Here is a 235,795-nt window from a genome sequence, read left to right on the forward strand (position 1 = left end):
ACACACTCTCTCTGTCTCTGCCACACACACACTCTCACACACACACTTTCTCACACACACTCTTGATCTCACACATACAATCCCTCTCTCTCTCTCACACACACACACAAACAAACACAGTCATTTTCCCACACACACGCACCCTCTCTCCCCAACACACACACACTCTCACACACATACTCTTTCTCCCACACACACTGTCTCCCCCCCACTCCACCCACACGCACTGTCCCTCACACACACTCTCATACAGTGTCCCACACACACACTCTCCATCTCACACACACGCATACATACACACACATTCCGTCTCTCTCGCATATGCGCATGCGCACACACACACACACACACAAAATACACACAACTAATAGACCCTCTCTACCCCCCACACACACTCACAGACACATTCTCTCTCCTCCATACACATAGACATTCACTCCCCCCAACACTCTCTCACACACACGCACGCACACGCGTAAATCAATGGGGTGAATTTGTATTTGCTGATACATTGTATTTTGTTCAAAAAGCATATAATTTATAGACAGTCAGTCAATGTGGCATTTGATAAGTTCCTACTTTAGAAATAAAACTGACTCCAGTCTGACTCCAAACCAAAACACAAACAGATTCTAAACAAGGCCTCACACGCACATGCATTGCCTGACCTAAAATGTCACCTCTTCTTTACACTGATAAACTTTAGTTCTCTCAGGACAGTGACTTGAAAGGAATTTGGGGATTTACATATACATATTAATCAATTAAAGCCTGCTAACTGATTAAAGATTTAACAGCATCTTAGGTTTGTTTAATACATTCTCCTCAGTTGTGTAACCCTTTGATCTTTTACTTATAAATTCTGTGTTTGATACAACCTCTCTCACTAACACCTGAAGCAGGAGTGAAACTCTGAAAGCTTGTGTTTTCAAATAAACCTGGTGGACTATAACTTGATGTCGTGTGATTTCTGACTTTATCCACCCCATTCCAACACCGGCACCTACATATCATTCCTTAGGTGAGCTAGACTTTGTTGTGTTGTGAACTTTAAATAGATTCTTGTTCTATTCCGAGTTAGACATCATTATTATATTCTAAAAATTGACTATCAATTATTTATTCAATGCATAAAATATGCAGCTAACGAACAGTGCTTTTTTCTTGTCTGTTTTGAGTCTGATCTTATGAAGTAAACCAACTGTGCTACAAATGTTCTCTTTTGCTGAATGGATAATTGGATTTAATTACCAATTGCTGGGCCCATTAGTTTATTAATGAAATACTGTGGCATTTTGAAATGTCAAGATGTTATTATTCATCTGATTTAATCTACCATGCAGCCTAAATTCTCTGAGAAAATGTTTATTGTTTAAATAATTAAAACCTGGAATATTATTCATTTGAAGATTTCCTCAACACACATAAAGCATGTTTATCCCTAATTTGTCCTTCACATTCCCCGAGTTCAAAATGATTTCCAGACAGTTGCATTCCAAATGTTATCCAAACTAATAAGGAATTTATCAGGAATGTGATTTTAATGAAAATTAGTTGATATTCTGAAAAATTGAAATTTTTGATGTGAGAATTCATGTGTTTGCCTTACTGGGCAAAAACTGCATTGTTCATTGACCAGTTAATACATATATTTACTTAGCTTAAGTACACAATAAGTTAAAACCTAGAAACCTATGAGTTATAGTTGTCATTTTGTGAAAAGGAGCAACAGTTGGCAGACAGATAATAAATTAGACACTAGCCACAATTTGGCAAATTGCTTCTGGCCTACTAAAAGAAGCACACATAACATACTGAGTGACATAGCTCACCAAATCAGACAGGTAATTTCGGTGATTCTAGATAAGCAGCAATTCATATTTCTTCCAATTTATCATACTGTATTCACAGATCATGATACAGTCTCCTCTATATTATGGAGACCAAATGTAGGTGGGGCCATTGCTTTGCTTGAAGTCATTTGTCACTTTATCTTTCTGCTTCACTCCCACTTTGACATCTCTGTCCTTGGCCTCCTACTCCATTCTAATGAAGGCTCAATGGAAAGTTAAGGAACAGCACCTCACTTGTCGACCAGGCGCTTTACAGCTTCCCAGATTCAATACTGAGTCCAACAATTTCAGATGATAACCTTTGTCCCTACTTTTTGGGAATATAGTAGCTGTGAACAATAATACTTTTTCATATTTGCACCTCCTTTATAGACATATTAGTTTCTTTACCTGACCAATTGTCATCTGCTTCTGCCTTGCACTATCGCCCCTTTTGTGATTTTATCTCTCTTGCCTGCGATTCTATCAGAAAATTTCCCTTTTGTTCTTTCCCTCCCTACCACCCCCGTCCATGCAAGCAATTACAGCTATCAAGTATTCCCAACCTTAACTCTGTCTTTCTCTCCTAAATGCTGCCAGAAATGTTGAATTTTATTTCTGTTTTTATTTCAAACTTCCATCATCTGTCATACTTGTTTTTGTACAGGGTATTCCAGTGATGGGCAATCCCAAGAATCAAAATGAGGACTTAGTTGGCACTGAACATTAAACTGCTTGAGCTGTTGGCTACTGACAATTTTCTCACACTCAGCATTTCAGAGTTTGCTTTGTAATCTTGTCTAAGCTGTGGTAAAGTCCATTGTAGTCACAAGCTGTAAACTGGAAGCATTTTAAAATTAATTTGACATTTTTAAGAACTGTTTATTTAATTAATGTTCTTGTTCATTCTCAGCTATTACATTTGGAGACAAGGCATTGATACATGTTGCTATATCAGCACTTGCAATAAATACATCACAGTGCATCCTGTCCAATCAATAATCAGTTACATTAGCATTTAGTTGTTTTCAACAATGTTTCTTTCATTTTGTATCATCAAATTGAATGTGAATTCTCTTAAAACATTCTTGACTGTGACCCAGAGAAATAATTGTTACATTCTTGGATGCCAAAATATGTATGTGGACAAAAATGGTTTAAAAATACTACTAGTTGGAATAGGAATTTCTACCTAACACGGTGATATTGAAAAAAGGTCAGATTGCCCTGAATTGCCTCATTATGACAGAAGATGATATTGTGGTTGTAAGCTGTTTTCCTTAAAGATAGCTGTAGTATGTTTTCTACCATTAGCAACATATGGATATTAGCAAAAGTTATCTATAATGGTAAATGATTGTTCAGATTTGCTAAAGATAGAACAAAAATCAAAATTAGATCTTTCAAGTGAAGTCATTTTGGCAAATAAACTGCAATCAATTAACAAGTTGATAATCTAATGTGCATTGCTGCCTTTCTATTGGAAAAGTCTAGTAATGGAAGCAGAAACAATGTTTTGCATTGTGAGAGCAATCCATTTGTGTTCTTTTGTCAATTATATAACACTCACAGGCATCAAGGTAGTCTAGACAACAGCCATTACTCTGTCTTTAAGGCAGAAAAGACATTAATGCCCTGAAGAGCTTATAAATCCCGAGTGGTCTTTGATCAATTGGAATCACCAAAGGCAATGTAACATTTCTGATTAAACTAATCAAAATGGCAACTGGGAAGAAAGCAAAATAAGATTGATTACCCTGGTCAGTCACTGCAAATATTTACTAAAGGCTGCCAATGTACTTTTAACAAAAGAATGTAAATTTATTAAACACAAAAACAATATATAGAAGACGATGCGGAAAGATCTTATCACATACAGCAAAAAGAAAGGTTGCTTTTTCCCAGTAATATCCTTGATGGACACAGAATCCCATGATGTATAAGCCCTATCTTTATTCTTTATTAATTAACTGAGGAGGTTGCAAGTATTTCCTTTGAGTTACTTCATGCACGTTCACCAGATGGTGATCCTTCCCTTTACTGTCTTTGCTGAGATGCACAGAAGTCTGACTTTCCCTCACGTAACTGTAGGAAAAACTTAGGTTTTTTTTTCCATTCCTGTCTACTTGGACTGTAAAACAGCTTAATACTTCTTTCCAGCTCTGATGGTCTGGAAACTGCCAAATCTAAATTGCCCTTCTGCTGGTATGGATCTTTCATCTCTGAACCGGACCTGCTTGTGGTGTCTCACCATCTATCTCACTCTGGGATTTAAATATTCAATTTAGTAAATTCTTCAGCATTTACTTAACCAGTAACTTATCTAGTCATTCAGCCTAAGCCACATGATTTCTTGGAAATGCTGTTTGGACCGACTGTTTAAAAAAAGGAGTCTCTGACCCTTAAAAAACAACTGTAAACCAAAACTGGGCTAAATAGAGTAGAAGCTGTTCCCATTCTGCACAAAGAATAAGACAGCATAGATTTAAAGAGATGTACAAACAAACCAAGAGTGATGTGAGAAAAAACTTTTGCACACCATGTGGTTAGGGTAAGGAATGCATTATTTGGAAATGTGATGGCGGCAGGTTCAATGGAGGTATTCAAGAGGACATTGGATAATTATTTGGATAGAACTATTGTACAGGGATATAGGGGAAAAGGCAGGAGGTTGGCACTAGATAATTGAACCGGTGCAGGTATGATGGTTGAATTGCTTCCTTCTGCGCTGTAACAATTCTGTGATTCTGTGAACTCATCTACCTCTACTTTATAACTCCAGTTCCAGAACAATGGTAACATATTAGGAACCTTCATCACTGAGAGATTACTTTGCTGAGTTAACATCTGACAGTCCTAATTATGAGCCCAAGATAATCACAGAGACCATGACTCATTCTACTGAAGGAATCAGAAAGAGATTGTAGAAGCTTTGAAGACTTGAACAGCTCTTACTTTTGATAAAGGGTGCAGGCTTCTATTTTACTGTATGCATTCAAAGAAAGCAGTTTATAACATCAACAGGCTGCAACTTCCTCCACCAAAATGCATCCTTCAGAAATTTACTATTACTCACATTCTGAGGAACACCTTTATAATATGATTAATTAGGGATGGTGATGCTCGAGTGATATTATCACCAGACCATTAATCCAAAAGTTCAACTAATGTCCTGTGGACCTCATTTCGAATCCCACCATGGCAGATGGTGGAATTTGAATTCAATAAAGATATCCGGAAACAAGAATCTAATGATGACCATGAAACCACTACTGATTGTCAGAAAAAAAAGATATCTGGCTCATTAATGTCCTTCAAAGAAGGAAATCAATCATCCTCACCTGCTCTGGACTACATGCGACTCCAGGCCCTCAATAATGTAGTTGACTCTCAACTGCTCTCTGATATGGCCAAGCAAGCCACTCAGTTGTATCAATTGCTATCAAATCTCAACAAAGAAATGAAACCGGACGGGCCACCTGGCATTGACTTAGGCACTGGAAACAACAACAGCAAAAACAGCCACATCGACACTGCAACATCCTATTTATTGTCTCACAGACTAGTCAAGTAACACCCTGACATAGCCATACTCATTGAATCATACCTGACAATGTCCCAGACACCACCATCACCATTCTTGGATATGTTCGTCCCACCGGTAGGGCAGAGATGGTGGTACAGTGGTTTACAGTTGGGAGGAAGTTGCCCTGAAAGCCTTCAACATTGCCTCTGGACCTTATTAAATCTCATAGCATCAGGTTAAACATGGTCAAGGAAACCTTTTGCTGATTACCACGCTCTGTCTTCACTCAGCTAATGAAAGAGCGGTCCTCCGTATTGATCAACACATGGAGGAAACTCTGAGGGTGAAAAATGTACCATGGGTGAGGGTTTTCAATGTCCATCACCAGGAGTGGCTCAGCAGCAGCAGTTACCACCACATCAATCTACTCTGGATCATCAATAAAGTGTTGGCAGATGTTACCAACAGTACTATCAAGCAGTACCTGCTGAGCAATATCGTGCTCAGTGATGCCCAGTTTGGGTCCTGCAAGGACCACTCAACTCCTGACATCATTACAGCCAAATATAGACAAAAGAGCTGAAATCCAGAGGTGAGGTGAAAGTGACCGTGTTTTTATCAAGGCTGCATTTGACTGGAGATGGATCAAAGAGCCTGAGCAAAACTGGATTCAATGGGAACCAGGTGGCAAATTCTCCACTGGTTGGACTCATACCTGGCACATAGGAAGATGGTTGTGGTTGTTGACTGTCAGTCATCTCAGTTCCAGGACATTTTTAAAGGAGTTCCTCAGGGTAGTGTCCTAGGCCCAACCATATTCAGCCCCTTCAGTAATGACCTTCCCTACATGATAAGGTCAGAAATGGGGGTGTTTGCTGATGATTGCACAATGTTCAGCACCATTAGCAACTTCTCAGATACTGAAGCAGTCCATGTTCAAATACAACAAGATCGAGTCAATATCCAGGCTTGGGCTGAAAAGTGGCAAGTAACATATGCGCCACACAAACTCCAGGCAATGACAATCTCCGATAAGAGATAACCTGACCACTGCCCCTTGACTTTCAATGGTGTTGCCATCACTGAATCCCCCACTATCAACATCCTGAAGGTTATCATCAACCAGAAACGGAACCAGGCCCACCACAAACACCATGGCTACAACAGCAGGTCCGGGGCTAGGAATACTGCAGCAAGTAACTCACCTCCTGACTCCCCAAAACCTGTCCACCATCTAAGGCACAAGTCAGGAAGGTGATGGAATGCTCTCTTTATGCCTGGATGTGTGCAGCTCCGACAAGATTGAAGAACAATCCAGGACAAAGCAGCCCGCTTGATTGCCCCCACATCCACAAGTCACCATTCCCTCCACCATCGACGCTCAGTAGTAGCAGTGTGTACTATCTACAAGTCGCACTGCTGACATTCTCCTAAGATCCTTAGACGGCACCTTCCAACCCCACAACCACTTCCATCTTGGACAAGGGCAGCAGACACTTGGGAAACACCATCATCTGCAAGTTCCCCTCCAAGCCACTCACCATCCTGACTTGGAAATATAGCACTGTTCATCCAATATTGCTGTATCACAATCCTGGAATTCTCTCCCTCAGGGGATTGTGGGTCAACCTACAGCACATGGACTGCAGTGGTTTAAGAAGGCAGCTCACCACCACCTTCTCAAGGGCAACTAGGGGACAAGCAATAAATGCTGGCCAGCCAGCAATGCCGACATTCCTTGAGTAAATAAATGAATAAATAAATTGAAAGGGTTGGGAAATTAATCCAATTACAGGAAGCAGATTGTGATATCCTTATCCAGATACTGCAGTCCATTATCCGTACCCTGAGTATTTTGGCCATCTCACTTGAAAACATTCACAATACATGAAATATGAGGAGTAAATCTATAGTCTGGGTGCACAACAGTCCACTTTGTCAGTCTTAATGTCACTCCATTCTTCACCATGCATTGCTAGTAGTATTTCAGCCCATTATCAAGTCTGTGCTTGTTTTGAATTAAATGATCATCCTGTCTTTAAGTGATTTGTTCACAATGGCTTAATTTCACACAAACATTTAGGCCATTATTGCATTAAAGAGATCTCCACAACTCTGTCCCATTCCTCAGAAGCAGTGACACTGTAATTGTCATTAATAATTCCTAAAACTTACATGACACTGTTTGCTGCAGTGATACTCAAATCACAGGATAGAGATCTGCCTCTGAATCAGTCACTGAATTTGCAACATCAATAAACATAGCCATTCATTATGTCATATCCTGAGTTATGGACGTCAATACCATTAGAATTAAATCTCAGACTTTAGTTTTGTAGCCGATAAACAAAGCTTGGAGCTCTATGTGTAGAAAATAATTATCACCAATTTGTACAAATTTATAATGGGCTGTTCGAAAGAATCTTATCAGCTTTGAATACAGACCCATCCTCACCTCCTCAGACTGACATGGATATCGCTACGGAAAAGGTTGGAATAAATAGAATAAAAAGTCCAGCTATTCCACACGGTGCCCAATTCAATGACCTTCTTTGAATCGTTAAAACATATTTATTAAGTTACATTAGTTTGGTAGTTCTGATTATTTTCTCGCACACTCCACTCCCCCAAAATCCCAGTTCATCTTGGCCACAGAGCCACGCTCTGTGAATCTCAGCTGAAAATGGATATCTCAGCCATTTGATTGTTTCATGTCCTGCTATCGCATTAACTGATTAATAACTGATAAGTCACGGTTGTAATGGGATTTTGCCACGATATTTCTTGTCGGTAGAGTGCATTTTTTTTCGTATACCTCTGGGTTTCTATGTCAATAGCCTGCGTAAGCTTGCAAATGTCTGCCAAGCTCAGCAGGGTTACCGAGGTGACACGGAAACTATTTTTAGACCAAATACAAATCTTGAAAGTGTCGGTAACCACCCAGCAAGAAGTGAGCCCAGTCATTCTCTGGCCCTGAGATAGTAGGTTTGGTTGTTTTTTGCATGCGCCTGCCGGCCTTTTGACCGTGATAAGAGTGTCCTTGTCCAAGGTGCTGATCGTTGGCCTTTCACGTTGTGGCAATCCCCAATTCTCCCTCAGCAGGGCTTGCGTATAACATCGCACTCCGAGTATTCACCACGTGTATTAAGAGTTTACCAGCCCCTCTTTAGAATGAAGCGAACATACAAGCGCCCAATAGAGATGAACGATTTGCGGACCATGTCGATACTAGTTATCACTGACCGTCACTTCCCCACGGGGCTATTAAACTGAGGAGGCGGGGGGCGGGGAGAACTGGTGTTAGTAGGAATGGATATGTTTTTATTATGGCAGAGAAAGCCCTAAATTCAAATGAAGGACATGAGAAACGGAGGTATTAGGCAAATTAGTTTGAAAATTGTGGCGGGGTGGAGGGGGGGGGGGTGGTATTTTCAAACCGCTCAGGTGAAGCGGACAGGGAGTATTTTCTGATGTTTTTATTTTTAAACGAAGTCTCACTGGGAGACCATTCGGATCCCCCGTCCCAACGTTGCGGGAGGGAGGTCGGTTTCATTTGGAAAAGCTTCGGTGGTTTTGGAGGTTTAAGCAGTTGGGGAGAGATTGTGAGTGAGTTTCACACTCAGCGGTTTCCCACATGGTGGGGCGGGGGAGCCAAAGCGGTGCGCAACGGCACGTTGTTACTGGATGTGGATATTTTTAAAACTCTCTGGAGTCGGAACATCCAATAAATAATTCATCGGAGCCCGGGCTGGAGCTCCTCGCTGATGTCAGCGCTCTGTGCAAACGGCGGACGCTTGCAGAAAGTGCGAACTCCGGGCAGCACTGCGCAGGAAATGGGACTGTTGGACTGCGAGCATGTCAAAGACCAGAGATGGGTAGCCTGAACAAGAGCTTGGCGTTTCTTACTGCCGCAATTGGGATCGGCTTGTTATCCGGAGCTCAGGTTAGAAAGCCAGGGAGATGCCCAGCCCGCTGCAGCTGTACAAGGGACACTGTCATGTGCATTGGAACTTCATCTGTCCCGAGGATTGTCCCCAATGATATAATCTCCCTGTAAGTAACCAGCAGCCAGTACAGTGTTTGTCTAGTTTCTGTTCTGGACCTGACTGGGAATGAACTGACAATCCTTATGCTTCAGCTGACAGTAAGCACCGCTTTAAACTAAAATAAAATGCAAACAGGGGAATGAAGTTTAAATTGAACGACCAGTGAGAAAGATTGTTCATATCATTCTCATATAACTGAATTTCACTGCACTGTGCAAACATTCAAATAACACTCATTTATTCCAGAAACAGAATGCTAGCGCTGAAGGTAGCAAGGCTGGACGGCGGCTGGTAGCGGTGCAGGAGATTTAACAATCTGCCAATTTGTGATCCAACAGCAGTTTTGAAAGACGTTGACAGGATACCAAGTGAAGCTACTTTTGTTTTCAACTTTAATTTTTACTTCTTACACGAACCAACGGAACGTGGGGGTCTTTCAGCAAACGCTCCATCCCCCGTGGGAACGGCTGTCACCCACACTTCTTTTTCATTTCATTTCAGTGCCAGCTTTAAAACCAACAGATACCCTCCTGCTTCCACACAGCACGCACAAATTAAAGAAAAGGGTTGTCTTTGTGCGAAAGAATAAGTATTAGATTCGTTTTGAACTTTTACCATTCTAAGCAGCCATACTATAAGTCTGCGGAATCATCCATATTGCAAATGATTTCTGCTCAATGGGAAAGTGCAAAGAACTTTGAAAGAGAGAGACCGCTAGAAAACAAAACTGACTTAACTACACCATGGTAAATGGATGTGTCTTTCTCTTAGTTGGGAAGCCACAGAATCCTGTAAAGGAGTGTGTGTTTATTCAGCAGCAACATCTCACTGTCAGCTTTTCAAATCGCAGCAGTCATATCAAGGTCAATCTATGCTCATGACAAACAATTGCATCCTCTTAACGCTTTTGCTTGTATTTTGTTCCCAGGAGTTTGGTAAACGGAAGTTATCCTGAAATAACAGAAGGCATGTTCTCAAATTTGCCATTTTTGCAACTACTGTGAGTATTGCGCTCCTTTTCTGGGGATGGGTAAAGTATGGGCATCCTTTCACTGCCTTTCCAGATAGCCCAGTTAGATTCTGACGCAAATGTTATTAAGTTAAAAATAAAAGATTTGCCAAGTTATCAAACCTGCTGAGTTGGTAGAAGTGGTGAATCTGAAGTTATGAATTTTTCAGTGATAGATAACTAGAGGACACAAATGGCTCATCTTTGAAAATGGCGAGGAAGGCAAAAAATTAAGACATTTGACATTGGATGGATTCCTCATTCTCACAAGCTCAGCTAAGGAGTTCTAGGACAGAAGGCCCATTTGTGTTCTTTATTTGGGACCTTCTCAACTCATCAGCAGTCAAAGCTCTTAAGTGATCAATTACCTGTCATGTATGAGACTTAACTCAGTACCAGCCTGATCACTGCTTCGCACAAGATGGGAAAAGTGGCTGGTTTCCAAACTCAGAAACCAGGGCAATCTTCCTACTTGGGTGGCAGGGAGCCTCAATTTGCCTCAATCTGGGGCTAAACAAAGTCAGGGATAGAGAATGGGGATGGCCTCTGAAAACCAACACCCAGCCTTTCCTTCGACTCCCTTAACCTCACATTCCCCCAATGACCCCCATCCTGAAAAAAATACTTCCTTTCTTGCTGTTGCATCCCCTGTTCACTAGTCATGCAGAGACAATCTCTAGGACCCAACCTCTGTTTGACTGGCCTGCAATTCACTGAGAAGTGGGCAGTGAAGCTCTTAACAAACTGACTGGGGCAGACAGTCAGCCATCACTGAACATATTCACGCCTATACTTTGGCTGTAAGTTAGAAAATCTCCATCAGAGTTCAATGATACCATTGACTTTATCCGTGAAATTATTGTTTACACTGGACTGATGAGAGATGAAAACAATTTCCATTTGCTGTGGACATTTTCCTTTTTAACACAACATAGGAAGGGATGATAAGAACAAGAACAAAGAACAAAGAACAACAAAGAACAAAGAACAATCCAGCACAGGAACAGGCCCTTTGGCCCTCCAAGCCTGCATTGACACATTTTGCCCTTCCATACTAAAACTGACTTCATTTACAGGATCTGTATCCCTCTATTCCCTTCCTATTCATGTATTCATCCAGGTGCTTCTTGAATGCTGCTATTTTGTCTGCTTCCATCACCTCCTCTGACAGCACGTTCCACATACTCACCACCCTTTGTGTGAAAAAATTGCCTTGCACATCTCTTTTAAACTTCTCCCCTTGCACCTTGAACCTGTGTCCCCTAGTAATTGACCCTCTCTACCCTGGGAAAAAGCCTCATTCTTTCCACTCTATCCAGGCCATTCACAATCTTACAAACTTCTGTCAGGTTGCTGCTCAACCTCCTGCATTCCAGTGAAAACAAACCCAGCCTATCCAATCTTTCTTCATAGCTAAATCCCCCATACCAAGCAACGTCCTGGTAATCCTTTTCAGCACCCTCTCCAAAGCATCCACATCCTTCTGGTTGTATGGTCACCAGAACTGTATATAATATTCCAAGTGTGGCCTAACTAAAGTTCTATAAAGCTGCAGTATAACTTATCTATCCTTGTACTCAGTGCCCCTTCCAATGAAGGCAAGCATGCCATAAGCCTTTCTTACTACCTTATCCACCTGCACTGCCACCTTCAGTGATCTGTGGACCTGCACACCCAGATCCCTCTGCATATCAATACTACTAAGGGTTCTGCTGTTCACTGTATTTGACCTATATTTGACCTTCCAAAATACATCACCTCACATTTGTCCAGATTAAACTCCATATGCTATTTTTATGCCCACGCTTCCAACAGATCTATATCCCACTGTAACCTTTGACAACCCTCCTCATTATCTGCAACTCCACTAATATTTGTATTGTCACCTTATAATTCCAGAACACACCTAGTTGAGAAGTTGGCAGGTTGAAAACACCTAAAAGCCATAAATACTTTAGGAACATCGCCATGCTTTTTAAATTTTCAATAGAACTCAATGATTTTTTTTAAATTCATTTTTGCCAGATGAGCATTTTGGTACATGAGTATCTATAGCAAGGTCCGCATTTACAGCCCTTTCCTAACTGCCCTTGAGCTGGTAGTTAGACAGCCATCTACTTGCCAATATAAATAGGGAGATATAACTTGTCCACAAAATCTGAATAGCAGATTTCCTCTGCTTATGGACTTTAGTGAAACAGATAGGTATTTACAGCAATCAATGGCAATTTCAATTCCAGATTGATTAATTGAATTTAAATTCTAACAATTGCTTGTGTTTGGATTTAAATGGCTGTCCATAAAGCAGTTATTAGCCCAGTGACATTATTACAGTATCACCAAGTCCCAGTGCAAAAGAACAAAAGTAGGTCATTCAACCTCTTGAGCTTGTTCTGGCATTAAATTAGATCATGACTGATCTGTGCTTCAATCCCATTTAATTTCTTTTACTCCATATTTCTTTGATAGGATAAAGGGTGTGGGGCGATTGTGTTAGGTGGTGATAACATGTCCACTGAGAGGGAAAAGTCACCTGATCATGTCTAGTGACAGTCGAAAGGTGAACATAGGTATGTTTCTTGACCTATCACAGGTCTTGACATCAGCATCCTGGGTTGCCAGAAATTCCAACCTCAATCTATGTCAGCAGCTTCTGCACCCTAAAGGTCACAGGTCAAGGTCTACTCCATGGGAGATCTAGCAGCAATGAATTAAGTGATTTTTTTCTCTCCTTGCCTTTGGGCCGAGGTCACAGGGAGTGGGTTAGTTAGGGAGTTTGAGGTAGGCACAAAAATGGCTTTAATAGGCTCCCTGTTGCTTCCAATCCACTTGTGATTGCCTCCAGGTTGGCGCAAATGGAGGCTCATATGTGAAACTCCAACCCCTTTCACCCATTGGGAAGGTAGGTAATTAAGAAGGAGGCCATGTATGGCCGTAAAGTGGCCATTAGTGACCACTTAAGGCCTTCATTAGTGTCAGATTGAATGATTGCTTACAGACGTTTTTGCCCAGAACTAATTGATGAGGTATAAAGAAGTGCATGAGTATCCAAGGGTGAACTCATGGATAGAAAATAAGAGCAGCAGTAGGCCATTTGGCCCTTTGAGCCTGCTCCGCCATTCAGTACAATCATGGCTGATCATTCAACTCTATTGCTTGATCTTATTTATCCTCCATTGCATTGGAGGATAATCCTTGAAATCATACAAAGTTTTGGCATCAATTGCTTGCTACAGTAGAGAATTCCATAGGCTCACCACTCTCTAGATGGAGAAATTTCTCCTCATTTCGGTCCTAAATGGTTTATCCTTAGACTGTGACCACTGGTTCTGGAATCTTCTATCATTGGGAATGTTCTTCTTGCATCTACCTTGTCTAGTCAATTTAGAATTTTATAGGTTTTTGAGATGTCCCCTTATTCTTTTAAATGCTGACAAATACAATTCAAACCAGATCAATCTCTCCTCATGTCAATCCCATCATCCTAGGAATCAGTCTGGTAAATTTCACTGCGCTCACTCTATAGCAAAAGTATTCTTCCTTTGATAAGGAGATCAAAACTGCATACAACATTCCAGGTGTATATATAATCATGTTCCTCTCAACAGTACCCAAAGTGGTATATCTCTTTTGTAGAGGTTTGCCATAGAAAGCTCCTGAATTGCCTGGTCCTCTTGCTCTGCTTGGTGGTCATCTATTCCCTTTCTTCCTGTGGAGTCTGACCTAGTGGTTTGACCATCTCTCTATACATTCTATCCACAGTACACATGGCCTTATCAATGCTCTACAGTGTCCCAGCTTCAAAACATAGGTTTCTAGAACCTGCAGCTGGAGACACTTCCTGCACACATGCTGGCATCAGGCACTGGAAATGTTCCTGGCTTCCCACATAGAGCACACCACAGCTTTAATCTTTCCTGCCAACCCTTATTGCTTTCAAATTAAACCTTTTGAAAAAAGCTAAATATCAAATAATATCAATTATTCCAGGGCCCTTCTTCTCTGGTCCTCATTACTACAGAATATTATCCTTATAAGTTATAAACCACAAAAGAAAAAAACCAAAAAAGAAAGGAAAAAACACCTCATCCCCTGTGCAACAAATTCCCACTGTGGTCCAAATTCCAAGAAACATATACTCAGTCTGACCGACTTGCTCAGAATGTGCTTTCTATCAATTCATCAAGTGAAGCTTACTAATTGTTCGCTTCCAACAATTTAGATAGAAATAAGGTGATCTGAGATGACTCACATTTGTTGAACTTCAATAGTAATTAACATCTTTCGAAGCCCTGTACATGCTGCAGGTGACTGACTGATAACTGTCCCTAGTTAGCTGAGTCAGTTACCTGATTAACCTTTAACTAGACAACAAAATTTTTTTAAAAAAGGAAAAAGAATGACTTACCAGTTCAATTCCCACTGTTCCCCAAACTCCCAGAAACGTACTGTCACTCTGTCTGTGTTTCACTCAGGATGTGCTCTGTCTCAACTGCTCATGCAAAACCCTTCTTGCCACCTCATCAACTCTAGAGAGGGCAACATTTCACCCTTTAATACCTAACAAAAATCTTACATTTTAATTGATGTATTATCCACAGCTCTCTGGGGCAGAGAGTTGAAAATTTCTGCAAACCCACGTGAAAAGTTGCTTTCACTCCTGAACGGTCAGTCTATAATTGTAAGGTTATGCCCTCTTATTCCATTTACCCTCACTGAAGGAATTATTTGACTGACTTTCTCAAACCCTTTTATGATGTTAAAAATCTTGGTAAATCACTCCTCAAGAATGTAAAGCAGTAGAAATTACCTGTCTTCATAATTGAAGTCTTCAAGCCTTGGTAACACCCTGCTGAATCTAGAGCCCATCCCTCCTCCCACCATCAGTACATCTCAACCCCAACCTCAGGAACACATGTCGTTCTGAGATTCAATGCCTAAAATTGAATACCGTGGTCCAGATAGGATGGATTGAGTTCCTGCACAACTGACATATAATTCTTTACTCTTGTAGTACAATGCCTTGCGGTAAAGGTCAACTCTGCACTAGCTTTTTTCATTACTTTTTGAACCTTTGCGCTTGCTTTTAGTGAATTGTACATGGAAACATAAAATTCCATTTTTTTTGCAGCACCTAGTCTTTCACTATTAACAAATTCCTTGGATGTCAGACCTAAAGTTGCTGTCCTCAAACCTCCCAACATTGCACTCCACCTGTGACAGTTCTTAGTCTGTCAATGTGCCTTTGTAACCTTGCGCTCCTTCTTCACAGCCTATTGTATCTCATAACTTAGTGTCTTTTGCTGACCTAAATATGTACTTCCTTACTACCTCATACAAGCTGTTTATGTATATATGAAATGCTGTAATCCCTGTGCAGATCCTTGAACAATATCATTGTCCCGACTCATAGAAGGTTCCCTATGCCCACTCTTCGTATCATATTTCCTAACCACATGGTCACCTCCAGTTGTTTGTGATTTGAGTTTTGCTCATTTTATCTTGTCCTCCACCTTATCAGCTCTGTACTGTAAGTGCTGATAGACAATATTCACATGTCCTTATCGTGACCTATTCAAAAAATTTAGCAACATGACAATTCATGTTGACTCTCATGTTAAATGTAAATTGGTAACTTAAAGTTTTGGTTGGAGCACTGCATTTAAAAGCAAATTTGAGAAGCATGCCAAGTTGGGAACTGAAAATTAACCATTCAATATTATTGTGTTTCAATTAACAACAGAATAAACAAGAAAGAAATGACAAATTTACTTCATCTTCTCATGAATAAGTTGTCTGTTTGGTAATTACCAAACCTTACAATAATTATGTTCTGAAATATTTATTGATAATTATATATGAAATCATTATGAGAGATGAAGTAACTAAAATGATGCCTACTTCAAAAGCAATTTTGGTATTCAAAAAATAATATTCTTCTTGGCTGTGGATTCTTTTCATTAAGAAATGTGCTGTCTTATGTATTGAACGTTAGTGCTGGGCAATGAAACTGTTCCATCTCAGGAATCCATCACTCCCAGGTCAGATTGCCAGCTGCAAGGTAAAGCTGCCTGTATTCAGTGCCAGCAATTCCAGCCCTGAAGAGCACCATGTCCACAGCTCCTGCACCAGTATGATTTATTTTTACATTTTTCACACTGATTATCCTGGGATATCTTTGATACTAAAATTGATAACTTAAGGACAGTTTTCATAGAATCCCTGCAGTGTGGAAACAGGCCCTTTGGCCCAACAAGTCCACACCGACCCTCAGAGCATCCCACCCAGATACATCCCACTATAACCCACCTAATCTACACATCCCTGGACACTACAGGCAACTTAGCGTAGTCAATCCACCCGGCCTGCACATCTTTGGACTGTGGGAGGAAACCGGAGCACCCGAAGGAAACCCACACGGACACAGGGAGAATATGCAAACTCCACACAGACAGTCGCCCGAGGGTGGAATCCAACCCAGGTCACTGGCGCTGTGAGGCAGCAGTGCTAACCACTGAGCCACCGTGCCACCCTTTTGTTCTTTTGTTCGGAATGCCTCAGTTGATTCAGAATGTTTTGTGCCATAGGTCCCGCTAGGGACAAAAGTCCTATGGCTTCAACCTATCTCATAGAGCATCTTTGATTCCGAAGGCAATTTTCATTCTATCTATTTATGTTGGATATAAAACTAGGTCCCAGCAATGAAAATATTGTGCATCTGTTCCACCATGATTGTTGATAAATAAACTGCCTGATTGTTGGAGTTTTAATTTTTATCTTCGGCTTATAGAAATTTTATAGTTCAATATTTCAGAAGTGGGTGCCACAGGATAATCTATGCAGATGTTATTTAACAAGGAACCTTGCTTAAATCCTGATATTACTATTTTATTCATTATTTTCCAAAACTGCTTTATTGCTCTTCATTGTTAAATATTCCACGTCAAAACTAATACTTTAATTACAAAATTCATTATTTTGTAATAAGGTCTGATTATGTGGTTATTTTTATTTATGTGACTGATACACTATTTTGGGAAAAACAATCAATCAATGAGACTCATTATTTTGCAAGTTTTAGGTGGATAAATTACCATAGCCTTATGCCAAAATACTAAACACATTGAATTGTTACCTGAAGAACTGTTACATGGGGAAAGCTAATTTCATTTATTTATTGAAGGTGTTGGAGCAACAATTATTTGACTGAATACAAATGTGTTATATAGACATTCAAATCAGAAATTCAAGTTATAATTTCAAAGGAAACAGATTTTGCTTGTAGATGTAATAAACTAAGGCCGAGATTTAGTGATCCATACATGTGAGGGTAGACATCATCAGAAAAGATGAATATCCTGCCTCCACCAATGAGAATGTCTGCCAGATCCAATCAACTGCTCCAATCTGGCACTAAAGAGCTTCTTGCGAATCACAAGCCTTGATACTGAAATCCAACCTTGCCGGAAGCTGCCAGCCATTCAGAAACTGGCTGCTTGTGGGTCCTGGAGATCATCATTGAAGGCCTAGGCTTTAGAGGCTTATGGTGAGCCTTTGTTTTGGGTCTCACCAGGTGGATGTCACAGGGTGGGAATTCAGACACGAAAGGGCAGGGGTGTGGCCTTCATTGGCTACCTTCCTCTCCCCAAGCCCTGGCCCCAATTGTCCCCAAGCTGGGGCAAATAGAGGACCCTTTCAAATCCACAGCAGGCAGGTCACTCTGGTTTTCTGACTGGGAAACGAGCTACTTTTCTCATCTGCCAGGAAGGCAGGTAATCAGGCCAGTGGTGAATCAGTCCTTGAACGGCCATTAATGAAACATTTAAGAGTCTTCATTGGCAGTTGGTTGAGAAAACTGTCCATGGACCTTTGCGCCTTAAACTAACTTCTTATAGAAGTTACTTTGGAGCATTTTTGGAGCACTTTGGAACACTGATGAATTTTTATCTCTGCTATTCCTCAATTCAATCAATATCAGTTAAAGCTTAAAGCAGGTTGACAGTAAAACCTTTGATGTATGCGTGCCAATGACTCAATATTTTCTTGAGGATAATTGACTAAAAAGCTTTGCATTCTCTGACTAATTGCAATTTGCTGCTGGTATACATAGTTTGACACATGGTTGATCTGAACTGATCATCAGATGGGAGTAATAACAGGAGTTGCTGGAAAAAGTTGGCAGGTCTGGGAGCATCTGTGAAGAAAAAGTCAGAGTTAACGTTTTGGGTCCAATGACTCTTCCTCAGTTCTGAGGAATGTTAACTCTAAGTTTTTTCTTCACAGATGCTGCCAGACCTGCCAACCTTTTCCAGCAACTTCTACTTTTGTTCCTGATTTACCATATCCACAGTTCTTTCGGTTTTTATCAGACGGGAGTGTTTGCCACTGTGCATTTTTAATCCAAATTTTTATTTTCTTTTGAAATAGAAAATCAAAAAGAGGAAAAATAAACATGTCATTTATGAATAAAATACAAATTGTTCAAATGAAAGTGTAAACAAGACGAGCAACTTGCATAAAAAACTGAATTTATAAGTACAGATAACAAGGTGTAGAGCTGGATGAACACAGCAGGCCAAGCAGCATCAAAGGAGATGGAAAGCTGACATTTCGGGTCTGGACCCTTCTTCAGAAGGGTCCTAATATCCTACTATCCTACTATCTCTGAATTTATAAGTAGTTGTGAATTGGAAAATAATTGCCATAAAGACAATGCAACTGTCCAAAAATGTTTAAGTTATTCCAAAGTTGGTCACATTTCCTATTCATGACAATTATTTTTTAGGTTTATTTTGTAGCTGTATCTTCAAATTAATGTGACAAAATGGGAGTATGTAGAGAGCCATGGTGAGCATCTTTATTGATCTTCAGTCAATGAATAATGCCATATTTATACAATTAATGCACATATACACTCCTTCTTGTGGAAGATTTGCATTACATACTTACAAGAGCTTTAAAATGGAATTTTCCAATGTTAACGTGTGGATATTTGCCATATTAATAAAAATGTCCTGTTAATTTAGTGGCAGCTGTAATCTGTTTAACATTAACAAAATAGCAGGCATAAGAATTCCATATGCATAGCTTAAAAATTCATGTACTAATCATGTACACAATTATTTCATGGCCCTGAAGAATAATTATCTTGTTTGGTAACTGAGTTAACATGGTGCAATCTCACACAAAAGTTATGTTTTCCCTTAGCTCTTGGATTTTAATTGATGATAACTTTCAATGAAGTCCGGGCTGCATTTTGGTTCTGTCTATACATGCTCATAACCAAGGAAAGAAACAAAGACAGAAAAAGAAATATAAAAACTTCTTCTGCACAGCACTTTGAGAATCTCCACAGCAGATACAATTTCCAGCATAACTGCATTTATGGTTGACCTTACAATTATGTCTCCTATATGATTCTCTGATCCACTAGCAGGCCACTTAGGAAGCTGAGACTCACATTGCAGAGCACACCAGCAATTAGCATTGAAAGGCTGCTGCAAGGACACTTTAAGTGAAAGGACAGGCACCCAACTCATGGACTGGACCAGTCTGCATCTCAGGGATGCTCATTTGTTCTCTTAGCACTCCCTCACTTAACACCTAACTGGATACTCATAGCATCCTTGCCTTGCAATGCTATGCTAATTTGCTCAGTTTCACAACCAAACAGCTTGCCCTCCTGATCTGCAGTCCTCAGTCAAGGGGGTGGGCATCTTGCTGTATGGTAGCGTGCTCTGTCAATCTCACATCTTCACCAGCAGTTTACACAGCAAGAAGCCATGTCTCAAAGTCTACGGGGCATGGTCCTCATTGAAGTCCATGGAAGCACCCATCAGTCAGAGAGCCCCAGCACAGTGAGCCAAGGGCAGCCTGCAATACCAGACGGGGGGATTAGCTGCAGTCAGGCACCCGGTCAAGGGCTCACGGTCAGTTTGTGACTCTGTAGGAGTGAGCCCAGAAACTGAGGCTAACTCGGTTGTGGATACGTATAGCACAGGAGTCTGGGCACTTCTCCGCAGTGACTGTCTGGTTAGTTCGCTGAAGGCCTTAGTCAGTCCATTGGCTCCATCCAGAGAAACTAATTGGAAAGCTGAACGGGGGACAAGGGGGACAGATGGGAGTCAAAGAGGAGGAGGAGGAAGCAAGGAAGCTCGGAAACTTATTCTCTGGGGATGGGGAAGGGGCAATGACAATTGTGAAGGGGCAATTGTATTTTTTTGGGGGAGATATGGTACAACATTGATAGGAATGGGGTAATGCACGGGGGAGGAGGTAGTTAATTCATGTTCAATATCACCCGGGCTTCAAAGAAGGGGGGCATTGAATGACGTCACCTGGAATGGTCATCACATATACCAGGGCCTGAGGGCAGGGGAGAGTTTGGCAGCTGCAGGTTTATGTAGATGGGTTGGGGGAGGACCTGGGGAGGTGCAGAGCCTGTGGGGGTCATGGGAAGGGCAGTCAGGATAGGGATCTGGGGCCTCGTCAACATGTGGAGCTGGAGGCTGGAAGCCACTCACTGCTGCTTTCCATTGTGCTGGAAATCAACAGTGCACAATGGGAAAGAAAACGGCTGCAACCACAGCCTGAGTGACCACCTCATTCACATGAACACTTTAGACCCAGAGGCCAGGGAAAGAATAGTGATGTTTTAGGATGAGGGATGTGTTAGGAAGACAGGCAATGGTGTCAGCAGGACCCAAAGCCCTCTATACGCCTTTTTTATCTCAGTTCCACAGGCTGCAGCAACATCAATCTATGGTACATCCCGTATGGACAGGGAGTAGGTATCACGCTGGCAGTTACATTCAGGGCTCTACAGAGAGAGAGAGCCAAACAAACAGATGTAGCACACAAGCAATCAAATTTATACAAACGAAATACTTAATGTACAGTGCAATGTCACCCCTGCTGCAAAAATGCCCTCCATAGGTTTTTTCTTTCTCTCCCTTCCACTATGCCCTGGGTAGTCCCTGGTTTACCTCTGAGGTGGAGGGAGCCTGTTGGATCTGGATGTTTGATTGGGTGACCCCCATGGGAATTTGTGTCTGGACAGCCCATACATACTGTGGGTCTACTTGCCAGAGGCAACTGGGCCCATCTTGGAGTAAACTTGCAAAGGTCAGAGAGGGACAGACAGGGTGGAGGTAGAGGGAAAGGCCGAGTATCTTGAGTGCTGGCATTTTGTTCTTCCTCTGCTGGGTGACCCCTGGCACTGCCCTATTTACTGTGAGGAAGGAAGGGGTAGCTGGAGTGTGTGTCCTGTCCCCCTGTCACCTTGCCTGTGGCCCTGAAGACCGATGGCTGGGAAAATGGAGTACAGGTACGGGCACTTCTCCTACAGGATGCTTGAACCACCAGCCTGTCTGTGGGGTCAGCCAGATCGTCACATCCTTGGGGCAGCTGGGTCCCCATTACATAGCTGCATTCCTGCAGCTTCTGTGCAATGAGGACCATTGCCTGCCACGTATTGTCTGCCACTCCTGTTCCTTTCTGGGCATTTGGGTAATGTCCCTGATTGCTGACACCACCAGGGTTCTCCCCTGCCTGGGGCTGAGCCAATGCCTGGTCTCTGACAGCCCTCTAAGTGCCAGCAACCCTGGGACTATTCTTCCATTGCCCCATTGTGAGCTGTCTTTTCCTGGAATGAGAGAAAGGGAAGAATTGAAGCTGGCATAACTGTTAGTGCTGGTGCAAGTTGGGGAAAGTTGGTGCAGTGTCTCAAGTGAATAAGTAGGTGAAAAACCCTCCAATAAAATTAATACAACTCACACTTAGCCAAAAAAGATATAAGATTCAATCCTGTGTGTCTAGCACAAATGATAAACAGTTAACATGCTGATTTTTCCTTTAGACTTACTTTTTTGCTAAATACATAACTGGATTGAAGGGAAATGCCAACTTCTGGCCTTCCTCAATTCTCTCACTCATTTCTTACTCTAGCTGTCTCTGTCTTTCTGAAAATATCCATCTTCACTTCTCTTCCATCTTTATTGTATATTTGCTAACTCTTCAGGGATAGGGAGTGGATGAATCTGGGTGGGATGCTGTTCAGAGGGTCGATGTGGACTTGTTGGGCCGAATGGCCTGTTTCCACACTGTAGGGATTCGATGGAATTGCCATATGAAAGCAAATGAAGGCAGAGCTCTTTGGATCAGTTTTTTCCCTGTTTTCTTAAAGTTAATGGCATTGAAAAGAAACTCTCTCCATTGCTCCATTTGTTTCTTCCATGCTAACCAACATCCAGTTCCATTAAATGTTATGAATCGTCTGCTATGAACTTTAATTAGACTCGTCTCACCATATTGCCATGTCTTTGCATCAATTATTTTCCTCTCTGATGTCCATTCCATCTTACTTCTGTTTGCATTTATTCCTAAGAAAAGTGATCAATCTGAACATTTTAATTAAGGCCATTTTAACAACACTTTCTAAAGTTATGGAAGCTGACATTAGCTCTGAAATTATCCATTAGGTTGAGGATTTTCTGTATGGTTTAGGAATAGGTGATTGATGATTTTTCCTATTTAAAGGTACACTTTTGTTTACTAACAACCTCTCCCTTGCCTGCTCTCACCACACTACTGAAATATTAACTGAAGTGCCCTAACTAATTCTTTGAGTTCCGATCAAAATGAATATAAGAATCTAACATGCGTTTGGATATAATGTTAATTTATTAGATTAATTTACTAATATATATTGGAACTAATTATTAGCTTACACTTCTTTAGATGTATTTGAACAAAGTTATTAGCTTAAACTGTTTAGATATATTCAAACAAGTGAGTGTCATGTCCTTTCACTTGTTGGGGACCCCATACTGACTGTTGCCACTTGGAGCTCGATCACGATTTCCACAGCACTGGACTGATAATGAAGTCCAATGAACTATGAAAAGTCCCCAATATTAATAGGATACTGGTTTTCATGTTGTGTGCTGAATTGCCTCTTCTGAGTACTTTTCCCAAGCACTCCTCTGTGCTTGGTGATCAAATACAAGTAGAGGTAGAGCTGCAAACAGCTTGTTCCCACGCCAAGTCTATTTTCTTGCAAAACAGCCCATTCTCACACATTTTCCCACTCTCCATCAATTGTTTGTCATGTTCAATTAACTCTTAAAGATCTTGTTTGGAGAAATCATTTTTGACATCATACCACTAACGACAGGCACATGGAATTCATGGATATTTCCAACATCATGGTGGAGACTGTCCAGTTGCCTCCACTCTCAGTCTTCCAAACCAATCCCCTCACATTCCTCTCACACTCTAACTTTGAAGCTGCTTTGCTCCCAGGAGTGTACAACTTTAAAAGTAAACTCATCCATTTGTCAACATCAGTTGCTTATATTAAGTTTCAGTTAATTCTACTGCCAATAATTGTTGTTTGGATGTTACTTTTTATAATGAATTGGAAGTTCCAAGATTCTCAAAAGAGTTGGTGATTTTTTTTTCAGACTCCTGAATTCAAACTCAGTTACGTCAATAAAAGATGATGCTTTTGCTGGGCTTCCACGGCTAGAGTATTTGTGAGTTTTTTTTTCTTTCTCCTTTTTCAATTTCCTTCATCATCTCACTGATTAACGATTTGAACTAACTATTTGCCTTTTCTTCTACAGATTCATTGAAAACAATAAAATTGAGTCTATATCGAAACATGCTTTTCGAGGGCTCAGAGATGTGATCCATCTGTAAGTTTAAGGGTTATTATCACCTATTTTAATATAATCTAACGTTACAAAAAAAAATCTTATTTGTGTAAAAAGAAGCCTAGTACAAAATAAATAATTTCTCAGAAGATATTTATACTAATGAGGTTATTTTATTTTCAGTTCTTTGGCTAACAGTGGCATCAGATCCTTACCAAGAGATGTTCTCAGTGACTTGGATTCCTTGATTGAACTGTAAGATTCTTATCTATTTCAGCATCAAATTAGTTTAACCTTTAGCATTACTTGCAATCACTTTTTTCTTAGACATTCCATCAACATAAGAGAGACAGTGGCATAGTGGATATGTCACTGCAGTTGTACTTCAGTGTTTCAGGCTAATGCCCTGGTTTCACTTTAAATTCAATTAATAAAATCTGGACCTGAAAGCTATTGTCAGTAATAAAGCTTTCTCATCTGACTCACTGAGGTCCTCTAGGGAAGGAAATCTGCCATCCTTACCTGGCCTGGCCTAACTGTGACTTCAGGCTCACAACAATGTGGTTAACTTTTAACTACCATCTGAAATGGCTCAGCAAACCATTCGGAGCAAGAAGGGATGGGCAACAAATGCCAGTGATGCCTACATCCCATGTAAGAATTAATGTCTAAGAAATGGCTTTTGTTTTTCTTTTCTTGTTCCTGGTAGGTCTCCTTCAAGTAGAAGAATGTTGGTGGTTGACTTGTGAGAAGTGCTACTCCATTATCTGCCACCTGGAGGCAGTCCCCGTTTATTTTTATTTCCTGTGCCCCTCAAGGTGATATATGGAGTAATCTGGTGAAGGAAAACTCATTCAATGTTGGCAGAATTCCAAAATGTTATTTTGCACACTTCACTTCAACAGTTGATTAAATATGAATCATGTATATCATAATGTGAAGCAAATGTACCCAGAACCAGAAGATTCTGTTGCTCTATCTTAAAGATGTGTGTGCGCATTGGGATAAAGGGGCTTGAGATTAATAAGCTGCACAATTACTTCTTTTTTTTAACTTGATTTGATTTATTATTGTCATATGTACTTAGATACAGTGAAAAGTTTTGTTTTGCGTGCAGTACAGACAGATCGTTCCATACTAAGTGCATAATGGTAGTAAAAGAGAGCAAGGAATACTTCTCTCTGCTGTTTATATTATATAAAGACATTTACTACTAATCAAATGTACATGTTGACCTTGTAAGTAAGTTTAATTGAAAATCAGATATAATTGAATGAGGTCAGAAAAATCTTTGAAAAGTACAATGCTGTGGTATTTAGTAGGGACATGAATGGTTTCATGATGAAAAGTAAAAAACCCTAAACTTGACTGGAAGAAATACAGTAAAAAGAACAAATTCGGTAGGTACAAATAAAATTTCTTCAACATAAATACATTTTGAAAAAAAAAGTGAAGGAATTTATTTTCTGCTAACACCCAAAAAATGTCAAGTAAAAGACTACAATCATGGCCATATAGTGAAATATAGTATTGCATTAGATTAATCTGAGCTTCTGTATGTAGATTTCTCCTATAGACTAAGGTTAATAGGGGAAATTGAGGAGTGAATATCAGCAGATTATGATTTTAGGAATAGACCAAACTTATTAAAGTTCACTTGGTTCTGTTTGTGCCACCTGTCAATCAAACTGGTAGTCTCACCTTCATTTCTTAAGGTACCTCGCAAATTAATCAACCTCAGAGAACAAACTGTGGTCATTTAGCACATCTTCGCCAAAGTTGATTTTTCTCATTGCTGAAGCAGTTAAATCATGATTAACTGCCACTTTCTTGATGCCAGACAGTGGTTCCACAAAGTTTCAGCCTTTACAATGCGTGTTATATAGAGATTTGAGTCTGTTAGTATTGCACATGGTGTACCAGACCTTGTTGAATATCTCCTGCCAATAATGTCTAGATGTATCACAGTTGCTGAAAATAATGGTGTGGACATGATGGTCTTCAGTGACAACAGTAGTGACGGCAATGCAGTGGAGTCCCTAACAACATTTTAACAAAGGACATCGGCCTACATTAACAGGGACACAGCAAAAGAAGAAACAGTTGCAATGTTATAATTTTGTTCTGCTTCTTAATTTTTGGCTTGCCACTCTCGTGTGGTAAAAAATGGTATTCCACATCACAACTTCAAAGACAAGACTTTAAGAAAAGCTTATCTGTAGACTCTTGTTTTCTTCATAGTGCCAGAATTAGTTGTGTGCAGTGAAATTCGGAGTAGTGCAGTTCTCCCTGTATCACCACTTTTACTTCTCAATATATATAGAAACTTAGGAGTTATCGTTGTCGAGAAGCCAATAGACAAACTAGATGTTGCTGAATGTGATGGTGTTGTATCAATAGAAGAGACAGGGATGCTTATGGGCAGCAGTGTAGATTTGAAAAGCTGTCACTTTGACTGTCTTTACCAGTGTTCCTAGTATTGGAACATTTCTTGCAACCCAAAGAGTAAATGGGTAATTAGGAGAACTGCTAAGAATCTATTTTTTTTTATTAATAGGAGGAGTGAAAGACAGTTGTCTGGTTAGGGATCTGCTGTTGGCAAGCAACCATCAGCGTTCATGATGGTTCCATTAACTGTAAACCAAACCAAATGAAGTCTATCAAAAAGGGGCTATTTATAGCCACTGTGAAGGGATTAAAGTCCTTTCCACATCATTATTACTTTGTCTTTGACAAATGAGTGTGTCTGCAAAGGAGAATCACATTTAAGCAGCTTCAGTTAAAGCTGGCCAAACAGCAATTCACTGACCATGGCTGGATACTTGCCAAAAAAAACGCATAACTGTTTTCCGGGGGCATCTTAACAGCAGCAGCACCACAGTGACTGAAGTACAGAGCACCTGTCCCACCCCAACCTGTACTGTCAACTCTGCTGAAGGCATAGTTCCCCCTAAGTGGAGAGAACCTGCAACCTCAGAAACAACAGAGGTCTTTTTCTAGGGATCATGCAGATTATGGCAAGCGACAACAGTCCCACCAGGCTAAAAAAAGCACTGCTGCTGTTTGAACAAAATTGGAAAACAAACATTTGTACTCAGTCATGTGAAGACTGACGTGTGCAAAAAATAAAAGAATAAAAGCATATCCTTTCATTTAATGTTGCAATTTGTGGCTTTATTATAAAGAAACTCAATTAATTGTTGCATCCCACGGTAAATGCCAATTTAAATTGGTACATTAATTAGACCTGGTATACTTTGCTTCAATTTGCAAAATTAATTTGATGCCTGACTAGACAAGTTCTATGAATTGTTTGCAAATTATCCCTATGCAAAATATTCATTTAGCAACCATGCAACTTTAACAGCTAACACACCTACAACTTTTTTTTTACTTTTATTGACATATAATCACTTTATGAAAATCTGGAACATAAATACGGGCTTAGACCGATTGAGCGAAATGCTATGTTTCTTTGCTACATAGAAAGGAACAATCACGTGTTAATTATTAAAAAGTGCACATTTTCTAAACTTAAATTAGTTTTTAAGGGAACTTATCAAAACAATTTCCTCATTTGTATGCAGTTTTCACATAAATGTTCATACTAAGGTAAAATAAGCCCTTGCATCAATTCCATTAGAATTTCGCCATTTCAACAAAATAATCGATGGTGCTCTTGTGGAACCTTAATAGAATCCAGGTAAACTTCTTTTTCTGCTTTATTTAAACTATGTGATGAAACCAAATGTTAGACTGAGTAAATCTTTGTAAAGTTCTGTGTGGGATCAGATTAAATAACTCAAAGTCTGGAGAATTAAATATAGATGGAAATGTTGCCCTGGTTCACCAGTGATTAAAACAAATGGCCTGAAAACTTGAGTTTTCTGAATTGCATGCCCTGACTCTTCATTCTGCATTGCTATTGATTTGGTTTTAAAGCTGGGAGTCCATCTCAGAAAATGTACCTTAAGATAATAATTTTGGCTGCATTTAAAATCATGTAACAAGAAATGCTTCAAAAGTCTGTTCATCAGATCCTTAGTGGCATGCTGATAACTAAAGATTTTTGAAAGTGAATTTTGCTTCCAGTTTAAAACCTCAGCTTTCTTTCAGCTATTTTTCAGTTTTTTCTTTATTTTTGGAAGACAAATATTGGAAGAAAAAATAAAGGTAGATGAAAAAAGCCCATCAAACTGTCCCGAAAGTGAACTATTCCCAAATCTCAAACAAATAAGCAAGACTAACAAGAAACTGTTCATGAGAGGATTTCAATACTTTACACAGTTGACAGATACCACTGCTACCTCTGGCAGTTCCAAAGTGATAAAGTATGTAAGGATGAGAGGGAGTCATTGCAGTGAAATGGCAAATGATACTGGATAAGGTGCTGTGCAATGCTGGTCAGGGTGTACTAGCTGATTTGAACCTTCCAGTAATTGAATTCGCTGTGTGTCACCACTTTTAAATACTCACATTACAGATTCTATATAATTTGAAGATGCAACCAACTGCATTATGTAAAGTAACATTTGCCCATCCACTGAATATTCTATCCATCCTCAGATGACTCAACATTACATTCAGCTCATCAATGGCGCAGCACAACCTGTTTAATTCAGAAAATGTTACCTGTTCCAAAAATTGTAATCCTTAATGGTTAAACTTCTCCCATACCAACATTTGCAAACAGTATAGTTCTTGTCTGTCTTGACTGTTTATGGATAAAATAAGTACATTTGCATATATTACATCTAAAAATACAAATACTAATTAAAATGAATGACATGGAATTGAATGTGAATAGGAAGGAGATGTGGGTTTACCCTCTGTACTGGTTTTGACAGTTTACAATGTGAGCTAAATGAGATGTTGAGCATCCTTGCATCAGATATAGGCAGGAAAAGCATGTGAAACTTTGTCATTTTCATTCAGTGTAGATTTCACAAATGATATAGAATGGTAGGGTGCAGCTGATAAGTTTATTATTGAAGTCTGACTTTTTAAATTAGTTCATTGATGGGATGTGGTGTTGCTGGCAAGACTGCTATTTATTGCTGTGGAGCAGGTGGTTTTAGGCTGCATTTTCAAATTGCTGCTGTTCACGTGAAAATACACTCACAGCGCGCATAGATCAGGAGTTCCAGAAATTTGACCCTGTAATGATGGAAAACTAAATGGTAATAGTCATCCAAGGTAGGGACAGTCTATTCTGCAGATGCAACCCAAACGGTGTAGTCACTCTTCACAGATAATCAAATGCAAAGACTTCCCATTACAACAATTCACTCAGTATTTTCTTTGACTGTTTAGAGATTTACGTGGAAATGAGCTCCAATGTGACTGTAAAACAAAATGGATGACGAGTTGGCTGAAGACCATAAATGCCACTGTGACTGATGTTTTCTGTGCTGGCCCACCAGAACATGAGGGCAAGAAACTAATAGACCTGACAGCTTCTGACTTTGACTGCATGTCAACAGGTATGTTATCTTCCATATTATGTGTTCGCAAATTGGAAGTATAAATGTATTATTTTCAATTATTTTTATCATAATGATCAATATTTCTAAGATCTATGTAATAATTAGTCAAACATGGCCTATTTAATTCACAATTTTAAACATTGTTTTCCACCATTCCAATCACCAGAATCTCAAATGATATTTGGAAATAAAGCAAATAATGGAAAGAATTAGAATGAAAATTATTTTCTGAATGTGTTTTGTTCAATGTGCCTTTTTTTCTGAAACTGGACACTGTTGAGACATGACTTTGGGACGATCAATAAATTGTTTAGCAGGTAAGATGCACCTTCGCTCTTGAGTTCTGAGATACCTAATCTGAGTTGATCTGCAGTTTTTTTTCTTTATTCATTCATGGGATGAGGGCATTGCTGGCTAGGCATCTATTGCCCATCCCTAATTGCCCAGAGGGCAGTTGAGAGTCAATCACATTACTGTGGGTCTGGAGTCACATGTAGTTCAGACCAGGTAAGGATGGCAGTTTCCTTCCCTAAAGGACATTAGTGAACCAGATGGGTTTTTCTGACAATTGGCAATGGATTCATGGTCATCATTAGATCCTTAATTCCAGATATTTATTGAATTCAAATTCTACCATCTGCCATGACGGGATTCAAAATCAGGTCCCCAAAACATTGTCTGGGTCTCTGGATTAACAGTCCAGCGATATACCACTAGGCCATTGCCTCTCCCATCATGTAGAAATGCTACATTCATCTTTAAGGCTTGTTGACTTGTGAAGGTGGATGGTTGTGGGGTTAAAGATAACTAAAGTTCCCACTCCTGATCACCATCCAGTGATTCCTGCTGGGAAGTGCAAGTGATTAATTTTGCGAAAGAACTTGTTATCTTAGTGCCGTCCCTTGATATTAATTAGCCTTACATCACTATACATGAATAATTAAAACTGTCTCACTGCATGGTTCAGTAACTTCCATGACTGCAAGGGAAGAAACGGGAATAGTGGAAATGGAATTGACATCTAAAATAGATGGGCAAATTCTATAGATATATTAATAATAAAAGGGTTGTCAGAGGAACTATGCTGTCCATTAGGGACCCAAACAGACTTCCACTGGTTGACATAGAAGACTTGACTGAGATTCTAAATGTGTATTTTGCATTTGGAGTTCATCAAGGAAGAAGAATTTGTCAAAGCTATGACAAACAAGGAAGGTGTTGACACACTGCTTGAGATAAAAATAAAGAAGTTGTGCACACAGGCCAGATAAGACAAGGAAAAAAAGTAGAAATTGTGTAGGAATTGGCAATAATCTTCCGATCTTCCTTAGGTATAGAAATAGACTATATAGTAAGGACTAGAGAATTGAAAATGTCATATCCTTGTTTAAAAAGGGAAGAAACATAAATCTGGCAATTATAAGCTGGTCAGTTTAATGATAGTAGTGGGTTTGATACAGAAATAATAAACTAGAGAAAATTACCAGCCACTTAGACTTGCATACATGAATAAAGGAGAATAGCATTAGATGTGTTTGGGTCAAGTCATGATCAAATGATTTGATTGATTCTTTGAGAGGACAGAGAGGGTGGACTTGGACAGTATAGTTGATGCTGTGTATATGAAGTTTTAAAAGACATCTGATAAAATTTCACATTTGAGATTTGGTAGGAAAACTAGGGTAAATGGTGCAGTAGCAGTGTAGATACAAAATAGTTGGGGATTGAAAACACTGAGTTATGTTTTTTAATCTTTTTTCTGAAGAAGGATCCCGACCCGAAACATCAGCTTTCCTACTCCTCTGATGCTGCCTGCCCTGCTGTGTTCCTCCAGCTCCACACTGTGTTATCACTGAGTTATGTTGACTGTTTTTCAGACAATGAGATCCACAAAGTTTATTTTTGTTACTATGCCAATGACTCAGAAATGAATCATGGGTTGCAATTTCAAAATCTGTAGATGACTGGGATCTTTTTAATCTTGTGAATACTCAGGACAATAGTAGCGGACTTCAAGAGGACAATAGACATGCTGGTAGATTGGGGGACACGCGAAATGAGACAAAATATGAACAGCATGAACAAAAAGAAACTAAAATACTAAATGGATGCTTTGATAGTAGCTCATTGATCCAAAACACTGGACTGAATTTTACCCAAGGCTTTAAAACTCCAACGTCAGTACTGAATAAATTAAAGTGAGATGTCATGTACGAAAAATGTCACTACACTAGGAGACAACTTCAGATCCTATCATGGTAGCTGATGGAATTTACATTTATGCAATTCAATTGATCAATAAAAATAAAAACTGGGAATTGAAAGCTAGTCTCAGCATTGGTGCGATGGTACTATCATCGGTTGTCGTAAAAGCCTATCTGGTTCACAAATGTCCTTTAGAGAAGGAAATTTGCTATCTTTAACTGTCCTGTCCTATATGTAACTCTTAACTGCCTTCTTACTTGGATTAACAAGCCACTCAGTTTTAACAAACTAATACAGAAAAGTCAAAACAGTATGAAACCATACCAATCATTTAGAACATAGAATCCCTACAGTGTGAAAACAGGCCTTTCAGCCCAACAAGTCCACACCAAACCTTGGAGCATCCCACCCCAACCCATTCCCTTATAACCCACCTAAACTACACATCCCTGAACACTATGGGCAATTTAGCATGGCCAATCTACCGAGCCTGCACATCTTTGGACTGTGGGAGGAAACCGGATCACCCAGAGGAAACCCACGCAGACACGGGGAGAATGTGCAAACTCCACACAGACAGTCACCCGAGTTTGGAATTGAACCCGGGTCCCTGGCACTGTGAGGCAGCAGTGCTAACTACTGAGCCACCATGCCACCATGCCACCATGCTTTAAATTAGACTCTGGTGTGATTCAATTTAACATTGATCTAGATGCTTGAATTGATTATATCATACCCAGCCCTAAGAACCCTATGAATTAAGTCACTTTTACCAACAAGCTCAGGGCTTGAAGCAGAATTTTTCCACGTGTCAACAAACAGCCTGGACTAGTTTAATAGTCCTGCTTAAGAATGGCTTGCTTGCACTACTACTGACCAATGTGGCTAAGTCCTGAAGTATATATCTACCAGCAGAGAGAATAAGATAGAAAAACCTACCAGACCTTGTCCACACCGATTGACTTGTTACACATGAGCCTGTCCATGACAGCATTGACCAATGCACAGCCTTTGTCTTCACACTGAGCATGCTCTCCATTGTGTTTTGTGCCACTGCGACCGTGTTCAATGGTATAGATTCCAAACAGATTGAACACCTCAAAGCTAAGGCAACCATAAGGTGCTGCAAAGCATCACCAACAACAGGAGAAGTCTGAACCTCAATTTATAACCTCATGGCCCAGCATATACCCCACTGTACCATTAATATCAACTGGGACACTGATCCTGGTTCAAAGAAGAGTGCAGGAGGGTAGTCAGGAGCAGCACCTGACATACCTAAAAAATGAGGTGTCAACCTAATGAAGCTACTTCACGGGACTACTTGCATGACACAAAGTGTAAGTAGCATATAATAGTCGAACTAAATGATTCCACAATCAATAAATGAAGTCAAAACTCTGCAGTCCTGCCCCGACCGGTTGTGAATGGTAGTAAACAATAAAGCAATTAAGAAGGGGATGTGGCTCCACAAATCTCCCCATCCTCAGTGATGGTGGAGCCCAGCACATCATACAAAGATGTACATACAAAACAGGAGCAAAAGTAGACCATTAGGTCCCTTAGGCCTGCTCCACCATACTATAAGATCATAGCATATCTATTTGCATTTTGAATTCCACTTTTCCATTACTCCCAGTAATGTTTGAGCCTTTGTATTAAAATTATTCACCACATCCATTTCCTTCGGCAGAAATTAGTTCCAAAATTGTGCAACCCACTGACAGAAAAAATTGCTCCTCATCTCTATAGTCAAAAAACAATCTCTAATTTTAAAACATTATTCCTTAGTTCTGGACTCACCCACAAAAGAAAACATTCTTTCCATGTCCACTGTTTTAAGACCATTCAGGATCTTACACGTTGCAATCAAGTCACCCCTCTTTTTCAGCTCCAGCAGAAACAAGCCCAGTCTGTCTAATCTATCCTTATAAAACAATCTACTCATTCTGGGTATCAATCTAGTAAACCTCCTCTGAACTGCCTCTAAGACCATTACACTCTTCCTTAAATAAGGAAATGAAAACTACACACAAAATTCAAGCTATGGTCTCTCCAATGCCCTGTACAACTGGAGCATAACATCCTTGCTTTTATGTACAATTTCTCTCATAAAGGATAGCATTCCACCAGTCTTCTCAATTACTTGATATATCTGCATACTAATTTTCTGTCACACACATACCAAATCATCCAAAAAACCTCCTCACCTCAGAATTCTATAGTCATTCTTTGTTTAAGTATTACTCTGCTTTTTCATTTTTCCTGTCAAAGCACTTCTCTCAGGATTGTAATTATTCTAGTTTTCTCTGCTTTATAGATATCACTCAGAAACTTTTCATGTATTCTTTGGTGAAGATAGAGGCAAGATATTTGTTCATTTTATCTACTATTCATTCACTATTCTTACTCACCAGAGGACCAAAACTTACTCTACTTAACCCTTTCCTTGTTAAATACCTATAAAATTGCTTGCTACGTTTTTACATTGCAAACTAACTTCCCCTCATTATCTAATTTCTTCCTCCTGATTAATTTCTAATCATTCTCTGATGTTCTTTATATTCTGATCAATCACCTAACTCCTATTTATTTCTGCACAGTTAAATGCTCTTTCATTAAGTTTGATGCCTTCCTTGAATTCTTTAGTTAACCACGGATAGTGGGTCCACTCTTTAGCATTTTTCTTTGTAGCCGAAATACATGTATTTTGAGTCTTCTGAAATATCCCCTGAAATGAATGACACTTTTTCTCAATTGATCTAACCCCTAGCCTAGTACTCCAGTTCATTTCAGCTAGCTCAGCTTTCATATCCACATAGATACCCTTATTTATGTTTAAAATACTTGTCTTAGACTCAATCTTTTCCCTTTCAAACAGAACACGAAATTCCAACATATTGCTGCAACCTCGGGGTCCCTTAGTTCAGAGGTTATTCATTAATCCTGTCATATTACACAGTACCAAATCTAATATAACCTGCTCTCCGGTTGGTTCCAGTACATGCTGATATCAGAAATTATTTTAAAGGCAACCTATGAACTCCCCATCCAGGCTTCTACAACAAATCTAATTTTTCTAGTTTGTACGTAGATTAAAGTTACCCATTACTATTGCTGTTCCTTTATCACAAGCACACACTATTTCCTATTGTATACTTTGTCCTATATTGTATTCAATGTTCAGGGCTTGTAGACTACTTCCAGTAGCGACTCCTTTCCCCCACTATTCCACATCTCCATCCGAATAGATTCTATGTCCTGATTTCCTGAACCAAGTTCATCTCTCACTATTCCATAAATGCTATCCTTGACTGACAGTGCTACCTCTCCACCTTTACCTAACTTCCTACTTTTCTTGAATGTCATTTACATGTCAAATGTCAACATTCAGACCCAATCCATGTCCTACTGAAGCCATATCTCTGTAATCACTATCAGGCGATATTTACTTATTTCAAAGTGCCCTATCAATTTGTTTACTTTGTTGTGAACGTTATGTGCACAGAATTTAGTTTTACCTTTTTGTTATATTTGTAACATCTGGTCCTGATTGCTGGTGTATGCCTGGGTGTTTTCTCTCTGCCTTTTTCTGCGATTCTCATTTTCCAAAGTACTATTTTCTGGTTTTACCATGTCCCTACTGTTTGATAGACTGGACCTTTGCACATTTGACACCTTGCCCTTTAAAATTGTCCCCACTTCCATGGTTACATACTCCACAAAAGCACTGTCTCCAACGTGGTTCAGGTGTAGACCTTCTAATTGTTCAGGCCCACATTCCCCAGTGCCGGTGCCAGTGGCCCAAGAACTGGTTCCAAATTCTCCCAAACTAGTCTTTGATCCAGAGATAGCAAGAACTGCAGATGCTGGAGTCAGAGATAACACAGTGTGGAACTGGAGGAACACAGCAGGCCAGGCAGCATCAGAGGAGCAGGAAAGTTGACGTTTTGGATCGGGACCTTGATCTATGTATTATTTTCTCTGATTTGATGTACTCTATACCAATTTGCATACAGCTCAGGTAATTATCCAGAGATGATCATCTTTGAGCATCTGCTTTTAAATTTAGTGCCATCTCCTCATACTCTTTATGTAGAACATTTTTCCTAGTTTCACCGATGTCCTTGGTATCATTGGGAGTCAGTGGGCTCATGATATTATTGCTAGACTATTAATCCAGAAACTCAACTAATATATTGAATCCTGCCATGACAGATGATGACATTTGAATACAATAAAAAGAAATCTGGAATTAAGAATCTACTGATGGCCATGAAACTATTGCCGATTGTCAAAAAACCCATCCGGCTCACTAATATCCTTTAGGGAAGGAAATCTGCCATCCTCACCTGGTCTGGCCTGCATGTGACTCCAGATCCACAGCAAAATTGTGGACACCACTTGCCCTTTGAAATGACCTAGCAAGCCACTCAGTTGTATCAATTTCTAAGAAGTCTCAACAAAGGAATGAAACTAGCATCTGGCATTAACTTAGACAGCTGAAAAGACATTGGCAGAAACAGCAAAGTCCTCCTTACTAGGATCTGGGGGCTAGTGCCAAAACTGGGAGAGCAGTTTCCCAGATTAGTCATGCAACAGCTTGAAATAGTCATACAGAATCATGCCTGACAGATAGTGTTCCAGACACCACTATCATCATCCCTGTACCACTGGCATTTTTCCTAGTTTCACCTACGCCCTTGGTATCGTTGGGAGTCAATGGGCTTGTGATATTATTGCTAGACTATTAATTCAGAAACTCAACTAATATAATGAATCCTGTATCACCGGCAGTATGGACCCAGTGCAGGTGGTTATACAGTGGTATACATTTGGCAGGGAGTTGCCATGCGAGTCCTCCACATTGATTCCGGACCATATGAAGTCTCATGGTTTCAGGTTAAACACAGACAAGGACACCTTCTGCTGGTTACCATGTACCATCCTCCCTCAGCTGATGAATCAGTGCTCCTCCATGTTGAACAACACTTGGAGGAAACACTGAGGGTAGCCAGGCAGCAAAATGTTCTCTGGGTGGGGGATTTCAATGTCACAACCAAGGGTAGCTCAATAGCAGTACTACTGATTGAGCTGGATGGTTCTACAGGACATAGCTGCTAAACTGGGTCTGTGGCAGGTGGTAAGGAAGCCAACAAGAGGGAAAACATACTTGACCTCATCCTTACCAATCTGCCAGCTGCAGATGCATCTGTCCATGACTGTATCAGTAAGAATGGTCATTGCATAGTCCTTGTGGAGACAAAGTTCCATTTGCACATTGGGAATAACCTCCAATGTGTTGTGTGGCACTAACACCATGCTAAATAGAACAGACTTTGAACAGATTTAGCAATTGAAGACTGGGGATCCAAAAGACACTATAGGCCATTAACTGCAGCAGAATTGTACTCTAGCACAATGTACAACCTCGTGGCCCTGCATATTCCCCACTCAACCATTACCATCAAGCCAGGGGATCAATCCTGGGTCAATGGAGTGTGCAGGAGGGCAGACCAGGAGCAGTACCAGGGCATACCTAAAAATGAGGTGTCAACCTGGTGAAGCTACCAAACAGGATGAATTGCATGTCAAACAGCCTAAGCAGCAAGTGATGGACAGAGCTAAGTGATCCTATACCCAACAGATCAGATCTAAGCTCTGCAGTCCTGCCACATCCATTGTGAATGATGTTGGACAATTATATAATTCACTAGAAGATTTGGCTCCACAAATATCCCCATCCTCAATGATGGAAGAGCCCAAAACAACAGTGCAACAGATAAGGCTGAAGCATTTGCAGCAATCTTCAGCCAGAAATGCCAAGTGGTAGATCCATCTTGGCCTCCTCCAGTGGTCCCCAGCATTACAGATACCAATCTTCATCCAATTCGATTCACTCCACGTGATATCAAGAAATTGTTGGAGACACTGGATACTGCAAAGCTTATGGGTCCTATCAACACTGTAGCAATAGTACTGAAGATTTGTGCTCCAGAACTTGCTGGTCCCCTAGCCAAGCTGTTTCCAGTGCAGTTACAACACTGGTATTTCCTGATAATGTGGAAAATAGCCCAGGTATATACTATACACAAAAAACAGGACAAATCCAACTTAGCCAATTGCTGACCCATCAGTCTACTCTCAACCATTAGTAAAGTGAAGGAAGGTGTCATCAACAGTGCTGTCAAGCAGCACCTACTCAGCAATAACCTGGTCAGTGATACCAGGGCGACTCAGCTCCTGAATTCGTTGCAACCTTTGTTCAAACATGAACAAAAGAGCCGAATTCCAGAGGTGAGGTCAGAGTGACAGCCCTTGACATCAAGGCTGCATTTGACAGATTGTGGCATCAAGGACACTCTAGCAAAATCGGAATCAATAGTTATCAGGGGGCAAACACTCCAATGGTTGGAGTCATACTGGCATATATGAAGATGGTCGTGGTTGTTAGAGATCAGTCATCTCAGATCCAGGAGTTCATCAGGGTAGTGTCTTAGGGTCAACCATCTTCATCTGCTTCATCAATGACCTTCCCTCCATCATAAGGTCAGAAGTGGGAATGTTTGCCAATGATTGCACAAGATTCAGCACCATTTGTGACTCCTCAGATACTGAAGCAGTCCCTGTTCAAATTCAATCAGATCTGGACCTGGGCTGACAAGTGGCAAGTAACATTCACACCACACAACTGCAAGGCAATGCCCATCTTCAATAAGAAACAATTTAACAGCCATCCCTTAACATTCAATAGTGTTACTATCCACTGTCAACATCCTGGGGGTTATCATTGGCCAGAAACTCAATTGGACTTACCACATAAACACAGTGACTACAACAGCAGAGCAGAGGCTAGGAATATGTGGCAAGTAACTCACCTCCTCACTCCCCAAGGCTGTTCATCATCTATAAGTCAGGATGTTGATGGAATACTCCCCACTTCCCTGAATGGGTGCAGCTTCAAGAACACTCAAGAAACTTGATACCATCCAGGACAAAGCAGCCCAATTGATTGGCATCATATCCACAAGCACCTACTCCCTCTACCAGCTTGTAGCTGCACTGTGTACTGTCTACAAGATGCACTGCAGAAATTCACCAAAGATCCTTAGACAGCACCTGTCAAACCCAAGACCACTTTCATCTCGAAGGACAAGGGTATCAGATACATGATCTCATACCATCTGCAAGTTCCCCTCTGAAACACTCACCATCCTGACTTGAAAATATATCGCCATTCCTTCACTGTTACTGGGTCAGAATCCTGAAATTCCCTCTCTAAAGGCATTGCGGGTCAACCCACTGCACATGGACTGCAGTAGTTCAAGAAGGCAGCTCACCACCACCACATTAAGGGTAACTCGGGACGGGCAATAAATGTTGGCCAGCCAGCAACCACGAATAAAAAAATATCTACACGGGCCAAGATCACTGGATCCTCTCCTTCCCACTGCATATTCCTTTCCAACCCCAAGCATTTGCCCTGAACTCTGATAAATCATAGCTCTCTGGACCCTTGCTCTATGCAGTGAAGAATGGAGTCATATACCCCTCATGATACTATCTCCTCCTGCTACTAATGCACTCCTTGTTGCTTTCTCCCTTCAAAAGCTTCATTTACCGCAATGCCATAGTCAATCTGCTCATTCAACCCAAGAGGACCTCAAACCTATTGGACAATTGCAGAGGCTGATGCTCCTGAACTCTTGCCCTCTAGTTGCCCTAGTCTGTCTAACTCAAAGTCACACCAATGAACCCAGTGTCAATGACCACTGACCTCATTAGAAAACCCACTCCTAAGTGTTTTTCTGAAGAAGGATCCAGACCCGAAACGTCAGCTTTCCTGCTCCTCTGATGCTGCTTGGCCTGCTGTGTTCATCCAGTTCTACACCTTCTTACCTAAGTGTTGTGACTGGTTTCATATAATGAAACTTTCCCTATCCCTATGCAGTGCAGTGTCTGTAGTTCAGCCTCCAGCTCATAAACTCTGTGCCAAAGCTGCTTGAACTTCAATCAGTTACTGCAGACGTGTTTTCCCTTAATCACAGTGGTATCCAGGAACTCCCATACACTACTGCCTTGGCATACCACCTGAACTGCCAACTTTAATAAGTATTTAATTATATGGTTCTCTTATTTATGATGCATTTTATACATTTATTAACCTTACCACCAATTCTTATGCTATGATAAATTTAAGAATAGAAAAGACATTAATCACTTGCCAGAGACTACCAAACAGATAGCTAATTTCTCTGTAACTGAGCAAAAACTAATTCCGATCAACTGCAATAAATCTAGCTTTGTCTCTGACTGCCTGGTACAATGTTCTTTTCTCACTTGTTCCTCTTGATAATGCTGTCTGCCTGACCAGAAGTCCTTGTTCAGTCCTCGAGGTGACGTTGGTTACTGCATCAGAGTTGTCCTCTCAGTGATACTAACTCCCTGACTTGTGATCCTCATCTTGTCTGCTCCTCTACGTAATGCTGACTCCACGTCTTGGGGTCCTTCTTTTGCTCGCTCTTTTAGGTGATGTTGACTGCCTGTTTTGGGGGTCCACCTCTTGCCTCCTCCTCAGTGAAAGACAAGGTTGAAGCATTTGCAACCTGATTCAGCCAGAAATGACAAGTCGATGATTCACATTAGTCTTTTCTTGAGGTCCCAGTAGGAGATCCTCAGTCTTCAGCCAACTGGATTCACTCCACATGACATTGAGAAATAGTTGAAGGAACTGGATAGTTCAAAGTCTAAGTCTTGACAAGAACTCAGTAATAACACTGATGGCTTGTGCTTCAAAATGACCATGCCCTCAATCAAGCTAGAAAGCCAAAAAGCTAAAAACTAAAAAGCAGGACAAATCCAATTTGACCAATTATTGCAGCACGGTGGGTCAGTGGTTAGTACTGCTGCCTCGCAGTGTCAGGGACCTGGGTTCGATTCCACCCTCGGGTGACTATCGTTGTGGAGTTTGCACATTCTGCTTGTGTCAGCGTGGATTTCCTCCGAGTGCTCTGGTTTCCTCCCACAGTCCAAAGATGTGCAGTTTAGGTGGATTGATCATGCTAAGTTGCCCCACAGTGTTCAGGGATGAGCAAGCCAGGTGGAGTAGCCATGGGAAATTCAGGGTTACAGGGATAGGTCAGGGGGCTGGGTTTAGGTGGGATGCTCTTCGGAGGGTCTGTGTGGATGTGATGGGCCAAATGGCCTGTTTTTGCATAGTAGGGATTCTATGATTAGTCAGCTCTTGATCATGAGAAAAGTTGTTGACTGGGTTGCTCGACAGTGCTATCAATCAGCATTCACTCAGCAATATGTTGTTCACTCGTGCCCAGTTTGGGTTCTGCTAGGGCCATTCAGCTCTTGATCTTGTTACAGCCTTAAACCAAACATGGACAAAGAGCTGAATTCCAGAGGAGAGGTGAGAGTGACTGTCATTGCATGTCAAGGCAGTGTTTGACTGAATGTGATATTACTGAGGTCTGACAAAATTGAAGTCAATGGGAATCAGGAAGAAACTATTCCATTGTTTGGCGTGTGATATCTCACACAAAGGAATTGGTTGTAATTGTTAGAGGTCAATCATTTCAGCCCAAGGCATTGATGCATGAATGCTTCAGGACAGTGTCCTCAGTGTAACTCTTTTAGTTGCTTGATCATTGACTTTCTTGAAATATAACATTAGAAATTGTCTGACTTTTGTGTGACACTAAAATTCTAGTATCTTTTGAAAACTTTGCAAAACAAAATCTGTGCATTATAAAACTGTGTGTAATACCATGAAAATCAAAGTAAAATACTGCAGATACTACAAATCTGAAATATAAAGCAAAAGGCTGGAAAAACTCAGCAGGCCTGGCAGCATTTGGGTGAGAGACACAGGGTTAATGTTTTGCATCTGACATAACTCTTCTCTTCTGAGTGATAGAGTTATATTGGACTTGAAATGTTAACTCACTTGGGTTTCTCCAGCATTTTCTATTTTTATTACTTGCTGCCAGAAAATGAATGCTGCCAGAAAACTTTATTCTGACTTCTCAAATTTTTGAATAAATGAAGGTATGTACATGGAAACAAAGCACAAAAATACTTATGGTGTAGCCCAGATATTGTCAGTTCCCTTTAAAGATAAACATCACTCCACAAATATTTTCATTCTGCTTCCCTATTGTTAGCATTGATTTGTATACTGTAATTGTTTCCTTTTATGTAGTTGTAAACAATCAATGCCTTGACAGAATGTTACTAAAAACAAGTTCAAAAAACGTATCAGCTAGCAAATTTTGATCTTAATTCTAAAGTGCAACTTTGGTGTAATATTAGTTCTGCATGAAATAAAGATCACAAATTTATTATTGAGATAACAAGATGTAGAGCTGGATGAACACAGCAGGCCAAGCAGCATCAGATGAGCAGGAAAGCTGACATTTCAGGCCGAGACCCTTCTTCAGAAAATTTATTATTGCTTGTTTTGCTCTTTGTCTGACTGAGCAAAGCTCATCAGAAACTGCGCAGTATCTTTAAGATGAATATGATTTTATTTTACGAGTCTTCCTCCAAACCAAATTATCAAACCTTCTTGTTTTATTTATTTTTTGAATTATTATCCAAAGGTTATGAAGTTAAATTATTTTTTTCAAATTATGTTTGATTCTTATGTTTGTGTACATTAATTAACCTTAAAAGACTAAAAAGGAAAATACAACCATGAATCATGTCTGTTGTGTATCAAAGAGAATGAGAGTAATAACATTCCTGGGCTATTACTGAGGAGATAAGGAGCAAAATGGTAGCAAGCTCAAATCAGAAAACCAGCATGTGATAGCTGTGGCTTCTAAACCACACAGAGCTTCCAAAAAGTGAAATCTGACTCTGATGACCTTGACATAGGAATTCCAAGAAGGCTGAGTTAACATTAAAATGGTGAAAGCAATTATGTGCTTACCACTGGAGGCTATTAATGATTCAGTAGATAAAAGATAAATCAGTTATGGTGATATTTATACACTAATGACGAGTAAAAAACTGTTTTTATTTGCAGAGTTTGTGCTGCACCAGATCTTACCGTATGAGTCTATATCTGTGAACACATTCTCTTTTAAGGATGATGTGTATGTAGCAATTGCCGAACCTAATGAGGGAAACTGCAGAGTGCTTGAATGGAACTATATTGAGATGAATTTTAGAAGTTATGATAATATAACTGGTACGTATGAATCTAACTACTGGCAATTAAAAGTATTTGTGCATAATTTTTATCATTTTTAAATTTGAATCCCTGTTAATATTTTAATGTCCTACGTGACCATATGGTGTTATCTGGTCCTCAGCCATATAAATAGAGAAGGAAGGAAAGCACCTTGTCACATCTCTTAGAGATATACTGAAACATTTCACAAGTAATGAAATACTTTCTTGTCTTGATAGATAGGTTCAGAGTTGACCCCTGCTATGTACTGAGTTGATCCCTGCTGTGCTGTGAGTTGCTCCTGCCATGTATTTACTTGATCCCTGTCATGTATTGGGTTGATTCCTTCCATGTGCTTAGTTGGTCCTTGCTATTTGTTGAGTTGATCTCTGCCGAGAGCTGAGTTGATCCCAGCTGTGTACTGAATTGTTGATTTCAGCTCAGGTACCAGTGAAAGCCCCACAACTGGTGCTGGCTGTCCAGGTTAGGAAAAAAAAACGAGGAGGGTCTCAGATCCTGATATCCATCTATCGTTATTGGAAAGTCCACATACATGAAAATCAAGTGAGTTCAGGATTGGATTAAGTCTTCAGCCATTTGCTCTGTGGAGTCATCCATGAAGGAAGCCCATGTTGGTGATGTATAAAGGAGCTTTGGTGTCCATTGCACTGTACTTCCAAGTCGATTGCCAGCTTTAGAAGGGGATGTCAGGGTTATGCTAATGATATCATATTTCAGTTCAGAATTTACATGAGTCTTGAATACATTGTTCTAGTCCATTGTGCTAGGCTGGTCATTCATAATGCATTTGTGGAGATTTGTACAAGTTATAAGCCAGTGATGTGACCTTGTGTACCACTATATTAAATATTTTGCTAGCTAACTCTTGACTGTAAAAGTAAGGTTGTGTGTATTACATCAGTATATCCAATGCACTGGATTTGATTATGTCATCTTTGCATTATCTGTGATTCAGTCAGAAAAATAGTAGCCATGGGGCAGGAACTGCTAAAGGACTATTTCAATACGATTAAATTTTTAAGACTGAATAATTACACACAAATGAAGATAATGAACCAAAAATCTATGTCAGTAGCAAGCCAAACAAGAATTCTAACCTCTGAGTGGAGTAGAATCAGGTGGGAAATGAAAATGAAAGAATGTCAAATTATAAAGCCAAACTAATTAATTTTAGTCTTTCTGGTTCTACACTTCTTGGATTGTATATTTGTGGAAAATTATTATAAAGTGATGTAGACATTACTACAAACATTTTTACTGTTTTATTTATAATTCACACTCATTCTTAATTAATTTTGCCATCTCATTTAGAGATTCTCCCATTATATTGTATTCTGTGTCTCTGAGAGTGAAGATGTAACTGAGGCTGAAGCCTGTCAGTGGTATTTTACAACTGGTAGGTAGCCAGGAGGTGCAAATGTAGCGCATGCTAAATACTCATGAGGGTCATTAATGTGGGTTTCCCAAGTTGTTTGATGTGGAGGCCTGCCTTACACCTGATATTGTGAGCAAACCAAAATGTGAATATGAAATGCAGCCTATAACTTCCCACGATGTCAACGTGATTTAACAACAAACAGGGCAACCTAGAAAATGAGCAAAAGTTCAGTAATAGTTTCAACAATTTGACAAAACCCTCACTGTAACACATCAACAGACTGATGGTGAAAAAAAAATTGTTACGCAGACTTTGTCACATAAATAGTACAAAGGTCCAGGAGCTCAAAAACCATAATTCCCTCTGAATGTGAGTACCAGTCAATAAAGTCATGAAAGAAGTGCAACAAAATTTTAGGTTGCATAATTGGAATGTCCTGGCGTCTGCTCAGGTTAGCATTACTTTGTAGAAAAGCACCAGAAAAGTCAGAAGTGATGGTAATGGCCTTTGGTCCCCACAAGACTTCACTCCCTTCAAACTAATGCCTACTTGCCTTCTTTTGTAGGCCTAGGTCTCTGCTGATTTACTGGTCTTTTGGGCCCTTCTGCTCCTTTAACTGCCAACCACTTATTCTAGTGTTGCAGCAATGGTGTTTCAGTAACACTGTAATGTTGCAGCCAGATACTGGCTGGATCTGTCTCAATGGTATGAATCACCATGCCTCAGTAATGACAGCTGATCTAAGGAAATGGGTTAGGGATGAGACAGTTTTAATGGTGAAGGGAAAAGGCTCATCCTTTCAGAATTGTGTGTGTGTGTGTGTTTTTCCATCTGCATTTTACAATGTTTAATAGCTGTTACAATTCAGATTGTTAATACACTATGCGATAATCAGACAATTACAGGCTGTTTGCTTCAAAATTCAACTGATTTTTTAAAAAAAGATGAACTAAAATATGGGACGAAAGCACTGTCTGTCTAAGCATAACCATGTTCTCCTCCCTCCCTATCTCCATAACCACTCTTCCTCCAGCCCTACTACGTTTGAAGGATCTTCATGTTCCTCCAATTCGGACCACTTCTGCATTCCCAATTTTCATTGCTGTCTTGTTGATAGTTGTGTTTTCAGCTGGTCTCCCAAACCTTCATGCCCCTACCTCTACTTCTGTTTTTAAATTGGCCTTTAAAACTGACCTCTTTGTCTAAGTTTTTAGCTATTTGTCCTAACATAGTTTTGTATAACTTGGTGTCAGATTTGTTCCTGAAAAGCACATTGGGATGCTTTACTGCATTAAAGATATATATAACTGCAATTTGATGTTGCACTGAGCAGCCTCTTCCACGTCTTTCTTTCTCTCTCTCTGGCATACAGCCTCTTTAGGTAAAAATGCCCTTTTTGGAAGAAGTGTTCATTTTACATGACTTTCACATCGATTGAGCTGTGTGCATTTGTCATTACATGGCCTTACCAGATGAATATAGTGTTAGATAACAGTTCTGTGCTACTTTTACAGGTCAGTCCACAGTTGGATGCAAAGCAATATCAATTCAAGAACAAGTCTTTGTGATAGTTGCACAACTCTTTGGTAATTCTGTCATTTACAAACACGGTGAGAGCTGGACCAAATTTGTGAAATTTCAGGAGATCAAAGTTTCTCAAATTTCAAAGCCGAATGATATTGAGGCATTCCAGATTGAAAACGAATGGTTCTTTATTATAGTCGACAGTTCAAAAGCTGGGTTATCAACAATATACAAATGGAATGGCAAAGGATTTTATCCTTATCAGACTCTGCACAAATGGTTCAGAGACACAGACTCAGAATATGTCAACATTGATGGGAAATCATGTTTGATATTAACCAGTCAGTCACAAGACCCAGCCATCTTTGAATGGAACAAAAAAACAAAACAGTTTGTTCAACAAAGTACAATGCAACACATGGAGGATGTCATAGCTGTGGAAAGTTTCAGAATTAAAAATGATTTGTTCATCTGTCTGACAAAATTTATTGGAGATTCTAAAATTTTGAAATGGAATATAACACATTTTGTTGAAGTTCAAGATCTTCCTTCAAGAGGATCAATGATACTGCAGCCATTTTCATTCAATGATCGACACTATTTGGTTGTAGGAAGTGACTACACTTTCTCTCAGATTTATATTTGGGACAATCAAAAGAAAGCGTTCACAAAATTTGAAGAAATGTACGTACAGGCCCCTCGGTGTTTTACTGTTGTATCCACAGATCGAATGGATTTTTTAATTGCTGCAAGTTTTAAAGGTAGCACTCAAATTTTTGAGCATGCGATTGTTGATTTGAGTCTGTAACTTAATAAAAAGATATTGAATCCAAATAGGTGAGTTAGATTGCTATTGAATCTTTTGAAGTAAATGCAGAGGAAGCTGGAGCAAATGTAAAATATTAAACAAAAAGCAGATGTACCATTAGAAGAAAAACAGAGCCACAGAAACTGAACAATCAGGTAGTCTTCTCTTTCTGTGTCTGCTGACTTTCTTCCTTGGGAAAGCTGAAGCACGTTACTTTCCTTGATATTTGTCAAAGATGCAGATGCATTGACTGTCTTCCTCTAAATTGCTAAACTCAAAAACAAAACTATATTTATTGACTATAACAAAGTAATTTGAAACATGCTTTCCTTTTACTATCAGTACATTACCTGCAGCAGCAAAATATTTATGAAATGAGCTCTTGTTCATCGTTAATATATATTCTAAGTTTAGGATATGCATATTACAATTCTAACATGTCATGTTAGGCAATAAATACAAATGTCCAAGCTTTATGCAATCTTATAGAATAAAATATTCTTCCTGAATTAACATTATATTAGCTGGCTTACTTGTTGTTGGCACAATCATATACCATTTACACAACTCATTTCGATAGGTAGATTTTTGACTTGGCTCTTTTTTTTCATGAGTAATTTCCACTTCTGAACTACATTCACCATATGTGACACATTTTAACTTCTAAGTTAGCTTGATGGAAGAAGCTCGGCAAGGAAGAGGGCAAGTTACTGAACAGCAGAATGGTAGTGGTGAGGATTGAAAAAGAATGTCTACTCACTAGCTTTCTTTGTCAGAAGGCTGTTTATTTCTGCTGCAAAGATAAGGGAGAGCAATTCCTGCAAATGTACAGTGAACAAAGCCAGGCAAGTGGTAGGTCATAGAATCAATCATAGAATCCCTACAGGGTGGAAACAGGCCCTTGGGCTCGACAAGTCTACACCAAACCTCAGAGCATCCCACCCAAACCTATCCCGCTATAACCCTACACATCCCTGAACACTATGGGCAATTTAGCATGGCCAATCCACCTAGCCTGCACATCTTTGGACTGTGGAAGGAAACTGGAGCACCCGGAGGAAACCCACGCAGACACAGGGAGAATGTGCAAACTCCACACAGACAGTTGCCCGAGGGTGGAATCGAACCTGGGTCCCTGGCGCTGTGAGGCAGCAGTGATGAACACTGAGCCACCGTGCTGCCCAGATATGGCAGTGGGGGAGCATTTCGGAGATAGTGACCATAATTCAGTAGGACTTGAGGTAATTATGGATAAGGACAAAGATGAAATGGATATAATTGGGTGAAGTCTGATTTTAATAGGACAGGATTTGAACAAAGTGGACTGGGAGCAGCTAGTGACAGAAAAATCCACATCAGATTAGTGATATAATGACAGTGCAGGGCCAACATGTTCCCATAAAAGGTCAAGCGTGAGACCAATTAATTCCAGAGAATCCTGGATATCAAGGATGTACAGAATGGGGTAAAGAAATGAAAGGAAGCTTATGGTACATATTGAAGGCTCAAAATAACAGATGCCCTTGAGGAGTATAGATAATGCCGGGGTTGCTTGTAAAAGAAATTAGGACAGCAAAAAGAAGACAAAATTAAAACTGGAGGTAAGATTATGTCAAAAAAAAAGCAGTTCATAAGTATATTCGGGATAAGAAAAGAATTTGGGAAAGAGTAGGACCCAGTAGGGACGAAAGTGGTAATCTGTGTATGGGGCCAGAAGATGTAGCTGAGATTTTAAATGAGTAGTTAGTTTCTGGATGGTTGTATCTATCTTTCTGTGATGCATGAAAAAATAAAAAGGAAGTTTAAAAGATTCAACCAGCCAGTGTATTTAGCTCTACAGTAACATAAACTGAGATTTTAAAAAAATCCTTCGTATGCTGCTGAGATCGCTGACAAATATGTCTCTAATGGGTGGGGATTAGCAGGAATTCCTGTTCCTGTTGATGTATTTCAACTCTTTCCAGTTAGGCACGATAAATGTTTGAAACATCGTAGCAACTAGAAGAAATCTACGTACACACTAGTCTTGGGATCACAGAAAATTATAACTTAAAAACAAGATATTTGGTTCATCAGGTTAGCACAGGGATTTTTCTCCATAACTTACATTTAGCTTCATCCCAATCTGTCATGTACTCTGCACTGCTCTTTACAACTATTTCTGAGCAACTAATGCATTTTTAAAAGCATTAGTGAACTGCGCTTCAACCATTAGAAGCACATAAATTCCAAATATATACTAAGAATAAAAACTAATCACCTTTTAACTCTCTTCATGTCAACATAAATATGTACCCTTTCATTATAGCTGACTAATCAGTGGAAAATGTTTGTCACTATTTACTTAATTATAATCATCAACTCTTAACTAGGTCATCCATTAACCTTTCAGTTCTTTCCTTTTATGTCCTTACTCAGCCCATACACAATTTTACAGCTGCTTTTTAAAATCAGCATTTTGGGCTAACTTCTAGAATATACGTCTTGGATTTATAACCAATAATTTAATTGTTTTCTCATCACCTTATTTCCTTGAGCTGCCACTTTTAATGATGGTTGGAATTTTGTTGAGGTGTTGGGGGTCACACCTGCAAGTTTGAGAGCTGCAAGAGACCTGCATTGCCTCTCCCAGGGAAGACCCACCAAGCCACATGTTGATCAAGCATCAGCTAGGCCTGTGAATAGCCTTCCCCTAAAATCTAATCTCCTGGGGCAGAGGACCCCCTCAATGAGAGCCACTAACCAACAGCTCTTATGCTCAGCAATGTCACTGAGGATGCCATTGCTGCTGAAGAAAGAGTATCCTCAGAGTCTCGGGACAAGGGAAGACATAGGAAAAAAAGTAAATAATGTGAAGGGTTGTCCCTCATGCCAGGAGTCATGGCAGGAGGAGTACAGGAGTGTATCAGCGAATGAGAAGCAAAGATCAGAAGGGTGTTTCCCAATGGACACCTGCCTAATGTCCCGTGTCTTGATTGGGCTTTTGAGTCTTCCCAACCCCTCCAAGATGACAAGCTGACTGCATGGTAGCAGCTATCATAAACACCGCTCAGCAACAGACAAATTGCAGCTGGCTTAATTCCAGTAGCATCAGCCTGAGACTCTCAAATGTCCTTTTTTAAAATTTGCCACATAGGAATTATTGGCCTGGCAAGATGGGCAAATATGGGCCTTCCTGCCAGGAGCTTAATTCTGTCACAGTTGGCATAGGTATGTCAGCACCTCATCTAATTAAATGATACAATGTGCATCTGTACTTGGAGTCTCTGAGCTCCTCTATGTCATTTAAGATATTACCATATAAGAAATAATCTTATTATGGAAACATTTCTTCGTTTGTCTACATAGATATTTATGTCACTTTTGTGCTCAGCCTGCTAGTTTCCAGACTATCAGAATTTGCCAATTCAATCTCATTAAATTTCAGTAAATGTGCCTAGGTTCTTGAGTCGAGATCCCCTATGGATCGTGTCGTTAAGAGTGAGCCAATACACAACTGTGTAGAGTACCATTCATTTTTCATTCTACAGAAGTCCAGCACATTTGCCCAGGAAATGCCATCAGGAAGAATTTGGCAGCCTGCTTTCCGTTTGGCCCTGCTGATTGGGAATGGTGCAGACACAGGGCTTCCTTATCTGCCAGGACCACTGGAGGAAGATGTGCCAGCATGGACTTTCTCCACACCGCCAGTATATCTTCTCCCCAATACCTCAAACTCACTCTCTCTCTGCCACTATAGCTACCTCCTACCATGGCTCATGCTCTGGCGCTCTCACTACTGCCTACAATTTGTTCCCTCACTTGCACTCACTCAGTCCAACCCCTGACACCACTAACCCTGCATGTCCTCTGTGCTGCCTACTCACTTGCTTGGGACACCTGCAGCAACAATATCAGCAATGCCATCCACTGTTACCTCTTTTAATACCTGCCTCTCATTCCAGGAGGAAACAGCCTACAAGAGGGCAGAAACAGAAAAGAATATTGGTAGGCTGCCTGACTTTCAACTCCTCACCCGTTATGCGGATAGGATCCTAACTCTGACCATCTGAAGTGGCTGACTGTTTGTGTTAAAACCCCTGAACTGGTATCAAAGCCATCTGTTTGACTTACTGTGCCAGAACATGCTGAGAAAAGGCTAACTCTCTTGATGTGACTGAGATCTGCTAACAACCATGACAAACTTCCTGCCTATGTGCCTGCACTAACTACCAAGGCAAGACAGGAGTAATATGAGTGTGATAGCTCTGGCTGAGGGGGCAAAGCACGCAAAGGTAAGGCAGGGATGATGCAGGTACTCAGGTAGGCTCAGAGTAAGTGAGTGTTGTAAGCAAAAAGATGACAGATACAACATGGTCCAGAACATGAGCCAGGGTACATGTCCCTGAGCACAGTTGTCCTTGCTGCAGCAATGCAATGATAGTTCTTGGTGTAGCACATGGTGCAGCATTGAAGAGTCCTGTAAGTGGACCAGAGATGTGTCGTTTGAGTTCCTAGAGGCTGGCACCTATTGGATGCCAATGACTGTTTACATGCAGTGTGTGGTTGGAGTTCATGGAGCATGCCCCGAGATTTGGCGCCTGGGAGCATGCCCCGAGATTTGGCGCCTGGTGTCCAAAATGGAGGTCCTTTGGAGCAAGCGGTGAGTTGTATTCATCAGAAGCTCACTCTTTGCTTACTTTGTTGGGTTTTCTGGATGCCAAGCTGGTTTGATGCATTTCATAAGATAGGAAACTGAATATTAATGAGTTGTGTTAGGTGTCAAACAATCAATAAATCCTCATTCCCTAATGGGAAACTCGCTGTGCTGCTTGTCAAAAGCATAGAAAATAATGAAAGTTATTGAGTTAGGCCTCTGAACTTCTCGTCTGATTCTGCCACCAATCTTGCCAGAGTGCACACTCTCAGACTCTTCAAAGATTTCAAGATCCATAGTCGCTGACATGTTCTTGTAGCGACAGTTTTGATGTGCCTCATTCACTGCCCCATCACCTCCCCAGGATGTTAGACGTGGGGATTCAGCAGTAGCAGTATCACAAAAGGTTGAGGAGGTTTGCATCTTTGATGATCGATACTAGCACTTCTGTGACAACCAAAATATTATTCCAACCTAATCTTGATTGACTGATTGATTGGTTGATTGATTTATTGTCATGTGCACTGAAGTACAGTGAAAAGTTTTATTTACAAGCACTACAGGCAGATCACAGTAAGCAAGGATGTACAGATCAGAAGTTGTAAAAAGACTTAGACAGAGGCATACAGGTTATATTGCACAGGGCGTGCACTAGGCGAGCTCAGCCTTAGCAAGATCAGCATTACTTGAGGCCAGACAGTCCATTCATCCGTCTGATAATGGCTGGGAAGAAGCCGTTTCTGAACCTGCTGGTGCGTGTGTTCAGGCTTCTGTATCTTCTGCCTGATGGAAGAGGTTGTAGGAGATCATTACCGGGGTGCGATGGGTCTTTGATGATGTTGGCAGCCTTTCCATGGCAGCGAGCTGTGTAAATGGAGTCCATGGATGGAAGGTTGGCTTCCGTGATAGTCTGGGCTATGCTCACCACCTTATGTAGTTTCTTATGTTCCTGGGCAGAGCAGTTACCATACCAGGCCATTATGCACCTGGACAGTATGCTTTTGATGGTGCATCTGTAGAAGTTGGTGAGGGTCCTTATGGACATGCCAAATTTCCTGAACTGCCTGAGGAAGAAGAGGCGTTGTTGTGCCTTTTTGACTGTCACATCTACGTGGTGAGTGCAGGACAGGTTGTCGGTTATTGTCACTCTGAGGAACTTGACACTTTCCACCCTCTCAACCTCAGTTCCATTGATGTAGATGGGGGTGTGCTCTCTTCCTTTCTTTCTGAAGTCAATAGTCAGTTCTTTAGTTTTGCTGACATTGAGAGACAGATTGTTTTTATTGCACCATGTCACCGAGCCCGCTACCTCCCTTCTGTATTTTGAATCTTTATTGTTAGATATCCGCCCTGACACGGTGGTGTCATCAGCGAATTTGTACATGGTATTCATTTGGAATTTGGCAACACATTTGTAGGTGTAAAAGGAGTACAGTAGGGGGCTGAGGATGCATCCTTGGGGGGCTCCAGTGTTATTGTGGAGGAGGTATAGTTATCCTTACTGACTGTAGCTGTTGGTCAGAAAGTTGAAGATCCAAGAGCAGAGAGTGGAGGTGAGACCAAGATCACGCAGTTTTGAGATCAGTCCGGAGGGGATAATGGTGTTGAAGGCAGATTTGTAGTCAATGAGCAGGAGTCTGACGTTGGTGTCCTTGTTGTCCAGGATGAGTGCAAGGTTAGGGGCGTGGCATCTGCTGTGGACCTGTTACGTTGGTAGGCAAACTGTAGGGGATCGAGGCAGGCTGGGAGACTGGAGTTGATGTGGGCTGTGATCAGCCTCTCGAAGCACTTCATGACTATGGAGGTCAGAGCTATTGGGCAGTAGTCATTAAGGCACATTGTATGTGCTTTCTTAGGTATGGGGATGACGGTGGTCTTCTTGAAGTAGTTGGGGACTTCGGCTTGTAGGAGGGGGAGGTTGAAGATGTCAGTGAATACCTTCGCAAGTTGGTCTGCACAGGATCTAAGTGCTCGGCTGGGGACACCATCCGGGCCTGTGGCTTTCCTTGGGTTGATTCCCAGGAAGACTGATCCAACTTCTGAAGCGGTGACAAAGGGAACAGGTGTGTTTTGGGTTGTCGGGGCAGGCGTCACCATGCCAGTGGCATTCTGCTCACACCGAACATTGAAAGCATTGAGCATGTGAGGGAGGGATGTGTCATTGTCTGCCATCTTGCACTGCTTCATTTTGTATCCCGTAATGTCATTTAGGCCTTGCCATAGGCGGCAGGAGTCTGTTTGGTTGGTCTGGGCCTCTAACTTGGTCCAGTACGGGATTTCATCCAGTCCTCCTGTAGGTTGACGTGAGTGCTTCATTATCAGAGAAGAAAAATGGTAACAAATGCTCTAATTTTTCTTCAGCGGGGGTTCTGTTGATCAAGGTCTACAGTAAGAAGTTCCTTGTTACCAAATACCTCAGCAGCTACAAACATCGTTAAGACAGACAATCTCTGCCAAATAACTTTCTGTCTGTGCACTATTGAGAACACTTTTCTTGCCCATTAGTCCTGGGAACACCTAATCCTTAGGTATAAAATCAGAAAAAAGGTGACAGAGACCCATTTATTGCTCTCACAGTTTTGTGTTTTTACTAATGAATGTAGCAGGGCCACCATCTGCAGACAGTGTCAGCTCTGCAATTGTGATGAGAGGCGATGGGATGCGGCAAGCCCCAGTGGCGAACAAAAAACTGGGTGTCAGTCTCTGGTCTGGTCCCTAAACAAATCAGATTGGTTGGGGATGTCAAATAATTATCTAAAGATAGACTTAAATCTAAGGCTTGGTTTTACATAACATAGAAACATAGAATATATGAGCAGGAGGAGGCCATTTGGCTTTCGCGCCTGCTCCACCATTCATCACGATCATGGCTGATCATCTGACTTAATAGCCTAATCCTGTTTTCTCCCCATAACCTCTGATCGCATTTGCTATATCTAGCTGCCTCTTGAATACATTCAATGTTTTGGCATCAACTACTTCCTGTGGTAATGAATTCTACCGGCTCACCACTCTTTGGGTGAAGAAATGTCTTCTCATCTCCGTCCTAAATGGTCTACCCTGAATCCTCAGACTTTGACCCCTGGTTCCACCATTGGGAACATCCTCCCTGCATCTACCCTGTCTAGTCCTGTTAGAATTTTATAAGTCTGTATGAGATCCCCCCTCATTCATCCGAACTCCAGCAAAAACAATCCTAACCAATCCTAGCCAATCTCTCCTCATATATCAATCCCACCAGCCCAGAATCAGCCTGGTAAACCTTCGCTGCAGTCCCTTGAGAGCAAGAGTATCCTTCCTCAGAAAAGGAGACCAAAACTGTACACAATATTCTAGGTGTAGCCTCACCAAGGCCCTGTGTAACTGCAACAACACATCTCTGCTCCTGTACTCGAAACCTCTCGCTAACAAGGCCAACATACCATTTGCCTTCTTTACCGCCTGCTGCACCTGCATGCTTACCTTCAGCGACTGGTGCACAAGGACACCCAGGTCCCGCTGCACATTCCCCTCTCCCAATTTACAACCATACAGGTAATAATCAGCCTTCTTGCTTTTGCTTCCAAAGTGAATAACTTCACATTTATCCAAATTATGCTGCATCAGCCATTGATTTGCCCACTCACCCAACCTGTCCAGATCATGCTGAAGGATCTCTGCAACTTTGTAACAGTTCATCCTCCCACCCAACTTAATATTATCTGCAAACTTTGAGATGCTAACGTTTTCCTCCCTCATCCAAATCATAAATATATATTGTGAACAGCTGGGGTCCTAGCACCGATCTCTGTGGCACCTCACTGGTTACTGCCTGCCAGTTTGAAAAGGAACCATTAATTCCTACTCTTTGTTTCCTCTCTGCCAACCAATTTTCTATCCATCTCAATACACTTACCCCAATCCCATGTGCTTTAATCTTGCACAATAATCTCTTATGCGGGTCTCTGTCAAATGCTTTCTGAAGTCTGAATATATCACATCGACTGCCTCCCCTTGTCAAATCTACCAGTTACATCTTCATAGAAATCCACAGATTTGTCAGGCATGATTTCCCTTTATGAATCCATGCTGACTCTGTCTGATCCTGTCATTGCTTTGTAAATGCTCTGCTACAAAGTCCTTGATAATGGATTTGAGAATTTTCCCCACTACTGACGTTCGGCTTACTGGTCAATAATTCCCTGTTTTCTCTCTACTCTTTGAGTATTGGAATGACATTAGCCACCATCCAATCTGCAGGGACTGTTCCAGAGTCTACAGAATCCTGGAAGATGACCACCAACGCATCCACTATTTCTACAGCCACATCTTTAAGTACTCTGGGATGTAGGTTATCAGGCTCTGGGGATTTATCCGTCTTCAATCCCATCAATTTTCCCAGCACCATTTCTCTACTAATATTGATCTCCCTCAATTTTTCCTTCTTACTAAATCTTGCATTCTCCAACATTCCTGGTATTTGATTTGTGTCCTCTTTTGTGAAGACAGAACCAAAGTATGTATTCAGTTGCTCAGCCATTTCTTTGTCCCCTATTATACATTCACCTGTTTCTGTCTGTCTTCACCAATCTCTTTCTCTTCACGCACCAATAGCACTCTTAGTGTCAGTCTTTATGTTCCCTGCAAGCTTACTTTCGTACTGTATTTTCCCCTTCTTTAATCAATCCCTTGGTCTTTCTTTGCTGAATTCTAAACTGCTCCTAATCCTCAGATGTATTACTTTTCTTGGCCAATCTGTATGTTTCTTCCTTTTAGCACCTGTGAAATATTTAAGTGAACAGGTATCTGACTGTTATTGGAGGTCAATGGACAGTCTTGTTCATGTGTATTCTCTCTTTCAGCCATTTCTCCGGGATTGTATATATTTGTAGTCAGAATCACCTCCCTCTAAGAGATTTCTGTGCCTTTTTGTAGCATCCATTATTAGTTTTCCAGATAGATATAAAATGTGGTTGGTGACTGCTTCTTTGTATGAGTCACTCTCATCAGTAAATCATAGAAAATATAGCTTGCTGCCTACATTAGTATTCGCTAGTGTGATCAGTCCATGATTTCTACGCCTGTGATTTTAACTGAAGACAGCCTTATCGGGGAATAGTAAGATGGTATTATTTACTCATGGTCCACTTCCTTATACACATTCGAGATGGTTTCCCAGGGCATAAGACATTGCTTGGACACAGGACAGAAACATCTCCCATATAATTTCAGATTTCTCTTACTAAAGTAACAAATTCATTGCTGTTGTAATTTTTTGACATATTATTCTGCTGACTGAATGTGCCATCTGCCAGAAACGGCAAGAAAGTATTTGTTAGAAGCTACAATTATATAACATGCAATCATCAATAATTCTCTGCTTCATTTATCAAATTTATCATTGCAGTTGTCGAGTTTGAGTATTTTTTATAACTTCCATGGCTTAAGGTCCAAAGCCAAATTCAAATTCAATATTCTATCACAATGTATGCATTTGTAGGCTACATCTTCCAAAATTAGGTGACAATAAAATACCTTGTTTTCTTTTTCTGCATTGATTTTTGTTGATATGCAAATTACAAAACTTGCTCCACATCTTCCACACAGCTCCCAACAACAAATTGGCACACCTTACCTTAGCATTCATTAAGATGGTTGACATAAATATTGTTGGACACGAGACATGGTCCTTCTGGATTTATGTCTTGGACTTACTGAGAATTACTGGGGATATTTATAATCTCCCATCATCAACGATGAAAACTAAAACTAAAACCAGACACAATTAACCGACCGCCACACATTAATATGGAGGAGTGTTGGGAGGTAGTTTAGGATGGGGAGGGTTGGCAGAGGGGAGTGACCAACCCATTCTCTAGATGCCGGTCAATTCATTAGTTATTCTAAAGATTCTGTGCACTTCCATTTTAATATTCTTTTTCATTATTTCACTTACAGGCCAGTTTTGTTGGACCTCAGGAAAATTGGCAGTTTAAGGGAGAAATAAAGGGTTGGGTGGATGAACAGGTTATTCTACAGTACTGACTGTGGGTTAGTGGAACAGCAGTGTTTCTGTTAGACCAACAAATAAACCCATAAACTTTCCCATGATCTGACCAATTCATGCCACCTCCCCTGAAGTATATGTGATTATATTAATAGCTAATAGCATTAGTAGGTCAGATCACATGAGATTGGGTCTTGATGAGTCCAGCTCAACTACGCTTCTGCACAAAGTGTGAATAGTTAATGAACCATTCACCAATTTGCCCTAGTATGTGTCAAGTTTTGGATTTTTTATGGTTTCCAAAAATTGCTAGTAATATTGATACACCACCAATTGATCCTACTCCAACTATCTGAATACCCCTCCTGATCACTTACCCCTTGGTCAATGTTAGAACCCTGGCTGCAGACTGGAGTTGCAGGTCTACTTACACAACATTTAGTGAAGCAACTTTCAATCTGGTTGGCTATGGATGAGAAGCTTTAACAGAACCTCTGGGAAATCCATATCTCCAGGTTAAGGAGCATGGTTTTTGAAATTTTTGTCTGTATGCTTGATGATGAAGTATGGCCCTTCCCATACTTCTGAAATTTAGAACTTAGGGAAAAGATCATGAGAGTTTATTTTATGAAAAACATTCAAGGTGGGCACAGCCCAGATGTCCTCCTATTTCAATGACCGTAACTTCCCCCGTCCGGTGATCAAGAATGCCCTCAACCGCATCTCTTGTGTTTCCCGCGCCTCTGCCCTCACATCCCCTCCGCCCAACAAAAATAAAGACAGAATTCCCCTTGTCCTTACATATCACCCCACCAATCTCCGCATCCAGCGTATCATTCTCCGCCACTTCCGCCACCTACAATCCGACCCCACAACCACAGATATATTTCCCTCCCCACCCCTATCTGCCTTTCATAGGGACCGCTCTCTCCACGACTCCCTCGTCCGCTCCACACTCCCCACTAACTCCACCACCCCTGGCACCTTTCCCTGCAACCGCAGGAAGTGCTACACCTGCCCCTACACCTCCCCCCTCACCTCTATCAAAGGCACAAAACAAACCTTCCACATTTGACAGGGGTTAACCTGCACACCCGTCAATTTGGTCTACTGCATCTGCTGCTCCCAATGTGGCATCCTCTACATCAGTGAGATGAAGCTGAGACTCGGAGACCGTTTTGTAGAGCATCTGCGTTCTCTTCATGATAAACGACAACACCTCCCACCGCCAACCATTTTAACTCCCCCTCCCACTCCCTGGGTGACATGTTCTTCCTGGGTCTCCTCCAGTGTCACAATGACGCCACCTGCAAACTGGAGGAGTAGCACCTCATAGTCCACCTCAGGAGCCTACAGCCCAATGGCCTAAACATGGAGTTCACCAGCTTTAAAATCTCCCCCTGGCCTCATCCCACGTCCAACCCTCCCTCTCATCCCTACCTCCTGGACCTGACACAACTTGTCCGTCTTCTCTCCCACCTCACTGACCAATCCCTACCACTCCCTACCTGCACTCACCTATCACCATCCCACCTACCTTCCCCAGCCCCACCCCTCCTCTCTCTATTTATTTGTGAGCTCCCCTACCCCTCCCCATTTCTGAAGAAGGGTTTTGGCCTGAAACGTCAACTTTCCTGCTCCTCTGATGCTGCCTGGCCTGCAGTGTTCTTCCAGCTCCACACTGTATTATCTCTGACTCCAGCATCTGCAGTTCTTGCTATCCCCAAGGTGGACATGTTGTGAATTGAGCTCAATTCTTCTCTTCTTTGATTTTCCATTTAACAAAATTGTGAGAGCAGGCACCTATGTCTGAGATCCCTTTTTGCCCTTCTAATGTGTGAAGTCACACACTGTTCTGGGGCTGCAAATACATAAAATTATTCTTACTGTTCTTACATATATCTCTTGGAAAGTCCTCTCCAATTGCAAATAGTAATCACACTTAGTATTCTTGATACGGTTATAAGATTTCAACAATATCTCTAATACTTCTTTTACTATAACAACAGATGCAATTATTTTTAACATGTTCACTATTTCCTTTTTCCTATTATTGACCCATTTGCATTTGCTTTAATAGGCCCTTTTACCACTCTTCCTCCCACAACATTTAATAAAATATTTGTGTTGATACGCATCGCAAGATTCCTTCCCATTCCATTTCAATCATTTTGCGGCTTGTATAGCTCATACAGCTCACTGGATTCCAACTTATTAGGCTGAATTTTCCAGGTAAGGTTGTAATCCTGATGAAGGTCTGAATTCTGGGTAAGAATCTGGATGAGATCGTGTTGGAATGTCAGTTATGATTGTCCTTGAGGGGCCAATGAAGAAGCTACTTATTGGAGCTTTGTTCGGTTAATGATGTCGGGAAGATGAGGGAAACAAGGCCAGACGGCCTTCGGTGATGCCCAGTTGGAAGCTGTGTGTTGTTGAAGCAGGCAGGGGAGCTGCACGTACACCTCAAAATGCAGATGCTATCTGTTGCATCAGGAGACTTCCCCCTCTCCAAGATGGCTTGCAGACATAGCTGTGACCAACATGGTTGCTGACATCATATTCCGGCTGGTCTGTGATGGGGTGGTTAACTGGAAGTATCAATGCCCATGCCTCTGCTTCATCTTTCCCTCCCTGGTCTGCCTTGTCAATGCTGCCACTAGCTTTCTGATCCACAAGGGCTGATGCCATGCTGAGAAGATCCCAATACTTTCCTCACCCTGCTCGAATGGGCCCTTAAGTGGGCTAAGTAGCCAGTGCTGCAGTGACCCTGCCTCTGGGTAGAGTACTTGGGAGTCAGGAAAGCACAGGATCTCCAACCCAAATTTGCCTCCAGCACTGCCTCTGCAGGGCCAGAATAGTTCAGCCTTTGTTTCACTTGAAAAAGCCTGTGTATTAGTTTGATACAGTCTCTTAGAATCAGATAAATTAATAGTATTGAATGAAATCATTTGCTTGTGTTGTATTTTTGAAGATTATTTAGTTTCATGCTGTTTGTACATTCTTACTCACTTGCCCAACACCATGTTGAAACGATTCACAGAATCAGCTTCCCTCAGCTTTTCACATTAAGCAATCCAGATTCTGACAACTCACTAAGTAAAGGGGAAAATCAATTATCTCCCATTGGAGCTAGATATGGATTTAAATCCACAACCTCTGGCCCATTCACCAGAAGGAACAGCTTTTCTCTGTCAATTCAATCAAAACTTATTATTATTTTGAAAGTCCATGTTAGGCCACCTTCCAGGGCAAATAGTCCAAATGTTTCCAACTCTGTTCATAACCAAAGTGCATCTTCTGTGGTAACATCCTCTTAAATAGCCTCTGTTTATTTTCTAAGGCCTTTACATCTCTCCTGTCCAGGACTGTCCCAAATATTCCAACTATGGCCTAGCCAAGGATTTTCAAAGTGCTGGAAACATGCCCTTTCAATTACATTCCATATCTCCATTTATAAAAACATGTAACTCCCATTTAACATACATATAAACATATAAAATAGGAATAGATGTATACCATTCAGGCCTTTGAGCCTATTCCACCATTTAATGAGATCATGAATGATCTGTCTGTATTTTGAATTCCATATTCCTATCTACTCCCAATAATGTTTGATTCCGTTGCCCAACAGGAACCTAGCTACCTCTGTTTTAAATATATTCAATCGCCCCACTTCTTCCACCTTCTGTGGCAGACAGGTTCAAAGTCACACAACTCTCTGAAAGATAAAAAGTTCTCTTCCACTTGGTCCTAAAAGGGTGACGACAAATTTAAAACAACGCTCTATATGGACACCAAAGTCTTTTTGCTCATTTATACTTCTCAGTGTCATGTTTTTACAGTACATTGTCTTGTCAAATTAATCAACCAAAGTGCATGACATCACAATTTCCTTACTTCACCTGAACTCAAATTTTCCTCTATTCTACTTTGTTGAATACCATTCTCTGTCATCTTTCTAAAATCCTCTACTACAAATAAATGAGATGAATGGTGATAATTTATTTATTTATTAACATCAGTTTTGTAATTTCAATTTCAAAATAGTGACATATTGGCTTTGGCTACTTTAGTGAAGGGTTTTCTTTAAAATGGTCAAAGACCCCTTTGAGAATCAGTGACCTAATCCCGTATTTATCAGAAAGCAGAGGACTGCAAACCTCTGTGGTGTTAATGGAAAGTTGTTTATACTGTTTGGTTTACAAAGGTAGACTAAACACGTAAATCCATTAGCTTTGTTATCAGTTGAACATTTGTTTTAAAAAATACATTTTACAAGCACCAGCATTGCGATTAGATGTCAATAGTTTCTCTTCTAGAACATGGGACTTTTTTGACTGGAGCGTAGGAGGTTGAGAGGTGACCTGAAAGACCTTTATAAAATAATGAGGGGTAAAGGCAGTGTTAATGGTAGTTGTATTTTCCCTAGGAGGTAGGATTTCAAGACGACAGGACACGGTCTTAAGGTGAGAGGAGAGAGATTTAAAAAAGTTATGAGGGGCAAATTTTTTACATAGAGGGTGGTTCACATATGGAATGAACTTCCTGAGGAAATGGTGGGTGTTGGTACAATTACAACATTTAAAATACACTTTGATAAGTACATGAATAGGAAAGGTTTGGAGGGATATGGGCCAGGAGCAAGCAGGTGGGACTAGTTTAGTTTGGAATTACGTTCAGCATGGACTGGTTGGACTGAGAGGTCTGTTTTCATGCTGTATGACTCTATAAGTGAAGTCATTGGAAAACCTCAGGAGAAAGGCAGTTTGTGAAACTTCTAAACCAAGAGGATTGGGTGAGAAATCTGTAGGCTATTAGAACTGAGAAAGTTTAAACTCATAGATTTTTGAAAGTTTATTTTGACATATTTGTCGATGATTAATCAAACTCTTGATAATATGCAGAAACTAAATCTGCAGTCAGTGAACTAAATCCTAAGGTGTTGAGATAGGGGTGTACTTTCATTAGACTTGAGTCTCTATAATGATTAGTAGAGGGAAACAGGTTGAAATTGTTTTACTCTGTACTTTCAGATCATTCTAACTTTTGTTAATATGTAGAAAGCTTGTTTTGTTTTGTTTCTTCTTTCATTTAATAAAGTTTTGTTCTGTTTTTGAAGAAAGTCTGCAGTCTCACGTGAATATGTCTCAGTGATTACCACCATGTTTACTAATTAAATTAAAACAACTTTTATGCCAGATTTTTGTTCTGGAATTTAATTTGTCTAGTAGCTGGGATCGTAACAGTAAAAAACATAGTACGTGGAATGTGTACAATATTTAGTTTGTAAATAAAAAATATTTTTGAATGATGTTGTATTCAATATACAGATATAATTTTAAAAAAAAAGTAAATATATCTGTGAGTTGGGATAACAAGGTGTAGAGCTGGATGAACACAGCAGGCCAAGCAGCATCAGAGGAACAGGAAGGCTGACGTTTCGGGCCTAGACCCTTCTTCAGAAATGATATTTCCTCTGAACTGTGTTTATATTGATTGCTGCAACATAGACTCACCTCATTCACTTTAGAAGGTCAGGGGAGGACATGTGTTATGCATAAAGTTCACAGAGTGTGTACAAAGAGGTGACAATATCCTCAATGCATCTCAGAGGGAAACCCCCAGAACTCAGGGAGCCAAAAAGTCAGAAGAATGGATGCAAAATGTGGAAACGCGTGAGAACCGGTAGCTTGGGTAGGAGGTTTTTGGTCAGAGCAAATTCTGGAGGGGGCGGGAGGTTCTTAAATAAAGTTATGTCAACGAGGATTTGGGAAAACTATACTTGATACTGTTGTTACATGAACAATAAAGGCAGATTTGCATGAATCTAAAATAATTTTATAGAGTGGGGTGTCAGGAAGAAAATAAGGCAATTCAATACGTTTTGAGGGCAAATATTATTTCTTCCTCTCCACATAAATAATATTTACCCAGGATCAAACTGTAGCGACATTGTAGGCATTGCTCAACGAGTCTCCTGAGGGAGCTTCGCTCCTGTTACCCCGGGTTGACCTGACGTTGGGCTTGGTTTACACATGGAAGTGAGGTAGCACCGGGAGGAAGCGACTGCCCACGGTTCACTGATGCCAAACCTCGCGCATAATTTTGTTTTGGTAACTCCATTTACCGTCTGCGTTCACACATATATTTGTAATAAGATGACTTCAAAGAGGAGTGAAGGCGAATGGCAGGGGTTAGTGAATGAGGTGAGTTTATGTTGCAGCAATCAATATAAACACAGTTCAGAGGAAATATCATCCATCCAGCCATATGTGGGGAATTAAATGAGGCAAATACTTGCTCCGATAGGGACAGTCTCGCTGATACAAAATGTTTATAGATTTAATTTGGTGCGAAACGTGAGGGATTCGGGCATTAACCCCAGAAACTATAAACGGCCGCCGGGGGCTGCGGCTTCACTCCCACCAGCTGTCAGCCCGAACAGAGAGCCGCACATCACGGTTGAGCCCGAGCGCGGAGCTGCAGCGGGACGTGGAGCTGAGCCCGAGCGCGGAGCTCCGGCCTCTCCGGCCCCAGTTCCCGGATCCGGCTCAGATCCTCCACGTCAGGATTACTGCTGCAGCCAGTGCGCATGAGCCCAGGTGGAGTAGTGTCCCACTGCTGCATATCAAATACACAACTTGCTGAAAAAAAATCCGACGCGTACTACCGTTGCTGTCTGTATGTACCATCACTGTGTGGGGAAGAAAAGCAAACAAAAGGAGTTGTTTGAATAGGACAACCAATTGGCAGGACAGTTTGATTTCTTCCCCAACACCCCGTTCCCTCCTGTTCACATGGGGGAAATGTTTGCACTGGCTCTCAGTTGGTGCTGCATTTTCTGAGTGCAACGACCGGAACAACAATAAGGAGAAGTGGAGGATAGTGAAGCTTATCCTTCCCGACTTTCCCACATCCTTCATTTTACATAAAGAAAATAAACTTCCAAAGTCAAACTTTTTTTTTACAAGATGTCTAAATTTAAAGCTTCGAATTTTCAGCTGTTCACAAAGGTTGGATAGCTGGCATTTGAAATCAGAAATTTTGCAACATGTAACTATTCGGTAGCTGATACTAGTCTTAAAGCGTGATAAAATGGTTTTGCCATAACTAATAAAGGCACAGAAACAATTTATTATTTTGCTTGAGCTCATTTCAGAGAGTGTAACAATTTCTTCAGTCTCTACTTCATTCACCATGTCTAAGCTCTTTCCCAAACTAATACATCTCTATATCACTCACTCTGTCTTCAGGTTCTCAGCATGCACTTCAACCTGCTTAGTGTTGCTTTTACAACCTCTGATTTTTTTTAAACTATAGAGGCCTATGCCCTATATCAAAAGATGAGATTACTCCCTAACATGATTTAGTGACCCTATGTTGTTTAGTAAATATATAATTAATACTCCACAAGGGATGTTTTTTTTTCTTTTAACAACTCATCCATATCTCTGGACTGTTACAACATTATCATTGTTGAGAAAGGCAATTGATTGACTAGGTCCTCTTAGGCATGAACCCATGGAATCACTTGTTCACTGCATGACTGGTTTAGGTTACTCTCCACCACTAACAGCTGTTGCTCATCAATGTTTCAGTTAAAAAAAGTAAAGCTAATGATGCAAAATGACTAACAGTTTCTGATAACAACAGATCAATTTCTGGACTGCAAATGTTAAATTGTGAGGGCAGACTGCATAAGTTAGGGTTGTATTCCCTGGAATTTTAAAAGTTCGAGACAATTCTTCTGTTACTGATGCAATGAATGGCTCTGTCTGATTAACACTTTGAAAATGTTGCATGAGCAGCAGATATATTTACAAAGGCAAGTTTTGACATTTTTTTCCAAGAACATTTCAAGGATTGCCAGTGTTATTTTATTACTCATTAGTTTTGTGCATAGATCGTCCTGGGTGAGTGGAGGATGGCGGTGGTTTGACAGACATAGAGTTGACTTGGAGAGTGGAAATAAGGTCTCAACTAAGGCAAAGAACTGACATGGCCTTCCTATTGAGCCTGCATTATCACTCATCCATCTCCAAGCCCAAATCTGATCTGTTTACAAAGGCCAGGAGACCTAACTCAACCTATCTGCCAGCTGCTGCTTGTCCCAATTTTGATTGATCTATATTCATAAGAATTTGTTTTCTATACAGTCTCAGGTTATTCTGCCAGACGCTTTGATACCTTCTCACAGACCCCTGATGGGCTAGGGATCCTACACTGAGAACCCCTGTTTTATTTCAAGACCTCATGTACAAGTACAATGAATGCCAAACTAAAATTTTACGACTAATATACATGTTTATCTCATTTTCTATTCAATGAAACAACAGAAATCTAAAGCACATATATCACGGAAACTTTAATTTCATAAGATACCCGTATAGCTCAGTGGTAGCCACCTTTCGAAGGTACGTTGATTCATTTGTTGTTATATCTGCTGCTCATGCAACATTATAAAAGTGTTAATCAGACAGAGCCATTCATAGCATCTGTAACAGAAGAATTGTCTCTAACTTTTAAAATTCCAGGGAATACAACCCTAATTTATGCAGTCTGCCCTCACAATTTAACATTTGCAGTCCAGAAATTGATCTGTTGTTATCAGAAACTGTCATTTTGCATCATTAGCTTTACTTTTTTTAAGTGAAACGTTGATGAGAAACAGCTATTAGTGGTGGAGAGTAACCTAAACCAGTCATGCAGTGAACAAGTGATTCCATGGGTTCATGCCTAAGAGGACCTAGTCAATCAATTGCCTTTCTCAACAATGATAGTGGTGTAACAGTCCAGAGATATGTATGAGTTGTTAAAAGAAAAAATAAACATCCCTTGTGGAGTATTAATTATATATTTACTCAGGGTTGCTCAACATATTCTTCCCAGGCTGCTTCATTTAAAGGAACAGCATTGCTTTGGTCTCATTTTGTCTGAATAGAGTGCACAAGCATGTAAAACTAAAGCATGTTCTGACTTTTCTAGTAAGTATTTTAATGACTTATTTACATTGTCTGTGACAAATTTGGTGTTGATGACTATTAGGTGTTACAGTCATAGGCTTTTGGATGGTATAGAATGGCTTCACCACTACTTACTTCATGAGGGCAAGGGGTTTGTCAGTAATTTCCTCAAACTAGTTAGTTTGTTGTCAAAAATAGCTTTCTTTGGGTGTTGACATTATTAACATTGCAGCTGTATTGAGCTGTGTAATACCAGAAACAGTCAGCATTTCAAGGAAGAAATGAGTTGTCACTAGTTGCCTCCAGCAGAACTGTTTTTATGCTACCTTGTATAATACATATCATGATTTAGTGTCATAGAATCATAGAGATATACAGCATGGAAACAGACCCTTAGGTCCAACTCATCCATGACGACCAGATATCTTATATAAATCTAGTCCCACTTGCCAGCATTTGGCCCATATCCTCTGAACCCTTCCTATTCGTACACCCGTCCAGATACCTTTTAAATGTTGTAATTATACCAGCCTCCACCACTTCCTCTGGTAGTTCATTCCATATGTGCAGTACCCTCTGCATTGAAAAAAATTGCCCTTTAGGTGCCTTTTAAGTCTTTCCCCTCTCACCTTAAACCTATGCCTTCTAGTTTTGGACTCCCCCACCTCAGGGAAAAGACCTTGTCTATTCATCCTATCCATGCCCCTCATGATCTTATAAATCTCTATAAATGTCACCCCTCAGCCTCCAATGCTCCAGGTAAAATAACCCCAACCTATTCAGCCTCTCCCTATAACTCAAACCCTCCAATCCTGGCAACATCCTTCTAAATCTTTTCTGAATCCTTTTGAGTTTCACAACATCCCTCCTATGACAAGGAAACCAGAATTCCACGCAGAGTTCCAAAAGTGGCCTAAGCAATGTCTTGTACAGCTGCAACATGACCTCCCAACTCATTTACTCAGTGCACTGACTGATAAAGTCAAGCATACCAAATGCCTTCTTCACTAGCCTGTCTATCTGTGACTCCACTTTCAAAGAACGTGAACCTGCACTCCAAGATCTCTTTGTTCAGCAACACTTCCCAGGACCTTACTATTAAGTGTATAAGTCCTGTCCTGATTTGCCTTTCCAAAATACAGCACCTCACATTTATCTAAATTAAACTGCATCTGCCACACCATTGGCCCATCTAATCAAGATCCCATTATACTGTCAGGTACCCCTCTTCACCGTCCACTAAATCTCTAATTTTGGTGTCATCTGCATCTACTAACCATATCTCCTATGTTCACATCTAACTCATTTATATAAATGATGAAAAGCAGTGGACCTAGCACTGATCCTTCTGGCACATTGCTTGTCATAGGCCTCCAGTCTGAAAAGCAACTTTCCACCACCACCCTCTGTCTCCTATCTTTGAGCCAGTTCAGTATCCAAATAGCTAGTTCTCCTCTATTCCATGTGATCTAACCTTGCTAACCAGTCTACCATGAGAAACCTTGTCGAATGCCTCACTGAAGTCTATATTGATCACATCCACCGCTCAACTGTCATCAGTCCTCTTTGTTATTTCTTCAAAAACCTCAATCAAGTTCATGAGACATGATTTCCCCTGCACAAAGCCTTGTTGACTATCCCTAATCAGTCCTTGCCTTTCCAAATCCATGTAAATCCTGTCCCTCTGGATTCCCTCCAAAACTTGCCAACCACTGATGTCAGGCTCACTGGTCTATAGTTCTCTGGCTTTTCCTTACCAGCTTTCTTAAATAATGATACCATATTATCCACCCTCCAGTCTTCCAGCGCCTCATCTGTGGCTATCAATGATACAAGTATCTCAGCAAGGGGCCCAGCAATCTCCTCGCTAGCTTCCCATAGAGTTCTAGGGTATACCTAATCAGGTCCGGGGGATTTATCCACTTTTTTGCATTTTAAGCCATCCAGCACCACCACCTCCATTTTCAAGATGTCGCCATTTATTTCCCCGCGTTCTCTATCTTCCGTATCCTTCTCCACAGCAAACACTTATGCAAAATACTCGTTTAGTATTGAAAATAGAATGCTGAACTTTGACACATTTTTTGGTTCCCTGTTAATAAAGCCTATTCAAATTGAATGTAAAAGACACCTGAGAGCATAGTTTTGGGATGCATCTGTTAGAAAAGAACATTGTCGTTTTGCTAGGCAATCTCTTGACATGTCAACAGCAGAATTTACAGCTGTGTTAGTAGAAGCAACAGCCAAACCTGAATATTGTCTCAGCAATAAGAATGAAAGGTGGCAGTTAGCAGATGCTGAAAAATTGATTCTTGTGAGTTCATTTTCAAATTTCATCCCTTTTCTGAAAGGCTTAATTCCTCTTGGCACACTGTTCTTGGAGACCAGTACCTCACCCTAAAGCACAGATGCTTGGACTTTCTTTTTTCTGACAGGGTAGTGGTGAGTTGAAATTTCTGCTTAGCTAGTAAACCTCTCTCCAATGAGTCCTGATCTGTATCTATCAGAGATCATTTTATATCCAGGAAAGATCCCTGGCAGGATTCCTGCACGAGGATGCTGTTACTAGGCCTACTACGAGACACTTTGCCTAACGCCACTACTTCAGTAATACTGTCTCTTCGATGTTACAGTGAAAGCAGGTTAAAAGTGTCCCATATTGTGGAATGATTTGTGGAAGTTTTGTTGGGTCATATTTGAGAGACAGTGGTTGGCGCCTGTGGCAAATCTATGCCCAAATGTGCCATGTTACTAAGTCATGTATTAAGTATTGCCTGTGTAGGCAGGGAAGAGAAGGTGAAACAAGAGCAAGCTCAATGATAAAAATCTTGTTATTATTTGACGATCAAGGGAGCACACACAGCTAATAATTATTTCTGAGTTATACAGAGGTCTTTAATTTTTGATAAATTTCCTGTGTGTAATTTGATTTATTTAGGATAATCAAATAAAACAATACTAACAACTCACATTTTTAGTGCACCTACAACATAGGAAAATGTCTGAAAGCACTTCACAGATGGGTTATCAAAAGTATTAACACTAACTGAGCCATGGCAATAGACTATAGTTACCTAGGTTCAACCTGTTGGACCTAAAAGCAGGTGCTACTCTTACTTGTAACACCGGAAGCCTGATAAAATGCCCCAAGGTGTTTCACAGCACATTTAAACAGATTGTGAACCCATGCCATATGACAAAATATTAATACAGATTGGCAAAGGTGCAGCTATTAAAACGCTTCTTAAAGGAGGAGGTTGGTAGAAAGGCTGAGTGGTTTAGAGAGGGACATTGGCAAGTGGAATCATGTTTTCTAATGGTGGAGCAATTACAATTGTGATGTTCAAGACACCAGAATTGGAAGATTACAGAGATCTTGGGACTAGAGCGTTATAAAACTGGAGTTTACGGAAATACGGAGGAGTGAGGTCATGTAGGGGTTTGAAAACAAGGATGAGAATTTTAAAAGCTAGGCCCTGCCAAAGAGGGAGTCAATGTAATTTAGCAAGTACCGTGGCGATGGGTGAATGGACTTGTCTGAGTAAAGACACGGGAGCAGAGTTTTGTTTTACCTTAGTTTTATGCAGAATGTAATATAGGCACGGGGAAGGACTGTGTTTGAATACTCAAGTCAGACAGCATTAGCATGAATGAAGAATGGAATTTAAAAGAAGTCCAATCAACCAATTCTGCCTGTACTGGCTCTTTGAAGGATCTGTCTGATGAGTTGCATTCCCCTGTCCTCTCTCCTGAGATCTGTAATTATTTTTCCCTTTAAACATTTAACCAATTCCCTTTTGAAAGTTGCTGTTGGTAAGTCTGACAAATGCTTCAGGCGATGCACTGATTGTGTGATTTTTTTTTTCCTCTTTTGACTTTGGTTCTTTTGCCAATTACTTTAATTTGTGTCCATTGTTTACTCTGCTGGAAATATTTGCTTTTAATTACTCTATCAAAACTTTTCATTATTTGGAACACCACTATCAGACCTACCCCTAAATTGTCTATTCAAAGGAAAACCGTCGCAGCTTCATTCGTCTTTGGGCGTAAGTGAAGACCCTTATCCCTGGTACTATTTCAAGTCAACCTCCTCTAGATGTTGACAAAGCCCTAGTCATTCTGGTTGAAGTGACACAAGACTCCAGCTATGGCCAACCAATGTCATACTAGATTCATCATAACTGACTGACTGCTTTTTGCGCTCTCTCCTTTCCTCTCCCTCCAGGGATTCAGTACTTTTTAAATAACTTTCTTAATTTGTCTTGTAACTTGAGAAGATTTATATTCATGTGCCCCAAAGCTCTTGATTTATGTCATTCTCTCTTTAAATTATAGATATTTTCTCATCAGTCTGTTCAGGTTAGGACACCCATCTGGAACAGGTGGGACTTGAACCCAGCCTCCTGGCTTAGAGATAGGTACACTATCACTGCTCTAAAGTGTCCTTAAATTTCAGCACCTGCTGTAGTGCAGTTTGAATCCATGCACCCAGAGGTGGGGATGTGAGATTACCAGCCCAATGACATTATCACGACACTACCATTACCTCGTTGTTTAAATTATATCCTTTGGCTTTCATTGCCTCTCCTAATTCTTCCTCTGAGTTTGCAACACTTCATACTTGTGCAATGTATGCCGATTTCACCAATCTACCAATCCTGCTCAGATCTTCCTCACTGCGACATTTTTGTGTTTTGTGTCTTGTGTCATTCGCAGATGTTAAAATTGGTCCTTTATATTCAAATACAGGTTATCAACATATATCAAAAGCAGTGTCCAAATACTAACTCATGAGGACAGGACTCTGTAATTCTCTCCATTCTCAAAGCAACTGTTCAACACTGTTTTCCACGCCCGTTGTCTTAATCAATGATGTATCCAAAATGCTGACGCACCATTAATCCTACAAAAGGCTTGTCATGTGGCTGTACCATGTATAATGTTGTACTTTATCCAGTTACTTTGGAATACCCATATACATACCAGCCTTCATTGAACATTTTCAATAATCATCAAGGAACTCAGTCAAATTAACAAAATATCATTTGCCTTTTCCAAAAGTGTGTTGACTGATATTTATTAATTCATTCATTCATAAGTGAAAATTGATTTTGATTCAACTTATTATGTGTAAATGTTGCCCCCATCATCGGTATTAGGAAGACTGACAGGTTCTTCCATTTTTTTTAATGGTTCTTTTAAAGTTTACAATTCTCTGGTACTTTGACACTGCTCTTGGTTCCAAGGAGGATTGGAAGATTATGACCAGAGCCTTCAATGACTCCAACCTTATTTCAACAGCCTAAGATGTATACTATCCAGAATGGGTGACTTCTATTTCGACTATTCCTTATTTATTTTTTAATTTGTGTATATTTAGAAGGCTTTCTCTTTTTATTCTGTTAGTGGCAGCATCCTTTTTTTATTGAGTACAAACATAAATTACTCAATATGTATTTGGCCTTTACAAGAAGATCTCTGTTTTGGTAGCTGATTGGTGATGGGCACATTGCTTTGTTACAAATCTTAAGAAACACATATAAATGGTTTAAAAAAAAGGGCAAAGTTTAGAAGTATTTTTGAAACAGACGCAGAAAATGCTGGAGAAACTCAGCAGGTCTGGTAGCGTCTGTGGAGAGAGAAACAGAGTTAACATTTCAAGCCTGGTATGGCTCTTCTTCGGAACTGCTTGTTCCAGATTTCCAGCATCTGCAGTACTTTGCTTTTTTTAAAATTTGAAGTATTTTTGTTTTTTTTTCATGCACCATATACGAAGGAAAATAAGTCCAAAAAGATTTATCAACATTTTCTGTTGTTAGTGGCTGGTCATTGAAAATTACAAAGGAGTGAGGGCAGAGCTGGCTGGAGTGGACAGGAAAAGGAGTTTAGCAGCAAAGGCAATTGAAAAACAAGGTTTAAGAAAATAGTTCATGGCTCACAATGAAGATGTATCCCAGAGAGAAAGAAGGATTCTATGAAGGAGATAAGGCAACCATGGTTAACCAGGGAAGTTAAGGATAGTATGAAAAGGAAAGAAAAAATACAATGTAGCAAAGATTAGTGTTAAACCAGAGGTTTGGAAAAGTTTTGAAAATGAACAAAACAAAATCTGTTCTTGCTTTGGGTGTGAGAGGTCCCGGGTTCAAATCCCAGATGAGCCCCATATGGTGTGGTGCGGTGGCTCAGTGGTTAGCACTGCAGCCTCACAGCACCAGGGACCCGGGTTTGATTCCACTCTCGGGCGACTGTCTGTGTGGAGTTTGCACATTCTCTCCGTGTCTGCGTGGGTTTCCGCCGGGTGCTCCAGTTTCCTCCCACAATTCAAAGATGTGCTGATTAGGTGGATTGGCTATGCTAAATTGCCCATAGTGTCTCGGATGGGAAGTGTGGGGAGATGGGTCTGGGTGGGATGCTCCTCAAAGGGTCAGTGTTGACTTGAGGGGCTGAATGGCCTGTTTCTACACTGTAGGGATTCTATGATTCTAATTTAAAATAAAAGAGGAAGTAGATTAAAATTTGAGGGTAATCTTTCAAATACTAGCAACACAGACAGCTAGAGCTTGTTAAATAGGTGAAACACAGGAGAGTTGCCAAAATGAACATAGGTTCCTTAGAGGATGAGACTGGAGAATTAATAATCAGAACCAGAAAATGGTAGAGGAGATAAATGCTTTGCGTCATGCAACAGCATGTACTCCAACACTACTAAATAGCAATGGGAAAAATGAGAAGTTGAAACAAATAGAATAACTATCACTAGAGAAAATGTACAATGTGGCTAAAGACCAAAAAGTCCCGTGGACTTGATGGGATGCATCTCAGGATATTAAAGGAAGTAATACCAAGATAGTGGATGCACTGGGAGTAATCTTCCAAGACTCCTTAGATTCTGGAAGAGTCTCTGATGATTGAAAAACTGCCAATGTAACATTTTAACTAAAAAGGGAAGGAGACAAAAGCAGGAAACTGTAGGCCAGTTGGCTTAACATCTATTATTAACAAAATATTAGTATATTTCAAAGAATATAGCAGCAGAACATTTAACATTTAACGTGATATACCAAGCAGCCAAGCAGAATCAGCATGGCTTCATGAAGGGAAATCATGTCTGACAAATTTATTAGAATTCTTTGAGCACATGATAAGCAGGATAGATAAAGGGGAAGCTGTGGATGCAATGTACGTTAGATTATTAATGAGATGAGTCCATAGTGTTAAGATAGTATATTATGGATAGAGGATTGGCTAACTAATAGAAGTCAGGAAGTTGTAATAAAGGAGGCATTTTCAGGATGGCAACCTGTAACTAGTGGAGTTCTGCAGGGATCATTGCTGGACCTATAATTATTTGCAATATACTTTAATGACTTTGAGGAAAGTGAATGCACATTAGCCAAGTTTGCAGATTACACAAACATTGGTGGGAAGGCAAATCATAGAATCCCTACAGTGGGGAAGCAGACCATTCAGTCCATGGAGTCCACACCACCCCTCTGAAGACCATCCCACTCAGACCCACCTCTCTACCCTATCCCTGAAACCCTGTATTTTCCATGGCTATTCCACCTAACCTGCACATCTTTGGACTGTGGGTGGAAACTGAAGCGCCCGGAGGAAATCCACGCAGACACGGGGAGAATGTGCAAACTCCATACGGACAGTTTCCCGAGGCTGGAATCGAACCCGGGTCTCTGGCGCTGTGAGCCACCGTGCCACCTCAAATGGTGAGGATAACACAAAGAGTCTACAGAATGATATAGTTAGGTTAAGCATTTTGTCACAGTGCTTGGTAGGTGGATTATTATATGGGAAAACATGAGTTTGTGCACCTTGACAGGATGAATGGAGGAGCAGAAAATTATTTAAATAGAAAAAGATTGCAGAAAGCTACAGATGGATTCTGGAGTCCTTGTGCATAAGTCGCCAAAAACTAACATACATGTTCAGCAGAGATAGCAGGAACTGCAGATGCTGGAAAATCTGAGAGAACAAGGTGCAGAGCTGGATGAACACAGCAGGCCATGCAGCATCATAGGAGCAGTAAGGCTGACGTTTCGGGCCCAGACCCTTCATCAGAAATCTGCCTGATTCTAGATATGGAGGGGAGGATCAGTAGTTTGGGCCTGTATTCACTATAGTTTGGAAGAATGAGAAGCAATTTTATTGAAACATATAAGATTCTTAGTGAACTTAACAGGGTAGATGCAGAGAGATTGTTTCCTTTGTCAGAAGGTCTAGAGTACATAATCTCAGAGTAAGCAGTTGTCCATTTAAGACCAAAATGAGGAGGAATTTCTTCTCTAAGATGGTTGTGAATCTGTAGAATTCTTTATTACGGAACACTGCAGAGACTGGGTCATTCAAGGCTGAAATACTGAGATTGATAAATTTCTATTCATTACGGAAATCAAGGTTATGGGGGAAAGGCAGGAAAGTGGAGTTGAGGATTATCACATCAACCATGATCTGATGGAATGGCACCCTACATACGATGGGCTGAATGGCGTACTTCTGATCTAATGTCTTTTGGCCGTGTAAAAGTTAAGAAGCTGCACTTTCTAGTCAGTAGACATCAAAACTATCAGCACATTTTACCGCTTACTGGTATTTTAGACTACCCTACGTGTTACATTTTTAAGAGCGAATTATAATATGTTGTCGGTCAGCAAACTAAAAGCGATATAGTTATTACTAGAAACATTTTATTCAGCTGTATTTTGATAAATGGTATTAAAAAATTGTCCTGGGAATAATAATTTTGCTATGGCAACGAAACATTTTTTTTATAAGTCAGGAATGCTGTTTAAAACATTTTTAAATCTCATTGTTGCATGACTCCAAATATCATTCAGCAGCGTATATATTGACTATTCTACCTCTCAAATAGAGATTTCAAAAAAAATTCCTAAATTGTTAAACACTACTCTTATTGCTTCCTAGAAATGCTTGAACAAGGATGTAATAGCTGACTTCCTTATATAAATTATGATTGTTTGAAGAGGATAAATGAAAATTCATTGGCTGAAGCTCAGAGGGACGGTCATTAGGACAGGATTGTGGCTACTTTTTGGCCTTGAGCATTGCCCCCAGATTGATGCATAGCTTATACAGAATCTTAATTTAATGTAAATATGGTCAAAAATGCTCTTGCGATTGTTGACTTGTGTGTCTCGGGAAACCACCTGACTGAGAAAAGTAGAAAATTGCTCATCTGAATACTCTGACCCATTACTGCAATTGGATTAAAACTGATGCCTACTGGAAACATCCTTTGTGCCTTTTGGCCTCTTTTGTAAAGGATTGAAAAGTCCTGCCAATTAATCTTTTAACAATGTATATGCTTAACCTCCAAGTGGACTTTACTTGGCTCTTCACTTGGTGTGCCCACTTTCACTGGGTGAACTGACATGTTCTCTTTGGAGAAGTGGAAACTCCTCCTGTGAGTCTCTTCCTTTCTTAGTAGAGGAGGCCCATCCCAAGGAAGGCCTCATGGAAAATTACAGGAAAAGTTTGGACTTAGTGCATCAGATTTTTGGCCTAATTTTCGGTGTTTCTGCTGCATTCTTGCTGGACTTCTGGTCCAGTGGAAGAGTTATGAATTTTGGACCATTTGTTTGTCTGTAAGAGTGCTGACCAGAAGTTTCACATGGATAAACTTCAATGGCGTATTTGATTGTAGAAATTTTTATTCTGAGCCTCCTCTTTAAATTTCTTGTAACCACTGATGTGTGTTAACTAATATTGACATAATTGTAAGCATCAGATTTGAGGTAATCATTTTGCAACATTTTAAATGTGCCTTTTGAAGGAGTTTGATGATCCTCACTTGTGTTAGATTTCATGCATAATCCATATTTTGTTTAGTGTAATGCTGTAAGCTTGAAAGCAACACGTAAGAAGTAATTGTGTCGTAAGTTAATTAGCCTTGGCTATTGCTTGTGGGTTCCTTCAAGCATGAAGTGATCTAGTATGGATAAAGATATCAACCTTTCTGATCTAACTAGACGAGTTTTGTGTGAACAATGTTGCATTACTGCAACAATTTGCTAAATACATGAACATGGCCTGCATTATTACAGAGACTTACGACATACTAGCTGCAGGTCTGTCTCCTACAGACTCCTTCTTTGACTAATTCCCCATTACACAGGGGCTGGTCTCACTGCATTCAGTCAAATATTCAGACCTCTCCCCAACCCCACTATGTCTAATATCCCCTCCCAAGTCTTTTCTCCCTCATAATTATTATATTGTTATATATTCCATGCCTTTGACTTTACAAATTGAAATGAATTGAAGAGTTTCACAGTTTTCGCTGAATGTGTTCCCTCAGACTTTGGAGAATAAGTTTGTTGGGGAGAAGATGGTTGACTTGTACTGTCTTCCATTATGGACTGAGATCTGTAGTTCTATCTTGAACTGAAGGCTTTTTGATTATTTTTGGCTTTCTCCTTCTCTTAACAATCAAATAATTGGTTAATCCAGCTTGTTCACTTCCTCAATCGTGTTACCTAGATATTAATTTTTGCTTGATATAGTATTCTTTAATGTTATTAGGATTCTGCTTTCGAAGATGTGGAGTTCAGACATTTTGCCTTGACTTATTCCCTTCCTCATCACCTCAGCCCCCAATGGCAGTCTTGAATTCAGGAGTAAGCAAAAATTCAGGGACTATCCAGTGCCCATCTAAATTATCCAGCCACTCTGAGATTCCAAGCATACCCATTGCATGCTGACGCATTGACTCCAAGTTTTGGAAGTTGGTCTCGGAGGTCCACACACTGTAACGAAATTAACGAAAATATTGGATGTATTCAACATCCATGGTTAACTGAAAATGTTAAAGATAGTATCAAACTTAAAGAAAAAGCATATGCTTGTACAAAGACAGATGGCAGATGGTTTGGACAGAATATTAGAAACAGCAAAGAATGATCAAGAAACTAATAAAAAAAGGTAAAGAATAGAGAAAAAAGAAAGCAAGCTTGAAATATAAAAATAGATCATAAGAGTTTCTATAAATTTTAATGAAGAAAAGAGTTTATAAAGTGAGCATTGGTCCTGTAGAAAGTCAGATAGGATGATTAATAATGGAAAATATAGAAGTAGTAGATGAATTAAACAGGTATTTTGTGTCCATTTCCACTATAGAGATGCAATTAAAATTTTAGATGCAGCAATAAATTGCAATATGGGAGGGAAAATGACCAGAGAAGTGATACTGAATAAATTGTCAGAGCTGTGGGCTGACCTGTGCCCAGATTATGATGGACTTCGTCCTAAAGATCTTAAAAAAAGTGGCTAATGAGATAATTGATACATTGGTTATAGATTCCCGAAACCCACTTGAATTGGGGACAATCCCATTTGGTTAGAAGATAGTGAATGCAACTACTTTATTCAAAAAGGGAGGGATACAGAAAATGTGAAACTACAGACCAGTTAGCTTAGCTTTCAACATTTTCTCCATCAGATGTTATTAATAAAAAAGTAATAACAGGGCACTTGGATAATTGCGAGGTAATCAGGCAGAGTCAACATGGTCGTGTGAAAGGGAAATCACGTTTGACCAATCAATTGGGGTTTTTTGAAGTGGCAGCACATGCTTTGGATGAGGGGAACCAGTGGATATCGAGAAGGCATTTTAAAGGTGCCACATCAAAGTCTATTGCAGAAAATAAAGGGTCATTATGTAGAGGGTAGCATATCGGCATGGATGGACAATTGGTTTGCTAACAGGAAGCAGAGTCTAGGTACAAATGGGACATTTTCGGATTCACATGATGTAGTGAGTAGTGTGTCATGGGGATCAATGCTGATACCTCAACTGTTTACTATTCATTTAAATGACTCAGATGAAGAGATAGAAGGTATGCATGCCAGGCTTGCTGATGACACAAAGATAGGTAGGAAAATAAGTTGTGAAGAGAGCACAAGGAGGTACAAAAAAAATTGATAGGTTAAGTGGGTGGGCCAAGATATGACAAATAGAATATAATGTGGTAAAATATGAAATTGTCCATTTTGGCAGGAAGAATAAACATGAAACAAAAACAGAAATTGCTGGAAAAGCTCAGCAGATCTTGCAGCATCTGTGGAGAGAAATCAGAGTTAACATTTTGGGTCAAGTGGCCCTAGATAATATTCTTCATTTTTATTCTAAATGGTGAGAAATGTAGACCTCTGAGATGCAGAGGGATCTGGGTGTCCTCGTGCATGAATTACAAAAGGATAGCATGCTGATATAGCAAGTAATTTGGGAAGCTAGTGGAATATTATTAATTCTCGCAAGGAGAATTAAATACAACAGTATGGAGGTTTTGCTTCAGTTATATAACGCACTGGTAAGATTGCATCTGGAGTATCGTGAACAGTATTGGTCACCTTTATTTAAGAAAGCATATAAATGCATTGTTAGCAGTTAAGAAAAGGTTTACTACACCAGTACCTGGAATTGGTGGGTTGTCTTATGAGAAAGCCTGGACAACCTAGGCTTGCATTTGCCGGAGTTTAGAAGTACAATAGGTGACTTGATTGAAATAGGTACGGTCCTGGCGGTTGTTGTCAGAATAGATGTGGAGAGAGTGTTTTCTCTTATGGGAGAATCTAGGACTAAGGGTCATTGTTTACAAATCACGGGTTATCCATTTAAAGTAGAGATAAGGAGAATTTTTTTCTCTGGTTGTGAGTCTTTCTGAAAAGGTGGTGGGATGAGAGCCCTTGCATATTTTTTAGACAGAAATGGATGAGTTTTTGTTAAGCAAGGGGATGAAGGTTATCAGGGTTAGATGATAATGTAGATTTGAGTTTATAATCAGATCAGCCATGATCTTATTGAATAGCAGAATAGGCTCAAGGGGCTGAATGGCCGACCTATAGTTCTGATTTATATGTTTGTTTGTGCATTTGTAATTTGAAATTTAAGTTATCTTTGATTTGGTATGGCATTGGAAACAATGGGGTGGAATGTATTCGTTTCTTTGGAGAGAAGTGATCATGTTAGTGATGACTCATTGCCGAAAGAAGTAGCAATTGGATTTAAAGTGGTTCCATGAATTCAGCTGCAAATCTCAGCTGTGGGAAATTTCCAGATGATACATCCTTTCATCAGGAAGAGCAAAATTAGATAAAATAACCGATGGCACCGAATCTCTTGGTAACCCCAGAAAAATAACTTTCAATCAAATTAAAGTTATTTTGATACACAGTAATTTTAAATGCTCAGTGACTGGTTGATATTAAAAGGAATAAAATCTGACAGACTACTGGCATTAACCAAGGCACCGGAAAAGACTCTGGCAAACTCTGTCAACCTTGTACAGCCCTACTTACTGACATCTGGGGGCTTGCGCCGAAATTGGGGGAGACGTCCCACAGGATGAATCAAGAAAGAGCTTGTCAGTGATGCCATCAGCATCCCTGCGTCTGTTCCATCCCACCAACAGGACAGAACAATAGGTGGAGGTGCCACAGTTACATACCGTTGAGAGGGGTGTTGCTCTGCCAGCATTCAACATTGACTCTGGGCTCTGTAAAAACTCATGGCATCTGGTCAAACATGGGCAAGGAAACCTCTGGCTAATTACCAAGTACATCAAGAGTGCAGGAGGACAGTTTAGGAACAGCACCAGGCATACCTAAATATGTGGGGTCAACCTCGTGAACCATAACATGTGATTACTTACATGCCAAGCAGTGTAAGCAGCATGCGATAGGTGAACCTAACTGCACAACCAATCGATCATAGTTAATTCTGCCACATCCAATTGTGAATGATGATAGACAATTAAGGAGGAAGTTCCATAAATACTTCCATCCCCAATAATGGGGCAGTCCAGCATATCACTGCAAGAAACACAGGCAAAGCATCTTCAGCCAGAAGTGCCAAGTGATGGTTGATATTGGCTTTTTCTTGAGTGCACAGTTGTCGGACTTCAGCCAGTTCAGTTCATCGCACGTGACATTAAGAAAGATGAAAACATTAGAAACTGCATAGGCTATGGACCCTGACAAAATTCTGGCAATAGTGCTGAAGACATGTACACTAGAACCCGGCTGCACCCTGAGCCAATCTGTTCCAGTACAGCTACAACACTGATATCTACCTGACAAGATGGAAAATTGCTTCAGCATGTCCTGTCCAAAAAAAGACAGGAAAAATTCAACCCAGCCACTTACTGCCCCATCAATCTAATCTCGGTTATCAGCAAGGTGGATGGCAGGTGCTATCAAGTGGTAAATGTACAATAATAAACCTGTTGTTCAGCTTGGATTCTGCCAGGCTCACTGAGCTCCTCACCTCTGTACAACCTTGGTCCAAACAGGGAGAAAATAGCTGAATAGAAGAGTGGAAATGAGGGTGATTGTCCTTGACATGAATGAAGCACTTGACCAAATGTGGCATCAAGGAGTCTGAGCAAAATTAGAATCATTAGGAGTCGGGAAAAGCTCTCCACTAATTGGCATCATACCTAGTAGGATGGTTGTGGTTTTAAGAAGACAGTTGGCTCAGTCCCATATTATCACTGCGGGAGTTCCTCATGGTAATGTTCTGGGCTCCAATATTTTCAGCTACTTCACCAATGCCTTTCCCTCTACAATCAGAACTGAGGATAATCATTGATGATCACACCAATATTTGGCATCGTATGTGATTCCTCAGAGACCGAAGCAGTATTTATTTAAATGCATCAAGATCTGGGCACCATTCAGGCTTGGGATGATAAGTGGCAAGGAACATGTCTGCCATTCACATGCCAGCAATGTTTACTGCAATAGGAGACATTTTATCTATCTCTAGTTGACATTCAATAGCATTACCATTGCTGAATCTCCCACATCCTGCAGCTTATCGTTGACCAGAATTTGAACTGGACTATCCATATGAATGCAATGGCTACAAAAGTAGGTCAGAGACTAGAAATATTGCAGCGACTAACTCACTTCCTGATTCACCTGAGCTGCCCACCATCTACGAGGAACAAATCAGAGCCCTGATGGAATACTTTCCACTTGCCTGGACGAGTGCAGTTCCAACAACACTCAAGAAGTTCAACACCATCCATGAGAAAACAGCCCACTTCATTGGCACCCCATTTAAAATGTTCATTCCCTCAAATAGGAGGGTGTATCATCTGCACATCTACAAAAGGCAGTGTAACAATTCACCAAGGCTCCTTCGACAGCAACTTAGAGTCATAGTCATAGAGATATACAACACAGAAACAGACCCTTCAGTCCAACTCATCCATGCCGACCAGATATCCTAAAGAAATCTAGTCTCATTTGACAGCATTTGGCCCATATCCCTCTAAACCCATCCTATTCATATACTCATCCAGATGTCTTTTAAGTGTTGTAATTGTACCAGCCTCCACCACTTCCTCTGACAGCCCGTTCCATATACGCACTATCCTCTGCGTGAAAAAGTTGCCAGTTAGATGCCTTTTAAATCTTTCCCCTCTCACCTTAAACCTATGCCCTCTAGTTTTGGACACTCCCACCACCTTAAACCTATGCCCTCCAGTTTTGGACACTCCCACCACCTTAAACCTATGCCCTCTAGTTTTGGACACTCTCACCCTGGGGAAAAGACCTTGACTATTTACCCTATCCATGCTCCTCATGGTTTTACAAACCTCTATAAGGTCACCCCTCAGCTTCCAACGCTCCAGGGAAAATAGCCCCAGCCTATTCAGCCTCTCCCTACAGCTCAAACCCTCCAACTCTGGCAACATCCTTGGAAATCTATTCTGAACCCTTTCAAGTTTCACAAATCTTTCCTATAACTTCCAAACCCATGATCTCTGGCATATAGAAAAATAGAGGCAGCAGAAATATGGGAACATCACAACCTGCAAGTTCCATTGCAAGCTGCTCAGCAACCTAATTACGAACCTTATCGCCATTCCTTCATTGACGCTGGGTCAGAATCCTGGAACTCCCTGTTTAACAGCATTATGGGTGCAGATACGCCATATCTACTGCACCAGTTCAAGAGGCAGTACACTAGCGTCTTCTCAAGGGAATGTAGGTGAGGCCTATAAATGCTGGCCTAGCCATTGTTGTCCACATGTCATGGATGAATAAAACAAAAACTGCTTCGAATTGTAATGAGGTGAAATAAATGAAAGTCAATTACAGATCTCTGCAATAGAAGTGAATGCATGATGCAGTATTGATCAAATGAATGATAACTATATTACAAAAAATGCCAGAGCTGTATTGAAATTATTCAGTACCTTGTATGCATTACCATATAGTATATTATCTAGTCAGTCAAGCTTTGTAAGTATAGATTTTTTTTTCTCCTGTCATAGTCCTTTATTTAAATTAACTTTATAGCCATGTAGAAATGGTAATGAGAATCTGTTACAGTGACTGGTCAACTAAATTGATGTTCATTTAGCAGAATGTTTTACTGTGTTTGAATAAAGAATTATGGATATCTAGGAGTGATTACAAAGCAGAAATCCCAGCAAGCACTTCTGACATTTAGTATTATTCCATTGTTACTGTTCTGTTACCTACTAATGATAGAGAAAGGTTGCAAACATTCTCCATCCTTTTGGAATATGATAACTTAACAATTGTGATATAACTACTCTCAGTTTATTAATAATCAAGAATTAATAATACGATCAAGAATTAATTAGCAAAAATTTAAAGCAGTATGCATAAATTATGTAGATTGTAAAATTAAACAAAGGAATTTATCCATTTTTACATAACCAACTGTAAATGTAAAATCTCAAATGTTTGCCCTTTTCTGTACAAGGGCATTGGATAAAGTTCATTTAGTGAAGCCTTTTTCCCCTCTCCTGCACCCTCTCCTGGCTAAGGGGCTAACATTTGAAAAAAGCAAACATCGAAATAAATATTAAACAAGCAGTTGTTGTTAAACCAGTACATCTAAATGCAGGACCTTTTGATGCAAAATCCAAGAAATCTTGGCACAAGATTTCCACTGTAACTGAAGCAGTGGAGTTTTATGTTAACCATAGTGTTCTAATAGTCACTCGTCATGGATTGATTAACTCTATGGGATAGTTTATTTAAAACAGTGAAACATATTATAAGTTATAAGGCAGCCATTACAGCAACTGATTTTGATGTGTGCACCTTACAAAACCATAGCAGATCAACTGCCAGGCACAGTTAGAACATTTTATACACACAGTATGTGGAGTCCTGAAAGGACAACTCTCTTAAAGGTAAGATACATGTAAAACATGGAAGTCCCAGATAGATCAGCTCCTGATCTTGGTGTATTTTATTTAGGCAGCAGTCTTCAACCAAACTTTATGAAAGTGCTGGTGTAGGAGGGTGGTGCACTTACAAAGGGTTTTCCACTTAATCAGCATTCTTGGTCATGCAAACTTATGGATCATGAGCAGGAGTAGGCTATTTTGCCCCACAGTCTTGCCTCACCACTCAGATAAGATCATGGCTGATATGATTGTAACCTCAAATCCACATTTCCACCTACTGTGGATAACCTTTCAACCCCTTGCTTAACAAGAATCTAACTGAAAAAAACATTTATAGGTACTTAAAAGGGAAAGATTTGGCTAAGATGAAGATGGATCCAACAAAAGCAGGGTCAAGAGAATTATAAAAGGGAGTAGAAAAATGGTAGAGAAGCTAAGTTATTACATTGTGTCTGTTTTCACAGAGGTATATACAAGAAATCTCCCAGATTTAGAGATCCAGATGACTAGGGAGAATAAGGAGGTGAAGAAATTATTAACAGTAAGACATTTGTACTGGAGGAATTAGTGCAAGTCGATCAGTCTTTGGGACCTGATAGTTAACATCCCAGATCTCTACAATAGAAGTGAATGCATGATGTAGTATTGATCAAATGAATGATAACTATATTACAAAAAATGCCAGAGCAGTATTGAAATTATCCAGTGTGACTATAGAGAGAGTCAATGCATTAGTTATCATATTCCAAAATTCCCTGGATTTTGGAATGATACGTACAGAGTGGAAGCTTGCAAATATCATCCCACTCTTAAGAAAGGAGCAAGAAAAAATTCAGGGAAATACCAACTCATCAGACTTAGACCATCAGTCGAGAAATTACTTGAATCCATCATAAAGGAGGTGATAATTGGACACTTCGATAAAATTATTTGATTGGGTGTAGTCATCACAGATTTATGGATGGAAAATCGTGTTTTCCAAACCTTTTGAAGTATTATACAGATAGCACCAACCAAATTGATAAAGAGAGTCGATGGATGTTCTGTATTTGGGTTTTTGGAAGGCTTTTAATAAATTCCTCCACAAGAGGTTGTTTAGCAAGTTTAAAGCATGTGGTTTACAGAGTAATGTACTCACATGGATTAATGATTGGCTAGCAGGTGAAAAGAAAGTAAAAATAAATAGGTTATTCTTACCTTTGTGGGCTGTAACTAGTTGGACACAGCAAGGATCCATACTTGGGCTGCTAGCAACTCACAATAACATCGGCACCAGATGTAATATTTCCAAGTTTGCAGCTGATACGAAGCTAAGTGAGAATGTGTGTTGTGAGGAAGAATGTTTTCAGGAAGATCTGATGAGGCTCATTGATTGGGCAGATGGAACATAATATGGAAAAATGTGAGGTTTTCCACTTCAGTAGGAAGAACAGATGTGCAGGCTATTTCTCAAATGATGAGAGTTTAGAAATTGTAAATATACATAGGGTCTTGGGTGTCCTTGTTAACTAGTGTCAGAGAGCTAATGCACAGGTGCAGCAAGCTATGAGGAAAGCCGTTGGAATGCTGGACTTTATCACGAGAATTTGAGTACACAAGTAGTGAAGTATTGCGAAAGTTGTAGAGGAACTTGGTTAGACTGCATTTTGTGTACTGTGTGGAGATTTGGTCTTCTCATCTCAGGAAAGATTCACCAGACTTATTCCCAGAATAGTGGAACTATCCTATGAAGAGAGATTGAGCAAAGGAGGCTTGTATTCTCTAGAGTTTCTAAGAATGAAAGATGATCTCATTGAAACCTATAAAATACTTCAAGGGATGAACAGATCAGGTGGAGGTAGATTTCCCTCCTTGTTAAGAGTCTAGAACAAGGCGACGCAATTTTAGAAAATGGGATTTAGGGCTGAAATGAGAATTGAGGAGAATGAAGGTGGTGAATCTTTGGGATTCTCTACTTTGGGTGTGGAAGTTCAGGTCTTGTATATTTTTAAAGGAGAGGTTTGATACATTTTTGATTAATGGCATGAAAGGTTATGGGGATAGTGTGGATAAAAGACATGGAAATGTTTGATCAGCTTTGCTGTATTAACTGGAAGAGCAGGCTCAAGGGGCTGAATGGCCTACTCTTCTTCCTATTTACCTCTGCCTTATATTCAAGGAATTTGCTTCCACCACCTTTTCAGGGAGAGAGTTCCAAAGACTCTCGACTCTCTGAGATTAAAAGAACAGTCTAATCTCTGTTCTAATGAGCGATCTATGAGTATAAAATACTGGCCCCCTAGTTCTAGATTCTCCCATAAGAGGAAACCTTTTTTCCATATCCAAACTGTCAAGGCCCTTCAGGATTTTATCTATTAAAATCAAGTTGCCACTTACTCTTCAAAACTCTAGTTGATAAAGCCCAGGCTAACCTTTCCTAAGAAAGCCTGCCCATTCCAGGTATTCATTCGGTAAAACTTCTCTGAACTGACTCCAATGCATTTACCGCCTGTACCTCACTTTCTGTTAGTCAGCCAATCTTCTATCCACACCAGTATGGATCACCTATACCATGAATTTTTATTTTCTTCAGTAATCTTTGATGTAGCATCTTATCAAACATCTTCTGGAAATGTAAGTACAATACATCCATTGGTTCCTGTTTATCCGTAGCGCATGTTACCACCTCAAAGAACTCCAGTAGATTTGTCAATCATGATTTCCCTTTCACAAAACCATGTTGACTCTGCCTGATTAACTTGACCTCACCCAAGTGCCCTGTTTAACATGGTTTAATAAAAGCTTTTAACATTTTCCCTATGATAAGTATTAAGCTAACTGGCTTGCATTTTCCTGCTTCCTGTCTCTCTCCGTTTTTTGAAGGAAGGAGTTCCATTCACTATCTTCCAATCTAATCAAATCAAGTTGGCAAATCAAGAGACTTTTGGAAAATTAAAACAAGTGTATCAACTATCTCACTAGCAACTTCTTTTAAGACCTTAGGATGAAGTCCATCAGGACCTGAGCACTGGTCAGTCCCCAGCTCCTACACTCTATTCAGTGTCCTTTCTCAGGTGATTGTGATTTTCCTGAGGTCCACCCTGCATTCCATTTACTAACGTTTTGTGGCTTTGGGATGTTACTTGTATTCTCTATAGTGAAGACTAATACAAAATAACTGTTCAATTCATCTGCCTGGTCTTGAAGAGAGGTATCAGGGTGATGGTGAGTCTTGTCTGTTATTGAAATTAAGAGGAAGGATGGGCAGGCTAGCCTAGGTACCTTGGCAATCAAAAAACAAAGCAGTGAACATTGAAATATATATAACTGCACCTTCCAACTTGTCTTACAAAGAGTGACAGTTGGGTGCAATGTCTGACTTGTTCCAGAAAGCAATCCTCACATTTCACAGCATTCGCCTTTCCCATTGGCTGGTCATTGTGTTATTGCTCAATGCTTTCTAAGTGGGCAGGTACCGCAGTGATGAGCTTGAAATCAAAGTACCTTTCCCCAAACTTCCTGCTAAGTGCACAATAAGTAAGTTCAGTGATAGCATTAGGTAATCCCAGTATTTATGGATGCATTTGTGTAGTGATACTTTCTGTCCCAGGGTGTTTTGTCGGCAAACACTGCAAAAGTCCTCATTAAAATACTAGTCTGTAGGTTTTCTGTGACAATGTCATTGTTGCAAACAAATCATTGTCATTTGTTGTAGCACTCAAATGTATCTACATAAGGAAGCTTGAGTTGCTTGTTTAAATGTTAATATATATTTCTTAAAATTTTAATAGATTATGGAAACTTGCAGAAATTTGAAAAAGAAATCAATTGCTGTTTCTTTAAAAAGTACTAAGTCTAAAATTTGTGTGGTTTTACATTATGTTTTGGTCTAATTTCAACGTTTCCCTTGATTTAGTATTTGATATGCAAAAGAAAGCTGGAGAGCAAGAAAGAAGCTCTTTTGATTCTCTCCAAGGAGCTTGATACATGCCAACAAGAACGGGACCAGTACAAACTAATGGCTAATCAGCTTCGGGAGCGCCATCAATCATTAAAGAAAAAGTACAGAGAACTAATAGTAAGTTGCTATTTTAATACATCCTAATTATAATGTAAAAGTGGATTTTAAAAAATAAATTATTAGGAAAATGTTATTTGTAATTTAGTCTTATTTCAGGCTTCTTAAGCTTTTAGGGTGAATTTATGCACTAACCCAAGATTGAATTTTCTTACTAACCCAAGACTGAATTTCCATTTCATTAATATTAAAGCTGTTGTGTAATCAGTGATCCAATCCAGAAATGTAATGATGGATCATATTAGAGCAAGGGAAGTAAAACCCATTATAGCTGGAGGTTGCACATCCAGTTGCAAATCTTGGACTGTGCCATTAATGTGGCCTTCTACAGTTCAAATTGAAAATTACACAAAAAGGGATTACATTCTTGACCATTGCCATGTCACAGTAGCAAAAGGCTTCAGGTGATTTCAGAATCAGGAAACAGAACTAGATTGGGGAATTGTGCAAATCAGAGCCCAGAACCTGCTATGAATTTGATAGATTTTTTTACTGTGTAAAATATGAACCAATTGTACTATCTGGCTTTGAATTGGCAGTCTAAAATAAACAACCTATTAGCATGTACCTTCTTCATAATATGTTAGATTTTTTAAAAATCTGGATTGTTTGTCTTTGCAAACCTGTCTCTAATGCAAACTCTTCTAAATGTATGAATCTTTCTTCATAAATTCCATCTCTTTTAAACATATCGTGGCTGATAATTCATGATCTATCCAAATAATGTTTCTGGGTGGAGCTTGGTACCACAAAACTGGTGTGCTGCCCTGCAATATCTGGGACAGTTAATAACTCAAAATGTGCATCTAGTTTGGCCATCCACTTGTGATATTTAAATAATGCGAGGTTCCTCTATCCTTGGAAATCACAGGCAGGTATGTTCCTGTTCAGCTGCGATGTGGCCTACATTATCCAATATTTCATATTTGATCTGGCCAATGATCAGCATAAAGTTGGAACATCCTGATTCCACTTAGCCATTGATGCTTTTTTGTGAATAAACCTCATTATTTTTTCAGTGAGCCAAACATATAAAAGCAACATCAAATGCCTAGTGAAAATCCAAACAGAGTGGATGTAATGGAGTATTCTGTATAATCATTTTAGTTAAAGCTTCAAAGAATTCCAACAGATTGTAATTCGTTTTCGGAGTTTCCTGGCTGGCTGTAGTGTTCCTTAAATAAATCTTGATGATTTGCCATAAGCTACTCTGAACTAGTTTATTTTTTTTTTCTCATAACCAAACAGCCTAACATTGGTCAAATCTAGAGTTCATGACAGGCTCCTCACTGAAAAGTTAGCACAGGAGGAGGCCATATGGCCCATTCTGTCTGTGTTAGTTCACCAGATGAGCATCTGACTTTGAGCCATGTTGTGAATGTTGTTTTATTCAGTGTGCTCTTAGCATGGCAGATTATGTCACATTTTACTGTATGTCTCAAATGACCAGCTATCTCTGCGGATTGGCTGAAATATGGACAGACTGACAGAAGCTAGCAGTAATCAACCAATAAACCAGACAAAGCCAACCAAGTTTCTTATTTAGTTTTCTAAAACTACTGATCATGCAACTGCAAATTGTTTAAGATTTTTTCCTGCCTTTGTTTAAGTAGTCATGTTATCTTCCCAGCCAGCAAACTATCCAGATGTTAACAACCAAAAATCATATCAGAACAAGTTAAAATAATGAACAAAGTTAACAAACAACATAGCCTATCCATAAATCCAGAAGAAAACTTGTCCAATGGATAATTTGCAGTAGGAGATTTGGGATTTAAGTTTTGTTCCTTCCTGAAAGTTGTTTCCAATATCTTTATTTCTGGGATGGGTGATCTTGGATTCTACATGTGTGATGTTAATGCCTACCAGCAGATGGCTTGCTGCAGCATCCCTTCTGTTTACATTCTTGAGTATCGGGTGCTACTGCATCATCCAGTTGCTGTTATGTGCCAGCTTCCCCCATAATCCATCTCTTGCCATGTATTTGTTAGATTTGTATCTTCCTATATCAATAATGTAGCTTCTGCGCTTACGTATGTCTGTGGCTTATCAAAGCTTAAAGAGAAATTGCAAAGAGCGAAGTATAAATACTGTGGCTATAAGAGTAGGGCAGAGGCTATGAATTCTATAGCAAGTAAATTACCTTCCATCCATAAAGCCTGCTCACTATCTACAATGCGTGGGCCTGGTGTGTGATCAAATACTCTGCACTTAGCTGGATGTGTTGCTCCAACAACATTCAAGAGGGTCAACATATTCTCAGAGAAAGCAGTCTGCTCGATTGACACACCATCCCACCACCATAAATCGTCCCTCCAACCTCCACTACCCACAGTGGCAGCAGTGTGAACAATTTACAAAGTGTACTATAGCAATTCACAGAGGTTCCTTTGAAAGCACCTTCCAAACCAGCAATCTCCAACACCTAGAAGAATAATGACAGCAAATCCTTGGGAACACCACCATCTGTAAGTTCCTGTCCGACTCAAACATCTCCTGACTTGGAACTAGATCCCTGTACCTCCATTATTGCTAGGTCGAAAACCTGGAACTCCCTTTCCCATAGTGTAATTACTTGATCAAGGACAGTTAGGGATAGGAAATAATTGCTGGCCTTGCAATACTAGTGGTGATCAGGCTCTGTAAATTTATTGGTAATGCAGAATGTATTTCAGAGTGTCATTCTTAACACCCAAACTATTCCCATAACCATCAAAAATTAAAGGAAGGAAAGAACTTACAAGGAGACATAGAAAAAAGGGTACATTTTTAACACAAAATTATCTTTCCACGCAACTGGGCTTTTGTTCATCAGATCCATGACAATCAAACAGGACAAACCAGTTTAAGCAGAAATAGGATTCAGTTGCTAGATTGCCAAAACATTGTTTATTTGGTGGCAATTCAGTAGTCATGAGATATCCATGAATGCAATGTATGTCGAGGAGGCGAAGGATAAGGAGAATAATTTAGAATCTTAGAATTCCCAGAGAGTGGGAACAGGCTACTCAGCCCAACATGCCCACACTGACCCTCCAAACAGCATTCCATCCAAACCCATCCCCCTACCCTTTATTTCCCGTGACTAATGCACCTAACTTACACATCCCTGAACACTAGGGGCAATTTGGCATGGCCAAACCACCTAACTCGTACATCTTTGGACTGTGGAAGGAAACCGGAGCACCCAGAGGAAACCCACGCAGACACGGGGAAAATCTGCAAACTCTGCACAGTCACCTAAGGTGGAATTGAAACCAGGTCCCTGGTGCTGTGAGGCAACAGTGCTAACCACTGTGCTACTCTGTTGCCCATGGCTATCTGAAGTCTTACCTCTTCCATATTGATTGTAATTATTCTCAAAAGATATTTGTATGGTTAGGGACCTGAATTTTCTTTAGCTCTGCATATCTTTAAAACACTTTCCTTTACCTTTTTACATTTTTTGATCAAAGTGTGCAGTTGTGGTCTGAATGTGTTTCTCTCTGCAGGGAGACATGGCTGCTTTCTATGGTTAATTCCAAACAGATGCACAATCTAAAACTTTCATTCTGCTTTTGTTTTCTTTCTTAATCTTCCCGAATACTCTTTTCATAGTTGGAAAAGTTAGTGCTTTAGTCTTAGAAGCTTACATTATTACTTTTGGCCTTGATTTTAATTACAGTGTCAAAACTTATTGTATCAAAAAAATCCCTGGTACCAAGTATTCACCCAGTTCCAGTTCACTGCTGAGTTGTGGTAGACGGCTGAATACTAAATGCAATGCAGCAACTGCTCTTGTATTCTGTTCACTTGTGGTAGTTAAGAGAGATTGTCACTTTAGAATTGTTAATATTTTACCTTCTCTCTTGGTTGTTCCTGGTTCTGTTTCACTTCAGCTTTACTTGAGCTGGCAGTTGACAGGAATTCCCAATTAGAATATGTCACATTTAGCAATATTAATTTCTATCCATGTTCATGCATTTGCCCCTCCACAGTTGTATCTTTCCCCTTGATAGATGTTAAATTTCTCGATTTCTACTCCTTGTTCATCTCTTATGTGATATTTCTGTACTTCAGTGAAATGTAGCAGTTTTTCTTAATTGTTTCTTCACTGTTTATCACATCGATGTGATTGCATAAAACTGCATAAATGTATTGCCGTGCAGATCAAAAGCTGCAATGTATTTCAGTGGCTCATTCTTTACGTTCCCAACTATACTCCCTTTAAAAAAAAAGAGTTGGAAAAGAGAAAATCTTACATTTGGTTCTTTGTTTTAACATTATAACAGTGCTCAGTTCATTGTTTGAGGAAAAATTTATCTGTAAGCGTTGGATTTCAAATTGTGTGATTCATATGTAAATGGTTTCTTTACTGGAGCTCGAAGATAGTAATTCTGGTATGTTGATGCAGCAAATTTGTAATGCACTCAAATAAGTCATAAGAATTCTGATCATGCTGCATACTGTCATGCTTTTATTAACATCAGCTCTGCTCATATTATGGAAAGCTGGTTTGTCTCCTTTGGAGCTGAGTATATATCATGCATTTGTAAAATTGAGTGCAGTCAGACCTTACGTATGTTACACCAATTACACCCTGCCAGTTAATACAGTTGAGTTGTATTTGAGAGTAGAATAGAAAAAGAAATGCTCAAATTGACAAGTAAACTCGCTGTAATATATTTTACTGTTTCAAAACAACAGTCCTTCTAACTGTGAAGGGAAAGAAAATCTACTGAAATCCTCGATCCCATGACAGATTGGTTTCTATTGATGTTGCTCATGGAGTAAAACTGTCTCTTTCTATAAATGTCTTCCTCATTCATTCCTTTTTTCCAATTCTTTCTCTGTTCCTTTTTGACTTGTGTAATTTTGCTCTATCTGGCAGCAACGCAATCCAGGCCAAATACTGCACTGTCAGTTTAGACTGAATCGTCAAAGAAATGGAAGGTGCCATCGGTAATGCTATCAGTGGCACCTGTACGATAACAGCCTGCTCACTGAGGCACAGTTTAGGTTGTACCAGATCACTCAGTTCCAGATCTCAATGCAGTCTTGGTCTAAACATGGACAAAGGAGCTGAATTCAGAGGTGAAGTGAGAGTGAATGACCTTTACAGAACTTAATCTAGTGTGACATCACGGAGCCTTAGCAAGACTGAAGTCAGTGCAATCAGTTGAGTGTGGGGAGGAAAACAGAAGTCGCTGGAAAAGCTCAGCAGGTCTGGCAGTAGCTGTGAAGAAAAGTCAGAGTTAACGTTTCGGGTCCGGTGACCCTTCCTCGGGGTGTGGGGAGACTTCTCCACTAATTGGAGGCATGCCTAGGCCAAAAGAAGATGTTTGCAATTATTGGCAGTCAAACATCTCGGCCCAAGGACAATGCTGCAGGAGTTTTTCAGGTTAGTGTCCTAGGCCTAACCACCTTCAACTGCTTAATTGATGACTTTCATTCTATCATAAGGTCAGAAGTGCAGATATTTGCTGATGATTGCATATTGTTCAACAACATTTGTGACTCATCAGGTACTGAAGCAGTCCATGTCCAAATGCAGAAAGACCTGCACAATATCAAGGTTTGCTATGATAAGCAACAGTAACAGCAAGTACCAGGAAATGATTATCTTCAACAAAAGAGGTGGAAACCATCTCCCCTTGACATTGAATGCCTTTATAATTGATGAAATCCACATTAATGACATCATGGGGGTTACTATCATCCAGAAACTGAATGGATCAGTCAAATAAACACTGTTGTTAGAAGAGCAGGTCAGAAGCTGGAATTTCTGCTTTATATAGCTCACCTCTACTATCTATATGATACAGATCAGGATTGTGATGCGATAATTGTGCATTAATTTTGTTAGAAATGTTCTTTTTGGTTACGTGTATGATGGACAAGGTGGAGACCATTATCCTCTTAAAGGACTGTGAGGTGGATTCAGAAATTTGATTGGTTTTTCTTCTGTCGTTCCTTAATCAGGATTAGAAAATTGTTACAGAAGAGTACGTTAAATTTTTATAGATACTGAAAAATCGTTTTTACCAATACCCATTTAAACAGTTGTGATACTCTGAGTCTTACGAGCACACTGGGCACTTTGGCAGACCCACAATGCTGTTAGAGAGGGGTTTCCAGTATTTTGACCCAATGACCCTGTAGGAAGTTTGGTATATTTCCAGATCAGGATTAATGAGTGGTTTGGAGTGGAAGTTGCAGATGTGGTTGTGTTCCCGTGCTTTTTGACCTGCCAGATGATAGTGCTCATGGGTTTGGAAACTTCTGTCTAAGGGACCCTTGGTGACTTTTTGCTGTGCATCTTATCAATGGTACTTACTGCTAATGGGCATTAGTGGTGGAGGGTGTGGATCTTGTCAATGTGATGCTGATCAAGTGGGCTGCTTTGTCCTGGATGGTGTAAAGGTTCTTGAGTGTTGTTGGAGCTGCACTCATTCTGGCAAGTGGGGAATATTCCATCATACTCCTGACTTTGCCTTGTCGATGGTGGACAGATGTTGATAGTCAGGAGATGAGTTATGCACTGCAGGATGCTAAGCCTCTGACCTGTTGTTGTAGCCACAATGTTTATAATATCTTTTAAGGGATGTCCTTTGGGAAGAAAAACTGCCACCCTTATCTGGTCTGGCCTACATGTGATTCTAGACCCACAGCAATGTGGTTGACTCTTCACTTGCATCTGGGCAGTTAGGGATGGGCAATAAATACTAGCATCATCCCGTGAATGAATTAAAATAAAAAATGGCTAATCCAGTTCAGTTTCTGGTCAATTGTAACCTCAGGATTTTGTTAGTTGACTTACATTGAAAACAACACAACACAGTGATGAAGCATTGTTAGGAAATTTTTCTTCAGATAAAAATTGTGAAGTCAGCTTTCAGTTTTGGGAACTTTTGCTCGTTAGTGGAGGTGGGAAAGTAAGAACTGTGTTCAGAGGAACATTTTTTTTACCATGGTCACGATTTGCTAGTCATGGAGTGGTGTGAGTTGTACTTTATCCCCAATCATTGGGTTTCTGGTAACTTCCGTTTTACTGTTGTCTAGCAGCTGTAACAGCTGTTTGAGGTGATTGATCACTTCCAGCCAAATTACCTCCATGACAGCAGCAGATTAACTTCCCCTCTTAAGTTCCCTCCGTTCTGGCCTTGCTGCTCATCCGATTATAGATTCTATCCCTTGTAGAGCAGCAAGAGTGGAACCTCTGGAGGAACGTGTCTTTGAAGGGGCTGGAGCAGCCAGCATGTGAAAGAATCTGTAACTGGAGGAATGGTCCCCATAGATTCTGCCTCCCCCATACTCGCTATTCCTCCAAATAAAAAATACGGGATGACTTTTCTTCCAATGTTTTGAATTTTGTGTCATTTCTTCTGGGCTATTTGTGACATTTTGAGGGCGAATTTGCTCACCACTCCCAAGCATTTTGAACACTGTTTTTGAGATCAAACAGTTACACGTATGCATATGGCGCCCATTCTATCCTCCAGTGTGAGCTCATTTTCTGTTACCCACTGATGATCTCACTGTGTGTACGATAAGTGTTAGCAATACTCACTTGTAGCTGTGCCAATCTGTCTGCCCTTCTCTCAAGCCCTCATTGCTGCCCATTAGTTGCCTTCCAACTTGCTGCCCACTCACCGTGTCCTACCGACTGCCCACCCACTACCTTCTGGTCACTGCCTTCCACTGGCCCCCGTTCACCACCCACTTCCGTCTTGCTTACTGCTTGCCATCCCTCCTCCTGAGCTTTTCCTGATCACTTGCTGCCCATCTTGTGAGCTATGTCTGCCCCTCACTCTGACTCTCACTGCTTCTTGCTTGAGTCATTGCTTGCTATCCTTCTCTCATACTTATAGCACTGGTTAGACACTGTGAAAGCTGCCCTATTCATACACTCCACAGAGAAGAAAACAGCACATTGCCTATTTAAGTTGTCAAATAACTTTCTGGACTCGACTACAACCGAAATGGAGAGGCGATGGCACAGTGGTACAGGTAGTTCAGTTATAATGCGTGTTTTGTTAACGTGAGTTGGCTGTAACGCGATTGATGAATAATGGACACTGTTTGGATAATGTGAACTTTCTGCTGTACAGGTATGGTGATTTTCTGTAGCGATTTCCTATTGCAATTTTCTGTAGCTCAAGGTCCTGCAAAAACACAACTATCGCATTATAGGAGAACTACCTGGATTATCACTGGACTATTAATCTAGAAACCCAGTAAATTCTGAGCACCCAGGTTTGAATCACACCACAAAGGATGGTGGAATTTGAATTCAGTAATACTTTGGTATTAAGTCTGATGATGACCATGAAATCATTGCCAATTGTCAGAAAAACCCATCTGGTTCACTAATACCCTCTAGGAACGGAATCGCAGAATTCCTACAGTGCAGAAAGTTGAAGTACAGTGGTTTACAGCCGGGGGGAGGTGCTCTGAGAATCCTCAATATTGACTCCTGACTCTAGGAAGTCTCATAGCATCAGGTCAAAATTGAGCAAGGAAATCTCCTGCCGATTACCATGTACCATCCTCCCTCATCTAATGAATCACTGCTTCTCCATGTTGAATAACACTGGGATAAAGTATTAAAAATGGCAACAGTATAGAACATACACTAGATGGGGGACTTCACTGTCCACCATCAAGAGTAGCTCAGCAGCAGAACTATTCATCGAGCCAGTTGGGTCTGAAAAGTCATTGCTGGGTCTGTAGTAGATGATGAGGGAATCAGCAAGAAGGGAAAGCATACTTGTCCTCACGTTTGCCAATCTGCCTGCAGCAGATGCAATAATCCATGACACAATTGGTAAGAGTGAGCACTGCAGAAGTCTTTGTGGAGACAAAGTCCCACCTTCACACTGAGAATACTTGACATCATGTTGTGTGGTTTTATCACCATGCTAAATGGGACAGAATTCAAATAGATCTAATGTCTCAAGACTGGGATCCATGAGGTGCTGTGGATCATCAACAGTAACAGACTTGTACTCAAATACAATCTTCGACTTTATGGCCTGGCATATCGCCCGCTCAGCCATTAACATCAAGCTAGGGGATCAATCCTGGATCAATAGAGAGTGCAGGAGGGCATGCCAGGAGCTGCACAAGGCATACCTAAAAATGAGGTGTTAGCCTGGTGAAGCTACCAAACAGGACGACTTGCACGCAAAACAGCATAAGCAGCAAGTGATAAACAGAACTAAGTGATCCCACAACCAACAGATCAGATTTAAGCTGTGCAGCCCTGCCATGTTCAATCGTGAATGGTGGTGGACAATTAAACAATTCACTGGAGGAGGAGGCTTGACAAATATCCCCGTCCTCAACGATGGGAAGCCCAACACATCTATGCAAAAAATAAGGCTGAAGCATTCGCAATAATCTTCAACTGGAAATGCCAAATGGATGTTTCATCTCAATCTCCTTCAGGGGTCCCCAGTGTCACAGGATCCAGTTCAATTCATTCCACTCAATATCAAGAAACAATTGGAGTCATTGGGTAGTGCAAAGATTATGGGTGCTGACATCATTCTGGCAGTAGTCCTGAAGACTTGTACTCCAGGTGTTCCAATACGGTGACAACACAGGCATCTATGTAACAATATGAAAAATTTCACAGGTGTGTCCTGTACATAAAAAGCAAGACAAATCTAACCCGGTCAATTACTACTCCATCACTTTACTCTTGATCATCAGTAAAGTGCTGGAAGGTGTCATCAACAGTGCTATCAAGCAGCACCTGCTCAGTGGCGCCTAGTTTGGGTTCTGCCAGGGCCACCCATTTCCTGACCTCATTACAGCCTTGGTTCAAACATGGACAAAAGAGCTGAGGTGAGAGTGACAGCCCTTGACATCAAGGCTGCATTCGACAGTGTGGCCTTAAGGAACCCAGCAAAACCAGAGTTTTGGGAATCAGGGGGAAAGTTTTCCACTGGTTTGATTGATAACCGGCACAAAGGAAAATGGTTGTGGTTGTTGGAGGCCAGTCTTCTCATTCGCAGGACATCTCTGCAGGAATTCCTCTGGGTAGTGTTCTAATGCTTCTTTACTTGCTTCATCAATGACCTTCCCTCCATCATAAGGTCAGAAGTGGGCATGTTTACTGATAATTGCACAATGTTCAGCATCATTTGCGACTTGACAGATACTGAAGCAGTCCCTGTTCAAATGCAACAAGAACTGGACAATATCCAGGCTTGGGTTGAAAAGTGACAAGTAACATTTACGCCACACAAATGCCAGGCAATGACCATCTTCAATAAGAGACAATCTAGCTATCGTGACTTGATGTTCTATGATGTTTCCATTGCTGAAAGCCCCACTATCAACACCCTGTGGTCACCATTGACCAGAAATTGAACTGGACTAGCCACATAAATATAATGGCTACAAAAACATGTTAGAGACTTGGAATCCTTCAGGGAGTAACTCACCTCTTGACTCTCCAAAGCCTGTCCACCATCTAAACAGGAGGAGTATGATGGAATACTCCACACTTGCCTGAATGAGTGCAGTGCCAGCAACTCAAGAGGCTTGATATCATCCAGGACAAAGCAGCCCACTTGATTGCATCACTTCCACAAGTATCCATACCCTCCACCATGACGCTTAGTAGCAGCAATGTATGTGACCTTCAAGGTGAACTGCAGAAATTCACCAAAGATCCTTGGACAGCACCTTCCAACCCCACAACCACTTCCATCTAGAAGGACAAAGGCAGCATATACATGGGAAAACCACCATCTGAAGGTGCCCCTCCAAGGAACTCACCATCCTGATATGGAAACATATCACTATTCCTTTTGTGTTGGGTCAAAATCCTGGAATTCCCACCCTATCGACATTGTAGATCTACCTACAACACATGGACTACAGCAGTTCAAGAAGGCAGCTCACCACCACTTTCTCAAGGGCAACTAGGGTTGGGCAATAAATGCTGGCCAGCCAGTGACACCCCACATTCCATGACTGAATTAAATTAAAAAGAAGAAAAAAAAAGAAAAATTCTATTTTTTGGCACATTACAGTTACAGCAAATGTTATAATAATTATCTTAGGAATCTCATGCAGTAATTATCTAAAACACTTGTTTTATTGCTTTCAGAGTTGTATATGTTTATGAGCTAAAGGATGAAACCAATGACCAACTGAACATATAGACTAGCAGAAACAAGCGAGAGACTGGTTGCATCCATGGCTGTTGGAAATTACAAGTTGAGAGCTCTTAACTAAACTTTTTTTTCAAGTAAACTGAATCCATGCTAGTTACACTGTTACCAATAATACATGGAATATGACATATACCATCTATTTCAATGTTACTATATTCAATTTAAAAAGAAATGCGTTTTTGGATATAGCATTGCTTGCAGTTTCCAGTTCAATGTGTCATTCTTTCTTGTTGGATTTAGTCTGCGTCATTTTTGATGCAGGCAGCTGTGTGGACGTCACTGGCCCTGCCAGTTTACGTACTGGGGCAGGAGACAGCTCTGCACTTGTAGGTCACCAAAATAAGCCAAATGCTTTGAGACATCTGGTGATTGTGAAAAGTGCTGCAAATTACATAAGACAACTTTTGGTCAGAAAATGATAGGAAAGCACTTGGAGGCAGGGGAAATGTATGATACTTGCCTGATAAAATCAGTCTTGCTGCAAAATCAGTCTCTTTATATTGTTAAAAGTGTGAAACTGGACATATGGGTTACTGGCCCAATATAAGTAGCCAATGTCATTTACCTACAGATTTAATTTGTAAATCAAACATGACTGCCTGCAACAAAATGTTAGCATCATTGTCATGATCAAACTGAACGTATTGACTGTTGACATGAAGCTGTAACTGTGGGCTTTTTCAAGTATTCAATCAAAAAATTATTAGAAGTATTTACTGTGGAGAAGGAAGTGGAAGATAGGGAACTTGGGAAATAAACAGAAATGTCTTGAAAAATGTCCATAATACAGAAGAGGAAGTACTAGAGGTCTTAAAAGCAGAAAGGCCTGATCAGGTGTATCTCAGAACTTTGTGGGAAGCTAAGGAAAATATTGCTGGGCCTCTTGCTGAGATATTTATATCATTGACAGCCATGGGTGAGGTCCTGGCAGAGTGGAGGTTGGCTAATGTAGTGCCATTATTTAAGAAAGGTGGTAAGGAAAAGCCAGGGAACTATAGACCAGTGAGCATGACGTCAGTGGGTAAGTTGCTGGAGGGGTTTCTGACGGACAGGAATTATACACATTTGGAAAGGCAAGGACTGACTAGGAATAGTCAACATGGCTTTGTGCATGGGAAACTGTTTCTCACTAATTTAGTTGAGTTTTTTGGAGAGGTTACAAAGAAGATTAATGAAGGCAGAACAGTAGACATTGTCTGTATTGAATTCAGCAAGGCATTCGACAAGGATCCGCATGGTAGACTGGTTAGCGAGGTTAGACCACACGTTATACAGGGGGAGCTAGTCATTTGTACACAAAATTAGCTTGAAGGATGGTGGTAGAAGGTTGTTTTTCATACTGGAAGCCTGTGACCAGTGGTGTGTCACAAGGATTGGTGCTGGGTCCACTGCTTTTCATCATTTATATAAGTGATTTGGATGTGAAGAAAGAGGCATGGTTAGTAAGTTTGCAGATGACACCAAAATTGGTGGTAGTAGTGGACAGTGAAGAAGATTATCTCAGAGTACAATGGGACCTTGAACAGATGGGCCAATGGATTGAGAAGTGGCAGATGGAGTTTAATTTAGATAAATGTGAGGTGTTGCATTTTGTTTAGGCAAACCAGGGCAAGATTTATACAGTTAATGGTAGGGCTCTGGGCAGTGTTGCCAAAAAAAGATATCTAGGGATGCAGATGCATAGTTCCTTGAAAGTAGAGTTGCAGATAGACAGGGCAGTGAAGAAGACATTTGGCACGGTTGCCTTTAAGAGTCAGTGCATTGAGTGTCGGAGTTGGGAACTCATGTGCAGTTGTACAGGATATTGTGAGGCCACTTCTAGAACACTGTGTTCAGTTATGGCCTTCCTGCTTTAGGGAAGATGTTGTTAGACTTGAAAGGGTTCAGAAAAGATTTACAAGGATTGGAAGGTTTGAGCTATAAGGAGACGTTGAATAGGCTGGGACATTGTTGCGACTCAACGTCGATGGCTGAGGAGTGATCTCATATCATGAGGGGCATGGATAGGGTGAATAGCCAAGCTCTTTTTCCCAGGGTAGGGGAGTCCAAAACTAGGGGCCATAAGTTTGTGGTGAGACGGGAAAGGGAGTTGAGGGGCAATGTTTTCACCCAGAGGGTGGTGCGTGTATGGAATGAGCTGCCAGAGGAGGTGATGGAGGCAGGTACAATCACAACATTTAAAAGGCATCTGGATGGGTACACGAAGAGGAAGGATTTAGAGGGATAAGTGCAAAATACTGGCAAAAGGGACTAAATCAGTTTGGGATATCTGTTAGCACAGACGAATTGGACCAAAGGGTGTTTCCATGCTGTATAGCTGTATGAATCTATTCCAATGATTCTAAGTCAAACAACCTGCTTTTAAAGAAACAGAAATAAGCTGGAATGCTCGTCATTCTCTTAGCCACAAGTAAATGCCCACAGGCATTAATAGCATTAGAAAGATGAATCTGTGCCTCAAAGGTAGTGTCAGGAAATGGTTTTCAATTCCTGGGGCACTCACAGCTGTGCTGCTGAGACTGGGAGCTGTCCATATTGAATGATGTACACCTCAACCGTGCTGGTTCCATGTTCTGGATAATCATAAAAATATCGAAAATAGGAACAGGAGTAGGCCATTTGGCCCTTTGAGCCTGCTGTACCATTCAGTACGATCATGGTGATCATCCAACTCAGGACCCTGTTCCTGCTTACTCCACATAACCTTTGATTCCTTTATCCCTAAGAACCATATCTATCTCCTTCGTAAAAACGTTCAATGTTTCTTTTCTCAACTGCTTTCAGTGGAAGAGAATTTCACAGGCACAGCACTCTCTGAATGAAGAAATTTCTCCTCATCTCAGTCCTAAATGGCCTACCCTTATCCTTAAAATGTGACCCCTGGTTCTAGAATCGTAAAACAACGGTATTGCAGAGGGCTTGAAACTAAAAAGTTGGGAGATAGCAAGTAAAAGGAAACAACAAAGTAGTAGGGCAGGGCAGCAATTTAGCTATTGATAACCAGAGTGCAATAGAAAGTGACAGAAATACAAATGGAAGAGTACATCATCAGATAAGACCATAGATTTAAAAAATTATTTTTATAAGTTTAAGGTTCTGAATGTGTGCAGCATTCTTCTTTGTGCAATCACATTGTTCAACTCTTATCACGTTTTATTGAAGCTCCTTCTTCTCTACTAGCCGTGCAATTGTGATTAAAGAAACATTCTTACTGAGATATCTTCACCGTGTTCCTTCTGAGTCTATGCACTTCTCATCCTTGGTGGTTTCAAACTCTGTCTCACTTCATCATGGTTTTTTTCTCTAAATTAATGCGCACACATTCTTCCTGAATCCCCATCTCCATGGCAAGTCCCCAGAATTAGCTTTGGCCATTTAAAGTTTGGGCGGCATGGTGGCCCAGTGGTTATCACTCCAGCCTCACAGCACCAGGGACCCAGGTTCGATCCCACCCTTGGACGACTGTCTATGTGGAGTTTGCACATTCTCCCTGTGTCTGTGTGAGTTTCCTCCAGGTGCTCCAGTTTCCTCCCACAATCAGAAGATGTGCAGGCTAAGTGGATTGGCCATGCTAAATTGCCCCATAGTGTTCAGGGATGTGTAGGTTAGGGGGGCTATAGGGCGATGGGTCTGGGTGAGATGCTCCAAGGGTCGGTGTGGACTTGTTGGGCCGAAGGGCTGTTCCCACACTATAGGGGTTCTGTGATGATTCTGTGATGTTCTATGGTTCTATGAAAGTTGACATCTCAAATGGCTGTGCTACTCCCATCATGTCAAACACAGATAAGGCCTTCTCTGATTACATCCTTGTGTTACAATCAACCTACATGATCTTCCATCCCATTCCCAATTCAACTCAGATTTTGCCAGGGGATTTTGCAAAATCATGTCCCAATTCACTTACAACAGCAGTTTCAAAATATCAATTGTCTTGCCCTTGGTCCTTCACACTTTGTCTGCAGCTACTGATTTGTTCAGCCATAGCCTCATCTCCACTTCTAATGCCAAAGTCACTATTAAAACCTTTGCTGTTTCTCACTCTGACCCCTTTCTCTGCTTTGGCCTGTACCTCAAACCTCCCTTTCCTCTTCAAAGTTTTTACGTTTGTTGTTACCTTTCAAATTTATTTGTCCTGAAACACTCTGATTGAATCTTTAAAGCATGCCACACTCCCCTGAACACTTCCCCAAGTTCCTAACCCCAAAATAGCGCTTATGAAAGCCTCAGTTGTTTTGTTAAATATTAACTCCTCTAGCCCTTATCCCTCATCATCCCTACTCTGATTCACCATCCATACCAACTCATGTCCCCATCACTTCCCATGACTTCTTATGCCCTCTATGACAACCCCTGACCCCATCCAGCCCCCATCATTCCTTGTAGCTTCCATGCCAACTTAATGCCAACTCATGTTCATCCATCTACTCCATAGTCCCTTAGAGTCATCATGTCAAGTTAATACAAACTAATTTCCTTCCCCCATACCTTCCATGCCAACAAATACCTCCATCCAACTCCCATGACTGCTTTTCTGGGCTGCATACCAAGTCTGCCACCTCATGCCCCTACAACCTTCATGGTCCTTTATGGCCATTAGGCTATTGTAATGCCAACTCACACTCTCCAATGACCAACTCACATTCTCCCAAGACCAGCCCAGCTTGTCCCCGCCTCTTTGACCTGTCCGTCTTTTCTCCCACCTATCCGGTCCTCCCACCTCACTGACCAACCCCCCACCCCCACTTCCTACCTACTAGCCTCATCCCTGCCTCCTTGACCTGTCCATCTTCCCTCCCATCTACCCGCCCCTCCCTCCCAACTGACCAACCCCCATCCCAACTCCCTACCTACACTCACCTTTACTGGCTCCATCCCTGCCTCCTTCTCCTGTCTGTCTTCTCTCCACCTTTTAGCTCCTCTATCCACCTTCCAACATCGCCTCCCCCTCTCTCTATTTATCTCCGAGTCCCCTTCCCCTCCCCCATTTCTGAAGAAGGGTCCAGACCTGAAACATCAGCTTTCCTGCTCCTCTGATGCTGCCTGGCCTGCTGTGTTCATTCGGCTCTACACCCTGTTATCCCACTCTAGAACTCGTTGGCTATGAAAGAAACCAGACATTGCTATATATTAGTATGTATCAATGTCAGCCCAGTCTGGAAAAATAGGAAGAGTTAGCAGTAGGAAAGACAACTGGTTACAAATAAATACCCAATAAAGCCAAAAATGATAGCTGGCACAAAGCTGATCAACCAGCATTGTAACAACCCCATATAATATGATGAAAGCTGAAGGGAGAAGAGAGAGAAATACCACTTGTGTTATGTTGACAAACAGATACTTTAAATACCAGAAGAGATTTTTTGTCAACTCTTGCTGACACAGGGAGGTTTTCTTTTTATACTTTTCAAGGGTTGGGAATTTAAGTAACTTGACAATTCTACAGCCCTATTTGCCATTAACTGGCACTTACGCCTCCTCCACAAACTTGTACCTTTCTCACTGCAGGATAAGCTTCTTGCTTAAAATTGTGTTTTGATGTGCTCATTCTCATTTTCAAATCCTTCCACGACATTAGCCCACTGTATTTCTGCAATCTCCTCCAGTTCTATACCAGCTGAACTGAGTACATTCCTTCAATTCTGACCTCTTGAGCATCACTGATTTCAGTTTCTCCTTTGGTTGCTGTGCCTTCATCTGCCAAGACCCCATTTTCTGCAATTCCCTCCCTAAATCTTTCTGCCTCCCTACCTTTCTTCCTCTCTTTCCTCCTATCTCTTTGATCAAGTGTTCAGTCATCTGCCTTCTTCTCTCCTTATGTTGCTCGTTATCGTTTTTTTTGTTAAAGTTCCTGTGAAACATCTTGGGACAATTTACTTTGTTCAACACAGTATGTAAGTAGAAATTATTAGAAATATATTTTAAAGTATTTGCTTCGGCTGTAAATATATTAAATTAGAATAAATATGACTATATGAAAAAGAGAGCTTTAATGAACTTTACCCACAAATTCTTATTAAGGAATTATTTTCAGAGAAGCTTTTGGCATTTACGTTATTGGCATAGCAAAGAAATACACACCTAGAACACAAAATTATTGGAAAGACTGAGAATGCACAATTTCCTGATGTGCCATTCAATGAGATATATTTGTTTTCCAAAAACATAAAAATAGAAAATCTGCACGGTGCCATGAAATTAAAGTGTGTTTGAGGTGCAGAGGGATTATACAAGCAGCAAGGTGGCTTTCAATTAAAATTTGCTTACATTTGGATGAACGTCCTGAGTTACCTTGTGATTAATGTGTAAGCTTGGGTGATTCTCTCCACATTAGAAGTTGTTCAAAACCCATTGCCCAATTTTCTTTCTTTTCTATTTTTAGCTCTCCATTAGCAAGACCAAGGAAGCAGTGAAGAGGGTTCTTCAGCTTTTTGCATTCAAAGCTCCAAACATGTTTATGTAGAACAGAGCAAATTTAATAATGTGCCAGTGGTAACTTTGGTCCAAGTTAGAAACATACAGTACAAAAGAGGCCCTTCAGGCCATCAAATTTGAGCCAAGAAAAAATACTCTAAATCTACACTAGGCTCACTTTCCTATACTTAGCCGCAGTCTCGAATGCTGTGCTATTTCAAGTGTTCATCCAAGTATGTTTTAAAGGTTGTGAGGTTTCTCACCTCAACTTCCATCCCAGGCAGTCCATTCCAGATTTCCACCGCTCTCGGGATATGAAAATAATTCTTTAAATCCATTCTAAACTCCTGCCTTTCACCTTAAAATTATGCTTCCTTTGTTATTGACCCTTCAACTAAGGGGAACAGCTGCTTTCTATCCACAATGTCCATGTCTCTCATAAACTAATACACCTCAATCAGGTCACTCCCCCTCCCTTACCCAACCCTTTTCTGATCTAAAGAAAACAACCTGAGCCTCTCCAGCATCTCTTCATAGCTGAAATGCCCCATCTCAGGCAACGTCTAGTGAGGATATACATGGATTGGTCAGATGGGTAGATCAGTGGCAGATGGAATTTAACTCTGAAAAGTGTGAGGTGGTGCACATAAGAAGTAACCAGACAAGGGAGTACTCAATGAAGGCAGGACACCAGGAAACTCAGAGGGATCTTGAGGTGCTTGTCCACAGACCCCTGAAGGTTGCAGGACATATTAATGGGCTGGTCAAGAAGACATAAAGGCCACTTGCATGTATCAGTCTTGGCATAGAATATAAGAGCATGGAGATTATATTGCAGCTGTACAAAACTTTGGTTAGGCCACAGATGGAGTAGCATGTGCAGTTCTGCTCACCATGCTCTGGGAAGGATGTGATTGCATTGGAGGAGGTGTAGAAGAGATACACCAGGATGTTGCCTGGGATGGACCATTTTAGCTAGGAAGAGAGACTGGATAGGTTCAAATTGTTCTTGTAGTGACTGTAATGAGGTCAGCCAACTGGAGCTCATAGAATATAAGTTCCCTGAATGGGGCTGTTAATCTGGTCCAAATTGGGACCCCAGCTGACATATAAAATGGGTGACTATCAAAGATACTGACAATCTGTACCTGATTCTGAATGAGGCAGTACTATAGTCAAGGACTGTCTATGTGTAAAAGGAGGGTGACTTAGCGACAGGATACCGACCTTTGTGGAGTTATTTCAGTTTCCTTTAAAGCTGAGGTGGGGGGAGCCTGTTTGAGGTGTATACGATTATGAGAGACATGGACAGTGTGGGTAGAAGGCGGCTGTTCCCTCTAGTTGAAGGCTCAATAACAAGATGGAATAAACTTAAATTTAAGGATGGGGGGGTTTGAGGAAAATCTTTTCACCCAGAGAGAGTCGTGAGATCTGGAATGCACTGCCTTGGAGGATAATTGAAGTGTGAACCTTACAACCTTTTAAAAATACTTGGACAAGCATTTGAAATGTTCAAGGCTGTGGGCCTAATGCTGGAAAGTGGAATTAGTGTTGAGAGGTGCAGATTTGATGGGCTGAAGGGCCTCTTCTGTGCTGTATGACTCTATGACACTGTATGCCACGTGGAGAAATGGATATTGTTGGTGAGGGCTGAAATCTTCATTCCATCACAAGGCAAATAAATCGTATATCCTGCTATTACTGTCTGTCTGTCTTGGAAAATTTTCAAGTTTATCCAGCCTGCTGGCTGTATTATTAATGTACCTTCCTTGGCCATGAAGTCCTCAAATGACACTCTACTCTGGACCTTCTAGGCTCAGAGATAGGGACACTACCCAAAGTACCACAAAAGGTCCTATAAAGTCTCACGTAGGAACTGGGAAAAGAATTCCTGTGGTCACTCTGTACTGCTATTCTGTATCATTTCAAAATGAAACAACTTGACTTGACCAGTTCTTCACAGTTTAAACTATTTGTTTGGCTGGGACCATAATGTTTTTCTGATGCAATGCAATTTTTATAGATTATTCTAATTGACCTGTTCTACTTAATTGTTGTATCCTGGAGAAAGTTTCTTCCAAGACTTCCATTTTAAAATGTCACTCTGAAAACCTCTGCCTGGTAGTACATAAGAAGCGCTCAGGTTGGATTGTTGCTTTATGTAGGATTTTCTCTTCCATCTTATTGTGAAGTACCTGACCCTGTTCCTTCATGTTGTGGCGGGAATACCTATTGGTAATAAATTGACGTTTATTATGCCATCTTATCCCGTTAATTGTGTTAATTGGAATCTATTGATAGACAGCAAGTATCACTCCCTATTTTGGTTATTTTGTCAAATGGAATGAGGTTCGGCTATAAAGAAAATACAAAAAAAAACTAGTCTTTGAAAATTGTTACAAAGGTAGTCATTAGATATTGCATTTATATCAGTTTTTTTTTAATTCCGCAGGATGGTGATCCTACTCTCCCTCCAGAAAAGAGGAATCAGGTGAGGTATAACCTAACAGAAGGTTTTTGTTTGACAAAGTCTTGTTTATTTTGGCTATAATTACATTTTATAATTAACTGCAACACTAATTCCACGAAAATGAATGAAACGCAGCATGCAACAAAAGGAAATAAGCCTTACCTAGTTTTTGAAATAAATGCCAGCTGTGATCAAATTTCATCCCAGTTGATCACCTAGGATAAAACATGAGCACTGCGTGTCATTGAATGCTCATAAGAGAAGTGCTGGTAGAAATTAGCATTGTGGAGCAACTGAAATGAATCTAGTTTAAAGAAATATTCTAGTATGACCCAAAGGATTATTTTAAATTTAAAGATAATATCTAGAGGGATATTTGAAATTTGAGAAAACTCATTGAGGTCTGTTGTTGCTCAACTTGACAAACTACCAGGAGTCTCTGAAACAGGATAATGATCATCTCGGAGATAGCAAGAACTGCAGATGCTGGAGTCAGAGACAACACATTGTGGGGCTGGAGGAACACAGCAGGCCAGGCAGCATCAGAGGGGTTTGAAAGTCAACGTTTCAGGTCGGGACCCTTCTTCAGAATGATCATCTATTTGAGCGAACCCAGGGAGAGTCAGCCTTATCAGTATAAACCAACTCTGCAAAGATCCATATTTTCCAGCTTTTAATGAACAAGACAAGTATTAAATTCCGATCTGATCAGTTTACACCATATGTTGACCAGATGTCCAGGCGTTAGTTTATTAATTTTGCACAGTAGGCATTATTTATATTTTACCCAACGTCTTCTTTATCTTTGCTGATAGTGTAGCCTATCCTTTGTCCTATTTCTGTATACCTGTGGTTCTTCAGCTTTGTTTCATTTACTTTAACTAAAAGTATTTCTGACGGAAAATTAATTTTCTTAACTCTTAATTAACTGAAACTGATTGAACCCCTTCAGCTACCCTTGGTCTGGCATAAAGTAGCCAACTTAATGGTAATGGCGTTTTCATTATGCTGTGTCACCTATGGATATTGACCAAGTATTGAACTTGACATTTTCAAGATACTTGGTTATACCATCTATCATGGCTGACCCAGCCACATGTACTCTTGCTTCATGAATTTGGCCCCACATTCTCCTAATCCTATACCTTTTGCCTTAGATTCTCTTGTGTATCCTTCTGGTGTGGTGATCCAAGCAGGTTAAGTATAGAACCAACTGGATGGTAACCAAAATGTTGGAAATAACCCTAATCCATAGGTTTATCTGTTTATTTGCTGATCACTATTTTCACAGGTCCTCCCACCAAGTGGTGATATGTCTGATATCGTCAGCTAATGCCCAACCATGTTGCTACAGTGTGTTATATATTTCATGCACCTGCTGGGCCTTAGCTCAAATAGCTGTAAGGTATTCAGGCATTAGTGGGATTAGATAGGAGGAGATAAACCATGCAAGGGTACAGGTAATCATAATAAAAAAATAGCTGCTAGACTTTGGGTCTAGACTGTTATGAGGACAAGATGATATTTTCCTGCAATGATCACTGGTTAAGGTTCACTCTGTCATCATTGCTGAACTGTGGAAAAACAAATAGTGGGATTAGATAGGAGAACTGGCTCAGATACTGTGTCAGAGTCTTTTAAATAACTGCACAGACACCGGTATCTTGTCACCAAGTCACCCTTAATTTACTTGCACACAATACACTGGCTATGGCCAGCCAGCTTGGAGTCAGTCCCATGAACTGAGGAGATTTTAAATCCCCAGTTTATACGTTCATTTTCTCTCCCACAGCACCCGTGTTGTGTGTGTGTAAGCGCAGGGACTCAGTCAAGACACTGTTGTGCAAATAATTTTATTCAATATTTCCACCACCAGGAAAAAACACCCATGTGGCCAAGGAACCAGTGACAATCAAAGTCTGATAGGGGTAATGCTTACAAGAAAAAAAAGTGAAGGGGGTGGGTAGGGATTAAATCAAAATATCCCTGTTTATATTGGTCAGCGAGGGCTTCCTGATTGGGGTTGCTAACCTGGGCCAATCAAGGTTCTCATAGCCAATGAGATCCACCTGGTTCCAATCACTACAGTTTTCATAAAAACCAAAAGAACTGCAGATGTTGTAAATCAGGAACAAAAACAAAGTTGCTGGAAAAGCTCAGCAGGTCTGGAAGCATCTGTGAAGGAGAAAACAGAGTTAACATTTTGGGTCCGGTAACCCTTCCTCAGAACTGATGGTGGCTGGGAAAACGTCATTTTATATGCAGAAAATAGGAAGGTGGGTGGGGTAGGGAGTAAATTAAAGTCGGTGGGCAAGAAGAGAGAACTACAGTTTTCATAATGTCTTCCTTCATCTGTATGTTCATTGTTCCTCTCCTGTAGATTTCTACCTGTTCTATGTTTCCCACCCGAGCTGGTACTTATGGTGAGAAAGATACCACATGGCTGGTTATAGCACAGCATCAGTTTATCCCATGTTGGTACTCTTTTTGTTTGTGATAATGCAATATCTCCCTGTACCCAGATATGCAATGTGAGTCAGTCCCATTGCCATTGCTGCCATCGATGCTCATGGCCAGTTGTGCTGCCTCATCTGCCCATCAGCTACCAACTTGGATGAGGTCTGTTTCCTTCTGATGTGCTTCAACCTTTATCGCTGCTGCTTCTATGTTATTCTAGCAGCTTTTACTGATTCCTTAAATACTGTCTCATGCTGGACACGCCTCTTTGCTCAGGTAATATACTCCCCTTCAACTCCATCCTGCCATCTAGCCATGTGCCACTCCAAAGGCTTGCCCGCTGTTGGTATAAATGTTAGCCTGTGGAGTGTGGTAGCATGTTAAATGTGATAATTTGTACCCACCATTTCAATTCGTTATCCTAGTTCTATTTCTTCTTCACTTACAAAACTACCCCTAATTCCTGAGATAGTAGGAACTGCAGATGCTGGAGAATCTGAGATAACAAGGTGTAGAGCTGGATGAACACAGCAGGCCAAGCAGCATCAGAGGAGCAGGAAGGCTGACGTTTCAGGCCTAGGCCCTTCTTCAGAAATGATTTCCCCCTACCCTGGGGAAAAGAACTTGGCTATTCACCTTATCGTGCCTCTCATGATTTTATAAAATCTCTAAAAGGTCACCCCTCAGTCTCATACACTCCAGGGAGAAGATGTCCCAGCCCCTCTTTATAATTCAAACCCTCCAATCTTGGTGACATTCTTGTAAATCATTTTTGCACCATTTTCAGTTTAGTAATTTCCTTTCTATAGCAGGGTGACCAGAATTGCATGCAGTATTCCAAATGTGGCCTTTGTGCTCCCTGTGCAGCCGTAACATGACATCCCAACTCCTGAACTCAGTGCTCTGACCAATGAAGGCAAGCGTGCCAGATACTTTCTTAACCACCCTGTCTACCTGTGACACTACTTGCAAGAAATTATGTATCTCCACCCCTAGGTCTCTCTGTTCAACAACCCTCCCCAGGGCCATACCATTAACTGTGTAAGTCCTGCCCTGGTTTGTCTTACCAAAATGCAATACCTCATGTTTATCTAAATTAAACATTTTCAACTGGGCTATTGTCACCATCTTCTAATTTGGGAAAAACAGAAGCCAAATATTCATTGAATACCTCTACCCTACCCTTTGCTTCAGTCAGCAGCTTAACCTGCTTGTTCCTTATGGGCCCTACTCTATTTTTCACTAACCCCTTTTACTATTAATATATTTGAAGAACATTTTACTGTTTGTTTCAGCATTGCCTGCCATTCTTTCCTTATGCTTCCTGTTAGTATTTATTATTCCGGCCTCTCCTCTCCTGCATTTGAGATACTCTTCCTGATTTCTGATTTCTATTATTCCAGTGTGCATTATATTCTCCTTTGCTTCCTTATTTTCTTACCAATATACTTAGTTATCCAGGGTATTGTAGCTTCGGATATCACATATTTATTTCTCATGTATATGTATCTAATTTGCACCCTATTCATCTCTTCTGAAAGTCTCCAATTTTTCATTCACTGTTTTATCCACCAAAACACATTTCCAATTAACCTACTCCAGTTCAACTTATAGATCTCTAAAGTCTGCCCTTTTCCAACTTTCTCTTACTTATACTAATCTTAGCTGCACTTTCCTTTCATTTAGAAACACAGAAGCCCTACAGTGTGGAAGCAGGCCTTTCGGCTCATTGAATCCATACTTACCCACTGAAAAGTATCTCATCCAGACCCATCCCCCGCACCCTATCCCCATAACCTCCCATTTACCGTGGTTAATCCACCTATCCTGCACATCTTTGGACTGTGGGAGGAAACTGGAGCACCTGGAGGAAGCCCACGCAGACACTGGGAGAATGTGCAAACTCCACACAGACAGTCGCCTGACTCTGGAATCGAACCTGGGTCCCTGGCACTGTGAGGCAGCGCTGAGCCACAGTGCAGCTTCAAATGGTGAGGATAACACAGAGCGATGGAGATAGGTTAAGCGATAGATCAAAGAGCTTGGCACTGACAGACAGCAGTGCTAACCACTGAGCCACTGTGCTGCCCCAGGTTGGGATTTAACCTATATTAATCCCAAATTGGTATAGTCAGTTTAATTACACCTGATAAATTATTCCAGGGTCTCAAAACAAACCAAATTTACTGGTTCACGAATTACACAAAGAACTGCAGATGCTGGAAATCTAAAACAAAAATAGAAATTGCTGGAGAAACTCAGCAGATTTGGCAGCACCTGAGGACGGAAAGCAGAGTTAAAGTTTCAAGCCTAGTGACCCTTGTTCAGAACTTAAAGTAGCTGGGAAAAGGTGGTGTTTATGCTGTTGTGGCGTTTATGGAGGGAGCTTGGAAAGGAGTGAAACAGTAGTTGCAGATGGAGCCCAGAACAAGAGAAAGGAAATTATGCAGGTAAAGGTTGGTTGATAGTAAGCCAGGGAAGGAGAAAACCTGATAATAGGGACAAAGAGTAGGTTAAAATAGATTTACTGTGCTAAACGCAGTCCATGTCATGACCAAACCTCTGGCTTGGGTGAGGGTAAAGGACATGGAAGGAAGTGCTCAGGCTCAAAAATTACCAAACTTGATATTGAATCCTGAAGACTGCAGAGTCCCCAAGCAGGAAACGAGATACTGTTCTTCCAGCTTGCACTGAGCCTCACTGCAGCAGCCTTCTCTCTCGAAAACATCTTTTACGTATTTTCTTCAGACATTCTCCCACACTGTGTGGCCTTCGTTTCCTGACCAGTGTGGCTTTCAGCTCACGTTAGCACCTTTAAGGGATCTGACGTGTCTCTACGGATTTTGCACCCCTGTCCTGCCAGTGTGATTCTGCCCCTTCACCCATTGCCTCTTGCCCTGAGTCCTCCTTCAGATTCTTTGGATCCCATCCACATCACTGTGGAGCAGCTCTCCCCTAATGATGGGCTGGTAAACTAAAACATACTCACCCCAAATGCAGCGCCAATCTCATGGAAATGACACAGGGTCCTCCCAGCTACACTTGGTACTCTTGCCAGCCCCACTTGAAAAACTGCCAGGGGACCGAGAAACAGGATAACAATCATTTATTCAAAAGAACAGGAGAGTCACCTTATTGGTGTGAGACTAACTCTGCAAAGTTTCACTGGTTTCCGGCTTTGTTAATCAATGAGTCAAATATTAAATTCCTCTCTGACCAGTTCACACTATATGTTGACCAAATGTCCAGGTGTTGGGTTGTTCATTTCCCAAAGTACGTAAAGCAGGCAATGTTTGTATTTTACTTGGCTGATTGTGTGGACTGCTCTTTATCCTGTTTCAGCACCTCTATGGTTCATCAGCTTTGTCTGAGTTACTTTAAGCAAAAGCATTTCTGACTGCAAATTTAGTCCTTAATTAACTGGAACTGATTCAGTCCCTTTAGGTTATCAGCAGTGAATTTTTAATCCTGCTTTCCAGATAAGGTTTGTAACTGAAACAGTCGTGGAGGTCAGTTGGCGTTTTGCATTTGTGTAGCAATTTGTTTAATTTGCTGATGTTGAAATCTGACATTTTCTTGCTTGCTTAACAAAAAAGAAATACCTTTTGAACTGTAGCAAACCCATCAAACCTTTATTTAATCCTATTTGCCACGGGCTACTTAATACTAGTGAACATGACGTCTTTTGTTTGAGTTTACTGCCTGATGTAATTTAAGTTTTACAAACAAGTTAAATGAAGAAGGCTTAACAAGTGTTCAACAATAAATGCTCAGCAACAGGTACTTGACGTTATATTTCTCCTTATGTTAATCTCTTTCTGTGGAACGTGAATTAAATAAATCATATCGGTGCTGATTTTTGTACATGAAGATAATGAATCAACTCAAAAGTTGAACACTTGAAACAGAACAAGATAATTTTACAAGTGAGCATTTATAATGTGGAAGTAAATATGATCAAAATGTGTTTCTTTGTACAGGCAAACCTCGCACAACTATTGAGTAGTTCTCGAGAGCGGAATAAACAGTTGACAGAGGAAATCAAAGAACTCCAGCAGAGACTGACTGAGGCACAGGGTGATAACAAGGTATAATTGATAACAATAGATTAGAGTTGGGAGTTGTGAGAAGAAGGAGAAAATCTTGTCTGCTTGAGATAAAGGGAGAAGGGAAAGAAAATCTTAAAAGCACAAAAATAGTGGAACATGAACTAAAGTAACAAAAAGTTGGATACGTGGTAATTTCATAGTTCATGTAGTGAACCAACAATGAAAACTAAATAACTGCAGTTCTGCAAATGACTAAAATGTTCTGGTTAATATGTTTTTGTTAGCAGGAACAGTATGCATTTCAGCTGAATAAACACGTCCATTGACTTGCTCTGAACTGTCAGAAATTCACAATTTGTTGCCTGGTCTTTGAGTGCTTATAAGACACTAGGCACAGACCTCTAAGATGTGGGACTGAAGATCACAGATGACTTGTACATTGATGGAATGCAATCCATTTATCTTGATAAAGTTAGCCACGCTTTGATATGGTGCTCTCAATGTGTACAGTTGGTGGCACCCTGCACCTGAAGGATACCAGCGATGTTATCAAAGCCTACTGCCAGGCTGCCGAACTGACTTTGTCATGAGGAATTGGGATGAAGTGGTGTGATCTGTCACAAATTGCATCGGTAACAGCCTTGATATATTTGTGGGTCAAAGATTTTGAGATAGCACACTGATCGCCAGTGAATGCTTGGAAGCAGTAAGTTGCATTGAGTTTAGTGAAGCAGTCACCTGGCCAACCTGCCTATCCATCTCTTCGGGTGATAGATCCTGCTGCAGCAATTGGCACAGTACAGTGGCAATGTTCGGGGACATCCTCAGTCCGTGGGAGGATTGTGCCCCACTCATCTGGCAGATATAGCACTGACGATGAAAGACTGTAGGCCTCCTGTACTTTCGTTGCATCCTGAAGGGAGCTTCAGCTGCAGCCTTGTAAAATGGAAGCTGTTCAGCTGACACTGGAGGATACTACTAGACCTGGTCTTGCCAATGCATTTGTTCCTCCGCAATTTCTCTGCACCTTTGCTGTGCAGCAGCCACAGCGATGATAACTGCAGTTGTGTTTGGATCTATTTGGTCACAATTCCAATGAACCTGTGTGGGGAATGTCAGAAACAGAACAAGTTCGCAGTAATGTGAGCAGTCAGCATTCATACCATGCACAAATGACGACAGTTTTGAATAATCTGCCATATGGAACATAGAACATAGAACGGTACAGCACAGTACAGGCCCTTCAGCCCACGATGTTGTTCCGAACTTTTACCCTAATCCTAAGGTCTATCTAACTTCTACCACTACCTTATACTATCATCCATATGCCTATCTAATAGCCGCTTAAATGCCCCCAGTGAGGCCGACTCCACTACCCTGTCCGGCATTCCACGCCCCAACCACTCTCTGAGTAAAGAACCTACCTCTGACGTCTCCCCTATATCTACCTCCACTCACTTTAAAACTATGCCCCCTCATAATAGCTACATCCACCCTAGGAGAAAGTCTCTGACTGTCCACTCTATCTATACCTCTATCAGTAGTACACCTCTATCAAGTCACCTCTCATCCTTCGTCGTTCTAAAGAGAAAAGCCCTAGCTCTCTCACCCTTTCCTCGTAAGACCTTCCCTCCATTCCAGGCAGCATCCTGGTAAATCTCCTCTGCACCTTTTCCAACACTTCCTGTAATGAGGTGACCAGAACTGGACACAATACTCCGGATGTGGCCAAACCAGGGTTCTGTATAGCTGGAGCATAACTTCATGGCTCTTGAACTCAATCCCTCTATTAATGAAAGCTAACACACCATACGCCTTCTTAACAACTCTATCCACCTGGGTGGCAGCTTTCAGGGAACTGTGGACATGAACCCCAAGATCCCTCTGCTCCTTCACATTGCCAAGAATCTTTCCGTTAACCCTGTATTCTGCTTTCAAGTTTGTCCTTCCAAAATGAATCACCTCACACTTTTCAGGGTTAAACTCCATCTGCCATAGTGGGACATGGAGGACAAGGAGAGCCATGGAATATCTTTCATGAATCTTTGACATAGCGGACCTTATTCCAATGAATGCAGCATGACCAAGCCGTGCCAAACACACATGATGTAACACATGATGTGTACGATGCCAAGCTCCGTGGACAGGGGTGCGTATATTCAATGCCCATGAGATGTGCCATGAGATGTTGGTGTCTGGTGTCCCAGCTGGAGACCCAGAGAAACAAGCAATGAGCCGGAGCCATCAACATGATTTTCATGTTGGAAATTGTCACTGTCTAGTTTCATTGAATAATACAGTTCAGTAGAAGCCCTTCAGACCATCCAATCCATCCCGTAAATATGCTACTACCTACAATAATCCCACTTCCCGCAAGTTTTTATCTTGTGTGTGGGTGGATGGGAAACTACATTTTAGAGAAGTGAGATTAGATGAATGGCTTGCAAATGGATGCTAATAGGCCTCTTCCTACTCACTAGCAAGATTTTGCCTTGCTTTTCATTATTTGGTTGCAGAACCCCCCTTCATTTCCTCACCAGGGCCTCCCCAGCTAAGTATTCCTCACTTACCTTCAGCCTGGAGTTGCTGCAGTACCAGCACTGAGCATCATTTGTGGTGGCGTACTGGAGAGCTGCGAGCTTCTGATTGGTCACAGTTCCTGAAGTTGGGACAGCAGTCCTTTAACATGATAAAGATCCCAACTCACCAGGTAAGTTACTGACACGCGCTCCCAATAACAATAAGGATAGAGTCCCCTTAGTCCTCACATACCATCCCACTAACCTCCAAATACAAGGTATCATTCTCTGACATTTCCGCCACCTGCAATCAGACCCTATCATCAAAAAGATATTTCCCTCCCCACCCTGTCTGTTTTCCACAAGGACTGTGCACTCTGTGACTCCCTTGTCAGCTCCACACTCCCCACCAGCCCCTCTATCACGCCCAGTACCTTTCCCTGCAGCTGCAGGAGGTGCTACACCTGCCCCTACAGTTCCCGTCTCACCACTCCAAAGACTCCAAAGAATCCTTGCAAATCCAGCAGTGATTCACCTGCACTTCATCTAACTTCATCTACAGTGTCTGTTTCTCCTGATGTGGTTTCCCATATATCGGGGAGACTAAACGCAGAACTTGGAGACCAGTTCGCAGAGCACCTGCGCTCTGCATACACCAACCAATCTGACCTTCCGGTTGTCATCGACTTTAACTCCCCCTCCCACTCCCCTGATGATATGTCCATCCTTGGCCTCCTCCACTGTCAGAGTGAGGCCAAACGTAAACTGAAAGAACAACACCTGATATTTCTCCTTGGGACCTTTACAGCCCAATGGCCTGAATATTGACTTCACCAGCTTCAAAATCTCTCCACCCACAACCTGTCCACCTTCTGACTCACCTATCCAGTCCACCCTTCCCACTGACCAACCACAATAACCCCCTGCCTGCATCTGCCTATCTCCATCCCTCCTACCCTCCTCCAAGCTCCACCCTCTCCCTCTATTTACTTCTGGGCTCCCCTCCCTAGTCCCCAGTCCTGACAAAGGGTTTTGGCTCAAAACATTGACTTCCCTGCTCCTCGGATGCTGTCTGACCCGCTGCGCTTTTCCAGCTCCACATTTATTGACCCCTACATTTGACCCGTTGAGTTCTGCAGCTACTGGCCTCAGGTTCATCACTTTGCTAGCATTAGATTCCACCCCATGAAGTACTTTATGAAGTGTAGGAAAACACAGCAGCTAATTTGTACTCAGCAATGTCCCACAAACCCGGAATGTGATAATGAATACTCTGTTTTTCTGATGTTGATTAAGGAATCGATATTGGCAACAACGCCAATGATAGCTGAAATAAAACAAGGAAGGGCGGATAGTGAAGATCTAAATCAAAAACAGAAATTGCTGGAGAAACTCAGCAGGTCTGGCAGCATATGTGGAGAGAAAGTAGAGTTAACATTTCAAGTCCAGTTATCTTTTCCTAGAACTGATAGTAACTAGGAAAAGGTGGTGTTTATGATGACAGGGGATGGGATGGAGAAAGAGTGAGCGGATATGTGGAGAGGGAGCCCAGAGGGAGAGAGAAAGACAGTCAGGCAGAAAAAGGGATGGTTGATAGTAAGCAAAGGAAGAGAAAAGCTGATATTGGGGACAATGAGTTGGTGAAAATGGATTGGCTGTGCGGAAAGCAGCCAATGTCATAATAGGGCATGGGGAGTAGGTGGGCATAGTACATGGAAGGAGATATATCAGGCTCTAAAATTATTGAACTTGGTATTGAGTCCTGGAGGATACAGAGTCCCTAAGTGAAAGATCAGATGCTGTTCTTCCAGCTTGCACTGAGCTTCGCTGGAGCACTGCAGCAAGCCTGAGACAGAGGTGTTGGCCAGAGAGCACAGTGGTGTGTTGAAGTGGCAGACAACAGAAAGCTCAGGGTTATTTTGACAGACAGAATGTAGTGTTCTGCAAAGTGATCAACCAGTCTGCATTTCATCTCCCCAGTGTAGAGATGATCATATTTTGAGCAGCGAATAAAGTAGACCAGATTGAGTGAAGTGCAGGTAAATTACTGCTTCACCTGGAAGGTGTGTCTGGGGCCTTCGATTGTGAGGAGGGAGGAGGTAAACGGCAAGTGTTGTACCATCTCCGATTTCATGAGAAGATGCTGTGGGCATGTGGGGATGTGTTGGGAGTGGACGAGGAGTGAACAAGGGCGTACTGGAGGGAACGGTCTCTAAGAAATGCTGACAAAGGAGGCGATGGGAATATGTCTGGTGGTGGCATCTTGCTAGAGGTGGTGGAAATGGTGGCTAATGATCCTTTGGATATGGAGACTGGTGGGGTGGAAAGTGAGGACCAGGGGGATCCTATCAGTATTGTTGGAGGGGAGAGAAAGGGCGATGGGCAGGAAATGGATTGGAGAAGTCTAAGGGCCCTGTCAGCTGCAGGTGGTGGGGAATCCCTGGTTGAGGATAGCTTCCTTGCTCTCGAATTAATGCATGGGATCTTTTCTGTTCACCCTAACAGGCAGATGGGGTTTCAGTTTAATATCCCATCTGAAACATGACATCTCTGGCAGTACAATGCTCCCTCACCATTGAGCTGAGTGAAAGCCTTGGTTTTTGTAAGTGGAACATGATCCTGAAACCTTGTGGTTCAGTAGTAAACATATTACCAGCTGAGTCACAGCAACAGGCCCACAGTATCTTGGGTTCAACTTGTTAAGTATAGGTACTGCCAGCGTGCATTCATGTGGCACCTTTAACCCAGTAAAATGGCCCAAGATGTTTCACAGGAGAATTGTCAAACAAAATTTGACACCACATAAACGAAGAATTAGACGCGTGACCAAAAGCTTGGCTGAAGAGGTAGGTTTTGAGTAACATCTTAAAGATGGAAATAAGTTGAGAGGTTAGTGAGGGAGATTAAGGTTGAGGGAACTGAACTAGATGCTCATGTAGTTCAGCGAGTGAAGGGGTGATGGTGCAACATGGAATCAGTATGCGTTAGGATGACGGCGATCTAGTGGAGACTGACCATGCTTAATGGTTCTTTCATACCAAATGCCAGTTGCCACAAATTTCTTTCTCGTCCTCTTCAGCACCACAAGATATATAGCCCATGGGATTGTTCATTGATACTTGCCTTATCAGATATTTTACCACATTAAATTCAAAATCTTATAGAATTCTGGATGTGCTAAAATCAATATGTTATTAATTTAATAACTACACTAATTTATCTTCAGTAAATTCCTTGTCACTTTGTCCTTCAGGTGCTCTTGTGACCATTTTGTTGAAAGTACTTTATAATATAATGCTTAGTATCTTTCATTAAACTGATCACCAAGTTCCCCTTTGTTATGCTAATATCCCTTTTAACTTACTTTAGTAATTTATTTTTCTCATCCTGGCATTCTGTTTTTATCCCCTGTAGTTTTTAAGCATTGTCATTTTTTAAAAACATATTTAACTGTTCCAACGAGTGTATATATAACTTATGCAGGTTGCTTCTGGTTAGGTATTTGAAAGTTAGAAATATTGTTCTAAGAGTCTTTATTCTTTCTTGGCTAAGCTGTCTTTCAGTTTGGGGGTATGTAATAGTTATGTCACGGGGTTAATAATCCAGAAACCTCGGCTAATGCTGTGAAAAAAAGAATCATTGCCCATGGCTGCTGGTAGAATTTAATTTTATCGTACATTTGGAAATAAAACCTAGACTTTGTAACAGCAGGTGTGAAACCATTGTGGATTGTCATAAAAATCCAACAGATTCACTAATGCCCTTTAGGAAAAGAAACCTGTCATCCTTAGCTGCTCTAGCCTACATGTAACTCCATACCCATAGCAATTTGGTCGACTTTCAACTGGCCTCTGAAATAGCCACTAGATATGGCAGTACAGTGGTATGAATTCAGGAAGAGTATTCCTGGAAGTCTTCAACATTGGTTCTGGACACTGTAAAGTTTCATAGCATCAGATCAAATACAGACAAGGAAACATCCTGATGAATATGAGCCACTGTGCCCCCACCTCAGCTGATGGAATATTGCTCTATGTTGAACCCCAATTGAAGGAAGCATTGAGGGTTGCAAGGTCACAGAGTGTACCCTGGTTTGGGGTCTTCAAAGTCCACCATCAAGACTAGATATTTGTTATTAGAACCACGACTGACCAAGCTGGCTAAGTTCGAAAGGACATAGCTGCTAGACCCAGCCTGTGGTAAATAATGAGGGAACCATCATGAGGGATAAAGCTACTTGGCTTTGTCTTCACCAATTTACCTATCGCAGCAGCATCAGCAGCAGTGACCATGATACAGTGCAGTGGACAGGAAATCCTGTGTTCACACTGAGCTGTGTGGCATTACCACTGTGGATATGGAATAGATTTCAAACAGATCTATCAACTAGAAAAGAACTTCCACGATATGGTGTAGGCCATCAGCAGCAGAATTGTACTCAAACATGATCTATAACCTCTTTGCCTCAGGATTAGATCATTTCTCGCTGGATGAGAGCAGCCCTAACTTGTGGTAAGACTGCAGTGATTTTACCGTTACCTTATCCCTTACAGTATAAAAAAAACTAAAGATATCTAACTGAAGTGTTTGAGGCGATAATGCAAATTAATGAAACTCGTGTGGTGTACACCTAACGTGATGTTGCTGTGAAGCTAAAAAGAGATTTCCATTCACACAAACAAGTAATGTAGTTTATGAATTTCAGTGCTGGTATGTAAGCTGTAGATTCCAAAGCCTGGTAGATTGAATCAAACAGCATAGCCCTTTGACTGTTTGCAAGCAAGCAAGTTATTGACAGTAGCCAAACAGCCCACTGTTGCACGATGTTCAAGAGAGTGTCTATCATTTTGATATAACTCTGGAATTTGACAACACTTTGAAGCTCAATGCCACCCAGGAGAAATCAACCCACTTATTGGCACCCATCCCCCAGCTTCAACGTTCACTCCCTTTACCACTAACCTATGATATAGCAATATATAAGATACACTGCAGCAACACACCAATGCTCCATTGACAGCACCTTCTGTAACAAAGCCTCTATCACCTGGTAGGATAATGGCAGAAGATTCTTCAGAACACGATACCTTCAAAGTTCCATCCAAGCCACAGACCATCCTGGTGTGGAACTGTATTGTCATTTTTTTCACTGTTGCTCGGATAAAATCCTGAATTCTCCTCCTAACAGCACTGTGGATGTTCCTTCACCTGCTGGAGGGGTATGCTATTTAGCTGCTCAACCTCTTTTTATTTTGTTTTTGAGGAAAGTGTTGCAAATTTTCTTGACCATTTGCGTGATCTAATGCTTTTTTGACATCAGCGCTATCTCTGTTATCAAGGTCCTTTGTTTTGGGCAGTCTCACCAGAGGAAACAGTTTTTCGCCATCTACCTATCATCTTAAACATCTCGGTTAGATACCATCAGATTTTTTTGTACTGTAGGGGATAAGGTAAAGATAAAGTTGCCATTGTCTTACCACACCATAGGACGGCTGTCTCATCAGAGAGAGATGACTGTTTTAACCTGAGAGTCACCACACTTCTGGCAAGGGGAAAGTTTGAGAAGGGGAATCCTTCATGGTAACTGCAGCCAGTGTAGGAATTGAACACACGCTGTTGGTGTCATGCTATATTGCAGACCAGCTGTCTAGCCAACTGAGCCAACCAACTCCGTAAGGGATACAAGCCTGTTTAGTCCTCATAAACCAACCAGTTGGCCCTGATGTAATTCTGCTAATCTATGCCTTATATATTCCAAGACTGTGGTATTCTTTTGGAATTGTGACATCAAGAACTTAATTGAGTATTCCAAGTGAGGGTCAAACCAGAGCTCTATGTATTGTGGTCCTTTACTTTTTTTTTGTTTTTCTTTATAGACTGGTTTCACATTTTTAAAAAGGAATCTGAAGATTTTTCCTCCTGTATGTTTTCATTTGGTCTCTTCATGGTCAGCTGAGGTCACTGGAATGTAGAACTTGAACAGCCAGGAAGGCAGTAGATCGTTCTGTCACTTTACTTGACCATTGAAACTGGGGCTAACGACACCACAGTTGTTCAGTCTGAGATTCGCCCAGCAGTGTGGTCATCAAGAATCTCACACTGTTCAATGTAGCTAACCATGCTTCATCATTACAGTCAGGGATCTCCATAATCAGTTTGGAGCATGGCTGGATGAGTACTTGGTGATACCACAGTTCCCTGCATCATTGATGTTTGTTAAGGGCTTTAAGAGGTCATACATGTGTGCAATAATGTTGCCAGTTAACTAAACTAAGCATATTGTGGTCACGTTCTTAAGAAGTTATGCTTTTTTTTTAAACAATGGATGCTGTCCTAATCACTTCTTGCAATGAATCTATTTAAGAGAATCTGTAAAACTTTGATCTTTTGGGTTTGATGTTCAATCCATGTTTGTGAACCCAATACCCAGATAATTTCCCAGTCCCGACTGGTGCTGCGTCTATGTTGCTTACAAATGTAGCCACTTTAATTCAGCTGGTGATGCTGATCTCTGCCAGGAGATGGGAGCTGCCAAAGGCAGGCAGTGGGCATTGACGAGGCCTGCCCCCACCTTACAGATGAGAGGAGGCAAGACTTTGGAAGGCCCACAGCCTCCCTGCTCAGGAAATTGGCCAGACAGTCAACTAAAAGGTACCTGACACAAAAACCTAGTGGCGAAAATAGTTTCTCATCAAAAAAATTGCTGCTGCTTTGAACTCACTGCTGTACAATAACAAGTATCAGATTGTTTGGGTTCGACGAACTGTGATTTGGAAATTAACTTTTGGCTCTCCGGTTAATAAACTCCTCAAGGAGCTTAGCATATCAACTTTCGAGATGAGCAGGTTTCAGAGGGTCATATCCCATGCTTTCCTTTGAAAATGCCACTGCATCCTGGAGGCATAGGGCCACTGATACACCATCTGGAAGTGTTGTGTTAACTGTGCCGTCTTCCAGTCTAACCCAGGGGTGATTGAAAATCCTGATCTTTGGGTCAAAAGGTAATTTTGTTTTACAGTTCTTGCTTTGAATGTGAAATGTTATTTCCATTCAGCATGTAATACTGAGTAGTATTCAGAAATAAAATGCTGCACCATGCTTGCAAGGTATAGAGATGAATATTGTTTCTTAATCCCGTGATTTGAAAACAGAATTTCAGTGAAACTGAATTACTATTATTAAAAAACACAGATATAATATTATCATCTTGCAATAGCATGGTTGAATTATAGATTGTTCTGGAGAGAGAAAATATCAACATAAATCTGACTTTCTCCAAACAGTGACCTCTATAACTATGACTTGGTACCAGCATGATGTAATTGTCATGATAGTGTATGCAAAGACCTAGAAGAGTAGCTTTAGGGAAGAAAATAATTAAATTCCAAGTTAAAAACATACAGAATCTGATGCATGTGACAGAAATTACAGGGTTGATGTTAACAAGGAGGTGGGATGATCTGTGCTTTGGGGACAAGATGGCTGCAAAGCTTTGAAGTGACAGTTTGTATCTGGACATTATAGTCTTTCCAGGATGATCTAACGGGCTAATGCATTGATGAAATGTTCAAGATTTGGCAGGGGGGTGGAGAGGGGATGTGGTAATTACTCTGGTCTATTTGAGTAATTAACTGAGCCTTCAAATTATTGGGGTATCACTGGCAATCCAGCAACACTGGGAGGAGGTGGGTTCGAATTGGGAGATCCACCTTCATCTCCTTTCCCTTTCTGTTTCACTTCCACCTCCTTGTTGTCTTCATTGCCGTTGAAATCTGAAGCATCATTTCCTGCTGTGAGATGTTGTTCAGAACACAGCACAAAACAATTGCCCTTGAAATGCTTGTGTGTGAGTATTGAAGGATGCCTTCGGACCTGAAAGCTACTTAAAGTACATACTGAACAAGTGGATAGCACGCTCAATGATTAGTTGCAGTACTCTTGGTGTTTATTGGTGAGGTTCCTCAATTGTATAAGTTGTTAAGTTTGAACGGAGTATCCATTATTGTTTAACAGCTGTCCCTTCAGGCTGGTTTCAGGCAAGAACACGTTGGAATTTAAACTGCTGCAATATGAAAGCATTGGGGCAGCACCCAAGCAATGTGCCACTGACTTGTGGGAACCTTTTTCTGGCAATTGCACAGCAGTCGCGTATTGTTGGAATGAAATCCTTTGCAGCTGGCAAATGCTGCTGTTAGTCTCGTGGTGCTTGGATTGCCAGTGTGCAACTGATGGAATTCTGCACTGCTGGGAAGCTAACTAGAGATGTGAACTAAAGTGGATGCTTATTCTTGCTTTGGATTCATGGGGTACACTTACATACCTCCCCAGCCCTGGAAGACAGTCCATCAGCCATTTACCTCATCCTTTTATGTGCAGCTGACTGTGAGATCCTCTTTCACTCACTGCTAGAGCCCTGGGAGGAACCACAGGCAAAGAAATAGAGGCTAGTAGTGACCTTGACAGCCATTGATAATGCATATCGCCATGAGGTCTAATCGGGAGCAGGTCTCAATTTAAGAACAGCTGATGAGATATGCACACTCTTTGGAAAGCTGCTCTTTAGTGAGGTCAATTCAGCTTCTATCCAATGATTGTTAGGTGGATCGTGCCTCCCGTGAGTTTTTTGGTGCCCCACTTTCTGCAGCTCACTTCATACCATGTTCTTGCAACTGTGGATTTCATTGGACTTCAGATGTGGAAAACGATCAAATGCAGGCGTGCTGTCAGCCATGCTGAAGTTCTCTGTCAACACCTCCAAACTAAGTCTCTCACTATTGATAATCTCAACAAAACATCATCCAGGGGGGAGTGTGAAAAGCAGCTGTCAGCACTGAGTCTTTATTCATGTTGGAATTTTTGATCTTTAACCAGCTGCAATGATGGTTCAGTGTTCCAATCATCCCTCCATTTTCCTAACAACTTACCGAAATCCCTGGAATCCCGAACTCAGGAAACATTTGTTTCAAATTGCTACTAAAATTGCAAGAAAGAGCCCTCATCAAAATGAATAATGATGGATCCATCTCTCCCAGTTAACCCGCTGCCCTGATATCTGACATGGTTAAAGCAGAAACAAATATAGTTGTAGGGAGTTGGGGTTGGATTTCATAAATTTGATGAAGTCAGAAGTCACAACACCAGGTTATAGTCCAACAGGTCTATTTGAAATCACAAGCTTTCAAAGCACAGCTCCTTCATCAGGCTGACGAAGGGGCAGCCCTCCAAAAGCTTGTGATTTCAAATAAACTTATTGGACTATAACCTGGTGTTGTGTGATTTCTGACTTTGTCCTTCTCAGTCCAACACTGACACCTTCACATAATAAACTTGATGATTTTACACTGATTCTCCAGCTGGTTGTGAGGGGGAAAATTGACCTCAATCTCCCACTATCTATTAGGTTGTAGTATTTATAGTTCTTATTTACCAACTGGTTTCTATTGCAGTACTGTAGTATACTCAGGAAGTATTGAGAAAATGCTAAATTTTAAAATCTGTCTTTTTGAGAACGCCTGCACAGCTAGATCAATGAACTTCTGTTAAAGGTCCTGATGTTAATGTGCAATGAAACGATCATTGATCTTTACAACCAATTGGTATCAAAGACACATCATAAAGAACTATTAAAATCAAAGTTTTGTTCTGATTGATAAGCTCTTTGCATGATGATCAAGGCCACTAGTTTGATGCCTTTAAAAAAAGGGGCAGAATTGCAGAATGCAATCTCCCAAAACGTTTGTAAGAAACTCTTGGATTAAAAATTGCATTTGACTTCTTCAGTGATCACAAAGCAGTGGCTATGGTGATGATGATCTGTGTTCTCTCTTGAGCTCCTAAGAATGACGATTGCGAAACAGCGTTTAGGTGATGAAGAAGTAGGAGCTCGTCATTTTCCTGCACATGAACGTGAGGACCTTGTTCAGCAGTTGGAAAAAACACATGAACAGGTACAAACTATTCTAGTTACACCTTACTTTTTAAAAGTATTATTAATCATATATTCTGTCCTTATTTTACTCCTTCTTTGTGTCCACTCCCCAACAACTCAGCTTTTACCTAAACACAACAGCGAGGCTGTATCTGTCAAAGTCACATATGTTGTGTATGACTTGGACCTGAGCATCCCCACTCCCCTACCTCTGCCTCCCCATTTCCAACGTTATTTGAAATACTTTCCTGTCCACTCAAAGTGCTATAGGAGCTCAAAAGGGTGTTGTAAGCATAAAGGTGATCGCATGCAGGTTTAGCACTTTGAATCATGAAGCTGGACTTTATGTACTCCAGAAGGGGGGGAAACATAAAATCCATCAGATGGCCTTTCCCCCATCTACCCACCCACCCCCTTGAGCTGTTGAGCTGTTATGGATGAGCAGGGGAGGAGGGAGGTGTCAGCCACTTATTCACTTAAAGTGACTTAGGTATGAGATGTTACTGACAACAATGGGGGCACAGCATGAGGGAGACCAGGCAGCTTTAGGGCAGGTGTAGGGCAATGGAGGGGTAGCCTCTTTGTGCACCCCACTATCCCCCCAGTCCTTTGGAGGTATCTCACCCAATCCCATGTCCCCCCTTCCCCAAAAGTGTTGTTCTTCCCTTTAACACAAAATACTGGGTTCTTGCACCCAGCTTTCCACTCTCAACAACCTCTCACCCTCACCCATTCACTGAGGATTCTGACCTTAGACCTATCTGGACTGTTGGGCATGGTGGGCTTACCTGTAGTTCTGACATTGCCAGTGGTCTCACTGGCACTGTGGGGACAACAGAGCTGACAGGCGTCCATTTGGCTGGCGGCTGTCTAAATTGGGCACTTCCTCCCAAGGAAGGAGTGAAAATCTTATCTGAAAGCAAGTAAATCTATTCCCAACATTAACTTGGTAGGGGTGCTAACTGGGATTGTGGGTGGGCTTATGTAAGACCTCCTCCCCTCCTCAAACTCTTAGAAGAGGGAGGGGACTGTGGACCGTGTAGAATCCAACCCATTGAGTAATTAGGGAGAGATGGAAGCCATTTACCCATTCAGTTCATGTTGGAAATGTGGTAAGGTATTCAGAAGCTGTCAGGCGGAATAGCATCAGTCATTATGAAGGAGATTGAACGCACAAAATTTCTTTGGATAACTGATTGAACAATTGGATGGATGTAGGTGTTTAACATCCCTTATAAGGACTAGCATTGCTGGAACTTCAATTTCCCAGTTACATAAATTCCAAAATCTTCAGCTTGTAAATGACAACTGAATCTAAAAATAAAAACCTACAATTAAACGATTATAATAATGTTTCCTCCTGTTTACTGGATGCTCACAATGTAAATATATAGAAGAAACATTAAATCTAGCCTTAAAATTCAATGTTTTTATAGTTGCTTCTGGCTTCTCGTTTTTTTTTTTAATTTGAATTCACAGATCATTTTAGAATGTTTTGAGTAAAGGGTCATCAGAAGGGTCTCGGCCCGAAAAGTCAGCCTTCCTGCTCCTATGATGCTGCTTGACCTGCTGTGTTCATCCAGCTCTACACCTTGTTATCTCAGTTTAAATATGTATCCAACTGTCTTGTGACTCCCCAGTGTTTCTGCTTTTTTGCAGATCGAACGTTTGGATCATGATTATCAAGCAGCAGTGGATGAGCTTCAGGATGTGAAGGTCGAACGATCTTTCTACCAGGAGAAAGCTGACCGCCTAAATCAGGAGATTAACCATATTCTTGGAGGGCATGAAAACCGTATAATTGATGTGGATGCATTGTGCATGGAAAACAGGTGACTGAAGCTTGCTAATTTTGTTTTACTTCTGGCAGCTGCAAATAAATAATTCTTTGTACCACATGTGGCCGTGATCATATAGTATAACAAATGCAGTTTATCCTAAATATGTGAGAGAAATAGGGATATTTACCTCGTCTTTCTATTTTTTATTCCTTCCTCCTCTGAATTGCGAAAATAGGCGAATGGTGCTAGGTGCATTGCTCATTTGGAAATCATTGCAGGTATGAAAAACTGAATAACCTCCTTCTGTGCACTGGCACTTCTGTGATTCTGTAAAGGAGATGACTGCTGTTAACATGTGATTTCACAAAATCTACTCTTATGGTTCCTGTAGAGGTCAATAATTTAAGTAAAAGAAATGAATTCCCCAGCGACTAGCAGAAAGAACCCATGCACAAGGTATGACATTTTAAAACTGTTGTCACAAACAAACAAAAATCTACAGAGATCGATCATTAATTACCTAATGCAACAAATTAAAGTACAGCACTTTCACATTGACTGATTGTTGCAATCGTGATATGTCTTATGACCCCCTTTAGTAGTGTGCTGCACTTCTGGCAGGCACCTAGCATTTGCAGGAGCAGTCACTACAATAACTGACAACTCTCCAGCAAGCTCGCTTCTCTTCATCATGCAAGGTCAGAATTTCCAGTGTCCTCAGAAATTGTTCCATCGAGCCCAAGTTGTCTGGATCCAGCTGTTTTTTTTTAATCAGTGAGGCCCACCTTAATGACAACCTGTTTATTAAATCTCCAAGAGACTTTTCCATTCCTTTCCCTTTCGAACAGAAAATGAACTTTCGCAAGCATGCTGCTTAGTGTTTATATAAATCAGTTCTTCTATGCTTCTTCACAGCGGTACCTTCACTCTCCCTGCCTCTCAAAAAGAATTGTCCTTCTTCTGTGAAAACGTGTTTCAATAGGTTTCTGTTTGAGTTTCTTGCCCCACGGCAACCAGATCACATTGGCACGTTTCCAGGTGAATTTGTTAAGTGTGTACGAGAAAATTTTCTGATTCAGTATGTGGATGTACCTACTAGAGAAGGTGCAAAACTTGACCTACTCTTGGGAAATGAGGCAGGGCAAGTGACTGCGATGTTAGTGGGGGGAGCACTTTGGGGCCAGTGACCATAATTCTATTTAAAATAGTGATGAAAAAGGATAGACCAGATCTAAAAGTTAAACTTCTAAATTGGAGGCAGGATGATTTTGACAGTATTAAGCAAAAGCTTTCAAAGTTGATTGGGAGCAAATATTCATAGGTAAAGGGATAGCTGGAAAATGGGAAGCCTTCAAAAAATGAGATAACGAGAGTCCAGAGACAGTATGTTCCTGTTAGTGAGAAGGGCAAGGCTGGTAGGTGTAGGGAATGCTGGATGACTAGAGAAATTGAGGTTTTGGTCAAGAAAAAGAAGGAAGCATACTTGAGGTATAGACAGCAGGGATCGAGAAAATCCCGAGAAGAATATAAAGGCAGGAGGAGTATACTTAAGAGGAAAATTGGGAGTGCAAAAAGAGGACATGCGATAGCTTTGGCAAATAGGGTTAAGGAGAACGCATCATGGACAAAAGAGTAACTAGGGAGAGAATAGTGTCCCTTAAAATTCAGCAAGGCCATCTATGTGTGGAACTGCAGGAGATGGGGGTAATACTAACGAGTATTTTTCATCAGTGTTTACTGTGGATAAGGATGTGGAACATAGAAAACGTAGGGAAATAAATAGTGACATGTCCATATTACAGAGGAGGAGGTGCTGTATATCTTAAAATGCATAAAGGTGGATATATCCCCAGGACTTGATCAGGTATACCCTAGAACTCTGAAGTGAGGGAAGAGATTACTGGGCCCCTTGCTGAGATATTTGTATCATTGATAGCTGCTGGTGAGGTGCCGGAAGACTGGAAGTTGGCTAACGTGGTGCCACTATTTGAGAAAGGTGGTAAGGAAAAGCCAGGGAACTATAGACATTAGTGCTGGGCCACGTTTTAGACTTTTGAGAGATAGGATTTACATATATTTTGAAAGGCAAGGACTGATTAGGTATAGTCAACATGGCTTTGTGCGTGGGAAATCGTGTCTCACTAATTTGATTGAGATTTTTGAAGAAGTAACAAAGAGAATTGATGAAGCAGAGTAGTGACACTGATCCATATGGACTTCAGTAAGGTGTTCGACAAGGTTCCGCATAGTAGACTAGTTAGCAAGGTTAGATCACGCGGAATACAGGGAGAGCTAGCCATTCAGATACAGAATTGACTCAAAGGTAAAAGACTGGAGGGTTGTTTTCAGACTGGAGGCCATTGACCACTGGTGAGCCACAAGGATCGGTGCTGGGTCCACTGCTTTTTGTTATTTATATAAATGATTTGGATGTGAACATGGGAGGTATGGTGAGTAAGTTTGCAGATGATGCTAAAATTGAAGGTGTAGTGGACACCGAAGAAGGTTACCTCAGAGTACAGCAGGATCTTGATCAGATGGGCCAGTGGGCCGAGGAGTGGCTGATGGAGTTTAATTTAGATAAATGTGAGGGACTGCATTTTGGAAAGGCAAGTCAGGGCAGGACTTATACATTAATGGTAAGATCCAGGGGAGTGTTGCTGAACAAAGAGACCTTGGAGTGCAGGTTCATAGTTCCTTGAAAGTGGAGTCACAGATAGATAGAATAGGAAAGAAGGCATTTGGTGTTCTTGCCTTTATTGTTCACTGCATTGAGTATAGGAGTTGGGAGGTCATGTTGCAGCCGTACAGGACATTGGTTTGGCCACTTTTGGAGTATTATGTGCAATTCTGGTCTCCCTCCTATAGGAAGGTTGTTGTGAAACTAGAGAAGGTTCAGAAAAGATGTACGGGTATCTTGCCAGGGTTGGAGGGATTGAGCTATAGGAAGAGAGTGAATAGGCTGGGGATATTTTCCCTGGGGCATCGGAGGCTGAGGGATGACCTTTTAGAGGTTTATAAAATCATGAGGGGCATGGATAGGGTGGACAGACAAGGTCTTTTCTCTGGGGTAGGGGGATTCCAAAACTAGAGGGGATATGTTTAAGGTGAGAGGGGAAAGATATAAAAGGCACCTAAGAGGCAACATTTTCAGGCAGAGGGTGGAGTGTGAAGGAATGAGGCCAGAGGAAGTGGAAGAGGCTGGTACAGCATTCAAAAGGCATCTGGATGGGTATATGAATAGGAAGGGTTTGGAGGGATATGGGCCAAATGCTGGCAAATGGGACGAGATTTATATAGGATATCTGGTTGGCATTGATGAGTTGGACCAAAGGATCTGTTTCTGTGCTGTACATCTCTAAGACTCTATACTGCTCATGATTTCACCATGCTGTTTCTGGAACATTCTGTTTCAACTCAAGTTAAAGGGGACATTTTAAAACGTAACTATGTTGTACCATACGAATGATTTTTTTCCATCATACTATTACAACACAACCAATTACAATAGTGTAAACATGTAACAATTGAATTGTTACATTTTGTACAGATATATTCAGTTTAGGAAGCCTGGTCAACGTGGATGAGTTGGGCTGGAGGGCTCTATGACTCTCTAAGTAACATTCTTTACTCTTTTACCACATTTCCCTGCTGAACATCTCATATTGGCAAAACTATGAGACATAATCTCTAATAACCGAACAGGGTTAAAGTCCAGCTTGTGTGAGCTGCCAGCAATAGTTTTTGTTTTTACTACTGGTTGATTTATTTCCTTTCAGTCTCTGCAAAAGATCTCTTTTTCCGTATAGTGTTACAGTGTTTTCAGGTCCTTAGGTAAAATAATAGACCTTGGTTCTCATTTTTCATGTTGCTTTTTAAAATCTGTATTGGATTGTGGAAAGTACACCTAGGGACTGTTGGTGCTGATGGGCCCAGAGCTTTTGCAGCTTATTCGGTCTGGTTAACTTTAGCAAGAATAGCATTGCAGGTATTAGTGGCTGTGAATTGGAATCCAAAGAGAAATCCTGGACAGAGTGTTTCTTATGCTCCAGACTCAGCAAATTATTTTGTTCTACTTCAAAATCAAATAACAACTTATAGTCAGAGTTTTCATTTTTTGAAACATACTCTGACCGCTCTATTCAAGTTTAAATTGCTGATCTCAATTTTCTGTCATGGCTATCTTTTTTTCATGGCTCTGTCTGTTGGGGATAAAAAAGGTTCAACTGGACATGCATTTGAAGTGTTAGGAGCAAATGAATTCACCTCATCCTGTTTTCATTCAAGGTTATTTTTAACCTGAAGTTCTATGACTTAACCCTTCAGCTGACTTTTCTAGAAGACACATATCTATTAGCCCTGCTTCTTTCTATGCAAAAGAACTTCTCTTTAGCTGTTTTGTAAACATTGTTCAGGATATTTTTATATCAGTTGGGGAAGCTTGATTATTCCTTTTTATTTAGCTCATAAATGTTCTTAAATTCTTTTTGCTTTGTGTCCTCTGATTGGCTTCAAGCTTTGTCTAATTCCCTTCCAGCAAGATTTGATGCCTCATCATTTTGAAGTATTAACTTACTTTTAAGAACATATCTCCTTCTTTACAGGTATATTATGTTGGGATTCAATGGATACTTTTTGTACTCTCCTTCAAAGCGTTGATTTCTTTTGTTTCATAATTTGCTCCAAGTACTGTTTATATCTGCTTTCCCACACCTTGCTCATGTTTGTCATGTGTTTTAATTCAGATAGCTTTAACTCATCACCTGTTGCCTTGAACATTTTTCTTTTCAACCTGATGCTCCAGTATCATTTTAAGATTGATCTTTGGTCATAATTCTCACAGCAGACTTACAGAAAGAGATAGTAAGAACTGCCGATGGATCTCAGACTTACAGAAAGCCTGGGATTCTTTTAGGTCATTCAGATTTTCTTTACAACTTTTTGGTTTTCATAATCTCATTGGGCTTCCCCAAAATTACTGGAGACAACAATATCTTATCTCCAACCAATTGATTTCCTAATTTAAAAGAATCCACACCGTCAATAGGCAAACTATGAACCACACCAACATTCACATGACTGGTAATTAAAGTGCATTTTAATTTAACTCATACAAAGAAATAGATAACAAAATTCCAACACTACCCTGTAACAATCTATTTTTATTCTGTGAATTTTCTAGAGGGTAATTCTCATCAATTGCCAACATCAGTGACTGTGCTGTTCCTGTATCATTAAGAATAATAATTACCTTTTGCCACAACGAGAGGGCACTTCACCATTAAACAGAAAACTTCTATCATTTTCTGCACCCTAATCCACTGTAATACTAAACACAGAAGAACTATTAGCTTGTCATAACCTTCACTCACTTGGACTGCATTTTCAGGAGGATTGCTGTGCAATCTTACAAATGCTACAGTTTTGCCTTTTAATGTCCAACATCCAGCCTTTACTGGCATTGTTTTATGATGAAGATAAGATGTTAGTCTTTTCAATCAAATTTATCCTCCAGGTGGTCTCTCATATTACTCTGAGGAAGGTCTGTTTCTTCCCTGGGACATTTTCCTCATTACCATCAGAATTTTTATATCTCCAATAACAAAAGTTTGTTATTAAAATGTTTGTGAGACAACTTACCATCAGTCTGACATTACTATTGTTCTCCTTATCTCAGAGACTTTACGGTCTTCCTGGTGGGACCTTATTCACATAAGTTCCTATTTTTAAATTCTTCCATCAGAACCATCTCCCTTAGTTTTTAAAGTCTTGTTCAACCTTCATCGACAGATACTATCTATCAAAAATAATGTCCTTTTCTTTAGAGATAGTAAGAACTGCCGATGCTGGAGTCTGAGATAACACAGTGTGGAGCTGGAGGATCCCGACCCAAAACATCTGCTTTCCTGTTCCTCTGATGCTGCCTGGCTTCCTTTTCTTTAGCGTGTTCTGCAAAACTCTAGCTCTGTTTATTCCTTACTTTTAAAAACATTTGTCTATAAACGTCTCGCGCTGACTCAAAAGCATTGAGAACGACACCTTTTACTGTATCATAATCACAAGACTGTTCAGTGGAAAGAGATGGTTGCACCTGCAAAACTTTTTCTTGAATCCATTCTGCTGTCAAATGATCCAATTTTCTTTCCGCCACTAGAGTCATGGCAATTTTCTCAAATGAGGTAAAATACATTTTAACTCTATCCGCAGCAAAATTAGCCACTAAATGAATGCTGCTCATCAGATCAAAGCCAAGCATTAATTCTGAATCTTCTGCAAGTTTTACTGCCAGCCCTGTTTGTTTAATCCAAATTTTTATTCGTTTGGTTCATATTTTCACACTTACATTTTGTCGTTAAAATCCAAGGCTTGCCTTTGCTTTTTCCTTTTCCTGTTTTGAACTTTTTCTTGCTCTCTTGGTATTTTAATTCAAAGTTCTGTATTTGTCTTTTTTTTCCCCTCTCTTTCAAATTCCATTTTTTTATTTCTCTTTTATTCTCAAATTGGATTTATTTCATTTATAATTTAATTGTAGCTAACTCAACATCTATCAGGATCACACTTTTCTCTTTTAGGCATTCATTCATGGAATGTGGACTTTACGAGAAAGGCTAATAATTATTGCCCATCCCTAATTACCCTCGAGAAGATTGTGGTGAACTGTATTCTTGAACCATTGCAGTACTTCAGTTGTAGGTACACCCTGAATATTATTAGGAAGTGAATTCCTCCTTTGATCCAGCAACAGTGAACGAACAGTGATAGTAATCCCAAGGCAGGATGGTGTGGGAGCTTGCAGGGGAACCTGTAAATGGTGGTGTTCCCACACTTCTGCTGCCCTTGTCCTTCTAGGTGGTGGAAGTTAAGGGTTTTGAAAGTGCTGCGTCGGGGTCTTAGAGAGCTATTGCACGTGATATATATTGCTACCACTGTACGTTGATGGTAAATGTGTTAGATTTGGACTACTTTCATTTGGACTACTTTATCTTGGATGATGTCAAGCTTTTTGAGTGTTATTGGAGCTGCACTCATCTAGGCAAGTGGGGAGCATTCCATCATACTCCTGACTTTTCTTTGTTGATAGTGGTCAGGGTTTGAGGATGCAGGAGCTGAGCCACTCACTACAGAATCCCTTGTTTCTGACCCACTGTGGTAACTACAGTATTTATATGGAGGGTACAGATCAGTTTCTGCTTAATGGTAACCTCTAGGATGTTGATTGACAAGAGGCAGTGGTTAGATTCTCTCTTGTTGGAGATTGTCATTGCCTGGCATTTGTATGGTGTGAATGTTACTTGCCACTTTTTGATTCCTGATGATTGAAGTGCTGATACAATTCTTCAACAGCCCCAAACTTTTTATCTCCTACTTTCAAATCATTGAGTTATACAGCACAGAAACAGACCCTTTAGCCCAGCTCGACCATGCTGACCCAGTTTCCTAAACTGAACTAATCCTAAATGCCAGCATTTGATCCATGTTCCTCTGTACCTTTCCTATCCATGTACCTGTTCAAATGTCTTTTAAATGCTTTGATTGTACTGGCCTCTACCACTTCTTCTGGCAGCTTGTTCCATATACGAATCACCCTCTGTGTGAAAAAGTTGCCCCTTCAGTTCCTTTTAAATCTTTCTTCTCTCACTTTAAACCTATGCCCTCTAGTTTTGGACTCCCCTACCCTGGGGAAAAGACCTTGGCAATTCACAATATCCATGCCGTCTTGATATTATAAACCTCTATAAGGTCACCCCTCAACCTCCTGCACTCCAGGGAGGCCTCTCCTTATAATTCAAGCCTTCCAGTCTCAGTAACATCCTTTTAAATCTTTTTTGCATTCTTTCCAGGTTAATAACATCCTTTCTATAGCAAGCAACCAGAATTGTATGTAGTAGTCTAAATGTGGCCTAACCAATGTCTCGTACAGCCGTATCATGACATCCCTACTCCTGTACTCAGTGCTCTGACCAATGAAGGCAAGCACGCCAAACCCCTTATTCACCACCCTGACTACCTGCAATGCCACATTCATGGAACTATGTACCTGCATCCCTAAGTCTCTCTGTTCAACAACACTGCCCAGGGCCCTACCATTAACTGTGTAAGTCCTGCCCTGATTTGTCTTACCAAAATGTAACCCCTCGCATTTACCTAAATTAGACGCCATCTGCCATTCCTTGGCCCAGTGATCAAGATCCCTTTGTTCCCTTAGTTAACCTTCTTGACTGTCCACTGTACTAAGTTAACCTTTTCAAACTGTTTCATGGCACTAACAGACTTGCTCACTCCTACCAAATATGCGTAAGCGTTAAAAGTAACATTGTTGCCTTTTCACGGATGCAATGAATACCTATTTTAGCTGACATTTCTGACATTCAGGGATACAGAGAGTTAAAAGAGTAGTCAGATGGCAACATGCAATTCTGCCCAGCACTTGGTGAGGCGCTTGTTACAAGGATTTCTAAAGGTCACTCGGGAAAGTTGGGTCACGGAAAAGCAGTTCTCGATCTAGATACTTGGAAAAAGAGACAAAGAGAGGGCCAGACTGAATTTTGGAAGTGCTGGTTTTTAGTTATATTGCAGTGAAATTGAACTGTACTGTGTCAAGGGGCACAGTGAGAAGTCAAGAGCAGTTGAAAGCTTAGTGCAATCAGGACTCAGAAGTCATGGAGATTTGGGAAATTGGGAAGTTGGGTTGGCTGCAGTTGTGAGGGATTCGGAAGAAGCTGTGAGCATTAATTCATTAGTGCAGCTGAGAGAGTGAGGGTTGAAAAATCACAAGCAGTATTTGCTTCATACATCTGAGTTAGACTGGAACATAGGGAAAACCTGGGCTCAGTGAAGCTAACTGTTAGTGAAAATCTGGGCTTGTGCTCGTGAGTATGTTCTGGAGTGCAGTTTTGTTGTTCTAAGGACAGGTGGGTAAAGTAACAGAACAGAAGCAGTCATTTAGGCAGTCCATGATGGAATGGCTTTGGAAAGGTAGTTTCCAGACTAGATTGACAAAGTGTAAAATTGTGAAATTTAATGAGATTTGGTGATCCATTATGTATTTAGTGTCTTGGGGTAATCTGTATTTGTCATATTTGCTATTTGCTATTTGATGAGCGCTGTGGGTTGTGTGATATTACTCACATTTACCACATGTTAATTCTGCATGTTAGAAATAAGTTGTGCGTATGGTGTAAATTGTATTATTGATGTTACGTGTATCATAAAGTATTTTTGTTTTTTGAAAACCATGAAATCTTGTGGCTTCCCTCTCATGGTGAGTCCTGGATATCATCATTTCTCTCCTTTAAACGTTTAATTTGCATGACACCCTTTCATTCATATTTTGACCAGTGAAACTCAAACTGGACAAACTAGCAGCGTTAAAATGCAGGCTATGGCACAGATAGTCCTGATGCAGTCTGTCAGAAACAGTTAGAGCTGAAATTTAAATTGGACAAAATATGCAAAGTTATACAAATTGGCATAAGTCATGAATCAGCAAATATTGAGAACAAATTCTTGCTGAATGCTGCCCATAATTGAATTGGAATTACCTACAGAAGTTTTCTGAGTTAAGAGAATGATTTTTGTGCTGATGTACAAGCAGCACATGAGGTAGAATTATATTGTTATGACTCATCAAAAGTATGAGAAACTGTTATTGCACTGTTTGTGCCTTTGTAACCCAATCACAACATAAATATCTGACTTTTGGGTTTCTGTCCAATTGATAACCTGCACAGGTCAGTTTCAGCCGAAATAATTAAAGGGGAACTGCAAAGAAGAGAACTGAAGTATAAGTGGGGAATGAGAAAGCAGCTGTGTTATCACAGTTCCAGTGTGGCGAGCCTGCAGATGGCCTTACAGGATGGCCTGAACTGAGAGAGTCTGGTTTTGGACTGCAGGATCAGCATATGCACCAGCAGTCTGGGCTGGCTGACAGGCAAGGGCACTAGTGAATGGCTGTGGTGGGGAACGCGCATGCTCTACGTAGATTCCTCCTTTGAATTGACACTGAGTTATACAGGAAGCTGCTGGGAGATATCCTGCCGATGGACAGCAGGGAAAGCCTGACTCAGAGACTATGTGGCTATTGATTAGGTTAGCGACAGGAATGTAATGCCATGTTTTTCCATGTACTGGAAGAGGTTTATTTACCTAGTTAAAGCAAAGAAGCACACGTCATGACACGCTCAACTAATTCTCAATTATTGCACACCATACCAGACCATAGGGTTGCTCTCTCATTAGAAAGAGAGATGACTGGTGGTGGTTTAACCTGAGGGTCACCATGCCGAAGGTGATGGGAGAGATTGAAAAGAAGATTCCTTCATGATAACCTCAGGCAGTGCAGGAATTGAACCCTTACTATTAGTGTTACCCTGCATCATCCAGTCAACTGACCTAGTGTAGGACTGAGTGAAGTGATATATTTTGGTCGGAAGAATAAGGAGTCAATATAAAATAGGATACTTTTCTAACATGGGTAAAGGAGCAGAGAGGCCATGAGTGCACCAGTTGTTGAAGGTGGCAGTACAGGTTTGGAAAGAAGTTGAAGCTGATGTTTGGTAAACCTTTAAAAATCACTGGTTCAACTTTGACTTGAACACCATGTCCAATTCCATGCACAACATTTTAGTAGAGATGTGAAGGCATTGGGAAAGGTACAGAATAGTTTTATGAGAAAGATTCCAAGGATGAGGATTCTCAGTCAGACATAGCAAGAACTGCCAATGCTGGAGTTAGAGATAATACAGTGTGGAGTTGGAGGAACACAGCAGGCCAGGCAGCATCAGAGGAACAGGAGAGTTGACCCAAAATGTCAACTTTCTGGCTCCTCTGATGCTGCCTGGCCTGCTGTGTTCCTCCAGCTCCACAGTGTTATCTCTGAGCATTCTTAGTGACTTGAATAGAAGCTGGAGCTGTTTTGGAGGAGAGAATGTTGAGAAAATATTTGATAGTAATGTTCAAAATCATTTGGAGTCAGGACAGAGTAGATAGGGAGAGATTATTCCCATTAGCAAAAGGGTCAAGAACTAGAGCTCATTGATTTTAACGTGATTTGAGAATGAAGCAATGCTAATGGAATGAAAATGATTTTAGGATCTGGATTGCAATACCTGAGAAAGTGGTGGAAGTCAATTCTATTGTGGCTTTTAAAAGGAAATTGGATCATTGCCTGAAAGGGAAATAAACCATCAAGGTCACAGGGAAATTATGGGGGAGTAGGACTAGCAAAGTTGCTATTGGAGAGAGTCAGCATGGACAGAAAGGATGAATGGCCTGCTCTTGCTGATTACCATTTGTCAGAAAACCTTTCTCTTCTTTCCTTAACATTCTTCTGTTTAATATCCAGCCCTATGTCTGCTTAGAAAAAAATGGCCAGTGTACTATTTTTAAACCTCATTTTCAAATCTTGCCATTTTTTTCTTTCTGCTTAAAAGGTCACATCTCACAATAAAACTCATTTTTCTTTTTATTTCCTTTTGACAGTCTCATTCTCACTTGAATATCGCAGCCATGGAGTGATGTTTTATAAGAGCATAAATGTCATCCTTGAATTACAATAGCTGTTGACTCTGAAGCGTAGATTATCTGAAATGGGTCCAGTTTACACCCAAATAGTTTAAAGACAAAATTAGTTCTGGTGGAAATGGAACTATTTCCACTCAATTTTCTGAGATCTGCTCATGGTTGTAATCTTATACAATTTGAATTCTGTGTTTTGGTATTGTCAAATGGCAAATTGCACAAAAGTGAAACTATAAGGGAATTATGAAAAAAACATAATCCTCTTTGGGAAAGTTAAGAAGACATCACAACCAGGGTTTGCCAAATTTTACAGAGGAGACGACACACAAAAGGGAAAAAGAACCTTTGGCACTGTGCAGGTTAACCAAAGATTATAACCCTTCAAGGTTTGGTTTTAAATTTATCTCCAGTGCCTTGTACTCTCTAACACGACCTTGCCTCTATATTGTTTTACCCACCCCATCTCTGTTCAATATCTTATCAAGCAGTTTATAAACACAACCTGGCACCACATAGTTAACACATTATGAAACTTCAATTGCAGCTTACAAGAAGTATATCTATCCCTTTAAATAGTTGATCACTTACAGCAACCACTTCCCCCACACCCACTCTCTACTCAAACTGCTCCACATTTTGGATAGTCTTTGGCTTCAGGCTGCTACAGTCATGGTTCTGTCTGTCCTTCCAAAAGTCAATATCCTTATGTTCACAGGCAGCAATACATTGTGTCTATTTGATAACATCAGTTTCAGCAGATCCTCATTCTCTGTTTTGCTGGTCTCCCTTTATTCAGTGCATTATTGGTCATATCAATCCCATTCTGAGCCTGTATCTCACTACAAGTAACTGAAGTCTGGAGCAAACCGCCCTGACATTCCTCTTCCTCCCTTATGAGTTAGGCTGGCTGAAGTGCACACTCAAATGTGATGACTGTGTTGGAGAGATTCAAGATGGCAATATCTACTGTTGATGTGTTTACTTAAGATGGGTGTTCTGTACAAACTACATTGCAGACACACAAGATGCTCTGTCATATCCTAATTACTAGTTATGTATCAATGAAAAAAATGTCTGTTTTTTTCTCAGCTTTAAGGGTATTTAGTGCTAACATAATTGGAATGCAATAAAAGAGACAGTAGCAACATAGACATGACATTGAGTAACAGGAAACAGAATAGCTGAAAAAATACACATTTTGTTGAAGCTTTTTATTTTGCACTCATCGGGACAATTCACAAGAGTACCAAAAAATGGAAATGCTATATTAGAGGAAAGCGCTGATGGGTTGGCAAGTTGATTCTGACTGATAGAAGCATGGCAAGGAGAATGCACCAGCAAGATGACTGACTGATAACTGACAAACTTTGTTTAAATTTTAAACCAGTCAGGTTGACTCTCATTGGTCAAGGCGGTGCCTGAGAAATGAACAAGAGAATAGCTATTACTATTTTGTTGAGTTCAGACAGGTTGTATATTTCTTCTTTCAGCAAAGAAGGGGGTCATGTATATTAATATTCATTTCCAGTACACACAGGTGCACTACACAGCAAGTCCAACTGCCAATCTTAAATTAGTTGTCAGCATAATTTTTTGCGCATTTGGGTTTATTTAGCAAATGTTGTCCAAACTGGGAAAGATATGTTCTGTGTTTCTATTCCCTTTTGTGGCTGAATATGTGCATGTATGGTTTGAAGGGAATACAGTTTAAGTAATCTGCTTTCCAGCTTATTAAAGGATACATTTATATCTAATAAGTTTTGTTTATTGATGAATCTGGTCTGAGTTTCTGATTGCAGTCAACATCAGACAATTAACCATCTTTATGATTCGAATGGCAATTTATACATTTGTGATGGTTCCTGGAATAATGTGGCTTAATTTCCAGCACACTCTTCTCATTGGGGTCATGACAGTTGGCAGAATGGGCAAACAATTGGAAGATTGTGAAGTGTGAAGTGATTCATTTTGGAAGAATCTGCAGAGGCTATATAAATCAAAAAGCACAATTCTAAAGGGGTGTAAGAGTCTGCTTTAATAATTGAAAGTGGCAGGATAGTTTGAGAGAGTGATTAATAAAACATATGGCATTTTCAGTTTTATCAATAGGGTCATTGAGTACAAAAGCAATGAATTTATGTTAAATTTTTTTTTATGGTTCAGCCCCAGCTGTTGTCCACACTTGAGACAGTGCAAAAATGATTCATGAGAATGTTGTCATGGATGAAGACCTCCAGTTACAGAGTGAGATTGAAGAAGTTGAGGCTGAACTCCTCAGAGAAGGAAATTTTGATGGAAGATTTGATGGCAATATTCAAGATCCTGAGGATGCTAGACCGTGTAGATGGGGAAAACAATGTTCTCACTGGAATGGATTGATAAAGAGAGGGAACAGATTCAAAAGTAATTGGCCAAAGTAACAATGGTGACATAAGAGTGATTTTTTTTTCATGAAGACTGTGGTTAGGATCTGGAATGTGCTGCCTGTAAATGTGGTGGGAGCAAAGCTCTATTGAGGCGTTTGGATGGAAATTGGATTATTACCTGAAATTGTGGTTGACTCTCAGCTGCCCTCTGAATGACCAGCAAGCCACTCAGTACAAGGGTAGGCTAGGGACGGCAATAAATCCTGGCCAGTCAGTGATGCCCATGTCCCATGACTGAATTTTTAAAAAAGGGAAGAATGTGCAGAGTTATGAAGAGAAGACAGAGTGGCTCTCTTTCTGTGGTTTAACCATTCTGTGATTCTGTGTTTGGCTGTACAATGCTTTCAGATTTCTGTTGGTCATGTAAAGCAAGTATTTATTTTTACAGGTCTATTCTGGTGTGGCTCTATGTCTCTGAGAGACATTAGATTTTGCTATTGGTTTGACCCTTTTAATCAATCTTGTCTGCAGATCTAGGTCTTCGATAGATCTTGTCTGCAGATTGGGCTAAGACTCTAACAGCATTTAATGAAGATATTACAATATGCAAATAAAAATATTGCTGATTATCCCATTCAAGTACAAACTTCCAAATATTAGAGCAAGTTAACTTAATCATATTAAATGAATCAGTATGAATACAATTGTTTGTTGTGATGCAGAACAAGTTGACATATGACTGATGGGGTCACTGATGCTATGGGCATGACCCTCCAATAAAGGCGCACTGTTCAAGCTCACTTTTAGAAAGGTCGTTTTGAAAATTTGTCAATCTGTTTTGACTTTAGGAGAGCAGGGGCAAAGTCACATCATTTCAATTCCTCTTTTTCTAATTTCTTAGGTACCTGCATGAACATTTGAAGCAGATCCAGGAAGAAGTCAACATTCTTAAAAATAACATTTCGAAATATAAGGTATTGTTCACTGTAACAAATTGTTGGTCCCCAGTGAGACCTCACATTCTTTGATCAGCAGAAAGCAATAATCAATGTTCATTGTAGTCAACTCAAATTTTAAATGGTGAAGTGATACTGTCAGCCCTTCAGTATGGAATACACTTAGTGCTTTAGAATATACTTAGTACTTCTGTACAAAGGTGTCTAACATTAAAATATCCAAAATGATGCTTGCCACTTATTCAATCAAAAATGGCAGTTCTTTGATACTTTTTTTTACAACCCTGCAAGTTTTATCTATCTTAAGTCTTCAAAGGTCTTAATCCAAAATAAAGATTTAAACAAAGGAAAGATCACAATTTTTTTCAAACTGGCAAGATTCTATTTATCAATTAATTTGTGTTTAAGTCCTTCATTAAGATTTAAGCCTCTGCCATTAGTCTAGTGAACTTATTATTTTAGCCAAGAGTTGTAATACTCATGGATAAAGACTGCAGGTAAATCATTTTAGAGGGCACAATTTCACAGAGAGCAGCAAAAGCATTTATTTAACCCAACAAATAGATAATCCTACTTCTTAAATGCTCCCTCCTTTTGTTTACCTCAAATCCCTAACAGCTTTCTTTGGTCATTTCTTCACAGGTAGCCACTACATTTTGTCACCCAGGAGTAACAACCACAGAATGATAGACATTAAAGCACACAAGACAGCCACTTGGCCCATCATACCAATGTTGCCACTTAAACATTTCTCTTTTTCTGCTTCAACTGCTCAGTACCATAAAGCATTCTGTGCTCAATTGCATACCGTTTAAATAAATCATGATTTCATTCTTAGTGACAACTTAAAATTGACCACTTCTTGAGTCCCCAACTAGAAGAAATAGTCTTTTTCTTTTAGCTTCATCAGAATTAAAATTCATAATTAAGATAAAATCCTCTCTCATCTTCTATGCTCTATTGGAAACAGCTCTAGAAACACAAATCTCTTCTCATAACTATACTTCCGCAATTTTGGTGCCATCCAATTGAAGAACAGAGAGACCTAGAGGCTCAGGTGCATAATTCCCTGAAAGTGGTATCACAGGTAGACAACATAGCGAAGAAGGCATTGGGCACCTTGCCTTCATTGGTCAGACCATTGAGTATAAGAGTTGGGACGTCATGTTATGGCTGTACAGGACATTGGTGAGGCCACTTTTGGAATACCGCGTACTGTTCTGGTCACCCTGCTGTAAGAAGGATGTTATTAAATTGGAAAGGGTGCAGAAAAGATCTACAAGCATGTTACCCTGAGACCGGAGGGTTTGAGTTCTAAGGAGAGGCTGGATAGGCTGGTACTTTTTTCTGTGGAGCGTAGGAGACTGAGGGGAGACCTTGTAGAAGTTTATAAAATCATGAGAGGCAAAGATAAGCAGAATAGCAAAGGTCTTTTCTCTACGGTAGGGGAGTTCAAAACTAGATCAGAGGGGAAGATTAAAAGGGACCTGAGGGGCAACTTTTTCACGCAGAGTGTTGTGCATTGTGAACTGCTAGAGGAAGTGGTAGATTTAGGTACAGTTACAACATTTAAAACACATTTGGACAGGTACATGAACAGGAAAGGTTTAGAGGGATGTGGGCCAAATGTAGGCAAATGGGTCTCGTTTAGTTTGGGAAAACTGTATGGGATAGACGAGTTGGACTGAAGGGTCTGTTTATGTGCTATATGACTGGGTGACTCTATGACTATGATTCTAAGGTACATAGTTCAGCCTCAATGTTTAAACAACCTTCCTATAAAAGAGTACTCAAAGCTGGATGCATTACTGTAACAAAAAGAGAAGTTGCTGGAAAAGCACAGCAAGTCTGGCAGCATCGGTGGAGAGAAATCAGAGTTAATGTTTCTGGTCGAGTGACCCTTCCTCAGTTTCTTCTGTTTTTATTTAGTATTTAACCCACTGCCACATCTCTTTTAGGCATGCCCACCTTGAAGAAGCTCTGCTCCTCTCCCCAACGGGATTTCCGTTCCAATCTTTTTTCTTGTCCACCGACGTTAATTTCACTGTCATTCCTGGTGTTTGACCAGGTATTTGTTAAAACTCATTTCCACAGCCATATCACATTCCTCAGTGACTGCCTCCGGCTCAGACTCACCCCACGTGGATTCCACCTCAAGTTTCATCCTTCGTACTTTGAATCCACCCAGGATCATAGATATTTCAGCGACATTCAACATTCCACAGACAGCTGATCTCACTGCATTATGAGGAAGGGTCAGTCAACCCAAAACATTAACTCTGATTTCTCTCCATAGATGGTCCATAGACCTGCTGAACTTTTCCAGCTATTTCTGTTTTTGTTTCTAATTTACAGCATCTGTAGCTCTTTCAGTTTTTACATTTCTGCAGCCACGGCCAAAATTTCTGCGTATGGGTTAATAGTTATTTATTGAAAAACTTGTGCCTCATTAATAAAACAGAAAATTCTCTTTCTGCTTATAGCTTTACTGGGAGTCTAGTTTTCAAGCAAATATGATATTTGAATCCCTGTGGGATAAGCCATGTTTTGCATAAATTCAACATTACTTTTTTATGATCTGTGCTCCTGTTTATAAATCCTAACTTGCTGCTGTGTTCCAAGGTAGATAGTTTAAGAAATTAGGTATTTCCTCCTCAGCTTTCTCTCTCATCTTGAGGAATAAATTAATTTATGTTTGGTCACTTCATTCCCCATGAATAAATGTTGGACTGAAATTGATTTTTTTTAACAAATGGATTATTTGTCTATCAGGACATTTCATGGAACCTATTATTTTATTTTTCAGTCACTTTGAAATATATTTTGTTGGTTGTCGATGTATTTCTAAATCTAATGAGATACATATATTTAGTGTTTAATGTAGTGGTTGAGATTAACAATCAGAATGAACTGCTAATTGGTTGCTTTCTTACCAGGCCTTCATTGATCAGTTGAGCCACATGGTGTCTTGAGACCAAGGAAATTGGCTTTCTTTAATATTAAAATTTATGCTACCTCTTCATTTTATAATTTATGTTTCACCTAGAATGCTCTTGAGCGTAAAAAACACCCAAAGACAAGCGGAAAAAGCAGCAGTAGTGCACTTACGGGAGTTCTTTCTGCTAAACAAGGTGAGACTTGTTAAGAGAAATATTCTTTATCTTCCTGTCCAGTTGGATATTTCACTCTTAGCATGTTCTTGAACAGCTTTACACTCACCCTGTCGAACCACTACTTAATTCTTCAGTCTGCAGAGTTGAAATGATGCCTTAATCCAAACTAATTCTGAAGTTTTACAACGATGAACAGAGAAGCTCTCTGCCCACAACATTATTAAACTCACCATATGCTTCTAGTTCTCATCCATTTTCTTAGCCCAGACAAAATTACCCTTGCAGATAGTTTCACCAATTTTAAGGAATTTGGATAGGGTTCATTAGGATTCTTTATTGGCTGTAAGACCAATTACTGAATGAATCAGAATCCGTAAGTCAGGCGAACTCCTCTAGACTAGTGTGTTGTGAATTGGGAGTAATAATTGTTTACGTTTGTAACCAATTTGATGTGTGTCACTTTTCATTGTAAACATAGATCAATTTTGTTTTTCTGTTTTGATGAAACATGTACAAAATATATTAGATTTTTGGATTTGGATAGAGGCAAACAGAAGTGGGGTAGTGCTGTGAAGGTTTTTTCAAAAAGGTTAGACTCATTCTGGAACAGTCACATAAATGCACAGTCCGAGGAAGACACAGTGAAGTGCCTGGAAGACTCCTGTGGTATTTATGGAACAAAATGTTTATAATTCTGTGTTTGATGGGCAAAGTAAACAGAACAAATCAATTAGTTTTGTTTGGACTTCGGTTTAGAAGAAAACATGAGTTTGTTCAAAGGGGAAAATCTTTTCACTTAGCAGGAGTTTTGTTCCGTTTAGTTCAGGGAAACGGGTCACTGCAGCAGCAGTACTTTTCCACTCTGCGAATTATTCAAAGCAGGAGAGTTTAGGATAGAAGCTACATGTATTTTAGACTGAAAACATTTAGAGCATCAGAAATGTTTATGCTGTCAGCTGCAAAGGAGTTGTAAAATTGACTCTACAGGTCAAGAAAATGAAACTGAAAAGCTTCACTTAGATAAATACTTAAAAATTAAGATAGGATGAATATTTTTCTTGGATTGACTCTCTGGAATAGATAGTGCTGGGAAACAGGTTGAAACTTTGTTTTGCTGTTGTGTTAAGATTTTTCTAAACTGTATTTTACATCTGTATCACATTTTTATCTTCTTTGTGTATTATTGTTTGTTTTGCTGTTGACGAATGCTTACAACTTCATGTGAAAATGTTTTAATGACAAACCATTGCATTAACTAACTAAAAGTATTAAACATATGAGCTACTAAGCCAGGTTATATTCTGGGATCTGATTTACCCCGTAATAGCTTCAGCTGGGATTGTAACAGAGTGGGGATCTTTGTGAGTTCAGAACTAGATGAATTTAAGATGGACATATATCTCTTTTAAAGAAATGCCTATGTGGAATTTCTAGATACAAAATGAGAGTGTTGCAGTGAAGTTTCTTTCCTGGTTTGGACTTTCAAAATGGCTTTGAATATTGCTAAGACTTTTCTGAGAGTAGAACAGGCAGCAGTGGATTTTCGAAGTCTTTGACTTAGGTTAAACTGAGTTAGCAGATAAATTAAGGGTAGAAATGCAAGTGGAATCTCATAAGAATGAGATATTTAAAGTAGTTGTCTAGCCTTTAGAATTTAAAGCGGGCCATCCTGAACTTGGATGTATCGTCACTAGAATTAGCTAAGATTCAGCTAGAAGTAAAAACTGAATTGACTGAGAGAGAGGAAAAGAAATGAAGAGGCTTGAATTGGAACGAAAAGAGAGTGAAACAAAATGGAAATGGAGGATAAAGAAAAGATAATTGAAAATAAGAAAACATAAATTGGGGTGTGAGGAGAGACAAAAACAAAGAAAAATTGAAAGAGAGAGGGAAAAAAAAAGCCAGAGAGATAGAATTTAACAGTCTTGAACTCCGAAGAGATAAGGGAATCAAGCAATCTGACTTGGCGAGAGAAAAGCTCAGAGTGAAAGAAGAAAGAATAGATCAGAGGACGATTCTGATTCCAGTTAGAGGTTTTATTTGACCGGAAATCTATGCTTAATGTCTAAATTTACTGACAATGGAGTGGACAGATATTTCTTTTCATTTGAAAAGGTAGCTGGGCAGATGAGGTGGCTAAACATGCCTTGACTTTAATGTACAGTGTGTGTTGACAGGTGCAGTAATGACTGTGTATGCCAGCTACCAGAGGAACAATCTGCAAACTGTGAAACTGTTTTAAAACAAAACAATACCCAATACATATAAACTTATCCCTGAAGCTTATCAGTTCAAATTTAGGACAACAGGGTAGAAATCTAATCTGATATTTGCAGAATTTGCGAGAGAAAAGAAAATGCTGTGGGATCAGTGTTTTCGATCACGAGTTAAAGAAAATATTTGAAGAAGTAGGACTGTGGAAGAATTCAGAAATAGTATTCCAGTAATCTTAAAACACATTATAATGAGTATCATGTATCAAGAATCTGTGAAGCAGCAGTTTCAGCAGATATCTTTGCTATCTCACACATGTAGGAAGATGGTGACATAGGAATTCTCAAGGAAACTGGAAGAACAAAAAATTTGCAGATGAAAAGAAGTATTAGTTTTAGTAAACCATGGAAGGACACCAAAATGATAAAAGAGAAAGGCTAGAATGTAAATAAAATAATATACTTCCATTGTAATAAGACTGGTTACACCAAAATTGATTGCTGGAAATTACTAGAAGACCAATTTGCAGGAGTAGGAATGCTTAAGGAATTCCTGGAAAATGACACAGTGTGAAAGGAGGTAGGAACTAAAACTGAGGCTGCAGTTATAAAGATAACATGTCTCCTTAACTACTTAGAAAGGTAGTATATCTCAGTACAGTCAAGAAAATTCTTTCTCAACGATTGAGAACTATCACTGGAGATTCTGAATATTTTATCACAAAGGGAAGATATTTCCTTGTGCTTCAAACTGAACAGGTAAACCAATAAAATTACTAAGATATATTGGAGCAAATCAGTTGCTAATACTGGCTCGTCATACAGTTTATCTACCAGAAGCGTTAGTGAAGGAGCAAATCTTACTTGGAGGTACACATGGAGTTACAAAACAGTTCCACTTTACAGAATTGGAGGACAGAGTGACTTTGAATATAGAGAAGTTGTATTTGGAGGAGTAGAACATATGTCCGTGACAAACTACTTTAACTAAATACTCCTGCAGTATGTCAGGTGGATCTGAACATGACTTCAATGATACTAATTGCCTCCAATTAGCTTCGCAGGATACCCACTGGAAGCAGCAAGATATTAATGGGCCTCATTAAGAAGTCAGTGAACATCCAATATCCCTGAGTCCTCTGCAGTTTTGCGATAACTCACAGATTTCTTCTGACCTTGAAAATCTGACCAGCAAAGCCTATCAGGTTTGGCTGAAGCCTCTCAGCTTGAAACGGTGAGCCTGCATCTGCGGGTGGGGGAGGTTTCCTGCATAGACAGGAAAGGGACCTGGCAACAGGAGGGAGTTGCATCTGAACATCCTGCTCCCACCCCTTCGGCCCATGAGCTCCAACCCACTATCTCTCTCATCTTTAATAGTCAGAGATAGGGAAACTACCACTCTGCTGCAACATCCTTCAAACCAATGACAGTAATGCCTTTGAATTTAGTCGCAAGTTTATATATCTCAGTAATTGGAGCAGTTGGAATCGAGTTTTAATTGGCTTAGAGATTGTTGATTGGCAAAGTCTCATCTGTCTAATAACTGAGTTTCTGTCCTTTGTGGTTTGAGAGAATTATATTACAGCGATCGTAATTGTATTTAAATTAGATGTCTTGTTGTTTTATGAAGGCAGATAATAGCTAGAAGTTATCTTTAAGAGACACCAATAAAGAATATCTTGATTTTGATTGATCTGTGGCAGTATTTAATGTCTGTGCAGAAAATTAAACTAAGATTGGGTTCAAAAGGAATTCTCCAGGTTACAGCCATTCAATGGAATGATCATATACCATATCATTAATAACATACCCTGCCTATGTTTAATGTTATTGAATTCATATTGTGATTATCAAAATAAATGATAACTATGTGAAAAATCACACCAAGTTTTCAGGATTAAACATTGAAACATGAAAGACTGTCTTGATTGTTATCCAGAGATCCCTGCTTGAAGTTCATACAATCAACTTCTCTTAATTTAAAGTTACTTCATTTAAGTCACCTGATAATTCATTTGTTTCATTCATGAACTGCCACCTATGTTATCTGATTGATGCTTTATTCAAAGTACTGTACAATTCAATTCTTTGAGCACATGATGGCTTTAAAAAACAATGTTACGTATTATGGGAGTTGACATAATTTGAGTATCAGCTCTGGTGGCACGCAGTTGAATATTTTCCCACTTCTTGCTATGAAAACTGACTTTTATAAAGCATAACCATATATGAAGCATCATTGACATCAGTCTAATTGAACGTTAGCCTCAGTCATATCCTTCAAGGAAAAAGGATAGTTGAAGAAAATTTTAGATGAAAACTGTCATGCATTTCTCAGGTTTTAGACCCAGTAACGGAACTGTATCAACTTTGTAATAGCTGTCTTTTTTTGGCTCTTTTTCATCTTTTGTTATGTCAGAAACTTTTGAAACACCTGTTTATAGCATGTAAACATCTTGTCCATTTGCTTAATCTGATAATGTCACATTGTAATTTTTTGCTTTTATGCATGACTTATCATATCATATTAATATGAATATATATTAAGAAATATATTAATGACCCTGAATTTGATATACAAGGTGCAATTTCAAAATTTGCATTTGATATAAAATTTGGAAGCACTGAAAGGAGACCAGTGTAGATCTTCAAAGGGCATAGTTTGCTAGATTGGTGGACAGTTGGCATATGAAATTTAATGCAGAGAAAGGTGAAGTGAGTTGTTTTGGTAGAAATAATACCGAGGGACTAATAGCATAAAAGGTCTAATTCTAAATGGAGTACAGGAGCAAAGGTACCTGAGTGAATATGTGCATAAATCATTTAATGAAGCAGCATAAGGCATCCAAGGCATTTAATGTGAGTATAAAATATAAAAGTAAAGAAGTTATTTTAATGTTGTATAGAGCATTCATTTGGCCTCAACTAGAATATTCCTTCCAGTTAAGATAAAACACCACCAGTTGTCTCTCTGTAATGAGAGCAGCCCTATGGCCTCATAGAACATAGAACATAAAACAGTACAGCACAGTACAGGCCCTTCGGCCCACGATGTTGTGCCGAACTTTTACCCGAAACCTAAGGTCTATCTAACCTACACCGCTGCCTTATACTATCATCCATATGCCTGTCTAATAGCCGCTTAAATGCCCCTAATGAGGCCGACTCCACTACCCTCTCCGGCAATGCATTCCACGCCCCGACCACTCTCTGAGTAAAGAACCTGCCTCTGACGTCTCCCCGATATCTACCTCCTTTCACTTTAAAACTATGTCCCCTCGTTAAAGCTACCTCCACCCTAGGAAAAAGTCTCTGGCTGTCTACTCTATCTATACCTCTGATCATTTTGTACACCTCCATCAAGTCACCTCTCATCCTTCGTCGTTCTAAAGAGAAAAGCCCTAGCTCTCTCAACCTTTCCTCGTAAGACCTTCCCTCCATTCCAGGCAACACCCTGGTAAATGTCCTCTGCACCTTTTCCAACACTTCCACATCTTTCCTGTAATGAGGTGACCAGAACTGGACACAATACTCCAGATGTGGCCGAACCAGGGTTCTGTATAGCTGGAGCATAACTTCACGGCTCTTGAACTCAATCCCTCTATTAATGAAAGCTAACACACCATACGCCTTCTTAACAACACTATCCACCTGGGTGGCAGCTTTCAGGGAACTGTGAACATGAACCCCAAGATCCCTCTGGTCCTCCACATTGCCAAGAATCTTTCCGTTAATCTTGTATTCTGCTTTCAATTTTGTCCTTCCAAAATGAATCACATAGAACTATGGTGTTTTTACCTACCTTTTACATTGAATAGCTGAGGCTCAAGCATAGATCCTTTTGTGGCACTGTTGCCTCACAGAGCCAGGGTCCCAATTTCAATTCCAGCCTCGGGCGACTGTGTGTGAAGTTTGCATATTCTCCCTGTGTCTGCGTGGGTTTCCTCCGGATGCTGTGGTTTCTTCCCACAGTCCAAAGTTGTGCAGGTTAGGTTGATTGGCCATGCTAATTTGCCTGTAGTGTCCAGGGAGATATGTAGGTTGGGTGGGTTAGCCATGGGTTACAGGGCAGGGTTACAGGGATAAGGTAGGGGATTGGGTCTGGGTAGGATGTTGTTCGGAGGATCGGTGTGGACCCAATGGGCCAAATGGCCTGCTTTCACACTGTTGGGATTCTACATTATAGATATGAATTGGCACCCTTTGTTCTGGTTGCTGCTTTAGGGGAAATGAGTAGAGGGGAGATGTCAGAGCAGACATTCAGGTCCCCATTCAAGGGCAACCCCTGAATTTCTGATGCTTCCTTTGAGGTTCTTTTGGATGTAGCAGTATCACTGTGCACTGTTTTTTTAACTGGAGAGTTACTGAAGAGGCTAATGGGATAGGCCAGGAAATCTGTTTGGAGATAGCAGAACAAAGTGTGTGTCTGGTGAGGAGGACACCTCAATGACATTCTGGAGACTGTTAAGGTGAATGTCATGCGACACCCAGAGTTCAGGCCTGCAGAACTGCAGTCACAAACATATACAGAGAACTGGCAGCCTGAGGGTCCATAGCCCTCGAGAACAGTCAAAACATGTGCACTGATCATTGATAAATGCAGCACTTTACAGGCGAAGGTGGCAGTGCATGAGGGTGTGGGTGACGTGGAAGTTGATGATGAGAACAAGGTAAAAAAGGAAGCTGTTGGGAGGGATAGTAAGAACTGTCAATGCTGGAGTCAGAGACAACACAGTGTGGAGCTGGAGGAACACAGCAGGCCAGTCAACGTCAGAGGAATAGGAAAGTTGACGTTTCGGGTTGGGACCCTTCTTCATTTCTGGCCCAAATTCATTCTAGGATGACCCAACCTCAAGTTTACTGGGAATTCTTTGTGTTTCTCAAGTCTCCTCTCAAACCTTGAAAGCTGCACCTCAATAAGCTGACATGCAGCTTGTTTGCATTCGAAATTACTAACACACCTTATCACTTCCTGCTTCCTTACTCCCTTTCAAAAATTGCTTCACATCTGTGCTGGAAACAGTCACGTCTTTTTGCAGCATAATTTTCCAGGCTGTTCCATCTCTGTTCTCATTTCTGTTATCCCAAAAAAATTCTGCTCCACAAGTCACCTTGTTCCAATATGAGTATGTATGACCTAGAGCATTAACTGTTTCTGTCTCCACAGATGCTGTCATGCCTATTGTGAATTTCTATTATTTTCTGTTTTTATTTCCATTTCCCAGGACTCCATAGTATTTTGCTTTTTGATGTATGGACATGGCTGTGTCTACTATTTTAGTTACTGCCTCAAAAAAAATTATCAATTAGACATGACCTACTTAATTCATGTTGGCTATCTCTTAATTTGTTCAAATTTCTCTTGCGCTCAGCGATTCTGCTCTTGAGTACTGATTCCAGTTACTTCTACACAATTGATGTTCGATTAATAGGCCTATAATTTCCTTTTTAAGGGATCTTGTGGTGCAGTGGTAATGTCTCAACTTCTAGGTCAGAACAATGATTTTTGTGTCCCTGTTCAACATCAGTGACCACTCATAATTGCCTCAATCTCTGCAGATTAAGAGATAATGTTAGTTAATGTTCCTCCTTCTTCTCATTGCCATCTGACAACCCTGCTGAGTACCATGTAAACACAGATATTTGGTGAAGTCAGATTCAGTAGTAAATCTCCTCACTTTTCCCTCACCCCCACTTTTGTCCCATGTTTCCTGATTGCTGTTCGTGACTGTTAGTGAGAATAAATACTTGCTTGGAATACCAGCAAGAATCCTTATCTTCAGGAGAAGAGGAAGAAAATGATGCAGTTTAATTAATTGAAGATGGCTGAAAAGCTGCCAATTTTCTTTTGCATAATTTGGGAACAATCTGAACGGAGACCAATTATTAAAATGTGCATGTTTTTCAGTCAACCCAGGCTGATGAAGTTGCATTAAAAAATATGAGCTGTTTGATGGAAATTAAAGTTGATGTAGTGTGCAGCATATTAAAGATGTTATTGGAAAATTTTTTTAATAAAAAATATTCCTAAATGTGTGACTGACTCATGTAACATTTTGATGAGTTAGAACTGGTCTGATGATAATTAATACTAAAGGGAAATTTGTTGCAGTTACCCAAAGCTCATTGTGATGTTTGACGTAGCAGGATGGTTATCGTCAATTAAGTCTGTAGTGCTGCAGCAGTACTAGAGTATATTTTTAATGTGATGCAGTTAACTTATCAGACTGTAAACTCATACTTTTAGTGGGGAGCTGTATTCCGAGAGAATGCAAATCAGAAAACTTAGGATTTTTGTAGTTCTGTGTCCAGCCCAAGCTCTTTTTGAGTACAGGACCTATGAATTTACTCAACAATTCTAAAGATATTTGTTGGTTACAAAGCAAGTGGAAAGTTAACGAATATTTTCAGCAATAATAATAATAAAAGCTAAAGACTGAAAATTAAATTTATATATGTATTTATTGATTTTACTAAATTTTCTGAGAGGAATTTGAATTTCAAAATGTCTGCTTTTGTTGACTAGGCAATTAATAGTAATTGATGTTGTTTTATGTGTCTTGGCTACAGTCCAGGAATTACTGTCGGAAGATCATGGTTGTAGTCTGCCAGCCACTCCACAGTCCATTTCAGATCTGAAATCATTGGCAACTGCTTTACTTGAGACGATTCATGACAAGAATATGGTTCTTCAGCATCAACGGCAGACTAACAGGCATGTATTATATCTGGCTGATAACAGAGAGCCACTCATACTGTCCTTTTAAATGTTTTGATTTCCCAATGGAAGAGATAAGACCATTATTCCTATTCTATATTATTCCTGGAAACAAGGAGATTGAATTATTTTGTTATTGTTTTGATCAAAGATTTAGTGCTTCATTGCCACTAAATTGATCAGTGAGTTGCAAAGCTATTTTTTCTAACTGAATAAGGGCTTCTCACTGAGAAGCACAGCCCTGTCCTTATCTTCCAACCAAACAAATATCCTGAAAATGGGAATTTGGAGGAGATGTCTGCAAGCCTCATCTGAACTTGACTCTTCTGTATTTCCCCACCTTCATTTTGTTTTTAATATCAATATCAATGCAAATAGTTCTTGAAACGTATTCTAATCCAGACTTCTGAAAGTGTATTTTCAGACTTTGTATTGATATTCTTTAAAGTCTACATCTTTGCTTTCAAGGATACTGTCACCCATAAGTAATTGCCAGCCCGAATCTCAAATGTATATGGAAATTATCATATCTTCCAGATCTCTACAAGCCAAAATATATAATTAAATTTATTTGCATTTCAAAAAAAATGCTGCAGAAATATTAGACAGATGAGTCAGTATAAGCTGCAAACTTTTGACATATGTACACTTGAATTGCCTTTCAAAAGAGTGAATTGGACTTTCAGTCTCTTGACGTAAAACAGCAACTTTCACTGTACTGCTGAGGTAATGAATTACACATATCGGAGTCTTTCAATCTAAATATTCTCTAGATGTCAACATGACCTAAAAACACAGACATCCACTTCCTTTATATTCTTTATTTCTTTGAAGATCAAAAGAACAGTCTGCAACACATGACAGTGATGGAGATTATCTTGACATCTCTTTAAATTTAAACAATAACATAAAGGTGAATTCCCTGCTGCTTCCATTTTGGATCTTAGCTGGGTTAACATGTCCATATACATACCCAATAAATTAGTCAATGTCGTGTAGAAGGAGGCCAGTGTGTCTGTGGAAGATGTCCATGTAGCATTCCAGTTGGTCCAGTTCTCCTTCTGTATCCTGATAGCCTTACAAACTTATTTCCTCAACTACCTGTTGAGTTTCATTTTGAAACCATTGACAGTCTTTGCATCCAAAACCCTGCGCACAGCGAGTTCCAGATCATTATCTGAAAAGAAAATTCTTCTTCACATTTCTATACATCTCTTGCCCAAAATTTTAAATTTCTGTTGCTTAGACTTGACCACCAGCTTATGGGACCAGTTTTTCCTCGACTCCCTTATCTCACTTGCCAGAAACTTTGTCAATCAAATCCCCACCACTCAATTGCCTTTGTTCCAAAGAGAACAACCCAGCTTCTCTAACTGGACCTTGTTAAATCCCCCCAACCCTGAACCATTCTAATAAAATTCCTCTGCACCCATGCAAGGAACTTCATATCTTTCCTATCGCATGATGATGCAAACTAGGTGCAGTAATCTAGTTGTTACCTAACCAATGCCTCGTCTTATGAAGCTCAAGAACCCAAAAGCTTTTCTAATTAACCCTCTCAATGAGTCCTGCCACTTTCAAAGATCTGCGCTCCTAAGTCCTTTTGTTTATGCACACTATTTAGCATTGTGCCATTGGGTGGAATCTACTGCTGTGTCCATTGTCAGGCATTGAAATGGGAGTCATGTCCAGAGGGTTGCGGGGGGGTTACCATTATACAGGCCATCACGCTGTTCTCAGGTCATTACATATGCATGTGCATTTTTGCGTGAGCACAATGGTGAATCTATTTGCAGGAGACTCGAAGAACAGGTGAAGGGCAGCTTAGGGAAGAAGGTGGTGTTTATCCCTCTTTCTGGAGAGAAAAACACGAGGATCAACCCAAAGCACACGGAATTGGATTTGCTATCAAGAACGAACTTGTCAACCGACTCTCCGAGCTCCCTATTGGCATCAACGATCGCCTCATGAGTCTTTATCTAAAACTTGCCGTGAACCACCAGCGATGAATGTCTATATTTCAACTGTCAATGCCACAGATGAGTCCATAGAGTCACATCAACTCTAACCTCCCAGTTTGCCTTGATTCCTTGCAATTTGCCTACTGGCGCAACAGTTTCACACCAGACGCCATTTTCCTAGCCCTACACTCATCCCTGGAACATCTGGATAATAGGAATACGAAAGCCCGGCTTCTACTTATTGACTCCACCTTCAACACTGTAATCCCAATGAACTTAATCGCCAAACACCGATACCTAGGTCTCTTCGCCTTCTGCAACTGCAGCTTCCTGACTCACGGACGTGCCCCATAAGGATGAGTACTCAGCCCCCTACTGTAGCTCCTATATACTCACGACTGTGTGGCCAAATTCTAACTGAACTCCATCTACAAGTTCGCTGACGACACCACTGTTGTAGGCTGGGTATCAAACAAAATTGAGACTGAACACAGGAAAGAGTGCTTGGTGGCATTGTGTAAAAATAACAATCTCACCCTCAATATCAGCAAAACTGAAGGGCTGACCATCGACTGCAGGAAGCAAGGAGGAGGGCATGCTGCTATGTAAATCATTGGAGCTGAGGTGGAGATGGTCAAGAACACCAAGTTCCTAGGAGTGATAATAACCAACAATTTGTCCCTGACCACACATATTGATGTAACGGTCAAGAAGGCACAACAACGTGTCTTCTTCTTCAGGAGGAAATTTGGCATGTCCATGAGGACTCACACTTTTACAGATGCACCATAGAAAGCATTCTATCTGGATGCATCGTGGCTTGGTACAACAACTGCTCTGCCTAGGACTGTAAGAAACTACAGTGAGTTGTGAAAACAGCCCAGTCCATCATGCAAGCCAACCTTCCACCCATTGACTCCATCTACATTTCTCTCTGCCTTGGAGAGGCAGCCAACATCATCAAAAACCTCTCTGGCTCTGGTTATAATCTCTTCCAACTTCTTCCATCAGGTGGAAGATACAAGAGCTTAAACACGTGTACCATTATGTTCAAGAACAGCTTCTTCCTCACTGTTATGAGACTTCTGAATGAACCTCTCAAATTTCAAATGTAATGTTGATCTTGCTTGTTGTGCACTTTCTTTGCAGCCATAACTTTGTATTCATCGCTCTGTTCAAATACCCTATGATCTTTGAATGGTATGACCTGTCTGTACTGCATGCAAATCCAGGTACATGTGAAAATAATAAATCAAATCAAATCATAGAAGGCTTCTATTCCACCGTGGACACTACACTCACTAACATTTTAAGGAAGGTAAAATTATCCTGCTTTGAGACTTCAACACCAGGGTTGGAAAAGATGCTAAAATCTGGAAAGAAACCATCGGAAAGGAAGAAGTCAGGAATTGCAACACCAATGGGATGTTTCTGCTCACCAGTGTGCTGAACACCAGCTGGTCATCATCACCACAATGTTCACCAAAAAAGACAAGTTTAAGACTTCTTGGAGGCATCCATGATCAACCATTGGCACATGATTAACTCTGTCTTCATTCGATCTTGATACCAAAGGGATATCCTCATTACCAAAATGATGACAAGTGCAGGCAACTGCTGGACAGGCCACAGGCTCATCCACTCCACAATTTTCATCAAATGCCACCAGAAGCAGCTGAAGAAAAGGAAACAAGGTTGAGGCTCAGATCCATTCATTGGTATGCTTCTGCAAGGGCAATAAGACGTGAAGATTCTGTTCCAAGAGACCATCCGCATACTGAAGTTCCACAAGCTAGGACAGTGTCTTTTTCTTCTTGAATGTCAACCGGTTGAGGTTGGAAAGTTTTCTGTCCATCCAATAGACAATGTCTATACCACTGGGAAGCTTCATCTTGACAAGATGAAGAATGATGGTAATGAAGGTGGAGAAAAGGGTTGGGGTGATGACATATCCCTGCTTGATCTCATAGAATTCTGTCATATTACTGTCAGTGAGGACTGCTGGCAACATCTTGTCATGGAGGAAACTGAGGATGTTGATGAATTTCACTATTGACTGCTGGGCTTTGACGGGGTCTTCCATAGCACTTCCCAATTGACTGAGACAAAATCCTTGGTCAGATTGAGGAAGGCCATATAGAGTGGTTGGTGATGTTCCTGGCATTTCTCTTGGAATTGCCAAGCAGAACAAAATGTTATGGGGTAACAAAGGAGCCTCATGATAGAGGCAATACTGGAAATAAATAAAATAAGTAACGGTCAAAACTGTCAGGCAATAATTGTGCCTGGAATCACGCTCAGAGCTGCTTGTGACTGCAGCTGTGGCCCTCTTATTCCTGAAGCTCCCTGATCGGAGATTGAGAGATAGGTTCAGTGGTTTCCCAGTCTGACACTGGGATGCTGCTTGCAGGTACCTCCTAGGTTTCAGCCTTGGAGGGTGGTGAAGGCATTTTGCCATTAATTAATCCCTAAAGCGATCTAATTGGCCATCCAGCACTGCTGCATGGATAGACCCTGTTGCATAGATCATAGAATCCCTGCAGTGTCCACAAAGTCCACACTGAACCTCAGAGCATCCCACCCAGACCCATCCCCCTAGAACCCACCTAATCTACACATCCCTGAACACTACAGGCAATTTCCCATGGCCAATCCACCTAACCTGCACATCTTTGGACTGTGGGAGGAAACCGGAGCACACCCACACAGACATGTGGAGAATGTGCAAACTCCACACAGACAGTCACCCGAAGCTGGAATCGAACCCGGGTACCTGGCACTGTGAGGCAGCAGTGCTAACCACTGTGCCACCATGCCGCCCCACCTCTCACAAGATTGCTCAGACAGGAACACACTCAGGAGCAGACCTGACCCTCTTCAAATGTTTTACACAGTCCTGTCTCCAACTCTGGTTATAATTAACAGCACTGTCTGGTGATTTAGGCAGTTTGCTTCATAACAGGAGTCATAGGAAATCACACAGAAAGCATTGTAGGTAAATGCACAGAGATATCATTTTTAATATATTCTAGATGACAGGCACTGTTGTGAGTGAACCCACTTAAGTTAGGAGTTGGCCATGCTAGACTTTTGAAGTTTGTTTTTATGGTATACATCAGGATGAAAACTGTTGGCTCTATTGTTACTCATGACACATGGGACTAATATTCTTTGATCAATACATGAAATGATAATACCAGTGTGTTTATTGGTTGATTCTATATTCTTTGTTGTGGCAAAGTGAATGTTTAAATCATTTCATGAATATATTGAAAGTAGCATTTTTCAACAGATGCTCTTTGAATTTATTCTCATCTCTGCAGAATTCTGGGAAATCGTGTAGCTGAACTGGAAAAGAAACTGAGAACTTTGGAAGTTTCTGGTTTGTGGAGCCTTCCAGGTGAATTTGGACCCTTTGAATCTTATTTTCATTTTCTAAAAGTTCTTTGCAGTCTTTTCCATGTTTGTTGTTATTTCTAGGTTACGTTTTCAAACACTTCGAAACAGAAGTTTTTTTTTTAACAATGCCATGATATATAAAATTATTCCAGATTCTCGTCAAGTGTATAAATGAATGAGATTGAAATGAGATTTTACTAAATATTGTATCAGTACAATTCATTATGTTATTCCAATTAGCAATAGAAATTGCTGTCCATGTGTTTATGACTGTTCATGACTGTTAATAATATTTCTGGACATTTTGGCAGTACTTTCTTGTGCTAGTGGTTCTGAATGTGGTGTTCTGTGTTTGTATTTGACATGCTTGGTTCCACACTTTCATCTCCCAGCACTCACTCCAAAAATACAAAGGTCTTTGCAAAAAGCAGTGACCCATCGCATTATAAGTGTCCCATGCTTTGTCTCATAGCACACCTGAGTACATTTTTGAAATTTGGTCTCAAATTATGCCACGTAACACTCAAATAATTTACTTAAAACATTTATATGGAATCATGCATTTTACTGTTATAGGGTAGAAATGAACTAGTTTAGTTTTTAAAATGACAGCAAATTACTGTTCTTAAAATAAAAGAGAAAGAAGTTAAAAAGAGTTAGCTAGATTTTTCTAAACTGCGATCCCATGCTGGAATGCCTGGCTTTTCAAGTTAGTTGCAATATTAGTCCTGATATTCCAATGACTAGAAAGCTGTTGGAGCATCCTAGACTGGAGATGCACATCAGGATGATGTGGAATTCCCAATGCAGTTGACTGTGTGGTAATTGCCCAGGCAGTTGAACATGCCAATTCGCAACTCTCCTGCATCTGGAAGCCTTTGAAAAAGCCCCATTTATGTTGGAGATTTCAATGATGTTCTGACTCACTTAAGCTTAGTTACCCAGGAAATGTTAGAAGATTAAAAGAATACATTCTGGATAACTATTAAACTGAACCTCCCCCCACTCCCAGACCCTTGTATTCTTTTACAGATGCGATCCAATAGTCCTCCCCACCCTCACTCCCTGATCTATCTGGGCCCCATCCAGAACCAAGAGCTACTTATTACATCCCTCCAATCTGACATTGCTGGGACACCCTTCCAACCTGACCCCCTGACCTATACTAAGCACTCATCCACTTAAGTATCACCCTAGCCACCTTACTCAGCTGGTACCCTACACCCCTTCACCCACCTGGTGTCCCACCCACCGATATCTACTTGGCTTTCTCCCATCTTACCCACCAGCCACCGCCTAACCATCTGCCACCCTATATCCTCATTTAGCTTAAACACTCACCCTTTGTCAATCGCTATCAAAGTAGCTTTGGGACCTTTAACTCCTGAAATATGGCAGCAAGTGTCTAGAGAAAGGGGTGCATCTTGACCTGCAATGCTAACCCTACATTGAGTGGATTTCTCCCAGTTTCTTCTGATGGACTTATTTGGGATGATCCAGACTCTGAATTTTGGTTGGAAAAATCGCTGACAGAAATGTGGGCAATTTTAAACAGGGTAACTATCAGTTGGATCTGTTCTGATGGCCATAATTTTTAGCTTTTTATGATTAGTATACTGGCCAAGACAACATTTGTTGATCATCATTCAGAAGTGTTGGTGAGCTGACTTCATGAGCTTAAGCAATCCATGTGGTATAGGAAGGGAATTCCAGGGTTTTGATCCGGCAGCAATGAAATAACAGCAATTTATTTCCAAGGCAGGATGGTGTGTGACTTGGAGGACAATTTGCAGGTGATTCCCATCCATCTGTTGCCCTCGTACCTTTAGATGGTGGAGCTTATGGGTTTAGAAAGTGCTGTTGAAGGAGTAGTGATGAGTTGCTGCAGTGTGTCATGTAAGTGGTAGACACTGCTGCCTCTGTGCATCAATGGTGAAGGAAGTGAATGTTCAAGGTGGCAGATGGTGTACTAGTCAAGTGGGCTGCTTTATCCTGGATGGACCCAAGCTTCTTGAGAGTTCTAAACCCATCCACACATATGGAAGTCATTGCATGATGTGCCTGAGTAGTGTTTTTTGGATGGTGGACAGGCTTCTTGAAGTCATGAGCTGAATCATATTTTGCAGGATTCCCAGCCTCTGACCTGCTCCTTTAGCACAGTATTTGTATTGCTGGTCCAGCTCAGTTTCTGATGAACGGTAACCACTAGAATGTTGGTAGTGGGGGATGGTAATGCTATTGGAAATCAGGGAAATATGGGTAGATTTTCTCCTGTTGGAGATGTTCATTGCACAAATATCACTTTGCACTTACCAGTCCATGTCTGAGTGTTGTCCAGGTCTTGCTGCATATGGACACAGATTGCTTTAGCATCTGAGAAGTCTTGAATGTTACTGAACATTTGCAATCATCAGCGAACAACCTTGCCTCTGACCTTATGATGCAAGGAAGGTCATTGCTGATACAGTTGAAGATGGTTGAGCTTAGGACATTACCTTGGGGAACTCCTACAGAGATGTTCAGGGCTAGGAAGATTGACTTTCAAACACCACAACCATCTTTTTTGCTAGGTATGACTTCACTCAATGGAGAGATTCGATTCCCAATTACTCCAGTTTCGCTAGGGCTTCTTATTACTACATTTGTTTGAAGGCAGCCTTGATGTCAAAAGCAGCCACTCTCACCTCACCTCTTGAATTAAACTTGTGTTTGAGTCAAGGCTGTAACGAAGTCAAGAGTTGTGTCTCCCTGTTGTTGTGGTAGAATTGCCATTGATGGTCTGCTGATGTGGACTGCTCTCAGTGCTGCTCTGGAATATCCTGTGTCTGGATATTCAAGGATATTAACATACAGAAAGAATTCTATAATTTGCTACTTTACTGTGAGAAAAATAATGCCCCAGATCTTACGACTACAGTAGGACGCCCAATTTTCAGCCCCCTATTAGACAAAGAAACACTTACTTATCTTTGCAGCAGTTCCCTGTCTGAGCCTTCAAATTGTGCAGCTTCCCAGCTGAAACAATCTGGTCTAGGCCAGGACTCCATGCAGTGAAGTGGGTCAGTGTTCACACTACATCCCTTTTATCAACACAAGGTGCTATATTCCAAAGGTTTGAAGATCCAAAACATACCTTCACAGATGCTGAAGGAAGATAAATGGGAGAGAGCGTAAAGGAAGGGGTAATGGGGGCTATGGTGTCAGATGGGTGAGGGTTGAGGTGGGATGGGTGATTGGGTGGCAAGTAGTTCATGGGTGGCATGCTCGAGGCATGAAGGGTTAGGATGGCAGCTGGGTGGGGGTAATGCAGTGGCAGGTAGGTGAGGGGTTCTGTTACTAGGGTGGAAGATTTGGCTGGCAAGTTGGTAGGAGGTAGAGGGTGTCAGATGCAAGAGGGAGTAGGATGACTTGTAGACGGGGTTCTGCAGAGTGTGGGGTAGTGATAGGATGATGGGCAGGGGTGGGATATAGGTTAGAGCGACAAGTCAGTTCGGGTCAGTATGGGTCAGGAAAGCCTGGGTAAGTAGTGGTTCAAAGGGATTGGGAGTGGAAGCTGTGTAGAGATCAGGAGAGGAGCTGGACGTGTCTTGTGTCCATGAGGGGTCTGGGAGATTGTAGGGTCAGGAGGTGGTGAGGTCCAAGTGAGGGACTGTGGGGTTAGGGGATGGTAGAGCTGGGATGGGGTGTGGAGTGTTTCTTAGGGTTGGGTATCTGTGGGAATTAGGGCAGGGGTTCAGGGATAAGGTGGCAATGTGAGTTCAGTATGTCAGCTTACCAGTTATCTGGGGGTTACATTACGTTTAATCCCTCTAACCTTTCCTCAGGAACTATTAACTTAAGTATATTGGATCCCTCTGGACTCAGAGTTTAGGACTTTTTCAGATGGTTCCAGATCCAGGTAATTGTCCGTCAGATGTTCCAGCCTCCAGGGTAATTCCCAGGGAGTTAGCTGCACTCGGACATCCACATGGTCTCAACTTGCAACTTGTGTCTACCTTACTGCCAACAACTATTTTCCCACCACAATATTTGAGTAAATATTGTTATGTCGTTTTTTTGTGAATTTCCTGTGTGTCAAACCATTCTCCAGCCGAGCAAAATAAACAAACTCTGGTCTCTTCCAATGTTGCAATAATTCATCAATGCTTATACATAAAATACAGCCACTTGCGTTGTGCCACTTACCTTCTGCAAATTGATCTCTTCACTTAAATTCCACTCCACTTATGGAAAGCTTCAGCATTATGTTTACATAGTTAACAATTAATGGTTGCACACAGGTTGAAATGGTAGGTTTTTTTCACAGTAGTGGAGGGTATGCGGTGAAGTGGGGAGCTATGGGATTGGGGGTGGTGGATGATGGTTGTGCTCGATCAGAGGCATTTTCACTGTGGGAGTCATGCAGAGCAATTCTCTTCTGTGCTGGCAGAGATGATTGAAGATGAAAATTTATGTTTGATATGGGGGAGGGAACAGGTATGATTTTCTGGTGGGACAGAAGTGCAGATAAGGGCCAGAACAGACACTGATTTCTTTCTGTACAGGAACCGTAAATTCTCATTTTCCAAGCTGAGGTGAATGAAAGAAAAGTGGTTTCATAAACTGAAATAGAAATTGCTGGAGAACTCAGGGGAAAGCAGAGTTAACACTTAGAGTCCAGTGATCCTTCTTCAGGACTGATTGCAGCTGGGATAAGGTTGGTATTTATGCTAAAGAAGAGGGTGGAGGGGGAGGTGAGCGACTAAGTGGAGGTGGAGCCCAGAGACAGAGAGCTATGATCATAAGACATAGGAGCAGAAACTAGGCTTTTCGGCCCATCGAGTCTGCTCTGTCATTCAATCATGGCTGATAAGTTTCTCAACCCCATTCTTCCGCCTTCTCCTCATAACCTTTGATGACCTTAGCAACCAAGAACCTATCTATCTCTGTCTTAGATATACTCAATGACCTGCCCTCCACAGCCTTCTGTGGCAGTGAGTTCCATAGATTCACCACTTCCTGGCTGAAGAGGTTTCTCCTCATCTCTGCTCTAAAGGGTCTTTCCATTTACTCTAAGGCTATACTCTCGGGTCCTAGTCTCTCCTGCTAATGGTAACATCTTCCCAACATCCACTCGCTCCAGGCCGTTCAGTATTTTGTAAGTTTCAATTAGATCCACCCTCATCCTTCTAAACTACATCGAGTATAGACCCGGAGTCCTCAAATGTTCCTCATATGATAAGCATTGTATTCCTGGGATCATTCTTGTGAACCTCCTCAGCACCCATTCCAGGGCCAGTACATCCTTCCAGAGATATGGGGCCCAAAATTGCTCATGATGTCCTAAATGTGGTCTGACCACAGCCTTATAAAGCCTCCGAAGTATATCGTTGATTTTATATTCTTGTCCTTTCGAAATAAATGCCAACATTGCAATTGCCTTCCTAACTAGTGAAACCTGCAACTTAACCTTAAGAGAATCCTGGACTAGGACTTCCAAGTCCCTTTGCACTTCAGACTTCTGAATTTTCTCCCCATTTAGAAAATAGTCAATGCTTCTATTCTTCCTACCAAAGTGCATGACCTCACACTTCCTCACATTGTATTCCAGCCTCCACTTCTTTGCCCACTCTCCTAACCTGTCCAAATGCTTCTGCAGCCTCCCTGCCTCCTCAATACTACCTGTCCCTCCACCTATTTTTGTATCATCTGCAAACTTAGCCAGAATGCCCTCAGTTCCTTCATCTAGCTCATTAATGTATAAATTGAAAAGTTGTGGTCCCAACACTGACCCTTGTGGAACACCCCTAGTCGCTGGTTGCCATGCTGAAAAAGACCCTTTTATCCCCGCTCTCTGCTTTCTGTCAGGCAGCCAATCTTCTATCCATGCTAGCACCTTGCCTCCAACACCATGGGCCCTAATCTTACTGAGCAGCCTCCTGTGCAGCACCTTGTCAAAGGCCTTCTGGAAGTCCAAATAGGTGACATCGTTGGCTCTTCTTGTCTAACCTGCTCATTACCTCCTCAAAGAATTCTAACAGATTTGTCAGGCATGACCTCTCCTTGACGAAACCATGCTGACTTTGCCCTATTTAACCATGCACCTCTAAATATTCAGAAATCTCATCCTTCACAATGGACTCCAAAATTTTACCAACGACTGAAGTCAGGCTAATTGGTCTGAAATCTCCTGTCTTTTGCCTCACTCCCTTCTTAAACAGTGGGGTTACATTAGCGATTTTCCAATCCTCTGGGACCTTCCCTGATTCCAGTGATTCCTGAAAGTTCACCACTTAACGCCTTCACTATCTCTTCAGCTATCACCTTCAGAATTCTGGGATGTAGTTCATCTGTTTCAGGTGATTTATCCACCTTCAGACCTTTCAGTTTTTCTAGCACCGTTTCCTTGGTGATGGCCACCATACTTACCCTTGCCCCGCTTACTGTCTTGAATTTTTGGGATGTTATTCATGTCTTCCACTGTGAAGACTGACACAAAGTACTTGTTCAGTTCCTCCGCCATTTCTTTGTTCCCCATTACTACTATCTCTCCAGCATTATTTCCAGCAGCCCAATGTCCACTTTTGCCTCTCTTTTACCCTTTATGCATGTAAAAAGACTCGTGCAATCTTCTCTGTTACTGGCTAGCTTACCCTCGTATTTAATCTTCTCCCTCCTTATTTCTTTCTTAGTTGTCCTCTGTTGGTCTTTGTAGGCTTCCCAATCCTCTGGCTTCCCACTGCCCTTTGCCACATTATATGCTTTCTCTTTTGCTTTTAAGCTGTCCCTGACTTCCTTTGTCAGCCATTATTGCCTCATCCTCCCTTTAGTATGCTTCCTTTTCCTAGGGATGAAGTTTTGCTGTGTCTCCTGAATTACTCCTACAAACTCCTGCCATTGCTGTTTCACTGTCTTTCCTGCTAGGCTCCTCTCCGAGTCAATTCTGCCCAGCTCTTCCCTCATGCTTCTGTAGTTGCCTTTATTCAGCTGTAATACTGTTACCTCTGATTCTATCTTCTCCCTCTCAAATTGCAGATTAAATTCAATCATATTATGGTCACTGCCTCCTAAGGGTTCCTTCACCTTAAGTTCCCTTATCAAGTCTGCCTCATTACACATCACTAAATCCAGAATTGCCTATTCCCTAGTGGGCTCCACCAACAAGCTGCTCCAAAAAGCCATCTTGTAGACATTCCACAAATTCCTTACCTTCTGATCCACTACCACCCTGATTTTCCCAGTCAACCTGCATATTGAAATCCCCCATGATTACTGTAACCTTGTCTTTGACCCAATGCTGTTTCTTGCTGTCTATTTAATTCCGTTTCTTACTAATAAGGCAGCCCCACCCTCTCTGCCCACCTGCCTGTCTTTTTGATAGGATGTACATCCTTGGATAGTTAGCTCCCAGTTCTGACCCCCTTGCAGCCACATCGCCGTGATGCCCACCACATCATACCTGCCAATTTCAATCTGCGCCTCAAGCTCATTTACCTTATTTCATACACAGCATGCATTCAGATACAACACCTTCTCACCTTCTCTTTTTCATCCCTTTATTCAATGTGCTTGAAGTTACATTCCTAACCCTTTCTAAACACTCTGTCTTATTTTGTGTTCTGGAGACTTTAATAATCTCTCCTGAGTTCTCCTTTCTTTTCATTGTTTTTCATATTTTTCCATGAAGTTGACTCCACTCCCACAGATATTAACCTTTTACTATTACTAGTTTAAAGTCCTGTTGACCAGCCTATTTATCCTTTTCACTAGAACATTCATCCCAGTTCGATTCAGGTGGAGACTGTCCCAGCGGTACAGATCCCTCCTGTTCCAGTACGATGCCAGTGCCCCATGAAAAGGAACCCCTCTTTCCCGCACCGCTCTTTTAGCCAGGTGTTTACTTCCCTTATTCTCATGTCCCTATGCCAATTAGCGTGTGGCTTGGGCAGTAATCCAGAGATTATAATCTTTGAGGACCTGTTCCTTAATTTAGTTCCTAGCTCCTGATAATCCCTAAACAGGTCCTCTTTCCTCGTCTTGCCTATGTTATTTGTCCCGACATTGACCACAACCATGGAATCCAGCCCCTCCCTATCCAATATCCTTTCAAACTGGTCAGAGATGTCTTGCACCCTGGCACCGGGCAGGCAACATACCATGCAGGATTCTTGATCCTGCTTACAAAGGATACTATCTATTCCCCTAATTATAGAATCCCCCACAACTACCAGCTGTCTTTTTGCTCACCCCTCTTGAATGGCCTCCTGTACCATGGTGCAATGGTCAGCTGGCTCATCCTTCCTACACCCTGTTCCTCATCCATACAGGGAGCAAATACCTTTTGCCTGTTGGACAAGGTCAAGAGCTGAGGCTCCTCTGTTCCTGACTGCAGGATCCCTCTGTCTGCCTCACTTGCAGTCACCCCCTACTGTCCCTGGCCACTGACCGAATTTGAGGTACTTAATCTACCAGGTGTGACCGCCTCCTGAAACAGAGCGTCTGGGTAGCTCTCCCGCTCCCGGATGTGCCACACTGTCCAAAGCTCAGACTCCAGCTCATCAATTCTGAGCCAAGATTCCTCCAGCAACCAACACTTGCTGCAGATGTGGTCACTGCAGCTCGCAATTGAATCAGCCAGCTCCCACATCATACAGCTACAGCACATCACCTGCCCAGCCATTTCTACTTAATTAATGTATTAGTTAGTTAATCCCTAGTTAGTTAATTATTTATTAATTGGTTTTGCACTGTTTTTGTTTTCAAGTTTTGGACAGATTTCATACCAGCCAATCAGGTCACAGCCCTCCTGTGACATTATTTTTTCAGTTTGGCTTCAGTTACTCTGCACTCACTGCTCCGTGCTCCTCCCTCTGATTTCACTCCCTGGAAACAAGGACGCGAATCCCCGAGATTAGTTAGTTAATTTCTATACTCACTGCTCTGTGCTCCTCCCTCTGACTCTGCTCCCTGGAAACAAGATACGAAAGGGGTAGGTAGACAGGAGATTATTGACAGCAGGCTAGGACAGAAGAGAAGTTGAATTAGTAACAATAACAGCTGAGCATGGGAGAGAATGGGTAGACTGTGCTGAAAGCAACCTGTGTCATGATAGAACCAGCTTGTGGGGGTTGGGTTAAAAACATAGAAGGATATAATCAGGCTTTAAAGTTACTGAATCGATGTTGAGCCCTAAAGACTGCAGGGTTCCCAGGAGAAAGATGAGATGCTGTTCATCAAGCTTGCACTGAGACACAATGGAGCTCTGCAGCAGGCCTGAGACAGAAATATTGGCGTGGAATCATTGTGGTGTGTTGAAGTGGCAGGCAACAGGGAGCTCAGGGTCATGTTTTACAGACAGTAACCAAAACTGGTTTCATATCTAATTTCTTATGTTGGGCAGGGAAAACAGCCAAAATAATTTCTCGAAGCTGGAAAAGGAACAGTTGCTTCTCTGCAGGTTAATCACAGTTCTTCTTGTGCATGGGAGCAGTACTTCTTTGCTTACTTTGAATAGGAGATCAAGCTAGACTGTCTGCTGTGTTATCACTGGTCCAGTAGATGAAGGAAAGAGGATGTGAACAAGAGACCGATGAAAATGGGAATGGCAGTGCAAGAGTGTGTTGAAGATGGATTACGAAAGGTGGAAAATTGGAGAGAACTGGTGAAAGAGGAAAAGGGGCTGGAATGGGGTGGTAAATGTGAAGAATATTTGGGGTATTATTGAAATCATAGGAACATTGTGAGATGTCTACGGTTGAACCATTGTTCATCAGAGGAAGACGGTTTCATAGAATTCCTACAGTATGGAAACAGGCCCTTCGGCCCAACAAGTCCACACCGACACAAAGATCATCCCACCCAGACCTATTCCCCTAATCTACCCATGCCTGAACACTACGGGCAATTTAGCATGGCCAATCCACCGAACCTGCACATCTTTGGACTGTGGGAGGAAACCGGAGCACCCGGAGGAAACCCACGCAGACACGGGGAGAATGTGCAAACTCCACACAGACAGTCGCCCGAGGGTGAAATCGAATCCAGGTCCCTGGTGCTGTGAGGCAGCAGTGCTAACCACTGAGCCACCGTGCTGTTTCAAAGTCAGAATACAAGGTCATGAAAATGGGAGGACCCGGTAAACTGCAGGTCATTGCAGAGGATATGGGGTTGTGGGGAATGGGATACAAGAGAGGTCCAAGGAGCAACTTTTTGACAAAAGGCAGGGTTAAAGCGAACATGCCCCTTGACGCAGGTGGGGCTTATGCTAAGTTGCTTCCAATTGCGAATGGAAGACCTTGAACATCCTCTTTGAAGGGGACGTTTATTTAAAATGAACCTTTGTTGGAGGAAGGGAACAATGTTTTAACACATTTTGCAGGTGGACAGGAGGCAGAACGTGATCTGGCTGATTTGGTTATGGCTGAATGTACTTTTGGACAAAGCCTACCACTTGTTGCGATATTACCAGTCTGCAGTCGTTCTCTTCTGTCTCTCAATGATTAAGGGTTTTTGCTAGATTTTTCATTGCTACTCCAGTCATTTGCCAGGCATTTTCTCTGCTGCTAGTAGAGTTGCTGTGGAACGTAGACCTCCTATGGGAGGAGGAAGAGCCAATGCTGACTGTGAGGATTTCTTTCTAGATGCTAATCATTGTAAGCTGGGTCATACATACCTGAGTAATGCGCTTTCTCGGGAACCTTTCAAGCATTGCCATATGAGTGCTGCTGTGGACGACTCTTGTTGCTTTTGTTCTCTGTTCTCTGCTTTTATCCAGATAATTGCCTAAGGGAATAACTTAAATGTGGATGGAGAATGTTTTACTGCAGTCTTTTATGTTCTATTTGCATGTTTTGCAAAGTCACCCCAATATGGCCTTGATGAACTTAAATCAGCTTGAAGCAGTTTGCATTATTCAACTACACATTAGAAAAATTGCAACAGCGTTTAGCCACCACGCACTTGCTTGAGTAATTAGCACTGTGGTAATGTCCTGACAGGAATATCAGATCAGAGTTACCTTGATCATCACTTCCATTTGTAGAAGTTGAATTAACTGACATAACCGAGATATCGTTATACTGTAGTCTGTTTCCAAATATGCTGAGCCCTTGGCAGAAATTCTACGCTATAAATGACAAAAGACTACTTATACATTTATCATGGAAAACCTTCTAAGTTCCCTATATGTGATGTATTTTCCAAATACATTTGGAACATTCAAAAATATTGGGTGTAACAGTTATGGGGAGGCAGGAAGAGAACAGGCAACCTGGGAACAATTGTAGTCAACAAGACCACACACAGGGGTATCTAGTCAGGCGTAAAGGTAGGACTTCATTATGCTTTTAATTTTTCCATTTCCTGCCCTCCAGCTGGCTGTATTGTCAATGTGGCCAGCAGTCTGAAGGAAGAAGCATCTGGGCCTTGTGATCGGAGCCAAAAACCCTTGGGAATATTTCCCATCAGTCAGTGCAGGGGGCATGAGGGGAGAGGTTTGGTAGTCAGGGCTGGACCGTGAGCTATGGGAGTTTGGATAATTGTGCCAGAATGAGAATGAAGCTATCGAGGCTGTGGGTGCAAATGGAATCCAGCAATCTCAGCAGTGGGGAAAGACAGAAGTCTTGAGCAACAAGGGGGAGACTGAAAGGCCATTGAGGTCCAAGGAGCATTGCTAGTCCTGAGAAACCTGTGTGGCTCGGTATATATTCTTAATCAGATTGCCAGTACGGTGTGCAAATCTGATTCAAAAATGATAACAAAGTATTCTACCTCTCCACAACAAGACTCTCAGTTGTTCTTATAGTCTACTGATCTAGAAAAGCTAATAGGTATATTCCTATTATTTCATTATTTACCCCGTCACCTTCTCCTGTCTGTCATCGGAGTTTGGGTTTAATATCAAGGCCACTGTGTTAATTGTAGGTCTTGTATCATTTGCTTTGAAAGTGTGTAAAGAGCATTTTTGAGTGCTCAAATTAAGCCATTTGTATACCTGTTAGTACACTGTGAATAATCTTATTGTAATGTGAGTGAACTCAGTAAAAAAAAAGTGGAAACTACGTAACAAACATATTAAATCAATTATTCAATGTGTTATGTGATTTTCCTTTCTCTCTCTCTTTTTGTTTCTCACAGTAATGGCATTTCTTCTGTTTCCTTGCTGCCCACAGGTCTGAGCTACAATATCTCAGTGGGATTAGGGAGTAGGTTTTGCTTATACTATACTAATTTAGATTAAGATTATAATTGATGTATGCATCAATGTTATTACCTAATGCTATTATTGTCATACAAATTGTAACTGATCAAACATAACCTGGCATTGGATACATCTTTTCAGCAGCTATAGTATGTTAACATAGGATTAGGCACAGGCCATTTGGCCCATCGAGCCTGTTTTACCACTCCGAGGTAATGGCTGATCTGCAACCTAACTTTAAATACTTAGTATTGTCCTATAACCTCTGATTATTTCAGCTGATAATCTCAATTTTAAAACTAACAGTTGATCTAGCATCAATTTCCATTTATGGAAGGAAGTTTGAAAAAAATTCCACAGCCCTTTACATGAAAACATGTTTCCTTAGGTGGATAGAGGCAACAAGTCTAGCTGCTGAGTTGACAGCAGGCGATATCCTTGTATGACCTATTTTGGGAAAACCCACCATATGAAGTGGCGCTCAGGCACTTAATTGAACAGGGGCAGACCTTTCCACAGATCCACAATCTCAGATTGGAATTCATAGTCAAGAGGCCAACAGCTCCATTAAATGTCAGCCTATGCATCACCTACCCAAGGCCTAGTGTTGTCTCTGGATCCCAGGCCACAGAGGGATGATGATTTTAGGGGAGGGGAGGAGAGACCGGCAGTAAGGTCAGGGTTCGGATCTCAGTGGGCCCCTCCTTTTATGATGCTGAGTTCCTCAATCAGACACTGAATTCCCAGGGGTTTGCTGTCTTGCTCTTCACATAGGGAACACCGCACCCATTACTGGATCATTACTATGGTTGACAGCCCACTTAATGACCTAAATTGATGACAATGCACAAAGGCTGACCCACAGGCCTTCCCACCATGGAACCAACCCAGATGGAAGTGGGAAGGTTCTGCCATCAAACTCACTGTAGGAAGGACGTCAAATTCCATTCCTAATTTCAATCCTGAAAGACCACACTCTAATTTTTAGACATTTCCCCTAGTCCCAGAATAAACAACAAGGATAATAATTTCACCTAATCTACCCAATTGATGCACTTTATATCTTGAAAACGTGAATCAAATCACCTGTTAATCTCTCCTCATAGTTTAATCCTTGGAGTCCAGATATCATTCTTGTAAAACCATGCTGCACACCCACCATACAATTGTGATACTTACACAATAAACTAAAATTAAAAGTTATCTCCCAGATGGTCAGTGGCATTGTGTAACCACAGCAGTCAGTTTAAAAATGCACATTTAATAGTTTAAATGAATCTAGATTATGGGCTGCAAATTATGAATACATAATCACTAATACATTATCATTTCTCCACACTGTTGGTTATTGTCTTCAATCATATCAAATTGGTGACAGGGAGAGCCCAGGAAAACTGTGATGTGACCATAATACTGTTGTGCTTGACCATTCTCTCAGCAGGTCAGAGCACAAAACTGTTGAAGCAGCATAGGGACAGGAGGAAATGACTTGTGAATATTCTAAATAATGTAGCCAGAAAGGATAGCTTTATATATTTTTACTCCCAGTTTAGAATATCACATTCTGAAAAAACATATTGGAATTTGGGAGTATGCCTCTGTTTTGTATTTTTTTAAATCTATTAATTTTATTGGTTGGAAAATAGAGGAGCAGCAAACCAAATTCCTAATGCGCAGTACTGAAAGGAAAAGTTCTTTGCTTATGTCACAAACTTGTAAAAATGATCTGTCTATACTATTTAATCTTATTTACCTCACTTAGTAGAACTGTGTGAGTCTAAGAACATGTTTTATGTACCACTATGAACAGTTGGGTTCTTACCTAGGAACCATTGGATGCTAATACAGAGCATCTAGAATTTGAAATTATTTCAAGTGGCTCCAGGCCTAAATCAGTAAAGATATGATCTTGTTCAGATGCATTCTGGGTACTGTCAAATGAAAATTCACTTTGTTGTTCCATTATTTAGCCAGTGAAATAATGATCAGCACCGTGGAGTGCAGTTTATAAATTAATTTAAACAAACGTGGAGTGAAAAATATTCTGGCATATCTCTGGGTCAACTGCATTAGGTTACCTTGATTTGTGTTCATGTACATCGTTTAATTAAAATCTTTATTTGTGCTACAATGAATACATGACTTGCATTACTCTTGCATTGAAAATAGTTTCAAGTGATAATTTGTAACAGTTATGCTGTAAACAATTACATTACAACTACTTTTCATTTCCCTTCTGGAATCCATTTGTGACAGCAGGAGGGAAGGAGACTCTAACATTAACTGATGCTGCCGTACCTATGGATGCAAGACCAAAGTCACCTCTGTACCTGGATATCGAACAACAGCTGCACAAGAATGGTGAGTTGAAAGAAAAATGAGGGAAAAGAAAGATTAGCATTTATGATATTAACAGGTGTATGGTTAATGCTTCCATCTGGCATTGCCTTTTTTGAAATACAGATCAACATTAATCACAAAATACATTAATTATATATTTGTCTCGCTACATAGTAAGTGAGAAGATGTAATTCTTTGACATGTTGGATGGTGGCACAGAAAGCAGTCACACATTTAGACAAGGCCTGGTACATTTAGGAGGGAGAAGGAAATAGAAGAGTACAGGACCAGGTCTGAAGAGACAGTGGGGTTATCATTGGACTAGTAATTCCAGGCCCAAGCTAATAGTCTGCGGACATGAATTCAATCCTACCATGGCAGATGGTGAAATTTGAATTAAATAAAAATCTAGATTAAAATGTTAGACAATTGTTAAATAGCCGAAACAACTGGTTCACAAACATTCTTTGGGTCGGGATTCTGCCGTCAGGCTGTTGTAGCCATAAAACATTTTAACAAAAACAAAGTCGCTGGAAAAGCTCAGCAGGTCTGGCAGCATCTGTAAAGGAAAAACAGAGTTAATGTTTCAGGTCCGGTGACACTTCCTCAGAACTGATGGTGGCTGGGAAAACATCAGTTTATATGCAGAAAATAGGGAGGTGGGTGGGGTAGGGAGTAAACGATAGGATAGAACCTAAAGAGAGAGAAGAGCAGTTGGACAGACAAAGAGTTGATAACGATCAGGCTGGGAGGGTGAATAGTTGTTAATGTGGACTATTAGTGACTAACAACAGGGGATGAGTAATGGCAGGCTATGTGGTAACAAGGCCTGGTGTGTGGGGTAGGGGGCTGGGACATGGGAGAGTTTAGGCCCAAAAATTATTGAACTTGATATTGAGTCCGGAGGGCTGTAGGGTCCCCAAACGGAAAATGAGGTGTTGTTCCTCCAGCTTGCTTTGAGCTTCGCTTGGACACTGACTGCAACAAGCCAGAGACAGAGATGTTAACGCCAGGGTGCGTTAAAGTAGCAGGCAACAGGTAGTTCAGGGTCTTTTTTGCAAGCAGAACATAGATGTTCTGCGAACCGGTCACCTCGTCGTCTCGTTATCAACTCTTTGTCTGTCCAACTGCTCTTCTCTCTCTTTAGGTTCTATCCTATAGTTTACATCCTACCCACCCCCTCCCCTTTTTTCTGCATATAAACTGACGTTTTCCCAGCCACCATCAGTTCTGAGGAAGGGTCACCAGACCTGAAACGTTAACTCTGATTTTTTTCTTCACAGATGCTGCCAGACCTGCTGAACTTTTCCAGCAACTTTGTTTTTGTTCCTGATTAACTGCATCCGCAGTTCTTTCGGGTTTTATAAAACTTTTTAAGATTGGTCCACTTCAGTTTGTGGTTAATGATAACTGCCCCCTTGCCGGGTCTAGCTGCATCTGGACATGGACTGCTTTAATATCTCAGGAGTCACGAATGGTGCTGAACATTCAGCAATCAGCAGCAAACGTCCCAATTTCTGACCTAACAGTGGAACAACAGTTGTTGATGAAAGATAGTTGGATGTCGGATGTTGGAGGCAGTCTGCAGTGATAGGGCTGTTTTGATGCAGGTGTATTGGCCCCACCTCTGAGCCAGGAGGCCTATGTTCATTCCACTTACTCCAGCTGAGTGTGATGGCATCTCTGAATGGGTTGGTAAGAAAATACCTACCCAGAGGACCTCCTACAGAGATGTCTTGGGCCTGAGCTGATTAATCTCCAGTAATCACAATCAGCTTCTTTTGTGCTAAATACCAGTCCAACCAGCAGAGAGTTGTCCCCTGATTCCCAGTGACTCTAGTTTTGTTATAACCCCCTGATGCCACATACTGTCAATTGCAGTCTTGCTGTCAACTGCAGTCACTCTCACCTCATCTCTGGAATTCAACTGTTTTGGCCACGTTTGAAAAATTGCTGTAATAAGGTCAGGAACTGAGAGGCAGGAACCCAGACTGTGTGTCACTGAGCAGGTTATTGCTGAGCAATTCCTGCTTTATCCCACCGTTGATGACCTCTTTCACCACACACTGATGACTAGCATGGTAATCGGGATTGCTAAAACTCCCAAGGGGAACTGCTAAAGCTCGAAAGGAGCGATCCAAAAAAATGTGTAGTGTTAAAAATCCATGCTGGGTATTTTTGCATTCCTGTTGGCAAAAGCCATTATTAAGATTTCTGCTGCATGACTCAGTTTCCCAAACTATTGTTTTCAGAATGGACTGTTTATCAAGTGAGCATTTTAGTGGATAGCTGCAACTGCTTATACAATGGAAACGTTTGTTTTTATAAAGGATTAAGCATTTAAGTTAAATGTTTGTTTACAGAAGGAATTAGTTGAATGACTTGCAATGTATTGATTTTTTTGTATCAATGAGAGCTTTTTTCACTCGTGAGATCATCAATAGGCACAAATTGTTATTTTCTGTCAGCCAGCCTCATGGTGGATACGAGGTGAGTTGATGCAGAGAGGGAAGGTCAAAGGGTGCTGAGTGGTAAGATAAGAGTTATTACTGAATTGCCATGGGAGATGGGTAAATGCACATAGAATGGCATGGTGGTCCACAGGGCCTTGGTTAATGGATAAATGTGTCCAGGGTGGCCTAGGGGTATAAGGCACCGTGGGTACAGCGGCATAGGTTGGCAAGGAGAGTGTGGGGAGCCTGCAGTGGTATGGTGGCATAGGTGGGACGTGAAGATTGAAGTGGTGAGAGTAGGAGACTTCTTTTATGTTTAATCTTTATGTTTACTTTGAGCACAGTATCAAAGTTACCAGGCAGGCTTTTGCCCAGCTTGCCTTGGGAATTGGTATCTTTCTGCGCTCTTCCTCAATCATGTAGCTCAAATCCTAGTGCACTTCCCTGTATCAAGAACAGGAAGTGAAGGCAACCAAGTTTGAAGGGTGGGTTTGTGGAGCTGGGATATGCACACGACTGCGCATCTAACCCAAAAAATAAATCTGAAGATGAGGCTACTGTTGCACAATCATGTCAAGCTCTCTGTGCATATCCTACACTGGGAGGTATCAGTAGTGTGGAACGGGAGCACTGTGTTAAACCCCATTGTCCAGTACAACAGCAGGTAGCTATTGCAGCTGTTGCTGGTGTTCTTAATGTTATTGGTGCTGTCCCTCTTGTTCTTCATCTGCTTACACTGCTCCCAAGCTGCTGTGAAGTGTGGCAACTGGAAAGTGCAGATCCAACAAAAAGTTCGACAAGGTAGCAGAAATGACTGCTAAGGGATGAAAATGCACTCAGAACCCTAGGTCCTGTGAGCAAAATTCTTTCACTTAAGCAAAGAAGCATCTGTAATAGTTCAATATTTAAACACCTACCAGTTTGCCAATGTCACAGTTCAGTCCAGTGCCCATTCTCCCCTTTCTGTGTTGACTCTGGTAAGCTTCAGAGAGTTGCAAAAGCCAAGGCTGTGGTTGTTAAAGACAAATTTGTGGTTAAATCTTTAACTAGTTTCAACTTTTCATCTGATAATTGGTAATCTGCATGTACTATGAAGGTTCCCCTCGAGCGTCAAATGGCAGCAGTTAAATCCATTTTGTCGTACTTCTGATATAGCAGCAATTCTTTCCAAGTTTAGCCCACTGCAAATACCGACACCCATCACCCGCATGCAAGTTAAGACTCCCATCATGTCAATATTGCTGATTAGTTTGGATAGATAAGAAAGGAATGGGGTTGAAGGTGTACAGGAACCAGTGTGAAAGTGTGATTTGAACTTCACTGATTGCAAAGGCAACATGGCCTGACTATTTTAAATAATCAATGGCTTCATCTAAATCAATCATGGTGATTATGAACATCAGTGGTCCTAATGTGGGATTCCACTTGTGACCTGACTCCGAACAGATCTATTCACATTGATGACAATGCTCTTCCTATTAAGTATAACATTGACAGCCAACCACATGTAGTGCAACTACTTCCAATAACATTGCATATTTTATTTTGATGATTTTTTTTTTCTTTTTGGAAATAAGATATAAATCCTATACATCCTTTTGGTTCCTACCCCCGCAAAATCAATCAGGTAGTAAAATAGGACTTGATTTTTCATTAAGTAATAACTGCCAAACTCTCAAAAGTTATAAATTTGACCCGTTATAACATGTTCCGTTGGACTGGATTTTAAGGGGTGAGAGGGTGTATTGCATGCTCCCCCCCTTTTACAAAATTGGGGTGCCCATGCCACCCAGTTTTCACAGTTAAACTAGTACCATTTGCCTGTGTTTGGTCCATATCCGTCCATACCTATACCATCCATGTACTTGTCTAAATGTTTCTTAAACGACAAAGTTGTACTCATTTCCATCACTACATCTGGCAGTCCATTTCAGACACTCACCACTATCTGAATGAAAAAGTTGCTTCTCTGGAACCTTTTGTATCTCTCCCCTCTCACCTTAAACCCATGCCCTCTTGTTTTAGACTCCCTACCATGGGGAATAGCTGTTGGCTACCTACCTTATCTGAGCCTCTCATGATTTTATATAAGGTAACGAGGTGTAGAGCTGGATGAACACAGCAGGCCAAGCAGCATCAGAGGAGCAGGAAAGCTGACGTTTCGGGCCTAGACCCTTCTTCAGAAATGGGGGAGGGGAAGGGGGTTCTGAAATAAATAGGGAGAGAGGGGGAGGTGGATAGAAGATGGATAGAGGAGAAGATAGGTGGAGAGGAGACAGACAGGTCAAAGAGGTGGGGTTGGAGCCAGTAAAGGTGAGTGTAGGTGGGGAGTTAGGAAGGGGATAGGTCAGTCCAGAGAGGACGGACAGGTCAAGGGGGCGGGATGAGGCTAGTAGGTAGGAGATGGGGGTGGGGCTTGAGGTAGGAGGAGGGGATAGGTGGGCGGAAGGACAAGTTAGGGAGGCAGGGACAAGCTGGGCTAGCTTTGGGATGCGGTAGGGGGAGGGGAGATTTTGAAGCTTGTGAAGTCCACATTGATACCATTGGGCTGCAGGGTTCCCAAGCAGAATATGAGGTGCTGTTCCTGCAACCTTCGGGTGGCATCGTTGTGGCACTGCAGGAGGCCCAGGATGGACATGTCATCTGAGGAATGGGAGGGGGAGTTGAAATGGTTCGTGACTGGGAAGTGCAGTTGTTTAAAGCGAACCGAGTGTAGGTGTTCCGCAAAGCGGTCCCCAGGCCTCTGCTAGGTTTCCCCGATGTAGAGGAGGCCACAATGGTGGGCTTGAAATGGATATCAGTTTCTAGGTGGTTGCCAGAGATGGAAACAGAGAGGTCCAGGAAGGAGAAAGAGGTATCAGAGATTCTCTGGCAACCACCTGGAAACCGATATCCATTTCAAGCCCACAGACTCCCACAGCTACCAGAATACACCTCCTCCCACCCACCTTCCTGCAAAAATGCTATCCCCTATTCCCAATTCCTTCGCCTCCGCTGCATCTGCTTCCAGGATGAGGCATTCCACTCCCGAACATCTCAGATGTCCTCGTTTTTCAAGGACCGCAACTTCCCCCCTTCAGTGGTCGAGAACGCCCTCAACCGTGTCTCCCGCATTTCCTGCAACTCATCCCTCACACCCCCTCCCCACAATAACAACCAAAACAGAATCCCCCTCGTCCTCAGGTACCACCCCACCAATCTCTGAATCCAACGCATCATCCACTGACACTTCCGCCATCTGCAATCCGACCCCACCACCAAAGACATTTTTCCCTCCCTACCCTTATCTGCTTTTCGGAGGGACCACTCTCTCCGAGACTGTCTGTCCACTCCACACTCCCCTCCAGCCCCACCACACCCAGCACTTTTCCCTGCAACTGCAGGAGGTGCTACACCTGCCCCTACATCTCCCCCCTCGCCCCCATCCCAGGCCCCAAGAAGACTTTCCACATCAAGCAGATGTTCACCTGCACATCTGCTAATGTGGTACACTGTATCTGCTGTTCCCATTGTGGCCTCCACTACATCGGGGAAACCAAGCAGAGGCTTGGGGACCGCTTTGCGGAACACCTACGCTCGGTTTGCACTAAACAACTGCACCTCCCAGTCGCAAACCATTTCAACTCCTCCTCCCATTCCTTAGACGACGTGTCCAACTTGGGCCTCCTGCAGTGCCACAACGATGCCACCCGAAGGTTGCAGGAACAGCACCTCATATTCTGCTTGGGAACCCTGCAGCCCAATGGTATCAATGTGGACTTCACAAGCTTCAAAATCTCCCCTCCCCTTACCGCATCCCAAAACCAGCCCAGCTTGTCCCTGCCTCCCTAACCTGTCCTTCCTCCCACTTATCCCCTCCTCCCACCTCAAGCCCCACCCCCATCTCCTACCTACTAGCCTCATCCCGCCCCCTTGACCTGTCCGTCCTCCCTGGACTGACCTATCCCCTTCCTAACTCCCCACCTACACTCACCTTTACTGGTTCCATCCCCGCCTCTTTGATCTGTCTGTCTCCTCACCACCTATCTTCTCCTCTATCCATCTTCTATCCACCTCCCCCTCTCTCCCTATTTATTTCAGAACCCCCTTCCCCTCCCCCATTTCTGAAGAAGGGTCTAGGCCCAAAACATCAGCTTTTCTGCTCCTCTGATGCTGCTTGGCCTGCTGTGTTCATCCAGCTCTACACCTTGTTATCTCAGATTCTCCAGCATCTGCAGTTCCTGCTGTCTCATGATTTTATAGACTTGTTATAAGGTAACCCTCAGTCTCCTACCCTCCAAGAGAAAAACATCCCAGCCTGTCCAGTCTCTCTTTATAATTCATCTCTATCTTAAATGGGCAACCTGTCACTCTGAAATTCTGCCCTCTGATCCTAGACTCCTCCACAAGGGAAAACAACAACTCACACCTACCTGTCGAGCCCATTAAGAATTTTGTATCTTTCAATAACGTCTCCTCTCATTCTTCCAAACTCCAATGTGTATAAGCCCAACCTACTCAACCTGTGCTCCAAAGGAAATCCTTTCATAACCAGAATTAACCTAGTGAACCTTTTCCAGACTGCCTCCAATGCCAGTGTATCTTTCCTTAGATAAATGATACCAGAGCCGTCCACAGTATTCCACCAATGGTCTGACCAGTGCCTTGTACAGTTTTAGCAAGATTTCCTTATTTTTATACTCCATTCCCTTTAAAATAAAAGCCAACATTGCAATTGCCTTCTCTATTACCTGCTGAACTTGGATGCTAGTTTCTTGAGATTCACTAAGACTGTAAATCCCTCCATGCTGTAGTCACTGCAGGCCAAGTGTAACCAGTCTGAGAATGACAGGTAAGTCAGTCAGGATGCTGTGGAGATGTCTGTGTGGGTGCTGGCCACAGTCAATCAGGGCCGACCCTTGGATAGTGATATGGATTTCAACCAGACAGTGCTTCTCTGAATAAATCCTCAGTTCTACAAAGGCCACAGCCATGAAAGGACAAGAAAGACGAAGAAAAAAATATCCAGGACTTTTTCACAGGAAGGGATTGGGTAGATCAAGAGGGGAGGGGGTTTTGGGAATGTGTGTTTTAGAAGTCAGGCGGGATAGCAAAAAGAGACACAGAGCAGCTCGTGTAAAGATGGCCTGCCCCCTCCCTTCCCACTTATTCACCTCAGTTGGCACGTCAATTGTCTGTCAATGGTTTTTTTAATGAGAAGTTGGGTGGCTGATGTTGGTGCATACCCACCTGCTGTTTTATGGGAAACTAATTTAGGATTTGTAGAAGGACCTCATCTCGATAGATGTCACACATGTGCATGATAGCAGATTTGCAATCATAAAATTGCAGCATATATCTCCCGGCACCAGATACCAAATGACAGACCTAGAATTCCCATGATTCCTTCCCCATGAGCCTCTTCCTGTTTACCACATTTGTCCCAGACCTAAAACAACCATTGAATAAACAAGCTGGTATTCACAGGGTACATCTGCCATTGACAATAGCACTGGGCTCTTTCCCATCGTATCATGCTATGCAGCATGCTTAGCCTTAAATGCTTTAATCCCAGTTTAGATTATTCTGCAGTTATTTCTATTGAATCAGTTTTAGCAACAACGTTGTTACTGCAGTATTATTGTCAATAGTGAAAACTATTACAAATTATCCATTCAGCACTTCAGCCATATCCTGATCCTCTTACCTTAATGTACTGTGCTTTAATCTCTCAAAGGGCCTGTGTGGTCTTTAATCATTTTCTAGCTCCAAACATAACTGAGGAAAGCTTTATCATTGCAGCAGAGCCCAACTACAATCCATTTTTTCAGGACCTCTGATAATGGTTTTAGTTATCCTTCTTTGCCCATTTTTTTCTCGATGATTATTCAGTTAAACTCAAATCAGTTTTAAATGGAGTTTCATGCAAACCTTTCAGTTTAGCGATTTAGGCTTTAATTTACTGTCCACTCACTTTTTAATCTATACTTCTAATATTTGCCTTTCTCTAAATAAATAAACTTTTTTTTTGTATCAGAGCCACTTCTATCTTCCCAAGCCTGACCTCAGGTTTGAAAAATCAGATGATGTTATGAAACTATTGCATGGATGGTTCCCACCATTAATCAGGTACAATCAGAGTTACAACTGAAAACTAAATCCAATACATTATTTTCTTCAACAATTCACCCCAACTATTCAGTTGAGAAGTAACTGCTGACCGTGTTAACACATGGCCTGAATCTTATAAAAGGTTGGCTGTATCATTTTTGTTGAATTTTATGGAGGGTTTCCCTCCATGAGGTCTCGTGAAGGTTTTTCTCATTCACTCAGTCCCTAGTTGCCCTTTGCTCACGTCATCATTCCAAACTCGCCTCAGCGGTGGCCAGGTATTCCACCTCCCCCCCCACCCCCGCCTGTTCTCTCAGCCCAGTAGCAATCCAAGCTGAGGAGGGTGCAGTTGCCTCTGGGCAGGATATGTCTGGACCCTCTAGACACAAAACCCCCAGGGGTCTGCCCAGCTGCAGAACTTGGGACTGCGTTGAGGTGCAGTAGAGGGAAAGAAAGAAGACGACTTTTTGAGGACACAGAGCTGGTGTCGGTCCTATTACTGTAAATCATTCACTCTTATCATATTTGTGAATGCATGTCCATTTTTCTTCATCATGAGAATGTTTGCCTATTCACAACTACAACATTAAGGTACAGAGGTTAGCCATCCTTACCGCTGCATAATGTTGCGTGGTCCAAGATGTGAAGTGACCAGCTCCCAGTGGGTAAATGGCAGGTGACTGTTACTTTAGAAACTAAGCTCCATCTTTCCAGATGGCATGTCATCACAGCCATGAGTGGGATTGGTTCATAATATTATTAATGCTACTACACTCATAATAGTAATGAGAGCTTGAGCCAGGATTTGGACTGTACACAGGAGGTTCATGCCTAATGTTCACAAAGCAGGTAGTACGCACAGATGTGTTCCAGCTTCATTGTATTGGTGTGTGTGTCATAGCGTTCCCCTTTGAACGGCCTCACATCACTCAAACTTGAAGTCCGCCTCCCTCACAGAATGAAATTATTACCATTCGGACTCACAATTTTCATCACCGTTGCACGCTTACTACTTAGGACATGATGGAAGGAAACAGCAGTCACTCTACAAGCACAGAATTTCAGGCTCAGCCTTTTAATATTAGTATAACCACAAATGTACACATTCCCTTCTTGATGGCCCATAGGCTTTGAACTTCCCAAGTCCCCACCCAACCCATCTATCTAAATCTTTATCTCCCCACTTTAATCCTTCCAGCCTCAGGTATGTGCAGTCAACATGCTAAACCTAGCAGTGCGTTGTTCCCCCATTGAAGCCAAGGTGTCACTAACTGTTGATGATCCTTCTGCCTGCATTAACCCCTTTCCCTTTGATGCTGTATTGTCTCCTTTCCCATATAATGTATTGTCTGTATTATACACTGAGATCCTCACCTTCACAAGAGTCATCACCTCTGCATCCCAGCGTGCTGCCTCCAATCCCCACAATTAAGCTCCCAGTTTACCTCCTCCAGTACTGTCCCCTGATAATACCTCTTGACTTTTAATGGATGAACACCTCACCCAGGACTGACTGTGGCCCACTCCTTCAAGGAACTTATCTGGACAGTCTTGTACGCTGACTGGCAGTTCCCTAACTGATACCTGTATAACTCCCTAGCAGTCTTCCTGTGACTTTTAACCCTGAAGATTGACTTGACAGGAGACTACTCCCCTTAGAATTTGAGGCGTGGCAGGTTCCTTGAAGTGCATATAGTTTGTTTGCTGCACGTATAACACTGACATAGCATGGTTTCATACAGTAAGATGTATCTTTGGCTGATGACTGCTGACAGCCATGAAAAAATGCCTAACAGTAGACCTGCACAGAAAGGCAAGTCAAAGTGAAAGTGCTGTGAGCCTTTATGAGCTGGCTAAGGGGATAATGTGCAAAAAAACAGGGCAGGGATGCTGTGAGAATCAAAATAGGTGTAAGGTAAATGATCGCTAAGAGAGCACAAATCCCTGAAATGCATCCAGGTTCCAACCATGAGTTGGGTGCCTGTAGTGTATGTAAAGGGTCATGGCAGCAGCATTGTAATAAAAGAGGCTAGTATGCTATAAAGTGCAGCATTGAAGTGTAGCACCACCAAAATGATGCTGTGTGGCTGGATGCCAAGGTCCATGCAGTCACTGCCTATGGAGCGTGCCCTGAGATGTTGGTGCCTAGTGTCCAAGATGGCAGCGAGTTGGTGTCACCAGGTAACCATTCTGACTTTCATCTTGGGAATTCTTGACATGTAATTTCAATCTGGCAGGTGTAAGAATATGACATGGCATATTAATGAGGTAGTAATGAGACTAATAAAGAGCAATAAACCATGCAAATAGGCCTCTCGCCACTCACTATGGAGAACCCCAATAAGCTGTCCAATACTTGGTTAGAAAATAGGGCTTTTTGATCTTGATGTGGATCCTCAGTGGACAACTCACCCAATTTTCCCAACTTTCATGCCATGCCCACATGGGTCAGATTCCATCCATAGTTCCACTCTACTGCCCATTTATTGGATGGATAATTGAGAACCCCTGCAACAATAGAAGTACACTTTACTGCCCTCCTAATTTTCAATACAAGCTCCCCGTCTTTCTGATCATATTTAATCTTTAGCTATTCCAGTAGACTCCTGACTGGCCATCGACATTTGACTCTTTGTAAACTTGAGGTAATCAAAAATCCGGTTGCCCATGTCCTTTCTTGCACCAAGTTCTATTTACCAATTTCCTCTGTGTTTGCTGACCTCCTTTGGTTCAATCAGTATTTCAGTTTTAAGAGTCTCATCTTTGTTTTCATGGTCTTTTCCTTTTTCACCCCTGTAATCTCCCTTAGCCTCACAACCCTTTGAGATAACTGCATTTATCTAGTTCTGGCTTCGATAACATGCCTGAGTTGACTTGCTGCACCATTGGTGGCCATTGCCTTCAATGCACAAGCCCCAAGTTCTAGAATTCCTTCCCAGGAAATTTCTTCGTCCAGAGAGTGGTGAGTCTGTAGAATTTGCTATCATAGAAAGCAGTCAAGGCCACCAAATTGTATGATTTCCAGAAGGAGTTGGCTATTGCACTTGAAGAGGATATGGGGGAAAGTGAGAATAGGCTATTGATTTGGATGATCAACCACGATCATAATGAATGGTACAGCAGGCTTGAAAGGCCAAATAGTCTACTGCTGTTCTTATTTTCTGTGTTTCTGTGTGTAGATACTTTGGCCCCTCTACCTCATTTTCCTTCTTTAAGATCCGACTTAAAATTAACCTCTTTGATCAAGTACCCTAATATTGCCTTATATGGATCATTTATAAATTGCTTGTGAAATGCTTTGGATTGTTTTATTATTTTAAAAGGACCTGTATAAGTGTAGTTGTTGATTTGTGTCCTGGTGCCTAAAGCAGGTAGTAACTTTCATTTTTGTTAGTGCTCTTGTACAACTGAATACCTTTTACTCTATCACCAAATCACCCAGGTTTTTATTTCATTTATTAACCACAACCATATTCTCCAGTTGATTGATTTATGTGCAAGTCTGTTAAGGGTAAAGTAGACCTTCAAAAGCAAGGGAGAGGTAGAGAGAGAAGGAGGACAATAAATCAAAATGGAGTTGGAAGTGGGTGGCAACTTTCATTTCTATTTTTTGTCAGCTCTAGTGAAAGTTGATTCAGGTTTGTCTGGAGTACTTCCTCTTCCAGACTCTGTGCCATCTTTCCTGCTGATCCATCACTCATTGCACAGGCTGATTTGTTGCTGTTGTTTGGGTGAAGCAGGTCACTTGGCAATTTTCATTAACTGAATGCAAATTGCTTTAGCTACCTCTTGTTGACTAATATCCTGTCTATATCACAAATGCATCTTCTTTTATAAGCAGAGCTTAGTTAATGACTTGTGAACATTATCCTATTGAATCAGAACCCTTTATACTTTTTCAGCTGAACTTCCAGACTGTCTTTTGCATCTAACTGTCGCTTCTGAGCTACACTATCACCTATATCTGCGTATGCCTGTAATTATAGAATTTACGGAAGGAATTTTTAAGGAATTTGCTGCACGCCTCATGTGATTTTGTCTAATTAAATTGCCTTGTTCCTTATAATTAGAACTAAATAAGTTTTTAATATTGCCATCAGTAGCACTTTGTTTCCCAGTCCTTAAGGAACTGCATACTGAATTAGCTTTTTGCGCCTTGATCTCAATTAGCTCAATTGCCTCGTGATTGCTGTTTCCAAAAACAGTCCCTAACTGATCCAGAGGAACACTTCTGCCCTGGAAGAACATAATTCTTTGGCAAATGTCCTCCAGCTACCCATGAAAATCAGATTCTTCTTTGTACACAGAACCTCGAGCCATTATTAAAGCCAATGATCTTACTATTTCTTTGTGTCAAATGATTACAAGAGAAACATCTCCATTTTAAGGGTTCTAAGAGAAGACAAGGATTTAGAAATGTTTCATTATTTTGATTCAGAAAATGAATTGAATTGTTTCAAAAATGAAATACTGCACTGTTACTTTATCAGGTACTCAATTTGCTTTTTTGTATACTTCTATCTCACAATAACATGAGTTCTTAAATATAGGAAGGATTATATGGTCAATTTATCTATTAAAGAAATCAGGACTGTATGATGGGTAACCCATAGTGTTTGGATCTATATTCCAGTGGTGGCCTAATAACTCCAATGTCCTTGAAATCTGAAACATCTGAAACCTGCCAAGCATTGACATATCTAATCTGATTTTCTAAACTTGTCCAGTTGATGGAATTGGAAGTGTCCCTGAAATACCCTCAGTTTAAGAATCTAGACTACACAATTGTTCTCCATAGTGCTGCTGGTTTCAGTGCTACGGGATCCTGTGGGGAGGTTAGATGCGGCAGTAAATCCGCTGCTGGCAACCACTACTCCAACAACACATTGCATCAATGTTTTCCAGACTTTTCCCATTGTGACTCCTTTTTGAAATTTGAAAATTGTTTGCACAACAGAGTAAGAAGTTGATTAGAGCATTGATTAAACCAGTTACAGACATCAGGACAAACAAGTAAAATTATTTAGGATAATAAAAGCAGAAATTGCTGGAGAAGCTCAGCAGGTCTGGCAGCATCTGTGGAGAGAGAAACAGAGTTAACATTTCGGTTGGCACAGTGGCTCAGTGGTTGGCACTGCTGCCTCACAGCACTATGGATCCAGGTTCAAATCCACCCTCGGGCAACTGTCTGTGTGGAGTTTGCACATTCTCCCTGTGTCTGTGTGGGTTTCCTCCCACAGTCCAGTAAAGTGCAGGTTAGGTGGATGGCCATGCTAAATTGTCCATAGTGTCTAGGGATGTGCAGGCTAGGTGGATTAGCCATGAGAAATGCAGGGATACAAGGCAGGGGACGGGTCTGGATGGGATGCTCTACATAGGGTCGATGTGGACTCGATGGGACAAATGGCCTGCTTCCAGACTGTAGGGATTCCATGATTCTATGATTTTGAGTCAAGTATGACATTTCTTTGAACCCTGCAGCTGAAACAGCTGTTTCTGTCTTCACACATGTTGCCAGACCCATTGAGTTTCTCCAGCAATTTCTGGATTTATTTCAGATTTCTAGCATCCACAGTATTTTATATTTATCTAGGACTTTCAGAATAATAAAACAGCCCAAGGATTTCTTATTCTAAATCTGTCATATCTCTTGCCAAAAAAGAAAACACAATTTAACTCTGTTTGTTACGAATACAAAACAGACTAACATACCCATGTCTGGTAATGAAACATGGCCAATTTAAAGATTACGCTCTCTCCCTTCCAACACTCCTATAGGTTTTAAATCACGTGAGAGCAATTCACATGTTTAGGTAAATCTCAAATTCAAAACTTTAGAAAATTTCTCCCTGACGTCTGAAGGCCAGCAAGGATAACTAAGCTGCAGCAGAGTTTAATCATGCGGCAAGTAATTTTTAATTATTTATTACTCAATCTCCTGTGGTTTTGCATATGAGTAATCAAGTTGAAGTTCAGACTTTGGAAAATATAAATAGGCATGGAGGAGTAGCTACATGACTAGTGTCAGGAAGAGACTATTACATTAGAAGTGGGAAGTAGGACATTGATAGAGAGGAGGATTGATAGCAGGGATACGGAAAAGGGATGGGGATGGGAGCAGAGAAAAGTTGAGAGGAAAAAGATTTTTTTGTTAACTTGTAGGATGTGGATCTTGCTATCATGGTAATAATCATTGACCATCTCTAATTACCTTTGTGAAAGCCATCTTGATCCACAGAATTCCATGTGGTGCAGATGCAGAGCTGTTCAGTTAGAGATCCATGGTTTTTAACCCCGTAACAGTGAAGGAATAGCATATAGTTCGAAGCCAGGATGGTGTGCAGTTTTCAGAGGAACTTGCAGGTGGCAACATTGTCATGTGTCTGCTCCCCTTGAGCGTCTAGGTGGTAAGGACTGAGGGTTTGGAAGATGCTGTTAATGCACCCTTGTTGAGTGATGTCTTGTAAGTGATGTGCACTGCTGGCACTGTGCATGGATGCTGGACTAAATGTTTAAGTTGGTAATTGAGTGATTTTCTTTGCTCTGGATGGTGTTGAGCTTCGTAGGTATTGTTGGAACCGCATTCATCTAGGCAAGCATTTCACAATCTTAGCAGATGGCAGATAGAATCTGTGAAATCAAGAGTGAGTTATCAGCCATGAAATTCCCAGCCTCTGACTTGCTTTTGTAGCCATAGCATTTATGTGGCAGGTCTAGTTCAGTTTCTTAACAATAGTAACTGCCAGTTTGTTGATAGTGAGGGGGATTTAGCCATTGAATGTCAACAGGAAATAGTTGGATTCTCTCCTGTTGGAGATGTTCATTGTCTTTCACTTATGTGGCATGGAAATTACTTTGCCACTTATCATCCCAGCTTGAATGTTGCACAAGTCTTGCTGTATATGGGCAGAGACAGCTTCAGTATGTGAGGAGTTTTGAATGGTGCCGAATACCGTGAAATCATTATCAAACATTCCCTTTGCTGACTTTAAGTTGGACGGTAAATCATTGATGAAACAGTGGCACAATGTTAGTGTCCCTACCTCTGAGCCAGGAGACCTGGGTTCAAGTACCACCTGCTCCAGATGTATGTAATAGCACCTCTGAACAGACTTATTAGAATATATATCCACTGATGAACTCCAGAAACAATATCCAGAGATTGTAATGATTGGTCTCACAACCAAGACCATCTTTCTTATTACTGTATGAATCCAGTCATTGGAGAGGTTTCCTTTTGATTCCCATTGACTTCAGTTTTGCTTAGGCTTCTTATTGACAGACCCAATTAAACGTTGCCACTGATGTCAAGTACAGCCACTTTAACTTCATTGAATTTAGCTCTTGTTTTTGCTTGAATGAAGGCTGTAATGAGGCCAGGTACTGAGTGGCCATAAAAGAACCCAAACTGAGCACTGGCGAACAGTGTATAACCAAACGAGTGTCCATTAACCACTTTGCTGATGAAGGGGAGTAGACTGAGTAATTAGCTGGATTGCATTTGTTTTGCTTCTCACAAACAGAACAGACTTGACCAAGTTTGTAAAGTGTTGAGTAGATGCTATTGTTGTAACAATACAAAGACAGCAATGCTATAGTTGGGATGTTCGCTCAATTCAGTGCGTACAATCATATTTTTGATCCCTACCTGATTGAATCACATGTGATGCTGGAGAGATAAGGGTGTTGGGGGGTGCTTAAAAAGGACAATTCACTTTGCAATCACCTTCAGCCAGAAGCACTAATGTTTCAGTCTTGTCTCTTGCACAGATGCAGTGGTCCCTCAGCTTTCTCCTCCAATTAGTTATTGTCCACCACCATTCATGACTGTAGCAAGAATACTGAACTTTGATATGACTTGTTGGTTGTGGGGTCAATTTTTAAATTCTTTCATGGGATGTGGGCACTGCTGGCCAGTCCAATGTTTGATGCCCATCCCTGCTTACCCTGAGTGACTTGCTAAACATTTTCAGAAGCTGGTCATTGCCATTGCAGCTAGCAGAGTAGGAAACCTGGCTTTCTGAAAAATCCTGTCTGCATTTTCAACATCGACAGTATTTTGTTTTCACAAAACCATCTGTATATAATTGTGCTCAGTTGTATGCACCCATATCTTTTAGACTCTAAATATGAAGACCTGTCTGCATTCTAATATTTCTAGTAATTTCTTGCAGTAGATGCTTTATAGTAGTTCCATGAACAGTAACATAACTATCAATGTATGTGATCACTATCCTATTTCTGAATAGTTTTTATATATTATAAAGCGAATTGAATGGCATTTTAGCATTAAGGAAAGTTACTTAATATTGTTCCAATCCTCCTCTCTCCCTGTGTGCATAAAACTCACTTATACTGATATACGATATGTATAGATGGGCTGGTCAGATGGGCAGAATAGTGGCATATGGAGTTTAATCCTGAAAAGTGTGAGGTGATGCAGTATGGTAGCACGAATGAGGCAAGGGAGTACGTATTGAATGTGTACCATGGCAAGTACTGAGAATCAGAGGGACTTAGGGGTGACTATCTTCTCTGTACTTTGAACTTTGAAGGCAATAGCGCAGGTGGTTAAGGAGGCATGTGGGTTACTTGGCTTCATTAGTCAAGGCATTGAATACAAGAACAGGGAGGTTATAAAGGAGCTGTACAACATGTTGGTTAGGCCACAGCTGGAGTACCATGTACAGTTCTGGTCACCACACTTTAGGAAAGATGTGATTGCACTGGAGAGCGTGCTGAGGAGATTCGCCAGATGATACCTGGAGTGGAGCATTTCAGTTGTGAGGAGAAACTAGGTAGGTGGGGTTTGTTTTCCTTAGAGCAAAGAAGCCTGGGGGGGGGTGCATGGTGGGGTGGGGGCCACTTGATTGAGGTGTACAAAATTATGTGGATGGGTCACTTAACAGAGGACATAGATTTAAGGGAAAGGACAAGAGATTTAGAGGAGATTTAAGGAAATTTATTGTCACACGCAGAATGGTGGATATCTGGAATTCACTGGTTGAAAGATGTATTTAGATGCATCTGAGATGTATTTAGATGAACACTTGAAAAGACGTAGCATACAAGGCTACGAGCCAAGTGCTTGAAAATGGGATGAGAGTAGATGGGTGTTTGATGATTGGCATGGACCCAGGATGGGCTGAAGAACCTCTTTCCATCCTGTAATACTCTGACTATTTTTTTAAAAATTTGATTCATAGATCAATTAAAAGAAGATCAAGCAACCCAACCTCAGCCTTCAGCATCAGAATACCCTGACACAGAGAAAAATTACAGAAAATCTGAAGAAATGCAGACCGAACAAAAGGAAAGTTGTGGAAGTCCAGTATTTTTACCTTTGGAAATGGACTCCCAGATGTTCCAATCCACTGCAGGAAATGAAATTGCAAAAATGACTGAGAAGCTGGTTACCGCTGATTTAAGTGATGGCTGTAACAAAACAAATGCTTCAAAAGAGCAATGTACAGTGACATCTCAGAATGGTGCTGCTGTTTCATCATTATTTGAATCCCCTTTGGATAGTCCAGACGCAGAAAACCAATCTGGTTCTGAGAGTGACTACAGGATTCAAATTAATGAATCATCTGATACTCTGGAAAGTAATATAGATTGCGTGTCATCAAAAACGATTTCTGAAATAAATTCAGATTCTCAGCTGCACAACTTGTTGACCACAGATCTGTCAATAATTGAGGGTTCTACAGAATGTACAGATGGAAATCATGAAGGAAATATAGCATAATTCAATTGCAAATTTTAGTTTAATCTGATAATTTTTAATTAAACTCAATCATCTTTAAACAATGGTAAAGCTCTTAACCTTAACTTGAATACATGTACAAACTGTAATTCTCATGAAAGATGAATATCATCACTTTGTTGGATGTAATATGAATGTTTATTCATCTGGAATTGTGAACTGAATTCTATTAAAATTAGCCTTTCCCCATATCTGAAAATGTAAAATAGGATAAATGATTAGATTAATGATTACTTATTGAAAAATATAAGTGTTTTCACCAAAACATTTTATTATTCCTAAGTGCAAAATATTTTAAAAGATCAATTTATCACATTTTTTTGTTTCTCCATAATAACAGGGAGACATGTTTTCCTCATTTTGTTTTATTTGTCTTGTGGATCCAGTTGAAAAATTTTTCAGTGGCACATAGTATTCTCACAATGAGATTTCAAAACATTTCTGCCCAAAACGAAATAATTACTCTGGGTAACATGCTGTACCAGAAGGTCTCGGGTAATATTGATCCACAACAATTGCTGGAAATAGGAAGGAAAATAACTTGGGAAAGAAAACCAGTCAATCCTTCCTCAAATATGTACACACAAAGAATTAGCCTTCTTTTCTCATTAATATGTCCTGACTGAGCTGTTGTGCATTTTCAGCGTTTCCTATTTCCAATTTCCAGCAATCTGAATTCACTTTTAAAATCATTTTAAAACTTGCAACCTTTTTGCTACAAATTGTTGTGTTACAAGTGGAATTCCTTCACATCAAAGTGGGGTATAGGAGCAAGGAAAGGGGTTGTGATAGTGATTTTTTTAAATAGGATATTTATATGTTCTTGAAATAGACAAAGAAAACTCCTTCCACAAGTTTTCTATTTATCAGCTGCGATGTATCACCATTATTATTGCATATTGGCAGGCAACATCCCCAGCTCCCAATGCACACGTAAAGTTGTTTTATTCATGAGTTGCTAACATGAAATTTATATATTCTAATTTTGTGGAAATAGAAGAAAATGACATTGTCAATATTGCAAATTTTCCACACGTCTTTAATAACTCAAGGTTTATTACACCTGGAGGACATATTTAATGTGGTAATATAAATAATGTATTTGTTTTAGTAATGATTTTTATTAATTAGCCTAGCTGGGTGCTGAATATTACAGCTTATGTATGTTATGCTGGAAGCAAGAATATATTGATGAAATGTACTAATTACTTGTGGGGGTGGGAATGGGGGGTGTAGTAGATCTTTACTGATGGTTTCAGCATAGAGAATCCCCCAACAGAACTCTCAGGTGTTGTATTACAACTCTGTTTATGTTATGTAGTGTTCTGTTATAATGGCTTACTAAAAATTATTAAGATTCAAAATTTGTGAAATTTGATAATTACAAGAGAAGTGGAGTCAAATGTCATGATTTTGCACTATTTTAAGGTCTATCAGACCAGGCATCATCTCAGTGAATGGCAGAGCTCTCTTGACAGACTGATTGGTCTGTACCTATGTAATATGATCTATTATAGTCAGGTAGAGGCTTAATATTCACATTCAAAAGACTGATTTTTATGCTGATGACACTATAATCACTTTTATTTTGGCTCACCTTACAATTAAATCAAAAGCACCACCTCGCAAGTTCATAGAATGGAGGAAAATAATACAATCTTTTGATTGAATCGAAGAAGGGAGAAATTGCCCTTTCACCTGTTCATGTGTTATTTGTAACTTTGTTGGTGATGGAAATTAATGTTTTCTTTGGTATTCAAAGTTATGGATAGCCTCCATACTGAGAAGACTAAGCTATTATTTAACTTGGCACTTTAGTGACTGAAGTTTTGTTGGTTGCTGCATGTCAATATCAAGGTCCATGTCAAAAAGGACTCTTATTGTGTGAAATCACAAGGAATCGAACTGGTTAATTTTCTAAATTTGATGATCTCCAAATAAGAACAGCTCTGTGGGGAAATATATTTTAAAGAGAAATTATTAACAACTTGGAGTTCTAAAGTACATTCAGGTCCACAGATTTGACCACAAATAGCTTTCCATGTATTGTCAACTGTCGCAACTTCTTACTGTTATTAAGTTTTTGAAATGTGTAATTTTTATTGAAATTGATAGATTAGCAGAAGCAGATTCCTTTGTGAAGAAATGTTCATTCTGATATTGCTTGTGTCATCATCTTTTACAATAAATAATCCAGTCTATTTAAGAGTTTAGTTACAGGCATTTTCAATGTATTAATTTTTCTGTCACAATAATTAGTTTTGGGTTTAGCTGCTCTCAGGTTGTATATTTTCATTTGAATTTATTACATTAGGAATTGGTATTGTCCTTGCAGGAGACAGAATAGAATTAAGTATTTTAGGGCCTAGGCCTCAACTAATTTTGTATCTTGTGACTCCTTAATTTATTGGAGTTGTGTTCTGATTGTTTTCCCAGAATTGTCTGGCTAGAATTAGGTGATAACCACAGTAGTGCTTGGATGGAGTTGAATCATTGTTTTGTACTGTGATAGTTTTGTTTCTTTAAATTGAAGGATTGTAAAGGATTGTACTATCCCAAACATGTTTCCGTCACCAGCAACCACAATTGCAGGTCAGAGGAAATACGCTTGAAACCACTATGATGTTAATGTTATTAATTAAATCTGGAAACAAAATTTGTGAAAATGAAGAGGAGGACACACTTGGTAGAAGCCTTAAATACATTCAACTTGTTTAATCTCTAGGATTTATGTTAAATGCACAGAGTTTAGAGAGGAGCTACTATGAATATTATGTTCTGTTACTGCACTAATTGTATGTTCAGTTACTATGCCACCAGCATGTGGTGTTCTGGTTTGAGTCATTCCCAACCAACAATATTTCTTTCTTTTAAATCATCAGTAGCAGATAACAGATCACTGGAGTCTAAACAGAAGGGCACTTTACATGGTACTTTATTGCATGATAGTGTTAGTTAGTTTATATAAACTTACCAGGCGTAATTACTAAGGACTTACGGAAGCTGCAAAAACTATGTGACATAATCAGAATGGGTGGAACGCAATGTACAACTATTACTTTCTACTGCAGCAATGTCTCCCGATACCATTACATGTGTCCTGTTCCCGTGCCACTGTGTTTGATTTTCTGCCTATTACTATCCTTATAGTTCCACAGCTTGGTTTTCAGTGACCAACATCTGCATTTCACTTTTATTTATTTGCCCCTCCAAGCAAAATTTCATTTTCTGCTCTAGTGACGACCTGTTATGAAATATGGCTCCTAGCCACTAAGTGGCCATTTTTCATGTGTATATATCTCAATTGGTGCCAATTAATTCATTTTAAGTGTGTTTATTGCCAGTATTAACTAACACCAATTACATATCTATTGGGTAGGGCCTGATGTATTTATTTTCCAATCTGTTTCTCTCATCACCAGTGGCCTATTTATCAATCAACTGACATCATGAATAAAACATATTACTTGTTCATTTATCTCATTGCCATTTGTGGGATTTTGTGTGCAACTCAGCTTTTGCATCTGCCTACATTACAATAATGAATATACTTTTTATAAAGTATTTCATTAGCTGTAAAGTGCTTTGTGATAAGTTGTGAAAGGGGCTAGGTAAGTGCTAGTTCTTTGCTTATTTTGTTCTGTCTTTATTCTTTTCTTCCTGATCCATTCAGTTTCACAATTCCCCAAGGAGTACAATGTTCCATTGATTTTAGATGGAATGCCATATTCGTATTAACAGCAAAACGTGCATTTCTGCAGAATGTAGAACTTCATGAAAATCCACAAAGTAACAATAAAAACAGGAATTGCTGGAAAAAAATCAAGAGGCCTGGCGCATCTGTAGATACAGAAACAGAGCCCCATATTGTCTATGCTTTGGAACTGAAGGGGACTGAAAATGATGGTATTTATGCTGTTGACAAATAGTGAAGAGGAGCAAGTAGAACAGAAGGTGAGGGCATCCAGAGTGAAAGATAAATTCAGTAATAATAGTAGTTGAAGTGTTATCTAGATGCACAGTAGTGTTAATTATATGTATGAATAGTAGATCAATAGAACAGCTCTGCTCAGAGGTGGTGGGGGAAGAGGGTCTAATCAAAATGGAGGACAACGTTTGCAGGCTGATATTGTTGAACTTAACATAAGTCCTGGATGCTGAAAAGTACCAAAGCAGATATTGAGGTGCTTGCATTGGGCTTTGCTGGACCACTGCAGCAGGCCTAGGATGGAAATGCTAACGTAATAGCAAGCTGATGTATTGAAATGGCAAGCACCTGGAAAATAGGGTCATTCTTACAGACAGAATGAAGGTCTTCCACAAAAAAAGGTCACCCAGTCTGTGTTTGATCTCATCAATATAGAGGAGACCGCATGTTCTGTCCTAGGCACATTGCAGTGCTGCAGAAAAGCCTAAGAAGAGTCACTGGACTTGAAATATTTATCCTGTTTTTCTCTCCACAGATGCTGCCAGACCTGCTGAGTTTCTCCAGCATGTTCTGTTTTTATTTCAGTTTTCCATTATCCACAGTTGCTTCTTTTATTTGAAAGGGAATAATAATTGTGTTGACAAGTTCAACAGGATATGTGGTACAAATGAAATACCCATTGAATAGTGATGTCTGAAAATAAACAATTCATTATGTCATTACACGCCAATAGAAACTTTATTTTCTATAGATCATTGCTGATTGTTATCCTCATGTACTGTAATAGAAAGAGGTCAAAGTCTTGAGTCTGAACAGTGCACGTGCAACTTTGTAGACTCCAATCTCAGGAATAATTAAATATTTCTAGTTTGAATTGCATTTGTTTTAAGTTGAAAGTTTGCAACTAAAATGTATAGAATGTGGTTATCCTTAATGTACAATTGTTCAGAATGTATTAGCTGTAACTTGCTCATTAGGTTTAAAAGTTAGTAAATATTCTTTTATTTGGAAAACTGGAGCAGTAACAGTCATTTCTAAAACTGTGGGCAATATTTTACTGTATGTGTCAGTTGTCTTTTCAGCTTCTGTTGAAAGCTTGGGTTTTCTTCATGGTTTTCATCTTCTATGAGAACATAAACTATGGATTTGTTTTACATTGATTTGCTGGGTTATATAAAAGAGAAATATCATAATGTTGCACTGTATGTGCTCTGTGTAAATGTGGATAAATTTCTTTGTGTGTTTTTAACCAAATTTTTATTGTAAATTGTAATGGTTTTACTTGAGTAAGTTTGACAAATGACTTCGGTGTATTCATTGAAATGAACCTCTGTCTTGATTAAAGTTACAGTATTCTTTTCAATGGGCTGAATTTGGCTGATTTTTGAAAATAATATAAAATACAGCAACACTCAAAATATACAGGGAACAGCAAAACAATCCCCAAATCAGGGAAAATCGACCTGCGATAAATGATTATTTCCAAAAACAGAATGGGGGGAGCTGCTCCTCTCCTGTGCTTCCTGCTATAAATCAGGAACAAACAAGTGAAAGAAGCATGCTGAGATTGGCGAAATAAGTGGGAATCACCAGGGCTACATAAAGCCAAGGCAGGAATATTTTTATTAATTCACAGGATGTGAGCATCACTGACCTGGGCAACATTTATTGCTCACCTTGAGAAGGTGGTGGAGAGCAGCTTTCTTGAACATTTTCTTGAACCCATTTCTGAAGAAGGGTCCAGACCTGAAACATCAGCTTTCCTGCTCCTCTGATGCTGCTTGGCCTGCTTGTTCATCCAGCTCTACACCTTGTTAGCTAGCTTTCTTGAACTGCTGCGGTCCATGGTGTAGGTAGATCCATAATGCTGTCAGGTAGTATATTCTAGGCTTTTAACCCAGCAACACTGAAGGACTGGTGATATATTTCCAAATCTGGAGGGGGCCTTGTAAATGGTACACACTGCAGCATATGAGCATTAGTACTGGAGGAACCAAATGTTTGAGGATGTGGTGCCAATCAAGTGGGCTGCTTTGTCCTGGAGGTTGTCAAACTTTTTGAGTGTTATAGGAGCTACACCCATCCAGGGCAAGTTGGAGTATTCCATCACACTCCTCCCTTGTGCCTTGTAGATGGTGCACAGGCTTTGGTAGGTCAGGAGGTGAGTTACTCGCTTATAGTAGCTACTGTGCTTAAGTGAGTCCAGTTCAGTTTCTCATCAGTAGTAACATCCAGGATGTTGACAGTGGGGAAATTCGGTGATGGCAATGTCAAAGGGCAATGGTTAGATTCTCTCTTATTGGAGTTAATCATTGTCTGGCACTTTCATGGTGCAAATGTTATTTGCCACTTTTCAGCTCAAACCTGGATATTGTTCAGGTCTTACAGCATTTGAACGTGGAATATTTCAGCATCTAAGGAGTTGTGAATGTTGCTGAATGTTGTGCAATGATCAGCAAACATCTTCACTTCTGACTTTATGATTGCGGGAAGGTGATTGATGAAGCAGCTGAAGATGGTTGGGCTTAGGACACTATCTTGAGGAACTGCTGCAGAGTCATCCTGGAACAGAGATGACTAACCTCTAACAACCAAAACCAGCAGAGAGATTGTAAGCCACCTTTTGCTAATGCCTTGGTTGAGAGCCTTTTACCAGAATGGGGAGTTCTATCTGCTGGGTAGTTGAGATGGCAGATCAGAGCAGAGGGGTGAAAGCAAGAAAATTGCGGGGCAAAAAGTAAGCTTTAAGATATGTTGGTGGAATAAAGGGGCTGCAAGAGGGGAAAAGGAGGTTGTAACATGTATTTGGGGTAAATGGGTTTGACAGATATGAAAGAGACAGATGCTACAAGATGGCTGTGGGGAGAAGGGGGATGTAAGAGGGATGTAGGGGGAGAAGAATGTTGCAAGTTTGGTGGGAAGAAAGATAGTGTCACCAAGAGGATAATTGGAGGAGAAGGAAGCTGTAAGGGGGATATGGAGGCTGAAATAGACAAGAGAGCAGTTCTAAATCTGCCAACATAGGAGTATCAGCCAAGAAAGTTTTAAATCACTGAGGTCAGGAATTACTTGTAAATGAACGTGGAGCTTCTAGTTTAAGGCTGCATAAGTTGAGTGGCATTTATATTTCAAAACAAAAATGTCGTGTATCTCTCTGTAATTAACACTGTGTTAATTGTTAAATTTAAATCTGAGATTGAGGGCTGAGATGCAGTAAAATAGTAGGAATCATCTAGTTAACATATTCCAGTCTGTGGAGTCTCTGTATCCAGAGTGATGACATTTTGTATGTAGAAGTGTATGTCATTTATTTATAGAAAAAATTGTCGTCAACTTATGCCCGTTAACTTGGAATAATTTAAATACCTTGGTAAGTAGAAATTAAACTTGCCTTGTAGGTTGTGGCATTATGTTTAATGGAGAATTGATTATTATTGAAGCTATTGATTCATTCTTCTAAATCTCTCTGTGTGAGCTCAAATAACCGATATGCCATTATAAATACTGAAAATGCATTACAACATGACAAAAACACCTAACAAATGAGTTGGAGAATGGAAATTTAGCCTCCAAAAACAAAAAGTAGCCCTCAAAAAAATCTCAAATGGTGCCCTCAAAAAGCGGAGACTCGGGGACCGCTTTGCAGAACACCCACGCTCGGTTCGCAACAAACAACTGCACCTCCCAGTCGCGAACCATTTCAACTCCCCCTCCCATTCCTCAGACGACATGTCCATCCTGGGCCTCCTGCAGTGCCACAACGATGCCACCCGAAGGTTGCAGGAACAGCAACTCATATTCCGCTTGGGAACCCTGCAGCCCAATGGTATCAATGTGGATTTCACAAGTTTCAAAATCTCCCCTCCCCCCACTGCATCCCAAAACCAGTCCAGCTCGTCCCTGCCTCCCTAACCGGTTCTTCCTCCCACCTATCCCCTCCTCCCACCTCAAGCCGCACCTCCATCTCCTACCGACCAACCTCATCCCGCCCCCTTGACCTGTCCGTCCTCCCTGGACTGACCTATCCCCTTCCTAACTCCCTACCTACACTCACCTTTCCTGGCTCCATCCCCGCCTCTTCGACCTGTTTGTTTCCTCTCCACCTATCCTCTCCTCTATCCCTCTTCTATCCGCCTCCCACTCTCTCCCTATTTATTTCAAAACCCCCTTCCCCTCCCCCTTTTCTGATGAAGGGTCTAGGCCCGAAACGTCAGCCTCTCTGCTCCTATGATGCTGCTTGGCCTGCTGTGTTCATCCAGCCCTGCACCTTGTTGTCTCGGATTCTCCAGCATCTGCAGTTCCTACTATCCCCTCAAAAAGTAAGTTGTTTTGATCCCTGATGTACAATAACTAATCACCGTCACTAGAAATGCAGCACGTGAATGCTATGGATGCATGAGGTTGGTGGACGCAAGGTTTACTCTTGCCCACAATTGTAATTATGTTACCAAACTTATTAATGTATTTCCCTAATGGGATCTTACACAGGCAATTTCTGTGATTAATTAATGCACAAAAATTATTGTAGGAATGAAATTATCAATCAATGATTCAGGATTCAATTACCTGACACTTTTAGAGTGTATTGTTGATGCTGTTATTTCCATTGCCATTTCCATGTTTACAGACCAGCTCTCTAGGTAAAATTTTCACTGTTTCCCATGCCTCTTCTGATGTTTGTAATCATCTTTACCATTGTATCAGAGATCTACTGGATACATCTTCCAAGATTCTATCTCCTCAAGGAATCTAAACATGAAGAAAATCAAAGTGTAATTTCCCAGATATCCCTTCTGATCCAGCAAATTTCTAATATTTGCTACACAGGCTATCCTGTGTAGATAGAAGCACGGCCAAAGATCTCTCCTATTTCAGCTTTATGTAGCCAGTTCTCTGAGTATATCCATTAACGGTTAAACCAAAATGGAACATCGTAGTGGTGCTGCTCATAGCAGCAGTTAAGTTTATTTTGTATTGAAATTTTACAGTGATTAATCACTTGAATACTGTTTCTTTTATTGCTTACCATTGAAATGGATATAGTCAATCTAATATCCAGCAAAGTGCTGTCGCTTGTAGATTTTAAGTCAGGTATATAAGAACTTTGTGTAGCAATATGTCCGAACAGAATAGAATATTTATCATAAAACCAGGACATTTGATGGAAAACCTGACAACGTTTTCTTGGCAATTGTCTCCCATCCCATCCTAAAAATATTGGAGTTGATTGTAGTGCTCTCCCATCAAACAAAATCAGTGCTACAAAGTGATAAAATTGGATAAGTCAACTTATTGGCTGAGGGATTTTAGTCACCAGGTTAGATTGGAGAAGTTAGAATTGTACTCCTTAGAGCATGGGCGATTGAGGTGAGACTTAATAGAAGTGTACAAGATGATGAACGGTTTAGATAAAGAGAGGCAAGGAAAATCTGTTTCCATGAGTTATTAGCGCAAAGAGAATGGGACACAGAACTGGGACTTTGAGCAGGAGCTGGAAGGGAAAAATAAGGAAGTGGGATAGACCTGGAAAGGGTTGTTTACAAAATATGATTATAGTAAGGATGATGACTTATTTCAAAAAGAAATTGGATAGACAGTTGAGACAAATAAACTTATAGGGTCGTGGGGATATCGCGAGTGATTCATACTAATTAGATTGCTTTACAAAAAGCCAACCTGGACTTGCGTGAGCTATTTCACCACATAGCCAGCAATGATTCAAGAAGGCAGCTCACCACTACCTTCTCAGGGGAATTAGGAATGGGCAATAAATGCCAGCCTTACTAGTGATGCCCACATCCTATGAAGTACTGAAAAAATGCTGCTGTCATTTCTCTTCACTAATTTTAAATTTGGCCAAGGCTCCAAGTACAGATAGGTGCCAGTTTGAAATGTAAAACCCAAAATATTGGTACCTCACTTGTTTTTATTGCATCTTGTTGAGGTTGCTCTGGTGCCAAAGCTGTCCAGAAACTAAGGGGACACAGCAGAGTAAAGTATGATGATATTAATATCAATTTTATATTAAATGAGTGAGATTTCCTTGAGTATGAGGCTTGCTGCAACCACGCAACAGCATGGGCTGAATTTTAACAGTTACCTGCTTGGTGTCGGTTTTTGGGAGTTTCATGGAGTGTTTCTCTCCATGACCTGTAATGATTTTTCTCACTGTATTCTCTACAGCTCACCTTAACAATTCACCACACCTCTATGGTACCCCATTCGTGCTACGATTCACTCAGCAATAGCAGAAGTATTTGACACTGCTGGAATCTCCTGGGATTCCCAGCGCAGACACTATTTTTACAGCCAAGCCATGCACCAGGCCAATCATGGCTTGGCAGCGCCTACCATTCACAATGTACAGAATGGCTCATAGATGTCATAGGCAATAATTAATTGGAAATACAAATTCATATTTGTAAATGCTTTATTGCATCATACCTGTTTGATCCACTGTCATTGCATTTGCTGCTACAAGAAATAAGCCACACAGCTCCCCAATCCATAGCATCACCATAACTTAGAACCCTGTCTAAGGGAATGCCACTCCTTCCTTAATGCACAGCATAGCATAACAGTTTGTCAATGTCTAATGTGCAACCAACACCTACTGGAAAGCCTTTGAACAGTTGAAAACATTTGCTTTCATTCAACAATAGCAAAAATGAAGAAAAATCCCGCAAAAAAATGCTGCATTTTCTTTTGGGAAGAAATCTGCTTGCCTTTCAAGCAATAACAAATTTACACTGAATTGAATGATCACTGCTCACATCCATAGGAACTGGCTGTCAATTAAATCCTGTTTTACTTGTTGTGCCTGACACTGCACTGCTCTATCATGCTGAAGGTGATGTTGCTCCTGCTCAGTGCTCATCAAAAGACTGCTGCTGGTTTCCCAGCTGTGCAGAATCCATCATATTTTCCCTTTACCTGCTCCATTTGTGCAGTGCACAACATGCTGGGATTATGTGGAACACACTGCCAGGAGCGTACAATAAGTCCTCCTCTGATCCAAGCATCAAAACCCTATTGTCTGACCCATGAAGGCCTTGGTTGACATGAATTACATCATATCTACATGTCCTTCTCTGCTTTGCTTGCACCATGAAGTTTGTCACCATCCTCTGCCTGCTCCACAACAACATGGAAGTCATGGTAATGACAAATAGCTCCACTACCGACCCATTCCCCATTCGATCTGGTGTCAAGCAGGGCTGCATCATTGCCCCAACATTGTTCTTGATCTCCCTCGCTGCAATGCTTCAACTCAATGCTGACAAGTTCCCCACTGGAGTGGAGCTAACTTACAGAATCTGTGAGAAATTATTGAACCTCTGCCACCTTCAAGCCAAAACCAAATTCGCTCCAACCAGTGTCATCAGGCTGCAGTATGCAGATGATGCTTTCATATGTGCAATCTCAGAGGATGTACTCCAGACTATTGTCAGCACCTTTATAGATACACATAAGAGCATGGGTCTCACCCTGAACATCCACAAAATGAATGTCCTCCACCAACCTGGCCTGGCATTGTGGAGTGAACTCCCAATCATCAAGGTCCAAGGGAAGGCCTTAGTGAAAGTTAACCACTTCCAATTCCTTGGGAGTGTCCTGTTGGCCAAAGCAGCTATTGATGAAGAGATCCAGCACCACCTCCAGTGCGCTAGCGCAGCCTTCAGCCACCCAAGGAAAAGGGTGTTCAAGAACAACAACAACAGATCCGATCCCAAGCTTGTGGTTTACAGAGCTGTGGTGGTTCCCACCCTCCTATATGGCTCTGAAATGTGGACTGTCTACAGCAGACCCCTGAAGGTGCTGGAGCACCACCAATGCTGTCTGTGCAAGATCCTGCAAATCCAATAGGAAGAAAGATGCACCAGCTCCAGGGTCCTTGACCAGGCCAACATCCCCAGTATCGAGGCACTGACCACCCTCGATCGGCTTCAATGGGCTGGGCACGTCATCCACGTGACCAACACAAGCCTCTCCAAGCAGATGCTCTACTCCCAGCTTCAAATAGGCAGGTGAGCCCCAGGTGGACAGAGGGAATGCTTCAGTGATACCCTGAAGCCCTCACTGGTAAAATGCTGTATTCCCACAGATACTTGGGAATTACTGACTCAAGACTGTCCAAAGTGGAGCTGGAGCATCCAGGATGGTGCCAAGCACCCCTCAAGACTTGCCATCGGGTAAAAGTGGAAGCGAGGCGAAAACAGTGAAAGGAGCACGCTGCCACACCAACGCCTCATCCACCCCTTCCCACGATCACCTTCTACCCCAGGTGTAACAGAGCCTATCGTAGCCACATTGGTCTGTACAGCCACCTATGGACTCACCCTGAGAATGGAAGAGAGCCATTCTCGTTTGCGAGGGACCGCTGATGAATGAATGAAATGAATGTATCTACACTCAGCCTCAGTCAGTGGATTGTGTAACAGAGACATCAACCAGGGTTGCACAGGGTAATCCTTGACTCCTAGCAGCCACTCTTGTAAGCAACCCAGCCCTTGAAACAAAGCAGGAGTATTCGAGTTCTCAAGGATATATGCATAATGGCTAATTCCATGGTGGCTAGCACAGACTTGTAAGAACTGGTAATAACAATGACAGTTGACTTGTACTTTGATGGAATGGAACTTTTTTCTGTTGATGAAGTCAGCCATATTATGATATGGTACTGTCAATGCAATGTGTCAATAGTCTATGGAACCCTGTGTCTGGGGGAAGACCATCTCTGTTGACAGAACCCAGGGTATAGTACTAACATTGTCAAGGGAAAATGAGATGAAGCTGTGTGATCTGGCACAGTTTGCAATAATAACATCCTGGATACACTTGTGGGTTGAGTGTTGCGAGATACAACACAGGCGTCAATGGATCCTTGGAAGCAGCCAGTTGCATAAAGGAGTGACATTGGTCATTTTCCACAAAGATTTATTGGAACAATGTCAGAAACAGAACATGTTCTTAGTAATGTGAGCAGTCAGCATTCACATCACTTCCAAATGATGGGTTAGCATAGTCCTCAATACAGTAGGACATGGAGAACTCTGACATGGACTTTCGACATTGAGATCTTATTCTGATGTATGCAGCAAAGACATGTTATTCAAATACAGTAGAAGGTTGTGAGTGCTGATTACTGATAGCTTGTATTCCCAACCCTGCTCCCCACATTGCCCAAGAAAGATTGCATTTCATATAGGAGCATGTTGGTGAATACTTAAGTTATTCAAATAGTTCAAGTTAAGAAGAAGTCAGCTCATGGTGTTGTGCAGCCTATAGGATCTTGGAATGTCTTTGTGAATGGTGGCCATAGGTGAGACTTAAAGGTCACCTGTGGCTACTTCTGCTTCACAGAATTGAGTATGGTCAGTCTACAATGACCAATGACATGGTTAAGATGGCTTGTGACCAGGATTTGTAACCGACACTGTTGGACACTGAATTCCTTTTTCATGCAGAGTGCTATAATTGCAGGAGTGGAGCATGTCCTGAGATCTTAGTGACTGCTTACCAAGGTGAAAATTCAGAGGAGCAAGTGGTGAGCTGGAGTCACCAGGTATCTGCTTTGACAGTCAAATTGGGAATTCTTGGTGTTGAGATGCTATTTGGTCTGTTGGTGAACAAGAAACTACATATCAATAAGGCGAGGTTCGGTACTGAAAGCATGCAAATACATACAAATAAGCCTCTTGATCCTCATGAGTAAGATTCTTTCTCCCCATTCAAAGCTTGTTTGCAGAATTGGACTTCTCTTGTTGATTTCAAGAATCTAATTTCTTTCAATCTCATCGCAGTTTGTTAACTAACTCACTGTTGCCCACACTGTTCAGGGCCTGGGAAGATTCTGCCAGATATGTTTAGTAGTCCCATTTTCCTAGCATTTACGTTATCCTGAGGACTGTTCCCCTTTCTTGCTGGTAGCAATTGGGTTATACCCTAATTCCTGCACACACCTGTCAACTTTAGATCATACCCATTTGTTTTGACAAGAGATAGAACAAAGAATTGAAATGAGACTCAACATTACAGTTGGCCAGGTCTTTTCCTTTCTGACTTGTGGTAAACTTTACTGTTCCAGTTCAGAATTATAACCAAACTCCTCACTGCAGGGATATACTGCATGAGAGTCTCCACCCGGCATTTCAGCAAAGTGAACATTAGTCATTTGTGATCAACAATGACAATTGGTGGCCTATTTGATAATAGGGAACATTATACCCAAGATTGATTCAGTCATCCCACAGCGCCCTTGTCCAACTTGACAATAGGATTTGAAGAATATCAATTGACAGCAGCTCGCTTAGCTAATTTCTCACTGCTTTACCCAGGGGTGTTGAGGATAATTATAGCTTTCCTATCAGAGCTGCAGCTGAGATCAAGTAACACTGCACAGATGGGATTAAATGTAAGACCTTCCTGTTCAGCCATATAGAATAAAGGTACTGAGCCATTGGGAGAAGTAATCTATATGGCATAAAAATAATTTAGATTTATGCCATTACAAGTCACACCATAAACCTTGAATGGGATGTCACAGGCGGCTGCTTCCAAAACACTCACAATGATGTCTATCTAAACTAACTGCTCCTATTTCTTATGTTCTTACATCTAATTAGAGATTAGTGATGCATCATAGTAGCAATGTATGTCTAGCAGCATCTCAAGGCACTTTGTTACTCCTGGATGATACATCTAAATAACTGCTGTTATATTTCTCATGATCCATTGATCATATTGTACTCTTCCTACTATCAGCATAATCCTTAATTGTGTTGTCATCATGCGCAAATACAACTCCGATTACAAAAGAATTTGGTCTGAACTAACATTAATGTTAAGAACAGATTTTCACCTGACAAATAAAAAGTTCATCAAACCTATTCAAACAAATTTGCAGCTTTCAGCCACAATATGATTTCACATTTTTTCAGCTTTTTATGGTGAGTATTGATGAAAGGTTACAAATGGTCAGATAACATAACAAAAAGGTGTGAACCGAGAAGTAACCTGTAATTGTGTCATATTTGAAATGTTTCTTCCCCTAGCTCAGCTTCTGTGTAGTGAACTGTTAATAAATTCAGTCCACTGAACCATGCTTATACATTACATTTGTGAATGAGGGTGAAACTCAGGATCTGATTTTATACTCCCTGAGGTGGTGAGAATAATGGCAAGTGAGGTGACTTAATGGGGAAAAGATCAGATTCATGTCATGGAGATAAACTTTGGCATTTAAATCCTGCCAAGATGAACTTTCTCCCCATCTACAGGTACTTGCATCTCCTTAATTACACAACTTGCCTGAATTAATTTCGCCTTTGCAATTAACTTGAGCCCAATCGAGATATTTAACACTTCAGAAACACGATTGCATAATCAGTGTGTGGGCTGATTTGCCACAACAGTTGTGTCCTGACCTCTATGCCAAGAGACCCAGGTTCAAGTCCCATCTGCTTCAGAAGTGTCGTAACACATTTGAACAGATTGATTTAGAACATCTAAATAGAGCGTGTACCTGTCAACTTTGATCTCAAGATGCTGCCTGTCTTTGACCAGGACCCAATCAACAGTTGGAACATGGTTGACTTGAGCTGCACCTTCCCATTGGCAGAAATAGCGGCTATCGTTGGTGAGCTACTGCTCGGGAATCTGCTCCTCCAGAGTTGGGGACATGCTGGGTGGCAGGGGCCTAGGCTGGGTGTTGCTACAAGAGTTGGTGAGCAGAGTGGCAGATCGAGCAGCTCATAGCCAATGCCATCCATCACCTTGAATCTGACTTCATGTACCGGTTGGAGGACACAGAGGTGGATAATGGGATTTTGTGCACATGTACCCGTGCTCAGACAGAATTCCACACTGGCCCCAAGTTCCAGAACCTCCCTTCCTCCCTCCCCCAACAACATGAGCCACGTCATGGATATGCTATCTCTATTCTTCCATCTGACATGGAATTTTCTGTATGGGCTTCTGCTACAAACCATCCACTTCTACACCTTCATCCGCCACCCAGACACACCTTGGCATGCTGTGTCACCACTGGGCGGTGGGGGCCTGAAGTGGAGGCCTTGCTACAGAGGTGTCCTCCCACTTTCCATCAGGGACCTGGGGTGGAGGGTATTGTATGCAGTAGTCCTGTGTCACCACAGATGGCAGTGGTTCGTGGACTCTCAGCCCAAATGTTTATTCTGCAGTGCTGTGAAGACCGTGGACCAGGTCTATATCGATTGTGGGCACTGGCACCCCATTTTTAAATTTTGAAAAACCTTTTGTTGCTTTTTTGATTGCGCTTCAGCCCAATGCTTGTTATCTTTGGGCACCCAGTGTGGAGTGGGACTTGGAGTAACTCCTCATAGGTTTGGTCCTGGGATTGGCCAAAGGCAATGGCCTGTGAAAGGTGTCATAATTCCTGATGACCTGCCTATGTTCTGCAGCTATGTTCATGCCCGGGTGTCCTTGCAGAAGAATCACGTGGTATCCATCAATATTCACTGCGTTTAGAGACAGTGCATTACAGAGAATAGAGCGCATATTTCCCCCTCCAACTCCATTTTGATTTAATCCCCTCCCTCTCTCGTGACTTTTCCCTCACTTTTGATGTCACTGCACTGCCCCAGTGAGGTTTACATGTAAATTGGTAATTGATTCAGAAACATGAGTGGTGGAGAATAAAGGAAGTAATGTGGGTGATTTGGCAGCGGCAAGTAAAATGGTCAATGGTCCATTAAAAACATATTTTGATATTAAAAAATGTTTATTTTTTTCCCATTTTAAAAAGAAATTCAAACAGTGTGTGGGCTGTTGTATCACAGTGGAAGAGCCTCTACCTCTGAGGCAAGAGGCCCAGGTTCAAGTCCCACACTTTCAAAGGTGTGTCATAACATTTTTGAACAGGTTGATTAAACAATATCTAAATAGAGTGTGTACCTGGCAACTTTGGTCTTCAGGCTGAGTGAGTACAATGACAAAACCTTCTTAACTTTCCTTGTCTTCACTTTTGTTGTAACGTCTACAACTGGAAGAGGTGTCTCCATGGGAACCAAGGCAGGATGTATTCCTAGCCCACTGTGAAACCCAATGGGAAATCAGTAGCACACCAACTTCTGCTTCATAGGTGGCACTTTAGACAACAGCATCAGGCAGCAGCTTTTCGTGGCATCGTAGCTGAGTGGGATATTTTAACACAAAAGGCAAGGCTGGAGGACACAATGAAGCGTCAATGTGAAAAGGGGTTACACGTTACTGAAGAAAATTTTGCTGCATCAAGGGCAGAGATGGTGTTTGTGTCTCCAGCGAATGCAGGATAGACCCTGTATGTGGCTGAAGAATATGAAGTGAAAGTCACCACAGTCCCAGAGGACCATTTTGTTCCTGATTTACAGCATCTGCAGTTCTTCCGGTTTTTACCAAAAGACATTGTTTGGTCTGTGGACTAGTGACCATTTATTGAAGACCAAAGGCTTTTGCCTGCCAAAAAACTGAGATTGTTTTCAGGTATCTGAACAGCTTGGGGCTTGGAACAGGATACAGACAGAAGTGATTTGATCTCCACCAGCTCAGGAGCTGGCTCTCTGTTCTCTGCAGTCAAAACACATTCTAAATCTGAAGAAAACCAGTTCATTTTTATTTCAGTTATCGTAAGCTGTGATTCTTAAATGATAAGTTAGAGACTTTTTATAAGTGAACCCAACACCTCGTTTCTCTTGCAATCCACTGGAAGCATCTGAAGAAAGACGACTGAAAAGCAACATTCTGACGAGTGTAAGGATCATTTCAGCAACCTGTGAATAGAACTCACTGATCTGCCTTTGGAGTTTTCCTTTGCCCATAATCTATTCTTTCCTGTCTGTTTGTCTTTGTGTATCTGTGTGTGTCTGTAAAGGGAAGTTGATAAGGTCAGAAGTCACATGACACCAGGTTATAGTCCAACAGCTTTATTTGACCTTCATCTGATGAAGGAGCAGCGTTTTGAAAGCTTGTGATTTCAAATGGACCTGTTGGACTATAACCTGGTGTCATGTGACTTCTAACCTTGTCCACCCCAGTCTAACACTGGCACTTCCATATCGAGTTTATAAGTGAATTAGAGTTTTAATTTGTAGCATTATCTGCTGACAATTTATAACTTTTTATCTATAGTTAGTCTAATTACTTGTAATAATATTTCATGTACAGAAACATGGTCCAAGCTTGCTTTCTCGATGTGGAAGAGTTGGAAAAGGTGCAGAGGAGATTTACCAGGGAATGGAGGGAAGGTCTTACGAGGAAAGGTTGAGAGAGCTAGGGCTCTTCTCTTTAGAACGACGAAGGATAAGAGGTGACTTGATAGAGGTGTACAAAATGATCAGAGGTATAGATAGAGTGGACAGCCAGAGACTTTTTCCTAGGGTGGAGGTAGCTATTACGAGGGGGCATAGTTTTAAAGTGAGTGGAGGTAGATATAGGGGAGACGTCACTGGAAGATTCTTTACTCAGAGTGTGGTAGGGGCGTGGAATGCATTGCCAGAGAGAGTAGTGGGGTCGGCCTCATTAGGGGCATTTAAGCGGCTATTAGATAGGCATATGGATGATAGTATAAGGTGGGGTGGAGGTTAGATAGACCTTAGGTTTAGGGTAAAATTGTGGCACAACATCGTGGGCCAAAGGGCCTGTACCGTGCTGTAATGTTCTACATTCTATATTCTATTCTATATATAAGTTGTTGTCTCATTAGAGAGAGAATGAGAGAGTCATCTGATGGTGAGCTCAACCTGAGGGTCACCATGCCCCAGGTGAGGAGTGAGGTTAAGAAGGCAGGGCCTCATGGTGACCACACGAGGTAAGGGAATTGAGCCCATTCTGTTGGTGCCACTTTGAATTCCAAACCGTATAGTGAAGTGTGAACAGGAAAGGAGGGGAAATCTTCAGGGAGTGAGGGTAGTCTCCAGCCAATCAGCAGTACTACCAAAACCACTCCAGAAACCCGGCCATTTACAGTCCAGGGAGTTGGCCACAGTCAGTCAAACCGTTGATCCAATTGAATTCCAGGTCTTGGATCACGGTTGATTGATCAGACAGTCAAGGTTGGGGGTATTGGGCACAATGTGTGGCATGAATGTTACTTGCCACTTGCCACTTGCCAGTTCAAGCCTGGATATTGTTTAAAAATTGTGGCATTTGGACATGGATTGCTTCAATATTTGTGTGATTATCAGCGAACATCCCTCGCTTCTGGCCTTTTGATGGAGGGAAGGTCATTGCTGAAGCAGCTGAAGATGGTTACACCTAGGATACCAACGCAAGGAAATCCTGCAGAAATATCCTTCAACTGAGGTGATTGACCTCCAATTACCGCAACTATCTTCCTTTGCTCTGAAGAAGGGTCACTGGACCCAAAACATTAATTCTGCTTTCACTGCACAGATGCTGCCAGATCTGCTGAGTTTTTCCAGCGATTTCTGTTTTGTTTCTGATTTCCAGCATCCACAATATTTTGGTCTTTCATCTTCTTTTGTGCCTGGTATGACTCGAAGAAACAAAGAAATTTCCCTGATTCCCATTGACTCTAGTTTTGCAGGGGTACCTACTCAGTTAAATGCAGCCTTGACGTCAAGGGATGTCACTCTTACCTCACCTCTGGAATTCAGCTTTTGTTCATGTTTGAATTAAGACTGTAGTTAGGTCAAGAATTGTGTGGCCCTAGTGGAACCCAAACTGAATGGCAGTGCTAAGCAAGTGCTGCTTGATAGCATTATTGATCACCCCTTGATCATTTCTTGAGGATTGAAATGGGACTGATGGTATGGCAATGTCAGGTTGGATTTGTTCTATCTTTTTGTGTACTGGAAGTACCTGAACAATTTTCCACATTGCCAGGTAGATGCCAATGTTGTAGCTGTACTGGAGCAGATTGGCTATAGTCACAGCAAGTTTCGGAGCTCAAGTCTTCAGTCTTATTGCTGGAGTGTTGTCAGGCACCAAAGCTTTAGTGGTATCCAGCGCCTTCTGAATATTACACAGAGTGAATTGAATTGGCTGAAGGCTGGCATCTGTGATGCTGGGAACCTTCAGACAAGGCTGAGATGGATCATCAGCCCTTCTACGTGAAGATTGTTGCAAATGCTTTTGCCTTTTGCACTGATGTGCTGGGCTCCTCCAGCATTGAGGAAGGGGATTTTTGTGTCACCTTCTCCTCTAGTGCGTTGTTCAATTGTCCATCACGACTGATGTGGCAGAACTGGTTGTGGGATTGCTTAGTCCTGTCGATCACTTGCTGTTTATGCTCTATGTCAGAAGTCACGTGACACCATGTTGTAGTCCAACAGGTTGATTTGAAATCACACAAGCTTTCGGATTCCAAACTAACCTCTTGGATTATAACCTGGTGTCATGTGACATCTGACTTTGTCCACCCCCGTCCAACACCAGCACCTCCATGTCATGTTTATGCTCCATGATACACAATAGTTCTTTGTTGTAGATTCACCAGGTTAACATCTCATTTCTTAAGGTATGGCTGATGCTGCACCAGCTTCTGTCCTGCACTCTTTATTGAACCTTGATCCTGGTTCGATGGTTATGGTTGAGTGGGGATATGTTGGATCATGAGGTTGCAGATTGTAGTGAAGTATGATTCTGCTGCTGGTGATGGTCCACACTGCCTCATGGGTGCCCACATTTTTGAGTTGCTAGATCTGTTCAAAGTCTGTCCCATTTAGCATGGTGACAATATCACACAAGACAATGTGAGCTATTCTCAATGGGAAGATGGGATCTCATCTCCACAAGGACTGTGCGGCGGTTACTCTTACTGCTAGTGTTCTGGGCAGATGCGTTTGTGAATTAGGTCCATGGTAGATATCAACCCTGACGTTCTTCAAGTGGTGCTCCAATTATGAAGGAACTACTTCAGGAGGTGGAGACAACAGTATTAGCTACTAGATAATTAGACTGAGAGCAGTTATAAAATGTTGAGTTTAAAATATAATATATAATTGATTATAATGTGATGCACAAAAAAATCAGTCAAAAGAATTTTATTTATAAACTAAATGGTAAAGTGGATGGAAATTTTGACTGCTTACTTTTAGGTCTGGTGATCCAAATTCAGCTCTGACTGATGGGATGAAATTTAATTTTTTTTTGTTTCTGGTAGAGCCCTGTGTGAAATGAATTTGTTAATCTCAACAAGTTCTTAATTAATGTGAGCTCATACCATTAAATAGAGTATTAGGATTAGAGAGACCGTAGTGGCAGAAATGTAATTTTAACAGCATGAGTATGGAATGTTTCTCTGATACTTGACTTAAAGTACATGATTGTGGCAATTTAGACTGAACTTTATAACTATGCTTTCCTTGAATGCTGGGTGCTGCTGGCAGGTTTTAATGTTTGAAAAACATTGTTTTCCATTACTGATCTCTTTCATTAGTTGCAGACTGCCATACATTAGGTTCAAAAGATTTAATATAAATGGAATATTATAGGAATATCAATAATAGGAGTCATTCTTATCCTTATCAACTTACCCTGTAATTTTGTTTTTCGGAGCGTGTGGGATGTTTAAGTGTTCAGTACCCTTTTGTGGCTGAAGCCACACCCATGTGATAACAAAGGATGCTCAGACATTGCTTACCATCCAATGTTGTTGCTTCAAGGATTCACCATATAGGTGCCAGCTTTAAAACACAGCCTTAATGCAATAGTTGAACAATTTTGAAACATTTCTTTTAATTGGAAAGTTTCATAGAGCTAAAAGGTTGATTGAGGTGAAAAATAACTTTAATTGAAAATAAAATCAGGTATGTTGGTAAACAGACAGCCGATTTGCTTCATCCTTTTCATGCCAATGGAAAATACCAATAGCTAATCCAATATTTTTTATGCACCAGCTCTGCTTTGATTCCCGAAAATGACTAACTACCAGGAACATTTTTATTGTATTTTGCTTTTTAGTTTTATATAGTTTCTTTCATGCAATCTCACCTACTGTGATAATAGATCCCTGAAACAGTAATCCAACCAACTAATGTGTGTGTGAAAAAAAACACTAAGCAGAAAGCAACTGCCTTGGAGCACTATTACAAATTGACTTCAACTTTACCTTGATCAAGGAATTACTGATGCACAGATTTTTAAAAAAAGACAATTGTCAACACTGCTGAATATATAGCTGAACTGTCAAGGACTAGACCGGTATCAAATTTAACTTCTGTGACTACATTAACCATTTTGACCATCTGCAAAGCCAAAGCCAGCACAATGTGAACAGAATCTTTTGTTCCCTGAGCTGGTTAGCTGAATACAAAATATTTATTTAAGTGGAGTGGTGGTGAACTCATATCTTGCCGTCTCTTGCCAATGCTTGAATTAAGTTCTGAGCAGGATGGCCTATGCTTAACATCTTTTTTTTAATATCCAGAAATGTTATCAACAAGCAACTGAATGACTTTTCCCCACCATCAAATCACCTGTTGTATTTTTCATCTGTAAACCACTAGTAAGTCACTCAACTTTTTCCAAATAATTAATGTACATTACTTGTACTTTACTGCACTTGCTCCTCGTATTCATTCCATCTGTCTATGTGAAAGCCAAAACAAACCCAAATGCCACCTTATGTGCCTTTCTCCTGGATCCTCTGATCCTGGAATTCTGGATGTCCTCTTCCACTGGGAGCCATGGATAGCTCTGTGAGCTACTAAAGAACTGCTGCTCTCTGATTGGCACCATCACCATGATTCCAGATGGCCCATGGCTGACCCCACTAGCCCCTGACTGGTGTCAATAGACATTCCTCCAGAAGAGACAGCTCAGGCTTCTATCCATCTCTTCAGCCAGCAAGACAGACCTCCGGTGCTGGAGTGAGATCTTGCCCAATGAAAGGGAAGTAGAGGATTACTTTCCTAAGGTTAAAAAAAAAGAATTAGAGTGAAAATAATTTCAATAATTTGCTTTTAATTCTATATAATCTGCAATAAAGATCAATTTTTTTGCGATGACAAAAGACCTGCTGCCTAATCAGAAAAATGAAGCAGACCCACTTGAGCAGACAGTGCAATCCAAAGTGGTAGCCAATGAAGTGTTTGCTGCTAGGGTTGCATTCCCAGTGAAGGATGGTGGCCCACCCAAACAGCTGCCATGCGAATCAGATGGCTGGCAACTCAGCAGCATCACTGCTAGTCATGGCCATTGCCGGAGCTGCACCGGGAAGACAAGGGTAGATAGACCCCAAACGCAGTGATAGTCATTTCCCCTCAATGCTTTCCTCCCACATCTTACCAGCCCTTCTGCTAGTCCTCAAATGGTTGGTAACATTCAAAATTTGTCAACATCCTCAGGACATATACCCTCTGCAACCACCTTTAAAAGGGAGTAATTAATCAATGCCAATGTCAATCTGTAAAAAAATTGTCTCCTGAAGTACATCACTTATTCACAATTGATAGTAAATGCACTATTTATCTTCAATGTGTCAGACTGGAGGTCATTAGAGCACTGATAAAATATGTCAGTTTAAGTTGTTACATTAAGTTTTTCATCAACTTGCTTTTAAATGCATTTTTTAAACATGTATTTCTGATGGCATGCAATATCATTCGGGCATTAAAGACAATTATTATCAAGGACAACGAGTAAAATCATATTAAAAATATCAAATTGCACTCATGTATCAATTGTAACTCAAACTAATTTCACATCTCATTAATCAATCTGATGAAGGGTCTAGGCCCGAAACGTCAGCCTCTCTGCTCCTATGATGCTGCTTGGCCTGCTGTGTTCATCCAGCCTTGCACCTTGTTGTCTCTATTTTTAAACCCTTTTTTTTTATTTTTTCTATAACTTCCATATTTTTTATTTCTAAACCTAAGCCTATTGCGAGAAACCGGAGAACTCAGAGGAAACCCGCACAGACACAGGGAGAATGTGCAAACTCCCACATTCTCCTTGTGTCTTCATGGGTTTCCTTTGGGTGTTCTGGTTTCCTCCCACAGTCCAAAGGTGTGCAGGGTGGGTGGATTGGCCATGGGAAATTGTCCATAGTGCCCAGGGATCTTTAGGTTAGGTGGATTAGACATGGGAAATCAGGGGTAGGGAAATGGGTCTGGGGTCTTTGGAGAGGCGGTGTGGACTTGTTGGGCTGAATGACCTGTTTCCACACTGTCGGGATTCGATGATTTTATGAAGACAGAATCCATTAGCATGACAAGTCAAATGCTCTGAGCCATAGAATTGCTGTATATTTAAATTCATATTTAAAGGATTCACCTTATGTCAACACAATGGCGGAGACTAAAGTTTTAACATTTGACATGAGTTCAACTAACAGATAATGTGTTACTCCAATTCCATAGTTTGCAGTTATTGGACTGCATATATTTATTAAACCACAAGTTTATTCCCTGTCATCTTGCATACTGAGTGAGGACCAAGTTCAGTATTCAAGGCAAGCAACCTAAAAGATTTCTGAAGTAGGGTCCCGACCCGAAACGTCAACTTTCCTGCTCCTCTGATGCTGCCTGGCCAGCTGTGTTCTCCAGCTCCACATTATTATCTCAACCTAAAAGGTTGTGAGTTACCTGGTTGCATGGAAATCAAGAGAAGGACAAGGAGAGAGGGAGTTGAATGAGGATGTAGTGGGTTAGGGGTGGGGGAAGAAAAGTAAGACAAGGCAAAAAGGGGAGTTGATGACAGGATGTAATAAAAGGAAATGAAAGCATTTTATGCTTGCTAATGACAAAGGTAGAGACAGTTGTGAAGGGGTCATAAATAATCTGCAAAGGGGTATAGGTAGGTTAAGTGATGGGCAAAGTTCTGGCAGATAGGGTGTAACGTGTGAAAATGTGAACTTGTCTACCTTGGCAAGCATAGAAAGGCAGCATACTGTTTGTTTAAATAAATAGAGAGAAATTGCAAGTCTGAATTCCAGAGAGATCCAGGTATCCTGCAACATGAATCAGCTAGTTAGTCCACGGGCACAGTAAGTAATTAGAAAGGTAATGGAATGTTGTCACTTATTGCAAAGGGTTTGAACATAAAAGTAGCGATGTTTTGCAACAGTTGTACAGGGCATTGGTGAGTACATGGTATACTACATACAGTTCCAGTCTCCTTATTTAAAGTAGGATATAATTGCATTAGAATTAGCCCAAAGAATGTTCAATTGACTGAGTCCTGGGATGAAGAGGTAGTCTCATGAGGAAATATTGGAAAGGTTAGGCCTGCATCTTTGAGTTTAAGAACACCTCATTCTCCTATTGAAAAATATAAGACCCTGAATGAACTTAGGATGGAAGCTGAAGGGATGTTTCACCTTGTTAATGGAGAGCGGCTAGAACTGGGAACAAATTTAAAAGTAAGAAGTTTCTCATTTGATAGAGTTGAGAGAACATTTTTCTGTCAGAGGGTTCTAGTCTATGGAATTCCTGTTTCCCAAAGAGCAGTAAAGGCAGGGTTATTGAATATTTTAGTACAGAATTAGATAGATTCTTAACAGAAAAGGGACTCAAAGGGTGTAGTGGGTAGTCATGAATGTAGAGGCCACAATCAGATCATCCATGACATTGTCAAATTGTAAAGCAGGCTTGGGGAGCCAAATGGCCTATTCCTGTTCCTAATTCATATGTTCATATGGTTCCATGGTACTGGGTCAGAGCACATTTGTATATAGTATGGGAAAGCAAGTGGGAACAGTGAAATTAAGATACTACGGATCCTTGAACTCTGAAATAAAAAGATACGAGCGCTGGGGAAAAATCAGCAGGTTTGGTAGTAACTAGGGAGAGAGAGAAGGAGTGAACATTGAGTCCAATATGACTCTTCTTCAGAACTGCAGGTGCTGTTCTATCAGAATGTTTCAAGCTCTTCCAGTACAGTTGCAACACTAACATTTACTCGACAATGAGGAAAATTGCCCAGTTATGTCCTGTACACAAAAAGCAGAACAAATCCAACCTGGCCAATTACCGTACCATCAGCCTACTCTCAATTATCAGTAAAGCGACAGAAGGTGTCAGTGCTATTAAGCAGCACCTGCTCGGTCATGCCCAGTTTGGGTTCCATCAGGGACACTCAGCTCCTGACCTCATTACAGCCTTGGTTCAAACATGGACAAAAGAGCTGAATTCCAGAGGTGAGGTTGAAGTGATAGATCTTGACATCAAAAACGCAAATTGACCAAGTGTGGCATCAAGGAGCCCTAGCAAAACTGGAATCAATAGGCAAAGGGGCAAACTCTCCACTGGTTGGAATCATACCTGGCACATAGGAAGATGGTTGTGGTTATTGGAGATCAGTCACACAGCTCCAGGACATCTCTGCAGGAGTTCCTCAGGGTAGTGCCCGAGGTCCAACCATCTTCAGGGGTTTTATCAGTGAGATTCCCTCCATCATAAGGTCACAGATGGGCTTGTTCAATGATTTCTGCAACGTTCAGCACCATTCATGATTCCTCAGATACTGAAGTGGTCCATGTTCAAATGCAACACAATCTCAACAAAATCCAAACTTGGGCTGACAAGTGGCAAGTAACATTCACCAGGCAATGACAATTTCCAATAAGAAACAACCTAATCACCATCCCTTAATATTTTTTTGTCATTCCCACCACTGAATCCCTCACTATCAACATCCATGAGGATAGTATTAACAAGAAACAACTGGACTCACCACAAACAGCAGCTGCAACAGCAGGTCACAGGCTAGGAATACTGTAGCAAGTAACCCACCTCCTGACTCCTTAAAGCCTGTCCGTCATCTACAAGGCACAAGTGTGATGGAACATTTCCTGCTTGCTTGGATGGGTGCAGCTGCAACACAATCAATAAGCTTGACATCTTCCAGGACCAAGCATCCCCCTTGATTAGCACTACATCCGCACACATCCACTCCCTCCACCGCCAACAGTAGCAGCACTGCAGAAATTCACCAAGATCCTCAGACGGCACCTTTCAAATCCACAACCACTTACGTCTGGAGGGACAAAGACAGCAGATACATGGGAACACCACCACTTGCAAGTTCACCTGTAAGTCACTCACCATCCTGACTTGGAAGTATCATTCCTTCATTGTCATTGGATAAAAATCCTGGAAATCCCTTCCTAAGGGCATTGTGGTTCAACCTACACCATGTGGACTGCAGTGGTTCAAGAAGGCAGCTCACCACCTTCTCAATAGCAACTAGGTTTGGGCACAAGTCTATGGATTGTATTGGGCTAGATCCAATTTTCCTCAGTGGAACTGAAACATTGGCTATCTCCTGGACTATCATTCGTTCAAATTAGTGAGCAAGTGACAGAACTCTAGCAAAAACGATGCTTAGACCAAAATGAACTCACTGCAACATTAAAAAGTTGGCTCGAGTTGTCCTGACCCTGATATCTTTAATTATCATCGTTATTTTGATCAGTTGAACGCCATGTTTGTGCCTTGCCTGAGGTCAGGAAATTCAGCATGAGACATGGTGCAAGATTTTTCAGATGGGACTTCCTGCTCTTCTTGTTGAGTTGTTGGCATCTTCCTGCTGATCATGGCTACCCACAGCTAGTTAACACACACACTTCTTGGATCTCTGTCAAAATCGCTGTCAATTGTCATTTGAAGATTTAAGTCTGTGAGCATTAATAACATAGCCAAATCATAAAAGGTTGCAACACAGAAAGAAAGTATTTGATCCGTCATGTGTCTGCTAGCTCTTCATTAGAACAATCCAAAATTAAATTACATTATCTTGAGTTCACCCTAATGTCTTGCACTACCTTTTGCTTCAAATATTATCCAAATTTCCTTTCAATGATGCAATAACCTCTGCTTAAAACAATCCCTGTGGCAGAACATCCCAGCTCCAACAATCTACTGAGTAATAACATTTTCTCTAATCTACTTCACTGAGTTCATTTTTGAAAATTTTAGAAATTAATTTGACTCAAATTTAGCTTTTTTACTTGACTCTTATCTGGAAACGAGCCAGAGTTGGTAATAACTAATTAGTTACTAAAGAATGATTCTGTTCACTCATGTCCTCCCACCCTCATATTGATGGACTAACTAGGAAACAGTTATATTTTAATACCATTGGATCAGTTCAGGGCCGTTCATCTCCTTAGCCGTGGACAATCAGTGCAGCTTGAAAGGGCATTGCAATTTTACAGTTTAGTGGAATTCTTAAAGGTCCTGGAGATTCAAGGAATACTAGATTACCTGCTTACTCAGGAAATAATTTTGATTTTTCATTGTGCAGCTCTCTTATAATCAGTAAAAGCACATTATGGAAGTCACCATGGGCTGAAAGTTACATTTATTCCATCCACTTAAATTTTGCAAACAAGCCTAATAAATATTTTATCAAATGCCTTTTTAAACTCTTAAAAAACATTATATATCTTTCTCCACTCTTTTTAACTCAAAGCTCAATAAAGTTAGTTGAATACAATTTGCCCTCAACGAATCCATTGTGGCTCCCATTTATTAGTCTACACTTGCCCAAATTGCTGTTAATTTTTCTCTTGAATTATTATTTCTAAGAGATTTCTAAACATCACTGATATTAAACTGACTAGCCTGTATTTTCCAAGCTTATCTATCTGCCTGTTTTTCAACAAAAGCTCCAATCTTCTGGACCACCTCTGTATCCAGGTAGAATTCAGTAATTGTCTGTTGTGGTTTTGCCTGTTCTAGTATTCCTTGGAGATGTTTTCCCAATGGATGCAGCATGAGTGGTGGAGGCTCCTGAGGTGAGTTATGCTTGCAAGGCTTTCAGTGGTGCTAAGTATGTGAAGGTCAGGTAAAACATTACGATTTTCATGGTTGAGTCCTGATTGCTGGTAAATGAAGGGGATGTAATGAATTAGACGGGGAATGTGGCACTGGTGCAATTGGTAGGAAGTGCCAATTGAAGAAGAACTTACCCAGTTTTAAAACTTGTGTCAAACTATTAAATTTCTTCTTGCACTGCACCCATGGTCTTGGAGAAACACTCCTGAACTTGAGGTGAGTGCAGTTAGAGGGTGGTGGGGATTGGTCAGTGAGGTGAGAGGAGCAGTTAGGTGGGAGAGAAAATGGACAGATTGTGTCAGGTCAAGGAGGCGGGGATGAGAGGGAGGGTTGGACATAGGATGAGGCCGGGCGTGGGGAGATTTTTGAAACTGGTGAAATCCACATTTAGGCCATTGGGCTGTAGGCTCCCGAGGTGGAATATGAGGTGTTGCTCCTCCAGTTTGCAGGTGGTGTCATTGTGATACTGGAGGAGGCCTAGGATGAACAAGTCACCCAGGGAGTGGGAGAGGGAGTTAAAATGGTCGGCAACTGGAAGATGTTGTCATTTGTCGTGTACAGAGCACAGATGCTCTACAAAACAGTCTCCAAGTCTACACTTGGTCTCACCGATGTAGAGGAGGCCACATCGGGAGCAGCGGATACAGTAGACTAAGTTGACGGATATGCAGGTGAACCCCTGTCTAATGCGGAACGTTGCTTTGTGTCTTGATTGGAGGTGGTGGTGGTGGGGGTGGCTGGTGTAGGGGTAGGTCTGGCGTCTCCTGCGGTTGCAGGGAAAGATGCCAGGGGTGGTGGGGTTAGTGGGGAGTGTGAAGCAGACAAGGGAGTCATGGAGAGACTGGTCCCTACAAAGGGCAGATAGGGGTGGGGAGGGAAATATCTCTTTGGTTGTGGGGTCGGATTGTAGGTGGCAGAAGTGGTGGAGAATGATATGTTGGATGTGAAGGTTGGTGGGGTGATATGTGAGGACAAGGGTGATTCTGTCTTTATTTTTGTTGGGGGGATGGGGTGTGAGGGCAGAAGTGCAGGAAATGCAAGAGATGCAGTTGAGGACATTTTTGATCATGGTGAAGTTACAGTCCTTGAAATAGGAGGGCATCTGGGATGTGTGGGAGTGGAATGCCCCATCTTGGGAGCAGATGTGGCAAAGGCAGCACTCCCATGGCCTCCTGAAAATCTACCATGAGGACTCTCTGCTCCATTGTGGATATAGAATATCTCCCCTTCTTTCATCTTTTCCAGGCAGACGTCTGATACAGTGTCTGCTCAGCCTGGTGCTCCTTCTCTCAGATATTCAGCTATTTCTCGAGATAGCTCAACACAGTCAGTTTCCAAATAAGAGATCATCTTATCAAAACAAGTTTGAAGGGGTTTGACAAGGAATGCGTTGAAAACATGTTTCCCCTCTTTGAGGAATCTAGAACTTGAGGGCAGTTTCAAAATAAGGAATCTCCCATTTAAAATGGAGGAGGAATTTCTTCTCTCAGAGGGTTGCTAAACTTTAGAATTCTCTCCAAGGAGCAGTGGAGGTGGGTATTCAAAATTGTTTCCTGGAACAATATGTTGTAGAACCAGCCAGGGAGCAGATTTATTGTGTACTGAAGTGGGATTTTTCAATCTAACAGTGAAGCATCTTCCCAGGTGAAGCAGCATTTTACTTGTACTTCTTTCAATGTGGTCTACTAAATTAACTACTCATAGTGTGATCTCCTTTACATGGGAAAGACCTAAAGTGGACTGGGTGACCACTTTGCAGAACACCAACTCTGTCCATAGGAGAGATCCTGACCTTCCAGTTGCTTGCCATTTCAAGCTATTTTGCTTCCGTTTTAACATTTCCATCCTGGACTTGCTCCAGTGTTCCAATGAAACTCCACCCAAGCTGGAGGAAAACGACCTCATTTTCCACTTTACAGTCACTTTACAGCCTCTGGGTTTGAATGCTGCATTCCACAACTTCAGCATATGACCTCTGTCCTCCATTCTTCATCCATTCCCCATTCTGCTCGAGATGCATCTTGCTTGTGCCTTGTTGGCTTTGCTCTCAGCAAAGTGAACTCTTTTCTCCTTTTCGCAGTCTTTGAGGAAATTTAAATTTTTAGTGTCTCAGTGTTAAATGATACTTCTACACTAGAAGTGGGAGGCAGATTTCAACTTTCTATGAAGTTTCAAGACTAATGTTAGTAGGATCTCTGTAAGCATCTATATAAACAGGAGACAATGTTGTTGAAAACATTCTATGAATGACTTGGGAGGAGACAGTGTAGGACAGACACCAATAAAGGAAGAGACAGTAAGATCCAGGCTGAGACTGATTGTTTGCACTCTGACTGGGAGAAGGAGATCATTAACCTATGGCACAGAAGGGACATTTGATTTATTTTTGCTCTGTATGAAGGAAGATCACAATGTGGATAGGAGGATGCTAACAGTATAAATAAAAATCAACTTTTCTGTACACTTTAGTTTTGCTTCAGTCTAATCTGAGGCATGTCTCTTTTTGTGTCAGTTGAATAAAACAATTTGAAAAACATAAACACGGTCTTGGTCTCCTTTACAACCATTATCACTGCCTTTTGTCTTTTGCTCTTAGCACCTCGATGGCCTATTGGTGTTATTGCTAAACTGTCAATCCAGAGACCGATGTAATGTTCTGGGGGCATGAGTTCAAATCCCACCATGGCAAACAGTAGGATTTGAATTCAGTAAAAAAAAGTTTGAATTAAGATTCTAATGATGACTATGAATCCATTGCCAACTGTGTGGGGAAAACCCATCTGGTTCATTAATGCCCTCTAGGGAAGGAAACTGCCATCCTTATCTGATCTGGCCTACATGTGACTCCTGACCCACTGAAGTGTGGTTGACTCTTACCTGCCCTCTGGGCAATAAATGCTGGCCTACCCAGTGATGTCCTCATCCCATGAATGAATATAAAAATCTGTTCCACTCACTCTCTCCCACAACTGTCAACAGCATAAAAGTGTCACCATCTTCCAGTTCCTTTTAAAGTAACTCCACAGAAACTAATATCATAGAATGCCTACAGCATGGAAACAGGCCTTTCAACCCAACAAGTCCATGACAACCCTCAGAGCATCCCACCCAGACCCATCCCCCTAATCTACAAATCCCTGAACACCATGGGTAATTCAGCATGGCCAATCCATCTATCCTGCACATCTTTGGATTGTGGGAGGAAACCAGAGCACCCGGAGAACACCCACGCAGACACAGGGAGAACATGCAAACTCCACACAGACAGTCGCCCGAGGGTGGAATCAAACCCGGGCCCCTGGCACTGTGAGGCAGCAGTGCTATCCACTGAGCCACCATATCCTGTAACAAAGTCACCCATTATTTACAAAGAGCAAGCCCTTGACACTGATGCAGCTCCCTCCAAGCCAGCTCTCAAGAGTGAGCAGAACCACTGACACTCCTGTTTATATCTGTCAGCCAGATTAACAGCCGCAATCAGGGAATTCGTATTCCATGACAAATACCTGGCTGACCTCATTACAATTACTACACCTTTCAGTTCCAAAGATGAGTCATAATGAACTCGAAATGGTAACTGTGTTTCTTTCCCTACTGTTGCTGCCACACCTTTTGCATTTATATGACTGTCCATTAGAGAGAATGGGAAACAGAGAGACCTGAGAGCTGAAATCTACAGGCATTGATTGGGAAACAGATGGGTGATTGGTTGATGTGCTTTAATGTTTCTTTTCTCCAAACTACCATGATATTTTAAAGTAGTATCATCAGATTATCTCACCTTCAGACTGGGCATTTTACAACCTTCTGGGCCTGATATTGAACTCATCCACTCCCATTCCTTCCCTTTCTTTTCACTTTACTTGTTGCATTCTCTGCCACCATGTCCTCTCTCCTCCCCTCTCTCCAAGGAAATCATCTGTTCTTTCCAGTTTGGCAGACAGACACACCATTATTCTGACATTTTCACATTCTCAACACTTAATTTGCATTATCAGCAACCCTCATCCCCCAGCACTCCACCCCTCCCTGCAACCCCCAACTATTGTATAAATGCTGCCTCCTCCACACTCCATGCCAGCTCTGTTGAAGAGTCATCTAGACTCAAAATGTTAGCTTGTTCTCTCTCCATGGACGCTGCCTGACCTGCTGTGATTTCTAGCACTTTTTGCTTTCAGTACAGATTCCAGTATCTACAATAATTTGCTCCTATCACCAGAATATATATTGTTTCATTAGGTAAACAACTAGGTAAAGGCACAAATAATAGTCAAATAAAGACTTTAATTAATTGAATCACTAAAGTAAGGCTATGGCTAAGGCTCAAGAGTCAGATCTAGCAGAGCAGGTTAGTACAGGAGTTTGTGAACAGGGAGATTGACCTGAGCAAACATCTCTGCACATGATATCTCCATCTGGAATGTTTTTGGCTTAAAGTCATTGAGCCTGAGTGAAAATGGACAGATATCAATTCCATGTTGGGAATTAATTTAGTGACAGGTCTAACTGGAATATTGTCACACCGCAGACAAAAACGTAGATTTAGGAAAGGGAGAATGTCATAGAGAGGGATTATGAAGAGCTGGACATGGAAATCACACAGACAGTGATCCATTTCAACAGGTATGATGTACTAACCATCTGTGAGAAATAGGAGAAAGGCTGCAGGGAGGATAGCCACAATAAAAACCACAGCCCTCTCGCTCACAATGCTGTTGGGAGCATGGGATGATTTGCACGGAAGAGCTGAGTAGAAATGTGATAATAGTAGGGCACTTTATAATTATTAGCGTAGATAGCACACTCTCTGCAACCTAGGATGAGAATCTTTAAGGGTATGTTGCCTACCCGATGTCAAAGTGATGGATATCTCATGGTGGTTGAAGAGGAACTTAGAGAGAAAGGGGTGTCCAATTTCCTTGATCAATATTGTAACAAACAACAAAAATGGAGGGAGGGAGTCCTGCATTTAAGAATTAGGAGTGCGAATCCAATTTAAACATCACAACTTGGAGGATTTTTTTCATTAATTTTCTTGTGGTATGTGAATGCTGTTGACTGGCTAGCATTTATTACCCAACTTTAGTTGCCCTTGAGAAGGTGGTTCTGAGCTACTTTCTTGAACCGCTGCAGTCCACATGCTGTAGGTGGACCCACAATACAGTTAGGGAGGGATTTGGACCCAGCGACAGTGAAGGAACAATGATATATTTCCAAGTCAGGATGTTGAGTGGCTTGGAAAGGAACATACAGGTAGTGGTGTTTCTGTGTATCTGCTGTCCTTGTCCTTCTAGGTTGATGTGGATGAGGGTTTGGAAGGTGCGGTCTAAGGATCTTTGAACTTCTGCAATGCATCTTGTGGACAGTAGCTGCACTGTGTACTGAGTGTCAGTGGCGAAATGACTAAATATTTTTATATATATAAATGATCTGGAGGAAGGTATAGATGGTCTGATTAGCAAGTTTGCAGATGACATTGAAATTGGTGGAGTAGCAGATAGTGAAGGGGACTGCAGCAGAATATAGATAGATTGGAGAGTTGGGTGGAGAAATTGCAGATGGAGTTCAATCCAGGCAAATGAGAGGTGATGCATTTTAGAAGATCCAATTCAAGAGCGAACAATATGGTAAATGGAAAAGCCCTGGGGAAAATTTGATGCACAGAGAGATCTGGGTGTTCAGGTCAATTGTACCCTGAAGATGGCAACGCAGGTCGATAGAGTGGTCAAGAAGGCATACGGCATGCTTTCATTCATCGGACGGGGTATTGAGTACAAGAGTTGGCAGGTCATGTTACAGTTGTATAGGACTTTGGTTTGACCACATTTGGAATACTATGTACAGTTCTGGTCGCCACATTACCAAAAGGATGTGGATGCTTTGGAGACAGTGCAGAGAAGGTTCACCAGGATGTTGCCTGGTATGGAGGGTGCTAGCTATGAAGAGAGGTTGAGTAGATTAGGATTATTTACATTAGAAAGACGGAGGTTGAGGGGGGGACCTGATTGAGGTCTACAAAATCATGAGAGGTATAGACAGGGTGGATAGCTAGAAGCTTTTTCCCAGAGTGAGGGACTCTATTATTAGGGGTCACGATTTCAAGGTGAGAGGGGAAAAGTTTAAGGGAGATATGCATGGAAAGTTCTTTACGCAGAGGGTGGTGGGTGCCTGGAACGCGTTGCCAGCGGACGTGGTAGAGGCGGACACGATAGCGTCATTTAAGATGTATCTAGACAGATACATGAATGGGCAGGGAGCAGATGGATACAGATCCTTGGAAAATAGGTGACACGTTTAGATAGAGGATCTGGATCAGCGCAGGTTTGGAGGGCCGAAGGGCCTGTTCCTGTGCTGTTATTTTCTTTGTCCTTTTGTTCTTCGTTCTTTTGAATGTGGTGCCAATCAATTGGGCTGATGGTGTAAAGGTTCTTGAGTGTTGTTGCAGCTGCACTCATCTAGGCAAGTGGGAATATTCCATCATATACCTGACTTGTGCCTTGTAGATAGTAGACAGGCTGTGGGGAGTTATTCATTGCAGTATTTCCAACATCTGACCTGCTGTTGTAGCCATTGTATTTATATCGCAAGTCCAGTTGAGTTTCTGATGAATGGTAACCCTCAGGATGTTGATACTGGGGGATTAATATCAGTTACGCCATTGAATGTCGAGGGGTTCTGGTTAGATTGTCTCTTATTGGATATGGTCATTGCCTGGCATTTGTGGGACATAAACGTTACTTACCACACGTCAGTCCAGCCTAATCGTGTTGCATTTGAATATGGACTACTTCAGTATCAGAAGAGTCGCTAATGGTGCTGAGCATTGTGCAATCATTGACGCACATCCCCTCTTTTGACCTTATGATGGAGGGAAGTTCATTGATGAAGCAGCTGAAGTTGGTTGGGCCGAGGACACTACCCTGAGGAGTTATTGCAGTGATCCCTGGAACTGAGATGGCTGATCTCCAACAATGCCAACCATCTTCCTGTTTCCCAGCTATGACTCCAACCGGCAGAGAGTTTTTGCCAACTCTCATTGATTACAGTTCTACGAGGGCTCCTTTATACTATACTCAGTTAGGTACACCCTTGATGTCAAGGGCAGTCACCCTCGCCTCACTTCTGGAATTCAGCCCTTTTGTCCATGTTTGAACCAAGGCTGTAATGAAGTCAGGAGCTGAGTGGTCATGACGGAACCCAAACCAGGCATCACTGAACAGGTTATTTCTGAGCAGGTGCTGCATGATAGCGCTGTTGATGACACCTTCCATCACTTTACTGACAAAGGAGAGTAGACTGATGGGGCAGTAATTTGCTTTTTTACTATAGGACATACCTGAGCAATTTTCCATATTGGTGGGTAGATGCAGTGTTATAGTTATCCTGGAACAGCTTAGCTAGGGTGCAGTAATTTTTGGTGCACAAGTCTTCAGTACTATTGCTGGAATTTCGTCAGGGCCCATAACCTATGCAGTATCCCTAACATTTTCCTCAATATCACATTGAATGAATCAAATTGGCTGAAGACTAGCATCTGCAATACTAGGGACCACTGCAGGAGGCAGAGATGGTTCATCCACTCTGCACTTTTGATTGAAGATTGCTGCAAATCCTTCAGCCTTAAATTTTACACTGTTGTGTTATTCTCCCCCTTCATTGAGAATGAGGATATTTTTGGAGCTTCCTCCTTCTCTAGTGAGTTGTTTAAATAATAATCTCTGGATGGTTGCCTGAATCATATGCAAATTGGCACAGAAGTGGAAATATCAGGAGAGTTAATATGTGATTAAAGGGCTGTGTGGAAAAGCGGAATTTCAGATCATGGATCTGTGGCACCAGTTCTGTCATGGGACAGTTCCAGAACAGGAAGGAGCTGTACCAATTGGAGCAAGTCTACTTGAGCTGGGATGGGGCCCATAACCTTATGGAAAGTGTAAACAAAGAGGTGGAAAGCATTTAAAATTTAAAATAGGGAGGGTATCTAGAAGAAGCATTTCATACTAAAACATACATAATAATGAGTCAGAAAGGATAAAAAATACTAAAGTAAGGGAGAATATTGAGGAAATAAATAGTTATAAAAAAGGATAAACAAAAAAAGAAAGATACAATGCTATTAAAATGAATTAAAATGCCTGTACAACAATGCAGATAATGTCAAAAACAAACCAGAGATCTAAAGGTAATCATGCTTTGGAAGGAACCAGACATAGTTGGGATTACCTGGACTATCTGGGCTTTCAAAAGGCCTTCAGCAATGTCCCCCAGAAGAGACTAATGAACAAGGTGCGAGAACATGAAGCCAGGGGACAAGTACAGAATGGATTGCTCTCTGGCGTGGAGGCAGAAAGCAGAGAGTGAGAAAAAGATTGGCAAATGGTGAGAACTGCTGTTCCACAAGGATCAGTGCTAGGATTACAGTTGTTCACAATTTCTGTTAATGCTTTGGAATCCAAATTTGCAGTAGGCATTAAACACTCTAGATTGAGGAGGATTGTAACAAATTACAGGAAGGCATTAAGAAACTAGCAGAATGAGCAAATTATTCAAACAAAGTTTACACAAATTAAATGCAGGTAGTGCATTTTGGCAGAAGAAATGGGGTTGTCATGTTGTGTTTTGGAAACTGTTAGTCTTGGCAGAGTGAAGGAACAAAGTGTTCTCAAAGTGTAAACATAGTAATGACTAAAAGTTGTGGCATAGGTGATGAAAAAGGTAAAAACTAGATTTTACTTTTTAGGATGTTAGAATTGAAAAATAGTAAACTTATTCTTAATTTGAACCTTACTGCATGCAGTTTAGATCGCCATGTTATAAAAAGGGTATAAAGGCACTCAGGAAGTTACAGAGAACACTTACAAGGATGACACTGGAAATGTGTAGGTATCTTTATCAGGAAAGGTTAGCAGATCAGGTTTCTTTTCTGTTGAGAAAAGAAGACTGAGGGAAGACCTAATACGGATAATCAAAATTGTGAAAGGCTTTGATAGATTTGATTGAGAGAAAACATTCCCGATTGTGGGGGAAAAAACATCTCTGGAAGCCATGATATAAAATATTCACCAAAAAATCCAATAACAAATTCTGAAAGAAAGCTTCTTTACCCTTGAGTGCTCAGAATGTGAAACCTAGTGCCACAGGGAGTGATTAGAGTCAACAGTATTGACGCATCGTAGGGGACAATAAACAAGCTCATAGGAGGTCTTTAGGTTCAGTGACCGGAAGCTTTGGATGTCACAGTAGTTAGCACTTCTGCCTCAGCGCCAGGCACCCGGGTTCATTTCCACCCTCGGGCGACTGTCTATGTGGAGATTACACATTCTCTCCATGTCTGCGTGGGTTTCCTCCAGCTGCTCCAGTTTCCTCCCACAGTCCGAAGATGTGCAGGTTAGGTGGATTGGCCATGGGAAATGTAGGGTTACAGAGATAGGGTAGGGGAGTGTGTCTGGGTGGTATGTTCTTCAGAGGATTGGTATGGACTTGATGGATCTTTAATTGTCAGCCAGAGCTCCCTGATTGGACTAGATTAACAGCCCTAAACAGGGAACTCATGTTCTATGAGGTCCATCTGGCATGACTTATTATAATCACTATATCCCTCCCCACCCAAGCCTGAGGACATAGGCCAGTTCTTTTTTTTGTAGCTCCTCCTGGGGTGTTTTAAAACCGGGTCAGCTTCCTCTAATACAGGCAGAGTGTAACTCACAGTAGCTTGCCTCTTGCACCAGGAACGTCTCGGGAGAAATTCATTCCTTTCACCAGGCGGCAAAGGTGCCCAGACAGTGACAGTCACCGTGTCCATCTCAGATTCTGAAGTCTCTTCAATGCTTGATGGACAGGGAGAACCCAGGGGATCCGAAAGCCTTTTTGATTGTTCCAAGGAGCCGGGCACCTTTTACTCCTGCCCTTTTTGAGAGTTTGCAGCTTTCATATGGTCTATGTCCATGTTAAGGACTGTCGCACCTACCTGAACTTTATATTTCACTGGACTCGACTTCGTGTCAACCATGCCTCTTACGTATGCAGGGCCATTCCTGTAGTTCCTACACCAAGCTTCATCCCCTGAGGTAAACTGTCTCTCTCGCTTAGCAAAGTCTTTTGTCCAGCATTGGCATTCCTGTTGCCATTTCACCCTCCCCCAACAGATGTGGGAAGACCAGATTTAACCTGGCTGTGGAGTCTTCTCCCCATTAACAACTCTGCTGGCGCTATGACTGTAGTTGCCTGAGGGGTGGTCCTGTAATCAAACATGGACAGTTTGGTATCTAGTGAAGCTTTAAGCTGTTTCTTTAAGCCTGCCTTCAAAGTTGGACTGCTGTTTCTGCCAGACTATTAGATGATGGATGGTATAGAGCTGTCCTTACATGATGAAGATCATTCAACTTTATGAAATACACATTATGTGTAAACAACATTTCTAGCTATCTGTGTATTGCAAAAAATGTGCACTGTTCTTCTATCATTGACCCTATGTTTGACGAATGAACTCTGTGCATGACCAGCCATTTTGAGTGGCTGTCCATAAGGATGAAGAAAATTGAGCTCATTAAAGGCCTGCATAGTCAACAGTTTACCCAGCCTTTCCCACAAATATGGGGAGCTGACGGCGGTAATTTTTGCTCTTGTTGGCACTCTGGACAATGTCCCACCAATGTGACCATGTCTGCATCCAATCCTGGCCACCAGACATAACTTCTCAGCAACATCTTCATTTTGGAAATCTCTGGATGATCCTGGTGGAGTTCAGCCAGTATCTGGCAGTGACCTTTTCTCAGGACAATCACTCTTGCTCCCCATAATAATATGACATCTTCTACTGTGATCTGGTCTCTCTGGGTCTAAAAAAGTTGTGTTGGCCCTTTGGTTTCTGCCATTACTACCAGCTGTTCCAGTTTTACGAGGATTGGAACTTCCTGTGTGCAAAGTCTGATATTGTCCAAGAACTCTGATATTGTCCACTCTGATTTTAAAGAACGTTCAGAAAATTTAAAACCATTACGGGCACTTCCAGTGGCAGTACCACCAGTGGTGTATCTGCCAATGGGAGGCAGCTCAATGCATCCACATTTGCTACTTAGCCTCCCAGATGGCGTTCCAACTGTTATTATACGCATTTAGAATTAAAGCCCACTAATAACCAAAAAAGCTGCGGGTCTTCAAGCTGTCAGGAGAATTACATGTTTCTTTTCGTCTGCCCCAATGTCTTTTGCCTGGAAAAAAATAATGCATTCTTTCCACACACTGGGCCCAGTCTTTGGCAGCAGGATCAAACAAGTCAAGCTTCCCTAATAATGCCATAATGCCAGAAGTGCTTACCACAACTCAAAGACAACTGCTGCGAGTGAATTTCTTCAGGACCATGTCCCACTATCATCGCCACTGAAAATCTCCACAGAGGTTGGCGTCCCAACACCAAGTCACCCTTTATTTACACATGGAAAGTCCTTGATACTGATCCAGCTCCCTCACAGCCAGCTCTCAGAGAGAACAGAGCCTCTGACGCTCCTGTTTATATCTGTCAGCCAGGGATCCATGATTGGACCAGATTAACTGCCCCAATAAGGGAGCTCATATTCTATGAGGTCCATTTGGCTGACCTCGTTACGGTCCAAAATAGAGCAGAGTCAGAATGATTAATGCGCTGCCCATCATCAGGCTCCTCATCTGTTATAAGAAGATGATCCTGAAACTAACCACCCCAAGCAGTAAAGAGTGCGGTAAGACAACAGTACTGTCAATCTCTGACTGAGGTCAAGCTGCAAAAATGCAAAGTAAGGTAAGAAAGTCAGGGATGCTGTGAGCATCAGAGCGAGTGAGCACCGCGACAGTGAGCGAATAGCCCAGAGATGCAGCTGGTCTAATCGCTGAGCTGGGTGTGTGTCCCTGAGTGCAACATTACAATGATAAATGCTAGTGCAGCTTGAGGTGTAGAAGCATGCCAAAAGTGAATTGGAGATGTGCCATGAGGGTTCAATGAGGCGGGCACATGTCAGATGCCAATGTTTGTAGAGGTGGGGTCCATGGAGGTCATTCAGAACAAGCAGCTAGCTGAATCGCCCACTGGATTCCTTGTTGAATTTTACTTACATCAAGCTTGTTTGGTGAGCTTGGGAAATTAGGAGGCTGAATACCAATAGGACAAGTTGCATTGTGAACAATGTATTTAACAAGCAATAATGACCATTAATTGACAAATTGCCATGTAAAAGATGGGGTAAATTGGTCCCAACATCATGTTGATCCTTGCCGCACTTGTTACTCAATTCTGCCAAACATCGCACCATAGCCAACATCTTGTAGATCCCTATAACGAAGTTACCATTGACCAGAAACAGAGCTGGACTTGCCACATAAACACAGTGGCTACAACAGCGGGTCAGAGGCTAGGAATGCTGCAGTGAGTAACTCACCTCCTGACTCCCCAGAGCCTGTCCACCATCTACAAGGCACAAGTCAGGAGTGTGATAGATGGGTGCAGCTCCAATAACACTCAAGAAGCTTGACTGGCACCACCTCCACAAGTGGCCACTCCATTCTCCCCATGCTCAGTAAAGCAGTGTGTACCATCAACAGATGCACTGTGGAATTTCACCACAGCTCCTTAGATAGCATCGTCCAAACCCACGACCATTTCTAACTGGAAAGATAAGGGCAGCTGATACATGGATACATCATCTGCAAGTTCATTTCCAAGCCACTCAATCAGTGTTGTTGCATCAAAATCTTTGAATTGCCTCCCTAAGAGCATTATGGGATGACTTACAACACAGTTCAAGAAGGCAGCTCACCACCACCTTCTCAAGGGCAGCAAGGGTTGGGCAATAAATGCTGGCCCACTGGGCAACACTTGAGTAAAGAAAGACTTGGTAGTGTTTTTGTGATGCAGTTAAGTCTGGTGGGGAATAGTTAACCTAGTTGTCCATCATATCAAATCATGTTTGCATCTCCAGGATTTATGGGAGCAGTGAACACAGTTGTATCAAGAGAATGGCCCAGATAAGGAACAATGATGGTTTTAATGGGGATTAACATCAAATATGGAGGAGAGGGTATGTTTGAGGAAACCAATAGCTGCAGAAATATATAGTAAACTGAGGGCCAACGGCTAGTTGCTTTGAAAATGCAATTGTGAACGAGTTGAGGATATAGTTTTTCCAGGAGATGATAAAGGAGATAAAATTGAGAAGAGGAAGGACCATGTGTGTGGAGAATGATATCAGTTTGAAGATATTTGTGAGGTCGTCTGAGATGACATGGTTAATGAGTGTCCATTGAATGTAATTTGGTAAAACTTTATTGAGGAAAAGAGTACAGAAAGGTAAGCAAGCAGTAAACTCAGAGGATAGAAAACACGATGAGCTGAAATAAATGTTTCCATCAGGAGAATACATTGATTGGTGTAAAGGTTAATGGAGGAAACATTAAAGATATTGTAGTGATAAAAGTTTATGGTACTTTGTTGTGTTTTCTTAACCTCTGCAGAAGTTACTATGATGTACAGGGCACTGACCACTAGAAATGGGATAAGTAACACAATAAAATAGGTTCTCTCTTCAAGGGAAGCTCTGCACATATACACAGATCTTCATCATACAGGGATAGCAGGAACTGCAGATGCTGGAGAATCTGAGATAACAAGGTGTAGAGCTGGATGAACACAGCAGGCCAAGCAGCATCAGAGGAGCAGGAAGGCTGATGTTTTGGGCCTGGACCCTTCTTCAGA

At 41.1% G+C, this 235,795-nt stretch overlaps 2 protein-coding genes across 2 annotated transcripts; both read left to right on the forward strand.

Moving 5' to 3' along the window:
• Window positions 1-9,229: 9,229 nt before the first annotated feature.
• lgi2a (leucine-rich repeat LGI family, member 2a) lies at window positions 9,230-46,675 on the forward strand. The gene is made up of 8 exons (XM_048601517.1): window positions 9,230-9,411; window positions 10,333-10,404; window positions 23,877-23,948; window positions 24,039-24,110; window positions 24,252-24,323; window positions 29,382-29,551; window positions 42,798-42,962; window positions 45,858-46,675. Exons 1-8 carry the CDS (start codon window positions 9,230-9,232, stop codon window positions 46,673-46,675), a joined length of 1,623 nt encoding a protein of 540 aa, XP_048457474.1.
• A 16,703-nt stretch (window positions 46,676-63,378) lies between these two features.
• Window positions 63,379-198,653, forward strand: LOC109925625 (coiled-coil domain-containing protein 149). Its single transcript, XM_048604901.1, has 12 exons — window positions 63,379-63,503; window positions 87,366-87,527; window positions 107,562-107,600; window positions 114,017-114,124; window positions 126,435-126,551; window positions 128,192-128,364; window positions 143,101-143,173; window positions 146,202-146,286; window positions 155,052-155,196; window positions 160,484-160,560; window positions 174,994-175,098; window positions 192,827-198,653. The coding sequence occupies exons 1-12, from the start codon at window positions 63,381-63,383 to the stop codon at window positions 193,366-193,368; spliced, it is 1,749 nt and encodes a 582-aa protein (XP_048460858.1). The 5' UTR covers window positions 63,379-63,380; the 3' UTR covers window positions 193,369-198,653.
• Window positions 198,654-235,795: the final 37,142 nt, after the last annotated feature.

Source organism: Rhincodon typus, chromosome 1 (genome assembly GCF_021869965.1).
Source record: "Rhincodon typus isolate 14 chromosome 1, sRhiTyp1.1, whole genome shotgun sequence".
Lineage (NCBI taxonomy): Eukaryota > Metazoa > Chordata > Chondrichthyes > Orectolobiformes > Rhincodontidae > Rhincodon > Rhincodon typus.

Excerpts from the sequence above, each read along its gene's own strand:
- LOC109925625 (XM_048604901.1), top strand. The coding sequence starts at position 63,381 with ATGCCAAACCTCGCGCATAATTTTGTTTTGGTAACTCCATTTACCGTC. Across the intron at positions 128,365-143,100 it reads GCATTGTGCATGGAAAACAG|GTACCTGCATGAACATTTGA; the intron begins GTGACTGAAGCT and ends CTAATTTCTTAG. Across the intron at positions 146,287-155,051 it reads AGTTCTTTCTGCTAAACAAG|TCCAGGAATTACTGTCGGAA; the intron begins GTGAGACTTGTT and ends TCTTGGCTACAG.
- lgi2a (XM_048601517.1), top strand. The coding sequence starts at position 9,230 with ATGGGTAGCCTGAACAAGAGCTTGGCGTTTCTTACTGCCGCAATTGGG. Across the intron at positions 10,405-23,876 it reads TTGCCATTTTTGCAACTACT|ACTCCTGAATTCAAACTCAG; the intron begins GTGAGTATTGCG and ends TTTTTTTTTCAG. Across the intron at positions 29,552-42,797 it reads CTTTGACTGCATGTCAACAG|AGTTTGTGCTGCACCAGATC; the intron begins GTATGTTATCTT and ends TTTTATTTGCAG.